The 246951-nt window shown below is 40.1% G+C and overlaps 8 protein-coding genes, 2 long non-coding RNA genes and 1 pseudogene across 13 annotated transcripts; 4 read left to right on the top strand and 7 right to left on the bottom strand.

The window, feature by feature from the left end:
- Positions 1-10970: 10970 nt before the first annotated feature.
- Positions 10971-41087, bottom strand: slc41a2b (solute carrier family 41 member 2b). Its single transcript, XM_017302930.2, has 11 exons — positions 40973-41087; positions 38894-39565; positions 37259-37366; positions 35864-35935; positions 34898-35042; positions 34076-34222; positions 29977-30124; positions 26531-26610; positions 21954-22085; positions 19256-19404; positions 10971-13973 (listed from the first exon to the last, which is right to left on the bottom strand). Exons 2-11 carry the CDS (start codon positions 39440-39442, stop codon positions 13788-13790), a joined length of 1716 nt encoding a protein of 571 aa, XP_017158419.1. The 5' UTR covers positions 39443-39565; positions 40973-41087; the 3' UTR covers positions 10971-13787.
- Positions 41088-41463: 376 nt separating this feature from the next.
- nopchap1 (NOP protein chaperone 1) lies at positions 41464-45455 on the top strand. Its single transcript, XM_008401504.3, has 4 exons — positions 41464-41773; positions 42960-43034; positions 43110-43243; positions 44466-45455. The coding sequence occupies exons 1-4, from the start codon at positions 41644-41646 to the stop codon at positions 44628-44630; spliced, it is 504 nt and encodes a 167-aa protein (XP_008399726.1). The 5' UTR covers positions 41464-41643; the 3' UTR covers positions 44631-45455.
- A 259-nt stretch (positions 45456-45714) lies between these two features.
- On the bottom strand, positions 45715-65992 carry aldh1l2 (aldehyde dehydrogenase 1 family, member L2). The gene is made up of 23 exons (XM_008401503.3): positions 65737-65992; positions 63729-63873; positions 61102-61336; positions 57910-58075; positions 57737-57838; positions 57124-57213; positions 55086-55220; positions 54821-54946; positions 54639-54730; positions 54103-54250; positions 53896-54015; positions 53698-53825; positions 53121-53271; positions 52970-53040; positions 52781-52886; positions 52488-52575; positions 52309-52402; positions 52130-52229; positions 51023-51121; positions 49404-49569; positions 49066-49171; positions 48769-48968; positions 45715-48588 (listed from the first exon to the last, which is right to left on the bottom strand). The coding sequence occupies exons 1-23, from the start codon at positions 65782-65784 to the stop codon at positions 48533-48535; spliced, it is 2772 nt and encodes a 923-aa protein (XP_008399725.2). The 5' UTR covers positions 65785-65992; the 3' UTR covers positions 45715-48532.
- Positions 61290-67827, top strand: LOC108165889 (uncharacterized). The gene is made up of 2 exons (XR_001776226.1): positions 61290-61377; positions 67600-67827. It is a non-coding gene; the product is annotated as an uncharacterized LOC108165889 (long non-coding RNA).
- A 370-nt stretch (positions 67828-68197) lies between these two features.
- samm50l (sorting and assembly machinery component 50 homolog, like) lies at positions 68198-75790 on the bottom strand. Its single transcript, XM_008401502.3, has 15 exons — positions 75617-75790; positions 74377-74490; positions 73147-73248; positions 72966-73053; positions 72773-72879; positions 72441-72571; positions 72237-72324; positions 72028-72156; positions 71848-71919; positions 70459-70545; positions 70215-70285; positions 69973-70040; positions 69743-69889; positions 68987-69128; positions 68198-68898 (listed from the first exon to the last, which is right to left on the bottom strand). The coding sequence occupies exons 1-15, from the start codon at positions 75635-75637 to the stop codon at positions 68853-68855; spliced, it is 1413 nt and encodes a 470-aa protein (XP_008399724.1). The 5' UTR covers positions 75638-75790; the 3' UTR covers positions 68198-68852.
- Positions 75791-79983: 4193 nt separating this feature from the next.
- scube1 (signal peptide, CUB domain, EGF-like 1) lies at positions 79984-174362 on the top strand. Of its 2 annotated transcripts, XM_008401500.3 has the most exons (23): positions 79984-80368; positions 85634-85756; positions 98052-98177; positions 105874-106008; positions 121034-121162; positions 124259-124375; positions 132771-132860; positions 139993-140109; positions 152010-152132; positions 156126-156242; positions 156319-156441; positions 156540-156659; positions 158439-158483; positions 159974-160090; positions 160186-160344; positions 160448-160651; positions 160730-160891; positions 162155-162322; positions 163570-163731; positions 163856-164053; positions 165403-165555; positions 165675-165754; positions 165845-174362. In XM_008401500.3, the coding sequence occupies exons 1-23, from the start codon at positions 80077-80079 to the stop codon at positions 165995-165997; spliced, it is 3213 nt and encodes a 1070-aa protein (XP_008399722.2). In that variant the 5' UTR covers positions 79984-80076; the 3' UTR covers positions 165998-174362. The 2 variants fall into 2 exon arrangements, with proteins under 2 accessions (XP_008399722.2, XP_008399723.2); XM_008401501.3 differs by lacking the exon at positions 132771-132860 and having other exon boundaries at positions 79985-80368.
- Positions 95307-96584, bottom strand: LOC145550238 (uncharacterized). The gene is made up of 2 exons (XR_014086158.1): positions 95682-96584; positions 95307-95615 (listed from the first exon to the last, which is right to left on the bottom strand). It is a non-coding gene; the product is annotated as an uncharacterized LOC145550238 (long non-coding RNA).
- A 2055-nt stretch (positions 174363-176417) lies between the features above and the next one.
- Positions 176418-182915, top strand: cbll1 (Cbl proto-oncogene-like 1, E3 ubiquitin protein ligase). 2 transcript variants are annotated; one of them, XM_008401499.2, is made up of 6 exons: positions 176418-176536; positions 178264-178428; positions 180352-180458; positions 180542-180625; positions 181513-181586; positions 181678-182915. In XM_008401499.2, exons 1-6 carry the CDS (start codon positions 176524-176526, stop codon positions 182660-182662), a joined length of 1428 nt encoding a protein of 475 aa, XP_008399721.2. In that variant the 5' UTR covers positions 176418-176523; the 3' UTR covers positions 182663-182915. The 2 variants fall into 2 exon arrangements, with proteins under 2 accessions (XP_008399721.2, XP_008399720.2); XM_008401498.2 differs by having other exon boundaries at positions 176453-176536; positions 178261-178428.
- Positions 182916-188305: 5390 nt separating this feature from the next.
- On the bottom strand, positions 188306-204878 carry LOC103461206 (chloride anion exchanger-like). Its single transcript, XM_081603681.1, has 18 exons — positions 201032-204878; positions 200296-200435; positions 198739-198849; positions 196073-196233; positions 194427-194591; positions 194181-194333; positions 193780-193862; positions 193542-193689; positions 193317-193430; positions 192751-192828; positions 192571-192666; positions 192357-192463; positions 191888-191957; positions 191455-191547; positions 191277-191372; positions 189258-189485; positions 189113-189167; positions 188306-188602 (listed from the first exon to the last, which is right to left on the bottom strand). Exons 1-18 carry the CDS (start codon positions 201160-201162, stop codon positions 188421-188423), a joined length of 2211 nt encoding a protein of 736 aa, XP_081459807.1. The 5' UTR covers positions 201163-204878; the 3' UTR covers positions 188306-188420.
- A 2717-nt stretch (positions 204879-207595) lies between these two features.
- LOC103459766 (chloride anion exchanger-like) lies at positions 207596-221936 on the bottom strand (annotated as a pseudogene).
- Positions 221937-222618: 682 nt separating this feature from the next.
- LOC103459767 (chloride anion exchanger-like) lies at positions 222619-240553 on the bottom strand. Of its 2 annotated transcripts, XR_014086099.1 has the most exons (21): positions 240229-240553; positions 237594-237733; positions 235976-236086; positions 234721-234881; positions 232847-233011; positions 232601-232753; positions 232200-232282; positions 231962-232109; positions 231756-231869; positions 230831-230908; positions 230651-230746; positions 230438-230544; positions 229989-230058; positions 229556-229648; positions 229396-229491; positions 224840-225067; positions 224695-224749; positions 224039-224184; positions 223839-223898; positions 223537-223703; positions 222619-223420 (listed from the first exon to the last, which is right to left on the bottom strand). XR_014086099.1 is itself a non-coding variant. In XM_081604116.1 (20 exons), the coding sequence occupies exons 1-20, from the start codon at positions 240357-240359 to the stop codon at positions 223388-223390; spliced, it is 2268 nt and encodes a 755-aa protein (XP_081460242.1). In that variant the 5' UTR covers positions 240360-240553; the 3' UTR covers positions 222619-223387. The 2 variants fall into 2 exon arrangements, 1 of the variants encoding a protein (XP_081460242.1); XM_081604116.1 differs by lacking the exon at positions 223537-223703.
- Between the last annotated feature and the right edge of the window lie 6398 nt (positions 240554-246951).

Here is a 246951-nt window from a genome sequence, read left to right as displayed (position 1 = left end):
AAATTTGGTCAGAAGCCATCCTGAGTGTAATAGTTGTTCTCAGCTGATAAAAATATTATCTTAAGAATCTGCATGCGTTTGTGGGTTCATTAGCTTTCTCCCATAGTCCGAACATCACTCTTAGGTAGTGTATGGTTGTCTGTTCTGTGATGGACTTGCAATCTGTTCAAGGATCAGTTAAGACTCTACCAACACCAGCAGGTATAGAAAAAGGACGGATGGACCTTTTCCTTTCAGTTTGCTTCAGATTTATCTCATTCTTTTCTACATTTCCTTTGGAATGGTTTACAACATATCAGCTCTTGACTTTGTCCTTCGGTACTCGGGATGGTCAGGAGTGTTTTGGTTGCTGTCATTTGATGCAACCACATTTTGAAGTGAGAGCCAAACTGGATCAATGGTAAAGTGAGGTTGCTGTCTTTATAGCATGTCACTAGACTTGTCACTACTGTATGCTTCTGTCAGCAATCAGGATGGTCTGAAAATGCTGAAGATTTCAGGATGAGTAAACACTGTTAAGGGGACATTATCCACCCTAAACCATCCAAAGGAGGGCTTTGGGCTCACTGGGTCGCACTCCACCATGTCTCCCTTCAAGGTCCTCTCAAAGTTGCCAGCCTTTCTCAGTAAACTGACACCACCCTTCAACTATTTTATAAACAGTCATAGTTGACCTTTTTTGATTTAAATAATGCCTAAATACAACAATTGATAATACAGGTGAAGCTCCTCACAGGTCTTTCTGAAGCTGTGTGAACATGTATGCCTGCTGCAGCCTGCAGTGCAACGGGACCGCAGCTCTTTTTCTTTGGCGCTTTGCTCCGAGTCAGACATCTGGCTCTGATTGAAGAGAGGAGCTACTGCTCTGGCCTGTAGCCGTAGCCTTCCTCCTCCACACATAATGACTGTATTCCAAGCATGATTCAGGAGGACAGAAATATAAATGCTCCCCTTGCACATTAGCTCTCCTGCTGATTTTTAATGCCACACTGGATCTTACTCAGCAGTTCAGCAAAGCATCTGAGGCTCCATTTAAACAGCTTATTTAGCCTCTTACATGGAAAATAAACAATACACAAAGGACCTCTTAGCTTGCAAACAAGCTATTATAGAAACCTCTCTTTCCCTTCACTCTGTGTTTTTCCTCTTGTGCCCATCCCAGCATCATGTACTTAAAAAAACAGCTAAAAAACTAAAAGTGAAGTGTGGTCATGTCCAGTTTGTCTGAATGCTCACAGGAAGTCAACCACACAGAGCCTTTGCTTTGCCTCTAGCAGAGAGAAAAACAAATGGCCCGATTTGGGTATTTTTGTTCATATTCTGAACTGGACAGCCTGCTTGACTCCAGTCCCGGCATCTCGCAGTGCAGGAGTATTTATATTCAAAACTGCAGCTATATTTTTACTTGTTTTTCAGCAATGTCTACAATTAGACTGAGCTGCGTGTTTGCTGTTTGCCAAAAGAAGCAGAAAATGTCCAAGCTGGAGTGTTTTTCCCTTGTTGGCAAACACAATAAAAATTTTTGTTCATACTTTTGCCACATTTTGTAAGTAATGCCTATAAAATCACATTGTTTACGTTTACAGTGTTTCCAGAGGTCTGCTAACTGGACATTACTTTAATGACAAATGTGTTTTCTATACTGGACACATTGAGAATTCAATATACAGTATATGATGCTTCTTTTGTTACCATTTTTACAACTTTTATTTTTAAGTTGTGTTCAGGCCTGTGGCTCATGATAAGCATTTATTTATTGATTTTTGAAGTCAAGAAATATGTAGAGGACGTTACAGATTGTGGTGCGTCTTTAACATAAAGGACATGTGGATCAAAGTAGAATTATTTTTGGATATTTTATCAAATCAACTCAGTTTATTTATACAGTTGACAATTCACAAGAAATGTCACCTTGACACACTTTATATTGACTCCAAATGTTCAGCTTTGCCACCAGGTGGCATATCGCCTAAGAAAAACGATTAAAGTACTTCCCTAAATTTCATTGAAAATGTCAATGTCTAAGTAATTTGACATATTAGCGTATATTGTTTCCCCCATCTTTAGCATTTCATACTAGTTATTAATCTCTTAATAACTTTGAATGTTTGTCATATACTACCTCAAAAATTAATATTTTCTCTTCTTGTCTGATTTCAAATATTTTCTACAAACGACACACCTGCACAACCACAGAAGAAGAATTACCAAAGTGAGAGCTGCAGCCAGATGAGTTATTTTTTATGTTTGTGAACAAACCAATGATTTCACAATTTTGTTTATTGTGGTAAATATGGCTGGTTTGTGCTGTAAACTAGAGTGAAGCTTCCTTAACAATTTTGTGCTCATAACCATTAAGCTCTATAGACAGAGGCCAAGTTCTAGCTTCTAAATTGTGTTATAAGTTCAGTTTTATTACTTTGAAGACTGCCAGTTGATTTTCTTTTTTACATAGATTTTAGTTTTTTCTCTGCAATAATTACCAACACAAACCATCTCACAAATCTCTTTAAAAACTCCTGCTGTTTCTGAAATTCCACCTTCAGGAAGTCGTCACAACATGGCTCTTCTATTAACCCTTTAACAAGGTTTTTACCAGCTTTGAGCTGAGAAGTAGCTCCTATAATGAGCTCAGCAGATATGCAGTTTCACCAGGTGTTTGCTAATTGCTGCTGGCTAGTCTGAAGGAGCTGAGTGGGGCTGCACTGTGAGGCACAAACGTGGAAACCGCAACTCTGAGCAAGATCTGCACCTCACAGGCAGCTTTTGCACAGCTGAATGGTTGCCATGGAGATTAAAGGATTTCTCAAAAATGCATGAAATAATCAAGGCAACACTCCAGGTATGATTTTAATGAAGGAATAATGTTCTGATATGTTATAAAGCTAAAAAGAGTCGATTTTACCCAGTACTGTACCTTTAAATCTACACATCTACACATCTCCTGAAGCATCATGTAGCTGCAGGGGACAAACGATTGTATTTGGTTGGTAACTTTGCAGCAATCCATTAAACTGAATATGCATGTGGTGAGTGTGGAGAACAATAACTTTGCTTCAACAGGAGTAAGCCTCCAGCAGACCCTGCCTCAGTGTGAGCAGCCGTCTGACTGGACGAACTGACACGGGAAAAAATCACAGAAGCGTTATTGATCCAGGAATACATTCTGTTACAGAACGAGTTAGTGGCAGCAGAAGGCTAAACAGATGAGCTCTGAGTTTTTAGGATAGGTTTTCTAATCAGTGAGGAGTTCTCTATTATTTCTACTGCTTATGTAGACTTACACATGAAGAGCTTCTTCTTTTAATGCTACGTTGTACCTACAGGTTTTTGCTTTGTAATCAGTAAAACTCCTGCTCCTTCCAAACAAAGCTGCAGTCAGAGCTGCAGCCTCTCTGTTTGTTTCCCAGCCCACGTCTCCATCTGTGCTTCTTCGGCTCCCAGCATCCTCATCGCACCAACCATGCTCTGCTGCACGCCATGTTTTCTCTAAAACGGGCAAAGTTGACAGAGGTGACACTCGCCGAATGGCATGAAAAAGATGAACGGAAGAAAGAGGAATAAACATTCCCATTCATAGATTAGCAACATATGGAAGATGCTGAAGCTGTGTGTCTCAGAGTGACACGATAAACAGAAACAACAGAGACTAAAACAAATTTGTGGGCATTTTTTCCACAATAAAAGTCCAACACGATTAACATTTGAGAGGGAATCCAAGCAAAAATAATTTTACGGGAGAATTGAAAAATCACAACACAAAGAACAATAAAGGAACAAATCAAGAATCTGAAACTGAAGTATTGATTGTATCGTGCCTGTATTGATCTGATCAATATTATTGATATTTTGGGTTGATCAGTCTGCCTTTAGAATCCAAGTTAACTGAGCCTTGAATTGGTCCGCTGTGCTGCCCAAGCTGCTCCACAGCGTCATGAAAGGTTCCACATTTAATCACATCATGACAAACTTTGTTTTATTTTGGGGGTTTTATGTGATTATCAATTATCACAATGTAGCAAAAAATATGAAGCGGACGGAAAATATGATGGTTTGAGGCTGCTTTGTTTCTTTAGGACCCAAATGGCTTGCCGTAATTAGCTGTGACCATAACTTTATCTCTATGGCAGTGGATCGTGCAGGAGGACGGCCGGCCATCTGCTCACATTGTGACCTTCACTTAAGGACACTTCAGTTCCACAGCACAACTCTGACTGGCTCAAAAACAAACTGAAGCCTCTGTGAACTTATCTTTACCTTTACCAAATTTTACTAGGAACTTATCTTTACCTAGTAAAATTTGTTTTGATGATCTGAAATATTTAGTGCGGGGAAACGTGTTGAGTGTCACAGCACTGACTGGCCACAGTTCACACGCCGGGGGATCTCCCCCCAACTCTGGAAAGAAACTTTGCTTCGACTGCAGGCGTCCTTGGAGGAATGCTCTCTCATTATTTGTGCTCAGACCAACATGAAGGACGGGGGCAGAGGCAGGGTTCATCGTTGCCCATGAGACACTTGAACATGTGTCACGGCGGACAGTGGAATGGAACCGACAGCCTTCCGATAGAGAGATGCTCTGCACCAACACTCACTGTAAGCAAGGCACAATGAAATTACAGGGGGCCATGTTTGGATGGGCGTGTGAGTGCTGCCATTTGCCTGATGTCTTGTCAGCGTGCACACACACGCGCGAACACACACAATGTGGCAGGATTGCTCCTCCTGTCTAACCTTGTGGTTCAGACTGAAATACACTGTGGCCTTCCACCCTCTGCAGCTATAAACTCTGTCATTACAGGGAGGCTACAGCAAAGTTGTCTGTGTATGTGTGTGTGTGTGTGTGTGTGTGTGTGTGTGTGTGTGTGTGTGTGTTTGTGTGCTTTTCTGTGCTTCTGTGTCGAAAAGCTTAATATTAAAACCAAGAGCATAGAACGAACAGAGTGCTGGAAGTTTCTTCAGAAACTGCGGGCTCTCACAACAAGAGCAGCTTTATCATCTCCTGCTCACATTACTATAATAAGAGTAAAGGAATCAGGTTAATTATAAAGGTTTGGTGTTTGGAAAACAGACAAGGCCACAGCATTTAGATAAAGCTGCTCATCATGCAGGTTTAGGCAGAATGTTCTATGAGAAACAGCTCCAGGTTTTTGATGCTAGAAATTTTCTGGTAACAGATCAGAGCGCAGAGAAAGGAAATCCCATAAACACAACTCCACCAATGAGAGAAGCTGGGCAGGTCATGGTGGATGATCACAAGCTGCGACGAGAACACAATCTCTGGAAGCGTTTGATTAGAGGCTGAAAGGAGGCTTCGAAATAACCAGCATGAGTTCTGACATTAGAATGTATTATATATCTGACATGAATCACCTCACGAGTGATTACTTTAATCCTATTTTTATTTGCTCCAAAGTACCTAAACGTTTGATCATGCATGTCGGCGCCTTTGTCGATTTACTTCTGATCTCATAATAACATCATGCCAACCTGAACCTGAGTAATTTATCAATTTAAGTTTTTCACCTCTTGGATGGGCTCATACAGTTTTAAAATGCCGCTCCTTTATAACCAGTTGATCCTAATATGAACATATACATGCACACTGTTCCAAAACGAAAACCCATCAACAGCAACACAATTCAGTGTTCCACAAACCAGGCTTGATTTCCTCATGACCAACTAATATATCATGTTAGTTGGTTTTACGTACACCAACTAACATGACCAATCACTATAAGTGGACTGCACCACGATAATCACTATTTTTTTTAAAATGACATGTTTGTTATTAATATCTTCCAGTTAAAACTATATACATTTTCCAAGCAGTGTTTGAATTCTGACTCTGATTTTTGCTCATTGGAAAATAAATAGTTAATGGCACATGTGACACATTCAGAGGTGAAAAAAAGATCCTATTTATTTACAGCATCACATCTTAACTTGATTGATATATATTAAAAGTAGCATAACAGATCTTATTCATTAAAAGTCACTGCCTAAGTAAAGACAGATGAAGAGAGCTACGTTTCAGAAGTTAGCAGGTTGTTCTGCTTCCAGCCTGGCCCTGACACTGAACCCTGAGTGACTCCTGTGGCTGTAAAGCTGCTCATCTCACAACTACAAGCTACTGTACGTCCTCCAGTAAAAGAGATGGAATTCAAATATGATCTAAAAAAAGATCAGACAGATATCATGGGAATTTTTCTGTACATGGAGTTGATTTTATTTCTGGCCCTGCAAAGGGACCTGAGATCAGTGGTGTGAAATCTGCACTGTGACAAATAAATCTGCTAACATGATGTTTCGCAGCATCACTGATGCTATCAGCTTTTCCCACGACTGGAATGAGAAGAATCCTGTTGATGTCTTTCATTCAGGTCCTCCATGGCAGCTGTTGAGGTCCAAAACAGACCCAGGGATAAATGTACTTCCTTGTCAACAGAAATACACAGTAATGTAGAAATACATTCTGGCTTCAGAACCGGCCTTATTCTTACAACCCTTTAACACACAATCTGTAACGTCTCTCAAACTCTGGTTGGCTCTGACCTGATAGCATCCTGCAGTGGCTGTGGCTTTGTTGGCTGCAGGTCTGTGATGCAAATCAGATGCAGATCTGGTGGACATGGAGGCCATTAGAGGAAATGAATTGGACAAGATAAGCAGCAACACTCAGGAAGCCTGTGTTATTCAAACTAAAATCAGTTGAGGCGTGGCGGTCCAAAGTGGACTGAGAAAATATCCCCAACACCGTTACATCATCTTCCACTGCCTGAAGTGTTGTTCACACCGAATTCTGAAACTGCCATCTGAATGTCGCTGAAGAAAACAAGACACATCGGACCAGGCAATACTAGCATTGATGCCTATCTTTGAGGAGTCAGCGTGAGTTCTAGTCTCAGTTACATGTGAGCTGGTCTTCTGCTGCTGTAGTCTGTCTGCTCCGAGGTTTCAGGCGACATGTGTTCAGAAATGGCAGTCTGCAAATTTGGTTGTAACAAATGGTTATTTAGGGCAGTGGTTCCCAAACTTTTTCTGGGCCCCCCCTATGGATTACAAATAGCTGTCTAGCGAGGGAGGGGGGGGGGGTCGACTTTTTTGGGGGGCAAAATGAATGTAGCCTACAGGCTACTTGTTAAGCTTATGATGATGTATTGATATTAGCTAGCTAGTCATCTTTTAGCTAACATTACCTGCATCCAACAGCTTTACTCAACAGTCGGTTAGTTTGGGGGAAAAACTGTGAAAAGTTCTTTGCGTTTTGCTGGTTTGCTGCCATGATTCTAACACACCTGTGTGGCTCTGCCCAGCAGCAGCAGGTCTCCTTCACTGCCCCACAGGTATAAACCCAGCGCGAGCGTCGTAGCGCTCATGTTGCGTTTAAAGGCGGCTCGGAAAAACAGGTTACCACATGTTAACAACGGATTAAACAGTTTTAACTGCTGATAAAAGTGACAGAGAACACAGATATGGGAAGTGTGGAAGCCCCTACTGTATCAAATTGACAGAGGAATAACAGAGTTGGCTATTCTAAGGTAAAAACCCAGCGCATACAGTGGTCAGATTTTTATTTTTATTTTCATCCAGAGGGCTTCCGCGCCCCCCTGCAATGGCACGGCGACCCCCCTACGTGGCGCACCCCACAGTTTGGGAACCTCTTTCACCTTTACTAACCAGTCTGCCTGTTGTCCTCTGACATCAACAATGCATCTCCTGCCATACAAATGCAGCTCTGGATATCTTCTCTTGAGCCTTGAAGGATCAGCCGTCTCTGGAATACTCAGACGACTCAGACGTCCAACAGCCACACCATGTTTAAATTCTCTTTAGTTTCTTTTCTTTCCTATTCTGATACCTAAGCAATAAACTGGTATAACTAATAGAATAATCTTGGGAGTTTTGACTGAAGGCAACTGGACTTATCTTAGAACCCGTTGTCAAACTGTGTCATTGTCAGAGAAAACATTTGCTATCATCATGTAAATGTACAGTACAAACACAACAAAACTCCAACTCCGACTTCCATTTTCGCCAGAAATGCTTGTCGTGTCAACAGGGCCTTATTGTGAAGACGTTTCACCTCTTGTCCAAGATGCGTCTTTGGTTCTAAAGCGTCTTCTTAAAGCAGTGGCGAAAAAAGCAGGTATGCGCTATACACAGCGCATTGGGTGCTGCGTTGGAGCGGGCGCTGAACAGCTGTTTGTGCATATGTGTATGTATGATGCATAACAGAGACACAGCAGTGATTAGGCGCCTCTCCTGCCACTCATCCATACACTCAAGCATACTTTCCTTTAAAAACACTTTGGGGTGTAATTTTTTTATTTTTTTTTATTTGAATCACAAAGTCTTGTATTTTGTAAGTCTGAGACTAAAGTTCTGTGAAACTGTCTGGGGAGCCGAGTCAAAGCAGCACTGTAGGTGTTAGAAAGATGAAACCTGAGCTCACTTCCTCTGTTCAGTTGTATTTTTATGATTCATGTTGATGGTTTCTTTCGCTCACTGTCTACCTTGTACAAAAGGTGAACATTATTCTTTTCAAACGAGTGTCTTTTGTCCTTGAGCTTCTGTGCCTGGACCTGATGAATTGGATCCTCTAACAGGGACTGAATCGAGGTTAGGGCCAGAGATTCATGTGACTTTGATGGCCTCATTAGTGATCTTTATAGTCCTATCAGCACGACTGCTTCTGATTACAACTAATAAGTCAGATACTTTCAAGCTAAGTTTCAGAACTGAAGAAGCCTCTTGGATGAACGGTGACAGGTCTTCAAGACAGCAAGAGGAGTTCAATCGCCTTCAATCTGAAGATGATCACATCCTGGATGCCTGAGAATCTAAACCAACGTGTCTGGTACAGTCGCCAGTGGGTGAAGATAGGATTTTGCTGTTGCATTTAAGCACTGTTAATCAATTTTGATGCATTGAAAGGAAAAAAGTAGAAATCAGGATGTAGAGTTTGATTGATGCTCCACCAGGATCCTAAAGTACCCCGTAATTCACTCCAACGATGACATTTTAAGCTGGGAGGCAAATGAACGCAATTAAGCCAGACAGGTATGCTCATATGTCGGACATTTTACATTTTGAAGGTTGTGAAATTGTAATTGAAACTGCTGTGAAAATGTTACCAAGCATCAAGCATCTCTCTACCACAGCGCACCCTGGTGGTTAGAAGGACAGCAGCAATAGTCCAATCATTAAATGGAACGACCTGTTGATACAATACCTTGCAAAAGTATTTATCAAAGTCATATTTGATATATACAGCATTTTTATAACAACAGATGGTAACAGTACTTTCTTGTGCTATAAAATGGCACTATGTGGCTGGAAAACACAATACTGCCTCTTTAAAAGAAAACATCAACGTAGCACAATGTCACAAGCTAATGGCTTTATGAGTTTCAGCTGTACAGTTTATGTATTACAACAGTTCCCAACAGCTTAATACCATTTTCCTCTGTTTTCTTTGGAGCCAACAACTTTACAAGTCTGAAGTCCTGAGCTTGACTGACAGGAGCCTGAGACCTCTGGAGAAATCTGTTTCTAATTATATTGTAGCTGAAGCATCCATTGTTTCCTGTGGCACCCTGGGGAGATGCCGAGCTGTTTCATCAGGAGGCTGCTGGCTACTGCCAGACCTCCCAGACTCTCACTGTTACATTAATCATGTTGAAGGTGGCTGCTTCAGCAGCGGCAGAGGAATGATTAAGTTTTACTGTCCCTCAGGTCCTGACTTGGTCACCGCAGAACGTAGGCCTAAACCTTCACTTCACCTAGTGAAACTTGTACGTGCAGAGCATTTCTGTAATGGGTGAACTGTCTAGAGAGTCCCAAAGCTGCATATCTTAACTCAGGACATGCTGTCACTTCACAAGATGCTCAAAACAACACCAGAATGAACAAGCTGGTGGTGGGAGCTGTTGATCTTTCAGTGATGAGTCAGAGACTTTCCTGCAAAGTTAAACCTCATCAAGCGCTGATGACAAAGGCTGCAGTGTCAAAGATGCATCTTCTGTCTCATTTTATTAGTTCTAGGACCGCTTCTGACATTGGAGTGATAACCTTCTTAAACATGGGGGTGGCTGCGCATTCGCCATTTTGAGGAACTGGTAGTTTCGGATTTTACAGCAGAGCCATGGATTCAACACGTTCTGGTGGCTCCATCTGCATATTGTCCCTAAAAGACAGAAACAATCATCATCCTTCTGTTGATGGTCACCTTACTGTGACTATCAACTGCAGCAGGTTTCTTGCTATACTTGGCGACATTTCAGACAAAAAAATTTAAGACATTTCTTGATTTGTAAATAATGTAAAAAATTATTAGTTTTTACTTAATAGTTTTGTTTTGCTCACCATTTTGCAGTTCTAGTTCTTCCTTTATTTTAAGCAATCTGTCTTTTGTTGCTCATATTGTTGGTGTGGTTTGGTCAACACCTCCATCCTCGCTCCACCACCAGGACAGATGTGACTCTGTGTTAGGACCCAAACATGTCAAATGAATGATTTAAGTTTGGGCAGATTATATTTGACAGTGGTTTGGATTAGTTACTTTTAATGAGGTTATTTTTCCTTCCCTTTGTTTAGCCTCCATCTTGATGACCTGATTAATCCACGTTTTTAGCTGTTGGACACAACACTCATATCTGACTGTAAAAAAAAAAACTAAAGTGTCTGCCTAGTCATGTTGTCATGGAGACCATCAAAGAGCATACAGCATATCTAGGATCTAATTTAGACAAAGAGAAGAGAAAGCATTTCAAACAACTTCTGGCTCATTATTCATGCTCTCAGCTGCTGCTTGTAGAATTCTCAGGATGCTTCTCTCTTCCAGGACACACACACACGCACACACACACACACACACACACACAAGTCCAAACCATTTGATCATGGAGATCAGAGGCTGGCTGTTGATTAATTACTAAACGTTTGAAGTAAAACACACCCAGAAACGATTCACTTTTCAAATTAGTAACATTTATTTTGAAATATTTAGGTCCATATGAGCTAGAAGAGAGAACAGGATTGCACAGTTGTATTAATCAGTCCAAAATAATAATAATAATAAAAAAGAAAGAAAATCATCATATTTCTCTCCCAATAGTGGGTGTGTCATTTGAAACAAGGTAAAAGCTGTAGAAAGAAACTTGCATTGATAGCAGTGAGAACACCAGGCTAGTGAATCTCTAGAGGCACATGAAGAAGGAGAGGCTCTTCTGAACACAGCGGCTCTCAGACACACCTGCTAAGATGGCTGCCTTCTGTGATGTAATAATAACATGACACCCTGATGAATTGCACAACTAAACTGAAAAAAGAAAGAAAAATGAAATTTGATTAGTAAAAACAACGCATCACAAACCCCCCTCCCAAAAAAAAACACAAAAAAACTGTGAAGCAAAGTGGTGGCAGTGTCATGCTCTTGGGTTACTTTTCTTAAGATGGAACTGGGTTTTTGTGAAGGCAGATGAAATTACAATCCGCTCCAAATCCCATTTGTGTCTGCTAGACGTCTGAAGACGGGTTAGATTTTTCAGCTTCACAGTGAGACCAAGCTGATGAGCAAGACTGCAGATTTAATCCAGCACATTTATCTGATTTTGACAACATGAAAGTCAAATTGTGTCAAAAAATAACGTTGCCATTTCCTTCACATTTTTCCAGCAGTCATTTCAGCAGGCTGTGAAAACTTGAGAGCTGCTGATCATGTTGTAGAAGCCTCATTTCTGCTGCTGCTGTGGCAGCTGTCAGCCAGAATCAGCTCCCTGAAAGAGGTGAGCTCCACTGAAGAGCCTTCAGATGGAACTCACCTGGGAAACGAGAACAGAACACAAAACTGCTGCTAAGTCAGGTTATGCTGAATAGTGACGGCTGTTTGCTGGTATGCAAGTCAACACCGTGGAAACAGCTATGTTACCACCATGGGGGATGCTCATTTGCCCCTTCGCCATTTTGTTTTGACACACACCATTTATCTTCTATAACCTTCTTGAGGTCAACTGTAATAAATATCTTATGTGATTTTGGTTTCACCAGGGTTCATATTTTCACAAAAGCAGCTTAAAGCCAAAAGCGGGTCAAAACAAAAATCAATGGAATGGGGAGCGAACTGATCAATTGGACCCGATTTTCTTAATTTTGGGAGATCAGTTGATACATGAGAAACCGATATTATCCACCTTTGCACAGATCTAAAAATCAGCTACTGTCCATGTTGCTCTGCTGTGACACAGGGTAGACTGAAAGCCCCGCCCACCAGGCAACGGCTGTTGCGACTGTCACTATATTTTAGCAACTTTACAGACAAAAATAATAAATTGGTATAGGCCAAAATCAGAATCAGCTGGTCAGACTTTTTAAAGATCAGTGATCGGCCAGGAAATTACAATCAGTGCATCTCTAGAGCAGCGTTTTTTAGGCACACTGCCCTGCATGGTTTAGGTATTTCCCTGCTTCAACACACATGATTTCAATTGATGGCTGATTAACAAGCCTTTTCTGAACTGCAATCATCTGAATGGGGTGTGTTAAAGCAGGGAAACATCTAAAACATGCGGGGCAGTGTGCCTTGAGGACCAGGGTTGGGAAACACTGATCTAGAGAATAATACGCAATTTGAAAATACAGAAAATTTGAGCATTTTGTACAACTGTGTAGCTGCACTATTCAAAAACACCAACCAACTGAAATGAACTCAGATGATATTAATAAGGATGTGAAGTATAAACTGGCAAAGGGGTGAACTGGCATCCAAACAGAAACTACAGTATTTCCTCTTCCTGCTTAGACACAAAGCAAGAATACACAATTTATTCTTGCTTGACAAAAATAGAATATAGAATATAATTAATGGAATTTAAAGCATAAACAGAAATTTATCGATAAACAGCTTTTTATTTCTTCATTTTCATCAGCTAATTCATCTGATTGCTACATATGCTAATGCTAAATGTTGAGATAATAAATGACATATTTATTCTGAACAGAGCTGTTATTTCACAAGGCATCATGAGAACCTTCAGTAAAAGTACCATCTGTTACCAAAAAGATGTTTGGGGTCACCAACTTCCCTCTTCTGTAAGCAGAAATATTGAACTGCATAATTCTGCTGTTTTTGCAAGTGAGAAAAAATATTCATTCAGCCAGCTGACCAGCAGTTGCTCAGCAACAGGTGGAGGAGGGACTCTTTAAAACATTCATAAACCTTGATGTCAGGACCCATGTGATGAAGGTGGAATGAACCTATGGGAACAGAAGGCTGTGTGTGTGTGTGTGTGTGTGTTTGTGCTAAAACATGCTGAATGGAGGATGTCAGCTGATGTCTGTTCCGGTTTCAGCCGGTTTGGTCACAGTCGCTGCCTTTAAGGTTCTCTCTCTCATTCGGCCGTTGCGGTCTTGGCTTTTCACAGGGAGTTCGTTTTGGGATTACTTGTGCATAAAAAGTTCCCAAAATTTCCAAAATATTTCCAGCTCTTTGATGAGAAGAAGGCCATGTTTTCGTTCTCCTCTCGACAAAACCAGCAAAATAAAACTCAAACGCTTTGGTACAAAAGATGCAGATCAGAATGGCTGCAAAAAACCCAACATAAAATCAGAGTCTTAAGAGTATGAAGCCTTCCACATGTAAGAAAACAAGGCAGAAGAGAAAGTGAGTCTATCCCAACTTGTAGATAAAGTTACTTCCAGAATTTGAAGCGGCCGTGAGAGAACGCACCGGGTTCCATCAGGGCAAGAGGGCGCCAGAGCTGGGTGTTCTAGCTGCGGCGGCCGGCTCAGTCTCCCACATCGCTGTCTTGGTCTCCGATGAGCCACAGGAAGTGGAAGCTGAGCGCCAGCAGCGCTGTGCCCAGCAGGTCCCCCAGAGCCGTCAGGTATGGGATGGAGAAGCTGTCGGGGTCTTTGCCGCTGCGCCACATGGAGTGAACCATCCAGTCTGCTATGCACAGCAGCAGCAGAACCTGCAGGACCAGCATGGACAGACTCACTCACAGGAAACTTCCTGCACATATAAAACTCAGCATTTTCAAAAGACAACAGGTTTTGAAGTGAAATGTTAAGCTTTGAAAGGTTCCTGGCTCTCTGGAGGTACCTAAAGATTAGGGTGGTGGCAGGGAGGCGTTCCAAACTCAAAGGTTTAGAGCTGACAATTAAAAATAAACCTGAAAAATAACAGCAGAAATTCACAAAAAGCTGTTCAGCTACTACAAGAGTTGTAAAGATTTGTGCAATAATTATTAAGAAAGAGTACAGGATTCACAGGATTTCTTACTATGTCTTGGCAGATATAAAAATCTAACTGTTTAGGGAAAAAAAAAAATCAAAGCAGGCTGAATTTAAACTTTCTTGACTAATCTAACCTGAGGTAATTTTATTTGAATAGGTTCTCATTCACACTCGGCTCAGAATGTGATGTGGTGATTGATGAATCTCACTCACACCGGATAATTTGTAAAATCAAGCTTTTGAATTTTAGGAGGATGGATATTGTTCAAGATGGCTGCCTTTTTTAAGCCCTTTGAACTAATTATTGCCTTTGCTTCTGCTAATCATTTAGCAGAAGTCAATATCATGGCGGTTTTCTTTCAAATTGGCCACCATCTTGAATGTTTCAGTGGCTTAAGTTGTTTTTTTTGTTTGGAAAAAAAAAAGCAAGCCCATGGGAACATATGTGCCAAGTTAGTGTCTTTGTACCCGCATACTCAATTATCCGCTACACTGGTAAGAGAGCTCAGGTTTAATAATGAGATCCATAAATTAACTAAAGACAATGTGCATTAAAGTGTTCTCACTTAGAAATTCAACTACACTCCTTCGGTGAGGTTAGGTCAGGACTTTAGCTCCTGTTACTATGGCTGGAAGGAAGAAGTGTTTCAAAATGCAGCCCAGAATAGCACAAACACACAAAACTGAAATAAGAGAGTAAAACCTGGAAGCAAAGTTATGATAATTGTTATTCATGATTCAGGTTTCCAGACCAGGAGGGATGATGGTGACAGAAAAAAGGGAAGTCTATTAAAAGATAAGGGCATGTCTATAAATTAAAAGAAAATGAGCTGTCAAGAGGGTTTGTAGCGGCATAATTATCAAAACAAAACCACATTTCTGTCGGTGATCAACACCGACTCGTAGAAAACATGCAGGGATGATGGTGTCAAACAGCAGGGAGAACTGATTGTAATGATGTATCATCCTCTGTGCGAAAACACAAGAGCTCAGAGCGCTGACAGCCTTTCATGACTTAAAAGATGAAGGTATTTCACTGATCTAATATAAAATACTGCTTAGAAGAATGCCATCCTGCTTTGTTTTGCCCGGTACTCTTTAGAGATGATACGATGAAAGCGTTTTAGAGATGTAACCTCTGTCAGACTAATAAAGAAGTGTGGGCGAGTTAGAAATTTTCAGCAACGTTCCTTTCTTTCTTTTCACAGTGGCTGGAGGTTCTTTCAAACCACCCGGCTTCAGGAAACCATCTCTGCCTTTGTGGAAGCTTCTATAATTACCCTGGTGGCAAGAAAACATAAATACGCAATGAGGGCGGAGATGTAAGAATTGCAGTAATATGTTCCGATTTCTTGGTACCTGTGAGAATACGGGCAGCTGTATTTAGCAAGCCAGTGAATGGTCCTGTCAACCTGTCACAAACGCAGCGATTTCTATTTCAGAGTTGCTCTTTGATTGGAAACCTTCAAAGTTAATCATTTTTGGTTGATAATACGGCTGCACAGTGGCGCAGTTGGTAGAGCTGTTGCCTTGCAGCAAGAAGGTTCTGGGTTCGATTCCCGGCCTGGGGTCTTTCTGCATGGAGTTTGCATGTTCTCCCTGTGCGTTGCGTGGGTTTTCTCTGGGTACTCCGGTTTCCTCCCACAGTCCAAAAACATGACTGTCAAGTTAATTGGCCTCTCCAAATTGCCCCTAGGTGTGAGTGTGTGTGTGCATGGTTGTGTGTCCTGTGTGTCTCTGTGTTGCCCTGCAACAGACTGGCGACCTGTCCAGGGTGTACCCCGCCTCTCGCCCGAAACGTTGGCTGGAGATGGGCACCAGCACCCCTCCCGACCCCACTGAGGGAAAAAGGGTGCAAGAAAATGGATGGATGGTTGATAATAAGCTCATTTAGTAACCGCAGTTCCTCGTTCCTTCCCAACATCACAAGACACCAAGAACCTCAAACCTCTCTGGCTGAAGCAAAGAAACTCCTGACCTCCTGGGGGAAACCTCTCCAAAACGCAGGTGTTCGCCCATATCATATCATATCATATCATATCATATCATATCATATCAATGTGTTGGACTTCCATTTTACTCATCAAACCGCTTCTCCCAGTGTGCCTTGCGCGAGACACCATATTTGTTGGCAAATAAGCTAGCTATGAAGGTAGCGACGTCGCTCCCTGGAGGCTCGCCCACTTTAACGGGGCCACATGTGTATGTGGACCATTTTTTTCAAAGAACTTTTCAAAACCGTCACATTGTTACCTAGAGAACTATGAAAGAAATACTATTTGTATACCCAGTTTTCAAAGTTCCCGGCCGGCAAAACCCTCTGCAGTTTGCCTCTAGAAGCCTCCTGAAACTGTTTCTTCAGTCATCAACGACGCGGTTTTTTCATGGTCTTGCCAGATCCCTGCACTCTGCTTCAACCTGAACGACCGAGCTCAGTGCACAGTAAGAGTTTGTTTTTCTATGTGTCTAGGCTGAAATAAGGGTTTATGTGTTTGTTTAATGCTTCTTGTTGAAAATGTGCTGATTGGATGCCGTGAGATTCTCAAGGTGATTTGTTGCTGTGCTGGTTTAAAGTGTGTGTGAGAAGTTTAGATTCAGAACATAGTTTAATCTAGTGCTGTGAGCATCCATTAGCTTTCACTTTCTTGTTGCCTCAATTGTCCATTGTTGCTTCCCTTTGTTCACACACACCCCACTGAAGACTAAGTGTTTTTGGTTCTGTTCCTGGTTTGGTAAGGGCTTAACAAAACCATGTGTTCTTTGTCCCTTTATTAGCTGAAAACTAAGCAAAACCACATGTTGCTTTGTTCACTTTACACACATTGGCCACCATGGAGAAAATCAGTAGATAGATTATGTATAGGTAGATAGAGCAAGATATTATTTAACGTGTTATGTGATTATGGAAAATTTCAAAATTATAGACAGTGATGTTGGATGAGAAAACCTTCATCCCAACATCTGAAGGAAATCTGAAGTTTGGAGGTGTCTGTATGCTACACTGCTTAGCACTGGGAGGGCCTGCACTCCAATCCTTCTTTCTGGAAAAAGACGAAGTTGAGTTGCTGATCTTCCTAACTACATTCACTGACAGTCAGCAACTTATTGCTCCACTGACTGTAGAAGTGGTGAGAAAATGTGACCTGTGAGATGGGAAAAGTGTTTCAATTGCAGTTTTGTGAAACAAATCCATTTCAATACGACTCCCCACCCCAAAAACAGAACATTATTAGAACTTTAATATTAAAGATATTGAAGCTTTTCCCTTAGAACTGGTTTAATAGAAACATGTGGTTAAAGAAACCAATCTTTCAAAGTAGCTAACAGATGCTGTAAACTGACTCAGTTTAATGGAAAGCCAAAGTTAGCTCAGTGCTGTTTGTTCTGTCAGTCAAACCAACCAGCACCTCATGGATCATTTCTAACTGAACGCTTGGTGTTAATTGAATTACCAGTCACCTTTTTCCCCTGGACACTTTAATTCTGCAGAGCATGCTGCGTTCAGGCTCCTAATGAATGTTGTTATTCTGTCTCTGTCTGCACAAACACACTGATGACAAAGCAGACTAAGCTCTAGAAGCAAGACGTGGTGCATATTTTAGCTTTCTCTCCCCAAACGGTAATAAAGCCATTGCTTTTAAGCAATGCAGACAGATTCTAAGCAGAATTCAGCTTTGGAATTTAATGAGTGAACTGATCAATATTCTGTGTTTAGTTTTTGTAAAGGCTACAATGTCAAACAGGCTGGGTGCAAGCTTCTTTTCAACTTACTCAGCCCCCTCCCCGCCCCTCCCGCTGATGTTCCATCAGTGACTGTGGACCTCAAAGCAGCTCTGCTGGTAATGGAGCCAATTGATTTGTAAAGTCTCCAACTCCTCTGCAGCTTGCATAACATCCTAATGCGCCGTCTCTGCATTAAAGATTCACGGGCACAGCGGGGCAGAGAAAGAGCTGGACACACACACACACGCACACGCACACGCATGCACACAGAGCAGCAAGACTGTTAACATTCCAAACACTACGACAAATCACAGTGAACCTGAATAAGTGAAAGCAGTCATTCATAATTTAATTCTCTCGGCTGGAACTACCCAAAACTCCGAACAGGTCAGACTCCTTCAGCTGGGTGTGAAAGCACAGAACTTCACAGAACACACAGGGGTTAAATGTTTAAAGAGCAGACACACACTCACAGCTCATCTCAGCTGAAGTTGTTCATAACCTCAGGAGAAAACCCATGTTCTGTGTAAAATTCTTTTATAATACACTGTGCTGACCTGTTGAAACCCGTCTATCAACGAGTAGTGGCTGGTTATCAAACCATTTCCTGCTTCCTAATTCTGGTAAGACTGATTTAATGGTCACCTTGAAAATCAACAAGCAGGCAGCAGATAAAGAACTTGTGCGTGTGGTTTGACCCTGGGTTCTCTTCTTGAAAAGAGAAAACAAGAACTGCCTTTTATCACCTTAGGAACGTTGCATATGCAAACGTTTCAGAAAGAGCACAAGAAATTTGACGTTAAATATTAACGTCAAATTTCTTGCAAGTTATTTGATATGTATATATACTGCTAAAAAAAATAAAGGGAACAATTAAACAACACAATATAACTCCAAGTAAATCAAACTTCTGTGAAATCAAACTGTCCACTTAGGAAGCAATTGATTGACAATCAATTTCACCTGCTATTGTGCAAATGGAATAGACAACAGATGGAAATTATTGGCAATTATATTTCATTCATTCAGATCTAGGATGTGTTATTTGAGTGTTCCCTTTATTATTTTTTTGAGCAGTACATACATGTGTGTGTATATATATATATATATATATATATATATATATATACATACATACACACACACTGAAAATAGCACGGTGTGCTTGGAAAAAAAACAAAACAAAACACTCTGCCCCTGTACGGTTTATTTCTGTGGTTATTTCATATTTAGCAACAACAGAATCACACAGAACTACTCCCTGAACTTGTTGCTTTAATGTAGAGATGCTCACCTGCAGCAGAGCAGCAGCCAGGTAGACGGACATGAAGATGGGGGTGAGCGTGGTGTGGCCGCTCTTCATCAGGTGGATGGTGTAGAGGAAGATCAGGTGGCCGGGGAGCACCAGAAGCAGCAGAACCTGAGCTGAGCGATGATTTGCTCCTGAGAAATTACAGGTTGAAGAGAAGGAAGGTTAAGGTTCTACAAATGGGGAAGGACAGCAGAATAATACTGGGAGTCCTGAAGCAAACAGCTAACAGCTACCAGAGAAAGATTCTGCTCTGCACACAGTAACCTCAAGAAGTAACATAGGATTGGTCTCTTTAATAAGGCACAAACACTGCAGGAGTTTTCAGCCACCAGAGACACAAATAAACTTCTGAGCCCTGGAAGAAAATCAGATCTGTGCTCACTCAGAAGAGCTTCATTTCAGATTGTGGGAGGACGCTGGAGCGTCCAGAGAAAGCCCACGCAGTTTCTTTTAACATTTGGACTCTTATCAGTACAAAAAATTAGAATAAAAACACAGAGCTTTCTGTTTGGCTCTGACCATGTTCCTATAGCTAAAATGAAATCTCTGCAGAAGCTGACATTTTTTGTTGTAGACCAAGATTGTTGCAGTCAATCATTCGTAAACTTGTGTGATTCACTAGATGTATTTTAAACAATGCATCAGTTTAGCTTTTTCAGCATAGTCTTAATTTGAAATAACTGTCAAGAGCTGAACTCGTGATACAATAACAGGTGAAGACATCAAAAATCAGGATGAAAAATCAAAACAAAATCTGTGCAACGCAGTGACCTAATGAATGAGAACCAGATCCAGAGCATGATTCTGCCACCACCGTGCTTGACATCACCAACTTGCTGAAGTTGACATTGATGTTACAGCTCTTAGCTGAAACACTCAATAAAACACACCAATGCATTTAAAAGTAAATATTGTATTTAAGTTATGTGCAAACCCATTGCACAAATTAGTAGGTCATTGAAAAGTACATTTATTTTAGGAACTTAATAGTTAAAATACACATATTATTTAGATTAATTACACAGATGGATGTTTGAAAGCTGTTACTTCTTTTAATTATGATTTTCCCCTTACAGCTATTAAAATCGTGACATTTAAACTTACTAATTTAAGTAATTACAATGTACTTAAATTAGTTTGGCAGCAACAATTCTTTGAAATGACTGAGTTTAAAGAAAAAACCCTTGAGGAAAAAAATTGAGACGCAATGATGTTTAGGTCATTTGTTCACGATATAAATATTGAGTATCATACACCCACAAACTTTATTCATACAGAGGAGCCCCATACTGTAGAAAGATTTCATCAATTATAAGACAATCACAAAAAACACTAAACTGCTTATTTTATTTGGATTTTTTTATTATAAAGTTCTACGTTTGAATAAATAATTTGTTTTATTTTAAAGGGAGATTCAATGAGCAAATATCAGGGAAAAGTTCATGTTGAAGGCAAGTCGATGTTCCCAAAGTGTTCTTAAATGTACTGTTTTCACTACATGATCCAATTTCAATTATTCAAAAATGTTAATACTGAACAAAGTAATTTTGATTATAGTTTATTCCTTAAAGCATCTCTAACCATCTACCATTGCTTGACATGAAGATTAAATATGTCCCTGTAAATCTGGATCAAAGCTGCATACTAGGACTGTGTGGATGAAAGCTGAAATTCATTTAATGAATTTAGCCTCAGTCTGTCTTGGACATAATTACTTTTTCTGAGAGTTGGAGTTAGTCTCACATCTTATGAGCAGAATATTAAAGTTTTGTCAGACTTTGTCCTCATCTGTCCTGTGACCCTCCATCTGCAGCTATCCAGCTTTGGCATTATAAACACACTAGCTGTGTTTCTACTACAAACGTGCACAAAACGTTGTCAATATTCCGCTAATGCCAAAAAGCATAAATTTGCAACTGCAGTGTTTCCGTTAAATAAGAAAACACAATTAAAATCACACATGAGTAAGATTGTTCAAGTGATAAGTCATTAAAAAAACACGCTGCGCCATCATCCTCCAACTACTTCCTGTCACCTCCTTCAGGGTTTTGGCCGGTGGCCAACATCTAGCTGTTGATCATATGACTGTGATGAGGAAAAAAATGTTTCCATTGCAGTTTTGCTAAATAAATCAATTTAGATACGGCCAAAAAAAACTCACCTCATCCTAGTGGCATTGTTTTTTAATTGGTGTGTTTCCATATTTATTTAAATAAAGCACAGTTAATGACTGATTTTCAATTTTGGGTAAACAGCTGCAAGACATTGCAGTTTAATTAAAAGGTAAATTCTTTTATTGGGATGTTGATAATGTTAAATGTTGATAAAATGTTCTGAAAGGCTTAGCAACAACAACTTCAAGTCCCTTTCTGCTGCCCACTGCTGAGCACGGTGGTGGCAGCATCATTCTCCTGCTCTGGCTCACTTCTGGTGTTACTAGTATTTTGCAATATTTTGTAGGCCAAACAACATAATGTTGTATGTTCTATCAGACCTTTTAGTAGATAATAGATCGATTAAAGACTTCATCCTGATATTAAATTGAAAAGAAAAATGAAATTATATAGTCAGCTGGTAGAACTGGTTTAAATCTGTGCCAGTTCTAAAGTATAATCTGTACGTTTGCTACAACATCACATGAGAATGAAATGACCTGGATGCAGTTGGTGGCTGGACTGACCTGTGCCACAGAATGTGCGGCAGGGGTAGTAGCAGCCCTTGGCCTCGTCAGGAACTTCTCCCGGAGCGCAGTGGAAATGCAGGTGTGTGGAAATCCTACTGGACTGGATGGCCACCAGGTTTCCTCCAATACCTGCACAAGACGGACAGGTGGGTCATCAACAGCTGAAAACAATAGAACAGTGTAAATGATCTAGAATTTTTTTAAATTACTACTTTCTCTAAGAAAGAGAACATCTCTAAAAAGGTACAGCTAATAAAAAAAGCTTTTTTTTTTTTTGCATGATGTTATGCAATATTTGCATAGCATTTCTGCAACAGAATGTTTGTTTCCATAAAATTTGAAACATACACCCTGCAGTTGAAGAAAATTTAATAATTAGCTTTTAATAGATTTTTTTATTGAAAAAAAGAGGGTAATTCTTTAAAAAGGGAAGGAACTTAGTAAATGTATTAATCTACTATGCTTATAGTTATAGTAGTATAACTAATAGATTTATAAATCTACTGTTCTTGAAGATTCATATGGCTTTTGCAGCTCTACTCAATACCAATTCAGCTGAACTGAAGGCAAAAATGTTTTTTAGTTTTAAAGTTTGCTTGTACCCTGAAATATACCCCATCTCTTGAAATGTAAGAAAAGTTTGAAAAGGTAGCAAAAATATTCTGATTTTTCTTATCACAAGTAAAGGTTTCCCAAAGACCCCTGTTTAAGACTTTGGAAATTAATGCAGGATAATAAACAGTTAAAGTTTGAATAGTCCGTCTATTGTAGCTCTCCTGCTTGTCCAGAAATACACCAAAACACATTTGTTTATGTTTATTATGAACAAGTTGAAGGTTTTATAAACTTTTAATGGCTTTTGGAACTCTGAGTCTAGGCCTTTCAGATCTCTCATTTTTAAAGGATCAACTTTAAGTTAAGTAACCTTTACAGTTAAATCACCTTCACTGATATCAACTGTCTGCAAAACGAGGAATGAACTTCGTGATGGCATTCCACTTCCAACATTTCAACTTTGTACTTTGTACTTTGCAGCTTTATTCACTATATTGACCTCAAGACAGGTTCATTCACAGATAAATGACAGGTCTATTTCTTTAACAATACCAGTTAATAAGAAAGAACATATTAATATTGGAGAAACCTTGCAATTATAGTTTAATTTAAGATTTTGAAGGTGGGTTGCTTCATCATCAATACATCACCCCAAATGTTTATCTGTATTAATCTTAACGCTTTAACAGATCTAATAAGTGATCTTCTCTTAATACCTGATGCTTTATTGCTGAGTGTGAATTTATATAATAATGGAAATGCATGTCAGCCTCTTATCATTTTCAATCTGAATAACACAAAGCACAAAGAAACACTGTAAAATCTTTGAAAAACACCTGAGGAGGAGGAATAAAGTGACTTTCATGAGAGAAAATGATTCAGAACACAAGAAAAGCTTCACCTAAAAAAAAAAAACAAAGCAGAGCAAGAAAGAAAAAGGACAAGATGACAAGCAAAGATTAAAGCCTGAGCTCTGTCTGGGAGGAGTCAGGAGGCCACATACACGTGACACATGACTGAGCAGGATTACTGCTGGTTTCACAGTCACATCAAAGGCTTTCTAACACCTGAAACTATGCATTTATTTGACTAATAAAATAAATGGAACAACAAGAAACGTATCCAGCCACAAAATCATCGAAACCTCCAGCCTGTCAACAACCAACAGGCTTCTGAATGTTTCATTAGCAGCCAGATCTTCCTGGTAACTGAGGAAGAAATGCACCGATCTGCTTTTTCCTCTTCTGATATCAGTAGCTGAGGCTTAGTCTCAGCTGATACGATCTGATACAGAAAAAGAGCAGAACTGACCTAAAACATTCATTTTTCTAAAACAGACATACATTTTCTGAATTACAGATTTATTTGCCAACTCCACACCAGTACAGAACACTTAAATACACCAACAGCTTCACAAGCTGGGTCCAACATGTAAAAACAACTTTCATCTGTGTAGTCAGTGCAGTTAGGAGTAGAACAGACAATGTAAAATAAATGATAAAGAAAGTAAAACTGATAAAAACAATAGTTGACTATTGTAAAAATAAACTGTAACAGACCTTCTTTCAAATGGTTCAGAAAGTGCAATTAGGAATTCTAAATATAATGTAAAATAAATTATAATGCATGATGTCGTTCAGACCACAAAGCATATAATTAAATTGAATAGATCTGTCCTTATGGATTGGGAACATTACCACCAATACGCATTCTAAAAAATTTTTCCACATCGGAACGGATATCAACATCGATATAGATCAGATCAGAGCATCTCTACATTTGGAGTGTTTTATTGGAGAAACTGGTGAAGTCCTGATTACTCAGAACTGCATTTATGATACTGCAAGGAGTTCTTGCAGAAAAATGAAAAGTAATAGATTACTTGACAAAGGGTATAGAAGCAACACTGAGGTGTGATGTAAACCCAGATATTAGGAGGAGCTCCAAGCGCCAACAGCTGGAGAAACAAAGCTACAGTTTGCTCTGGATTCATGTGTGAATAAAATAGCCAGTGGAAACCATAGCAAGGTAAAGTATATAAGTGTTCCAATTTTTCTTTAAATTTTACCACTCAGGAAGAAACACACACCTGTGCTGGTTTGTATGCCACTTGAATATACAGCGCTAAAACCAAACCAGAAACTTATTTGCATCAGATTATGGGTGAGGAATGCGATGGCATCCAGCAGCAGTGTGTGACCATGCTGGTGACCAGCTTGAGGAGGTGTATGGTGCTCCAACCCATTACAGAGGCCCCTGTTTGTTCAGCTGGGTAAATTGTTACCATGTCTTGTTTCTTCTAACTTCATTAATCAACCAATCAGATCCATCTGCAGATGAAGCAGAGCTTCGTTGGTGGGAAGGTTTTTCATGGCCGCCAGCATAATCTTACTGCTTCAACCCACAAATATGTTTTCCTTACAAATGTGGCTTTACTGAAAATGTACTGCCAAATAGTAATGCTACAATAAAGAAGTAATCAGCTAGACGGACTTCCTTTCTTTTTCTGCTGCATTTGCACTGCGGACTCTTTCTGAAAATCTTTTACTTAGAAAAACAACCTAAAATGTTCATTTCTAAAATGATCATGACATTTTTTTCCAACCATATCAGGTAAGAGTCAGACAATCATTTATTTGCTGTGTGTGTTTCTTTTCTTTAGGCCACAGAGTGTTTTAATCAGCAGAAACAAGACTAAACAGCCTCAGGGTTTTTCCTGCGCTTGTCATCAGAATTTTGAAAATGATGGAGATTTAAAAATTTGCTACAACACAAAAACTGATTATATTCCCGAGCAGGCCCCTCCCTGGAGACCTCAGTTGTTTGGCGCAGATACTGTCTCAAAGGAAAGCAGGACAGAAGAAGAATCCTCTCTTTAACTCTCTCTCATTAATGGCACTTAATTAAAAGCTTATCTCTTGTTGTTAAGGTGCCAAAAGAACAGACAAGCACAGCTCCGGCTGCTAGCAACAGGACGTGGAAAAGGTCCAGTTTAAACTAAACAGATACACAGAAAGCAGTCGTCTGCCAGCTCCAGTCTCATTAGGTAAAGTTTCTACAGATTTTTTGAAGCAGGGGTTCACTAAGCAGGGCTGCTTCCCCCATTTTCACATCCACCATCACTCACTGTTCGCTGCACTGCACAAGATAAATGGACTCTGTGTCCCTGGTATCCATCTTGTCTAGAAACTATTTGTCTCCATCTCTGTTCTCGGGGTCAAAGACTGCACTAATTAAAACAAAGGAGGGAGATAAAGGAGACAAACAACAACAGAGCAACTTTCCTCATCTCCTTCACTTTGATGTCAGCTCGTAGGAACGGCTTGTGTGAAATGAATCGATGGAATATGAGAACAGCTTATAAACGAAGGGTTTCATTAAGGCAGCTCCTAAAGAGGAAAACCTATAAAACAGCAGCAGAATTCTGGTTCATTATCACAAACAGCTGGTTCTAATAACTAATAACCAGACGATGATCCAAAACACAGCTCCAAATCTACTCCGGCTTTCACGCAGAGGAACAAGTAAAATGTTCTGCAATGGCCATCCCAGTCACCAGGCCTGAACCTCATTGAACATCTGTGGGATGATTTGAAGTGGTCTGTCCATCAAACATAACTGAATTGGAATCGTTTAGTAAGGAGGAATGGTCCAAAGTACCTTCATCCAGGATGTAGACGCTCCCTAGAAGCTACAGGAAGAGTCTAGAGGCTGTTATTTTTGCAAACGGAGGATCTACTAAATATTAATATGATTTTTCTGTTGAGGTGCCCAAATTTTTGCACCTGTCAATTTTTTTTCTGTGTATTTTGCACATTTTCTATTTAATCCAATAAACCTCATTGAACTGCTGAAATATTACTGAGTCCATTGGTTGTATGATACATCAAACTGAAATATCTGATCCAAACACCCACATATTTGGAATCTGGATCAAAGCTGCATACTAGGACAGTGTGGATGAATTAACATTGTCAAACTTTTTCATATGATAATCCAAAAGAGCAGTCAGTACTCACCGTTGATAACTGGGGTGTATACTACAATGCCGGCTAGGTTAGGGTCAGACACTGTTTTGTCCAGAATGAGTCCTCCGATACTGCAACACACAACATACACAGATTAACTGATGGTGTTATTTTTAACATAAAAAAAGAAAAATATAAAAGAACAAAAATAGAGAAGAACCAGTTTTTTCATATGTTGACTAGGAGGTGAATGTGGAATAAAGGATCTGGCCCTACATGACCTTACACACCCAGATATATAATTCAGATATATATCTGTCCAGATTTTATGCTTACTGCTCATACATACTGTTACCTGTTAAAAATGGTTTAATGATTTGATGTATTGATGCTGTGTGGGAGACTGAACTATAATTTCCCTGAGGATAAATACTAAAGGGATGAATAAAGTTTCTTTCTATCTATCTATCTATCTATCTATCTATCTATCTATCTATCTATCTATCTATCTATCTATCTATCTATCTATCTATCTATCTATCTATCTATCTATCTATCTATCTATCTATCCATCTATCTATCTATGACAGATTTTCAGTTTAAATTATACATTTACAATCTGTGAGTGGTTATCTCTCAATCATTAATTAAATCTAAACTTCCCAATTGGAGCAGTGAAACTGTCATCAGTCATAGTTTGACTGAAAATCGCTGCGGTCAACTCCTCTCTCTGCAAGAGTGTGGGAGGAGTTGGTGCTCAACGTCAGCTGACGTGTTACATTGTTTCACATTCAAAACACGCTTCTTATGGTGAAAAATTACATTCCAATGTCTCGTAAGTCAAAATGTACCTGATTATGGAAGGTATAGCTGATGTTCATGCAGTTCACTAGTATAGGTGACACTATATGTCCAGTTTTGGGGGCCAACAAAGGGAAAACTGAGATTACAACAAAGTCACTCTGGTTTATGTCTTTCCATTTCAACGTGTCACAAACCATACTGGACTGGGAAATGTTTATCTGCTTCGGACGCTGCTGTCCCCCACTTTAAGTCTTGGCTGGCCACTGTATTCTGCATCCATGCCTGAGCTCTGTATTCCACACCTAAAGTCATAAATCTTCAGTAACTTTCAGCTGCTTTATTTTCCATTTCTCTCTTTCCCATTTTTCTCAACTCAGCCATGAAAATGGATGCAACCATTGCTGCAAGCCAGAAAACATCTGACTGGAAAAGGAGGGAGGAATGATGATAAATGTCATGTAATAAAAATCACAGCACGGTTTTCTTTCTACTCACTCCCTCACACACAGGTTTGGGATCTGCTCCTAACATCTATAATTAATGAGTGTGGCAGGAGGGCTTCTTGCATTACAATGCATTGTTACCACACAATAAAATATTTAATTTAAGATGGTAAATAAGGGCTCTTTTCTTTACACATACCTTTTATTTTAAGTAGATCTAGTAGAAAAACATATTTCCTGGAAGAAGTTCCACTTTTATTTGTTGTTCCAATATCTCCAGTCGCTAACCCTGAAGGTATTAGCTGACACAGTGAGACAGCTCTAACCTGGAACCGTTTTAGAGAAATTGAATTATTTATTTATTTATTTAGATTTAGACTTAATTGTAAACCACAGTAATGTTTTAACAGTACAAGGAAAAATATATTGTATGAGGTATCAGTAGGAAATGGAGAAAGTTGGTATCAATCGCTGCCTTTCCACTGACCATTTACTTTGACATTGACATTTGGCATTTCAAAAATAAATTTGTTCAACGGAAACAATTTCTGTTTGATGACAGAGATTGCTTTAAATAAAGGTAGAACTGGAGTCAGAGATTTGTGCAAATTGAAATTACAAAAATAAATTAACTTAATGGAAACAGCAATTTTGAAAAACAACTAATTTTTTGATACATTATGGAGCCTATTTTACATACTACCCTTAACCTCTCTAGGTTAAGGTGGCAACCTAGAAAGGTTAACCTTTCTAGGTTAAGGTGGTTCTTTAGTCGTATTGAAATAGTTTTTTTGGCAAAACTACAATGGAAACAGTTTTTTTGCATCACACAAGTCACATGATCAACATCCTGATGTTGCCACTGACATTGCTTGGCCAATCAGTGCTGTGGAGGAGCACTGATTGAAGGAGCTCCACTGTCAGCACGGATTTGAACTTGTGTCTTTAATTACTTCAGCAAAGCTCACAGTTTTTATAAAAATTCTGTAGCCTTCGGTGTACTTCTAAATCTGCTCCATAGTCGCATCTTTTCGGGCTTGCTACTGCCTCTAGTGGCGTGGGGGTGGTAGCACAATTAATATAATTACATTACTAAATCAGAATACTGCAAAGTCTTATTTGTTATTAATTTTTCATTATCTTAAGAACGTAGAGCTAATTAAATGACCAAAACAAGACCTTAAAGTGGTTCCAGTTTCTCTCGAAGGCCAACCTGTTGAAACTGTGGCAAATTTTAAATACCTTGGGTCGTTCCTGGACAGTCAGCTCAACTTTGCTGAAAACACTGACTATATTTTGAAGAACTGTTCTCAGAGAGACTACCTTTTAAGAAGACTTAGTGATCTTCTTAAAGTGACATATTCAAGACATATGGGTGACCCAACTAGACCAGAGTCTAGTTGGGTCACCCATATGTCTTGAATTTGGAAAAAAAAAATCATTTTATTTATCACTACAGAAGGGTTCAGTGAATGTTCATATGAATCTGATGGGTTCAGTACCTCAAAAAAGGTTAAGAACCACTGCCCTAAACTGATAATCTGATTTAGGTAAGTTTTAAATAACATCCATTCATTCTGAATAAACCAACAGATTATTGTTGGTATTTCAATAGTCAACCTAGGTGGTGATATGCACTGCTAGTATTAATGTTTTCTGCATCTCCCTGGCAAATAAACAGTGAAAGGCTGAGTTGAATTATGTGCGCCGAGTGAGAAGAAAGTGCTGCAGAGGAAGAGAGATGCTTCCCTCCTATGGGTTTTATTTGTAAGGAGCCAGGCTCAAGGGGAACGGAGGGTGTGAGCGCTCACTGCTGCAATTTGTTTAAGGGAATGCGTCATCCAACAAAGCAGATGCTGGGAGAAGCATAAACAGGATACAGTGACTAGCAAAAAAATTCATAACAAACCGAAGTGTGTTCCAGTAGAATTGGGTGTGTAAAAATCAACCTGAAGTACCAGCAAGACATTCCGAGCTTTTTAAAACTCTAGCAGCTTAACATAACTAGGAGCTCACTCTCTCTTCACAAAACAACTCAAGCTCAGCAAACAGGATGGAGAACATCTGTGAACATCAGTCTTCAAGGTTTGCAAGATTCTCACACCCCGATAACTCACTAGAGGCTGAAGTGCAGGTGTTGGAAAGATGAAACCCTACATAGCGTTGGTCCATCACATAAAATCCACACAAGATCACAGAAAGGACACTTTGGGTTTTTCTTCTCCTGACAAGTATCAACATAACACACACCTGCTGATGACCATGGCGGTGATGACTGGCTCCCATCCGGAGTACAGCAGCGTGCGGCTTGCCGGGTGCTTGGAGGAAATGACCATCCACAGAGGAGTCAGACACATGAAGAAGGCGCAAACCAACGATGATACGTAAGGATAGGAGTCTGGGAAGAGAGCAGGAGAAACATGCTGAAAATACATTTCTTTGGCTCCCATGGACATCCTTTAATATGACAAGTTTGCATAAGTTATTCTAATTGTAGAATGCCTTGTTTCCACTGAGTGGTACGGCAAGGGGTCAGTGCAGTTTGTTTCCTTTGTAAAAGCGGCCCATACAACTGACCCGTATCATACAGTACTGGTGGTGGAAATGCTCTAACCGCTCCTACCAATGTCCTAAGTGATCCTGCTAATTCTGCCTTACACCAAGTTAACAAATAAATTGCCAACAAAGATGAAAGATCTATGTCTGTTCAAAAAATAAAATGCAAAGAGCAAACACACAGTAGCAAAGTTAATATTTTATTTCAAGTAAGTATTTCTGAGTTGTGGTTTTCTGCATAAATAGAACCATGGACGATGCCTTCCGCCTGCCATGCCCCCTTCCCCAAAAAAATCATTAAGAAGAAATCCATTTAAATTCTGGGGTAGTATGTAAAATAGTCTCCATAATCTCAGCAGTAAGTAGGGGGCGCCAAAACTACATTGCTATGCAGAGAACCAATGGAAAACTATCCATCCATCCATTTTCTTGCACCCTTGTCCCTTAGTGGGGTCGGGAGGGTTGCTGGTGCCCATCTCCAGCTTACGTTTTGGGCGAGAGGCGGGATACACCCTGGACAGGTCGCCAGTCTGTCGCAGGGCAACACAGAGACACACAGGACACACAACCATGCACACACACACACACACACACTCACACCTAGGGGCAATTTAGACAGACCAATTAACCTCAATGGAAAACTAGCTCTAGGTAAAAATGATAGGTCATATTTGTTTTTCATCTGGTGTGCTCTAATGTTGCCATGGGCATCAAAACCACCACTGAACGTCAGACTGTACTGTAACTCCTTTCATTAGGACCAGTAAGCATAAGCAGAGTTTAATATCTAAGGAAATAAAACTCATAGATTAATTCAAATATTTTTTTTTAATTAATTTCAGTGTCTCAGAAAAAAATAATATTGGACATTGGAAACCTATGGTGTTGCACCCTAATCAGGGAATTAACTCCAAACACCTGCAAATATTTCTTGAGTCTCTAACAGTCTGGGTCAGAACTCTTACAAACAAGATTCAATCATAAAAACATCATTGTATGTTATTAGCACTTTATGTAGCAGGCTAAAAAAGCCTTATGATGTAAAGAAAATGATGCATCTCTAAACTGAATTCAATAAGCTCCGTTTTGAACAGTACTTGTAATTGAACTAAACTCGCTGCCTGGCAGACCACATTCAAACAAAAAGGAAAATAATAACCGAGCACTTTATTTTATCACAATTTAACTTTAATCTGCAAAGATTAAACTTTTGTGAATTTTATTTTGCTTTTGTATGACTTTAAACATGATATTTAACGCTCCATCTATTTTGACTAAACTTGAGCCATTTTGCAAAGATGAATGGGCAAAACTGGTAGAGATATGACCCAAATGATCCCCCATAAACACATGCATAATTTTGTTTCACTATTTGCAAGGCACTGCATACACACATGTACACACACAGTGCATCATAATATTTAGCACAACTATACAGTTTTCTGCATGTGGAGAATTTAAACTTCCATGTGTTGTGGTAGCCTCAACAACAGCAACTGCCATAAATAAACCTATCAGGAGTCGTCTGAGTCCCTGCAGCTGTCATGGCCGTCGCAGTGGCGACATTTGGTACTGGGCTGACTGCATCCAAAGTTAGAAGTTCTGCAGATGTATTTTGATGTGAATTTAACAGAAAGTATCTGTGTGACTGGGGTGAAGAACAACAGGGCTCCTGTTTGCAGTCTCACTGTACAGCTCTGTCCCAGAACTATTTAAATTTAGCTCCAAATATTTAATCATTTCTTTTATTAATAATTTTACACATTTCTATGACTGCATGAAACTTGACAGTGGTTCTAATGTATTGGATTAAAAAGCTTTATTTGAGAGCCAAAGACAGGATGGTGGATCAGGATGCATCTGTCTGTATGGGATCTGTTGGAGTAGGGACATCAAAAACATGGCACAGAATGAATCAGGAGGGCCCCCTACAGGCTGACTGAGGGAAGTGTCTAATTACGCATCAAGAGAGTGAGGGAAATCATGGTCTATTAATTAAGCAACTTTGTAAAATATGAATGATTTCATAGGTAGAAGTAGTATTAGTATCAACATTTAGCAATGCTAAATGTTGATACTCTGAGGTTTGAAAAAAACTGTTTTTCAAACCTCAGAGTTCAGACATATGTAATCAGAAATTATTTTTATTCACTGTTTTAAAGCTCCAGTGTTCAGAACCTTTATTTGGTTTGCTGGGTGCCTCAGTTTGCAGAGGGTTGATCTGGTTTCAGGTCATTTTTTTGCATGTCTTCCCCTTCTCTGTCTCTATCCTATTTCCTCTCAGACTTATCATTTCAATATTTATTACTGTAAGTAATCATTTTTATATGCTAATATAAAAATTCTAAAAATTATTAGCATTTAACTTTATGATGCAATAGCAGAGACATCCTTAAGGCATCTGCATCTTGAAAAGAATGGATGATGTAGATCCCTGAGTTTTGCATATTTTCAACAGATGTTTGTTTATATCAGTGGTAACTTCATAAAAAGACAATTTAATTTTTTACTAAACCTTTCAGTTTATTATGTCTTGATTCTACAAAAAATGACATGGTGGAATCTGCAGTGTATGTTTTTGAACATTCTGAATTTGATTTAAATCACCCTCCCACCTGATAACAAACATGATGTCGTCTTAATGAGGGTGCTGTGTTGAATTATTTTAATCCTGTGAAAACTTTTACTGCAAGACAATATGAAATGGGCCTGCCTGTTTGAATTTATTTATGAAATCTTAATTCATTATGTGGAATCATTTGGGAGCATTTGAAATGCTTTTCTGGAATTAGCTCTCCCTCAGAATGAGGAAAACATAAAACCCAGAAAATAAACACTTAAACGAAGACACAGCTGCTCCCTGCTAATAGTCATGTAATTCTGACTGTGGCTGTGAAAGCTTCATAAACACAGTAATTAGCTACAGACCCAGACATTTGTAGAGGCCTTGGCTTATCCAGGCCAGAGTTATGAGGTCACCAAAACCGGCTGCAGTGGGTGTGGCTACATTGTCTGGGTTGATGCCGGTCTTTTCTGAACCTACACATTTTTTAACTAATTTCAGAGTTTTAAAAAAAAAAACAAAAACATAAGATTCTAATGTTTGAATCATTGGGGACAAAACCCAAAATATTGATAAATGTTCTGAAATATCTCATCTGATGAAACCTTTATCATGTATTGTCTTGTTTCGTGAGCTGGATGTATCATTACACCACTTGGTGAAAGACTAATTAGTGTTTATCCAGTGTTTCCCAACCCTGGTCCTCAAGGAACACTGCCCTGCATGCTTTAGGTATTTCCTTGTTTCAGTCCAGCTGATTTCAATCGATGACTGATTAACAGGCGTTTTTTTGCTGAACTGCAATCAGTTGAATCAGGCACATTAAAGCAGGGAAACCTCTAAAACATGTAGGACAGTGTGCCTTGGGGACCAGGGTTGGGAAACACCGCACAACCACAAACAAATTTACATGAATAAAAATATCGATCCTAATGGGGATGAGTGGAGTATTTAACTATTCTCTGAAATCACCAGGAATTGTTTTATTTTTACAACAGCTTGTCAAAGACTTCTGAAGCCTGCATGGATCAGTGGGAAAGCTGCATATTATCTCATTTAGAAGCCGACTAAAATAGAGACAGGACTCATAAACAAACTAAACTGACAGATGAAATTATTAATTTCCAACCATTAGACCTTTAAAGGAAGACACAGCTGCTCCCTGCTAATAGCCATGCAATTCTGACTGTGGCTGTGAAAGCTTCATAAACACAATAATTAGCTACAGACCCAGACATTTGTAGAGGCCTTGGCTTATCCAGGCCAGGATGGCCAGAGTTATGAGGTCACCAAAACTGGCAGCGATGGGTGTGGCTACGTTGTCTGGGTTGATGCCGGTCTTCTTCGACCCCACAATTACCCCGACCATGAGGATACCTAAACACAATGAGAAAATGGCAGGAAACTTTTAACAGTGGTCATTACTAACATGACTTTAAGCTGATCATTATGGAGAGAAAAAATATAGGGAGTCACTGGAGAAGTGTCAGACAGGGTAAAAATGTTTGCTGCAGCCATATAGAATAGGAGGAGAAATGAAGTCAAATGAAGTTAAATTAACAGGAAAAAAAAAAACCATCCGTTTCCACTTCCAGAGGGGATTGGAAGAGGAAACTTTGGGAAGGGAGATAAGTAAACATTTCAGTTTCCCAATGGACAAAGATAAAACCCCAAAGCATTTCAAAGAAAAGTGAAAACCCCCCCCAAAAAGAAAAAAAGGAAATAAAGGAAAAGGGGCAAGAAAAGAACAAAAGAGGGAAAAGTAAGTGGAGGAAAAAATAGGAGGAAAAGAGGAAAAAATTAAAAGTAAAAAAGAAAAAAGTAGAAAGAAAAAAGGGGGAAAAGCAAAAAAAAGAGGAAGAAAAAAAAACAGTGGGGAAAAAAGAACAAATGAACAAAAGAGAAATAAAACAGAGTCTATTCTCCTGAGTAAATATTTCCTGAGTAAAGAAAAACTAACCCTGACATGTCGGTAACAAACCAGACTGTTAGTGTTTTTTAAGGAAGTGATGCTGAGCTCCAGTTGTGACACTTTATGTTAGGAGTGTTTACCCTGCAGCAGGGAGGCTATGAAGGCTGTGGCCACGCTGCTTGAGCAGAGCAAAACAGCATGGCTCATCTGAAACTTCCCCTCTGGGATCCAACCGAGTACGACGGCTGCTACAGCTGCCAGGAACCCCACCACCGTGGCCTGGACCTGGAAACACACACAGGGGTTTCACTTGAGTGTTTAAAAAAAAAAAAACTATTAAAAATGACAAGTTGACATTATTAAAAAGAGACAGCCTGTGTTGAAGAAACACATCATTGCACCCGAGTATAATCTGCCACAATCATTTCTGATGTTATTCCACAACGAGGCGCACAAACAGCCCGTCATCCAGTGGTGACGTAGCTGTGTGTTCCTGTGTGGTTAGCAGTGTGTGGGTGGATGATCTGCAGCAGTCACATGAAAACACATCACCTACTGTCAGCTGCAGCTCATGAGAAGGTAAAACAGCCATGGCCTCATTCCTCTACAATAAATTACATTACAGTAAAGAGCAATGTTTTTCTTCCAACCTTAGGTACAACTTACTGTGTTAAAATATCCGTAATTGTGAATATGAAAAAAGCTAAATCAAGAATTTGATTAACTGATAAGAATAATAAAACCTGGAATTACAGAAGCAGTGCAAAACACCTCTTCAATTGTTTTACAGTGTTTCTCACGTTGCTGCGACAAACTTCAGAGTATTTTACTGGGATTTTATACAATGGACCAACAAAGTAGCTCACCGTTTTTAAATAATTCATGTTTTTAAAAGAATTGTTCTGTGAAGGCTTATGGGTTTGATGGAGAACAAACCCCCCAAAAAACGACTCAAAGATCAATTTCCTTCCAATTTAAAACCATTAGCCTTTTTGTGCTCGTTTAACCCATAAAATCCCAATGACAATCCCAAAGTTAAACTGTGAACACGTATTGGGTGCCAATACTTTTGCAGGGTGCTGGATGGGAGCCGGCTGGGTAACTACCTGCTTCAGTGCCAGGTTGCCGATGATTAGGTTCCACTTCTCTATGGGAGAGTCCATCTTCCCAACATTTACCTACATACAGAGTGATAGAGAGTAAAAAATAAACAGTAGTACAGTACAGAAATTGTGCTTCAGCACTGCATGACCAGAAGGAGTCATGCAGTGACAGCATGACCAGAAGGGGTTAAATGTGCTTTTAGAGGAGCTGCAGAGGGTATTTGATCTGACTGAACTCTGCTTGTTGTTAACACAGTGCTGTGAAGGTGGAGCTCCTCCATGCAGGGAGCTGGGGGCCAAAGAGGGAGGGGCCCACCAACTGGAACCCCAACAAAGACCCAGTTCTGCTCTGTCTTTTCTTTATGCAGCTTCCAGCTCTGTTCAGATTGAGAAGTGGAAAAATTCCTCTCTACCTCTATGTGAACAGAGCAGGAAGTGTGTTTAGCTGCCACCTGCTGCAGACCTGTACTCAGAGTTTTATAACCTGATTCTTCCAGAAGGATGTTAGGATCAGATCGGTTCCCCTCCAGGTTTCACAGATGTTCCAGCAGCTTGACTCACACATGAACTAATCTTAACCAAAGTGGTAAAAAAATGGCACACTTTATGTGCAAACTGATCACAGAACTAGAAAGCAGGATCTTCCACAGCAGCAAGCTGATTGCACATGTTGCCATTAGGCACAGGTGACCTTTAAATAGTGGGTGAAATTGAACTTTAACCATGACATGTTGTGATATTATTGCAAAAATGCTAAAATTGAAGATAAACCATTTAAAATTACTTTGCATCCATTTTCTGGTAAAAGTACAGCCGTGTCTGCAGGTCACAGTACCTACTTGTGTGCAGGTGACATCATTCAAGAGTTTTGCACTGACATGAAGGTGTGTTGCGCTTTCAAAATAAAAGCATGTAAGTTAAAAGATTTCCAAGTCAATTATTTTTCCTCTACGATGTCATTTTTGGACACCTGTCTTCCATATTGGGTGGGACGTGTCTCCCACTCCCTCTCACATCCCCAGTTCCTACTCCTATCTATCAGTGTGGAATAATAAATGAGACAATAAATACTCATACCTAGTACTGGTATCAAATCATACAAAGTATTAAAATGCTCAAAAACTGCACACTGTGGTCAGCTGACTCATGGAATCCTTTTGTGACTCTGCCAGCTGAAAACAGGCAGCCACACCATGGAAACTAAAGGAATGATAATGTTGGCAAGCTGCTGTGAATAACACAAGTACATCTTGTTGAACAGCTTTGTTTGAATGCTGGTTCCTGTCAGTACCATGATGCTGTGGTATTTCTTTCTGATGGTTATCCAACCGGCACATCTGACAGCAGCATTTGCATTATAGAGACAGAAATAAAAAAATGAGCTGATGGAGGACTCACAGCTGTGGACAGCCTGGAGGCCAGAGTCATCTCCAGGTTCCCCTTCAGGCCCAGCAGAGCAGGAACCAGGATGAAGATCTCTGTGATGAACTTGAAGGCCTCCCAGTGCTGCGGAAACATTGGAAACAACATCTGACCTCTTATCATGTGGCCTAATTTGACATTTAAAGATAAAAGCCCTGGTGTCATTCAGATAAGAGTCCACAACTCTCCCTGTTGAGTCAACAAAGAGATCAGCTACACCAACCTGGAAAACTTAGAAAACAGAGAACTGATAGAAGAACAGAGAAAGTTTAGTTATTGGTCAAACAATCTCTTGGACAGATTTAGTTTAGTTTTGTTTTGTTTCTGTATTTCTTTATCAGCTGTAGTGACTGTGACTGATCCGGTCCGCTCAGCTAAACCCGTCAATGTAAAGGCGGGTTAAACATGATGATCCAGGTTACATCGAAGCATTTTCTTGTCACCACTAATAAATTCTCTCCCATTTAAAATAGTTCTGTTTCACAATTGTGCTTTAAATCAAATTTCAAAGAGGATTAGAAAACTACAAGAAAGCAAAACTAACACAGATTCAGTAAACCAAATGTACCAGAACCTGTTCTGTGGCAACCAGAAAGCTGCTCGTCTTGTTCCCTGATCTTCCTCATGCTGTTTGTTCTCTAATCAGTCACTACAGTGTTTTATTGCAGAAATTCATGCAAAAAAAAAAAAATCAACAGATCCCTCATACAATTGTGAGTTTATTGCAAATTTTCCATAATAAACTCACAATTAAGTGACTGCTACCTCCCACCTTCAGGTGTTTCTAACTTCTACTTCAAGTTACAGTCCATGATAGAATAAATATGCTTGAATGTCGGTCTTCGTTTTTCTAACTCATCATTTTGTTCTATATGTAGCATTACATATTTGGAACATGGAAAAGCTCCTGTAATCTGGATCCAACTTCCAGAAAACTGAAAAACTGCTGAAACACTGAGTTCCTTTACATCAATAAAGGCTAAAAGCTGCCTTTGATTCATAATAACTAAAACATTGATTACTATATTTGATGATTTTGATGATGGCATTTGACAAAATGTAATGTTTATTGATGTTTCAAAATTGGTTATCGCTTTGTTTTTATAGTGCAAAGAACTCTGAACTGCCTTGTTGCTGAAATGTGCTGCACAAATAAACCTGTCAGGAGTTCACAAAGGAAAAATATCACAAACATCTTTGCAAAAAATTCTAAAGAAGAACCACAAAGATCAATGATTTAAATCACAAAAAACAAGACAAAACACAGACAGATGATCTGCATTAATAATGAGATTAAATCACCTACAGATGAACTTTTTACTAATTAGGATATTTATGATTTCTTTTTTTGCATTTTGGGGATTTTCAAAATAAAGGGTGGTGAATATAAAAGCATGTCACACTTTTCAGAAACTCTTTTTAAAATAACGCATCCTTTCTGCTCCGTGCTCAAAGCAGAGTTTATTCCAGTGATGACTGCATGGCCTTCACAGTGCAGAGTTAATGAGGCTGAACATCAGCTCCACAGCCAGACATTATTTAATAACCATAGATGAGCCGTTAATCCCAGTGTGTTCAGATGGGATCTTTACTGGTTTCACACCAGCTTACCTGAACAATATCCAGCACCATTCCAGCTGACACCGTTCCAAAGCCAGCCAGGAGAAAAGGCACCAGTATCTGCAAAGCCATGGCCAGCGGCGACTCTTTGGGCATATTGGACCCATCTGACCCCAGCGCCTCCACTGTATCCTCCTTCTCCTCCTCCTCGTCGCTGGCGTCGTCCCCGGAGAGCCTCCACTCTGCCAGCATGGGCTCTGTCTCAGCGCAGCCCCCTTCTCCACAGTCCGACAGAGTTATGGAGGAGCGGGAGGCCCGCTCCACGATCCGCCGGCCCTCTATGTGAGTCGCCTCCTGTCTGTAGCCGTTCTGCAGCGAGCTGGCCTCGGGTTTCCCCCCCAGGTCCACCGTGGCTAATCGATCCTCCTGCAGCTTGGTGTAGCCAGTGGGAACCATGGTCTGGAAAATGGAGCCAATGCGCACTGGGGCTACGGGTTTCAGGGAGAGAGCACTCCATCCACCGGCTGCCCCGCTCATCCGCACCGCCAGGCTAGAGCCCAGGGAGTCTCCCAAGGCTCCGCCCAGGTTCTTCATGCTCATGGTGACAACTTCTAGGATCGCAGAGGCTCATCTCTTCTCATCTAGACTGACGGCGGACTTAGCACAACGACAACACAGAGAGGTTCACGCAGCCTTGTTAATACTGGCTTCCAGAAGGCATCACTGGAGGGAGACAGGAGAACAGCCACATGTCAAACAAGAGCAAAATAACCAGGATACAATAAAAACCTCCAGCTCACACTTCCTGTTGGTCACTGACTGACACAGTTAATACTGCTGCTACATCTGCCCTTGATTCCTATAGAATAACAGATAATGGAAGAATGCAGGTTCACTTAGTTTTCTTCAATAACTGATGACATGGTTTAATGTGCCATATGTGCCATATCTCCTTTTAATGTGTCTTACATTATTTATATTCTGATGTGTAAACACAGTGAAATGTTACTGTAAATAAAATTCAAATATTTATTATAATAAGTAATGCAACATCAAGACTGCAGCAATAATTTAGTGAATTATTAAGGAATAGATAGTCTGAGGAACTTTTAATCACTTTTAGAACTACAGTAGGTGCTGAACTATGCAGTGCCTGCAAGGTGTTGAACGTTTACATATGTTATTAAATTAGAACTACAAGTGTCAATGCATTTTATTTGAAATTTATGTAAGAAATCAACAAAATAGCAAATAATCATGAAGGGAATGAAAAATTATATAGTTTCAAGCAAAAAATAAAAATATTCTGAAAAGTGTGGTATGCGTATTAATTTAATAACCTTAAATAACACAATTCAGTATAGCCAACTCCCGTTAAAGGTTACTTACAAAAATGGGAGGAAAAAAATGGAACTTTAAATCTATGGAGAAATGACCATGAACCCAAACTGACGGGCAGAGTTGAAAGAAAGGCTTGGAAGGTTGATATTCACAGATGCCCTAAAATCAGTCTGAGCTGAAGCTGGAAAACCATGAATCCTTATGCTTCCACCTCCCAGATCTGCTTTTAATGCTGCGCAGAAGCTTAAAAAGGTTAAAGTTCAAGCGACTATGAGCAGGAAATGTTTTGTCAGATCGATAAATAGCAGACACTTAGTTGCATCTTATTACAGACCTCCTCTTTCGACGGCTGACAACTTCTACATACAGGACACGGGCAACAACAAAAACCAAAAACTAACATTACTCCTTTAGTTAGACTATGTCCTTATATTCCAAATATCTTCATGGGTATTTTGGACAATTTGCTTATGAATAACGTTATAGGAAATAACCAGTTATAGCCGTCGGGAGTGCCTCTAAATCATCTATTAGTTTCAGTTGACCACGTTAATAGCAACTTTCTTTTAAAAAGGGTGGTGAAAAAAGCTGCCAACTGTGGTCTATATTAGCTAAACATCTTCGGGAGCTGAAAGCTAGCTGTGCAGGAATGAAAACAGTTGGGAAGCTGCTCGCGACACCTTCCGCGTGAACCACTAAGCTGCTTCACAAGACTCGTCTCGACAAATATCAATAAAATATTCCAATATCTACAGTTTTGTTAGTTTTTCTTTTTCTCCAAGGAATTACCTGTTTTCGACCCGGAGGAGAGATGCCAGTTTTACGTGACAGCCAACCAGACATCCGCGTCACAGGAAAAAAAAATGCCAACAAAGATCGTCAATAAAAGACGATAGAAATTCTATTTGAAAATGACGGAACTGGTCACAGGAGCAATGTTAAGCGTGTCTACAAGGTACATAAACTTCACAAAGATAGCAGTGAGGTAGGGAGCAGGCTACATCAAGGATTCGCTCTGGAATCTGTCTTGTCTCCATACCTGACTGGTCAAAGCTAAACAAGTTAATGCTACACTTCACAGAGATTATTTAAAACATCGGATTTCTCAAACCTTTACACTAGAAGAATCTTAAATTTAGAACTACAATAATATGTGAAGTAAAAAAAAAAAGATCAGAGTGATACCTCTTACCATACAGTCTCTCTTAGCCAGGCCAAACGAAAAGTGCCACACAGCTATTTGGATTGTAGTATGTCAGGGGAAAGGACGGAGTGCTCGTTGTTGAGAAAAAACGAACAAGCCGACAAATATTACAATTGATCTAAATGTGAAGAAGCTTAATAAGGGCTTTATTTTTTTTTTCAAGTGGACTCTGAAATACATTTTTTAATATAGATTTGTTTTAGCTTCAGTAGTCTTCCTAAACAGTAGGTGGTGCTAAACAAATATAAGTGTGGTAATGTCCGGAAATCATAGCCAGGTGTTAGCTACATGTGTTGCACATGCCGAGTTAAACTTTCCTTCCAACATGGACCTAAACACGAAGAAAAACATTTCCCAGTCTTTACTGTCTTGTGGAAACGATGGAGGTCTGAATTTTTTCTTCACTATCAATGAATTAGTGGATGTTGAATAATAACAATGAAGGATATTTCTATTCTATAAAACACCGTTTACTGTGAGAAGCTAATTAACGGTGTACTGGCCTTTTCAGGAATAGGGTCAACGGCGCTAAAAACATGTTTTATGAAAATTTTCTCAGCGTCATCTACTGGCTATAAGTAAACAGCAGGTGTTGTTTTCTCATGTTTTGGTGGACGCTAACTGCGGAAGCAATAGTTTCGACAACGTCCTAATTATAATAGAAATAGAAAATTGTGCAGTATTTCCATGTTTTTCTTGCATGGAAAAACTGCATGAAAACATAAGCAGTTAGCTCGTCCTGTTTAATTCCTTAAAACGTGGCTAAAGGTAAATAGAAATAAACTTGTTCTTCAACTTATTAATGTTTTCTAAAAAGAGTTATGAGAAATGGTTACAGTTGTGACGGAGCCTCCTGCAGCAGTCTATGTTGCAGTGTATTTGAAGAAGCCTCTGAATGAAGACAGTGTTAAAATTACTGACTTGTAGAAGGCAACGTCTTTCTGTTTGGGTTGCATCTGTCCGAGCCGCAGTTGAGCAATGAACTCATAACTCTTCCCACATTGCTGAGCAGCCAGCATTACTTCTCTAAGTTCACTGCTCATATTTTTCCATCTGCATTCTTCAGACCAGCAAACGGCCAAATCTCCTGAATTTATTACAGTGATCACATTATTTTGATCAATTTCTTTATCAGCGTCTGGCTTCCACTGTAGATGCTCCAATCAGGCTTTTACCAGCTGCTGATTTTATGGAGCACAAACTGTGAGAGTTCTTTGTTTTTGTTGCCTGTCATGAAAAGGAAGAACTGTGATCTTGCAGTAATTGATCATCTAATCTCTGATCACTTGATCAAATTGATTAATTGCTACATCTTATGTTAATTTTTTTAAGCTCATTTAGAACCTAATGCTTCCTCCAAAGACCTCTAAAGAAGATTTGTCCATATAATTATCACTTTTGGACATTTGGGATGAGAGGATATTTTCTGCAGGAGGCTTGGAATCCTACAAACATTACTCTTTCTAAAAACATCAGTATTTCCACTGTAACATAAAACGGATAAAAGCGATGTTAATAAGTGTCCTCTTCTTCCTCCTGTCTCTGTTTGACCCGCTGCTGTTTTTCCTCCAGGCCTCAGTGAGAAGCTCCTCCTGAAGCCCGGAGCGGGCCGATCCCTGCAGACGGAGCGGGTGCCAAGGAGCAGCGGTGAGACCTCCTCCTGAAATATCTGGCCTTAAGTTTGCCCGTAACATTTACATTCAAACCTTTTCTGCCCTTCAGTCCTGGAGCGCCTGCAGAGCTTCCTGCCTCGGATGGCTGAGGCCAACGAGAAGCTGAAGCAGCAGCTGGAGGAGGCTCCTGAAGGACACTTTGACATTCAGAACGTGGACAAGGCAGAACGGGTCATAGAGATGGTGAGTGTCGCTCAGTCTGATCAGTTGTGTGTGTGTGTGTGTGTGTCTGTGTGTGTGCGTGTGTGAGTGTGTGTGCGCACTACAGCCTTCAGCTGATGAGTGTTTAAAGTTAAGAGCAACACTTTATTTGAGGGGGTGTGCATAAGACTGATGTGACACTGTCATAAACATGACATAGCATCTGTTATGAACATGAAGGAGTCTTCATTAATTACTTAGTTCATAAAAATAAGGTCACTTTTAATGGACTTTTAATGCAACTTTGCATTAAAGGTGTTATTTTCTGAATGACGCTTCAAGACTCTTTCAAGTTCATAACAGGTGTTATGTCATGTTTATGATGGTGTCAGCTGTAATCTCAGCAAAAGGTGGCGCTACAAAGTATTAACGCAAGGGGGCCAAATAATATTGCATGCCCCACTTTGCAGTTTTTTATTTGTTAAAGTTTAAAATATCCAATAGATTTTGTTCCACCTCATGATTGTGTCCACTTGTTGTTGATTCTTCACAAAATAATAAACATTTTGGATCTTTATGTTTGAAGCCTGAAAAGCGGCAATAGGTTGAAAAGTTCAAGGGGGCTGAATACTTTCACAAGGCAGTGTAAAGTGTTACCAAGCTTGGACGTAAAACAGCAAACACTGCCTGGAAGCTCTTAGCAGAGACAGCTTCCTGGTTCTGCAGGTTTTCTTCCAGGATTAGTCATGTTTACAGCTCCGTCCTTCTCAATGTGAACTCTGACTAGCTTTTCTGGAAAATCAAGTGGAAGGATTAAAGGAAGGCAAGGAAGAGGAATCATGTGAGATGCAAAAGAGCATCTTTCATGTTTTGAGTTCATATAGCACAGAGTGGATGGAAATACCTTTCTGTAGTCCCACATTGAATTTATTTTTTTTTTTGCTATTGGTCTAAAGAGACATTCAGTGTTTTCTGTGAGCCAGAAGTTTCACTTTTTGAATTGCAGAAACAAATGAACCTTTTCCGATTTTCTAGTTTACTGAGCTCCACCTGTAGACCTGTCAGGTTAGTTTCCTCCTTCAGAGGATTATCACCTGGTAAAATGATCAGAACCTCCTGGGAACGCTGACATCAGTTATACAAATTCCCCCGTAATGTTTGACAGAGGCAAAGCACTCGTCAGACTAGCGGTGTTTTGCAGAGATTATTGGACGTTCCGTTATTTTAGTGTTCAGATAAAGATCATGTGCTCCTGTCTGTCCAGGACGTAGCTGTGGTGGAGCTGAACGAGTCGGGCAGCGAATCAGAAGAGGAGGAGGAGACGTCTGAGTCCGAGTCTGAGGAATACGTCGCTGAGATCACAGAGAGGAACCTCAAGCTGCCCGGAGGCGGAGGGAACAAAAAGGCCAGCATCCAGGTCCTGGAGTAGGAGAGTCAGCTGCAGAGTTCTGTTGGACGGTTAGCAGAACGCCCCAAAGTACAGAGTGGCAGCTTTTCATCATCCCTATGGGAGTTTTTATAAACATATGATGGGACTACCTCATCCAGCTTGGCCTTCCACTAGTGATCAGTGAGTCCTTCCATGAGTTTAGGCCCAAACCTGCAGGTTCCTAATGTACGCTTTCTGCTATCATTTAAGTGCAACAGTCTACTTTTGCATTTCCTGTCAGAGTACATAAACGAATGAGAAAAGCATTCAATGGGGAAGCTTCCTCTCAAGAAACTTGACGATATCATATAGGGACAACAATCAATGGTACACAACACCTCAGGCCCATTGATGAGCACGATGGAGGGGCTGTTTTTTTTCTAGAAGCCCGGGGAGTCATGTCATGTTTTGCGTGGCAGTCAAGAGATCTGTAATGGGTCTTCATTGAGTTGTTCAAGAAGACCGTCACCAAATCAGAACAAAATCAAGAGTAGAGAGGCTGACAAACAGCGTCAGAGGAAACCCAGGACTATGGAGGATGTGCATAGGTCATGTAACAACCGGTCACTGGTAAACTTTATGGACGACTATTTGCGCAAGGTTTACTTCAAATTTATGCGATTTTATAAGAGAAGTGCTGTTCTACATAAATGAGTGACAGTTTCTGTGGAACATATCTTATGTAAATAATGTTCTGCTTAAAGTGCTTTTTCCCCTTGGTAAATATGATCTAATTAAAGGTTTGATTTTGCTAATTGTTTCAGTTTGACATTTTACTGGTTGCTACCCAACCTGCCAATAAATGTGGAGGATACGGTAACAAGGTCAAGTTGTATGTGGAAATTATTTATTTATTTTAACGCAAGAGTCACATTGTGGAGGAAACTCTATGAGTTTGTATCCGGCTATCTGACTGTATGTTGCTGTTGGACACCATCATAGCCATCCTCCTCTAACAACATCCATACACTCATTGGTTCCAGCTGTGGTCCACATGGTGACTCTGAAAACCACTAAGTCTCCATGCGTCACTGGATTTTCTGAGCTATAAATCACCACCACAAAAATGACACAGACACTCCAGCACTCGGTTACTGTTTATTCAGTGGACAGCGTCACATTTTCCTTAAAGTAAGAAAACACTCCCTTACTGCCTTTCACAGTAGAAAACGTTCTTCACTTTGTGAAATTAGTAATGGATAAAACATCTATATGGCATTACGGTGATGAATACAGTGAAGTGTGAAAACATGAAACATTAAAATATCTTTATTTTGTAAGAAATAGTCAAAAACATATAATTTTGAAAAAGAGAATTTTTTTTACATCTGGATGGTGTTTGATGGAACAAATAGGAAACAGGAGATTTATGTGATGACCAGTGTCCCCCACATTAGAAAGATCTCGTTTGCTGTGGTGACTAGTTGAAAGAAGAACAGGAAATGTCAGGACAAGCTCTGGTTTTATCCTGTTGGGACTGTTTTTGAGAGGGTCTACTAGAGGATGGCACAGAGCAACCCGATCAGTAACGGTTGCCCCTTTCCGCTCCGTCCTGGCTGAGCTAAAGAGCTGCTATAGCTAAAGGTTCCAGTCATTGGGCTGCAGGACTGAGATCCTCAGGAGGTCATTTATCCCCACACCATCAAAATACATAACACCAACAGTCAGTTAGGCTAAGAGCCTGGCTGAGTGTATTGTACTGTCTGTGGCATGTTGCACACCTGGTAGTTTGGGTGACTGTACACTATGGTACATTTTACTTTGTTTTTACTGTATTTTGTGTTAATTGGACAAAATAATTTTTCTGCAGGGATCAATAAAATAATCTTGACATTTGAAAATAACTAAACTGTGACAGTAGATAGACAGAGATAAACTAGCCACTCCCTTTCTACTTGTTACTCCTAACACCATCACCACAGGAACAATACAAGTAGCTCCTGTATCAATGTATCAACGATTTGGTCTTTGCCAGGTTTTAAATTTCATTACCCTAGTTATTAACCAATGAAGCCAAAATGAAAGTTTGAAAATAAAAAACTAGGCACACCCTCTAAGCCCTAGAATTTAAAGAGGGTGGTGTTTGAGTTGGGAGACGGCTCACTGCCCATGGCGGCATTCTGTCAAGGGGCAACGCAAGCCATTAAGAAAACATAAATAACCACAGTCGTTATTCTGTTGATCTGATGAATCTAGAAATGTCATGCTTTGCATTGACATTCACAGTGAAAGAGAGACTGTACCGGGTGCTGTGTCTTCCGAAATGCTAAGTTGAGGCTGCAGATTTTGCGGGGGAGAGCTGCGCAGAGAGCAGCTCAAATGGTAGTCCTTCAATTTTATGTTAAGTCACTGACTTTAACTCCATTTTGGACCAAATATATGTCGTCAAGAAAAACTGAAGGCATCAGGAACAGCATTGGAGAGTGAGTTCAGTTGGACACAATCACAATACTACTGTGAAGACGGAGTTTATTTCACAGAACTATGGACAAATGATTATAGTTAAATAACTTGAGACTTCCCTACGTGGCAAGTTTGCTTAGTTCAACTCAATGTAGAATTGGCTGTATTTGACTAAAAATGCATACAGACACACTGGATCATAAAAACATTCACTTTGTCCAAGAGTGAAGAACTGTGCAGTTTCTGCTATAACACACAACAGCTCAAAGGCTTCCTTAAACACTATGGCCCATTACTGGGACCAAAATTAAGACTATCGCAAACCCCAGTAGTGTCGACTTCCTTCTCTCAGGTATAACAGGTTTGGCTGTACAGTGTGTGTGATGTCGAGCCACACACACTGCAGGAGCAGGAGCAACACACCACACATGAACTGATTTCACTCAACAACATTCAGATGTCAGACGGGAAATCTCGTACGAGACCAAACATGAATTCAGAGTAAACAAACATGGCTGACTGGGAAGAAGCAACGGCGATGGATTATGCTTAAAAAATATGCAAAAAATGTCATTTCTGACATCCACTGGTCTTTCTGGATTTGTCTTCTTTATTTAGGATTCCAAGTTTCTGTAGCCTCGCATTCTGAGTGGTTTCATGTCATATTCAACAGGCTGCGTTCTGGTTTCAAATTCAAAAATACTTTATTAATCCCAAGGGAAATTAAATGTTGCTGTAACTCATTAATTTAGATTCTTCAGAGTTACTGAAGACAGTGCTGGCCGTTGTTTGTCCTCAGGGAATATCACACACAGCTTTGCGACATCAGGCCAAGAAAATCCAACATGTTGAATATTCCCGGTTTTAGTTTGGAGCGATTCCAACATCCTTCCAAATGGACTCCATTCACTCTTAGCACACCACACCAGGTAGGAATACCTCTTATTAATCAGGTAGTACTTAAGATTGTCAGAAGGGGGAAATTGGGACAAAAATCAGCATAAAAATCTTCCCGTGTGAACTGCTACTGAAATGAGTACTCTCCTTCTCATTCCAGTAGCAGGCTTTGGAATGGATGTATCTTGAAATAGGGTCAAGAAACAGTACAATGGGAAAACTGAAGGCAGCTTGACAAGTTCATGATGCTGAGAAAGACCAAACATTGTAAGGAGTGATGTCTTTAAGCTCACAGTATTTTCTTCTTTCTCCATTGCTTAACCCTGAAGAACCTCAATTTTGCAAACACCGTCAACCAAAGCTTTGCTTCCCGTAGGTGGGGTGGCATCAATGTAAGGCTTTGAATGCAAGTTCACATGTATAAAACAGCAATAACAAAAACCTTCCCTTTGTTCAAGATATGTGTAATATTTCCAAGAAAGCTCAAGTGGCCCAGAAGAACAACGGAGTTCTCTGTAGCTGCTGGTACAGTCCAGGTGAAAAAAGTTCCTTTTCTTTCAGGAAGTGAGTCAGAGTTCATTGTAAATGAATAAACTGGTGGCTCAGTACTCAACAGTCACTGCTTTGGTTTTGAGGTATTCCAAGAGGGCGTCCTCTCCTGTGGACAAGACAGAAACACTTTAGGACTTTTTCAACTCGAGGTTCATGAATAGATTCAGCAACTCTACCCTTGTCTCTGTGAGAGTACATGGGATTTGTTTAAGTATAAAAGCTAATGACGGTTACTTGTTTTTTTTATTTATTATTATTTCACCAAGTAGCAAATGTTTTCACTGACCAAGGTCTTTGCCGAAGCCCGACTGCTTGAAGCCTCCAAAAGGCGAGGCGACATCGGTCTTGTTGTAGGTGTTTACGAACACGGTTCCGGCCTCCAGTCGCTCGCTGACATACATGGCTTTGCTGATGTCCTGTGTGAACACGCCTGAGGCCAGGCCATACTCTGTGTCATTGGCTCTCTGAAGCACACCGTCCACATCGCTGTGTTAGATGGAGCGGACAAAAGAAAGAGTCAGACTTCGATTAACTCAAACCACACAGTAATTGCAAAGATTAATCCTCCTCCCCCTTAACTTACCCATCTTTGAATTTGGACACGACCATGACAGGACCGAAGGACTCTTCTTTAGCAATGAACATGTGGTCCTCTACATCAGTGAACACAGTGGGTTCCATGAAGAAACCTGGAGGACAAGGAGAAACAGACTTGAACTAAGCTATTAACTCTGGCTTGATCATGTCTTAACCACTCCTCATCAATCCAGGATGAGGAGTTTTAACCTTGAAACAAAAGTCACAACATATTTTAATACTATGCACGAGTTACAAAAACAGTTGCCAGCAAAAGTCTGATTTGTTCAACTGTCTGTTCTGGCATAAGATCCATCAGGAAAGCCAGTAAAATGTGTGTTGTACCTGGCCTGTCGACTTGTTTGCCTCCATACACCAGTGTGGCTCCCTCCTTCACTCCTGTCTCGCAGTACTCCAGCAGTTTGTCCAGATGAGCTTTGTGGTTTTGGGGACCGTGGTCTGTGGAGCGATCCAGAGGGTCTCCAATCTTCATCTTCTTGATCTCCTCTACCTAACAGAGTGTAAAGACACGAAAAGACCAGCTTTAATATAAACAAACTAATTACACATGTTCTGCTTATTTTATACATAATAGATACTATGGTGTATCGGTATTTGAAAGCTACTTTCTTGTACTGACATACCCACAGACAAGCTGCTACAGTGGACTCTGGCGTAGAACTCCATACACTGACCTCTACTGGCGGAGAAGTGTAAGTTCATAGTGAACGTTTTCAAATGTACAGTACATGGCTACTGCCAACAAACATCCACCAGGTAACAGTTATTGGTAACATCGACTAAAATCTATTAACTAATATAATAGTTGGATGTTTTAGAGAACTGATCTGATGTTGGGAGGAAATAATTCATTTGTTAAGGTGGCCATCATACATCACTGGATGTACTTTAAGTGACTTTTTACTAATTCTGGTATTATAGTGTCCTTGAAAATACTTCAACAGTAACTGTTTCTATTGCGCGGTTTGGTTTGGCCAAATCAACTGACCTGTACCGCTTCACCTGTAGGTCCACCGGACCCTGATACAGTACTGGCATCACAGTCCGTTGATTGGGGGACAGAAAAACGTCACTGCTTGTGACAAGAACAAGACACACGAGAGAGTCACGTTTGTCTTCACCCTGGTAACAAACACCTAAAGCTGAGTTGGGTGTTTGGGTTTAACCCTGTCTGCCCTGTGAGAGTTCAACTGGAGGTGAAAACGCTGTCGGACCATGAAACGACATACTGAACCGCACCGATCCATGTCACACTGCTCAGTCGAAAAGAGGCAATAAAGCCTAACATCAGGAGAGGGCAACTCTAGACCTTGAGGGACCGTGTCTTGTGACTTTTAGATGCGTTTCTACTTCAATATCCTAAAATAATGAGGTCATTAGCAGGACTCTGGAGAAGTTGACTGCACTTAGAAGGTGATTCAGTTCTTTGAGTGAAGTGTGTTGGACCAGGGAAACATCTAAGAGTTGCAGGACACTGGTCCTCGATGACTGTGATTGCCCACCTCTACCCTACAGTTACTGGGACTCATTAAGTCAGTCCTCAGGGACAGGAGTCCCGCTGCTGTCTTAAGTCCAACACACTAGAATCAAATGGCTAAATTTCTTCCTTTGAATGCAGTCAGGTTCTACAAAGTTCTGCTTATGACATGATGTCTGATTTAGGTGAGTTAAGACCAGAATCATCTGGAAGTTGCAGGACACCAGCCTTCGACAGAAGCTTGACCTGATCAAAGTCAAAAGAACATGATGCTAATGGTCGTGTCTATGAATGCCTCTCAGCAAATGAAGGATTGTGGTTCCCAGTCTCTGTCCTCAAAGGCTGGTCTCCAATCTGTCCCAAACCATGAAATGATTGGTTTATTACCCGGCCTCTGCAGAACTTGGCGTGAAAGGAAGCATTCCTTTACTGCACAGCATGTCGGTGTTGAGGTATACTCACTCACCACTCGGCTGATGTACTCATCATGGATGGACTCCTCCACAAACAGGCGTCCAGCAGCAATGCAGTTCTCCCCTTTGTTGAAAAACACTGAGCTCATGCCCTGCAGAAAGCACAAGGGTTATGGAATGGATCATGTTGGGCTCAATTAAACTGAACCCGTTGATGATTCTTCTACATTTTTTTCAGAATTAGATAGGAAAACAAGTTTTGCAATTTCTATTTTACTAGTAGCTAAGACATTTGGATTAGTAATGTTTCCCTGGGTTATACGTGAGGTTAGCAGCCAGACTTAAAAATGAGAAACAGAAGAGAACATCCTACTTTAAGTAGACAAATGGAAATAAACGAAAGCACTTTGGGTCTAAACATACACATATGTGATGTAACAGCAATAAATAAAAAGCCTGTTCAGTCCTTCCAACAGAAATGTAAAGATGTTGCGCTTGCTAAACTCACCACGGACTTTAACTAGAACTGTGAGCTACGGTCAGATGAGACAAAGGTTGAGCTTGCGTGTTCCTGGGATTGGAACTTTTCTTACTTTTTTAACACTTTTCCAAACCTTGAAAACTTAAATCAAACCTAAACTTTGTAAGAAGCCAGATTTTAAACATAAATGTAGTAGACTTTGGCAGTGAACTATAGTGGGTATCAGAATGATAATCACAACATCACCTTCATGTAATATTCCAAAAACAAACTACATACAGTACCACTTGCAAAGACATCAGGTTTTACCTCATTGAAACAAAATATTCAGAGGTTGAATAGAAAGAGATATATCATTCTGATACCTCTTTCTGTTTTATTTTTTTCTTTTAGACAGAAAAGTGTCTTCGTCCATAATCACCGTTTTACCAGGGTTCCTCCAACACATTTCTCTCCATCTTAAAATAGAAAATACTGAAGTTTGCCATTTCTGAATAGTAGGAAGGAAAGGAACTAACGACAAATGGGAAGGGAGGAAGAACTCAAGAAAGAAAGGGAGGTAGAACAAAAATGGAAGGACAAATAAAAGAAAATACCCTGGACTGCATTGGAATCCACTTGTGTTAAAAAAAAAGCTACCAAACTAAAAAGCCTCTTTTCCAGATGGATGTTCTCTCACCATCCGAACCGCCTTGTCCATGTTGCAGTCGCTGAAGATGATGAGGGGAGATTTTCCCCCCAGCTCCAGAGAAACCTTCTTCAGGTTGCTAAGCGCACAGCTGCAGGGAGGAACCGTGGAGAGAAACTGTGAGGAAGGCAACTTGCTCATGAAATCAGCGAGCCAGCCTCCCCTGTTACCTCTTCATGATCTGTTTGCCGATTGGAGTAGAGCCGGTGAAGCCCAGCTTGCGGATGTCCGGGTGGTCGGAGAGTCTCTGACCCACCATGCCGCCTGGAGGAGAAAACAGCCAATCAGAGTGACGCTCCTTCGTATAATCCATTCTGATTTGCTGTTTATGCATCAATGCTAATTTTACCTGAGCCTGGCAGTATATTGATGACTCCTTTTGGGATTCCGGCTACCACAGAAAGCTCAGCAAACTTCAGAGCGGTCAGAGGAGTTACCTGGAAACATGGCAGAGGTGCAGTTAATGGAGACTGTAAACCTGCAAAAAATACAAAACTTTATTTGGCTCCTGCTCATTCAGAGGTCCTCATATGTTGAACAGTTTACCATTGCATATACAGCTTAATGACTCACATGGAACTATTTAATGTATTCTTTCTGAAACTGAAACAGGAAAGAATACAGAGGATGAAATGTCTGCACCTGAGCAGGTTTAAGGACCAGTGTGTTTCCAGCTGCCAGACAGGCTGCGCTCTTCCAGGCCAGCATCATCAGAGGGTAGTTCCATGGAATAACTATGGCACAAACTCTAGCATATAGAAAAGAAAAAAGAAAAACACAGTGAAATACATCTTCACAACAGAAACTGAGTCAGCGTTGGTCAGGCTCTACCCCAGAGGTTCTTTCTTGGTGAAGGTCAGATTCCGGTTGGGTCTGGCTTGGTTGATGGGGATCGTCTTGCCCTGCAGCAAACAGAACCGCATCATAGTGTCTCTTCTAGTCTGAGACCAGAGTAGCGTGTCCGTGACAGTTGTTAGCTTGCCTGGATTTTGTCACACCAGCCTGCAAAGTAGCGGAAGGTCTGTATGGACATGCCCACATGTGTCTTCAGGGCGAGCGTGTAAACAGCTCCTGAGTCAATGGACTCAATAGTGGCCAGCTCCTCCTGGTGTTCCTCCATCAGGTCAGCAAGCCTGAAGGGAGAAAAGGAAGTAAAGGTCAAAGGTCGGCTACCATCATTATATTTGGGTGGGTGGTGAATAACTATAAGTAGAACCACAGAAGGACATTTTAAAATTTGAAGCTGGGCCACACCAAAAACTATTTAAATAATCCAGTTTATTGTGCTTAAAAAGAAATCTGAATTAGCAGGTTGGAGATTTAAACCTCTGGTCACCGCTTCTCTGAAAAATACTGGATAACTTTATATGTGTATAAAAACAGAAGATGTACATAAACAGGTAGAAATGATGGGACTAAATGTAAAACTGAAAAATAATGTACGTTTGCATTCCAAAAAATTTAGGTAAATGGCCTGCAAAGACAAAAACGGAGGAGCAGAAAAAAATGCAGTTCTGACCAAACTGATCGTCTGGCTTCCACTAGGAGGAGCTACTTACTTATAGAGCAGACTTCCTCTGTCTCTGGGGTTCATCCTGCCCCACGGCCCAGAATCAAAAGCTTCTTTAGCAGCAGCCACGGCCCGGTCCACGTCTGCCACTGACGCATACGACACCTTACAGATCACCTGCGGAGGAAACAGTCGGATGAAGTGGATGGATGAACGGCTGGATGGACAGATGGATGGATGAACTTACAGATCCATCGGTTGGATTAATGGTGTCGTAGCTCTTGCCATTTTCTGCATCCTCAAACTTTCCATCGATAAAGCACTGGTACGGCATGTTCACCGTCATGTTGTTCACTTCTCTGGTTGCCTACGAAGACGAAGAGGAAACAGAAAGACGAAGGCTTCACCCGACTTCCAGATTGTCGTTCTGTTTCTGTCAGACCGTCAGACTCACGTAGTCGACGACCAGCTCCTCCTCCTGGTCCTCCCCTCGGAGCTTGCGGACGAACAGCTGGATGAAGTCGTGGAAGGTGGTGGCCATGTACACGTCCTCGTTTTGCAGCTGGACGCCTGCACACTTCTGCTTGACCTCCTCCACTAACCTGCAAACGGAAAGGACGCCTCATCATTGGTCCGAACCGCAGCCACAAAACACTGACAGAACTCCTGCATGTTGGGGCCACTGCTGCTGGATTATGGAGAAATAGAAGCCTAGAATGTATTCAGATGATTCTAATCATTTCTTTAAAAAAAAGTTTCCAGCTTTATGGAATTTGGTGAGCCCACATCGGCGTCGATATTGTAATTGTTTGCTGAAACTAAATATTACTTTGAGTCAGTTCAGGAAACTTGGATTAGCCTCAGTCAGAGAACAACTGGATGACAAATCAGGGTGGTTGTTAAAGGACCAGCTGCATGGGTTTTATTTTTTATCTCTTTACCGCATAAGATTTGGCAGATTCCAGCCCAACACTGGACCTTCTGTCTCACCTAACAACGTCCATGGAAGCGGCTCCGGACTTGAAGAAGTCTGTCGTTTCCTCGATGGCGCCCACGTTGCTGAGGATTCCCTTCCAGATGTTCTTTGAGTAAACAACAAAAACAGTTTATTTTTTTCTTCTGTCTATGCACCAAAAGGTCACAGAGGCAACCTAACGGCGTGTTGTGCTTGCCCTGATTTCCTCAGCCATCTTCTTCTCGTCATCGGTCAGCTCCACACTGGAGCTTTCTCCTGAGGAGAAGTATTTGGAAGCAGGAATCATCTTTCCGTCTTCAAACTGCAGATTCTTCACCAGGAGCTGCCGGTCAAACAACAGCCAGGTTAAAAACACGGCGGCGAGGTCACGCCAACACATCAGAGTTTGTTTGAACAAGCGGCCGTATCTGCTGCTGTTTGCTCTGGATGCTTGTTTAGAGTCGTGAGGAAGGAGAACTCACGGCGTTCCCATCGGTTCCGTACAGAACCAGCCCGGACTTGGTAATGAGGCCGGGTTGGGAAGCCCCCTCGATTTCCAGGGCCTGACCGGCTGGTACCGACCCCCCCAACATGGACGATCCGTAAAGGGTCACAGGCTGCAGAAAGGCAGAGATAAGCAGTTTGAACAGAAACTCTGCTTTGTAAAAGTATTCACATCCAAGAAACGTTTTCATGGGTCTTTTTCAACAAACCTCTGCGTTGGGTTTTATGTGACAGACCAACATGTTGATGCACAACTTTGTGTTGATTTTTTGTTGCATTTTTTAACAAATAAAAATCACGAATGTGTAGTGTGATTTGACACCTCTAAATAAAACAACCAGCAGAAAGCAGTCCATCTGCGTGTCATTTAATCTCAGCAGATTTGTGTGTTTTTTGTAGAAATTCTCATTGTTGGATCTGCACAATAGAGATGGCAATAATGGTAACTATAGCAATGGTGACATCAGTTACCATATTTGCTTTTCCTCTCTTTCCCATCTACTCTTCCATCACTTTTTACTTTTAGCATTTTGGAAATATCCAAACTCATGACACATTGAATATATTAGTCAATAATTACTGGTCTCCAAACAGCCCATCATGGATGGACTCCTCCACAAACATGAACATTTCACACACTGATATTGCAATGATGATGATGATGATAAACTGGCAGTATGTTGTGCCGGGGGTGAAGGTTCACCTTCCAGCAGGATAGCAACCCTAAGAATGCCGTCCGAGCTACATTGACGTTGTTAAAATCAAAGCACAATCATGTGTTAAAATCGACCAAAGTTCAAACCCAAACCCACATCAAACTCCTGTAGACTTACACCAACAGAGTTGTTGCTGTGTTTTCAGTGAACATTTGTTCATCAAAGGATTGATTCAGCCTTCAGGGGTGTCCAAACTTTTTGGAACATGAACCAGAGTCCCAAAGTTGAAAGTACTCAGGGGCCATGTTGTTTCTCCAACAAATCATTTTGTTATGAACTTTTTTATCTGGTTGTCTTCATTAAAGTCAGACAGTTTCCCAATGTTTTAAGACTTTTGTCAGTGTATTTGGTCTAGTGTACTTTAGTTTATTCTGTTATGTCAAACTTTGTTTTATTTCAATCAATCAACCAATCGATTTTAGCTATAAAGCACCCTTCATGTTGGAAGCAGCTCACTGGAAACACATAAAGAGTATATCTGAATGGGGTTTGAACCATCCAGGGTCACAGTCTGCAGGTGCAAATACCAGAGTTGTGAAGTTGTGAAGTAAACTGAAACTGGTGGGATTCTCCCTTTTTCTCCCATCTTTGTAGGGCTGGTGGATGTGAAAAGCAATGTACCTTCATCTTTTTTTCACTTCCCTGGACTAGCCAGGAGAGTCAATGCTCATATTCTTTGTTTTATTTCTTAATAAAATAATAATCAAAATGCATTTTGATTCATTCTTGATTGACTCAGTATTTCACCTAAGATAAGACTTATTTAATTCCTCAACAATTCCAAACAACAAAAATTTGAACTTTTTTCAAAGAACCCCTCGTCCAAGTTTAATAGTAGAATTAATGTGCTCTAGTCCTTTATTTTTCCAGTAAAACGTCACTGAATGTTTGTAGCTGTACATAATATGACATTAGAATGAAACAGAAACATGGCTATTATAAAAAAAACACTTTCCATTAAAGTAGAATTTCCTTTTTCGTTGAAATTGTCATGCTAAAAAATGCCTAAAGTGCTCACAGGAGGGTCAAACTGGTACCATTCTTTTAAATGCAGCAGGGGCCGCATGAAATTGTTCCGAGGGCCACACTTTGGACAGCTTTAATCTATCCAATAAAACCCCAATAAAACACACCTAATGTTGTGATTATAATGTGAGAAAATGTGAAAAACTCCAAAGGGTGTGCATACTTGTGCATGACACTCTGACCAAACAATAGAATGTCCCTCAGGCTTTATGTACCATCTGCTCTGGTCTTTTTTTTGTTTTGTTTTTTATTGCACGTGTTCCGGTAAACTCACCTGACCGTCGATGACAGTCCACGCTCCAGGGACTTTGTCATGGCCACGGATCCAGTTGTGGATGGCCTCAGCTGGCTGGGCCCAGTCCACCTGGGAGACGGGGAGAGGCCGGAGTCAGCACTGCTGAGCGCTCACTTTATTTTCTGAAGGGGGGACCTGCGTGAGGAGGGAGCCAAAACAACCCAGTGCTGCCCCCAGGGGGCCGCTCGGAGGAACGACAGGTGAAGGCCAATGCCTGTGCCGAGAATAGAACAGTGGAGCAAGCAGCCAGCGACGTGGCAAATCAGAAAGCGGTTAAGATCAGCTCCACCAATAGAAAAAACTAGCATGAACCAGTCAAGAGCTGCTCTCACTCAGCTGTGTGAGCCGTGTAACAGTACCTGTCCACGTGACTCTGAATCAGGCTGTTTTACTCTGAGCAGCCGGCCAACAGCTTGAACCTGATAAGTGCTGATGACTGTGGGAGTAAAAGCTGGAATGCAGGATGTAAAACTTGAGCTGGTTTAGTGTTTGATGGAAAATGACATCCACTAATTTGTCTTTAGAGTGCCGGGTTTTCTTTAGACAGCGGCAGCATGTCATAGATAACTCTAACTCTACGGTTTGCTCTCACCCTGGAGTTGGATTTCTTCTGGATGCCCTCGTAACTCGCTCCCTCCTCTGTCTGGGGGATTCGAGGGGCCTTTCCATCAGCAATGAGCTGCACTGCCTCCACCTGACACAACAAGTAACAGTTGGTGGTATATGTCTGGGTAAAAGGGGTTGTGCTGACATTCCGCTGGTTACCATGGCTTTGATGCCCTCTGGGAAGAGGAAGCGGTTGTACAGCATGTCCACCGTGTCGTTGGGCTCTACGCTGCATTCCCTCTGCAGCAGGATGGGGCCCGTGTCCAGGCCGTCGTCGGCCCAGAACACGCTGAAGCCAGCTTTTTTGTCACCGTGAATAAGAGTCCTGGAGATAAGCAGAGATTTATGAGGGATTTGAAAAGCCAACATGTCATTTAGACAATTTCAACTTGCTCCAGACTCAGACCCAAAAACCTTAAAGGGACAGTATTGTGTGTTTTCTAGACATATAGGGACATTTCATAGCACAACCAAGTAACTAAGCCTTCAGTTGTTGTAAAAATACTATAATAGCTTGGAAGCTGCAGCTCTGAGGAAGTGCTGTGCCTCGAAGGCGGAGCTAGATCCTCCCAGGCGTTTTGCACAGCTGAATGGTTGCCATGGAGATCAAAGGATTTCTCAAACATGCATGAAAGAATCAAGGCAACACTCCAGGTATGTTGTTGATGAGAGAAAAACATTATAACATGATGTAAGGTTTACAAAAGTTAATTTTGCATAATACTGCCCTTTTAATGCTAAAAATTGTTTTTGTTATGGTTGTTGTATTACATACAATCCCAATAAAATACATTGAAAGTGTGAAACAATTCAATGAGGGTGAATATTTTTGAATGGTACTTTTATGAACCAGTGGTGATGAGGCAAATGTTACACTTAGTTTCTTAAAGAAAAAAAAAACACATGAAAACACAAAGCTAGCTTGATGTATGTTTGTTTTCAAGCAACTGTAAAACCCCAGAGAACAACTCAAACAGTTTATAAAGCTCTATGAGGGAAAAAAGGTGATACAACCATTGTACTTAATGCTTCATGGCACTACTATAGATAAAGTCCTTACTAATGTGCTTGCCTTAAATTATTCTAGGAAAGACACAAATTAAAGTTTAGGTATTGTCAGATTTTTTAAAAGTTAAGTGACGGGGTAAAAAATTTGAGATTTGAAAAAAACTCCGTTTTTACGGGAAACAGCTGCAAACATACAGTACAGTCATGGCCAAAAGTTTTGAGAATGACACAAATATTATATTTTCACATGATCTGCTGCCCTCTGGTTTTCATGTGTATGTCAGATGTTTTCATCACATACAGAAGTACAATTGCAATCATATTATGAGTAACAAAAGCTTTTATTGACAGTTAGAATGAGTTAATGCAACAAGTTAATATTTGCAGTGTTGACCCCTCTTCTTCAGGACCTCTGCTATTCTCCCTGGCATGCTGTCAATCAACTTCTGGACCAAATCCTGACTGATAGTCGTCCATTCTTGCACAATCAATGCTTGCATTTTGTCAGAATTCCTCGGTTTTTGTTTGTCCACCCGTCTCTTGATGATTGACCACACGTTTTCAATGGGATTAAGATCTGGGGAGTTTCCAGGCCATGGACCCAAAATCTCTGTTTTGTTCCCTGAGTCAGTTAGTTGCCACTTTGCTTTATGGCAATGTGCTCCATCACGCTGGAGAAGGCTTTGTTCATCACCAAACTGCTCTCATTCTGGTACCATTCTTTATTCGTGGCTGTTTTAGGCCAGACTGTGAGAGAGCCGACTCCCTTGGCTGAGAAGCAACCCCACACATGAATGGTTTCTGGATGCTTTACAGTTGGCATGAGACAAGACTGGTGGTAGCGCTCACCTCGTCTTCTCCAAACAAGATGTTTTCCAGATGTCCCAAACAATCGGAAAGGGGATTCATCAGAGAAAATGACTTCACCCCAGTCCTCAGCAGTCCACTCACTCCCTGTACCTTCTGCAGAATATCAGTCTGTCCCTGATGTTTTTCCTGGAGAGAAGTGGCTTCTTTGCTGCCCTCCTTGAGACCAGGCCTTGCTCCAAGAGTCTCCGCCTCACAGTGCGTGCAGATGCACTCACACCTGCCTGCTGCCATTCCTGAGCAAGCTCTGCACTGCTGGTAGCCCGATCCCGCAGCTGAACCACTTTTAAGAGACGGTCCTGGCGCTTGCTCGTCTTTCTTGTGCGCCCTGGAGCCTTTTTGGCAACAATGGAACCTTGAAGTTCTTGATGATGCCATAGATTGTTGACTGAGGTGAATCTTTCTAGCTGCTCTTCCCTGTTGGGCCATTTTTGTGCAGTGCTATGATGACGGCATGTGTTTCTTTAGAGATAACGATGGTTCACAGAAGAGAAACAATGATGCCAAGCACCAGCCTCTTTTTAAAGGGTCCAGTGGTATCATTCTTACTTAATCATGACAGATTGATCTCCAGCCCTGTCCTTATCAACACCCACACCTGTGTTAATGGAGCCATCACTGAAACCATGTTAGCTGGTCCTTTTAAGGCTGCAATGAAGTTGAAATGTGTTTTGGGGGATAAAGTTAATTTTCTAGGCAAATATTGACTTTGCAATTAATTGCTGTTAAGCTGATCACTCTTTATAACATTCTGGAGTTTATGCAAATTGCCATTATAAAAACAGAAGCAGTAGACTTTGGAAAAATTAACATTTGAATCATTCTCAAAACTTTTGGCCATGACTGTAGTTGTTCACAATCATTAATAACCAGGGAGGGGAACAGACAGGGAGAGATAAGAGAACCAGCTTGGAACTTTTACTTTCACTTACACATTGGAGAGCACTGGAGGTTTGTGCAAGATGATTCAACAGAAAAGATGACATTAAAGTGCGACAGGCGGTCTTAATCTTCCATATGGTCTTTCGGTAACACTTTATTTGAAAGGTGTCCATAAGACTGACATGTCACTGTCATAAACATGACATAACATCTGTCATGAACATGAAGAAGTCTTTATGAATATTTATGACAGTTGTCATGAAGTGTAATTCGGTAAATAATAACACTTTTAATGCAAAGTTGCTCGAAAAGTAGCATTAAAAGTCCATTAAAAATGCCAACTTTGCATGATTTTGTAAATTATGATAATTTAATGCAAAGTTGCCATTTTTAATGGGCTTTTAATGCAACTTTTACAGCAACTTTGCATTAAAAGTGTTATTATTTACAGAATGACACTTCATGACAACCGTCATAAACATTCATAAAGACTCCTTCATGTTCATGACAGATGTTATGTCATGTTTATGACAGTGTCATGTCAGTCTTATGCACAACCCTTCAAATAAAGTGTTACCGGTCTTTCTTTCTCACCAGTTGATGGCAGAAGCTCCTCTGTGCAGCGGTAAGATGGACGGGTGGTAGATGATGGAGCCGTGCTGGGGATGGTCGATTACGTTCATGGGGATAAACTGGGAGCAGAAGGGCATGACGTTGAGCTCTGCGCCCACCGACTTGTACGCGTCCACCACGTCTGGGATAGGTTTCCCTTTGACGCGCCACCTCGGAAACTTGAACACGGGCGTCCCGTCCTTCTCCGCTGCCACAGCTAACAGTGAGGAGGAGATGTGAGAACTGCAGGTTGGACAGGTCAGCACTTAGAGAATCAGACTCAGAACATTCACAAATTAATTTTACGTTTTATAGGCTTTAATGAGATTTGTTGATACTTTAAAGGGTTCTTTCACATTAACACATAAAAGTTTCTATGGTTTTCATACTTTTTTTCATAGAAATTGCTGAGAATGCAGTTTGGGAATTTTAATACAAATTGCCAGTGGCTTTATTCCACTTCTCTACAATGTCCCTTAGATGATGGAGGTTCTAATCTGTCTATAAGGCGGAGTCTAATGGAGGACGGTCATTTTTGACTGCTTGTATCTGCATTATGTCTAAGTTATGATTAATTGAGCAGAGCTGGAGAAGAAGCTCCAATGAGTCAGTCACCAAGATCCTTAAAATCCTCTGCTAGAGGCAAAAACGAATAACATCTTTCCTGTTTAGGGTAATGGCCTTAGAGTTGTTGGATCTTTATCTCACCCTGGTCACTTCATGATGGTCATAAGTAAAGAGCTCAACAGCAGCACATCATCTGCATAAAGTCAAACATAAGACCACGAGGTTCCCAAACCAGACACCATCCTCTCTGAAAGTACGCTTTCAGATTCTGTCCATGAACAGCCTCAACAGGATGAGTGACCAGCTGTACAATCTGTACTGGGAGTGACTCAACTTTGTTCCAAGACAACGGACACAAACATTTCTTTGGTTGCAAGAACTTGGTAGATCTTTAAAGCATTCTTAGCACCCAATGTTCACTCAGTGACCTCCCGTCAGATCTCTCAGGAGGTAGACTGGAAAACCAAACTCCCATGTTCCACTCAGCAACGCTGCGACACAATCTGCTCCAGAGTTCTACAGCCAGAACAGAAAAACAATGCTTTCATGTTCAAATAATGTTAAAGCCCTCAAAGAACTTTTGTTGATGACCTATTTAACTATACCAGAATGTTCTTAGACATTAAAAAAACCTATCTGGTTAGATTCCATTGATGTGTTTGGAAAGGTTTCAAAAGATTCCAGCAACAGGAAAGAGATGTGATTTAATGCTCTTCATAAAGAGTAACCAGCGGTTTCAGCCAGTTCAACATAATTTAGATAAGCTTTAATAGATCTGGTTCTAACCAGATCTGCCTGCTCTATCCAGATACACACAAGTACAATAAAATGTGACAAACTTGGCAGGAAGCAGCACCTCAGGCAGCATAAACAAGCTTGTTATACTTTATATGGTATGGAGGTCAAAGGACTCCACAGCCAGACCTGAAAACTCTCAGGCCAGCAGATCCAGAACAAAGCTGAAACAAAATCCAAACTCTACTCAGATTCTTCTGGGATATTTTCTAACCTGATGTAAGACCTGGAAGTCTACAGCTTCCTGCAAACGATTCATTGGTTTTTCATCTCTGTGCCTCTTCCAGCACAGACAATGGAATCACTCTGCCTTAGCCAAAACGGGATAAAGGCATGTCTTTGTCCCAGAGCACAGCACAGTCAACACACATCTACCTCAGCCACAGCGCCGGCCTCTGCTGACCCACAGCTGAGATCCACAACAAACTCTCTTGATAGTAAAGTTTTCACAGGGGTCCTCCCAGGAAGTCTAAAAATCTACCTAATGTTGTTGTTTTTCGTGGCTCCTGTAAATGGAATCATAATATTTTTCTAAAAATATATTTTTACAGAAAAACAGAGTAACACTGTCACCCACTTGTCTAAAGTTAGGCAGTAATTAGCAATTAGAAAAATGTTCTTATTTTCAAAACGTTTTAGTTTTTGGAGCTTTTTTGTTTATTGTCAATTTATAATTTACCATCACAGGAAATGACTTTTTCACAAAGTCTCAGCTTGGCTTGGATAGCTGCTTTTTCCTTTTAATAGAATTGTCACTTGAAAATTGCATTTTGTGTTGATTTATATTCTTTTTGTCCAGTGTGAAAGTTTTTCTGATGATCTAAAAACATTTTAATGAAACACAAAAAAGAGAAATATGTAAGGAGGCAAATACTGTTGCCTGAAATGAGCATTTCCTCAACCCAATTCTTTTTTTTCACATTGTGAAGCATAATATTTACAAAAGGTTGTTCATTTTTCTTCAGTTTTATGTCGTAAGAAAACTTGTCAAATTTCCTGAAGACAGCATCAAACCCAACTAGTTTAAACTGAAAGTAATTTTTTGTGTTAACGTTTGATAAAAGACCTGAAACTATTTTGCTTTGTTAAACAACCTTTTATTTTCATACTTTACTAATGTGTTGAAAATGTTTAAAACATGAGGACCAGAAGATGAACGTGTTTGTGTTAACTCTAAATTGCGTCAACATCAAACAGCAACGATGTGACGACAGAAAAAGAGCAGCAGTTACAGACGGTTGACTCACCCAGGGGGTCGGCCTTGCCATCTTTGTCAGGAACTGTGAACACACCCACGACCTTGTGACCCTGCTTCCTCAGGTTACTGTACACCTCTTGACCAAACAGACTCTGACCAATAATGGCCAGTTTTAGCTTATTCTGGTAGTAATGCTGGAAAGAGAAAAACACAATCTGTTAGATTTAGTGAACCTCCGATGCTTTAAAAGACCTTTTCTTACACTCTCATCGTTTACATGTAGTGTTTACACTCTTACACAGTACTTCTTGCTCATTGCTTATTAGTTTTTAAACCTGGGTGGGTATGTTCCCACTAAGTGGGAACAGTTCCTAATTTATGCACACCCTTTACCAGCCTCATATTAGGAACAATTGGTTGAACTATCCATGCTTTATTCAAGTCATAGTCGCTTGAAAAGTCACAAACATTTCTACAGGTTTGTGGGAACAGTTCACACAGCAGTGTGAAGTTATGAATGTGTGGGCCTACTCCACACACATTTCAGGTTTACAACGTGTGTGTGTATGGTTCACACACCTGTTCACACACCTGTTTAAAATGCACAAACATATGAATACTGTCCACACACATGTAAAGTTAACTAATATGTGAACACTTTTCACTGAAATCAACTTTACAGAGATGTGGGTACTGCCTATATAAACATAACGTTTACAAAGCACTCCAGAAAGTGTAATGTATACAAGAATGTGGGCGCAGTTCGCACACTTATAAATGTATGGGAAAAGTCCCAACACATGTAAAGTTGACGAATATGTGGGATCTGTTCCCACACCTATGTAGTAAAGTTTACACACGTAATTTCCAAACATACTATTTGTACTTTACAAGCTTGTGGGAACTATCAGCACATCTGTCTAAAGTTTATAAGTGGTAACAGTCTATGTGTGTGTAAACCTACAGATTTCTACACGCCCACAAACAGTTTACAAACCTGAGTAGTTTTCACCATCAACTTTACAAGATGTGGCCCCTGAAACTTTATACAACTAAGGACACACTCTGCGCACTTGTGTAAAGTTTTCAAAGATGTGCATATAGTTTCCACATCCACAAATTGACAAAGATAATGCAGTATTTTAATTCCAAAATTGAGAAAGCTATATAGTTTCAGTAAGTAGGTATAATAAAATACTTTCGTTAATGGTATCGGTTATAAGCCAAATAGTATATCGGCATTGTCTAATATTGACCAAAAATCCAATATCATGCATCTGGAATGCAAGAGTAAAAAAAGTAACGTTTACAAACTTGCGGGAACTATCAACACATCTGTGTAAAGTTTACGATCTTGCGGGTGCCTGTGTTTTTATGTTCTGCAGCAGGTAGCTCCTTGCAAGTGGGAACCTATTTTTACAAGCAGACTTTTCCCTCTGGGTGAACTAATATCTTAGAAATTAGTAAAAAAAAAAAAAGCCTGGAAATTATCCCCATAATTCAGGAATATTCAATCAAATCAAATCCCACTGATGACGCTGTCAGATCGGCTCTGTGGCTGAAGGAGTCCAGAGAGCTTAAATGCTCGCCTGGGGCCCCATCCGTCTGACAGGAGCTGCCCATGTGGGGACCGTGTCAGGTTTCCCAAGCTCCCTCTCATACATGGACTTATCAAACGCGCTCTGCTGCTGCACGGCGTCTCCGCACCGCTTCATGATGCATTCAAAGCAACTACGTACAGTAGCAACAGAGCAGCTTCTGACAAACTGGTTAAAGTGCCAACAGTGAGGCTGCAGCAGGCGCGACAGGGAACCTCCAGTCCTGCCTGCAGGCGCGATGCTAAGCCGTTAATCGTGTGTTTCACTACGGAGCGCGTTTCATCCAACTCCCTCCGTCTCGCACAGTTTATGATCGCCGACGTGAAACGTAAGGAAACAACGTGGCAAACTGTCACGCTGCAGAACCGTAATCCCGCAGTTCTGACTGAGCTGCTCACATCGCCAGACACCAGTGTGACAGTCAGCCGGGATCCGAGCAGGAAGCTCGGTGTTACTCACGGAGGAGGTGGAGAATTTCCTTAAGACTTGAGTCGCTGTCCACAGCATGATGGCGGAGTTAGTGCATATAAAAATAGATGGAAGTAAGAAGGGAATATGAGGGATCCGTTCCAGCCCGCTCTGGAGCTCTGAGCGCCGCCGCCACCTCTTTATGTGTGTGTGTGTGTGTGTGTGTGTGTGTATGTGTGTGTGCGTCTGCGTGCGCGCGCAGGTGCCAGTGTGTGACGCGAGCGCAGAGCGGGTTGGTTGGAGGCAGTTACTGTCTGTCTGTCGTCGTGGTGTGGGCTTGACGCAGCCGGTTTATACCCGCCACGGCCACGGGGCGACACGGCACGTACTGTACGTGCGCGATCACGCTGCGCGTTCAATACCAGGGATGCTCCTCTCAGGCTGCTCTGCTCTTTATCTGAGTAAATATAGCAGTCAGATTAAATCCGAGCTTTAACTAGGCCACTCAGAAAGCACAGTCTTCGTCTGGATTTTCTGCTAGAAATCAGAATCCATTTGATAGAACTGAAACAAAACCCGTAGCATCACATGTTTGACTGGATGTTCCTTTCCTGAAATGCTGTTTGTTTTATACCACATGCAATATACCACTTGGTTTATCAAAAGTGAACTTTTGGTTTATCATGTTTTTGGTTGAGGCAGTTATTCCCTCTGGTTTCGCATGCTGTCCAAAGGGAGGATTTCCACTCTGACATTTTTACATTTGGACATTTGAAATGATGGCATAGCAACAAGCTTAGTTGTTTTTTTTACAACGAGCTGATTTGCATCACAAAAGCTCAAATGATATGTGAACTGTGATGGCAGAGGAGTTGGAAAGGCTTCATGGATGCAGAGCAGAGAGAGAAGGAGGAAGTTCAGACCATCTCTGACTCCAATGTTGCTCTGCCTGGATTTTTTTATGTACAGCATCGGGCCACAGACATAAAGAGGAGCTGCAAAAGCTCCTCTTTAAATTGTTGATTAGAACAATTGATGGAATCAACAATTCAATCCAGGAATATCTTACTGTGGAATATCGTCTCTCTGCTGCCTGGAAATTGAGCTGTTAGCATGTCGTGACGGTCAGAGACGGCTACACAAATACAGTGTTCAGTCAGAGGCTTCAGATTGCTGAAAAATTGACTTCCTGCTCACAGCATTGCCATCCACAATGACAATATGATATGAGTTATTAAAGTTAATACTCCTTAGGGATGAATCAAGTATTTGAATGTGTGATTCTGCACTTCGGATCACGTTTTCTTTTAACCCCAGTGGTCACTACAGTGGACAACTATCTAAAAGCCCTTTTCTTGTGCTTCTTGTCTTCTTATAAATGCACATAGACCACTAAAGTGGACACTGATGCATAATAAAATACACTATCAACTACTGGCCATCAGCTGCAAATGCAAGAAATTATTTTTGTTAAATCCAATATGGCTGACAGATAAAAAAAGCTGTTCCTCCTTCTGCTGTAAATGACTCTTGCAAGTAAAAAATATTTTGACATCAGATAACCCCTAAAGAACAATACTACTAATGTATTTTTCGAATAACTATTTGGAGGAAATTACAATTGATCATCTAAAAAAATAAAAAAAAAATAAAAAATAATGCTTCCTACCTTTTTTTATGCCTTAAGAAAATAAAAAAAATTGAGGAAAAAAATCCTGACACAAAGGATCATAATTTATGCATGAAAGGGTTAATAAACATCCTCATTTGAAAACTGCTGCTTGTATTTACTCAGGTTATCCCTGAAGTTAACAGTTTGTTTTATGATTTGAGACAAAATAAAAACCCGGTAAAAACAGAAGAAGTTTGTAATGGAGTGCTCAGTATTTGCCTTTTCCGTTTTGTACTGTACAGACGGAGCTCTCAGGCTTTTGGACCGTTCACCTGCCAGAACTCCCACACAGAACAAACGGAACAAAAACACATCTGGCACCGTCCAAACTCGACTGCCCTGCACAGGTTCCTGAGGAGCAAAGGTTTGAGCGATCAGCTGACACCTGGCAGCGAGACAGAACCCCGTCTGCATAATCACTCACTTCTTCTACTGAAGGAGAAATTAAAACAGCTCCGGCCTGCAGAACTCATCAGTTATTGATTTTTTTTGTCCTGTGTTTTGTCCCATTTTTCTGTTCAGTTCAGACCTTGAGACAAGAATTGGTTATAAGTTGTTTTAAAATCAATGGCTTGAATTGAGCTAACTTGTATTGTTTTTTTAATACCAGTTATATCTGTTGAGCCTGCATGACAAAATCCATAAATTAAGATGGGGGAAAAAAAATTTGTAGCTCATCATCCATAACAGCAATTGGAATATTGGGTATCTGTTCAAATTGTTTGCATCAGTGCCTCTGTGGTTCTGGTTAACTAACAGAGAAGATGGGGTTGTTGTACATCCACATGTTCACCCTGCATTCAGACTCTTCTACCAGTAAACTGAAGACAGCAGAAATAATTCAAGGGAGCAGCTAGGATTTATTAGTGAACATTTTAACATGAAAAAGAGAAGTGAGGGTAAAAACACTGCTGGTGGATGTTGCTATGGTGACATTCCACCTTTCATCTGCAGTGTCTGACCTACATAGTTGTTGTGAAGAAATCAGTGCTGATTTTCTCCAGGTTCTTCTGCAGCTGGTCAGCAGGATGAGTGAACCAGACGGAGGATCCTGATGTTTGGCGTCAGGAACAAACTGTAGTCCTGAGTAAGAAACCAACGAGGCAACCTGCCAACAAGCTATTTAATATTTGTCAGAAACTTTTACTTTTCACCAAACGGAACACAAAATACCAGAAGTGCAGATTACCGAGCAAAACACATGATTCATGTCCCCCAGTTTTACTTTTAACTCAGCTGAGTTGACGGTGCATGATGCTGGTAGTTTCCAGCAGCCGCTTGTGAACACAGGAAACCATGGCACAGAGGGGGGAAGGGGGGGGGCGTGGCTTATTTTTCCACAGCGTGAGCCCATGCTACTGTTTTTACACTCCCAAACAAGTTACAGGTGCAACATGACAAAGACGCTCTCTCTATTCACATCAAACTCTGCAAGACAGGCAGGGGTGGAGGGGGGGTGGAGGGGAGGGAGGCGAGGGGTGGATGCAACGAGAAATCACAGGAAGCGAATTCCTGCTCCGAACTGGACGCCGTCACATATCCTAGGAGAGACGGAGGAAAAATGTTCTGTGATGTTTCAGCAGAAAGAGGACAAGAGGAGCAGCTGCTGCTCGGGTCATTGTGTCCCACCTGTCTCCACTCTGAACTCCCATGGGTACGCAGTAGTTCAGCTCCAGCCGGGCGATGTTCCCGAGCCGCAGCACGATGCCGGCCCCGTACGACCAGCGGATGCACTCGGCCAGCCTCTGGAGGTGAGCCTGGGGGCCTTCGCCTGCACGGGACAGAGAGACCATGTCAACGCATAGCACAGGCAAACCTTCCTCACACACACGCACTCTAGAGAGAGACCAGCCTCACCGCCTTGCACTAAGGTTCAGAATTGTGAAGTGGGAGAAAAATAATTCATACTCTGCTCTAGCGGTGCACCGATCAGGTTTCTGGCTGATTACCAATTCCGATTTTGATTGATTCCGATTTTTTTGGACTGAAAAGTCGTCAAATATGGCAACAAAGTAGCTAAGTTGGCAAAGTGAGGCGACTATTGGTGTCTTCACTAGTCTTCAGATGATTGTTCCTAACTGGCTGATCGATGGTGAAGTGACAGCTCAACTGGAACTTAAATATATCGACAAAGCTGCTAACTTTTTACACTGTGATACTGTGTGTTGATCAATAGCCTAATATACCAGTAACAGACGGAGACAAAATGTGAAAAAAAGGTTTCAGGGTAACAATGGCAAAGTGAGTCTCTCTCTAGTCAGCTGGAGTTCATTGCTGAGATCAGAAGCCCAGCAAACATGAGCGATAAGAAACAGACACAAAAGACTTGGAACAACTTCATTATCTGAGCAAAGCAGAGGATGAGTCCATCATCTTTCCACCCACCGTAGTTAAGGTTGCACAAGTTGCCTGCGTTGAGAAAAAAGTGCGTTCTAAAAAGGTCGCCGAAGCCTCCCTTGCCAGGCCTGAATGGTAGAGGGGTGTAGAGGTGCACACCGCCTGCCCAGTACGCCTCCCCGCCCAGATAGTCACCTGAAACCCAAAGCACACACACGCAACACATCAGCATTCTGGTTAAACTTAAACTCCACCAGTCATGTCAGGGTTTGGTTTACCTTCACTCTGTGGCCCGATGCTGTACATCCCAAAGCCCCGGACACTGGTGGGACCGCCAAGGTAGAACCTGGACAAAAGCAGGCAGGCCACAATGTTTTCATAAAACATGTCAGCTTGAACAGCTGCATATAATCAGCAAGCAAAACAAAAAAGTCTGACTACTAACTGAATAATCTGAAAACAAAAATAATTCAGACTGTCCTCAAATTTTGGTTTGATTAGTTTTTAAGAACTGGTATACCTGTCAGCGATGCAGGACGGCTGTCCTCCGATGGGATAAAGCATGCCCCCCCATAGAGAGGCAGACAAAACCTGACAGGACACAAAATGTAGTTATTGTTCAATTCTGCTGAAAAACACATTCAGAAATAAAGAACAAAGCTTCGCTGCCCTCTAGTGGTTGGTTTGACAAAGCAAAAGGTCAAATGATACCAATAAGTCAGAGTTATGATGTAAACTTGAAAAATTAGTAATTTCCTTCGTACAGAATCCCAGAAAAGCTTTCGGTTTAGCTGAAGCTCAAAGTCCTCTTTCAAAAAGCTGGCGTCTCCCCCGGTGTATCCAGCCAGTTCCTGCCGGACAAAAACACCAACAGACAGAGAATTGGAACCATGTTAGCGATACAAACCAAAGGAACTTTAAAGACAACATTATTAATACAGGGAGTATTTTCCATCTACATAAACTCTAAAGATAACAGTGGCTTTCCCTCTGGTTTTTAATAAAAAAAAATATTTCATACTTCTTAGATACAGAAACCTCATTTGGCGCAAACATTTAAAGATTAAAGCTAACAAAAACCTAGCTAGCTTAACTTCCTGGATTTTATGAGTGGTTGCGTTTCATAAATTAAAACCAACCGTTCCGAGAATTCCCTTTGCTAGAACACAAATCCATCTATGAGCTGAAAAAGTCCCGTTTCTCAGAAGGCAAAGCTAAAATGAAAAGCAGATGTAAGCTAGCTGCTAAGAAAAATCCGAATAGAAACTGGAAGGGAAGCTAGCTTAAAATTGGAGGTGTGAAAATGGAAAAGGATGGAAATACGCCATGATTTGATGACGTACGCTAAAACTGACCAATTATCAGAAAATTATTAGTAAATTAATTAACTTAAATTCCTGCTTTTCTTGTCTCTTCAACCTCTTCAACATTTAGAGGAACACATAACAGAATGTTTGAATTTTGGGAATCTGTTAGCTTCAGAATCCACTCTTTTATAATGATACTTTTTAAATTAACTATTATATTTAGTTATATGTCCATTTTCTGATTTTCTCCTTTATTGTTCTTTAGGTTTTAAAGATATATATGGTAGGCTACCAATCAGTTCCCACATTTTAGTTTCAACAGTGTAGGAAGACACAATACCAAGGGAAAATCTTGCTCTCTTGCCCATCTATTAATGTGACACTGTAGCATAAATAACTAGATAAAGTTAGCTGCCACACCATGTACCTAAACAATACAGGATTAATGCAACTGTACCTTTAATATTGTGACCAAATAACATTACTTAGCTGTGTTATGCTGTCTGAAGTGATAAAGACTCACTCACCTCCACAAGTCAGATGCTGGGAACTAAAACTTACAGCCTAACCTACTTTTTAATCAATTCAGCTTATAATTACTTGATCACGTGAAAATAACTCAAAACACTGTTGTCAAATCAAAGCAGATGATTCTGACAGGATACACCCCTGATCCCAATACACATTCACTGTTCAAAACAGGAGTGCATTAAAGGCAATAAATATTACTCACTTAAAAGACATATGACGTTTCTCAAAATCTCTTCTTACTCATGTTTACAACCAAATAACATATGATTTTTAATATACCAACAAAACATGGCAACACAGTTTTTACATACAGACCTGGTTGATGCGAAGTAAGGCACCTCTGTTTGGAAAGATAGCAGAATTCCTCGAGTCGATGGACATAGAGTGCTGCAATGAAACCGACAGAGATTTAACTGAACAGAAAACTGCTTAAAACCGATTTCCCTTCACTTTTATACATTATTGGTTAAAAGAAACTGAGTTTTCTGGCGTTACCGAAAGGGCAGACTTCAGCGAGTGGCCGCTTTCCTCTCGCACTGCGAAGGAGGCGCTGCGTGCCAGGCAGCCCAGTTCTCTCCACACTCCCTCCCACTTCAACGTATGGCTGGTCACGCCGAGAGGAAACTGCAAAGACGAGGCAAGCGGGCACATCAGAGATTAAATCTACAGGGTTCAGACTTAAAACCCCCCAAAAACCTTCTTACATTTAATTCTGCAGACAGGCCTCTGTCAGTCTCTTTTAAGGAGCTCCACGGAAACTGACCCGTGACTTTATATAAGTTCAGGGTGAAGCTGAAATAAAGGACCAAAGTAAAGGGAGTATCAACTTTTAAAACCACATAGCATGGGGGAACCCAGTAGGTATAAACGCCTAATGGAACCTAAAGGAGAACAATGACGCCACGTACTTGCGTTCAAAGTATCCAGGTTGCGGTTTGAAGAACGACAGGCCGTACGAAGTCTCCTTTGTCCCGTAGGAGAACTGGAAGGTGACTTTCTCAGCTCGGCCGAATACGTTGGGCAGCTTCAGCCCCAGAACCTGAAGGACACGGTAGATGATACATGACCTGTACTTGCATAGCGATTTTTCCGGTCCAAAGGACCCCAAATCGCTTCAGTCACCCATCCATTCACACACTAATAGTGGTGAGCTACATTGCAGCCACATCATATTCAGTTCTCATCCAGGCCACCTGTATGTACCTTAACAACTGTGTGAAATAAGTGGTGTGTGTCTCACCATGCTTCCTTCGTTGTTGCCAACCATAGTGTTGTAGCTTCCTGTTAGCCTCTTGATCTCCGTCACTTCAAAGGTGATGTCCAAACCGTTGGGCAGAGCGTCTTTACCTGAGGGAGAGCCAATCGCAAAGATGATTCAGCTAAGCTGTGTGGTCATGACGGACCAGCGTGCGCCTTTAAGTATGAACAGTTACCCTCTGACGTGTCGATGAGAACCTCCACCTCTTTGAACACTCCGAGACGGAGAAGCCTCAGTCTGGCAACGTGAGCCCTCTTCATCACCTGAAAAAGACCGGCACACTTACGGAATGCCACACACATCACATTGGTGTTAGAATACCTTAAATGCAGCACAGTCAGACAACTAATGCATACGTCAATGAGGTTCTTGGCATGGAATACATCGGAGATCTCGTAGCCAAGCAGATCCTCCTTGGTTCTCCCCAACCCCTGGATGTTGACGTGCTGGACGACCACCTGTGTGACCAAACAGGATTTATCCATGACAACATGTCCAATAGACATGTTTTCTGACTGCGACATATAGGGTCTGTAGACACTTTCAGAGAGGTAGCCACAGAGCTTAGATGGTCTAAAAAGTGATTTATCTTGTATTCTGGATTCTTTTACTGGATATTCCAACAGATGCAATCACAACATAATAAAGTCACAATTACATTTTCAACAGAACCTGAATTATTTACGAATAAACTGAATAACAGTTTGAATCAATGTTCGGATGTTCATGTTGCTTAAAGGATGCTTGCTTCATTTTCCTGTTCTATGTTGAGATAATCCCAGTCTACTCTGGAGAGGCAGTGGGATTTTTCCATCCAGGTTTGCTTTTCCAGAGTTGCCAGTTAAAGGGATGACAACATATCCCTTTAACAAAAAATGATAGTACTTTTAAATGTTACTACTACCACAATGTTGGCAAAAAATGTCCAACACTGATGAAATACAGCTATATGCTACGTATGGGGCAAGGATCAAATCCCAGACTCTTACATCTCTCTATCATGCTTTCTAACCATACTGCCAGTAGAGATTTTTTAAATGAATCATGTTAGCATGTCATAACAGTCATGAAACTGTCACACAGCAGCAGTCTTGAGTCAGAGGCTTCTTCAGATTTGTTGCAAGACTGACTGGTACTGGAGATCGTTCCTGCCCACAGCATCACTGTCCACAATGACTCTTTGAAGAGATTTGGATGTTAGGAGTTATGAGAACATTGAATTTCCCTTTGGAATAAAAATGTAGTCTATTGGTCTCATTCACTATTCCACATATTTTGTGTCTTGTCACCCAAACAACTTAGTCATGTTTGAATTAATCACATATCTAAAGAAGGTGTCAGCAGCAGCAAAGCCATGGTATGAAAAGTACATTTTAAAAAGTCAGCGTCTGGAGAATTCCAACTGTGGGGAAACACTGGCCACTCTGAAAGTTGGAAAAATTATCTCCCAGGTAAATTGCTGAATTATTTCCAGCTATAGAACAGTAATTCAATTTAAATGAAAACCTAACTGAAGCAAATGAACCGCTGTTGGAACTACGATTCAACACATTTTACATAAAGTAGAACTAAATGCCACTACTCACATCTTTGTTTTCCAGGACTTCCTGCTTGGACTCCGGCTCCTGCTCTGGAGGCTCCATCAGGTCATCGGGGTTGACGCCCAAATCGCGGCCATGCATCGGGAGCGGATCCAGACTCTGCACCGAGACCGAGCGACTTAAAACACAGATCAGTATGTTTTCTGTAGAAATGACTAGTGGACTAGTTCTGCACGGTGGAGTCTGGTGGCTAGTGTTAGGGCTGGGTTTTAACTGTATGGGCGTGTATATCGGCTGATCTCAATGAATTAGAAGATGATTCAGATGGTAATAGTAATTTAAAAGACAAGCTTTAAACAGATCCGTTTAACACCAAGTTATTTTATGTCTAATTTAGATAATTATGACTTACAATCACAGGTAACATGGCCGACTTGACTGTTGTTAAACAGTCATGATCCACAAAAGGCCATTGCTAAGGAACTAGTTGTTCATAGGGTTTAATGGAAAGTTTACTGAAAGGAAAAATGTTGTAGGAAGCAGGGCAAAGAGCAGCGATAATTGTGGAAACAAGTTACAACTGTCAAATTTCTTGTGTTAAGACACAACATAAGAAATTTGCAACGACTCGTTTTGGGTTTTGGCTGAGTGTAGGTCTGTTAATCCATAATAACATACCTACAGAAATTCTCCACTCTTTGAGGAGTGCTTTGTATTTTATTTCAAAATGACATTGACTTTTTTGAAATTAATTGATCTATAATGCTCAGATAAAGGAGACAGAATTGGGCGGGGCGCCGAGAGGAGCATTTAATGTCCAGACCCAGTGACCACTGAAGGTTACAGAATACACTGTGGCAATATGAGACGTTCAGGAGAGTAAAAATAAGTTATGTTAACTCTGTTATATTAGATATTATACGATAAAATAAGACTATGAATTTTAAATTTAGTTTGCTTCTTTAGTAATGAGACCGTGATTGTTTTTCTCAGTAAATAAAAAAAAAAAATAGCTATAAGAAGGACGGAAAGGGCTGTGCATTTTTAATGTCTTATAGTCCGTGAATGCATCATTATATACACGTTGCAGCAATGAACGCGGCTTTAAAACTTCGGACAGATTAAGCGACATAAGTCGACATCCTTGTTGGTTTTCTTAAACTCGATAGTTTAGCTAAACGTGTGGTGGCACGGTGCAGCCTTCAGCCCTCTGGCCACAGCAGAGCAGGGAGGTCAAGTCACTATACGTACGTCCACTCTCACTCACAGAGCTACAGGGGTTTACCTTCGCATGGACGGTCCCCATGGTAACCAGCCGCTCCAATAAACCTCCTCACAAAGGCTTTACTTCACAGCAGGAGAGCGAAAAGTAAGAGCTGACAGAGGCTACAGTCTCTGGTTCCAAGCCCCCTTCAAGGGAGACGCCATGACAGTTATCGTGCTGAGTTCAAATACACTTCGTACTGTAGAGTGTCTACTTGAACTCCGACGTTTGTAAGTCCGCAAACTTTTACAAATGAAATTGATTTACATCTTCTATAACGTTAACTTGTTTCACAGTCTTTTCTTTATTATTATTATTTTTTTAGTTTGTCACTGTCGTCTAGTTTTATTGTTGCAACTGTAATAAACATGTGTGATGCTGTTTCAAATCGTTTTTAGCAGTAGTTTTTGTAGTTTCTAAAGTACACAATGTCTGACAATACATTGTCAATTTTTGTTTTAAGGTGATCCTTGTGGTATTTTTCCTCTTACTAAATTTAGAATATTTAAGTCCCGTCCAGGTATTATCAGTCTGCGTCCTATGTTTCTAAATCAAAAGCTGTCGTAAATCCACAAAAAGTACAATGGCCAAATTGTGTTTTAAAGAATCCAGTCAACAGCCATCAAATGTAATCAGTCAAGTTATTTGGGGGTTTAAACTAGAGATGATGAAAGAGTCCAGATTTACTGGAAAACTATGCAGTAGCCCTTTAGTATATTGGTAAACTTAGGCTTTCAGAGCCGAGATTGAAGAAATAAAGCAATAGCAAGCTTAATTGTCTCTTCTAATAGTGGAGAATTTCATAATTTTCTTTTAGGTATGTATGGCAAAACGTCAAAATTCTGATGAGGAAAAAAGATAAACATCTTTATCATCCGATGGTTTGCTAGAACAGGCTTTTTATTAGTGCCCATAATTTTGAAATACTGGATCTTTGATCTATTTGATCCTCACTTGAAAACGGGGCAAGAGGTACAAGAGACTTAGAATGAATGAACATCAAAAAGAATAAAATATAAAGAAATTAATAAGTGGTACCACTGCTTTGATATCAAAAGGCATACAAAGGGTTAACAAGTCAGAAAATGATCAAGTTTTCTATATTTTTGAACGCATCACTTTGAAACCTCTTATTGGTTGGACAGGGCCCGGAATGCATTTCCAAATACAATCCAGTAGATGGCAGTGTTTTCTTTCTCATTGTTGATTCGAATCATATTCATTTTCCAGTGTTCAGGGAAAGGATGCTCTCTTTTTTCATTTCAGGTGGCCTAAAAATGAAGGAACCATTCAGTGTTTGGATGGGGGAGAACAACCATGAAACTGTCGTGTTTTTACTTAAATCCTGAAAAGTAGGGTTTTGCATTTGTAAGAAGCCCCATCTTAGTCTGATAACCTCAAATAAACTGCAACCAATCGCCTTTAGAGGTCACCTAATGAGTAAACAGAGTTCAGCTGAGCTTAATTTATTCTCAGCATAAATCCAGTTGCTCTGAAACTGGTTTCAGGGGTTTGTTAGGGAATGTTAATAAACAAATGGCATCATGGAGACTAGGGAACACAGCAGCAGGTCAGGGAGGAAGCAGTGGGGAGATTCAGACAAAAGCAAAATTAAAGTCTTGTGTCCTTTTATCAATCAATCAATCAATCTTTATTCCAGACCAAAAAGGTCCATAAAAAAAGGTAAAAACAAAATAAGAGAAAAAAATAAAAATAAAATAAAATAAAATAAATAAATAAATAAAAAAACATGACATTCACTGAGTCACAAATAAATGATGACACCAATGTTTCCACAATCTTGAGAAAAATCTCACTGTACTAAAAACAGGATTTACTAAAATTGCAATTATATTATTGCATGACACAGAAAATCTACACATACATCTATACATGAGATTCCTGAGCACAGCTGCACATGTGGGAACATCATTATGTACAAACATATGGCTAGCACTGCTCCATCTAGGCACTCTGAGTAGGAGCCTCATGCCGTCATTGTAGGCCATATAAAGTTTCTTTTACTTTTACTTCTGTTTCAGTTTGTGTATGTCCCACCAGGCCCCTGTAATTTAGGAGACAGAAACCTTTTTGGTCCTCGGCTTTTATCATTATTTACTGTCATTTCCAGCTTTGGACTAGCACTAATAATTTCCGATTAATATTTTAACTTTAAATCTTTAAACGATTTCTTTGATTTCTATTTTTCCCTGATAAAATTCTACTAAATGCACCTGTAAGGAAATCGATGTACAACATTGATTTCATGATCTGAACCTGTAGAGACACTTGAGGGAAGAAAACCAAACCATTTATGCTTTATTAATTAATCTACAGTCATATTCAGCAATTTACAACATATATAACCCAAAGAGTCTCATCACATTGAGTATCTTTTGCAAATTAAGCAGGTATGAAAAATAATCTTCATTAACTACACATTTCTGTTTAAAAATTTTTTGATATAACATCCTAATTTTAAATGTCATATTTTTACTTGCTGTAAGTGAAAATGATCATAAGTAATAGAAATAAATGCTTTCAGCCATCCATCCGTGTGCAATTACTCCAGATAATGTGTTTCACTTAGTGATAATAAATGGGGCTTTTATAATTTACTTCATTGGTTTTGTATAAAAACAGAAACTAACAAAATGACAGCGCCGTTCTACTTCTTTCCAGCAGGGGGCGCCAAGTTTCACAAAGTTGACCAGCCGTTTTCTAACCTTTGTTAGTGAGGTCAGCGGTTCGTCAGGAACAGCCATGACAGAGACAAAAAAAACTAAAAATGTCATGTTTTCAGGAGGAGTGGGCGTTTAAATAAAGGTTGCTGCTTCAAACCCAGACCTTTATGTAAACCTGGAGGTTATAAACTAAGGTGTGGAGCATTTCATCATGCATGTTTCTCCTGTATATATATATATATATATATATATATATAATAAAGTCACTTTAAAGATGCTTTAAGGAGTGACAGCTGACTTCCAGTACATTTTAGGCTGTATTGAAGAATCAGTTTAGGAAGGAGGTTTTGATCAAGAAACATTTTGAATTTACCAGTGAAACAGGAAAAAAGCAGAACCACGGAGGAGAAAGAAATCCTGCTGGGATGCAGAGGAAGAGTCACAGAAATACCTCCCAAATCTGGAGTCTGAGTCTTGATCAATCATAATCAGAAGCGAGAAACCAGTATTTCCTACAACTCATAAATTCAAGCCTTTTCCTTATTTCTTTTGGCTTTTTCTACGCGGCTAAATGAGATTTCGGGAAAAAGACGACGCAGCAGCCCACTGTGTGCATACCTGACACTGAGAATTGTTGTCAGTGTGGAAAGATTTCATCAAACCCCGTTAAACCTTTGATATTTTTTTTTAAAAGGTTCATAACTAGGAGGAAATGGTAAATAACGTCCCTCTGTTGTTTTAGGAAAATGCTCAGAGTCAGAATGTTCTGCTCTGGATTTTACTGAGCCTCTGATGCCTGAGCTGTTTTTGCTAACAGTCATGCAGACATCCTGGTTCCTCTCTGGACATGATGCGTTTTTTTAAAGAGTGAAAAATACAATTTCATAAAAACACCCAGAGAGTAGCTCAGACCTGAAACAAGTTCTGACACAAGCCTTATATTTTTTGTAAAAGAAAAAATGGCAGCACTATAGCACATTTTAGCTAAATATTTCTTTTTGTCATTGGCAATATGGCTCTCTGCCCAGGGCGGCAGGTTCTCCGGAGACATCACAACAATTTTACAACAAAGCAAGTTGGAACTGGACAATATTTTCTACTGCATATAAATATATAGATATACCTGTACACTACGGCTTGTTGATTATTTGAAAAGTGGGGTCCTTTAAGGCAACTTTACCTTTTGTTGCTTTTTTTCAGTTGGCTACATTTGATCATCTTTAGCTCAAAATCAGAAATGTTAAAAACAATCAAACTTGAGCTAAATTAATTGATACACTTGGAGATTTTTGCTGTGTACGCAGCATAATGCTGCCACCACCGTTTCACGGGGTGGGTGCTGTTTTCTGGGTTGATGTATTAAGGGTGAAAAGTTACATTTCAGTGTCACTCTGAAAGGCTTGCAGCTGCATTTGTAGCAAAAGGTGATTCTACAAGTAATAATAATATTTAATAATTTTACTTATGCATGTTTTAGATTTGACTTTATTATATCTTTTTTTTTGACATCCCCCACCTCCTTGTCATGACTCTGCGCTCCATCCTCTCTCTCCTACCGGCACGAACAAGCCAATCAAAGAGCTTCATTCTCTCTCTCTCTCTCTCTCTCTCTCTCTTCCGACCCCATCCCCACCTCGCTCCCACCCCCATATGCTGCCAGTCCACTTAAAAAAAAAAAAAAAAAGAAAACGGAAAAAAAAAAAGCGGTCCGCCTCCTCTATCACAGACACACACACACACACACACATTCACGCGCGCGCGCTTGCACGCGCATTCACACCACATCCACACACACGCATGCACGTGCAAACTTCCACAGTCGCACACACACACACACACACACACACACGCACACACACACACACACACACACACACACACACACACACACACACACACACACACACACACACACACACACACACACACACACACACCAGCGGCCAGTCCAGGTCTGAAACCCGTCAAAAGCCCCGCTGGATCCTCACATCGCCTGTCAGCATGCGGAGCGCTTGTTTTCCCCGGGACGTTTGTTTGTTTATCCTCCTCATAAATACTTGCAGGGTGATGGGGAATGTCGGACTCGCAGGTAAGAAGCTCCCGTTTCTCCTCTCCCGTATCACTCCGTCTCGGATCCCCACTAAGACTTTGTGCTTTTCGGCGGCTTCTTCCCCTTTTACCGGTTTCTTTTTTTCTCTTTCCTCTAAAGGAGGAAATGATGGGAATGTGAGTGTCAAACTGCGGGACATATTCCAACAGGATAAACTTCTAAAAAAAAACAACAACAACAACAAAAAATAAAATAAAAAATAAATAAAAAATCCCAAAGTCCTGATAGAGCTGGTGAAACTTTCCGTTATTACGTGCTGGAATATCAAGTTGACATTCTGTTTTGGCTGTAAGGTTCAGTCAGGATGGATGCAGAAACGTAAAACTGAGCGGAACATATTTTGTAAATAATTTGGCCATGTGACAAAAAAAAGGGCGACTAAATGATGGCGTTTTGATCAAATTTCAGCTCTGTATCTCCGACTTTTCTGAAGTTGTTTGCTGCGCCCCTGCTCCAATCGGAAACCGCAGCTTGATCCCTGGGTTAAGCGCTGTTCTGCTTTCATTCCTGTTTTTCTGTATTACTGCGTCCAGAGCCGGGCGAACCCTCTGTGGGGCCCTGGGCAGGATTGGATTTAATAAGCACCCAGCAGATATGACCCTAAATTTCTTTCTTTTTTTTTTTTTTTGGTTGTTTCTTATTTGCCTAAATTAATTGCAATATACTTTGATCTAAATGAGAAGCCTCGAGTAGCTGGGGGCCATTTGAGGCCCTCAGAATGACTTAAGAATGACAAATTAAGAATAGAAATGTATTTTAATAAGTGTGGGGCCCTTTTTACATGAATTACAAATAATTCTTTCTACAAAAATCAGGCTGCCTTGTTTCTTTCATGAAAATATTCCATCTTTAGTTTATTGTTTAACATGTAAAAAGTAAAATAAATAAGTAAATAAATAAATTAATTAATAGAATTATTACAAAAAATCAGCCTGTAAGCTCTGGCCAGCTTCTCCATAGCATGATGCTCCCATCACCATGTTTCAGAGCGAGCTTTCTGTCATATAAGACCACTAAAAATGGTGACATGAAATATGTTTTTGTAATTAACTTGGTCATGAAAAAAAAGGAGAGGGGGAACATAGTTTATAATAAAAGCAACAACAAAAAAAAGGACTATTTCATAGCATGTTTTGTACTTGTTTCGTCAAAAAAAAAAAAAAAGAAATTGTAAATTAATTGTGGCAGCAGATTTATTTCCCTGATTTTTTTGCTGAGGGGCAGTGAAATCTAGATGTGAAGCTTTTCACTATAGATCAGGTAGAGCTGGGAAAGAAAGAGTCACTTTAACTCTTTATTGACGATGTGTTTACAATTACAGTTGGCATAAAATGTGATTCCAGACACAATCAGCAGAAATGATTCAAGTGGGAACTTCATGAGTTCAAACCAATCAATACATAAACACATTTCTCTGTTCTGGGTTTACATCCCAGTGCCTTCTGACGCACTTCCACTTGTTCCTCATCTCCCTTCAGTACGTTGTCTGGGATTTCTCCTATTGAGCTTGATTTCTCCAGTGGAATTTTTTTTCCAGCGGGCCAATCAGCGAACAGATGACGTTGATTTTCTGCTCTACTTAATTGTAGTCCGTCTGTAGTTTTAGCGATGGCAGTGGAGGAAGTGAAGGAAGTCATTCAGTCTGAGTTGGTCACAGTACCAAATATTGAATTAACATCAACAGTCGCCTGGTTTGGCTTGGCCCTTGTCTCTTTGTAGTGGAGTTCGGTTGTGTACAGCGGAGGCAACTTGTGCTAAACTGTGTAGAGTCAAATTGGTGTGTCACATATGTCACGGCCAAATGTTAGAGATTGACTAAAATTAAAACTTCAACAGAGCTAGTGCCTCCAGGAAGCAATTGTTGCTCAAAAACTAAGAGTACAAACCCTCTGGGTGAAGCAAGCAGCATAGAACAAGTTCGTTTTTTACCAGGATATGGCTAAAGTCTGACTTAAACTGCTTTTAAGGTAAGTGTTATGTACATGTTTAGGGTTAGACACAGAACTGGGTTACAAAAAGTGAACCGGAGTCAAGCCAGTGTCAATAATAATTGATGTGTGTGTGTGGGCGTGTGTGTATATGTGTGTGTAAATGTTGGTTTTGGAAGTGGTAGGAAGCAGTGGGTTGGAACTGGTGCTGTCATAAGTCCCAGGAGAAGCAGGCAGCAGGGGCCCAGTATCGACCCTGCAGCAGGAGCAGCACATTGTTCTGGGTGGAGAGTCATTATGGAGACAATCTGCCACCACAGCAGGCTGACAAGGGGGGGGCTGGATGTCCCCAACCCCTAAACACACAGGAGACTTGTTGCTACTTGGTCCTTCCATTTCACACTTCCCTTTTCTCACTCACTTATTGTTTTTCTATTGTTATTACTTGTAAGGGTCAGACGTTTGGGGGAAAGGTTTACGGACTGACTCACTGGATAGCACGAACCAAAACGTCTATATGTGATTTGCGTTGGTAATGAAGCGTCCTTCCATCGCTAGACTTAAGACCAGATGAGACCAGCTCCTCTATCAATAACCTGATCAATTGAGGAGCCCTAAAGCCGCCTGTCTGCCGTGTCCTCAGCTGCCAGATCTTGGCTTGTGCAGAATAGTCTGGGCCTTAGTGAACACTCATGGGAGGGAAGACAGAGAATAAGAATCAGTCAAAGTTGCAAATCAGTTCACATTGAGGCTGGAAGACCCAGCTGACCTGGTGTTAAACATTTTTCTTTAAAGTGCTGTAATCTTTTTTTCCCAGGAAGTTGTGAAATGCTCAGCAGGCTCTTCTGCTGCTTTGATTTCACAACCTGAGGAAAATGAAATTTCTATTTTGCCACCGATGTTAGTTTGAGTTTTTCTAGTTAGTGCTGAATCTGACGATTAGTTTGTTTGAGGGCTGTTCTAAATGATTATTTCAGTAAGTGAGTAATCTATCCTTTATTCTACTGATTAATCAGTTAACCGAATAAAAAACTGAGCGTTTCTGCAGTAAGCCAGTGAAAGAGAAAGTGCTAGTAAAATCGATTCAGTTCGTTTATTTAATATTAAGAAAAAATGTAAGAAAAAAATGATTGCTAAAAATTCAGGCTGAAACAATTAATTTGATGAATCTTGATTAATCTTGATGAATCGATTATTAAAATAGTCTTCAAATAATTTAATCAATTGATCATTAACTGTACTATACAGATTCCAAAAAAGGCAATTCGCTGAAAAAACAACATATTCAGGCCAAAACTGTACAAAAAATATATATATTTTGCATTTCCGATAAAAACACATTTATCTGTAAAAGTGTTTTACACAAAACTCCTCAAGTGTTTTAGCTTCACTGGGTTCAAATTCACTAGAGGAATGCAAAATTATCGCATTTTAGGCAAAAAGGAATTGAGTTGTTGGTTAATACGTCTCTAATATTACATATAAAAAAAGCTTACGTGATTAAATTAAATATCTGCAGAATGTGCCAAATGTTTTATCTGAATAATTGGTTACAAAAATAATTGTTAGTTGCAGCCCTACTTACAATTCAGTCCTATTCAGATCACTTTTCGTCCCAAGTTTGAAGTATGACTTTTTTTTTTTTTTTTGCAAAAACAGATAAGAAATAAAACATTTCACAAAAACCTTTTTTAAAATGAAACAGCTCAAACTTATATTGAGCCTTTTATATTACACTTCACTTTCAGTTCCAAGTTTGAAGCATCAATAAGCTTTTTCACATATAACCTATTTTCTTTTCATTTAAGCAGTAAGGCTTAAATGGGCAGTTTAGTTCTGACCATGTCATGTTAATAAAAATCATGACTCTTCCTGGTCTCTGTTGGGTGTTTGAGAGATCTTCTGTTCTTAATGCACTTTGCCATTTATGAAATATCACAAAACATGACAAAAAAAAAAAAAAATCAGTGGGGAGATTATTATGATGTTGGCAGTAGATCTGACTCGAACTGTACCAAAAACACCAATATCTACAGGTCAGCAGAGAATTTGAAAGAAGAGGGCCACACTGACCTTTTGCCAAGGTGGAAACTCGTGGCGCCCTCACCGGGCTGGCAGCGCTCCACGATGCTTCAGGCAGAGCGGAGGCTTTTCATGACCTTCATGTCAAGATACATAGAGCCATGGTCAGAAAACGTGTGCTGGGAATCACTGTGTGGACACGCAACAAGAATAATGGCTGACTGGACACCTTCACTCCTAAAAAGAGTTTGGAAGTAGTTTAAAAAAAAACATCTTCAAAATTATCCATTTCTTTCACAAAGCAAATCTTCCTGAATAAAATCATTTTCATTTTGTCTTGCCTTCAAATTCATTTATTAAGCTTCAGCAATATTGGATGAAATTCTCAAAGGTTCAGGTTCCATGATGAATAAGCTGAAATGAAAAACGGTTTCAGTGTTTCTTTAAAAAAATAGAAGGAAACTCATCATCGCTGATTCAATGCATCAATGGAGTTAGAGGGTCAAAATATATTAATTTTTTCATTTTCTTTACTTGAGAATTTAGCGGCAGAGGAAACGTAAAGACTGTTGGAGTCCTGAGAAGCAAACAAACTAATATACAGACCCATTCAATAAATTAGAATATTAAAAATGATTTAATTTAGGAACTTTATCAATTACTGAACCACATTATATAGATTAATAACATCCAGATGGATGTGTGGAATCCTTCATATCTGTTAATTATGGTGATTCTTCCAGTTACAGCTCATAAAAACATTTAAAGGATATTACTTAACAATGATATTAACAATAACTAACTAAATAATGATGAAATGATGTAATATTTACCTAATGTTACATTTGATAAATCAATTAAAAAAAAACTATTTTGAAAAACAGAAATGTGGACTTAATGAAAATACTGTTTAACTCCTGGTTAAAGGTTGTCTTCAGACAAGGAGCCTCATTGGAACATATATTCTAATTTATTGGCTATTACTGCCTGGTTTACAAACCTGAACATTTTTTTTTCACACTTTAATCCATAACTAAGGTGAGCCACAGCTGCAGTGCCAACGGGATGCTGTCCTGTAAGCCATCATGTAAAATCTTCTGCAAGTTTCTGCAAGAAATATTTTATCAGCTGCCCCTCCGACCGCACCGCTGTCCTTTGGAGCTTCTCATTTTGGTGCAGATGACGATCCAGCCCGTCGGAGCGGAGTGTCATTAGTCATACTGAAACACTGTGAGCCCACTGAATCCTCAGTGACTCGGCTCTAATGAGGTATTGATGTTTGCTGCTTGTGCAGATGCAGACGAGTGTGCGGAAGGTTCAGACGACTGCCACATCGACGCCCTCTGCCAGAACACGCCCAACTCTTACAACTGCATCTGCAAGCCGGGCTACACTGGAGACGGGAAGCAGTGTGAGGGTAAGTTCCTGTCACCTAACGCTTCCTGGGGCTCACTGACGAACAGGCCAATGTCATTTCTGCTCAAACGTGGTTGCAACACGCCAGTTTTTTACATTTTCATGACCTAAAAACTACATCAGCATTGTCCTGGTCAAACAGATTATTACTAGAACAGCTGGCTGGAAAGTTGAGACTAAAGCTTCTTTCATCAGACTAAAGAAGGATGGAGCCTCTGTTCCCCTTTGACCGTCTGTGTCGCCGTTGCATTAGGGCTAAAAATCTTATCACGATGTAAACATTTCATATCAGTCTGTATCGGTAATTATTAATATTGATAATTATTGATCAGTATTTTTATTTTAAATAGTGGAAATACAGCCAAACTAGTGGCATGGCCTTTCCTGTTTTAGCCACAACTTTCTCTTTTTTATTTCTAAGTATTTACGAGACGAAACATGGAACTGCTGCTCCACATGTTAGTCAACAGCTTGTTGCTAGGTAACAAAAGAGTGAGTGGATTAGTGGATGCTGCCCACCTTGAGGTTGAGAGGTGAGGGGTGTGAGAAGTTGAGCAGCTCAAGCCTTTCCTCTACCTACATCTCCCACAATGCTGTGCGGTTCTTAATCAGAGTTCAGTGAATATTCTACATACTGAATATTGCCTAACATAACACATATTATCTATTGATATTGATAGCAATATATATTGTTATTGACTTACGATCCAGCCGTAATGTGCATTTAAACTGGTTATTCAGTCACAGAGACAACTTGACCAATAACTATAAACAGTAGAAGAAGAACTACAATAGGACAGAGAGGCTGATGCCTGCACTGCTCTGGTTTAGAATATTCACCTGCATTTTACTTCCTGTCAGTTTCAGTTAATGAGGGAAAGTGATGGGTTGTTTTACTGAGCTGCAGTGTTCTATTGTGTACGTCTGGGTGTGTGTGTATGTGTGTGTGTTGGGGTATGTCTACCTGCTTTGCACATGCAGAAGCTGCATTATTTGTCCATTCTTCCTTGAAAAATGTCTGAACCTCGGTCAGACTGGATAGAGAGTGTCTGCGAATGACAATTTCCAAGTATTGCCTCACACTTTCAAGTGGATTTAGGCACATTAGCACACGCTGATACATGGTAGTCTATGTCCTCTAGATTTTAGATGCCTGTCTGCTTCAAGAACATGATAAAAACAGCTGACTTGCCATTTCAGCATCTTATCAAGTACTGCAGTTTTCTGGTAAGGAGTAATTTAATGCAGGTGTGTTGGAACAGGGATACATCTAGAGTTCGGGTCGTCCTGTGTAAGGCCTGTCTCTAATGGCTTTCTCGACACCATTCTTTAATAAAGGTGGAGTTCCTTCCCTCGAGCACTGAATGTCTGTAGCTCCTCCAGAGCTACCATGAGGTCATTCATGTTAAAAGTCTCCCTAAACCTTGAAGGGAAATCTATCTGGGTCTTTTCTAACTAAATTTGAACTTCTGAACCGCCATCCCAAAAGGTAGAAAAACAACACAGCACTTCACCAAATGAACTCCATACCCAGAGTAAAACTGACTGCTTGAAAACTGGAGAGAGAATTTTATTTTTCAACATAATCAGATATCTGAATAATCAAATGAATGACTTCATCTGAGGAAAATGAATGTTTTGGAAACGATGATCTGTGAGGTCAGCTGACCGGGTCCTCACAGTCTTTATAGATTTGCAGAATGTTTGCGTGATCGAGGAGTCAAATATTATAATGTCACGATTGAGTGCATCTGATTTATGTTAAGTTAAATGTTCAATTAAAAAGAAAATGTTTCCATTGGATTAACACTTAGTGAGGACCACAGTATGTTTCCATGTATTTATTTTATAAGTGAAATCTTAAACGGGGTGTAGCTGAACATAGTAATGTGTGTTTGGTCGATTAGTTTCTCGTTTTGACTGTTTTCTTGGCAGTAAATCTTAGAGTTTTGGAAAGTCTGTTTGTTTTGGTGAAAATGGTGCCACGTAGCAAAATGCACTGTTGGTTTGAACAGCATAGTGGAGCATGAACAACTTTCCAAATCCTTTCTGCTAAATGCCAAACACCAAGCCTTGGTGGAGGCAGTGTGATGATGTGGGGTGAAATGTTCCTCAGTAGAAATGCAAGGCTTTTCATCAATCCCATATGAAAGGCCTCATGGCTTTATCTCAAATAAAGCTACACAGAAATTGCTTGAAGACAACAAGGTCTTATCTAATAAGGTAAACATAAAGGTCAAAGCCCAAGGTCTGGAGTGGCCCAGTCAAAGCCCAGACCTTCATCCCATAGAGAATTTGTGACTGTACTTGATAAAGGGTTGTTCAAAACTGATCCTCACACAACTTGTCAGAGTCTGAAGAGTTTAGCAGGAAGAATGGAGGAAAGGTGCAGCATCCAGATGAGCTTCCTGACTGAGACCGATCCACAGCCAGAGAGGCAAAGACTAAATAGAGAATTGAAGATTTATTTCAGCCACTTATGTTATGCTTCATATTTTTATTTAATTGTCATTACTGGCATTGACAGAGAAGAGTCAGTTGTCGCTTTCACATTAAAGGGAACAAGAACTTATGAGAGGATAACAAAGGAACAATATGGCCTCCATCTTAAACATGGTGAGATGAGCTGCCTTTCTAGACACTGGCTGCGTTTCCACTGCGAATGTGCACAAAACTTTGTTTATATTCTGCCAAAAACTAAATTTTGCAATTGAGGTGTTTCCATTAAGTAAGAAACGTGATTAAAATCATATGTGAATTAGTTACTTCAAGCAATAAATCATTAGGAAAACATGGTGCGCCATCATCCTCCAACTATTTTCTGTTGCCTTCTTCTTTGTGGTTTTCGCCAGTAGTAAAATGTTGATAATGTGACCCGTGTGACGTGAAAAAAGAGTTTCCATTGCAGTTTTGCTAAGTAAACCAATTTTTATATTTCCAATAAAACCCACCTCATCCTAACCCCAAAAAGTTTTCTCAAAAAATTAGTGTTTTTTTTCCCCTAAATTGACGTGTTTCTATTAAGTGAATTTATTTTTGCAATGTCAACTTATGCAATCATACAGTCAGTGGAAATGCAGCTACTGCGCACGTCGTACCTCCATATGTGTGTTTGCATTTATGTGTCTGAGGGGGAGAGGATGAGTCTGAGTGTCTCATTAAATCCCGGGTCCACATCCACTGCCTGGATAATCAGTGCGTGTGGGGGTCAGGCTTCACCACATACCTGATCCTGTTGGTCTCTTTACGACACACTGAGATCAATCAGAACCCACCACTCCCCCATCCCCGTAATGAAGCAACAGCTCCTGACAGAGACTCCAAATTGAGACAGATGGTGGACGGGAGGACACCCCCTCACCCCCGTTGATTAGATATGAAGGCTGTAATTGGCTGACTGTGTTTTCCATCAACAGGCATTATTGGCCGTTTCACTAGCCGGTGCCATTATCGGCTCTGCTATTCCTGGAAGCACCTGAAAGCAGCCGAGCTGCTGCACTCCCTCTCTGCATCCCTCAGATCGTCTCTGGTTCTGTGTTATCAGCGTCGGCCCATATCAGCAAACAGTCACTCAGCGCTCTAGGAAAATATGCGCAAGAGACTGGATCAAACCAAGAATGCCTCTCCCATCTTTATTATTCACTTCACAGAAATGAGATCACTCTTTTTATGTGAAATATTAGCAGAACTGCAAAAACAGGAGAGTCTGACTGTGTGATAATGTTTTGTACAGTGGTGCATGTGATGTGTACAATGATCTGATTTCTACTGCTTGTGTTCACAATCAGAAATCTAACGACTGTCAAACACTTTTAATCCTTTCACTTATTTATATATTATTTTATTAGCTAGTAATAAAATAATAAACAAACACCCCATAAAATTTTTGCATAGTCATATTACATGTCACACATTGTATGTTATTGAGACATTAGACCCATTCAAATGTTATTAAAATGATCCTTTACTTCAGTAGCTCATTTCACTAAGTGAAACAATGCAGCAGGTACAAGAAATGTTGAATGCATCATTTTTCATTGTAAACATATATCACACTCTGACAGAAATAACTACATAATTCTTAAATGAAAGGAAAGTTCAAGTACAGCATCTCCACAGCATAATGCTGCCACCCTTGTGTTTCGCTGTGAGATGATGATGCATAATGTAAGTTGTATTTTATTTTAACAGGTGAAAAAGTTCAGTTTTGATTTTGGTTCCTTTACTTGGAGTGTGTGGGTTTGATTTGGGCAACACTAATGGGATCAAAGGCAACGTCGAGGCCGTCTTTTTCTACGAGTGTAAAAATCACCTGACATCATGACCTTATGAGTACTTGGAGCCTGAGTCAGAAAAGAAATCTGAGAATTGACTTAAAAAGCAGGTCAAGGATCTGGCAAATGATTTTTTCTGCTTTGCAATTTAAGTGGCAAGAACTAAGAGTTGCAGTGCATCCAGGAAGCATTCACTCAGCTTCACTTTTTCCACATATTGTTATACAGTGAACACAAGCAGTCTTATTCCAAATAAGCTCGTAAACTAAAATCATTTCTTTCCTCATCCATCCATCCATTTTCTTACACCCTTGTCCCTTAGTGGGGTCAGCAGGGGTGCTGCTGCCTCTCCAGCTAACGTTCCGGGTGAGAGTCACCCTGGACAGGTCGCCAGTCTGTCGCAGGGCAACACAGAGACACACAGGACAAACAATCATGCACACACACATACACACCTAGGGGCAATTTAGACAGACCAATTAACCTGACAGTCATGTTTTTGGACTGTGTTAGGAAACCGGAGTACCCGGAGAAAACCCACCACGCACAGGGAGAACATGCAAACTCCATGCAGAAAGAACGGGGCCGGGAATCGAACCCAGAACCTTCTTGCTGCAAGGCAACAGCTCTACCAACTGCTCCACTGTGCAGCCTCTTTCCTCATCCTTCTACACACAAACACATCATGACATTGTGGAAAAGAGCGTTTTGCAAATTTTTTTTTGGTTTCAAAAGGAGAAACCAAAAAAAAAAAAAACTTCATTTAGATAAGCAGATAAGTACTCAAAAGCTTTGCTTAATGTCTTGTTGATGCAATTTTGGCAGCAATTGCAGACTTAAATCTGAAACATTTGGAAGGATGCCTGTTATTTCTCCTCAACAGCTAGTATTTCAATTCAATTTTGAACTATTGGGCACCAAATGTAGTTTAGATTTCATTAAACAACAGTGAGATACATTTATTTTATATTGACTGGAAACAAAGAATCTGATGCCAACTTTAAAGCTGGCTACACTACAAATTCAGATACATCATTCTTTATAAAAAGACAAAGAGGATAATTTTCTGAGGTCCAATAAACATTGCTGTTTTTTAATTTAGAGTGAAAATTCTTGAAACCAGACTGTGATATGAACCTGAACTGAACAGAAAACCTGTTTTAGGGTTGATCACACTTTAATTTAGGGCAGCTCAACTGACTGCCATGTGGGATGATAACTGAGTAGATGGTCAGCTCTCAGTCAGGTCAGTCTCTAGATGCTGTACACATTAGATGTCTAGTCACAGGGCTGTTTTAAAAGAAAGAAGAATGAGCCGGGACCTGGTAGTTACTATCACATCTTCACTAGATGAGCTGCAATATCTACACACATCTTGAGCGAATAACATCTAAGTACAGTACTCTGTGTGCCTGCCACTGTTTTACAGTCTGTAATACATTTTATTATGTTTTTTGACAAATAGAACTCTGGTCTTCATCTCCAGGAAGATATTCTGTCAGTTTTACGCTTTAATCTGTGTCTCTCTGTTATGAGCACCTTGGCAGCTTGAGACTGGAACTCTGGTTAGAAACGAGGATTCATGCTCAACGGCTGATGTTGTTTTTTTTATAATAACAAAAGAAACTTGTCAAAAGAAAGTGTCCCATTGTCAAAGCACAGCATCACCTGTCGAACAACACTCTCAATGAAAACGTATCGTTTCCATGCTTTGATAAAGCACAAGTATTTAAATAGTGCAACCAACTATTCTCTCTATTTTTAGCTCTCAACAAAAGAAGAATCCTTTTCTGGTAATTGATATTATTACTGCAATTTTCAAACATCATAGAACCAGCAGATGGATGGTGTTGCAACCATGACGTTGTAAGGTGGAAGCACTCAACTTTACAACATGAGTAAAAATACTGATACTCATAGTAAAATAAAAAATTTACTCCAGTTAAAGTACAAAAGTACTCACTTTTCAAAACACTTCTATATTCAAACCTGGATGCAATTAAAAATACTCAAGTATTTAAAAGTATAAATTATATTTTCTGATGTAATTACTGTTTTATTTTCCGAGTGCTTTTACAGATCAGATCATGTAGACATGTAGAAGCACTCTGCTACGAAAAATGTCTACACGACCTTCAAACAACTGAACATAAAAATGCAATAAAAAATGGCTGCTAATTTTGTTTGTTTGTTGTTGAAATCATTCCTCCACTCGCAGTAAGTACTCCAAAAACATACAAACACTGTACTTAAGTACAGTAAAGTAAATGTACCGCCCTACTGCTGGCCATCAGGTCGGGTCATGGAGTGTGGGATGATGGGCCTTGTTGAGCGGTACCATGTAGGATTCCCCTGTTTTGGCTCAGACTGGGGTTGAACAGACTCTGGTGCTAGCAAGCATTCTGGTCTCCATCGTCCCGGTTACAACCCCAGTATTAATGCACCTTTGATCTACATCCCTATAAATACCAATAAGTTAGAAAATGTGCTCTCTGATATGGATTTTTTTGTCAAATTATTTGAAAATAACTGCCTCTAAACCTGCAGAAAGAGAAACCACAACAAACAACATATGCATATACAGTACATACCATCATTGGATAGTACATGGTTCACTGTAATACAGGATGTATCTACTGGCAACCGTAGCCCAACTGAGAGTGTATCTGACAAATGCTTGAACCTGTGTGTGTGTGTGTGTGTGTGTGTGTGAGTGTGCTTGTGTCTACAAGGTTTCTCCATAGGAGTGTTCAATAGTGGGTCTGGTGACCCATACATCCAATAGACCAACCTGAGGACGACACCATGAAGATTTAAGTTGCTAACATTAAGTGGGACCCAAGCACGGATTCCTGGGAGCGCCCCCGCAAGGTCCAAAGCAGACCTTCCCCCAGGCGGCCCCCTCTCTCCAGCAGCCACAATACAGGAGCCCCAGACTCCCCCGGCAACCCTCTACACTGGAGGAGATAATTAATTTTATTTATAAAGCCCTTAATATCTCAAATTGAAATCTCAAAGAGCTCATTCACACAATGATGATGGCAAGCTACTGGTTTGTAGATACAGGCTGACAGAAGCAAGGCTGCAACTTTGTGCCATTGACTCTTCTGACCAACACCAGCAGACGAGATCAGTGAAGTGTCTTGCCCAAGGACACAAACGACGAGGGCAGGCGGACTGGGAATCAAACCAGCGATCCACTCATTTCAAGGCAAACTCCTACCGCTCAGATGCAGCTAAGGACACACCGCCCCTCAGCAGTGGCCTGACAGAGCCAAGGTTCCCAGGCCAACCACCTAGCCCCAGATATCGAGAGGCACCAGCCACCAGAGGGGTGTGTGACGGGGGGGAAGTAGACTGTGATGTGGGATGATAACTGAGTAGATGGTCAGCTCTCAGTCAGGTCAGTCTCTAGATGCTGTACACATTAGATGTCTAGTCACAGGGTTGTTTTAAAAGAAAGAAGAATGAGCCGGGACCTGGTAGTTACTATCACATCTTCACTAGATGAGCTGCAATATCTACACACTACATCTTGAGCGAATAACATCTAAGTACAGTACTCTGTGTGCCTGCCACTGTTTTACAGTCTGTAATACATTTTATTATGTTTTTTGACAAATAGAACTCTGGTCTTCATCTCCAGGAAGATATTCTGTCAGTTTTACGCTTTGATCTGTGTTTCTCTGTTATGAGCACCTTGGCAGCTTGAGACTGGAACTCTGATTAGAAACGAGGATTCATGCTCAACGGCTGACGTTGTTTTTTTATGATACCAAAAGAGACTTCATATCTTGGTGACATGGAGAAAGTGTCCCATTGTCAAAGCACAGCATCACCTACAATTTGACTGTCGAACAAAACTTTCAATGAAAACATATCGTTTCCATGCACAAACATTTAAATATGGCAAGTAATAGTTCTGTCAACTTTTAACTCTCAAATAAAGAAGAATTATTATTAGTTAGGGATCTTCCTTGCGTGTGGGAGTCTGTCTTACTCGATCCTGGGCGGTCTTGCTGGGGTGACCATGTTTAAGGTTTGGACTATGGGGAGCGGCAACAGTTACAGGCTATAGAGTTTGGTACCCAGAGTCTGTCTCCTTGTGTCTCTCTGGCCTGTGGGCTGCTGCTTGTGTGCTGTACTGCGACCTACCTCTATGCCGGCCGTATCCCTGCTCTGAGGGGGCGCCTGGTGTCTGTATGTCTGAGGTGAAGCCAGGAGCCGTGTCTAATTGGGTTTTGCTGCTCTTGCGGGCGGAGCGTTGCAAGCTTTTTACCCTTCTCACAATTCTACCAACATCGAAACCTCCAGGTGACAAGTTCTTACAGAGCTACCCTCAAGGCAGTTCAAAGCAGCACTTTGAACTGCCTTGCTGCTGAAAATGTGCTATATAAGTAAAATGACCTTTACCTCTCCATACACACTTCTCAAACACACACACCCATGCAACGAATCCAAATAGCTGACGATCATTCAAGCGCACGTTCCTATTCTGTTAATGTGATCTGTCTACTTTGAGGACAAATGGTCAAGGACACAATTAGTGTCTTAAAAATTTATTTTTGTAGAGTAAAACTGCCTGGGTCCGTGTAGGGCACCAACTTCCCCACACGGTATGCCTGCAATTCTGAGACAAACCAAGTGCAATCGTCTAATAGAAAAAAGGATAAAAGCTGCCTTTGCTGGTTGGTTTGGGCTTTCATTTGTTTGCATGATTTACTGTCATTTTGTGGCCATTGCGAATTTTTATTTGTTGATGTGAGAGATTTAATCTAGGCAGTTCTGCATCATCTAAAGCACCGTGTAAACATATAACACAGACTCATGCCTAAATAAGGGTTGTGTGTCTCCTGAACAGTGAAATCAGATCTGTCGTCTGCTCTAACGGAATGAAAGCTGGAACAAAACATCAATTGCAGATCATGACACATGTGGTTGTCAGGGATGGCCCTCCATAGATCTACCAAAGCATTTGCTGATGATGTTCAACTTTTTGTCAAATGGAGTCAGTGTAGCTGGGGAAACAGCAGAATATGTTTTGACAAACCAAAATGAAGATGTGGGAAGACTTTGTAGCCGCTAGGAATGTTTGTGTAAACATCGTCTGTGGTGATTATTCCACTGGTGGATGTTAGCTGAGGTCCTACATGTTTTGTTGATTAAAATTCACATTTTATGACATTATTCAGACATTAAGTCAAAGATGTATTGCAAAATTATATTGCGTTGGGCTACAAAATAAACAGATGAAAAAATAGAACAGGTAACAGAGAATCATGAAAAATATCTAAGTATAATCAAATTAGTGCTGCCTTGGAGAAGGAAGGTCCTCCATTTGAATCCCAGCCAGGAATCTTTTCTGCATGGAGTTTGCATGTGTCTCCCAGAGCGTCAGTGGGTTCTCTCCAGGTACTCCAGCTTCCTCCCACAGCTCAAAAACCATGACTGTTAGGTTGACTGGTCTCTGTAATTTGTCCTTAGGTCACCTCTCCTTCCATGGAAACTTGAAAAACTCATGGTTTTTGACAAAAGGTTTTTTGCGCTAGGGTGAGGTGCTTATTGTGATAAATTTATCTCATGGATCTGCAATGGAAACATGGTTTAGTCATCATCATATGAGTCACATGATCAACAGCTGGATAGTACTACCGGCGAAAACGATGAAGAAGACGACAGGAAGTAGTAGGAGGATGATGGATTGGTTTTGCTGTCTCCACCGGAGCTCTGATAGCATCGCACTGTTCATAAAATGTATGCATCATTCGAACGTGTTTAATTCTGTCATTTGAAGATAACACTGAGCTGTTGGAGTACGTCCAGTGTTCACATGTGCAGACTACACTGTCTGCATTATGAGGATGTCTGATTCAGTTAAAAGCTGCTGGAAAATGTTCACTTGTGTCAGATTTCCCTAAATTATCATCAGGTGTTACAAACCCGTGATAATCTGAAAGATTTTTACTGAAGCCATGGTGTCAGGTGCTGTGAAAGAATATTTACCTCATTGAAGTTTTGGAATAAGGCAAATTGTGAGCAGGTTCAAGGGGTGTTAATACTTTTGCGAAGGCCAACATGCTTTATTCTGTCTGGAGCCAGTGGAGATACAGTGGCAGATTCTGCTGTGAACTCCAACAGACACAGGTGACACCAACCTGACCTGCTTACCGGAGACCGCTTTAAAAAAATCATCTCAGATTGATGATGAGGGACACAGTATAGGTCAGAGAGGGGGAGGGAGAAGTCTCAGACTTAGTAGGCCATTGTCTGCCTGGCGTCTGCAGCACCGTCATCAGCCAGCCACTCTTCTTACTGGCTGCTTACTGGCACACTTACATAACTCAGCACAGACACCCAGAAATGGATCCAACCCGACTCAGATTGTGTCTGAACACATCTCTGCCTAACTGTTGTCTGCCTGACTTCTCTTTACTCACACCCACTGGGGGTCGGTAAAAATCCACCTGGTGCAACTTCTTGTTATCTCTTAAGTGCGCTTCAAACTATATGTCTTATAAAAATGAGAAAGGCTGATCTGTGGAATAACCAGACATAGAAAAACATAATAAAAACAAGTTCGACATGAAATATGATGTTGTCTCAGGGTATGGGGGGGTGGGGAGGGGTGGAAGGTTTTATGAAAATGTTGAAATATTAAATATAATCAGTGGCATGCACAGACATTTGGGGGACAGGTGGGACCCCCCCCTCAAAAAAAATAAAAAATAAATAAATAAACGCATCTTGTGCAGCCAATGGAACTACCAACATATTTTCCCTCCTACATATTATTCTAAATCTCACTTCTAATTTGCATGCAGTCACACATGAAAATAGATACATTTGTCTCTGATCAAACGGATGAGAACAACTGGGTGAATTTGAAACAGAATATTAGAAACGTACATTATAACTGCTGATGGCAAAGAAGGACATGTATGTATTAGTAATGGTTGCATCTTAGTCACCAGCAAATACAGGGTTTTGGGGAAATAGTGCAGATTCTACAGAAGAGTAATTTACTCAGCACGTTCAACTGCACATTGTCCCGAAAAACAAAAACAATCCATCATCCTTCTAGTACTTCCTGTTGTCTTTAATGGAGACATGGAAACATAGCTAGTGATCAGCCGGTAACCAGTTCAGAAGGTCACTCACACGTCTTCTACTGCTACCTTTGACAGCTTTTATATTTTTCATTGCTCAATTGAACAGATAGCTTTATTTGAACAATTTTAGATTTTCCTACATACAAGAAGCACATGTGCAGTTCTTTTCACTGCCTTAGCTTAATTCTTGCAGATTCGTAGATTTGGTTACTGTATTATTGGTTACTGCGTGTGTTGGCCAGATTGCATTTGAACGCTCTGAGGTCCATTTGAGTGATTATTATGGTTGTATTATTTTAACATTTCCAGGCATGAATGGGTTTTATCTTTCATGTGACCAGTTTTCAAGGCTCAGCTGTCATTTTCCAGACACATGTTGTTTTTCTCCACTGCTCTGTGAAGTCACTGACAGTAAACTTCACTTCCCCAGATCCTTCTTGCACTTTAAAGCCATGAAGGCTAAAGTTACACTCTGGTCCTGGTCCTCTTATGTCCATCTGAGACTTGGAGCCAGAGAATTGTGAGTGACTGTGATGTACAATTAGTTGTCTGCAATCTTTTTAGAATTGACTGAAATCTATTAGGCAGTGGAGCAGCTGGCAGGAGTCTGTTTTAACTCCATTCCTCTAACTGCGATTAGAATAAAAAAACAAAATGCTCAGCTCTTGTTGACTTGTTCTCCTTTAATGTGCATAATGTAAAAGTAATTTCTCTGGGAAATGTACACAATTAAAAGGAAACAAATCTAAACATTACAACGGATTTAAATTCTAAAGATGCATGAAACTCGATCGAAGTAAAAGCTGAGGCGACTTGGACAAATAAAAACAAGAACTGAACCCATTCAGAACATAAAGTCACAACGTAACCTCATAAACATAGTTTGGGTAACATGAACTGCTTTCTCTTTCAGACGTGGATGAATGTACGAATGACTACAACGGGGGCTGTGTCCATGAATGCATCAACATACCTGGGAACTACAGGTGCACCTGCTACGATGGATTCATGCTGGCCCACGATGGACACAACTGTTTAGGTATGAATGGCTTCTGTTGGAACTTGTGGCCTTTCGCCTGGCTTATCGCTTCATGCTGCCAGGTTGACCTTATTTATGAAAATGAGTTTTTCATTTCTAATGCTGAGCTCCCTCTAACTGCGATGTCAGACGTTAATTTATACAAAGCTCCTCTGAGCTCTAACCATAGCATATCAGTCGACTTTAGGTCTCAGCTTTGACTAGGACATTGCAGTATCTCGATTTTCTTCTTTTTCAGACATTTTGTGGTGAGTTTGTTGTTTTGTTTGATTATATTGTTCTGCCTCACTGGAGGGTTTTCGGTAACCCTTTATTTGAAGGGGGGTGAAAAAGACTCATGGCACTGTCATAAACATGACATAACACCTGTCATGAACATGAATAAACCTTTATGAATATTTATGACTGTTGTCATAATCACTCGGTAAATTATGACACTTTTAATACAAAGTTGACATTATTCAAAATGTCTTTGTTATGACAACTTGACATTAACCAAGACATCATTACTGTTTAAATTTTACCTTTAATAACATAAAGTTACCTAATTTGTAAAGTGCAATCAGCAATACCTTTAGAACAAATTTATACCAGTAATGATTTCTTGGTTAATGTCAAGTTGTCATAACAAAGACATTTTGAATAATATTAACTTTGTATTAAAAGTGTCATAATTTACTTAATGACGCTTTATGACAACAGTCATAAATATTCATGAAGGCTTATTTATGTTCATGACAGGTGTTATGTCATGTTTATGACAGTCATGTCAGTCTTATTCACCCCCCTTCAAATAAAGTGTTACCAGGTTTTCTTTACAGCGATTGTGTCCATACTTTTTGCCTCGAGGGCCAAAATTGGATTCAATGGTCTTTTATCAAATTAAAACTCAAAGGAATTAGACAATATTTTAATGGTGTAAAGTAGTTTAATTTTTTGTAGAAAATAAATCTTTTTGCAACAAATGTTGGACAGCGCTCACTCATTTTAGCTGCTATCAGCTATCTATCTATCTATCTCTCTATCTATCTATCTATCTATCTATCTATCTATCTATCTATCTATCTATCTATCTATCTATCTATCTATCTATCTATCTATCTATCTATCTATCTATCTATCTATCTATCTATCTATCTATCTATCTATCTATCTATCTATCTATCTATCTATCTATCTGTCTGTCTGTCTGTCTGTCTGTCTGTCTGTCTGTCTGTCTGTCTGTCTGTCTGTCTGTCTGTCTGTCTGTCTATAGATAGAAATCTATAGATAGACATCTATAGATGTCTATCTATAGATAGACATCTATAGATAAACATCTATGTTGTCTTTGGTTGGGTGAACAAAATGCTGCCTAAGATCAGTAGCTGTTAGCGATCAGTAGCACACTGCTGGCTGTTTAGTTTACTACGGAACAGAAAGCTGACGTTATTGTTTCTCCCTACATCCAGTGGGTGGCGCAGGTTGCTACAATCGATAGTAGCCTCACAGGCACACCCGGTAGGAGGAAACAAACGCATTTCATTCTATTGGCTGAATTGCCAGGCGACTGTGCCAAAAGGTGGTTCCAAATGCAAGCAGAGAATGTTTCGAAAGCAAGCAGAGAGTCTGAGCAGAGACTAATAAGTGTGAGCGCAAGAAGAAGTTTTGAGTAAGCATTACAAGTTTTGAGAAGAAAAGTAAGAAGTCCTGCTTTCAAAATAAAAATGTAAGCAAAAGTATTAAAAGACATGAAATCCTGCTTTCAGACTGAAAATGTGTGCTCTTGGATTGTGGCAGAAAAATTCCTCCTTATAGCTGTAGTTGGTTGCTGGTTTGGTTTGGAAGGTGCAGAAGAAGAGAACGTTGGAGGTCAGACAGGGTGGTTTTTTCGGGTGTTGATTAAGAGCAGCCTTTAGCCTGCCGGGTGTGGGAGGATGTTATGGAGTAGGAGCTGTAACTTGAATAAACCAGGAAGCATAAAGCTCCTGACTGAAGGCTAGCTACCTGAGCAGCTAGCATTAGCTTGTTTTCCTGGTGTTTTTCTATAAGTTTCCTTAAAATTTAGGGATTTGTTCAAGACAGATAGTTTAGGAGGAGGTATTTTGTATGTGCGGTCATGATATTTAGAAAAACCTGTAATTTACAAAAAACGTGATGTAATTTCTTCTGTATGTACTTTATACAGTGTAGTTAGCACATTAAAGCCCACACAAGACCAACCATTCTAAACAAAAGCAGTTTACCTAAGCAGTGTATTGCTGAAAGTTGGCTTCTTTATTTCATTCTGTTACCCATCTGACTGTACATGTACATGTGCTGTACATGTACTGTACATGTGTTTAAGTTCAGGATTGTAGATTAAGTAGAAGGTATTCGGGTTGCTAATTCCAACAGTCACTGGTATTTACTGGCTGGCGAGAGGAAACCAGCTGTGTCTGTCCCTAACCTCAAGACTGGCTTTACTAGATGTTGACTGGATGCAGCCTTAATGAGCTGCTGCTGATTAAATCAGAGTTCAAACGAGGCAGTAAAGTGTGAAATCACAGGCAGAATATCTGTGATCACAGAGCCAGTAGCAGCTTTGTGCTCAGACCTCCCGTCCCGTTTTTAATTCCTGCGGTTTCTCGTTTCACAAACTGACATTACAAATTCAGAAAAACGTTTTTTTTATTAAAACTTGTAGTAAAGTTTTCAGTTTTAAGCTGTGCCTCAAACACAAAAAGCTTTTCTTCTGTGTTATCCTTGTTTCTACGTGTCTTGTACTGGCAGCTCAGGCAAACAGTTGGGTCTGGTTGCCCTACTATGTCAAGGAAGATTTACCGTACAGCAGTTGTATCATGACATTTAAAGGGATGTATTCTCATAGTAATTTCAAATTGTAATGTTCATATCCTGCCTAATGAGAGTCAAAGTATTTCCTTACAAACTATGTTAAAAGTTATAGAAGTTATTTTAGTGTTTTTGTGACTAAATGTCATAAGTCAGTCCATTTTTTTACTTCCAAATACCAGCTTCAGTCATAAATCCAAACATTCAGTTACAATTATTTTTCCCATTACATCCAACATTAAAAAAGACAGAATTGTTCAGTTTTTATTTTTTTTAATTATGGTGTGTTTTTTTTTTTTCTTTAGATTTTTTTTCATGTCTATTGCTTTTGCAAGAATTGGAGGCATTGTGTACGGGTGTTTTACTGCAGGTAGGATTGTTGCATTAAAAAAATAATGATCTGGCACCACAGGAAAAGAACATTATGTAGAAATATTAAAGCAAAATCTCAAAACATCAGCCAGGAAAATATAGCTTGAACAAAAATGGATGAAACAATAACAATACAGCGTAATTATTTTTTAATCACTCTCAACTGTATTATACATTAGAAGATATACTTTCACATATGTGTTAATTCTTGCTTCCGCTGATGAGAACGTGCTTCGTTATTACCATATAAGTCGTCATAACAGGGTTTTCCAGCTTTGCCGAGTTCAAAGGCGTTGGAAAGTAAAGTCATACGCCTTCCTGTACCAGAGTCAGACTTGTCAGATTGCTTCCTCACAAATTAATCATATCCGAAAAATGAAGTCAGTCCCTGACGAGGTCAGCGTTGGGTTCAGGTTTATGTCGTTTGAGTCGTGAAACCCAGCAGAACTGACGCTTTCCGCTTTTGTCACTTTGGGTTCTCAACGTGCTACAGTTTAATTTGAAAACTATTTTCCCAGCGTGCTTGTCAGAGTTCAGACTCCTTTCATATCACATTCTGCTCACATCCTCCGGGCCTGCTTGCAAAAACACTATAAAGGCTCTGCGGCTTTTAATGGAGCCGAAGCTATGATATTGAGAAACCTCACAGCCTTGTAGTTTAAATGACAAACCCGACGTTGGAAAAATTGCGGACATCGGTTTTGAGTGAGCGTGCAGGAAGTTGCTCCATCATCTCAGCAGATGCATCGTGTCAGTAACTGAGGACATTAACTGATTTAAGGTCTGCTAATTGTCCTCCAATTAAAAAGCCGTCCTGTTTGGTTTCTTCGCTTCCTTTTGATTTTGACTGTTTATTTGGGTTCGCCGTGGACACAGCTGGACCCAATGTGTCGCCGTTGCGTGACTTCTTTGAATGTCTGCTGCACTTGTGCAAGTTTATTTTCCTTTCCTCCAACGTGTCTTTTCCATTTCAAACCTTGGATCTCAGATTTGGATCCAAGGTGGGCAGTTGTGGAGAACTTGTGTGCAGATTTTGGCAAGTTGCAGACAGGAGGTGTGGGACTACAGAAACAATGAAAGAAAATAAGGACATTTATGAAATCAAAGCCATCTGGCTTATTACGGATATCACGGATTGGCTTGGAGCACCAAGATAATCCAGATTCTTTAACAATCCTTTAAAGAAGCTAGATAGTTCAAGTTATTATCATCTTTAATCTCAATTTAGAATTAAAGAAGTATTTTTGAAAAAAAATGTTCACAGTTTGTATTAATAAAGTATTTTGAGCAGTTTTTTATTTTTTATTTTATTTTATTTTTTCTAGGCTGATATTTTGCCCCAACAGAAGAAATAAACCTGCCAGTGTTCTGACAATGTGTCACCTAAAACATGGGCATCACCATCATGGATTAACAAACATTGCATTTTAGGTAACGGTGTAACGTTACACATATTCCTACCAAACATATTCAGTACAGTCCTCTTGGTTTGTCCTACTCATGTACCAATCAAATAGTTTTATACCTGAGCACATGGAGGATGTTTATGAAGTACGGCAATCTGTAGCTTCAAAAGGTGCACTGTTATGCATTTTCTAGGCACATAGTGCCATTTTACTGCACAATCAAGTAGCTATGTTACCTTTAGTTGTTATAAAAATGCTGTATACATCAAACATGATTTAAAGGAAATTTGACTTTGCATTTTAAGACCTTAGAATTGGGTCTCTGTCTCTTTAAAAATCCCTGCTCTTTCAGAAACTCCACCTTCAGGAAGTCATCACATCATGGCTCCTCTATTAACCGTTTAACGTTTTTACTTGCATTGCAGTGAGAAGTAGCTTCTTTAATGAGCTCAGCAGATGCGAAGTTCTACCAGGTGTTTGCTAATTACTGCTGGCTAGTCTGAAGGAGCTGAGTGGGGAGGGGCTGCTCTGTGAGCCTGGATACTGGAGCGCCGAGGAGGAGATGAGAGAGCTAACCTGCTGTCTCACCTGAGTGAACGGAGGAGAAAGCCTTTGAGTCGTCACTCTGTCAGAGCTACAGCTGTCCTCTGTGGAGAGAGGAGAATCTTCCAGAAGGACGACCATCTCTGCAGCGATCCACCAATCAGGCCTGGAGACGGACAAAAGGCACCTGAAGGACCTCAGACCAGCAGACAAGATGAGACGAAGACTGAGGTCAAGTGTGAATGACAGGCATTGTGTTTGGAAGAAACCAGGCGCAGCTCATCACCTTCTCTACAGCAAAGCATGGTGGTGGCAGCATCATGCCATGGGGATGTTCTGCGGCAGCAGGAACTGACTGACTAGTCAGGACAGAGAGAAACGGCAATGCAGTGATGAACAGAGTAAATGAAAACCTACTGCAGAGCATCCTGACCTCAGACTGAGGCGAAGGTTCAGCAGGACAACGACCCTCTGGAGATGTTCAATCAATCTGATTGAACATCTCCAGAGAGATCTGAAAATGTCAGACAGACGTCTCCATCCAACCTGCTGGAGCTGAAGAAGAGCAGGAGGGAAGAACCTGAGAACAACTGGAGGCGGTAAAAGCTGCCAAAGGTGGATCAACAAAGCATTAAGCAAAGGCTGTGAATGCTTCTGTAAATGTGATTTTCTTTGTTTTCTATTTTTAGTGAGCTTGTGAAACTCTCAAAGGATTTTTTAAACCATTTTGTCCTGTTGGAGTACTTGTGTCTATAATTTAGAAAGTGATAAATTTAATACAATTCCGATCAAGGCTAGAGCAAGAAAATGTGGGAACAGTGAAGCATTGTGAATGCTTTCCGGATGCACTGTACATGAAGCACATCCTCACTGTGTTTAGATGGAGCTTCACCTCATTTGAGCTCAACGTGAAAAGAAGGGGTATCGGGGGAGGGGGGCCGTGGCTGAAACTGGAAAAAAACAAAAAACAAAACACCTCTGGCCATGTTTGTGTAGAAACTGGAATGGCATTTCTTTTCTCTTAACTTACTCCTCGAGCGGCCCGAAGATTAAAGTCATCAGTCATATTAATGGCATCCATTACGGCTCAGGATTTACCTAAAATAGTGTTAGGAAGTGCTGTGAAAACAAAGCAGAAGTTCACCAAGGACACGATTTATGCTCACAACGTAGAACCTATGCTGCTATATTTACACACGGAGCTGGAACTTTATGGGCCTGCAGCAGAAGAACTCAGTGAAGTCATCGCTGAGGTCCGTTAGACCGTCATGGACCGTCTGGATATCCAACATCATTCATTCGAGGGGAAGCTGTGAAGAGCAGCTGAGCTTTATGATGCTCTGCTTTTATAATTATTACATGACCTGTTTTCTGTAATCTCTGTCTACTTGTAACTGAATTTGTTAAAATTTGTTATTTAAATAGTCATCCTTCTCAGGTACACATTCCTTTCTGTTTGTTAGAACTGAACAGTACTTTTTATGCTATAGTCTTGTACAGCATATTATAACTATTATTGTTAATCTTGTTTCTTTATATATAGTTTAAACATGTTTTGATCTTTTGTGTGAACCTATTGCTGCCTAAATTTCCCCTGCATGAGACATTAAAAACTATTCTATTCTATTCTATTCTATTCTATTCTATTCTACTACAGAATAGCCGTCTCAGTAAACCAAGTCTGTTTGCCAGAGAGAATATTCTAATAAACGACATATTTCGCAAAATATTCATGTGGCTAAAAAACAACCTGAACTACAACATGAATAGAAGAAAAACTCACTAATACTGTCTAAGTGCTTTTATTTAATACAAAAAAGGAATAATTGTTGAACTAGTGTTGAAATTTTCACTCAGAAATGTCCAGGTTCCTTTTCAGAAAGTACTGAGATTAATCTAAAAATGTCTGAGTTTTTTTTTTTTTTTTTGGGCAGAAATTCATTCCTTTTATTTTCCTACTTACAATGGCCCTAGCAGGCTGCTGTAGTTTTTTAAAAGGAGCGATGGAAACACATTTGGCTGACAGGTTCTGGCGTAGTGACTTTGAAAGCTTGGTGTAGCTTTCATCTGGTGCCGGGCCGGTCCAGTTGTGACCTCTTGCCATCTGCCTTTTCTTCCTCCTCTCTGGTTTTGTGTCCTGCATGAGGCCGGCGGCCCGTCTCAGCACCTCAGACTAAACAGGGCGCACAGTCACCATGTCAGGTCTGGGTTTACACACACGCCCACGTACAGAAGCTGTCACGTCTGATTACCGTACAGTTTGTAGGCCACTTCACTGAAAACTTTAGAAGCCTTTCAGCAGCACAGTGCAGGATAAACAATGTTTCCCTGCAGCACGGAGCCACGCCCGCTAACACTTAGCGCCAGGCTTTTCATCCAGCCACAGAATCCACCTGTTAGTGTGATAGGACAGCCTGGGTCCTTGTAACATTCCTGATTCTGGTGTCAACATCACTGACTCATATGCTGTTATTAATGCAGCTCAGTAAGTGATGAGTATTTGTTCCACTGCTGCCTCTCATCCCTTGCCTCCGTGCTGTCTCTCTCTGTGTGTGTGTGTCCAGATGTGGACGAGTGTCTGGACAACAATGGAGGATGCCAGCAGGTGTGTGTGAACACAATGGGAAGCTACGAGTGTCAGTGTACAGACGGCTTCTTCCTGAGCGACAACCAGCACACCTGCATCCACCGCTCTGATGGTAAGACTGGGACAAAGAGACCAGAGAGATAACACCAGGTTACAATAAATCTTCTTTGGAAATTGTCTGGGATTTTTAAAATCTGAATTAGGACTATTTTGCACCTCTGAATCCAAAAGTGACATCCATTTTTTTCAATCAGGTTAGAGAAAAAATATTTTCTAACAGAGTGTATTAATTAAATGTTACAAACTTGAATTTCTGTACATTGGATAATAAACACTGACCAGGGTAAGTACATGTGAATTGAACATTAGGTCTTCATTGTGTAAAATCCTCCGTCTCTTTCCTGTCCTGATGAATCTCTCCTCCTGCTCATCAATAGATCAGATCCTCCAGATGTGAGAACAAGTCCTGCATTTTGATGCTCTTGTTGCTCCATAGTTCAGAAAGTTGACCTGATTGAGCAAAACCAATGTGACTTTTGGATTCAGCTCATCAAAATGACCCTAAAGCCCCAGACAATATCTTTGACTGTTGACCAGTGTATTATTTCAGTTATGGAAAGAATTTAGAAAAAAAAAAATCACATTTTAATTGTTAGGATTATTTGTCCAGGGTGTAGTAGAGCACAAAGAAAATTATTTCATATAGTATAGTTTAAAATGAATACAACTTTAACATGCAGGTTTGTTAATTTTAGCTGTCTTTATCAACTGGGCGTCTCCTGGAAACTCTTCCAAACAAACCATATGTTTTCTTTTTTAATATTTTCTAATTTTACTTTAATGAATTATGCCATTTTATCAGTGCTGAACAGTCCGACCACTGGGAGGGGTTCAATCCAGAGAGACTCTTTCTAGATTGATGGGCAGCAAAAGTTGCGTGATCTGTTTTTTATACACTTGATTCACATGACAGTCACACCTGGTGTTACAAAAGCATTCACACCCCTAAACCTTTCTTTTTTACAATAAAATCACAAAGTTGAATGTTTCTTTTACCGATCGTTGTGAAGCGGATCAAAAGGTTACACGGTTTACGTTATGTTTTTAAAATAACATAAAAGTTTCAGGTGCAGGAATATACAACCCCATTCAGTCAATGTGCTGTAGAACCATGTTTCAGGTTAAGCAGCCAGACTTTGAGCCACATTAGATTTTTAGAAAAGCGAAGCAGGTCACTCCGGCTACGTTCACTCTGCAGGTATTAATGCTGCTTTACTGTTCAGATATTTTGTGAAATTTGATTTCCTTCATTCACATTTCCAAATGTATGTGACTTGCATGTGATCTGCTGTCTGAACTGCAGACAACCCAACAGTGTCCTGCATGCACAGCGGGGGAGGCAATGATGTCACACACAGTGAGCGTGCTCAGTGTTTGTGGACGTAAACATGGATGCTAACGGTGGAGCGTCTCTGGTGACGTTAAAGTCGCTGTCCAGCCAGAGCCAGCACATTAACAGCTTAATGGTCATCATTGTGCGCCATGGTCATGGTTTTTCTTCTAATTTCCATGTATCAGGAAATGTGTGCAACCACTCATGAAAAAAAAGAAAAATAAATCTGATTTCACAAAACGTCTGAATTGGGCAGCTGGCAGTGTGAACGTCGCCTCAGTGATCGACAAGCATGAAGGTTGAATGAGCCCTAAAGAAAGGAGCACAGGTGCTGTTTGTTTTCCTCCTGCTGGTTTTCAACTGTTTTATGGGGAGAGATTTCCATTCCAGACCGGGTTCATGTAGTTTACCATGATGTAACTGCCAGGGGATCAGTTAATTAGCAGGACTTTATCCATGGAACAATATAATGGCTTGATTAAACAATTACATGGGGTAACGGAAATTTCAATTACACGTTATTAGACTTAATTTCTTTTCTTTTACAGTATTCTCATACAGTATTTAACCCCCCCCCCAAAAAAAAAAAAAAACTAATATAAAATAAAATAAATAATATTAAATAAAAGTATGACACATTGAATTTTGAAATGTCATGGCAACAGGGAGAGAACTGGTTTTATACTGCTTAGCTTTACATCTTAGCATCGTCTCACTTAGATCTTCTCTGTAGGTTTCACTCAGCAGCGGCAGCAGCTCTGAGCTCCGTTTTCCTTTTACCCGCTCACACTTCTCTGCTGCCTGAACAATAGACACATGCTTGCAGCTGTGAATGGGGACAGTGTGCTGGATCACATCAAAGATGCCAAGTGATGACAGTCGTTTGTCACTCCTTAATGGGAATGGGCAGGAGGAGTGGGGCTGTGGGCAGAGACGGAGGGCGAGGACGGAGAGGTCGAGTGAAGGAGGAGGCTGTGACCTCTACCTTTGTCCGCTCCCTCTTCGCTCGGAGCGCTCGTGGTGCCGGTGTGGTCGGCGCGGAGGCATGTCAGGAGGCTCTCAGGACGTTAGAGGGTCCTTTGTGGAGGAGCGAAGCGAAATAGGTGCACAAACAGATAAATGTTTGCTCAGTGGGAACTCCGCCGGCCAGCGAGCTCCTGCCGTCGTTTCCTGTCACTCCAAACTCATTTTAAAGCTTTGGGTTCCCGTCAGGGGAGCCCTGTCTCTGTTGTTTCTTAGTTTTCACAGCGATTGACCAGATGTAGCTGAACTCTTAAATTCCATTTCTTTGGGAATTTAAAAAAAAAAATGATTATGACACATTATGACTGAAGCTGTTCTATATCCATATTCTAACTGTAAACACGTGTGTGACCTGGGATGCTCACAGTAAACAAACAGTGTGAGTGTGTAAGGCCTCGTTCTGGCTGGCTATCCTGAGCCTTTCACCTTCACCACACACACACACCCGCACACACCCCCACACGCGCATACGTACACACACACACACACACACACACGCACACGCACGCACACGCACACACACACACACACACACACACGCACACACACACACACACGCATACACACACCTCTCTCACCCCCCTCATACACACTCTGTCCCGCTTTCACAATCAGACGCTTGTCCGCTGTCCCCCTCCAGGCCAGGAATAGCCGTAGAATCGCAGTGTTCCACAGGAATCTTCTTGCTCGCTCTCTTTCCGTCTTAAACATCACAGTTCCAGTGACACTCCTGACCTCAGCAGGATGTGTTTGAAAACCACACCTGTTCACTGTGTAGCTTCTCACTGCAGCCTCTCCACCAGCATAGACAGACCAAAGAGCCGACGGAAGACATCAGAGCATGAGTTGATGCTGACGTTGTAGACGGATGAAGGGTGCGTCTTCCTTTGTCCTGGGACAGAGGAGGACATCCTCTTGGTCTCTTGCCTCAGCTTTTGCTTTTTGAAAGTTATTTTACAAACCCAACTTTATAAGTTACTTTTCTACTCTCTACCCTCACAACCAGATTACTTCAAATTTAAGGACTATGGAATTTTTCCTTTGTATGAAATTCCGTTCTTATCTGTAATAACTGAATCCTAGATTCAGTTATTACAGATAGAAACTAGAGGTCAGGTCTGAACTCTTGGTGTAGTGATGAAGTCTGACCTGAACCTTCAGAGTCACATAAAGATGGTCACAATGTCGGCCTTCTATCACCTGAAGATCATTTCCAGGATTAGAGAACTAATGTCTCATCAAGCTCTAGAGAAACTCATCCACGCGTTTATCTTTAGTCACATCAATTACTGCAACAGCATCTTCACAGGTCTGTCTAAAAAAACCAATCCTCCAGCTACAACTGATCCAGATGCTGCTACTGGTGTCAGTTCTAAAGTCTTTACACTGACTCTGTTGCTCAGAGAATAGGCTTTAAAATACTGTTGTCAGTTTATTAAAAAACTGAACGGCTTAGCACCAAAATACATTAAATGCCTGTTATGTTGTATCAGGCTTCCAGACCTCTCAGGTCTTCTGGTTCTGGTTCTGGTTCTGGTTCTGCTCTGCATCCAGAACCAGAACCAGAACCAAATTTGGAGAAGCAGCATTCAGCTTCTATGCACCACAAATCTGGAACAAACTTCTAGAAAACTTCAAAGATGTTTAAACGGCGAAATTGCTCTGCTTTAATACAGAGCTTTTAAACAGAAATAAATGATTGAAATACATCCCTCTTGGTGTAAAGAATCTACATGATATTCCTGTTTTAATCTGAATTCCTGAATTATAAAGAATAAAAAAATCCAATTTGTTGAGAAGTTATATTTACCAATTGGTTTATAGTAAAACTGTATTCATATGCATGATATAGCAGTTGTTTTACCACACTGAGATGCTTTCTATGTTCACACAGCAGCTAGCGCTCCCTGTATGAACGCCTGGAGGAGGAGCTAAAGCTGAGATTGCAATAATAAACTCTCCTGTTTGTGGATGTTTCCCCCAATATAATGATGTGTGAGCCATTAATTCTGTGGTAACATGTTGTTAAATGGTAAAACAAACCGAAGGAAGCAGTCTTGTTGAAAATGTTGTCCTCTAGTTCCCAAACAACATGCATATTCAGAGTGCCGTGTTCTGAGCGAGAGGAAGCCGAAGAGAGAGAAGGGGATTGTGGAAACAGGGCATGGGGGAGGTGTGAGCGCTCGGGCAGAAAAACAGAAAAAATAAACACAGAGACAAACATGGTGGACTTGACAAAAGTTGTTTATTTGGAGCTGTGGAAGGAGAGGAGGCAGGCAGAGGCTGAGGCAGGCAGAGGCTGAGGCCGCCGCGCTCAAACACAAACAGGCGCGCGCAGAAAGTCACGGCGGCACAGACATTTACTGGACAACACGCAGATTCACACACTCACGCACACGCCCACATGCGCAATGTTCTTCATGATGAAGGAATTCTCACTTTAAACAAACCGAAGCAGGAAACTGGAGGTACAGAGAGCTTTACAATGACAGGCCTGGGACACGTGGGAAGCCTAAGTGCAGGGAGCTCCGTCTGCCTGGCTGTCAACTGCTACTACATCAGACTCCTTCCATTTTAAAAACAACTTACCTGTCACACATCCACATGTTGATGATGCATAATACATCTAAAAATCTAGATTCTGCACTACAGGTAGAAGCCTCTCATTGGCTGAAGCAGAATATCTTCTTGATGACTTTATCAAAGTAAAGACCTCATATCGAGGTTTTAAAAATAACTTTATTGCCTGCATCTTTGACAATACAAACAGAAACTGGTGCAAATTTGGAATTTATTTCCACAAGAACTGCATTCAAATAGTTTTATGGGTCTCTTCAGTTAAATCAAATCTTCGCTAAGCTTGTATAGGCCAGTGGTGTCCAAAGTCAATCCTCATGACCCAGGATCCTGAATGTCTTGGTTCCTGAATCAAATGATGGATCATCAGCTCCCCTCTCCAGAACAGGACATACCGAGCAGGAGGAGATAGATGGACCATTTGACTCAGCAGTTAGAGCAGAGATGCATCTAAGGTTGTTTTCACATCTGCTCTGTTTGGTTTGCTTTAACTGTACGGTAGTTTGTTTGTCTAGAAAGTCTGGTTCATTTGGAGAGGTGTGAATGCGAAACTCTAATGCGGATCAAAAAACCAACTCTGGTCTGCCTAAATACTTACGTCTCAGTTCGATTAAAGTGAATGAATATGTAAATGCTAAGCAGGGCATTTTGGGTAAAGAGAACCAAAACAAACAAGGGAGTCTAGCGCTAGCAGGAGAAGTGGAATGAGAATTTTTCCAAAGACAAAAGAGAAATCCTACTGCTAAAATATGACAATATTTTGGTTTATATTTTGTGAAGAAGGAAGCTGCATTCGGTGTCTCCTTAAGAGGCTTTTGTTGTTTCCTTCAGTAGTATTTCTGGTACAGCGCCCCCACAGGTGAGCAAATGAACAGGTGTTTCAAAGGGTTTGGCTCGTTTGACTCGGTTCATTGTGAAATAGAACCACACCAACTGAAAATGTAACACATGTTTCAGGTTTTTTCCCCAACTAAACCGAGTCCACTGGACTATCTGGTGTGAAAACATTCTAAAAATGGAAGGACACCGATCCTCAAGGACCAGATCTGGACACCCTTTGACTAGGCCATCCTATTAGCTTTGTTTCTCTATCTGTGACACCAGTCGATAATGTTCTTTGTGTTTGGGATCAAAAATCCGTCCTGACTTCATCTTCAGATCCTTACCAGGATGTCTCTGAGCGGTTGTTGGCTCCTGAACACTTCCTCTTCTTGTGAGTTCTCTGTCTAAATGTCTAAACTCTTACGAGGAACACCTGTTTGTTCCAGGTTTATGGTGAAATTATATTTATTTCACTTCACACTGAGTGTGTCCCCGGCGGTATTCACTGGAATATTTAGCACTTTGGTAATAAACCAACATCAGGGTCTTGAACAAGCTCTTCAGCCCATCTTGAGATGCTTATTGTGTAATGACTTGGTAATTAAAACTTCTAATAAAAGAGAAACTAACGTACAACTGAGAAATATCTCTGTTCGCCTGTTTTATGCAGATGCTGTTATTCAAATAGGAGCAAAAAGATAGAATTTACTTTTGCTTTTGTTCCTAACTGATATATTATTAGCTCAGAGTTTCTCTGCAGTTTATGCTGACGTGAAATATAAGGGCGCAGACACCATCTGGTGTTTAGCTACGATTTGGTCTCACTCCCAGGAGACATTAGGAATCGACTTGTATGATTTGAAGCTCACAAAACAAAGTCCACCAGTTCCGCTCAAGTTTAAAACCTTAACCTCTGGCAAACGCCACCAAGCACCGGGGGCTTTTACAAACAAACACAGCCTGCTAAGGTTTCTCATATCGCTGGTATTAAAAGCCTTAAATCTGGTTGTAAAAGATGCTTAAAATCAAGAGGGTCATGTTTTTTTTCTTCTTATTTGCAGTCACCTCAGAGCCGCTCTCCCTCTAAATGCTCTTAAGACACATGATGGTCTAGCCAACGCTAAAGTCTAAATCTCTGGTCTTGTCAATTTGATGTGTGTTAGGTTAAGGCCAGATGCAGGAAGTGAAAGAAAGAAAGCAAAAGAATGAGTTAGAAAAATGTGTGTGTGTTTGCATGTGTGTGTGTGCGTGGACTCCCTATTTGACAAAGAGATTGGGGAGGGTTATTAGAAAGGCACAGTTCTTATTTAAAGAAGTTCAATGCACTCAGCTGAAGAAAAGCTCTCATTGAAATTCATGGCTTAGCACCTATAGCTCTGTGGTTTAAACAGACCAGTGAGAGAGACACACAGTCAGCGTCTGACAGATTTCAATTAAAATGGCATTTACAAGGGATGGAGAGAAAAGTGGAGAGAGGAGGAAGACGGGAGTTTAGGAGATTTTTCTTTCCCAGTTAGTTTCCTCCACAATTTTCAATAACTGAAATTCCCTGATCGGAGTTCAATTTCATTCATCCGGAAAGTCACTTTTATTGATGCCAGCTGCTCAACATTTACCAACCAATGGCAAAAATATAATAAACTGCAACTATCTGAGACAGACTCACAAAAAAGACGTTTTTTTTTTTTTTGTTTTTTTTTAAAGACAGGTTCAACTTCAACTAAATATTTGATCTTCACATCGGATCAATGGGCTTACCAGTTATTAAATACATGTTGGCTTCCCATAGAATCAGACTGTGACTTTAAACAGTTGAGTTGAAATGCTGGTATTGCAGTAAAAGAGTCACTGTGAAAATAACAGGCAGTCATTTTCAAATTTTAGTTTTATGTGTCAAGAAAAATAGTTTTCGTTTCCTCTGTAAGAATGGCGTCTGTGTGGCCCATTTTGTAATCTCAGTGTTTTTTTTTTGACCAGGTGATGTCATCAGAGATCTGTAGTCCAAGAAATGTATCCACTCTCTCTGCTGTGGTATGATGAGGGACGGCGCTCAGGCCAAAACCTCTGAAGGTCAACCATCACCTCCTTTGTTTTGTCTACGCCATCTCACCCTGCTCTGGACTTCTTCCCTGCTCATTTATTTATGCTTTCCATGAAGGTGTCTCACAGCTCTGGTGTCATCTGCCACTTCAATGACTGGATTTTCTGCATGTGTGGATACAAAGTTGTTTATTATCGATTTGAACATAAGTGGACCGAACACACAACCTTGAGGGACTAAGTGCTCAGTGTGACAGAGTTAAAAATGTTTCCTGATTGGTTTTTGTTTCTTGAAACAGTTGCCAACCTGAAATTACCTTAAAGGATTCTGGCTTTTTCACTAGAGCTCACTCTGCACGGTTCCACTCAGTTGTAACGGTTTTCCACCAGCAGCAGCTACGTGGCACCAACCCGTTTTTAGAACCTACTTGTCGAGTCGGGCTGAAAATGCGATGTCAGCAGATTACCAGCGACTGATTGCTTAGGAATGGAGTCACTGGTTGCGTCACATTACCGACTTCCTGACAATAATCCAACCTGCCAGTTGTGAAAACTTCTCTAAAAAATAGATCCCATTTATATACCAAAATATACAGTCAGTTCAGCAGAATCATACAGTAGTCAGATTCAAATGTTTTTACATCCAATTTGATCCTTATAAAAACTTTTCAGTCAAGTTCAGTTTATTATGTCAATTGGTAAATATTTTTCTAAGAAACCAAAACGGTTGTATCAAGTCACTGACTTTTTAAGAACAAATGAATTTACATTTGTTCTTAGATTTTTTTATTCTGACATAGGGAAGCTACAGTGGACTCCCAGTATTGGTTATTTGTTGCAGTTATAGACCAAGTAGCTAAGATCTATTACTACTACTACTTCAAAATCAGAATCAGAAGAATTTTATTGTCATTGTCAGAAAGACAACGAAATTGCAGTTCCAGTATAACCATCCATTGGGGGGATAGTTGGCTGAGGCCTCGCAGCCTGACAGGCGCCGCTTGTCCGGCTCCCTGTAAAATGTATAGCTTCCTAATTTAGTAGTTCAAACACCAGGCATACCTTAATATGCAGAGTGGAAACAGCTTGGCACTACTGCAGAAGCTGATATCCATGGTCTTCCTTATCAGCACCCTTGGATATAGAGCCAATCAGCAGGAAGGAAACTAACAACGCTCCCAGATTGGCTGCTTTGCAAGTCAGCCAATAGGATGCTAAATAGCCTCGTGCTTTAGTATTTCAGCATCCCAAGTTGGATTTTCTTTGGAATATGTTAGATGTGCTCCGGGACAAAAAGAAATATCAGCGAATAGGTGAATTTCCACCAATTATTTGGAATTACACTCCACAGAGAAATCCCCAAATAAGTGAATTTGTAATTGACTGAATCTGGCAAAGTGGACTCTTCACATGTTTGTGGTTCAGTATCAGCAGTCACTAACAAGAAATACATAGGTCATGGTTCCATCACACTAGAAGTCATTTCAGTACCTACAGTGTCACTAATTTGGGTCTTTGTGTATTACTAAAAATCCACAATACGTAAAACGAGTGCCTCCAACTCTTTGTTTCAAAAAGCATTGCTGTTCATTAGTCACTAAAACCCAGTATTAAGGAACCTTTTCAACATTTCTGTGTTTTGTAAAAGAATTGAAATGGCAATCACTATATAATATATTTAACTCTTTCCTGTGCCAGATGTTCAGAACATGTTTTGTGTACGGTTCTATATCGTTCCACTCCACGCCTCCTTCGGTTGACGGATGCCAGTGTGATTTTTGTCAGCTCACGTCAGATACCGCTGGCCTGGTTGGTGATCTGTAACCGCTTGTCTTTGCTGGTTCTTGAAGGAACCGTTTAGGGAAAAGAGGTTGTAGTTCCACCTGTTGGTTTCCTTCTATAGCTTTACATAAGACAAATCCTGTTGATATAAGTTTGATTTTGAAAGAAAAAGGCAAGAGGTGAAAATCCTTTATCTAGTACTACAGATTTGTTCTTTTTATGAGGATGCTTGTTTTTCCTTGCAGACTGGTTCTAGTTTTTGTATTCATAAGTGGGTCTTATTATGTCCAATGCTCTTTTGAGACATTCTCTCTGTTTTTTGTAGCTTGTCTAAGTTGGGCTATCATATTATCACAGTAAATTCTTCAGCTTATGCCTCTTGACAGGTCCCAATACTGATTTTGAAATGTGTTTTGGATCATTATCATTATCCAGTAAGGGGTTTTTACATGAAACGAAATGTTTTCTTCCTAACGTCAACAGTATTTAACAGAGGTTTTTCTTGGCTGCCCAACAGAAGCACAAAATAGAAGCGATCCAACCCTGAGCTTAACAGTTGGCGAGGCGCACGGCTGTTTTTCAAGACATTTTTGCACGCCACCGGCCAAAACCTTCTTTTTAACCTCATAAGTCTACAAAAGCATTTTCCAAAAACCCATTTGGGCTCATCTAGACTTTCATTTGGAAATCTGTAATGTAGACAAGAGCAGACAAAGCTGATATACATGCCGTCGTAAAATTGAGCCTGATTATACGACCTCGCAAAGGTATTCCAACACCTCGAACTTCTACAGACCTAGTCAGGTTCCCACCACAGCTTTAATGCCTTTTGTTGGGATTTGATGTGTTGTAGCTTTTCACACCAAAACGTCCCATTGATTCCCAGTTAGATTTAGGTGTGGACTTTGACTGGGCCGTTCTTACACTTTGATCCAAACTATTCCTTCTTGCCTCGAGTCTTTAGCAGCCTGTGACAGACATCGCCTCTTGTACTCAGCTCAGTTCATCTCGTCATCAACTTTGGCTGAAGGAGTAGGAAGAGTTTTGCAAGATCCTGAATATTCCAGACGAAGCTCTGGCCGTTTAATCAGAGAAAGCTACAGTGGATATCATGTCATGTGTGAAATTAACAAATTCCTAAGAAAACATTCAAAAGTTGTTTTTTGTTTGTTTTTGCGGGGCTGATGAGACAATATTGTCTTTTCCTGATTTCTGTTTTTACAATCTTGCAGCCCTCAGTCAGTGTGTGATATTTTTGCAGGTGTTCCACTCTTGAGGTTCTCATTTACCTCAAAAGTTCTCATTACATCTGCTGCACGGTTAAGCGAAGCTGTGAAATCTCTCCTCGTCCCTGGTGAGGCGATCGGGCCGCGAGGCTGGCGTTCCGCTTCGAATCATTCCTCACCAGCCGCAGAGGAACCGGGAGGAGGCTCTAAATTATTCTCCTCCATCTCCATCTCTCTCCATTTCTGTCAGTCCTCCTCTTCTACATTCCTGTCCTTCTCCGTCTTTGTCTTTCACCTCATTTCTCTTCCCCCTCCACCCCCCACCCTCTCTTTCTGTCTCCCACTGCATGCTGCCAGCCAGAATTACTGGGCTTTGGGGTGGAACACTCCAAGAGTCAGGTTGTAATAACACGGCTGTGATATGCTTGGATTTCATCTCCAGTCTTTGCTCCTGAGAGAGTGAGAGGGATGCAAAGTTGAGGTAGATAATGAGAGGCAGAAGTATTGAAAGAGAAAGACAGAGGATTATAAAAGAGACTGTGGAGAGACTGGGTGAGAGACAAATTCTGTCCTGTGGGCTCTTATTGGGCCATGAAGTCTCTGTTTTATCTGGACCTGTTGGGGCTCCCAGTGAGGAACTTCAGTCGTTATAAACTTGCTGACCTCCCAGTTTAAACAAAACTGCTCACTGGAGCTGGAGGGAAGAAGCCTTTCCTTACAATTTCCCTGCTAACTGCCGGCAAAAATCATATAGTCTTACTTTGTATTGCCAAGAGTATTTGCTTTCCTGCCTCCATGCACATATAAACTTGAGTAAAGCTGTCAGTTTGTTCTTTGCTACTGCCCTAGCTTCATCTCCTCCTGGAAGGCTTTCCAGAAGTTGTGATAATGATAATGACATGGTTTTGAAAAGAACTAAACATTAAGATTTTCATGTCGTAAATGACAGGATGCATTCACACCGGCCTCGTTTAGTCGGCTTTAATCCAACTACAGTCCGTCTGACTAGAAGGTCTGGTTCGTTTGGGGAGGTGTGAACACCTAATCGAACTCTGATGCAGACTGAAAAAACTAACTTTGGTTTGCCTTCAAACTTTGATATCAGATTGCTGGAAGTGAACACTGATGCAGTTTGAATGCATATTTGATCACCAATCGGATGGGAGACTGCTCTGCTAGCAAGAAGCACGCTACAGTGCACTGCATTCTGGGTAAATAGAACCAAAACAAACCCATCTGTCTAGTGTTAGGAGAAATGAGAGGACAAAAGACTAACCCTCCAACCACTAAAATCTGACGCCATTCCATTGTTGTTTACATTTCATGAAGAAAGAAGTTGCTGTCAGTGTCTTCTTCCTTTGTTTCCTTCAGTGGTCATTTTTGCAGCGCCACCACAGGTGAGGAGGGGAACAGGATGCTCAAAGTGCTTGGGTTGTTTGGCACAGTGCAGTGTGAAAGAGAACCACAGCAGCTGAACATATGAAGAAAAAAAAGTCCCTAACTGAACCTAGTCTGACTATCAGATGTGAAAACACTCTAAGTTCACATTTTCCCATTTCTGAATAATTTTAAGACCTCTGTTTGAATCAACTTATGCTCACTCCTGAGTGAATAAAAGAATAGTCATCCGATTTTTTTGTACTTGTTGAAATGATAACCTTCTTTGAAAATAATTCAGTTGTTCAGTTGTTGTCTTTATTCATTCTCAAAGCATCATTCTAGTTCTTCCTAATTCGTGTTTTCGTATTGCATCACATGGTTTCAAACTGCATCACATTCTGTTCAAAGTATTAAATCAGGGCAGCTGAAGTTTTGAGGTGATTTTTATTGTATTCAATTTATTTGCTGCTCACAATACCTTAAAGTATTGTCCTGTATTGGGATAAAGGCCACGCTGGCTGCAGAGCAGAGATGAGTGTTAAGAAATGTTTTGTAGTTTTGTAAACTGCTGGATTTAAAAAAAAAGAACAAAAACCATTCAAACATGAATATAAAATGAACAGGGAGTTAGTTCAGATGTGGAGTTACCATGGAAACTTAAGAGCATCTTGTGAAATCTTGGACTCAGCTAGTCAAGCTATACGTCATACAGAGCTTCAGTTTAAAATAACAGAATTAACACTTTGCCACAACCTCCTACAGAGGAGGATTAGGGCCAACAAAACAAAAGACTTTGCTTTGTTGGGTATTCAAGTTGTGGAGAATATTGGTTCTCAAACATCATCCAGATATCCAGATAATGTTCAACCCATTATCTGGACATGGATAGAGGATGGACATGCTAAGAAATCTTGGCCATCCACGTCAGTCTGACAGAAAAAACTGTCCTTCATGCATTCCACCAATCGGCCTTTAAGACATTATGGTGAGAAGAAAACCAATGTTGAAAGAAACCCACTGGAAGCCTGTGTGTATGAAGACTTCTGTACTAACGTTGCTATTGTTTCATGTCTATTTTCACTGAATTGATCTTTTCTTCCTTCTTTAGGGTTTTGATAGCAGGACGAATGTAGGAAGTCATAACACCTCAGAAACGTTTGGGACACTTCTGTTGAATGCTCCTGTGTAGTATTGGCTGCAAATTGATTATTATTGGTATGTTTTACTCATATTAAAAAACACAGTTTAATTTGCTTAGGAAAGAAAATAAGAGTTTTGATCATTGCTAAATCAATTTTGTTTTAAATAAAGAAAAGTAATCAATATAGTTTTGCACCAGAACCATAGAAATATCTCACCTGTCAGCACATACAGGTCAGCAGATCAGACGCTGGTTATCAGTGACGGAGTAGAGGATGCGTCAGTGGGATCTGGACTCTCCCTTCCTGGGTCTCGGTCTCGGCCTCATCTCATCGATATGCACCCACTGCTCTGTTTGCTGTTTTAGGCTTAACTGTGCTGAGTGACCGGTCTATGTCCGACTTCTCCTTCTGCCTGGGTTTATTTGACTTCTCCCAGGTCTTAATAGATTGTAGAAACAATGCTTGCTTATGAGTTTACTTTTAAAACATGCCGGTGCTTGTGTTGGCCGCTCTTCAAACCTATTTCTACCAACTGCTTTTATTGTTTTGCATCTCTGCCTTTTTAAAATTAAAAATAAGTGAAATTTTCCTTTAAAGTCTGTGAAACCTCTTTTGTTTTGAGCTTTTATGTAATAGTCCACTGGAAGTGGACAGCTGCATTAACAGTTACTAAGAAAACACTTTTCGCTTGTGAAGGGGACTTGTGAGGGAAAATGGTGCAATGCTGAAGTCCTTGAAACCATTTTGGGTCAGATAAAGAGGCTTAACTCACCATGGAAACCGAGGACACTGTGTGTTTAAACTGTGGGTAGACAACTCTAGTAGTGCATGTTTTGAATGTTTATCAAAAGTTGTATTAATGTCTGTTTCTCTCTGAGTTTTAAGCACAAAGGACTTAAGCATAATTTGGAGTTAAGAACCATAGCTGGATTTACAGGAAATGATTGGAAAGATAAGCCAATGAAATCAGAACTGTTTGATTAAATATCATCTCTCTCAGGGGGATTCTACAGTATCTAGCAGCTCATCTTATAGTTTTGTTCCCTCCTGATTTGACTAAGAACTGAGTCAGACGAAGAGATCTGTGCATAGATGTGCAGGATACAATGACTTGGGCACATTCTTATAATTGATGTAATCATCCCAACTGAACAGGAGGTGTCTCTTTAAAATGAGGTATTACTGAAAACATAATTTGTTGTCTAAAATTTTGAGTGGTATTTTTGTGTTTTTCTTTTTCTTTTTTTTTTTTGTATATTGATTTTCAAAAATTGTGTGCTTCTCCTGCCCCAATCAATTTAGAACTTCAGTGTAAAGAACTAAATCTGATGACAAAACATTTTTCACCTGAGATAAAACTCTCCAAATTCTCTGATTTCTAACAATTTTGATACTTTCAAATATAAACATGTCGGGCAGCATGTTACCTTTGATGCAGCATCGGATCTGCATGTCAGTTCTTTGGTGCTGGAACCATAAATAGAGATGAACATTATCAACATCAACATTGAATATCAGGTTGTCCTCTTAGAAAAGATCATCGTTAACAGCGCTACCTACTGTTAGCTAGCATTGATGCTATTCGTTTGGTGTGAATCAGATCGGTAACGCAACTTTACTGTGACTTTTTTCTTTGCTTTTATTTTTAAGAAAGGAACAAATCAAGTTTAGAATTTTAGCTTTGGTTTGCGATGCGACTCAGAAATGCCTCTGATTAAACCCCATGTCTCGTTGTCCTCTTCCTTTGAACAGATGGAATGAACTGCATGAACAAAGACCACGGCTGTGCTCACATCTGCAGGGAAGCTCCCTTCAAAAGCGGGGTGTCATGCGAGTGCCGGCCTGGTTTTGAGTTGGCCAAAAACCAGAAAGACTGCACATGTACGTATCAAGTCTGATCCTCATGCTGCAACAAAAAAAAAATAGAATTGTTACTTTTGGGAATAAATAACAGACAAGAAACTAAAATGCTTCCTTCATCAGCACGACGTTACATGCTTGTACAACATATATAAAAAATGTCATTCAATTCTCTGGTAATTATTGGCACATTTTGTCCGATGTGAAGAAGACAAAGATACAATAACTGTCACTTGCATTTCTAATAAAAATGTCTTCTCACATGCAGATGAGTCTGCAGGTAAAAAAGACCTTAATGAGATGTTTCACATAATGGTTTAGCAGAAAGCAACCAGTTAAGAAACTGATCCTTATCCTTAAATAAGATGCTGGATAGTTAATTAGTTATCTCTAGAGTTTTTTATAAATCTAGGCAAAATTAATTTGTAGGAGAAAAACATCCAGGTTGACCAAGGAAGATATAAAAGTGTTAGGACAGGTGATGCATCCGGCTCGAGAGCAGAGATTGCACTAGGCTGCTGTGTTTCTGTTATCCAGTCATAATCTATTTTTACCAGTCAACTTTTAAAGGGGCAGTGTTATTAAAAATGGACTTTTTTGAGCTTTGCATCATGTTATAATGTTATTGCCTTATCAAAAAAATCTCAAATCATCTCAAAATTGTTTCCTGAACACAACAATGAGTTCACTGCACTCCAGTGGTCTCTACAGTGACCAGATCTCAGTCCAGTAGGGCCCCACTCTGATGTGGTCGGATCACTGATTTGCATCATGGGTGTGCAGTGTGTGACATCACTCTGCAACAGCTGAGCGATGTACAGATGAACATTTCTAAGAAATGTTTCTGTTAAATGTATGCTACAAAGAGTTACAGTAGAGCCAGCAACATGGCTAATGAGAGCAGTTTTTTTTTCTTTCAGATTTTTGATACATATTTATATTTAGAAAGGAAAACCAAACATATAGCAAAGTGCATAGATTTACACTCAGTTGACTCTATTTTGTTTCCAGTTCCACGGAGTAGTAAATCTTTAACCGCTTTCTTTATTAGCCTGTTTTTCTTGCGTTTACGTAGTGGTAGAAAAGATTGAGCCGTTCTGGTGATAAACATCAGTAACAGGCACGATTAACAGCTTCCAGTCAGGCTTCGTGGTAATATATGAGGGTGGACATTTAATTCCAAAACCATTTGAGCATATCAACCCAAACTGAAGGTGCTGAAGGATTCAGTAGTGGGAATTCATAACTCTTTACAGCTCAGTTGCTTTTTCTCACTTCTCATTCAGTGTGTTCAGCCATGGAATGCAGGGCTGCTGTTTTTGAGGGGGGGGAAAGTAAGCTTTTAATTGCACTTTATTTGGCATCATATCTTTTTCTCTTCTCACAGACAGAGTGTGAGCACTGCACAAGTCTCTGTAAAGCTATAATGTGTTCTCCGCTGTGGTAATATTTCACTAGCAGTAAAAGTTGCAGTGCAGTGTCGGTCTGTTGAGCATGACGGAACATAACAGCAGTAAACAAGTTAAAAAAGACACTCGGGGTGTTTTCCCACCTGATAGTCTGGTGGACTGAGTTTGACTGGGGACCAAAATTGCAACATTTGTTACATTTTCAGCTGCTGCGGTTCTCTTTTGCTCTTCACTTGTCAAATGATCCAATACTTTTGAGAAACCTGTTCCCCCACTCGCCTGTGGGGGTGCTGCACCAGTCACAGAAGGAAACAACATGAAAATGTCTGAAGAAGATACTGAGCAACTTCCTTCTTCACAAAATGTTAACAGAGCTGAAGTGTAACAAAATTTACATTTAAACGATCAGATTTTAACGGTTGTAGGATTTCTCTTTGGGATAAGAGTACAAGCCATTTCTCCCACTAGTGAAAGACTCACATGTTTGTTTTGGTTGTCTTTACCCAGAATGCCCTGTGCTGTAGTTCACTTCCTGCTTTTGGAGTGGTCTCCAGTCCATCTAGTGTTCACATTTACACTTGAACCACTCTGATGTGGTTCAAGTGTAAATCAGAGGGGTTCTGCTCCGCCTGTTGCTTGTTTCTGGTACACCCATAAAGTGACAAACAACAGCAATGGATGACAGAGACTGAAGCTGTTCCAGCTTAAAATACCATCTTAATGCTAAACATGTAGCAGCAGCACAGACGTCCCCAATGCTAATGTCAGCAGCTACAGTCCACATTTATGAAGAAGTTCCATGAATGATCAGGCGTTCCTGAAACTCTGGAAAGATGAATGGATAGAATAACACTTTGCTCCAATCTGATGATTGAAGAACCTGAAAAACAGATTTTAAAGCAACACATATCTGTGATATTGAGCTCAGCTGTCTGTTTATTCAATAATTTAGCTTCTAAAAGGCCCTTTGAATTGAACATGTTTCTTATTTGGCCGATAAATGGGTTTTGATTGAAATGCGATTAAATGTGATTAATTAATTACAGACCTTGAGATTCATTGGATTAAAAATTTTAATGGACTCCCATCACTAGCATAAATATGACCTAAATCTGATTGGGTGACATAATATGTTGAGTCTTTCTCTCAGTTCAGCTGTTGCTGCACACTCAGAACGTCTGTAAGAATGGACAGAAACAGTGATGAGGGTTGAGATGCATGTGGAGCTCAACCAACCAAGAAATGCACAGTTCACTTAATTACCCACTGATGTCCTCCAGCTGCTCTTGGCTGACTCCACTTTATTTAATATGTTTGTATTTAAATGTTGATGCAAAAGAACTGAAAACTCACTGAACCCTTTGGTTCTTGTTTGACTTGACTTTTGACATCAATCTATTGTTTGCCATAAATAGGAAATATCTATATATTTTTTCTTTTTACAAAAGTCTCTCATTCAGACAGAAACCTTGTATTTCCAAAACTGAAACTTTTCAGGAACCTTTCTGAATATAAATTCTTACTATTTGGTCAAACAGTAAGAACTGGTTGAAGTTAGATTTTTTGTTTTGTTTCATAATGCGTCAGTGAAACTCTACACAGGTGTGGTCAGTGGTGTTGATTTTCACAAGAAAACAAAAATTAAACACAATGTCATTTCTCATAAACTCAGAGCAAAATATAACATTTAAATCTGCACATTCTTTAGTGACTTGTAACTATGGAAATGGAGGGTGCCAGCACACATGTGAAGATACGGACACAGGGCCGGTTTGTGGCTGCCACCAAAAGTACGCCCTACATTCAGACAGCAAGACCTGCATTGGTGAGTGACGGCCATCATGGCCCCCCAAATTATAAATGAGCAGATCACCTTCCAAGTCTACAGACGTTCTCACATTAGCCTGGTATCATAGCATTTCAATTTCTAACTCAATTTCCACAGTGAAAACAAAGATAATCAGCAAATAAGTATAACATTTTGAACATTTATTAACTGAATGTTGATAATTAACACAGTAAAAACAGCACAGATGAAACATAGTGCTGCATAGAGCTGCTGCTTGTTAAGATCCAGTTCCTGACTTATGCTAGTTTTAAATCTCACCCTGAAACCTGAGCTGCTTTGGTTTTTCAAGCTGATTTCATGAACGTTTATTTATTGTGACTTTTTATCTAAACATATTGTTCTTTAAATGTTGGGCTGATTTTTACTGTGGTTGTCATTCTTAAGCTTTTAGCTGGAACTTTAATCAAACTTTGAGTTTGTTTTTAGCTAAAAGAACTTGGATGCTACTTTAGCTTTGATACTACTGTGCTGTTTGAATAGCTAGCTTGCTGTACACACATTTTCTCAGTAAAACTGACCTTGTCTTAAAGCGGCAGTAGTTAACTTTTATAAAAACATTTTTTACACATTTGTTAAAACTGTCACTACATCCTAACAGAGTAATATGAGACAGATAATCTGTGGAAAAAATCCAGCTCCTCTGTCTCCTCCTTTCTACTGCTATGTGTAGAAATACACCAAACAACCAATCAGAGCTAGGAGGCAGGTCTTAGCGCTGCCAATAATTCTGGTGTAGCGCTGAGGAGACAGAGGAGACAATAGAAGACAATAATTTGTCTTCCAAAGGGATAGTTCTGATATTTGAACGTATTAGTTGTATTTGTTCCAGAATAAACTTCATTTTGCCTTTTATAACTGGTTGAAGATTAATGAAATGTTCCAGGTAAGTGCGGATGTTCTTCCTTACCTCTTTCTTCACCTCCTTCCTACTGATACAAGCTTGTGACGCTTGAAGGGGTCTGCAGTGCCAGTAACAGGTTGTCATGTGTTTTAGCATCAAATGCTTGAAAAATGTGGAGGATTAATGGCACCATCATTTATTGCGTGAATTTATATTTTGTAACCTCAAGGTACAAATACATATTCAAAATTAAATCACCTTTTTTCTTGTCACACTAGAAAGTTCTCTTTCAATTCTAGGACTTTATGTATGAGCACATGATAGAAATGATTTGCTCTATACAATATTTTTTTCTAACATTGACTGTACAAAACCACAGAACCAACATTACATTAAACACAGTCATTAAACAAAGATGAACCCAAGATGGAAACGTTGAGTGTAAAAAAAGACAAGTACACCTAAAGATTCAAGAATTAATTGATCCACCTTTAGTAACTCTGTCATAATTTCTCACATCACTATGAAGGTATTCATGCCCTCTGTTCGCTCTTACAGTTCTTCATTCGTTGAAATCTGAATTCACACCTCGATTCTTTTGTCTTCAGTCTTCAGACATACTGCTGCAGATTTGCTTCCTTTCAGCCGTTGTTCCTTTTCACAATCTATGCAGTTTGGGCAGATGACATCACTTCTAACTGTAGAGTATTTGAGTGTTAAGAGGAGTTTATGATGCAAAATGACCACAAGCTTCCAATCATCCAAAACAACCCTAATCATTTCCTTTTTACCATCTTGTACTTTTCACCAAATATTAGGCATTGGCTTATGGTGGAGCAAATCATATTCAGTCTCCCCTGTCCAAACGACATTGCTCTAAAAGTCCTGGGATACATTCAGATGGAACTTTTCAAACTTAAGTCACGCTGTCATATTCTTTTTCAAATGAAGAGTATTTTGCTTTGCAATCCTTCCAAACAAGCAATGCTAATGTTGTCTTGTTTTTACTGTACCAACATCAGCTTGAAGATTTAGAATGCTAATAGACAACTGTAAAGACTGACATAACACCCTTGGTATTGTTTGTCTTTCTCTAAGTCTGACCTTAAAGTGAATTTGTTGTGTAATCCTGGAAGGATTGTGACAGCTGCCTTAAATGTTTTCCACTTGTGAATAGAATTTCTTCCAGTAAAGCTGTAGACAAGAAATTGCGTCGCCCCCCTTCCCAGAATGTTGAGCTGCAATGATTGCTTCTCTTATTTTCTTTCCATTCTGGCATCATGTTAAAATACTCCTGTATGGTCCAGACCACCAAACTGCCAAAACTCCTCTTGTTTTTAGGGTAACAGTTACTGATGTTAGAAAATCTGCTGGAATAAAGGACACTTGACTACCAGGCCAATCAGTGAACAGAAGAAGCTGTGAAAGATGGCGTTAGTTTTCTGCTCTGTTTTAGAATTGTAATCTTCCTGTAGTTTTAGCGACGGCAGCGGAGGAAGTGAACCAAACTGCTCAGTCCGTGTTGATCACACTTGCAAATATTAAATTAACATTGTCAGCCGCCTGGCCCCGATCGGCTCTTCTCTCATCACAGTGGAGGTTGGTTGTTTACAGCACACCTAATTTTTTCTCACACACAGCATTTCCATTTTTGGTTTGTTTTTATTCAAAATTTAGAGTGTGGGAACTATTGTGATTGTTTTTTTCTTTTTTGCATTTTTATGCTAAACAATGCATTTCTTGATAGACATTTATGATATTTTTTTCAACCGCAATTTTATGCTTATTTATGGGCAGACTGAATTGTCAGATGCAATTCTGCAGTCATGCATTTCCCCCATCTTCCGTACTCCTGTGTGCTAGAAGTCGACTCGCATTTCCTCCTGTTCAAGTCATGTACAATTTTTAAAATTGTATGGAGTTTCCAAGACATTTAACCATAGTGATGGCTTAAGAGAGGGACAATGTGTCAGGCCAGCTGGTGTTGGCGATGTTACATCATGAACCAGCCATACACAGGAAAATACAAGGACATCTTTTTGTCTTTTATGTCTTCTGTCTCTCACAGTTTGTCTCTGGCCCTCACCACTGCAGCCCTTGGCTGGGCAGCAGCGGGATGTGACTGCTGCTAACCCTTTTTCTTTTCAGCTCGTTAAGGAAGTGGAGCAAAACATCAACAGAAGTCTGCAGTATGGAAGAAGGGCGCAGGAAACCTTGATCTGACTCCCAGTGTTTGATGTCTGTCGTTCCTCACCGTGTCTCTCCCTCTTTCTTCATATTTTAATGAAAGAAGAGCCTCTTGGTAGTCCCATGGACCCCTTAGCTCTTTGGACCCACCTAAACCCCCAACCCTGTATTACACTCTCTACACAGATTCTGTCCCTCTGCTCCCTCTTTTGCTTCCTGCTTCCTGGTGATAGTACCTGATTGCCTGTCTTGTCTGAACATTCATGTGACAACCAATTCAGGGGTAGAAGGACTTTTTCTCAGGACATAAACCTGGGTTGGGGGGTTCAGGGGCCTCATCTTAGAATCTGTGGCCAAACAGACATCTCAATTGCAGCCTGATCTTAGATTTCGCAAGCCTTACCTTACCTCCCATTGACCCCATCATTTGCCATCTCCACGCAAATCCCATGCAAGAACTGTAGCAACCAACTGACAAGCAACTGCCAACTCAAAAATGGCGTCCATGCCACCTTCCCTTCCACCGGCAACGCATAGCTGAACAAAGAGGCAGGGGCTTGCACTGTCCACCCATGTCATAATTTGCCATTCCTACTGCATGTGTCCACTGCCATTTGTGACACCATTCATTTGGTTCCCTCTTTTACTAATCCATCCATATGTTGCTTGCCTTGTTAACCAGCTGCACTGGAGTCCCTGCATTGCATTTGTATTGATTCCCTTGTTTCTTTCTCCCTTTTTTTTAACCATTTGCCTTTTTAAATGCACATTTAAAGTAGAATTATATTGTTGGTGTTTTGTTTAATGCATTGGTTTTACCATTTTCCCTCCTAGCTGTAGTAGTAGAGTGGTTTAACTCTTTGTTCCAACTCATCCTGCATTCAGCAGGGAAAATAAGTATTAAAAACGGCAGCAGTTATATTCGGGGGGGGAGGGGGGGGTTGAGGCTTTTGACGTAAAATTCACATCATTTCTCAATTCAGGTACTCCATGCATTTAACCCTCACCGGAACACCCACGTGTCATTTTTCCCTAGTATTTTCTGGGGGTGAGATTTACGGGTTTAAACTCTGCCGATATCCATAATGACGCTTTTATTGGGCAGCCTAGAACCCACCCCCCTTTTGTTTGACACCGCATTTGACCAATAATGTTATGACATGGCTTTTTAAGAGCCAATAATATCCAGAGAGCGACTTGAGCTCGTTTTGAAATTCCTGTATTCTTTCTGGAATATTTCTGACTGGTCAACTCAGAAACTAAATATAAAGCCACCGATGTGTAGCCAACATGTGTCCTGTCACAAGAATATAAGGCACCTTGGGGTTTGTTTTGACATGAATCCACCAACTGCATCCGTAACCACTGAGGAGTTACAGTCATTTGAAGTTTGTATATCAGGTGTTGTCCAAGTGTACCATTTGGAGACTCCAAATGGTACACTTGGACAACACCTGATATACAAATTTCAAATGACTGTAGCTCCTCACACTTGGACAACACCTGATATACAAATTTCAAATGACTGTAGCTCGTCACACTTGGACAACACCTGTACACCCTCATAAATAAACATGTCCAAAATGACATTTCTTTTTAGTGCTATTTTGATCAATTTTAAAATTCACAAGCAGAATACTTTATTCTGCAGATTTATTGTATTTTTCAGGCAATGCATTCAACACTCAATGTGCCTTAAGAAATGAAAAATCTGGTTGAAGCAAAAGTTTTCAATTTCTTTTGAGTTGCAAACATAATAGCTCCAAAATACTTAAAGTTAAAGTATTTTTGACTGCAAAAATAGAAAATTTAGCTTGTCATCTTCATAAAGAGACCAAGCTTTTGCATGTTCTCCAAATTGTTCAAGAACAGCAGCTGATTTAATTTGAGTATGCCTTTTCAGGCATTTTAGTGATATTGGGGGCGAGTGTTAAGGGGCTAATAGATCCACACAAATAAGTCTAGAAAATTTAATTATATAAAGTTGAATAAAGAGGGGACGTATACTAGACACTCTCCCTGACATTTATTCAAAGTCATCTCCTCTGTTGCAGACACCTGCAGTAAGGGATGATGTCAGCTGACAGAGGAGTCCTGCCAGGCCTTTTCGGCCTGTGAGACTCTGGAAGCAGCTGCAAGAGGATTGCGGCTCAGATGGTTACCAAGGCCAAAATGTGGGTGTGGGAGGAGCTTGGTGAGGTGATTGAGAACCACTTGGTCTAGCATCCGGCATCTCAGGAGGGGAAAGTCGTGCACCATCAAACCCTTTATGGGAATGGTGTGCTGCAAACTTAGATTTGGAATGTCGTGAAAGGGTGGGAAGAACACTTTGACGACCTCCTCAATCCCACTGGTACTACTTCCACTGAGAATTCAGCTCGGTCGCTCCGATCTCTGGTGCCGAAGTCACAGAGGTAGTTAAACAGCTTCTCAGTGGGGCTTGGTCTTTTTTGCTGGCACTTGGTCAGACTTGTTTTTGATGAGGGTTGGACTCTGCCAAAGTTACCCTTTGTCACCAATTCTGTTCATAATCTTGATAAACATAATTGTTAGGGGCAACCAAAGGGTTGAGGGGGACATTGTGTCATTAGATTATGATTTACAGCTTTCACTGGAGCAGTTCAGAGTCAAGTGTGAAAGGATTGGGATGAGAATTACCACTTCCAACCCCAAGACCATGATTTTGAGCAGGTTAGGGATGAGATGCTGCCCCAAGTGGAGGCCTCAGGGTCATGTTCACAAATGAGGGGAAAATGGAGTGGGAGATCAACATACATATTGTTGCAAATTTGGGGTTTCTCGAGTGCTGTACCTGTCTGGTGTGGTGAATTATCAGTTGAGCTACATTCCTACTCTCATCTGTGGTCACAAGCTCTGGATAGTGACCAAAAGAACGAGATTGCAGATAGAAGTGGCTGAAATGAGTTTCCTCCATAGGGTGTCTGGGCTCCCTCTTAAGGATAGGATGGGCGGTCCGGTCATCCAGGAGAGACTCGGAGTGGAGCCACTCTTTCTTTACATCAGTTAGTCAGTTGAGGTAATTCAGGCATCTGGTTATGTTGCCTCCTGGATGTCTCCCTGGGGAGGTGTTCCAGGCCCATGTCCCACCATGAGGAGACTAAGGATATGTTTGAGGGTCTGTGTTTCTCTGCTGTTCTAGAAACTCCTTGGGCTTCCCCTAAAGGAGCAGTCCCAACTGGGTGTGGAGATGGAAGTCTGGGCCTCTCTGTCCCTATAATCTGACCCTAGATTAAGCAAACAACAATCTGTGGATGGATACATTAATGGATCTCTTCTATGGAGAACCTAGTTTCATGCATTCTTCCAGTGGGATTTTGATCCATTCATCTTTAAAACCATTTGAGAGTCACTGTGATCTTTGAGATTTGGTTCTTTCCAATTGAGCTCAAGTCAGTGACTGAGTCATTTTACCAGCTTTACTTTCCATCACTGAATGAGTGGTTAAGGTCATTTTTAATTGAAAAGTCTACATTATTTTCATTTTCACATTCTTAACAAGAATGTCGTAAATTTCTGAATTCATCCTTGCTTCAGTTGTAGTAAGCCTGCCACACCACAATGTTCTCATCTTCAAACTTGTGGTCTTTCTAAAGCCTTTTGTGGAGCTCTTTGTCTTGATACTTAAGAGGATGAATTAGTGTTGATCTCTTTGTATGTGTGGGTTACTCGAGTTACTACCAAACATCTGGTGTGAATTTTACTTCAACAGCCCAGTTACAGATATATTTACCATGAAAAACATTGATGTTTTCAATACTTATTTCCCCCGCTGTGGGTCCCTAAAAGAATGTACCTTTCTGCTGGCCTAAAACCATTTCCTAGTCCCACAGACTGCTGGAACTTTTCCCTTCCAGGCCTTTTGCACACGCGCACACACACACATACGCACACACACTTACATTTTATCTCCCTCTCTGACAGATTTTTTTTTTCACACACCCCAGCCAGCAGACACTCAAAAGCTGGTATGCACCAGCTTTTGATTCAACAATCACACATTCACACAACCGCATTTCACCCAGTTAGCCGAGCACCAGAAAGCCTCCATTCATTGCTGAGTGTGCTTCAGAGAATCCTTCACTTGCACTGGAGAAAAAGGTAGCAAGGTGGGGCGAGAGGAATGGAAGGGACATTAATTGTACCCAGTGGCTGGCCCCTTTCTCCCCCCAACTCCATAAGACATCAAAGGCCTTTCTCCTTGGAGCAAGTGGCGCTCATTCATAGACTGATGCTAATTCAGGCCTTAATGATTGAAGCCCAGTTAAAGGCTGGCTCTTTCTCCCAGCCCCGTCATCCAATGCAGGGATGCATGCCACTTTAGTCACAATCAGTCTGCTTACTCTGATTTGCACTGTTGCCATTTTTCCTCCACTGCTGCAGTCCAGCTTTTGGGAATGTGGTTCATCAAGCATTGACTGCTAGGTCCGGTTGTGATTTGATCTGTAGACAAACAGGCAACCAGCACTGCCCCAGACCACCTGCCTTTCTTTTTTTTAAAACATTTCTGAGTCTCTATGCATGCCATTCATCCAAAATATTTCAGTTTGCACCCATCATATACCCCTCCATGTTCCCCCCACCCATTGTAAAGTCAAGATGAGACTTCAAACATTCTTCTTCTTCCCCCCTGTGTGTTCTTCAGTCCCTCTGTCATTTTGCCATTTCTCTGCTCTCGGAGCATCCTCTCTGTACTAATTGCCCTCTCACACATTACCCTTGTGCTCTTTCTCGCATCATCGTTCAATTTTCCGTGCCCATCTCCTCGCTCTCGTTCAAAGCAGCTTCTCTCGGAATTGTCGGACACTTTTTTCCTCTTTTTTTTTTTCTCCCTTCCTTTTCTTACATGTTAAAATGAGGAAACGATTGCCTGAAAATAAATGTGTGGCTGTGTGTTATGGAACATTTAAACACCATCGCCAACAGCAAGGTCACGATCAGAATCAAAATCCAAATGTTCACCCCCAACCGATGCCTTCCAAAAACATTTATACAAATTTTTAAAGCCCGGAACCTTCTTCTTCCCCTCTCCACTGTTTTGCCTTCCTACTGCTTCATTAAGCTACTGATCCTGATCAGTTTCATTATTATTTTTTATTTTTTTTGTTCTTTTGATTTGCTGCAGGGGATTGATGACTGTTTGGGGATTAACACTCTAACAACAGGGATTTTGGTGCCTCTTCATCGCTTCTTGCTTCTTGGCTTTGGTTTTAGTTTTTTCTTTTTTTTTTGCTCAGACGCCAAAGTTAGGGCTGAAGGTCTGGTCAATTGGGCTTCTCATTAACCTGCTGCTCACTGTTTGTCCCCTTGTCACTTGTGTTTTAGAGAAAGATGAGGCTGCAATTGAGAGCTCTGAGTTCAATGCCACGTCAGTAGCTGATGTGGACAAGCGGGTGAAACGGCGGCTACATATGGGTAACTCTTTTCTTCCTCTTTCTATGTGTTGCCATGCCGCTTGTGCTTGTATCCCCCCCACACCCTCCCGAGTTCACATCTCTCCGTTTCCCTCTCGTTCTCCTCTTTTCTATCTTTATTTTGTTCAAGAGCATTTTTGTAAACCCTCTGGTGCACGCTGTGTCCACCCAAGAGTCCCCCATTGAACACAACTGTAATTAAAACTGTTTGTGAAGAAAGAATAAAACAGACCATTATCCTTTTGCAATCCCTTTTTACCTTAGTCACCAACGTTTTGGTAGACTAATGGTTTCCCAGTCACTAACACAACACCTTACTGCAAATGTTCTTTGTTGTTTTCTTTTGCATTAATTTCCAACTTCCCACATTAGAAAAACACAAGCCCACTAACTTAACTCTCGTTTTATGTGGTTGTTATTTAGTGGGCGTTATTGAAAAAAAAAATCCTTAAAACCTAGCAGTTGGAAAGGGAAACAAACTGCTCCTTTCAAGAATATGCAGCCTTCAGAAATTTCAGCTGTGGGCTGCTACTGGAAGGACAGTAACTTTTCTGATCTGCACTCCGGGAAATGAGAGAAATTAGAGCAATGGTTCTTAATGTTTTTTGAGGTACCGAACCCACCAGTTTCATATGCGCATTCACTGAACCCTTCTGTAGTGATGAATAAAATATGATTCCCCCCCCAAATTCAGGACAGGGGTGACCCAACTAGAGTCTAGTTGGGTCACTTTAAGAAGATCACTAAGTCTTCTTAAGAGGTAGAGTCTCTGAGAACAGTTCTTCAAAATATATAGTCAGTGTTTTCAGCAAAGTTGAGCTGACTGTCCAGGAACGACCCAAGGTATTTAAAATTTGCCACAGTTTCAACAGGTTGGCCTTCGAGAGAAACTGGAACCACTTTAAGGTTTTGTTTAGATTATTTAATTAGCTCTACATTCTTAAGAGGATAAAAAATTTATAATAAATAATAAAGACTTTGCAGTATTCTGATTTAGTAATTTAATTGTATTAGTTGTGTTACCACCCCCACGGCACTAGAGGCAGTACCAATCCCGAAAAAATGCGACTAAGGAGCAGATTTAGAAGTTCACCGAAAGCTACATAATTTGGTAAAAACTGTGAGCTTTGCTGAAGTAAATAAAGACACAAGTTCAAATCCATGCTGAGAGTGGAGCTCCTTCAATCAGTTATAATCCGCAGCTCTGATTGGCTAAGCAAAGTAAAGGGATCCTCAGCAGCAAGTGATGGCAAAGCGGGGCGTCATCACGACTTTACACAAGTGTGTCTGTACCTCCGCGGCAGAGGCTCCGCCAAACCCCTGAGACCGACTCATCGAACCGCTGGGGTTCACTCGAACCCAGGTTAAGAACCACTGAATTAGAGGATTTAGAGTATGGTAACCAAACATAATTTTAAAAAAAAAGTCATCTGAGAGGAAGAAATACTCTGTCATAACTCAAATTTGCCAGTTGAACCTCACACGCAGGCGAAGGAGCTTCAGACAAAGTGTTTTTGCTTTTTTTTAATCTTTAACCAAACCTTTAAAAAAATTAGCTTGCATAATAATTTCTTACAAGTACAGTTAATTTTTACATACATAAATTCTTACCTATGGATGCACAAACATGAAATTCATTGACATTTTCCCCAACAACATAATAAAATTGAATCACAAGTACACATTCTGATATACATGCACAACATTTATATATCATGGATTTTTTTGCTTCCACATATTCCCACCTATATATGCACAACTCATCAGTTCTCTGCCATTTTACTTTACAAGGTTCCAAAACTCGATTCTCAACTAGTACAAAACATATAAATGACCAGCATTTACTCCCTTATGTTAATGACAGTTTAGGGACAAACCAGTTATTAACACTATCAGTGATGCTAGATTGGTTGAAGCTTTAGTCCCTAATGACAGTACATGACATTTGCTTTGGATCTTATCTGCAGCAAACTAAAAGACTATTTTGTAGTTTTGTATTCGTTTATGATATACTCTCCATTGTATAGTATAAAAAACTGATCAAAGGTAAACTTAGTTCTGTATTAAACTGGGAGAATTCAATTTGTTAGTTGTTGTTTTTTTGTTTGGTTTTGTGACAATCATAATTATCAAAATACATGGACCAGTCAACATGTGGATGGAATACACTGAGATTAGTTTCTGTCTGTCACAGTTTATGATTTATAAAACCTTAAATTATTTGTGAGAATAACTCTTTCTGCTTCAAGAAGGGAAGCTTTATGTTTTCTCAGAATTGTAGTCAAAATGTGGCCTCGTTATTAGGAACTGGATGCATTGCTACAATCAGTTTTAGAGTCTGTGTATCATTTCTCATCTTGTCTCATGTGTCGGTTGAATTGTTACACACTTACTTCAAAGTATGATTTATAACGCTCTCAGAGAAGCTTTTTCCCACCAGTTTTGATGCTAAACCTCTAGTATCAACTGCATTCGCTGATTTTGTTTCCACCAGCGAATCACAGAGTCCTCCATCTTTAAAACATTTCCATCTTGGCACCAATTGGGCCAGATGATGGAACTTCTGTCAGGGCCTGGGTAGGGATCCATGGAGAACAACAATCCTTCAAATGTTCATCGCCATGTTTGGGATTTGCAAAATGAATAGTTGCTGTTAGGCTAATGCTAACCCAATATTTTTTTTTTTATTTATGTTTTAATTTGAATAAAATTGGTAAAGTTGGAGTAATGCTAGATTCACAGGGCAGGATATTGAAATTGTCAGTTGATTTTTGAAACGTGGGCGACCACATGCATGACAATAACAACCCTAGTTTTAGCAGGTTTGGCCGTACTGTGTGTGATGTCGAGTCAAATTCACTCACCAATATTCAGATGCCAGACCGCAAATATCGCAAAACCTCTCGGCTAAGCAGGAGTTCAGTGTAAACAAACATGCCGATATTTGTGGATTATGTTTAAAGACCAAAGAAAAACAATACGGAGGTGTCTATAACATCTACACATAGACTTCCTGCTGCGCCATGACAGTTGTTTTGTCATGTCACATTCAACAGCCCACGTTCTCACTTGTCCTCGGGGAACAAATCATACACTTTACAACATCGGGCCAAGACAATCCAACACGTTGAATATCCCTGATTTTAGATCTGACCAAGGTGTCACAGCTAGACAGAACACCAGAGTAGACCGAGCTTCTATGGAGAGGAAAAAAAGCAGAGAACATAACATTAAAAGTTGAAAAAAAAAAAAAAAAAGGAAAAACGGTAAATTATGCAAAATTGAAGACCAGGTGAAGAATGTTTGCAGGTCAAAGAGAAGTGGTCAGCTTGTCCTACAGCAGCCTGCCAGACCCACACATGGAAAACCTGAGCGGAAATGTCCAATCTTCTGGATGGCTTTGTAGTACTTTGGAGATGAAAACATCATGTTTTCAGATTTATTTTGTTTTTGTAAGGTACTCTGAAAATGTAATGAATTACATAAAATTATTTACCATTCTGTTCAAGAGTCACACAAAAATGACACAATGTCACAAGCTCTAGTCAGTGTAATGATCATCCAACCAATTTGAAAAGACATTTACTTACTTCTCTTTTGATTAATCCAGTGCAAATGTATTTTGTGATCCTGTGTGGAGATGTGTATGTAAATGTCTTATCCAATATCATTCCAAGACTAATACTCTTTGAGTTGAAGGAAAGTCAACATTTGTACTTTTTTTTTATAGAGACGTTGTAATATTGAAGCACACCATATTACAGGGATAATACGCAGCATAACGACATAGATACATTAGTTCAGGATAACCAAACCAGTCTAACTATAAGCTTTATCAAAAAGGAAAGTTTCAATCCTAGTCTTAAAAGTAGTCAGGGTGTCTGCCTCAGACTAAAACTAGGAGCAGCTTGATAACTAAAGGATCTGCCTCCCGTTCTACTACCAGAACCTCCAGGAACCACCTTAAATTCAATCTTAAATTCTGTTCTGGATTCAACATACGGAGGAAGCTAAAGTAAGAGTAGTATGATCTCTCTTATTGATTTTCACCAGCTGCAGCATTTTGGATCAGCTGCAGGCTTTAATCTGCATTTTTCTCAGCTTCCTGATAGTAAAGAGTTGCAGTAGTCCAGCCTTGAAATGACCAGTTTTTCAGCATCAGGAACTCCTCCTGATTATTCATGGAACCTCTTAACCCTTGTGTGCGCGAGGACTGAGGCAAACGTAGAGGACTATGGAAAATGATACAAGTTTTACGTGTGTGGGGTCAGTTGAACCCCATTTCGACATACAAGGGTTAAGAAAGTTTTTTAGAATGTGATGATCAATGATGTCAACGTCCACATTCCACATTTGGGTTTGTGCTTCTGCTACTTGTTTAGCATTGAGATGCTATTTTAGGCTTGAATAACTTCACAATAATTTTTTCCATAAATTTATCTTTTGTATCTTTTTAGGTGCTATAATCTATGTAATTAATTTATCAAAATTAATATGTTAAAGTCCCAGCAGCGTCACCTGTAGTCATGGAGACAGTGTGGTCCAGTGTGGCTCAGTGCAGCTCACGTCCAATCAGTGAAGAACCGGCAATGACTGAAATGGTAGACCCTCTCCCACCACCTCTGTCTACCGCGGTTCAGAGACCTCCACCGCCACAATGTCTGATGTTGTCTCAAATGTTCCTGTGAATTTGGAATCCAATTCAGAACTTCTCCCTGGCGGCTGCATTGCCCAACAACAATGCCAACTTAATAAAAACACTTAAAGCATGAGGGCTTGACAACGATAAAACGTCTGAGTCTGTTTAAATGCATATGGGAGCATAAAAGAAAGAGCCTTCAGTCCAGACAGGCCTGTAACGAGACAGAGACAGGACGTCTTCCTGTCCAGTCTGAGACACTGCTGAACAGACACACATTTAATTCAAGAGTTTGGTATGTTTCCAAATAATAAAAGTTAAAATGTTATTTAAATCTGTCCACACACATATATTTCACCCCCGCACCCTTCCAAAGTCTACGGTCCATTTCAAACCCAGTCTCAGACTGTAAGAAATACGCTGTTAGAGAGTCTTGGAAAAGGAGGCTGAGGGTGGTGTGAGAGGCTTGTCCAGCACATCAATCAGGCCAGGCGGTTTGTCTCTGTTCCTACGCTCAGCTTGGCCCTGGGGCTTGGCTGGGCGTGGTCCGCGGAGAGGGGGCTCTGCAGGACTCGGCTTACTTCAGCTAATGATAGGGCCCACTGTACTCAGTATAAATCACTTTGACCCATAAACACCACCTACACACACAAGAAATCCACACGTTCACCTTTACTCCAACATGGAAAGTCTTATTGATTATGTACACTTGTTTGGGCATGTCGACCCACAACATGATCCAGAATGACTCGCACATGCACACACACACACAGTTATCAGAAACCTGAGTTGGAAAGTGGAAAGGGGAAAGGGGAAGGGGACAGGGTGGTGCTAATACCCTACAGCACCTAGCAGACAGGCTGCCTAGATGATGGAGTGTCTTTCCTTCCTCCTTTTTGCAATATCTTTCTCCAGCCCATCATCTAGGAATCCTGTTGCCTTTATTTGGGATAAGTTTGACATTTAAGCTAGTTTACCAATCTGAGCTGTGACAGATAAAAAAAACACAAACTATAATTGGTAATCAAGGGGAACTGATGTGAGAGAATATCCTGGGGTTGCATGAGCAAAAACATCTTTAACATCTATCGTGGCTTACTTGTGGTGCATATTCAGTTCTACGCTTCTGCATTAACTCCTAACAATGGATATGTTTCCAACCTGAGTGCGTTTTTCTCCTTCCCGGTTTTAATGAATTTAAGCACATGCCTTCTTGACATTTTAATTGAACAGTGCCAAAAATTTGGGAAACATCGCCAAATAACACGCTGCTGTTATTCCGCAACAGCCCTCTAAATTCCAAAAGATCATCCTAGGGGGGATTGGATTTGGAAACTAGATTTTGGGATTGTATGTTTTAAATCTGACAGTTGATGAGAAAATTCCAAACTTCTGTTCAAACCGGGATTTTCTCTTGAATAAATGAAGTGAAGCCCACCAAAAGCAGAGCAGTTACTAAGGAAAACCTCTTTATAAAGGCATAGCTTTAATTAATCCCTTTCAACAAACATGAGTCAATGTCAAATTTCAGCCTCCTCAGCGATTCCCGAGGCCCGTTGGGTAGGGGTTGACTGAGCTTTGCTAAAGCAACAGTAGCTCAGTAGCTAAGCTAGAGTTACCATGAGCTTGTGTTTGCTTTAGGATCAGCTTAGGCAATATTCACAAGTCCCAGCAAACATTATCTCCACCATGTACAAGGACATTTTTTCACGAGAGGTCCTGCAGAACCGGGACTCAATAGCAGCTTTATTTTTTCACCATCTCACCTGAACTTTCCTGTTTTGTGTGAGATAATTGGTTTCTTTACACTTTTGGAAGCTGGACCAACCTTTCTTCACCCTGCCTCGTCAGCACAATATCATGTGTTGTCTGAATAATTCCCTGTTAAAAATAACTTCTTTTCCAGTTAGGGTTTATAAGCGGATTGTATTTGTCTTTATAAGACAACTGAAATGTCTCTGACATTTCCTCACCTCTGTGTCGACAAAGCTACATGAGGAACCACATTGGGATGTGCCGTCATCCCTCCGTGTTTTGTGTATTCTTCTACCCACATGAAGCTTTGCCACCACTAGGGCTGCACAATATGTCACGAATATATCGTTGTCGCAATGCCAGTGTGCGTAAAATTCATACTGCAAAGGGTTGGCTAGATTGCAATAATTGTTGTCTAATATATTTTAAGAGATCTGTATGTTTTTATGCTAATGCAACATTTAGCCAGGAGACTCAGCAAAAACTCACACTAGACAAATAACAGCAACAAATGCTAACAGTCAAATATATTAGAAAGAGAGGCATATGAATCACCTGATGTCGTCAATATTTACCAGTATTATTGTCATCACAATATCTAATATCGTGCAGCCCTAGTCACCACCCATATCACGTCCAGTTTCAATAGCTACACGATGCTTTGGTAGGATTCGGAAATCAACTGAGTGTGTGAACAGGTCATTTGTGTTCTTCCATCTCTCTCTTCAATCCTTTATAGAGAGCTGCGCTGTAAACAACGGTGGCTGCGACCGGACCTGTAAGGACACAGCTACAGGGGTCCGCTGCAGCTGCCCTGTGGGATTCACCCTGCAGCCTGATGGCAAAACCTGCAAAGGTTAGTAATAAGCAAAATCAACTGTCTAATGTGAGTAGTATGAGAGTTCTGTAGAACTGAACCCAGAGCCCAGTTCTGGGTCCTCCATGCTTCAGTTGAACTCCTTGGTGCTGATGTTCCTTAACATCTCAAACCAATCGGGAAAAGATTTCAGCTGTCTTCTAAACCAGGGGTGTCCAAAGTCAGTCCTTGTGGGCTAACATCCTGTATGTTCTAGTTCTCTGCCTGGTGATAGTAACAACCTTTTCTGCATGTCGATGTTCTGCCCAGGCCTTCTAACAAGCCATCATTTGATCCAGGTGTGTTAAACCAGGGAGAGAACTAGAACATGTAGGATGCCGGCCCTTGAGGACCGACTTTGGACACCTCTGCTCTAAAAAAACATCTGAAGGAACTCACGGTTAGCCTCTCAGTGGCTGAGGACTGGGCTTGTGTCTGATCTTGGTCAAACACATTCCAAATATCAATGAGTGTTTTTAGTCTGAACCGATTTAAAAAGCTGTCTTTAGCCATTGGAAACAATTAACTTTATATCTTTTTCTGTTTTTGAGCAGAAGCTGAATTCTTCTGTGTTGTATGTAAAAACAATATTTGACCTTGTATTAAATTGCTCTGCATTTCAATAAAATACACAATCCTCCAAGACAAAACGTGTCGGCCATCATAAAGTAGAAGTAGTACCAAAGTCTCCATAAAGCTTCTTTGCAAGCAGATGTTTTGGAAGGTTTGCTTATCTGAATCATACATGATCATGATGCACACTGCAAAGAATGCAAAGACATCAGCAAAGACACAAAAGAAGAAAATTGCTTCCACTCGTCAATCTGAGAAGGGTTAGAAGGCTGAGCAACTTTGGATCCATCATTGTACAATGAAACTGTTATAGAGCGGATCGTCGGTATTTGCGGAGGTCAGGGGTCATATCTGTCTGAGTAGCTAAAATCTGGGATTACTTGAAACTCAGTTAAACGGGTTAATAAGTGTTTATTTCAATAGTTGAAACACCAATTATATCTTAACCAAAAAACTCAAGCAAGCATAAAAATGTTATTTTTGCATAATTGAGGAAGTTATTTCAAATTTTTGCACGTAAAAAATCATTGATGAAAATGGGCAGTGATGTGTGTTTTTCTAAGCATCCAGGTTGGAGGAGCCTAAAAAAATTACTTAGAAATCCTTATGATTATTAAAGTAACTGGATTGTGGTTAGAATTCAAGTCTTGGGAAAAAATGAAATACTCCTGACGCCTTTACAAAATATCAAGTTTATTTTCGATGAGGCGACAAACAAACAGCATGTCATCATGGCTGACGGTCAGAGTTCTTACAGAACCCTCATTCATTCATGGCCACCTCTGCTTCCTCCTCTCCTCCACATGGATTGGAAGCTGGACTACTGGGACACTTCCACCCCACCACATGTCACAGACTTGTTCTTAGAGGAGTCACCATGGCGACTGGACATGTTGGTCATGTGACATCAGCACTGCTGTTTGCTTAGCAGAATATGGATACCTCATGGGAGATGTGTGCTTTTACACATTTAATATTACTGAGTGTATGAGAGTGGGAGAGCAAGAGAGAGAGAGAGAGAGAGAGAAGTGTGTGTTTGCAATATGAGTGTCAGGTAGTGTGAGAATGTGGCATGTAGGTGTGTGAAACCTTGGAGCCGGAGCCGTCTCAGGGCTGCCAGGCAGACGACGCGTCGGCAAACTTTGAGATGTTTGAACAGAGAGGCCCACGCTGTCCGTTTCTCCCTCTTCACCCCCCACAACCCCCCAGCAGACATGACCGCAGTCATGCAAACAGCGCCATCAAGCTGTGGACTCTGTGAGTATGTCAGTCCTGCAGTGAAGGGGGAGTCCTTGATTTGGCACACACACAAAGATTGTGTTTTGCAGAATTGGCAGATTTTGTGGTGACGGTCCAGGTTGACGGTTCAGGTTGACGGTTCAGGTTGTGCGGAGCGATTCAGATCCGTGAGATTTCTTCACCAAGAGCTTTATTAGGTTACAACAGCAAACTAACTGTTTTTCAGTGTATCATCAACGGAGGTGCAGCTCTTTTCTCACATGACTTGGAATATCAGTGGCGCCACTGATATCAAGAATATTGAAGCTTTTTGAACTTTTTTAATGGGTTTTTGAGAACATGAAAGCGAGAGTTTCAGTTGCAGTAAGACCTAAAGTGTCCCATAAAATCCAGGCTTTGATATGAAGGGAGTTTGCTACTCATAGTGCCACCAGTGCAGAGCTTGCTCAACACTGGCAGCAGGTGGCTGTAAAGACTTTGCCAAAATTACCCAACTACTGTAACCCGACCCCTTAAAGAAAACACGTCTGTCCAAGAAAAACTTTAAGGACTGATTGACATTCTGTATGAAGAGCAAAGAACGAAGAGCAGAATGTTCTTCTTAATGGTGAATCCTACTTCTGACTGTTGGAACATCAGAACAGGAATCAGACTGGAAAAATGGTTTGAGCTACCGGGTCCAGGAGAGTGAGCTCAGTTTGACTTAGTGCTGGGATTTTTCACTATCTCACAATTCAATTCAAAATCAATTTTCGATTTGTTTTCTCATGGCAAACTGAGAAAGCCAGAGTCTTGTAGCGATTCTTCTTTTAGAAGTCTGCCATAATGATGATAGTTAGAAAACCTACTATTTACTGAGGCAGAACTTTTCCATTCTAGAACCGCTGCTCATGGTGACAGTTGGAGCAGCTTTGTTAACTCTGATTGGCTTTTTTCATAAACTTCTGCTCATCCTTTTTATTTATTTATATATTTTTGTTGAATCATTGCATGTTTGGACAGTTATTCCTTCTGTTTGGTTCTGGATGGAGGGACTTTTGCTCTTACTTTTTCACTTTCATACAGTTGCTACAACACATAAAAACACTGGAAATAAAGACAATTAACACCCAAACAGCAAACCCAGAGGAGTTGAAAAGGCGTCATGGATGCAGATCAGAGAGAGAAGGAGGAAGTTAAAACCATAACGGACAAGAATCAGATCTCTGACTCCGTTGCTCTGCCTTGATGTTTTATTAGACAGAAATTAAAGAGGAGTGGCAAAAGCAAAGGAGGTGGATTAGCAGTACCAACAACTGATGGAATCATCCAGGACATTTTACAGTGAAACATCGTCTCTGCTGCCTAGACATTGAGCTGTCAGCGTGTCATGACCGGTTTGAGAATATCATACAGCAACTCTTCAGTCAGAGGCTTTTGTAGATTCCTTGCGAGGCTGACTGCTGCAAGCTCCATCAGAAACTCTTTGAAGATACTTAAAAAATATTCCAACATTTATTTTCCCATTGGAATAAAAATCTCATTTTTTAATTACATTTGAATTAAACTGATGAGAAAGACTGCGTACTTTTGCATTATGTAGAAGTGGAGATAAAATGTCTTGTAGAGGAGTAACCAAAGTCTCTGGTTATGTTTTGCCATAGTGGAAATGGATGGCACTTCATCCATTTACAGATGGAGTGCCTTTAATTGGGCTTGAGTTGAGTAGAGAAGATGGATATGAGTACAGGCCAGCTGTGCCACGCCCACTTAATCTGACCAGCAGTGAGCCCTCAGGCGTCCTCAGTCTGCTCCTCAAGAGTGGAGTCATGGGCAAGGCAGCGCACATTGATCTGTCAACATGTGCAAAGTCTGCAAGACCACCACAGTCACCATCAGGTTACACACTAACCTCACAGCTTTGCTTCCTTTTGGGTTTTCCTTATTGAAACATAATCATAATATAATCAGTTATTATCAAAAGCTACGACAAAGCCACTTCCCCCTGAAAGGAGTCTGGCTTTACTTGGGTTTGAAAATGTTCTGAATGAACTTCAGGACTTGCAAATCGTCAGTCAGAGGCTTTTGTAGATTCAGTGCAAGACTGACTCCATCAACAAGCCTTTGAAGATGCTTCTGGAATATGAGTTCCAACATCATCAGGGTTTTTACAATGGCCCAGTTAAAGTCCAGTCTTCAACTTGAATAAGACACAGTGGTTTAATCTCAGGAGTTGCCTGTACCTTATTAGGTGGTAAACAAGAGTATCTACTATATTCAAAACAACTGAATTTCAGCATTATAATGCTTTATTAATCCCAAAGGAAAATGCAATGTTCTAACACCAACTACCCACAATTTTTCAAAGAGTCATGATGGATGGAGATGGTGACGGCTGTGTTCTTCATGGTATGAAAAGTCCATCTTTGCGCAAGTATCTCTGGAGAGTCTAGAGGATGGCAGAGAGAACGACTATCACGAGTTCACAAGTTCAGAGGAGGAAGAAAGGATGATTGATGAGATGGAATGTCTCATTTTATTTTCCGTGTTATTGGAAATAAAATAATAAAAAACAAAAAAGCATAACAGATGTGGTGGGACGTTTGCCTGATGCATCGGACCAGAACCGATCAGGAGCAGTTCCGAATTTTGGTCGAACATCACGTTCTTCCCTACAGCTTCGGACAATTGCTCTTCTAAATATGTCAACCGGCTTCTGGAAGTCGAGTAGTCGGAGCTGGACAGCCCAGCTGTCCCAACGCATAAACAAACACTCCCATGAAATTCAGACCAATCATTCAGTAACTTTGCATGTGGAAAGAGGCAAAATGTTCGCAAGGGAGGTTGTGAGAAGAATAGGCAGCTGAGAACAAAATACTGTGATTTTCGTCATGTAACTGCAACAGTTAGAACTGATTTCAGAGACCTTCACACCACTCAGCAAGGAAGAGCCATTATTCCAACAGCAACATGGAAATTTGGAGACCTGTTCTGTAGTCTGGTGAAGACGAAACTGAAGAGTTCGGCCATAAAGACCATTGTTGCAACTTCAGGAAAAAGGTGAAAAACACTGAGGTGAAAAACACTGACAACTATGAAGCATGGGAGTGGCAGCATCATACTGTGGAGGTATTTTGCTGCAGAATAGATCACATCACAATGGAAATACATGGTATTAAAATATCAAAAGATCTCGGTTGAAGTACAGCAAAGTCTTGTCAAATGGCTTAAAGGCAACAAAGTCAATGTTTTTGATTGTCTATCACAATGTGTTGGCAGACATTAAATGGTGAGTTAAAGGAGGCCTAGAAACCGGATTCAGCTCCAGCTGTTCCTTCATCAATGGATCAAAATTCCAGAAACTTGGAGGTCAAACGATCTGGATTCGCCAAGTGTTTGAGGTCTATAGTTTCAAAGGAAATGTTACCAAATACAGAGAAAGTGTGTCTAAGTTAAAAACTTTATAGAGAATTATGCCGTTTTCTTTTTCCACTCGTAACACCAGCATGTACAGAGAAATAATTTATATGATTTTAACAGATCTAAACAGGGATTTTATTCTGATTTAAGGTCAGACAGTAAGAACAAGTCTTTTCTTTCCTAGTGAGTATGTAAATATCTGGTTTCAAAAGTATAGTTTGCTGAAATTTCCACTTCAGCGTAAGTTGAGTGCCTCCTTCGACGGTGGTCCAAGCCGATGTGGCACCAAGTTGCTCCCCAGTGACAGACTGCAGTCTTCGTCGTCTCTCCTCGTGGTTTCATCAGCCGCACTCTGATGCCAACAGGATGTGCCCTGTCCTGCCTGTCTATCATAATTGTTTCAATATAAACTATGCAGGGCATGTTTAAAACCCACCAGTGTGATAAACACTCTTTTATCCGTGCTGACAGACAAGGCCGTTCAGCTCCTCTCGATGACAGACGCGCCAACCCGAGGAGACGTCTCATTACAGGCCCTCATACCAGCAGCTGGGTTAAAGAGAGGCTAGAGAGAAGATGTTAACGGTTTCCAGATGTTTGATTAGGAGGTGCGCATCGGAGCGAGGTCAGATCGCACTGTCGGGTGTGTGTGCGTGTATGCGTGCGTGTGTGCGCGCCCCTGTAACGGCAGGATCATTAACACTCATTACATTACATGGTGGTTTGGGTTTTGTTCTCGGGGAAGTTCATGAAAGGTTAGATGTGTGCATGTGAGTTCCTGGCTGCTTCTGAGAACACTGTGTGGTCGGTAAAACAAAAAAAAAAAGAAAAACTGAATTGGCACGGTTGACATGTCCTCACTGGCCTGTGTGCCACATTTACCTGAAAAGACCTGATAATGCACTCTAATACACATCTGACCAGATCGAAGTTAAAGGCCTCATCAGATCAGCTCTGACCGTCAGAAAAGGCTTCAGTCTTGAAATCTGTCAAAACCCTCTGCAGCTCCACGCAGCCTTCTGACCTGAGCCACTAAGGCAAGTTTATCCTTTCTAGCTGCTGACCTGAAAGTGGCAGCAAAGCCAGGACTGAATAAACTCAATGTATTATGCAAACGTAAAAAAAAAAAGAAAAGAAAAAGAAATATATGGTCATCCTAAAGGGGGTGTTATATATTTTCCAGCCACATGGGGCCATTTTATAGCACAATCAAGTAACGCTGTTAACTTCAGTTGCTAAAATATGCTGTAAATATCAAATATGACTTAAAAGACATTTATTTTGTAATAATATATTAATATTTGAAATTGAAATTTTGGCTGCTCCCACCAGTGAACCGTTGGGCGCTTAGCCCCAAGCTGCCTGCTGCTGTGTCTGTGGACCAACGGAGTGTAAAAGTTCTGCTCTGCAAATGATCAGCAGGACAAGAAAAACCTCCTGTTAGTTCAGCACATTTATCCTGCCTGTTCCGTGAACAAAACCACCCATCTGCCAGAGGTCTCTGAGCACATAACATGTCATCAGGGTCTGATTGTACCTACAATAACTGCCAATTATTTAAAAGTAATCTACTTCAAGCTGCTGGGTGAAAAAGGATAATATAACTTAAAAATAAATACCTTCAGGTGAGAGGTTATGTAGTCTATTTATTTTTGTTTGATTCAAGACCATAACTTCTTGTACCTCAAGCTGGAATCAGGATTTTAAAAAGAGTGCAATATGAAATCTTTATGAGAAAAAAAAAGTAAACAATTTTATGTCCGATTTAAGCCGTTTTTACACACTTATCTCTACAAGTCTTCAACATACAACCAAGAGACAGCAGCTGTGTGGCGAGCAGGCTGAGTTAAATGAGTCAGTAATGCATGGAGCTGCAGCTCAGCCTCTCATCATTGTTATGCAAAACGGAGAGTTTTCCTTCAGCCCACATGCAGCCACGGAGTGTTTGTTTCTGCGCTGCGGTCATTTAATACCCGCGTAAATACACACGTCTTCTCAGCCTGATGTCTGTCCTCTCCACTGACAACACCCTGCAAAGAAAACCAACACTCTCCAACAGAACCAGATCCCCATGCGCTGTCCCCAATTATTTGTGGAGGTTCGGGTTTCTGCAAATCTTTTCCATTTAATTGCTTTCCTCTGTAAATATTTGCAAAAAACTGCTCAGATTTTCTTAGCTTTACGCAATTTGTTCTCTATTTGTATTAGGTGCACATTCCAATTCGGGAGTCTGCTTGGGGCCGAAGTGAGAAGAATTGGATTCCTGATTTGTTTTTGTTTAACCTCACATTTTCTTTCTTTTCATTTTTTTCCCCCAAACATTGACTTGAAAGAAAACCTCACTCCTTTACCACTCCAGAACATTTCTGACGCATTGAGACAAATTTGGAAGCGAGGGTGTTCTTCATAGCATCTTATTCACGGAATATTTCACAGTGCTTCTGGCTGACCACTTATGAAATGATTTAAGTTTTGAATTTTTGCTCCAACACACTCTCCGGATTCAGTCTCGTATGAAATGTCTTTCCGTTAATTAAGAACATCCTCATTAAAGTTCCACATTGCCTTCGGCCATCCAGATGTTTCTTTGTTAAAAAAAGAAAAGCATGAATGAGCCCATTCATGTGCACACACTGATTTCACTCATTGTTTTATTTTACTAACTACCATTAAACTCATAACAGTAAGTGTTTGATTCATAACCTTTCCTACATCAGCAGTTACTGAATGAAGCCATTTGATTAACTGACACAGAAACATCTTACAGTCAGAGAGAAATCGCATAATTCCACTCAAATACCAATATTTCACTATATGTAACTCAGACCTAATAAAACTTTTTAAGTATAAATGTAATGCTGGCGATAAGTGAAACTAATCGTTTCTTTTATAAAGTGGATGTGACGCATGACTGGCTTTGTTTTGTGACTGTAGTTTTGAAATTCAATCAACAATTAAATGTATAAACTCAAAACTCACCCTCAAAATAGAATTTCTACTTTCCCCCTGTTTGTGTGCAAATTTCCCAAAGTTAACAAAACTAAACTATGATGAAAATCCCAAACTATAATAATCCAGGTAACGAGTGAAGGATAAGACACGAACTAACAGATCTGTAAGAGGCAGAATTCATGTTGGTTGGTGATTAAATAATTAATACGTGCAGTAAAATGCTAAAACAGTATAATATCGTTTTGCTTAATCTTTGTATATTCTGTCTTAAACAGTTGAGGTGTACTTATTATGAAACTGACAGATTTCTCCATTCTTTATAAGTGGGGGAAACTTGAAAAATCAATGCTGTATGAAATACTTATTCTCTCCACTGTATGTGTCTTACATATTTTTTTGTCTGAGGGCCTCTGATTACGACGAATAGCCTTCTTTATGTATGAACATCACTCATTCTTTTAACAAACTCCCTTAACTATTTTATAGAACAAAGTCTATCCGTATTTGACTGAATGGTGACAGAAACATAACTTGGATCATATTGAAACTTTGAGCGGACTGACTTGCGTTGATCTGTCCTCCCTTTCTTCATTGCAGACTTTTTCATTTCAAGACTTGCTCTAGTTTAATGTATTTACTTAGGCTCAAGGAACATTTAAGCTTCATTAAGGGTAATTATCTACCCATAGCCACCCTCAGAGTGCCCCTTAAGTGTGGGCAGATGCTGTGATTCTGCCAGTGTTTTCAGCGAGGAAGGTAATTAAAAAGCCGTGTCTGTCTGTCCTGGGTAAGCCCAGGGTTGTATTCACTGGTTTTGCAGACGCACTGGAGTGAAAACAACACGGCTAGCAAGCAAGCACTGTGGAACGATGTTTGTTTTTTTTCCCCCCTAATTTTGTGGATTTTGTAAAAATGAACTTTTTTAGTTTTATCATTTCTATACTTCCTAACTCAAAAGTGACGCGTTTGTACTTTGGTTTTATCCTGAAGTTGAAATAACAGCTGTCCCTGACAGCCTCGGGAAACAACAGAAGCACGTTAATGACTGGAATAAAATCCTTTGGAATGCACTGTACTTCAGGTAAAATGTGAAATAACAAATAACATGAAGAGGAGCAACACAGAGAAAATCTTAAGAAATGGCTTCAAACATAGAAAGTGCTTTTATAGTTAATCAGCTGAAATCTTCAAAATAGCCTCTGAGTTTCAAGTACCCTCTGGGATATTTGAACTCCACACCACAGCTACAGAATCATCATGAACACTGTAATAACCCAATTATAACATTTCTTAATCTCATGTTGCACTGTGCCAACACTCTGTCTACCCTGATGAAGTTTCAAGTCATCTCACGGTGCTGTTCAGTCGGAGCATCTCTCTTACTTCAGTTGATCTGTATTTGTCCACTTGGGGGCGCTCTCACACTTGGCTAGGTGTTGAACATGGGCAAAATGGGAACCAAATGAAATCCGAAAGTCTGGTGTTGGTTTTGGCAAAGTCACCAAACCGGCGATCAAAACCAGAAAAAACAGATTATCCCACATTCTACTGACGCTTTTCCTGCTTTAGTTTTAGTCGCCATTCCCTCTCGCTTACATCCATATTCTTTCCTTCCCTTTTAGTATCATCTAAGTTCCTCTTTCCTCTCGTGTTTTCCGGTTCCCTCCCTGCTTATCTCCATTTCTGCTTGTACTGGGTCGACTGCGGCTCAGTAGAGTAATCACCTTCCAGTTTCCTCCTGTCACACATCAATGTGCCCCTGGCCAAGACACTTACTCCCACTTAAACAAAAGTGTATAAATGTGTTAAAATGAGTGAATGTGGCTCTGGTGTCAAGTACTTTGAGTGGTCAGTATGACTGGAAAACAGCTGCATAAGTTCATCCATCTACCCATTTACCCTCCTCCCCTTTTCTCTCTGGCATCTTGCTTGGCCTACTCTGTAGCTCCTGGCTGCTAATCCCCAACAGTTTCCATCACTTAAAGCACCAATCAAAAACGACTTAGGCTGTTTAATCTGTCCTCTGTCCTGTTTGCTGCTGCCTCTCATTTCTCTCTGTTCCTTTTTTGTTTTTTTACCTGTTTCTTACTGACGTTCTAAATCTTTCCAGTTTGATCTTTTGCAAATGTCCTGCTCTCCATGCAAAATGTTTTAACAGACATAAATAATAAAGGTTCCATGATTCAAAGAGGCGAAGTTTTAAAAGCTGTGAAAGTTCTTGTGAGGAAATGCTGAACTGAGACAAAGGCTTGGAGAAACCAGATCTACCATGAGGTCTGTGGCCGCCAGTGAAAACAGCTCCTCAGGGCGACTCCATTCCCCTTTTTAATATTATTACTATTACGACTAGCAGTAGTAGAATATGTTTTATAAAAGTCTGCCCAATACTTGTGTGCATTTGAAGTGTTTCTAACACATATTCTAACACTTGTGCATGCAGCTGGATTTGTCTGAGATTAAATTACACAGAGGTGGACAGATTTATTCAGGCAAGGCTGAATGTGAACATCATGTTTCTTTAGATTTTTATTTGTGAAAAGGTTGCTTATTATTAAAAGCTGTTACATAAAGTCCCATTAAAATATATCAAAGTTTGGTTGCAACATAAAAGACAACTGTAGCAGGTTTTAAATTGAGTTTCAAGGTCATGGTCAAGGTAAACTTTGTTATCCTGCCTACATTGCACATCTCATATATATCACAATGCAAACATTGCAGTAATACAGACGGTATAACCAGGATACAGAATACAAATTTTGAATAAAAAAGCTAAAATTAGATCTCTTGATAAAATAGAATTAGCATAAGCATGCATTGGGGTTGAATTTAAAGTGATCCACTTTGTGCAGTAGATCTGCTGCAGGCACAAATGACCTGTGGTATGGTGCAGTTCTGATTTCCATGTTTTAGAATTCTGCCATCCGACCTGCAGCTGTCAACCAACTGTGGACCCACTAGAACTTCATCCATGTTTCTAAGAATCTATTCATTGTAAAGCTGGGCTGCAGATCAGCAACGCTGATAAATCCTCAAACTGCTTTGGGTCAAGCTATTGTTTTTTTATCACACTTGAAATATGATTTTGAGTAACATAGCAGACCTTTCATTTCTCATCTCATTTAAAAACAAATAAAAAATTGACTCTTGGGAGTCAATGTCAACGTTGAGTATATCTACAGATATACATTTTAAGGTTGTTTTATCTATTTCTTTTTCTGTGTTATTTTGTTTTTGTCCCTTTGCTTATTTTTGTGTTTCAACATCAATCTACCAACAGGATTAGAGATGGAAATGACCCACCAGGCTGTCTCACGTATTTACATGTAAATGTTCGTATTGTTCCATTTTTAAAGGGAGACTTGAACTTGATCTAATATAATAATGTGCTGTAGTTTTATATTATCATATTTCCCAAAGCAAAAATAATCCCTAACGATAAAACAGTCTGTAGAAGAGGTTTGGAAAAATAATTGGAGAATCTACTGTCTTATCTAACATTTTTTTAGTTTCCTAAGAAAGAGCATCCTCTCTTCTTTGCAGTTTATTATCTGTTTAAAATCCTAAATACGCTCTACCTGTTGACCGCTAATTCTTGATGGGGAAACCCTTCACGTATAGGATGTAACATGTATAGGATGGAGTACACAGCCCTGCGGTGCTCCAGTATCTGTGCTCTTGTGTGAGTTTTTGTGTGACTTTATTCATATGTCCCCAATTATCTGACTGAATCAACTCAGATATCGACGAATGTGAGGAGAACAACGGAGGCTGTGATCACTTTTGCCGAAATACAGTGGGCTCCTTCGAGTGCAGCTGCCAGAAAGGATACAAACTTCTCACTGATGAACGAACATGCAAAGGTTAGTGGACAACTCTCTCTTTTTCTTCTTTTTTTGTTAATAATCTGTTTAGTTCAGAATGACATTTTGGCTGACATTTTAAGTAAAGTTTATTCTTGTCTTCTGTACAGCTTATAAATGTTTTGTAGGTATTTATGATCTTATTTGTGAAAATATGACTGTCTGCATTGTTTGATGTAATCAGAGCAGAGTTACTGCTTCAGTAGGGGAAGGTCAAGCTGCTATTAATGCGTCTGTGAGTTCCCTCTCTGGGTGTGTGTTGTGTCTTTGGAAGCTTTCTGAACACACTAAGTTTGCATGACCAAAGGCAAATTCCTGCTTACAAGTCACAGCAAGCGAGGCAGATCAGACAAACAAAATGATTTTTCCTAACACCAAAACCCTAAGGTTCTTCTAGGCTCCGCCCAAAACAAACACTCTGAGACAAACAGCGGTGTGTGTATGCGTTGGGTTAGCCGGGCTTCGTTGGTTGCGTACTTGAAGTCTTTAAATATGTGGTGTTGAGTGGTGTCGGCCACATCACAGCGTCGCTCTGATACGGCGTCGCTAGCAGAAGCACACCTCTGCCAATGTGCCGCGCTGCCAATAGCTGCCAGGTTTTTCCCATCCACAGACATCTGGAGCCAAAATGATTCAACCCCAACTGTGAAAAAAAACTTTACTGGCAAAATATACAAACTGACAGATGATTCCAGTGACTCAATCAAACAGGAACAATTTAAGCCTTCCGCGTTCTTAAGAGGCAGGGTCATTTGGACCCCACCAGTTTTTTACTGGAAACTGACGTTTTGATAGGACAATGCCCCCGCTTACCCGCTGTCCGACCGTGACATTTGCCATGATCCTTCTGAGCAACAAGCTAACACCATGGGAGGATAAATGTAACGTGACACCTTTAATGACTCTTGAAGTCGCCAAATTATTTAACCGCTTTATAATGAGCATTTTTAGTCCTCTGGCGTCCTCTGGATCTACCAAGCCTGCAGCGTTCCTGAATCTTAGCCCCCCTCATAGCCAAAGGCCTCCAGCTCTTGTTGGCTTTTTGTGCTGCAGCCACTTTTTTCAAACCCCATCAGAAATTTTCAACAGATTTCAAGTCAGCCAACAATAGCTGCGTTTCCATTACAAATGTTCTTTGTCCAAAAAAAAACCTATTTCATAACTGCTGTGTTTCTATAAAAAAATATTTGCAAGGTCTTTCTCTGAAATGTTGACGCCTTTTAACCCTCCTACTATGTTGCGGGTCAAATTGACCCGTTTTAAAGTTTACTTTTTTTTTTTAATAGTTGGAAGTATTTTTTTTGCATGAAACTTTTTCTATTTGTCTTAATAGGTGAACTCTACATGTAAATTGAAAATGTATCCATTTTACACTTTTGTAACCCCCCCTGCCTCTACTTGTTACATCGATATTGTTCGGGTCAATTTGACCGGGCAGTCCAAGTTACAGTGCAAAAAAAGATTGAAAATGTCCAATTCTATATGTTTCCTTGCAGCTATGAACCACATTTCACCACACACACAAACACAACACACCACACACACACACACACACACACATGCAGACACACACAAACCCACTTTCTCCCTACTTTCTTTACTTCACTATGAACTGTGAGAAAGCAGGTGTTCATATAACTTTTGACAGGAACCTTTTCCGTTCCCATGGGCAAACTCCACCCACACTGAGTGGGCACTCAGTAGAAGTGGAGAAAAACATAAATACTTTCTGCATGACTCATTTATCTTGATTTTAATTGGCGGGTCAATTTGACCCGGAACAGTATGTGTGTCTCAAGTTCAATTATAAAGATCACCCTTTGAAAAAATGTTTTAATGTAATATAAAAAAATTTACTAAAGATCGATTTCAAGGAAATTATAGTTTTTTTGTGTCTAGGTTTTTTTTCAGTGGACATAAAAAATGTAAATTCCAGTTTTTTATATCCAAATGAGTAATTGAGTAAGTTGTCGTCATTAATCCTTAATTTCTGAGACATAAAAAAACATCATTGCACAAATATTGATTGAGATGGTTAGTACTGGAGTTGATAATCGGATACAAAAATGTTTTGGAGGAATTGTTTGGTTTCTGACACTATTGCATGACTAAACACTCCCCGGGTCAAATTGACCCACAAACATTATTGCTGTACCTCAGAAATGAACATAACAGGATGTTTAGGATGTTTAGATGTCCGCTGACATTTCTGTCCAGTGTTCCCTGGCCCTTCACTGAATCTACCATGATGCCCACAAACTGCAGCGTTACGCGACCAGAGGAAGAAGAGCAGACGTCACACTGTGCAGCCAAGCCTGTTATTCGGTAGATCTTTGATTGTCGGGTCTCTGGTTGGAAAATCGTCCGGCAATTTTGCGGCGTGAACCCAGCATTAGCTGTTCACACACAGCTTCTCCATTTTGGCTTCACCTTTGCTCAGTGATGGCAGCGTCTGTTGAATGGTTGTGACCAGATCATGTTTGTTTATTTCTTGATATGTAAAAACCTTCTAAATGAAAGGTGTACTTTCTTTTTAGGATGACTGTACGTATGTTAGGAACTACTGTGTGCCGTTTCTGTTTATGCAAACCGTTCTGCTCCGACTGGCTGCGACCGCACGGGCGAACCGTTCCGATGTCCTCTCACTGTTTGCAGAGCAAACATCCAGGATCCAGACCAACTTCCTCTGAGTTACAGACTTCATTAGAACATGTTAGATTAACATGTTTACTGACAACACTGTATCCCACTGAGATTTCACGTTTATTCATTTATTATAACGTGTTCTTACACTTGCATGGTGTTTGCTTTGAGCTAATTCCCAGGTTAATTCCACTGAAGCAGAATATTTCAGCATTTTTTGGAGAACGTTATGACTTGTGTTTTGTTCGAGGCTCTATGGAGGCATCTACCTGCCAGCACTTGAAAATAAAGAGAAAATATTCTTGTTATGATGAAATTGCAAAAATGTTAACGTTTTATGTCTCATTAAAATCAAAATATCTTCTCTTTTAAACAGAAAAGGTCATAACAGTAAAACATATGCTTAGGACTTTTAGAGGTCTTCTAGAGGAAACAGGCTGAGAAGAAGTCACACTAAGGAACTTTTTAACAAGTCATGGTCAGAGGACTGTAATTTTACATCCTGCGTGACAAAAAAAGATTCTTATTTAAATTTAAGGAGTTTCTCCTTGAACTGAATTTGTTTAATGCAAGACCAAGCATTTATAACTTAATCCCTCCTGAGAAACATATTCTAGCCCAAAATCAACAAAAAAAAAATAGGGAAACTGTAATCCCTTTAATAATCTCTTTTGATCTACAGTCATTCACAGATCCCTCTTGTAATTAATTATTTATAGAATTAATGAATTTTCCCACTCAGCCCAGTGCTTTCAACTCCTCTGTTTTGACCCTCATGTAAAATGTTTGATACAAATCTAATATCAGTTGTTATAATTTTGCTTTGCATCTCGTTTCACTAGAACGCACACAGTTCATGGGAAAAACTACCAGTATTTTATGATAGACCGACACAAAAAAGCACAGAATTGTGAGGTGGAAAAAAAATCATAAATAGTTTTAAAATATTTCAAGAAGTGTGGTGTGCTTTTGTATTGAGCCCCCTTTAATCTGATATCCCTAAATAAAATGGGCTGTACCCAGCTCCCTTCATAAATCACCCAGACTGACTGTAGGCAGGAAGTACGTTTTTATTTCATGGAAACATTTTTTTTTCATTTGATGGATTATTTATTAATAACAACATTTATCTGATTTTGAATGAACTGTTGTGTCCTTCATACAGCCAACAGAGGCTGGTTGTACGAAGGATTCACTCAGAGGAAACAAATACACGCCACACTTTTTATTGTTTGTAAAACATTTCAAACACTGTGTGTCGCGTTACAGATTGCAGTTGTACTTAACACAACATGTGAAAAGGTTCAAAGAGTGTGAAAACGTTTGCTGTGTGTGTGTGGCCTCCCTCAGACATCGATGAGTGCTCTTTTGAGAGGACCTGCGACCACACCTGCATCAACTACCCCGGCAGCTTTGAGTGCCTGTGCAACAAGGGATACATCCTCTACGGCCTCACGCACTGTGGAGGTGAGTGTCCATGCAGAGACGTTGTTGTATCTCTGACCAGTAGAAACACAGATTTCTCTCTGCTTTCCTGCATTAGACGTCGATGAGTGCAGCATCAACAACGGCAGCTGCGAGTACGGCTGCATAAACACACAGGGCAGCTATGAGTGTGTGTGTCCGCCGGGACAGAAGCTCCACTGGAACAAGAAGGACTGCATCGGTAAGCTCCTGCTCCGTGGACGGGCCGTCCACGCCTCTACCTCCGGCCTCCATGTTTGGACGTTGCCGGTGTGTGATGTGGTTTGGTGTGCTCCTCAGAGGCTGTGAAGTGTCTACCCAATGGAAAGCCTGCTCCGCGAGCCCAGCTGGTCTGCACTAAGAGCGGAGGTGCAGAGGTCTGCTCGCTCTCCTGTCCCTCCAACGCTCTCTTCCTCGCAGGTAGAGTTTCCGTCGCTCCAGCCGACTGTAAATCACAATCATTCAGGACCAGAGAGAACAGAGAATTATGATGAAACATTGAAAGACTAGTACCGTTTAGGAAACACTTGTAGAGTGACATTGAACAAGGACTTAAAGTCAGTCTCCTTAAAAACGCAGCCAGAGCGGTGTTATTAGGACTTTGCTGCAGCTTTTTTTGGATGAGCAGCAGCAGCCTGCTTCTGAAATAATCTGAGCTACTTAAAGTAGCTCTGAAGTAAACACCAATTTTCCTGTGTCCTGTTTATTCTGGCAAAATTGTGAATGTGTTAACAAGTGGATTTATGTTGTTGTCCATTCAAATTCAATTTGAATGTAATTTATTTATCCTGAAGGGAAATTAAACATTATTGTAACTCATATGATTCAAGTATCTTCAAAGAGTTGTGGCGGGAGACGTTGGAGTCAGAGCGCCGACCCTTTCCTATTATGATCAATGGAAGAGACGGTTTGAACTTCCTCCTTTTCAACTCCTCCGGGGTTTGGGGTCAGAGTTCAGCTATTATATGAGCTTTTGAGATGCTAATCAGAGCCTCCCAGTCGTAAAAACGATACGGATGTTCATGAAAAGAAAGCATTGTTGTGATGAAGGCAGAGTGTCAGAAAGAGCAGGAGTTTCTTAAAGAGACAATTTTAAGAAGTCAAATAGGGAAGTCAAGTTTCTTCTAAGTCATATTTTATAGAGCATTTTTATTGCATGTTTTTAGTAGATTGTGGCATAAAATGGCACAATGTGCCTGGAAAATACACAATACTGGCCTTTTCAACTTTCTGATTGTACAGACTTGCTCTGTCATATCATCAACAGGCTCTTGCTGCAGTTGATATGACAGCAGAAAAGTCTGTGGTGACGGTTTTGTAGACTTTGTTTAGCATCTTTGCCTGCTCTGACTGGACGGCCAGTCCTGGACATGTTGGACTATTTTTCACTCTGGTTATGAAATGATCATTTGAAAACGGCATTTTTTATTTAATAAGGTTATCTTTGTATGAAAATCTAATAGAAATCTTCTTTCACATTTTTAATCAAGGCATCTACAGGTTTGTCATTGAGTGCTGCCCTCTGGTGGCACTAGCTGACAGTTGCAGCTTTTCTTAGCTGTGTTTCTGGGCTCCAGGTCCAGCTCTCTGCTCAGACTGGTGTGTTATTCACTCGGCCCCAGCCATCCCTGCGCTCTGGCTAACACCTCAGGCTCTTCTCCTGCGATAGCGCTTAACACATCTGCAAATTGATTACATACTTTGATGGTGGCGTTCCGTAATGTGGCCCTCGCTGGGTTTGACTTGGCAGCCGCAGTGTGAGAATGATAGATGGCTCCGAGGCGTGAAGTGAAGTGTTTGTTTTTAGGAGTTCGTTTTAATATCATGGAGGTGAAAGCCAGGTAAAATACTTGTGGCTTAACAGAGACTGGACTCTTGTTTATTCTGCTTGCTTTTATGATTTTCGAAGGCTTCAATCTGTCGTTTCCTTCTTGAAATGAGTACGAATGTGTTCCTGTGCACTGGAGGAGAGAGACATCATTAATAACTCTTTTATTTTCAGCTTTCATTTAACAATCAAGGTTAAGGTCAGATGGAAACATGTCAGCCTTTGGGCTCTGTCTGTTTTTGCACAAATTAGGGATGAAACTTGTTTTAACAACACCAATCACCCCCTAACATTACGTAAACCCTAAACTCTCATCATGATTATTCCTCTTTCTTTAACTAAAATCTAACGTTTGTGTTTCTTCCTTGCAGACTCGGAGAACTACACATTAAGCTGTGGAGTTCCCATCCAGCCTGGTAATGCTCCTAAACATGTTGTACTGTTGCATTAAATCCAGGTCCTAAGGTGTTTTGCGAAAGTCTTTCACATTATGATCACAAACCTTAATATCTTGAATTACTGCCTTGTAATCATCTCGATACTCCATCGACTCTGATCAGCTTCCCTGTCCCTGCTGAAGAAAAGCATCCCCACAGCATGATGCTGCCACCACCACGGCTGATCTGTGCTGTGGTGGTAGTGGCCTGGTGCTGCACCTGTGGTTTCTCTCCTTATGAATAATATTTGTCAGCAGAACCAGATTAGGCAGTCAGAAGGTGTGCTCTGATTTGGTCATAGGTTTTTATACCTGCACTGTCAGCATTAGTTGTGTAAATATGTTTTATTTCCATGGAGACGGTATCACTAGTGTAGGGATGCAGCGATTGCAGTTTCTGGTTCATCGCTGATCCTTAAAAAGTCAGACCTGTCCATTCTGATTTTGGCCAATACCGATTCTTTTTACATTTTGTCTGAAAAATGTATCGGAGTTAGCCACGGTGGGGTGACTGTAGTTAACCACACACATTCAGACATGACCTGGTGGGCGGCTCTGTCAGTCTGCCGGAGAACAAAGGACAAAGTTTGATTTTTAGACATTTGCGGAAGTAGATAAGATTGATGATAAAGATTGGTTTCACACCTAAGTATCGGCAGATTGCTAATGTCCCAAACTAAAGGAAATCGGGGCTGATTTATCAGTACACCCCTAGTCTATAGCCATCTAACCCCTGACCCAAATCCCTTTTAATAGTGTACTTGAACTCTTTATTTTTTTGAGTGTGTGAAGATTATATAACATACATCTTTAATAATACTTCAACATAAGACCGGGCTGTGACAAAACTGTGTGTGGAGATCCATCCTGCTGGATGCGCTGAGTGTCTGTCTCTACTGCATGAGCATGGAAACAATCAAAAACAGAACTGCGTCATCCAAATGGACCTTAAGCAAACTGCTAATTCAGCTACAACATGGATTACAGACAACAAATGTTGAAGCTGCAATCAAATTCACCACTCTCCAGTAAGACCGTTATTCTGGTCATTGAGTCACACTTTGTGTTCCAATCTGTTCTGTATAGTTTGGAACTTTGCAAATTTGGCAGAAGACATAGAAAATCCTAGCTTGTACACCCAGTTCTTGTTAATAATTAGTAGTAAACTTTTTAAAGCTTCGAAGCAATAAATGTGCCATTGTTGATGGTTTTTAAATCAAATTTGATTGCTGGAGACCATATGAAGGAGCCATTCTTCAAGACCCAGAGTTGGGTCAGATGGTTCCTGAACTCACCTTCAGGAACCACTGCCCAAAAAGTGGGAAAGAAACTCAACCTCATCGGAAATAATGATCGTTCTCTGATTGTGCAGAAATGTATTTGCGCTGATCACAAATCCTTTGATAGGAAGTCTTCACAGGTCTGACATTAAGCACTCCTTGTGTTCGTTTTTGATGTGGATGAATGCAGATCCGCTGGCCCCGCCCATCAAGCAGAAGGCCAAGTTTAAGATTAAAGACGCCAAGTGTCACCTGAGCCCACGCAGCAAGGAGAAACACAAGGACTCCTCCAGGCAGAACATCCAAGGTAAAGAACATCTCTGCTCACTTTCAGGTGCGCTGTTGCAGAAATCACGTCAGAGTCGATTTTCATCCTCGTGATTTCTGCTTTCACTCTGACAGGAGGGCAGTTCCCCTGCACCGATGACTGCCAGGTAACGTTCGTCAACCTCAAGTGTGACTCATCAAAGAAGCGGCGCAGAGGACGCAAGTCCCCGTCCAAAGAGGTTTCCCTCATCACAGCAGAGTTTGAGATGGAGATGAAGGAGGAGGAAGCTTCAGGTGCTGTTGTCTCTTTTAGTTCTCTCACAATCTGCCAGAATTAAACTGTAAACATACAGTTGTTTGGCTCAAGACACGCTTAAGTTGAACGTTTTTACCTCAGACTCATGCAACATCGACTGTGTGCGGGAAAAGATGAGGCAGAAGCTCCAGGTTGCCATGCGGACACTGAGGAAGTCCATCAACAAGCAGCAGTTCTACATCCAGTTCTCTGGAACTGAGTACGAAGTGGCCCAGAAACCGTCCAGGATCCCAGAGGGAGCCGATACCTGCAGCACTGGTCAGGTCTTCCAGGACGGGAAGTGCGGTGGGTCTGGACTTCGTGGAGCTGTCTTGACATTGCCGTGGCTTGGTGAGAATTAAACTGTGTGCTTTTCACCCACAGTGAGTTGTGGTGCAGGGACATTTTACAGTGGTGAGCAGGAGCAGTGTGTTCAGTGTCTTCCTGGAACATACCAGGACATGGAGGGACAGCTGTCCTGTGAGCCGTGTCCCAGCACTGAAGGACAGGGCATCGCTGGTGCCAAGAACGTGTCTCAGTGTGGAGGTAACCTCATTGTCTCGACAACATTTTCATTAGAAATTTTCATTCTACTGAAACAGGAGCAGTGTGTTCAGTGTCAAACAGCATCAGAAGTGAACTCTGATGCTGTTTGAATGCATATGTGAACACTAAGCAGATCAAAAGCAGAAGGTGGACCATAGAGCAGGGAATTCTGGGTAAACACAACCAAAATAAACTTGTTAGTCAGCACTAGCAGGACCAAATCAAAAGAGAAATCCTACAACCGCTAAAATCTGACGCCACCCCATTTTTGTTTCCATTTCCTGAAGATTTTCGTGTAGTTTCCTTCAGTGTTTTTTTCCTGCAGCGCCCCCACAGGCGAGGAGGGGAACAGGCTTTTCAAAGGGTTTGGTTTGTTTGACACAGCTCACTGTGAAACCACAGCAGCTGAAAATGGAATAAATGTTGCAATTTTGGTCCCCCATAACTTTTTAATATCTGAAAAGGTTCAAGGGGTTTGAATACTTCCACAAGGCATTATGTGCCAGGAGATCATTTTTCTATTTTGTACAACATAAATAAACTGAACTGAAGAGAAGAAGCTACAATCAGGCAACTAGATGTTTAACATCCAGGTATTGCTCTACTTCAGTTGCCGGCAACCTTTCCAACCATAAGAACCATTTATTCCAGCATTTGTTTAGATCAGAGTGTCCAAAGTTGGTCCTCGAGGGCCGACCTCCTGCATGTTTTAGTTCTCTCCCTGGTTTAGCACACCTGCATCAAATGATGGCTCATTAGAGGCCTAAGCATAACACTGACTTGCTGAGGAGGTTGTTACAACCACTAGGGAGAGAACTGAAACATGCAGGACGCCGGCCGTCGAGGACCGACTTTGGACACCCCTGATCGCCTCAAAACATGTCTCTTTAAAATTGAAATATTCTTATAGATGTTTCCTATTATAACATCTACAGGAATTTTTATTTAATTTGTAAATTAAGTAAACCAACAATTTTGTTTTTGTTTTTAGGTTTAATATGTTTTCTTCAATTAGATGTTCAGATTGTATAGAGAATGCACTTTTTTTTTAATTATTTTTGCAAAGTTACTAAGAGCCACACTACAGGGTCTAAAGCATGACATGTGGCCCCGGAGCCACATGTTCCGGGCTCCTGCTCCAGCTGCTTGACTTGGTGCTGCTCAAGTGTGACACCCAGTGATTTGAAAAATTTCTAAATCCATCCCAACTTCCAATCAGGAAGATTGACTGTAAAACGGGGTTTTGTTTTGTTTTGTCTGCAGGTCAGTGTCCTGCTGGTCAGTTTTCCACTGACGGCTTCCGGCCCTGCCAGCTCTGTCCTCTGGGCTCCTACCAGCCAGAACCAGGTCGGGTTCTGTGCTTCCCATGTGGAGGAGGCATCATGACGAAATATGAAGCTTCTGTCACCTTCAGGGACTGTGAGGCCAAAGGTCAGGCTTTGTTCTGTGTTCGTCCTTCTTTACATTTAGATTTGATAGAAAACTGCATGTTTCCTCCCTGGTGGATGTTTGTAGACAGTGGGAACAATAAACACTTTCTCCTCTGTCCAGTCATTAGGATGTGGAAAATTAAACCACAAAGAATAATTTCAAAGCGTCTTCCATCTTTTATCAGGTGCAATTAAAACATAAAAACAAACAAAGGAGTTCCAGAGAAAATATGAAAGCATGTGACAACAATCTCCTGTAGACTCCACATGTCTGGCCTAATTAGTGAGTTTGCAAAACACAATCCTGTTTTTCTGCAATAAATACCTGAATAAAACCTCAAAAAACCTGACGGGAGAATCTCTGATGTGCTAAAGAAATCAAGGTTGAACCTTTGGGCCATTTCCAAAATATATTTGTCACAAAAAAGCAACACAGAAAGAATCAGAAACCACTCCAAGAAACATGGTGGAGGGAGCATATACAAATTAGAATAAAATCAAATAAAAAGACTTTAAATAATCTTAAAATCATCTCATAACTAACTATAGTGTCTCTGAAAATACATGAATGATAAGAGTTTCGACTGCATTTCATATCCCTTTGGGATAAATTAAGTATTTTTTTAATTGAATTTGATTTGGATAACAAATTTCCATCTCTGGGACATGGCGATGGAGATGTTGTTGAAGGAAGTGGGTCTTAGGAATGTTGGCATCTTTGCTTTAGATTATGAAAAAAAAGAAAAAGTCTAACCAAAAAGGGTGTAGGCTTTATGCAGAACGTGAGGATAAAGTTGGTTCTCAGTGAAAGTATGAGCATGAAGAGTACAATGAAGGACATGACATGGAACAACAGGAAGGTAGGAGTTTGTTTATGTATTTGATGGGGTGCAAGGTTGATTTGTTGCTCAGTGGAATGCCTTTCTGCTTCAGCACAAGCTGGACACGCACTGAGGTCCAGTCTTTGATGTCGGGTTCATTGAGTTCCAGGGAATCGGGGGAACTTTGAGCTGATGACGCACACGGTTAATTGTCAGCAACTGTTCTAGAAAGTAACTGTTGACGAAAGAGGGGCTGAGTTCGATTCCTGGTTGCACAAACCTGACTAAAAGCATCGACGGATAACATTTTGCTTTGAGAACGTACAGTACACCTTCAGGGTCAGGGTTGCTTTGGCAGGTGTTCAGAATGTTTTTCCTGACCTGTATGGTCTGATGCTTATGTATCTGACTGTCATTGATTTTTCAGTACACTGCGCTCCTGGACACTATTACAACTCCAGTACCCACCGTTGCATCCGCTGCCCAGCGGGGACATACCAGTCCGAGTTTGGCCAGAACTACTGCATCAACTGTCCTGGGAACACCACGACCGACTTTGACGGTGCCACCAATGTGTCTCACTGCAAAAGTAATGTTTTATCTAAGACTTATGTTTTAAATAATGTTCATAAGAGTCTAGGTGTTTTGTTCTTTACATCACAGTACTAGAATAAGTACTACTTCAAAGTTGTTTTGATTAAATCTCCCTTCAGACCAGATGTGCGGAGGGGAACTGGGAGATTATACCGGCTACATCGAGTCTCCCAACTACCCTGGAGATTACCCATCAAATGTGGACTGTGTCTGGACCATAATCCCACCGCACAAAAGACGGATCCTCATAGTGGTGCCAGAGATCTTCCTTCCCATTGAAGATGAGTGTGGAGACGTGCTGGTCATGAGAAAGAGTGGTAAATAGAGAAACAGTTAAAGAATGCAATAAAAAGTCGATTCACATCTTTACAAACTCAGGTCAAACAATTTATTCTGATGAAACAAAACAGTTTCATCAGAAGGTGATGTCCTGCACACATGCAAGCATTCAAAAATCAAACCAGCATTGCAGAACCAAATGAGGCATGGCGCCGCATGTAGCATGGGATGCCTCATCAATAATGTCTGACTTACTTGCATCACCTTGACTTTCCTTGGCTAAAGTTCAGTGACCCTGTCTTGGCACACTCCAGAACAACCTGTCCAATGTTTCAATCTATCCCAGTGTTGCTCGTTTTTGTGTCTCCAATGCTGGAAAATACCATCTGGTGGCACAGTCCATCCTCGAACTGGAAAGCCAAAACACACTTACAAAGAGTTGAGTTCACACTGTGTGATTACTGGCCGTCTTTGACAATGTTTCGTCTTGAAAGAATCATAAGAAAATCTCTGGTTGTGAGTTTACATTAGTGGTCTGTGGTGAAATCAGCACACCTATTGCAGATTTAGCCTAACAACTGAAGGCAACCTATGACTAACATCAAGTAGTGACAGTTAGTAGCTCAGCTCTTCTGCCTAGCTATAAGCGCTTCCACAGCTGTCTCCTTTTCTTCATCATCTTCTCGCTCTTTTCAGTGTATGATTACCCTAATAGCATGGAACATAACACTCATAGTAACATCCATAAGATGTTGATATGCCTGGTTGTCATTCTGAGTTGGGAATCACAAGATCAAGTTTCCTAACCCAGATCATATGGGTCCTCAAGCTGGACATAAACTGGATAGATTGACTCAACTGGGACCACATCAAACTCAAATGATTCACTTGAAACAGATTCCTGCAAGTTAAGACTCAAATATTTTCCTATTTAGATATCTTATCTCACAAGGACCAAACAAAAGAAAAACTGCATTTATTTTCTGGTAAGTAGTTTTTGGGTTGAGGATAGCTGTGTTCAACAACACATTCATGTTTTAACTTATTCCTTTACTCTGTAGGCTAGCCAATGTCCATCTGTTGGTATACTGACCTTATGTTGGACCTTTTTGATACGATTCTGTTGTGATAACAAATCATACAGTCTGGGTCCCGTTGAAGTCCTGAAGGACTTTTGAAATTGCACAATGTGAACTTATGCCATGCAACCCTGGATTGTACCCGCCTTGGTTGGCATCTAGCACTTCAACTACAGATACCCTCTTGGTCCTTTTCAGAAAAATCAGATACTGGGACAAAGAATCTATATCCCAGCTCAAGGTGTTTTGTAAAAAGGCTAGTGTGACAAAAGCCCACATACTTTAATGTTTCTGTGCTGTTCCTCCAGCTGTGCCCACTTCCATCACAACCTACGAGACGTGTCAGACGTATGAGAGACCCATAGCCTTTACCTCTCGCTCTCGCAGACTTTGGATTCAGTTTAAGTCAAACGAGGGGAACAGTGGCAAAGGCTTCCAAGTTCCATATGTCACCTATGACGGTGAGTTTGTAGCCACTTTAGCATCGTTGGCTTTAACATCATTTGGTTTTCTTTCTACCTCAACTCAGCAGGTAAAGCCTCTATTTGACCTGTTTCGCTTTGATTCTTTCATGTTGCAGAGGATTACCAGCAGCTGATAGAAGACATAGTGCGAGATGGTAGACTTTATGCATCTGAGAACCACCAGGAGATACTCAAGGTACTGAAAAGATGATGCAAAACTCTCCTTGTATTGTCTAACCTTCTATGTGCAGCAGTTTTTATGGTTTATGCCTCTTTTGTTTGACAGGACAAGAAGTTAATAAAAGCCCTGTTTGACGTACTCGCCCACCCCCAGAATTACTTTAAGTACACGAGTGCAGAGTCCAAAGAGATGTTCCCTCGCTCCTTCATCAAGCTGCTGCGGTCCAAAGTGACCAGGTTCCTGCGACCATACAGCTAGACTGAAAATCTTCTTGCACTTTCTTGTTAGACCCTTGTGATCCTGCGTCACTCCAGACCCTCCGACCTACATGTAACACTGAATCCCTGATCATCTTCTGCCCGCATTCAGGATTTCGCCCAATTTGTGGCGAAAAATCCAGATTTTCTGTACCTGTCCTCAATCTCTGTTGTCACATGATGCCTTTCAACGTCTTGAATACAGAACTGTAAACCCCACCCTTTATAGTAACTGTACACTTAAACATCCAAAGTTTGACAAGTATAGGTTTTTGGAGGCCAGTAATTATTGTGTTGTAGAAATTTGCATTAGTATTTAATTTTGTAATATATTTGTTCCTTATATTTCAGCAAAGAGAGTTATAACCCTGAATACACCAATGTAAAAACATCTATAGTTTTAATGAATGCCCTACAGATGGAAAGCACAGTGTTAATGATGCTAAATGTTGTGATAGTGAACTCAATAGCTGATCTTAGTAAGATCATTTTACTATGTCTAAAAGTATCTTTATTCCTCAAATGCTGATAAACATAAACTGTTGATTAATTTATGCGCTTATTTTGAGCTGATAGTGTGATCAAGCTAGCTTGCTAGCTAGATTGCTGGCTAGTTAGTTTAGCTAGCTCGCTAGCTAACTAGCTAAAAATGATTGTCCAATAGAAACAACACTTACAGCAATTTACTCGATATACTAGCCTACATAAGCTGGAGACAAAAGGAAATTGGTGGTCAAGAATTTTGTAAAGAAGGTGTTGATTTACACTAGTATAACTATTATATTATACTTCATCATTTCAAACTGCCATGTCTCAACCACATTGGTGAGAAAGCGTTATTTTAGGGGAAAAAAGATTTGACTAAAGGCAGTTCTTTGCAAAAGTATTCACACCCCCTGCCCTTCATTTTAGTTTGTCAGGATGTTATGTAAAAATCTAAGAGAAGCACATAATTCTGAAGTGCAAGCAAAAGAATCAATGGTCCAAAATGTGTAAAATATAACCTGTAGCATTGTCTGGATCATAAATATGTTTTTATGACCACCTTTAGGTTTCTGCAAATAATGATAGTTTCATCCATTGCAGTCATGCTAGTTGTTTCTTCCATGTCCAGTGTTTATGCTATGGAAGGTGCTCATGGCTAAAGATGTCACATTGAAAGGATGTGCAGTTGTGAAGTCACTGAGAAGGGATAGCTTGGATTTTTGAAATGACATTCTGTGAGAAAAGTAACGGTTTTCCTGGAGTAGACGGATGTCAGATTGCAATGAGTTGGTGGAAAACGAAAGAAAAACATTTACAAATGCTAAATGCTTGCAAGCAAGAGTATGTGTGTCCCTTTAATTCTGCAAAATCAGATCTGTTTGATCAGCGACGGGGAGATGCTGATCATCTCCCTGCACTGAAGCAGTTTACACACATTTAGTTGAGCCATTATGCATGCATTTAAGGCAAAACCTGCTCATATTTACGTATATTTCTCTAATTTGCAACCAGAGCAAACTGTTTGGTACCCTTGAATACTGAAATATCTGCTCTTTTTATTTTTATTAAGGTAAAAACTGGCAAGTTGTATTTACACACAAGCCTTTCTTTCTTATTCTCACATTTATAGTTACAATACATTTGTAGTATATTTGCATGGATTACATATAAAATATTACCATCATCAAATGAATCAATTAAAGGAATGCATAATTCTTTTTTTTTTTTTTTTACTATAACATCTTGATGTGAAAAACACCACTGTGACATTGTTCCTCCAGTCAAATGTTGCTAAAGCTATGTCTTGTCAGGTCACAACCTGGAGTTCTCCTTTAATTGAAATGATAAAATAGTCAACTTTTCCCTTTGATCCATTCTGCATCCATTGTACTTGAGCCTTGAGAGATAACTGCCTGCTAAGATAAAAAGGGATCATTTCTTCAATCACTTTCATGTATTTAGTGCAAACTGCTTTGTGAATCCAGTTAGTCTGTACAAATCGCAGCAAGTAATGGAGACTGTGTTTCTTTGTGAATTCTCTCTTTTCTAGAAGGCTTCCAGCTCTGGAACATCTGTGAGGCAACAACTCAAATTGAAACTATTGATTTAAACATTACAGAAGTCAATACTAAAAGTCTACATTTCCAAAAAGACCATTGTTTGGTTTGTTGCTGTTTAGTAAGCCGGACTACTTCTATCCAAGTACTCTAAAGTTTAAGTAAGTTGTTTCAGACTGATGCTGTATTAGTTTGCTTCATTAGCTGCTATTTATCCGTCTGTTCTACATCCATTTACTCCTGGGAGAGGGGCCCAAGTCTAACTAGCTGAGCTAAATGGTAATCATAGATAAGTGGTTATTACCTACTGAGTCGTACTTGTGCATAGCATCAAATTGTGTCTGTGTTATTTGGATATTACAAAGTGAATTTGCAGATCCCTTTAAATCTTACGGTTAATTCTAATAATTTAAAATCCTTTATATTTGAATTTCTCAATGGATTTTCTCCAAAACACATTTAAACATTTTAGATCTCACATCGGTGCTGAATCAGTACAGTCCTGTGCTCTTCCAGGTGTTGTAGTTTTGGGGTAATTATTAGTCTTGCTAACATATGATCAGCTGATTTGGTGGATTGATGCAGTTTGATCCTATGTAACTTCAGTTCCATAGATTGTTAGACATAACAAAGAAAGTGTGAAAGGGTTAATCTCCACTAATATGGCGTTGCACTCAATGAGACATGAATATTTTTAAAGAGCTTAAACATGCGCTCCATCTGGCTAGCTATTACTCTTACTTAGTTCCTTTTTTTTTTCAAACTCACTGCAATATGACATATTCTTATTACTGTACCTACCATGGGTAAGAATAATAATATTTGCAATACCTTCAAAAAGATCCAAGCTATCCCTTTAAGCATTGTCACAGCCTCTTTGAAATATGTAATTAAGCTTTCATTATACAGTCTGTTTTATTATAGAGTGGTTCTAATAGAATAATATTAATACTGGATTAATAGTAATAACAACAGGCTTCTATTAGCTAACCAATATCAGCTGCTGCTGTGTCCATTAATCTTTATTTTCTTACATTTTCCCCCAACTCCTCAACGTTCGTTTAGTATTAGCAATGCTTTGCTCTGTCTTCTGTTATGTTGTCATGTTGTTACCGAACATTGGGATATGTCTGAACAATGCACAGGCATATCCAGTCATAGAGTCATGATGTGTCATTATGAACTGACCCACAAAGAGAGTGCACAGGTGTATTCATACAGCATTCATTACTTTGCTGGGCTGATGAGCAGATCTATGCGCTTAAAGTACTTAAATGTGACAAATTAATTACACCCCAACAATTCCGCCTTAGCCTGTGCTTCATCCATCTTAGCACATGAACAGATAACACAGATTTGTTTTTTCTTTTTATGAAAAATAAATATATAACAAGAGATAAACTACCTAGAAGCGACAAAGTGTTACTTTAGAGAGAAATGTATGTGACTTAACTAATATTTGGAACATTAATTGCACTTGAATTTTCTACTTTGACATGTTGGGGAGAAAAAAACAGTAATATTTTTTGTGTTAGCTTTTTTGTGTTGTTTTCAAGTGTACCACATATGGTGGTTATAAGTATGATAGCTGTGTTTCCTGTTATGCTAGCTCCCTTGTCTTTAGCACCTGAATGCTTGCTAGCTAACACAGCTTCCACTCAGCCACAGACTATACATTTGTAGGAAAAACTAAATACTTGTTGAAACACCATTAGTTGCAATCGTGATTAGATGTTGTCTTCGGTATTGTTTAATCAATCTGTCGTACCATTGTAGGGGAATTGTGTCATTACAAACATGGTCAATTTTCATAAGCGATTGAGGAAAAAAAATGCTCATCCACACAGTCGGATCCAGCACAACAGAAGACGCTATAGTACCTCTGCCGGGCCAGTGGGTGGTGATGTAACAGTGTCACAGAACGATGCAAAGAACACCAAACAACACCGAACGGCACCATGTTTATTGGTGAAAGAAAGGTGCATTCGGGATACATAGAGAGATAGAGCTACGTCGTCATCGTATCAAATGAGACACAGCTCATATGTACACACTGAAACATGAAACCAGCATTTTTTTATTTTTCCACTCTGGGTATTTATCTGGTCTCCCAAAAAAACAGATCATGTGGTCACACAGCTAAACTCATCTCGTCTGTCTAATTAGCTTAGTCTATCTTAGCTTAGTCTAGCCTAACTATCAGACAGATGACTTTGAATTGGACTCTACGATAGTTTGGGGTACAAAACATGGAAAGATCCTGTGGTCCAGCTGTGTCTCCATGAACGGTAGCATTTCATTTGCTAACTGAGACCCTTGAGTCCCTAGGAAGACTGAAAACGCTCCTAAATGTTTTCCACTTGTGAGTAATCCTTCTCGTGGCTGAATGACGGTCCTTGCCTGCCCTTACAGTCCTCCTTTGATTTACAAGTGGTGGCGGTGGCTTCCCTAAAGTTATTCTGATGCCTTTCCATCACGGCTCCATGTAAACACAGACCGTACGCTCCAGGCTATCTATCTGCCAAAGCTCCTCTGTTAGTAGAAGTTGACGTACTTACTATTGGTCAGTTAAGTGTTTTTGATTGGCAATGGCTGAAAGTTGCTTCCCTTTGAAATACAGAAACATCAAATGTGTACTTAGGTTTTTCCCATGACTGTATGGATACTATGGAAAATGTCTCTTTCCCATTTAGTAAGCTAAATATACTGAAACACGGTCCTATCACTAGATATGTCACTCTTTTGCCATCATTACAGTTTGTGTTGGTAGCAATGACCAGTTTTGTTCTATCTGTGGCTCATTTTAACAGATGTCTCCAAACATCTGATAAAATACCAAGCAGGGATATTCAAAAGAAACAAATAACTCAAAAATTCAAGTTTACACTTTATAATCCAAACAAATCTGTTGAAAGAAAAATATGTTTTAAAAGAAAATGGCGATAGAAATCTGTACACCGGTTGTGTCCAAACCTGTTGACATTGTGGCCAAATATGTCAAGTTGAAAGTAATCAGGGGCCACAAAAATGTTCAACGTTATTTTTATTTTTTATTAAAAGTATAAAAAGGTTTTGCTTCATTTTACCTGAGCTCAACAATAAGCTAAACATGCAATATTTGAATGAATCAAGCAAAGCTGTCTGACTTAGCCAGAAAAGGAATCTGTAAATTATTGTATAGCTGCAAAAACGGTTTCACAGAATTTGCCTGGTCAAAAAACAATAACAGTATACAATATCCCAAAATGTTCAGGTTGATTATCTTCGTCTAATTTTGATAGTGTGTACGTATGCGTGTGTGTGCGTGTGTGTATTTTCAAAACACCTGGTTGATGAAAAAGTAATTCTTTGAGTTGAATCTTGCTTTTTTCTAAAGACTTTAATATATCTGTATATTTTTTGAAAGGCCTCGTGTTGGTGTAAATTGGTGCCTAACATTTTCCCAAACATGTATCTGCATCAACCACCTGGGCTGGTAAACTAAACTCACAGCATTCTTGAATTCTGGTCCAGGGCGTCACTAAATCATCCTGAGGGTCACAAACGAGGAGACGTTGCTGTTTCACAGCCTGAATGACTCGCTGTAATGAATCAATGAAATCTGGTCTATTGACCGAAATAGTTTTGGAAACAAGAAAAAAAATTAGCAGAAAATTGCAAGGTGATGATTACCTTTTAACTCCAAAGTAAATAATACTGTGCGAATGTAATTTAACATTTTTATCATTTTCTACAAACTGACTGGAAAATTGGCAAAAATCAGGGAACTTTACTTCAGGTTCCTCACATTTCTTCATCATTTATATCGGCTGAGGAATTGGATGATGAGGTGCTTTAGCAAAGTGTTAGCTCCAAAATGTTCACACCTATGCAACTAGGCCAGAGGAGTTTTTATTTGTCATATTTTACCATCATTTTATCATATTTTGGTCCCAACAGATTTGCTTGTTTTTCCAGTTAAAGTTCAGAGGTTTATTTCCTCACTAAATTCAGCCATACTGACACTGTCCCGTCTGTAAACATGGCAAACTGAGTGGAAATGCCTCGAGGTTCTTACCTCTCCCACATGGCAATATTAAGAGTCACGCAGTAATCGCCAAAGATCAAATTCTTCAGAACCCTCAGCGCTAACCTCATGAAATCAAACTAGTGCTTTGACAGATTCAGCAGCCTTCCCAGTCCCAGTCCCAGTCCTTTACATGGACCTTTGGGTCGGAGCTTCCGGAGACAATTGTGGCTTGTACTTAATAGGACTGGAAGACAAACGTATCAGGGGTGTAACAATACTAGCATCACTGCTGGGCACATACCATGGTTTCTGGGCTGCGGTTTGGTGTACGCTTGGTAAAAACAGGAAAAAGAAAGAAGCCAAATGTTAGGTTTGTTTTAATTTATTTTAAAGGGGGAATAAAATCCCCCACAAAAACAAACAGCAAAACAAGATGTTTTTTTTTATGTCGAGGTCTGTGAGTCATGTGCACAGAATACAGATGTTGGCTTGTTTTAAATCACAATGTACAATAACAAAATAAACTGAAAAACATACTGTTGCTTATTGATTACATTTATTCAATGTCATCGTTCACAACTTCTTCTGTTCTCTGATTGGCCCGGTTGAAATTCTGCCACAGAAATCCCTCTCTATGGGACAAATCCCAGGCGGAGTCCTGGCAGGAGATGAGAACTGTGCAGGAAGACTATGGCCAGAACAGATCCATAGAAGTAAAATAAACCCAGTTATTGTTTTGAAGAGAGTGCGCTAAATGTTGCTTGTGTCTGATTGAGGCTCTTAGTCATTTTAAATTGTTAATGCAGCTTCAAATCTGCAGTTGGAAAATGAAAAACTTACTTCAGACTGCTTACCGACTACATGAAACACAATTTGTGATATTATCTTTAATATTTTTGTCTTTTTTTTAAAGACAAGAAATAAGATGTCTTTAGTGTTTTTGTGAAGCAGAGTAGGAAAGGCGCTGGAGTTAACATGTGACTCACAGCTTCAGTGAAGAGAAATTATGAATTTTGAAGGAATTTGAATTACATTTAACTGTCCATGCTTTAAAATCTGAAGTTATTGTATTAATCAAAGCTCAACAGGACAGTTCTAATCCCAACACAGATCTAATAAAACACTATCAACGTTTTGCTCTGTTTGTGAAATGACAAAAAGCAGGATTCTACTTTTTCTTTTGGCATTGGGAGGGACGCCAAACGTAGACTTGACTCGTTGACCGTGCGTCACGTCTTGTGAGCTGAATGTATTGTTACACCCCGAGTTCCAACCCTACAAGGAACGTATGCAGTGAATATTTTGGGGGGAATGAAGACAAACACCCCAGTGTGTGTATGCTCTGTTGCTCTCGTTACTCTGGTTACTTTCTCAAAGCCCTGGCCTCCACCCGCTCGTTTCAGTCCAGGTTTCACAACCAAATACCTTGATTGACTGTTTGGCACATACCACCCGACCAGAATTCCTGCATTTGTCCACAAAAAAACCCATTTTAATTAATGATGATCTGAATTCGAGTTCAGAACCCACACACACACGCACAAAGAGGAATGATGGACTTTTAAGACTCTGCCAGTTGTTACTGAGCGTACCAAAGCAAAGCTGATGACTGGAAGGTAGGAAATTAATCTGAAAGCTTGGGCTTTGCAAAACACTTTGTGGTCATGGGAAACTGTTAAAGTTAATCGTCTGAAACATTCAGAACCACAACTATGGTTCCACACGGGAACTGAGTGTGGACTTTCTGGTCTTAGTTTTGGCTTGAAATCCAAAATATGGAATTTTAGCAAAAAAATACAAATATATCTATATACCAAATCCAAAGTCATTTTTCTATCACTGGCTGATAATTTCTCCGTTAGGTAATGTAACTTAGAAATGTAATGTAAGTGCTTGGTATAAGTTCCTGCTCCAGGTCTTGCTAACAAAGCAGCTGCAAACTGATAATCATCTTTCTGTTGTAAGGATGAGCACCGTTTCATGGAAAGTGGTGGAAAAAAATGGGATCAAGAAATGTCCAAAATAACTCAATAAATTGGAGAATGTATCCCACCCTGGATGGGCGTGTGCATGTTGCATGGATGAGAGTCGTGAGGTTATGTGCGGTGTGTGTGTTGACCGGGTGGTGTTTCTGTGAAAAGAGAAAAACAGTCCATGTCTACTTTAGTCCCTTTTTGTATAAGAATAATTTGAACTTTGTGTTAGTTGGTTGTACCCAAAGAGAGAAACTGTAACACAGTGTTGTGGCCGTTGTTTGCTCCGTGAAACTCCAGTACTGAACAAGTCCAATAAACAGTAGCAGAATAAACAGCCAAGATGTTGTCGTGACTTTGTGTGAAATCTTCAGAGCTCCATCTACGGCTGAAAATATGTATGTTTTTTTTTTTTTTTCCACGTCGCCAAATAAAATTTATGATGATTAATATGGAAACATAAAACTGCCAGAGCTGGGAAATAGATTGTTTACCATTACAATGAGATGCAGTGCATTTTTTTTTGTTGTAAACAAATCGGTTTCATATCTTGCTATCGCAAATAATTTTCTCATTTCGATGATATATACATAGCAAAAGAAATACCCTTCAAGTTAAAAACAAATATAGAAAACAAGAAAGGAATTAGTATGTTTTATCAATATTCAAGAATTATTGATTCTAAACAAGCCCCTATGTCTTGCTGAAAAGTTACTTTAGTTAGTTTTGTCTTTTTTCAAGCATAATAAGATATTTGAGTTAGAAATTAGACAAAAATGCTTGGTAAAATTTTGTGTTTTTACAGTGCAAAAATCCATACTGATGACAGATTACAACCCTTTTTTTTAATTGTTCCTCTGACTCTGTTTCTTCTGGACAACTCTCTGACATGTTGGGTGCCAACATTTTACTTTCCTGTTTAAACAAGAACATATTTCTGATAATCACAAGAATGTTTCTCTTTATAAAGAGATACTGCACTGGAATTTATTTCTTAGCTCTGGCTGTTAAATTCTTTCATAGATTTTATTTATTTATTCATTTTTATTTAAAAGCTAATGTTCCTGGGTATTTAATGGCCCCCGATTAACAATGAAAACTGTGAAAAGTTGTGTTTCACATTGTTCTCATAGAACATCCAACAGATAATCTTTGACAAACATTCCACCTTTTGATCAGATCAGTTAGTTGGTTTGGTATGCAAATTTCTATTTCGTCTGAATTTTACTTTCATATCAATTTATTTTCACCACTAAAAACTAGGATAGAAAATATTCTGACCCAAAAAGACTCAGACTGCTTCCTCAGCTGAGGTCCAACTTGTCTGAAGACCAGCCATACCTCCGTTTATTTTTTCATAAGGTAGCTTCTATTATTTCAGAAGAATTTTGCCATTTATATATTCTAAGCAAACATTCATGTGAGTATGCATATTAGACATCTTATTTGTCCTTCAGTGTTTTGCTTGGATTCTTGATTTACTTCTACATCATTCTGTAAAATTTCAATAAACAATAACATCTTATAATGTAACTGAAAAGATATTTCTTAAAATCCCCATAACCATCAAAACTTTGATGATTTACAAATTGCTCAGACGATTCAAGCAGGTTTAAGACAGACTTTTTGCTCATCCCTGACTACACAAAGATCTCACCAGCGATTGAATCGTATCTGACGCTCTGCTTTCTGACCACTCTTCTGTCTCCCCTGCTTTGAAATCCAGATTGTTTGTTTTATGCCAGGAAAGAGGCTCCGGAAAATGTTGGCTGCATTCATCCCTTGAACCAATAAATGTTACACAACCAAAAGTTCAGAAAGACAATGGTTCACAGCTCAAGCAGCTCTGTGTGGTGGCACAACTCCCAGTTTAACAAGCAAGACAAGACACAGATCATTTCCTTTCTCTTCTTGTTTTCTGTTCTTCAATAAAAGTTCAGTTAGTGATTGTGAACTGTTTATGACAGCTTTACAATTATCAGCCAAAAAAGAGATTATGCTAAACTATCAATTTTCAATATGCTGAAGAGGTTAAAAAGCCACCCAGGTCATTGTTTGGTTTTCCAAAATGACCTGGATTTACATCAAACCTGCGGAACTGCGGGTGGTTTGCTGTGCATGACTGCCATCTTGTGGCAGCATACGGTATTCCCATTAATTCGTCAAAATATGTAGGTGTGGATATCCTTAATATGATTCTGTTTGGTGAAGTGCAGCTTCATTATTGATGTCTTTATATATTGTTTTGTTCCCCATACTTTTATTTGTTTTGATTATTTTATTTATTGTTTTATTTCTGTCTCAGTTTGTATACTTTATTGACCGTACTACATTTCTTTAAAAAGAATTTCCGTAAACCGGCAGTGTTATTTACCACATATTGTTACATATTTTGCATCTAAATAAAAATTACTTTTATATATTTTTTTGTCCTTCCTTCCATTCCATTTCCTTTCCGCCAGTCGTCCATATCCCATAATGCATTGCGTTCACTAGTTGGATCATGGACCAAGGCGGTAAGCAAACTGCTAGCCCGAGCCGCTATTAACAAAGTTTGTTTTTTGTCTTTATTTCAACCGTTTTATTTCTCTGTAGTGCATTTTTGGGCTAAAACAAACCACCATTTAAGAAATGGCTTTCCTGAGACGTATCGTTGCCTCTTAGTGCTCTGTTGTAGTTACAGGAAGCTAAAAATGCTTAGAGACATAGTCATGCAAAGTGCATCATTATACTGACGCACAGATAGCGTTCAGACTGACGGCCTATATAGTTTTCTGTTATAATAGACAGCGCGTTGTTTAATCACCACTCCTCACATTGGTGATTTATGTTCACACGATAGTTGGAGTTAAATTGGTTCGTACAGCGTTAGGCCGCTAATGCTACCTGACCAATGTTAGCAAATGCGGCTAATGCTCTACGTTAAGTTAACTCGTCCCCTGCACTATTGTTGAGTCGTGTTATTTGTATTACACAGTAAAATCATTTCGATTTGTCTGTTTTCTGTGGTTATAATGTAACACTATGTGAACCTGTCGGTGTCAGGAATCAATTGGTAACCTATGCGGTAGTTGTTCCAAGCGGCTGGGGTAGTTACATTGATGCCCGATTAAAAACAAGGATAAAGTGCTTTTAAAATGAATGTTGACATAAATAAGATGGACCTAACACAGCTATCAAGCGTATTAATCCACTGTACAATTATTGTACTCTAGTGGTCTTGCATGTTTGTTCTAATTTTAACCATTATTATAAAATTGGTAATCTATTGGTAACATTTTATAGAGTGTTACTATTCGGATACAGTTGTATAATAATAAGTAATATTTTTACACTACCGTTGTAATTTATAAACAAGCTACTTTTATTTTTATATGATCACATAATCCTTAAAGTTCACACCAATTTGAGATTAGAACAAACACAAAGTAGCACATAATTGCAAAGAGGTATAAAAAATAATTACAAATAAACGCCTGTGTTTTATTTTTTACTAAAATGTACTGTTATGTTAGATAACAAAAGCATTCGATTTAAATTCAAAAATACTTCATGGATTCCAATATTTTTTTTGCAACTCGACTACAAAGAATCCTTTTTTATCTAAATTCATATTGGGAGCAGAGTTGATTTCACATAATGTGTGTTAAATCTCTGTAGGTACCAAATATTTCTCTATCTTTCTTTAAACAAAGATAATGTGATTACACAACATTTTAACTGTGGATTGAAAAAACAATTTCCTTTCTAGAAGCTTCTTAGACATTCAGCGCTAATTTATTTTAGTGCTCAGGACACTAAAATGAATTGAAGTCATTATTAAACCTCACTTATGCTGGAAAAAAAGCTGAGTCATCTTCACTCAGGAACAACTTCCACACCAAAGAGTGTTGTCATTGGCGTGAGCTGCAGTGCTAGCTCTGAGTGTTTACTGAAAAAGACAGCAGGTGTCAGGAATGTCTGCCTGCTGTCCTTCAGAAGGCCTGTTGCATTTTGAATGAAGACGTTTTTTCTAGGACTGCATGACATGAGATAAAATTGACATAGTAAGAATATATCAAAAATATTGCCTTGCCAATCAGTTGTGATATTTGCTTATTTTCTTCTATTTCTCCTCATCTTGTATAACCAAAATCTTTTTGTTATTGTTTGAATCTTACAGTTTTGACAGTCATATACCCAGAATCTTGTTTGTACGGTTTTGTTTCTTTCTGTTCATCTTCTTTTCCTTCATCATCAGCAGAAAATGACCTCCCAGGCGGCGACGGCTCGGGGAGTCTGAGTGACCTGGACGTTCGCAGACGGATTCCCATTAAGCTGCTGTCCAAGCCGCCCCTCAGGAGCAAACCTCCGCCCCGCATCCAGAGACCCGGCATCAGGCCCTGTAAACCCGAACCTGGAGAGGACGGTAAGCAGAGCCGGCCCAAGGCATGAGCCAACTCTGCAGCCGCTCGGGGCGCCCTGTAAACCGTTGAGTTTTAACACAGACCACGGGTCGAGAATTGTAACATTTGTTTATTGAGAATGCTATTATGTCTGATTTAATAGTTTCAGCGGAGATGAATGAAAAGATTTCAAATTGTTGTGCATTTAAGTTCAAGATTTGAACGAGTTGGGAAGTTTACTTTGTAAAAGTGCAAAAAATCATCTGCACCGTTTGATTGTTGTCACCATAGATGAATGCAGTTTTTATTGAATTGTTTCTTAGACCAGTCGTCTGTTGGTGAGCCACATGCCATTAGTGACCTGGGGTTATGATTGTGAATGGAAAAGGTTTTATGTGTAATAAAGGTTTCTGCACATTTTTGAGAGGTCTGAAAACATGCAACATTTTAATTCCGTATTTACAATGCCAGGATAAATATGGATGATTGAAAAATCAGATTTTAGAGACTTTATAATCTGTTTCAATGTCTAATGTTGTCTCTTCCTACATTCCTTTCTTCGTTCCATCCTTTGGAAATTTCAGTCTGGAAATGGATGGAAGTTTTGCTTAAAAACCTGAGTAGAAACCCTCTTTGGATAATATTTTCAAACTTATCCTAATCTCACAATATCTGATTATAAAAACTGTGAAGATTGCCTTTAACTGGGCAGAGTTTAGAGATTGGTTTGTTGGCACCAGCTGTTGGCTGAGATGCTACGCTAAAATTTGCTCACTTCTTCTCTGTTTTGATACGACTTTTTGATAATTGGCTCGTAAAATGTTTCTTGCCGTTCTGATTTACCGTATTTTCCGCACTATAAGGCGCACCTAAAAACCTTCAATTTCCTCAAAAGCCGACAGTGCGCCTTATAATCAAGTGTGCCTTATATATGGACCAATATTGAGCCACAACAGGTCTAGCTACTACGGTAAGCAGCCGCCGACTTCATTTTCGCCCGTAGAAGAAGAAGCGCTCTGTGCATGCTGGGCTAGTTGTCAGAACGCTGGTTTGTTAATAAGGTTTGACTGACCTATCGACCAATCAGGTCGTCTGCAGGTCATTTAGCACCACGTTCTCCACAAACATGCTGTGCGTGAACGGAGAAGGGTGACCATCGCCCGGCCCAGTCGCGGAAGGCTCTCCTCGCCGACCGGAGTCGGACTGTTTTGTTGACATTCTTTATGTTAACAAAGTGGCTTTAGATATTCATCCGGGGTGTTTCGACTAAGGTTACCAAGGGACCAGCCCCCATACTATACATTTAAAACCAGGGGAGGGGGGAGAGAGACAGAGACTGCGGCGTCAGTGTGTCGGTTGGTCTGTGTTACCCAGAAAGCAGTCGGGCACAATATCGCAACACCAACACCCTGAGTGAAACAATAACTGGGGCAGCCTACTATATAAAGTACTCGGGGACTACTTTGTTATTACACATCCACATTGTGTAATAATGTCCCTTTGGTCCATAGAATACGGACCAAAGGGACAGGTGGCATCTCTAACTGTAGCGTCTATTCTATGCGCCTTATAATCCGATGCGCCTTATAGTGCGGAAAATACGGTACATTATGTGGACCAAAATTACAACATTTTATTGTGTGGAGACCTTTATAGATGCTGGCCATCTGATTGGATGGCTTGTTGGAGAGTCATGAACAACCTGGTACCTCTTTGAAATACAGAGTGTAGCTGATACTTCAATGATTGTAATGTCAAGACAAATCTATTTATTTATTTGTCTTCTCAGGAATCATTAACTTTTTCTGTCATTGTTTTTGAATGTTGTTCAACTCCATGTGAATATTTATACATCTGCCATGGAATATTTTTGCTCCTGGTCTGCGACTCTAAAGATCTTCCAGTCTGTCAGCCCTGCTTCATACTGTCTCTCTAAAATCTGCCAGATAAATTCAACTTCAAGCAAGAGGAGCGCTTTGACTGTTGCACTAAAGCTGGCGATGTGTTCGGGAGTCAGAGGAGATTTCCACAGCCGCTTTTTTGGGACTATAAGGTGCGTTGCCTGTAGACCAGTTATTGCATTGATCCTGTTGTTTGATACTAAAGCTCATTTTCACATTTTTACTTTGCCAACAGTTGAACTTGATCGGTGAAAGAGATGGAGTCCCGATTCACTTCTGTGACAAATGTGGTCTCCCCATTCAGCTGTACGGACGGATGGTATGCAATATAAAGATGAGAATGGGATCAAAGACTCATTTTGGTTCAGTCGTTTTGTTGAAACGTCAGATTCATCCGTTCGTTATTGTATCTAAGTTATTGTATCAAAGTGATACAGTTCCCACATTTCTGCCTGGGTAAATGGCCTGGGCTCCTTTTCCCTGATTTACTGCAACTTTTTCGAGTCACATGGAGGCAATAAGCTTGCCCCAGTTGCCTTGACAACAGCCCCTAGCTCGGTTGCTTTGATAAGGTATTTCCGATCCAGAACTGTGCAGCATCCGGGGGGGGGTGTAGGTAGAGGAAAGGTTTTAGTTGCTCAACAACTCGCAATGAGCTTAGCATGGTGAGCGGCGTCAATTGAGTAAGGTTTCACCACTGTGCCTCAAAACTGATTGAAAATAAAAAACAGAACTGAGTAAAAACTGGATGCTCCATTCACATGAGGGCGTCCAGGAGAGATCATTCAAATTTGATAATACTTTATTGATCATAAAGGGAAATTAAATGTCATCGAATTCAAAATTCTTCAGTCATTGTACATAGCAATAACAGCTGTGGGCAGGTAACGTCTCCTGCAGCAGTCTGTACTACGGTGCAGTTGAAGAAGCCTCTGACTGAAGAGGATGGTCAGGGTTGTCAGTATTTCAAATATATAAAACCAAAAAACATTAAATAATTCTCTACATCGACTGATATGGAACACTGGTGTAAGTCTTTCAGCCGTATTGTCCAGTCAACTTTTTATTGTTAGACTTGGTAGCAGGAGTCTGAATAGTAAAAACCATTTAAAATCAACCACTCTGGGGTTAATAACAGTTATATTTTTTGAAAGATTGAAATGAATGAGTTGTTTTCAGTTGTGACTCTCCTCTCTAACCTCTCAGATCCCCTGTAAACATGTCTTCTGCTACGACTGCGCTCTGCTGCACGAGAAGAAAGGAGAGAAGATGTGTCCAGGGTGAGGCGCTGTTTCCTGACAGATGAGTCCAGTCCCTGTTCTGAGTTCCCTTGGTCATGTCTGCTGTGTGTGTGTGTGTGTGTGTTCCCAGGCTTAACATGTACAACTGCACAGAGCCGGTGCAGCGCATCGAGCAGTGCCAGCGTGGCTCGCTCTTCATGTGCAGCATCGTGTCGAGTTGTAAACGCACCTACCTGTCCCAGCGCGACCTGCAGGCGCACGTCAACCACCGCCACATGAGGGCCAAGTCGTCTCGCCAGGACCCCGTCCACCTGCCACCGCCCGACGTGCCGGAGCGCTTCCGTGTGCCGCCGCCCCACATCCCCAAGAGCCACGTCCACCTGCCGGCGCCACTGCCGCCCTACAGCCAGCCGCCGCCGCCCAGCCCCCACGACGGCCCTCCGCCGCCATCCCCTCTGGGGCCTGAGACCTTCCGCATCTCCACGGTAACCACCCGCAAACACAGCAACCTCATCACGGTGCCCATCCATGATGATTCGTCATCCCGGGACCCCCACCCCGCAGGGCCCGGCCCCGGCCAGCCCCCCCACCACCATCCCGGGGACTACCCCGGTCAGCCACCTGTGGTGTCGCACTCCCACCACATGATGGCGCCACCGCAGCATAACTTTGGCCCGCCTCCTCCTCCTCCGCCGCCCATCAGCCACCCCATGCAGCATCCTGCCCAGGCCTCTGGGACCCCACACATGGTGTACAACCAGGCCCCCCCACCGCCCATGTCAGCAGCTCCCCCGCCCATAACCCCCCCACCTGGGCACATCATGGGCCAGATCCCCCCCTATATCAACCACCCGCCTCCAGGACCTCCACCGCAGCACAGCGGCCCTCCTGTTAACGCCCCCCCACCACATCACTATAATCCCTCCTCCATGCAGCAGTTCTCTGAGGACCAGGGCACCCTGAGCCCCCCCTTCAGCCAGCCGGGGGGCCTGAGCCCCGGCATGTGGCCCGCCCCCAGAGGACCGCCGCCCCGGATGCAGGGGCCCCCGCCCCAGGGTCAGATGCCAGGGCCACACCACCCAGACCAGAGCCGCTACAGGCCGTACTACCAGTAAGCTGCCAGCTGGTTGCCAGGGTAACAGTCAGTGTCATTTCATTTTCATAGCTAGTGTGAGTGATGTTAGTGAGGCTCCGGGTGACGGGAGGAATCTGTTCCACACGCTGAGCTCAGCTCCACACTGAACAGATTATAGACCCTGACAAAAGATGGACTTCAGTTTTTTAATGACGTTAAAAATCTGTATATATGTCGACTGATGTCACCTACATTAACTGATGTTAAAACAATTCAATAAATTTTCAACAGCAGATGTTTTCTCCCGTTTGTTTGATGGTAATTTAATGAAATCGTCTCCTGTATTAGGTTCATTAGTTTAATATTTAAACATAGTGCTGGGTGATAAATACATTTTATTGATAACTTTTTTTGAAGATTTGATTTTAAGACAATCTGGATTTAGTTTTTCATAATTCAATCATTCAGTTTTCATAGTTGGATGATGTCACCACACCCAGGGCAGCCATCTTGTTTTATAAGCGTGTTTTACAGCTCCACTCATAGAAGGGATGATTGAAATAACAAAGTTTTAGAAAATGTAGAAAATATTTTCATTTGTAATTTCTTTTTAAGAAAAAGTGAAATAAAAAAATTAAACTGGAGATTTTTAATCTAGCCCTATTTTAACACAATTACTCCATGACTAATATGTGATATTTGTGATCTTGTGGCAATCACTCCATTCATGCAGATGAATAAACTGATAGAAATACGTAAAAATATATACACAAAACCCGTCCTACCTTGGCTCACTCCATTTACAGAAACACATTTTACACTTAATAAATTAGGTTCTACTCTGTTATCAAAGAACCAGGGATTACGTTAAGTAACCCAACGTTTCATTTTGCTGGAACAAATTGCAAAAACCAAAACTCAATACGTTCAATATCAACTTTCACTGAGTCAGTAAGATCCATATTATGTGAAAAGTGCACCTGCTTTTAAAAACAGTTGACTTGTGTGTATTCAGCATATTTAGACGATATGAATGATATGAATATGATTGTATTTTTGGATGACTGCACAGTGGAGCAGTTGGTAGAGCTGTTGCCTTGCAGCAAGAAGGTTCTGGGTTCGATTCCCAGCCCCGGTCTTTCTGCATGGAGTTTGCATGTTCTCCCTGTGCATGGTGGGTTTTCTCCAGGTACTCCGCTTTCCTCCCAGAGTACAAAAACATGACTGTCAGGTTAATTGGTTTCTCCAAATGGCCCCTAGGTGTGAGTGTGTGTGTGTGTGTATGGTTGTTTGTCCTGTGTGTCTCTGTGTTGCCCTATGACAGACTGGCGACCTGTCCAGGGTGACCCCACCTCTCGCCCGGAACGTTAGCTGGAGATGGGCACCAGCAACCCTCCTGACCCCACTGAGGGACAAGGGTGTAAGAAAATGGATGGATATATTTTTTGGTTTCGTTCTTCCTGAACAGGTTCTTGTTGAAAATGAAAAATTTTACCTGGGATAGTAAAGGTTAAATAACCCAAAATAATTCACATTTTTCTAGGTATCATTTGACACCTAAAATTCAAACTTTATTGCAGTGAATAATACAAAAAAATACAAATTATTTATAATGACCAGTGAAATACCAAATGTACAGCAGTAACAGCCATTGACTGGAAGTCACCGTGATTCCAGTGAACGTTTCTGAAAAGTCAAACTCCGGCAAAACGCTAAAGATCCTTTGAAGAACCTTTGGCCAAAACCTCTAATCTGAAATCCGTCATCAGTCCCATCACGATGTGGTCGTTGTCTGCGCTCTGTTCAATAATTAACACACAGATTTATAGTTCATTGAGTTGACATGTGCCATGAACAGTTACTTAACCTGGGAGTGAGTGGAAGTGATAAACCAGCTAGAATTCAAGAACTGTTCACATCATAATCGTTAATATCGTAGGGCCTTTTTTGAGCTTGATTTTAGGCTTGATTTTGATAATCACAAACTTCTACACTAAAACTTGAACTAAGGCTTGTCAGGAACAAATTTCTAGTGGTTTTAGAAACATTAATTGATAACGAGATTAAAGGATTTACTTTCAATGATGCTACAATCCTATGTGGGATTCCACAGGGAGTTGTTCTACTGTAGCAGAGTTAAGAGTTAAATATACTACCATAGAAGTTTTTATAGTATGTCTCTCAATCCTTATCATACTGTAAAATATTGATGAGCACAAAACAGACCAATAAAAGTAAATTATATACAGGTTATTTTTAATTTTGATAACTTTGGCAAAATTATTCATTTTTTTAGATTTATTATTACAACAAAAGTGGTCTACAAATTGAATGTTTACAGTATAAAAAACAGTATCTGGCTTTGGAATCAAACAGTACATTTGATTGAATGGTATAACAATATTTTCTATGTACAACAATATAAAAAACTTGAAAACAAGCTGTTAAATTCATGATAAAAAGGGTCTATATGGAATGGATATATTTATATAAAAACTTAAAATTTTGTAAATACAAGCTTAGATAAACAACAGACATGATATATAAAATGTTTTGCAGGAATTCATTACGTAACTGATCATCATCAGTGTAAAAACCTGATAAAAGCAGGAGTCCTGCCCTCAGCCATCACTGTACAATAATGCCCGCAAATTTTTAGTCAATATGACTTTTAAATTCCCTTTGGGATCAATAAAGTATTTTTAAATTTGAATTTGAGTGGTGGATGTTTGTTGTTCTGGAGAATCCAGGTGTGTGTTAACACGATGCCAACACATCACTGATGACCTCAGGGAAACAACGGCTGCTGCCCATCAATCTGGGAAGAGTTATAGAGCCATGTTCAAACGTTTTCATGTGAAAGATGACTGAAAAGTGGAACAGATTTAAATCTGTCCCAGTAAATTCCTCCCAAAGTGAATCTGGACTCCATGGACTTGAATTTGAATTGGGTCCGTTTTCAATTGGTTGTTGCTTGTCTGTAATACACAGATCTATGTTTGGATGTTTGGCAGGAAACAAACTGCACCTTTTCATTGTCGTCATCTGAATGTGAAGCCAGGAGCTAAAGTTTGACTTAAATCGGCTCAAATGGCTGAAAGACAACAGAACGGCCCAGTCAAAGTTCAAATCTAAACCTGATCGATGTTAAGCGATGGGTTGTTAGGAGAAATGTGCATAAATCAGTTCCTGTAGCCATTCAGAATGATGTGAGTCAAAGACAGCAGGAGTTGTTCCTGCTAGCGCCACCATGAGGCGAACTTCATCTTTTCATGCTTGTGTTTTGTTTTTAAGTTAAATTTCATCATGGATTGTTAATCTGGGATTGTATTTACATATTTTTCATCACCCAATGCAATATGGATTTACCTTTTCGCAATGATTTTATAGTCATTTATACCATAATCTCTAAAACATATATTAATTAGGCATGATAAATAAAGCGATGTATAAAATATATAGTCTTCTTTTCTTTTTTCCGTTTTGTTTTTTGATTTCCTCTTCTGTCCCGGTTAGAACTTGGTCTCTGCAGCTGGAACTGGACCCTGCAAGACAAGAGTTTCACATGTATTTTTCACATTTTGCATCTTTATGGAGATTTTATGTGACAAACACATAAACAGAGCTGAGCACTTTTTAAAGTTTATATGTAAGAACTAACCAACAGATTATTCCTTCACTTTTACATTACGATGATGTTCTGCTTCGCCTGTAGCGCAGAGTGAGGCTTATGGTCTACATATATACCGAAGCAGAAGCTTATAAAAACGGCATGTTTTATTTCTTCGGGGTGGCGCTTGATGTGTTTCGTCCTTGACCTACATACAGCTGAATGAAATGAAACAAGTTAAATATTTCCCAAAACTCAAGAAGCTTCAGCTGGGAAAAATAAAAAAAATCAGCTTACATTTTTATCTCTGCTCCTCAGATTTCCACTCGGATGGTGGACCGTCACTGTTGTCAGTATCTGTAGGGAAACATGAACACATTCAGGTTTGGTACATTTTGATTGTGCAGGTGGAACCAATCATGCTGGATAAAAATACAAACATTTCTCGCTTTTCGTTTCTGACATACAGTAAGACATTTCCAGTTTTAGGTCAGTTGAGATCAGTCAGTTCTATTTGCTAAATTCTGCCTTCAAATTAGATGTTTGTAGTTCGTCCTGTGGATGTGAGCATCCTGCTTCCTTGTGTGACATCACAGGGAGGTGGAAAGAAAGCAGGAAGAGAATTGTGGACTTCCTCCAAAAGTTAAGTGATCACATGTTGAAATAATTACAGAATGTCCAGCATTGTGCTGGTCAGGAAAGAGACGGGTTCTGTGACCCAGAAGTGAAAGTGTTTGGGTGTAGAAGGCTGGCCCAGGAAGTTAACCTGTGGGTGAAAATTGCTTCCAAATAGGCCTGTCACGATAACACATTTTGCTGAGCGATTAATTGTCTAAAAAATTATTGCGATAAACGATAATATTGTTTCAAAACCTTTTGACACTGATTTAATGGAAATGATGTAATAATGCATGCAATTTCCTGCCATAGATAGATACACTTTATTTTCAAAAGAAAACATAATACTGGAACTAATAAACTAACAAAAATAAAATGGATTCTCAGTCTCCATTAACAAAATACGTACTTGAATGAAAAGTAAACAACATGAAGTCCAAGTGGAAATAAATACTGCATTCAACCAAAAGAGTGCAGATTATGAAGTCTGTATTCTATATTGCCCTTCAGTAATGACTAGATTTTAATAGAGAAGATGAGCACATCCGAAAACCTAATGTAATACTTCACATTACACGATTTTTTTGTCCCTATTTTCCCCTTTCGACAATCTTACATTGTTGGCCGATCTAAGATTGTCGGTGGTGATTTCATAACCGATCATCCTGCAGTGTGATTTAGATCGTTGCTCCGATCTAAATCAGGGGTTTTCCCCGACTGGGAGCTTAACGCTGAATGTGACAGGTAGCCAATCAGAAAGCGTAGATTCTCCTCCAGCTTTCTGAGGGGAAATTACGGAGGGGAATCCCAAACAGCTGACAAGGCGCAACATGAAGTCCAGCGGATATTGGAGATGATATGTGGAAACAACATTAATATTTGTTCAACATTTCGTGCAAAGAATATAGAAATGACAAGGGAAGGAGTTGGAGCCAAATTGTTACCTCAGTTGATAAACCCAGTAACTTTTCAGCTGTTCTTGTTAACGTGACATAAATAGGTTACAATGATTTTCATTCAGTCAGGGCTTTACACTGACTCTAGCCACATGCATCACAGGTAGATTCTAGTAAAGCATTGATTAATGCCTGATTTTAAAATTAGTTAACTGGACTTGTAGTCATTATTTTGTGTCCAGGTGGCTGGACACCACTGGCACGACGAACCCGATCGAACCGTAATACCTAGGATTTCTGTCGGCTAATGTGTGCCAGGTTTTGAAAATGGGCGGACAATCAGCCGACAACACATTGCACTAAGGAAATGTGGAAGGGAGGATCAGTGGAGAGCTTTTTTGATTATTTATGAGCAACGTCAGAACAGCAAAGTGTAGATTTTAGTTCCAGAACTTAAAATCTAGAGAAGTTTATGGATTCATGCCTGAAACCTTTAATCTAAGACATACAGTTAATGCAATTAAACCTAAATACTAAATTTCCGAGTTTGAAGAATGTAAAAAAGATAAATTGCAACATTTGTTTAGCATATTAGAGTGCTGTTGGTGATCCTAACTGAGCTAAAACAAGAAGCGTTTAGTCTGATTTAATGTCAGACAACTAGAAAACGATTGTCAGTCGTGATGTGATCTAATGAGAAGGTTTTTAACCTTATCCCGGTCTGCTTTCCTTTCTGTCGTCTCTGGATGTTTCTCCAAAATGTGCAGCATGGCGTCGTGCAGCGTTAGGAAGAACATGGAGGGCTGAACCTCCTCATCAAAGAAGCAACAGTTGTGGAGTTTCTCCAAGATATACGCTGTGGATCAGAAGAAATGAGAGTAACATCAGAACTTCCTGTTTCTGTTGATGTGAGAGTTTTAGTTTATGTCTTTTCAAAATCAGTTAGTTTTAGTCATGGTGTGATGCTTTAAACTCAACTTCCAATATTCGTACTGGGCTGTCAACTTAAATGCAAATGAAAGCCGACACTGGAAGTCTATAATTTTTGCTCGTTCTTCTTGGTAAAACAACCCGACTCAGTCAGATTGGATGGAGAGAATCTGTAGAAATCTATTTTCAGATTCTCATTCAGATTTACATCTGGACTTTGACTGGGTGATTCTAACACATCTAAACCATTCTGATTTGGCTCTGGCAGTTTGTTAGGGTCAGTGATCTGCTGAAAGGTGAACTTTGACCTGGTATCAAGTCTTTTGCTGTCTCTTTTCTTGTGTTTCTTCGATTGATGAACCAGAGAAAATGGACATTGTAAAGATGAAGCTGCTAACGGTGTTGGAACTTGTCAGAACCAGAGTTTCACACTTACGATCACAAGCTACGATGTAGACCTCAACTTCAACACGGACCAGTTCTTTCAGCAACTGCAAAGGAAACGGAGAAGATGAAGGTGGTAGGGGAAAAGGTGGGCGCGCTAAGAAGATATTCAGATCACTGGAAACAGAATCCCTCACGGTTTTGAGTCCCTTCAGTCCAGATATGTCCAGAAAGGAGACAGCAGCAAAGTCCAGCACCAGGCTGTGGATGTCCACCCTGGGAACCACCATGTTGGCAGGAAGCTCGGCGTTCCAGTCGATGCGGATGGGAAGGTCCTTGAAGTCGATGGGCTTGTCCAGCTCCTCGTTGTCGCTGTCTTCTAATGGGTCCACCAGGGAGCTGTTTGTTGTGTTCAGGAACCCTTTCTGCAGCAGGAAAACATAGATTTATTTTTAATCAAGGAGATTTAAAACACTGAGAAAAACGGTAGAAAGATTCCTTCTTACTGGGATCTTTACTGGTAGCTTTGGTGCCAAATGCAAACCCACAATGTTTTTAAATCATTTTTGTCATAGTGGAATGATAACAAGACAGTTTAAATGACACCAGGATGTTTTCTACATAAATTTTCTACATTCATGGATTTTTTTGTGGAACGTAATTCATTCATTCATGGGAAACCTGCCAATCCAAAGACTTTTTGTAGCATATCTAGAAAACATGCTATTTGGCGTATTGACTGGTATTTACATGCAAATGAAGGATGGAACGATGGAAATGTCTTTGTGATGTTATTCTGAATGTTCTCATGTTGTAGATTACTGACTGCATTTTCAATAATTGTTAGTCTGTGTGCCTGATTTTTTTTACAGTGCAAACTACAAACCAAAGTAAAACAAAGTATCATTCAAAGTGATATTAAATGTCCACGTCAGACACACTCATAGTGTCCTCATTTTTCACAAATGCACAATGTGAATAATATGAATAGTTTGAAATGTAACCAAAGAGACTGTTAATGACCATTCAGTGCTGGATTCATCAATGTTATTACAGAAACATTGTTTTAGTTTATGTCAATATGGGGAATGATGTCTGTTTGACTTCTGCATATTTTATTAATTATTAAAGTCAAGTTAAGCAGCCTTAACTTGACTTTAATCACACACCCTGGTCTTGGATGTTCTTGAACAGCAAAATAACAAGGGATTATCGACAATCCACCTTTTGCGTTTTTATGGGTTACTGGCACAGATAGAGGACGATAATTCCAATCAGACCATTGTAAATCTTTATCTATAGAACATAAAAGCATGATAACTTGTCAGGATCACAGGCTTGTTTGTGTCCAATCACACCGTTTAATCTTGATAGAAGGAAATAAATATGTCACTGTTTACTAGAAAGCATATCTGCTCTATGTTTTTCCAAATGAGGGTGATTCATTTTATATGGAAGTCAGATTTGTTTACCAGCAATTATGAATAATTTTCTATTTCCTACATTATCAGTTGCTTAAATCATCTGGATCAAATTTATTGGTTTCTGTTGAAGTGTCTCTACTGCCACAACATTTACTCATAAGCTTTGCTATGCTATATATAGTTTTAATTTGTTTTACTGTATTTCTTATTTTTATGTATGAAATTGGATGAATGTTTGTATCTTGTGTTGTTTATTTTAAGCGACTATGGATGGAAATGAACATTTAACTAAATCTGGCATATTTACCACAACTAATATGCACTGGTCCATTTAAATAAAATCAATCTGTCCGTTATATAAGTTTTAACATGAACATGCTTGAAAAAGTTGTCATAATATGTCAAACATATTCTATACATTTCAATTAGACTTTTTTTGTAAAACTGTCCTAAACTGGTACAATACCCCAAGTTCTACAATGCCGTCTTTTCCTTTCTGCAACGCAATGACATGGTCTGTTAACAAATTACAGTGTTTTTTTTTCTTTATGCTATTTGTACAAACTATTTCAAGATGCACTTCTTATTTTGCAAATGACGATGAGAATTTGATAAATGCACCAAAGTGACAGGCTGGGTGTGTTTCACTGTTGTGCAAAATTCACAGAGTTATATCAAAGCAAGACGAGGTGGTGATATCAGTGCAGATGCTGAGTTGCTCAACCTTTTATTGTTTTATTGTTTATGTGAGTGAAAGTCTCGTGCTGTTGTCGCTGAACAAAAAATACTCACCGACGTCCACTGCAGGTCACCTTTCTTCAGAAGTTTCCGGATCCTACTCAGAGCTTTGTTCCTTTTTTTCAACACTCTCAGAGGATTGAAGCCAAGCTGAAAACACAAAGATCAAATTTACAAGATAAATGTGCATGTATCATTTTAAGAGAAGCGTGTATGCCGTGGTGAAACTTACAGCTTCCACTAGCTTGTTCCTAAAGAAGTCCATGTTGGCGAAGAAGATTGGGGACGGGATTCTGAAGATCTTCACCCCCTCTGGTTCATTTACCTGTGGAACATCAGGACCACCAAGCATAAGTTATTGTAAATTGTGGTAGAGTATACAGACACCCAATGACCAGAAGACGGGCAGCGTTGTGCAATAGCTTCCATGCCCTTTGAAATTTAATGCATTTTGTCACGTCAAAACCACAAAGCAATGTAGCTCACATGGATTTTAACTAACAGACACAAAGTTGTGTTTAATTCTTATGTAGAAAGAAAATGATACAAATAATGTCTTTTTGGTTGTAAAATGTCAAAATGTAACAAAGCTAAAGTCAAAATCTCATGCTACTTATAGCTTGCTGTATGATATATATAAAGAAGGCTAAATGTGGCTAACTTACAGAGATGTAGTCCTTCCTGTCTTTGTAAATTTCTGTCCCCTCAATGTTGGCTAGCACACTGCAGCGAGGGCTGAAAAAAAAGAAACACAATAAAAGTTTAACATTGGTACTTTCTAAATCTTCATAGCTAGCAACTGTGTATTAAGAGTGCTAGGATAACTGCTTCACTTGCTATGTTACATACTCAAAACCTTATTTGTTCTTGCTTAAACCAGTTTTGACATGATTGGGAAACACTGGGCTCAAATTTGCCAAAATTGCCATCTCACTGTTAGCATGCTTTGTGTTAGCATGCTAACATAAAAGAAACTTGGAAATCCACGGATACCTGGGATTAACAGCTGGTAGGCTGGAATTTCTACAACAGGCTTACTTAGTGGAATTATATTAGAGCATTGTAATATTTATTTGTCAGTTGTAATTTAGATTTTTTGTTACATCAGGAAGTAGACCCTGGCAAGATACTAACAACTGAACCCGGAGGACGACGCAGATCAACTCCACACCAAGACCAACAGCCAATCCAAGATCCAGCCCCAGCAGGATGGCCGCTACGCAGGTGACCACCCACACCACCTATACATGCCAAGAAGAAGTACTTGTTTTTGTTAACTGATCTTTATTAACTCAGTTGGTAAGACTGAACATTTTTCCTAAAATAACTCAATTGTTTGATATCTTACACAATCTGGCCTGTCTCTCCTCCACAGGTAAGGAATTTCATTGAATTGCATCAGCATGCCCTTCAGGTTGATGATGATCACGGCACCCAGCACAGACTGTCAAAACGCCGGGACAAGAGTTCCTTTCAGAGAACTGATTCTTTTCAGTGTCTCAGTTTTAGCAAACTGTAGTTCTCTTACCTTTGGTAAAGGCTCGAGAAGATATCCAATAGCCAAAGTGACAATCATCACTATAACAGCTGATAGTAAACCAGCGATCTGAAAAAATGCAATCATAAACTAATAAATTAGGCCACAACACTGGTGAAGTCATGGCAACAACAGTCAGACAGCAGGGAGATCACGAGATAGTCATAAATGTTGAAATGAATTCTTTTACTGACAATTAGCTAGAAAAGAAATATTTTTCCTCTATTAGTTGTGTAGCGTTGTCTTTATGTGACTTTGAAGGGCTAAATAATACCTTATTGTGAGAGACGTAAATGTAGATTAATGTGAAGAGTGTCCTTGGAATAGTATTTATACAACTAGATTACTAGATTGCAGTTAAAGGCCTAAGAATAAAACATTCACTGATTATGTGGAAAAAATGAGACTTTCAAAATCAATCTCTGATCTCACAGAGTTCTGTTTTGGAGATGCAAGAGGGTTGTATAGTTGTACTTAAATCCACTCTATCAGGTTGTGTAAAATAAAACCCTTTATCAACTACAATAAATATTAATCAGTACAACTGCTCATTTTACCTGAGTTTTTCCTCCTGTACTTTCTTGCACCGCACTCCTGGAAAGTGTTGTACTTGCTGCGAAGGCCTTGAAGGATGCTCCAAAGATATTGCTAACTCCAAAGGCGATCAGCTCCTGCAGCCAGGACCGAGAGAAATCATGTCTTGGTACAGAGGAACACATCACAAGTATACTAGATACTTGTGAGGAACACATCGCAAGTATCTAGTCAGTGTTGCAGCATACCTGGTTTCCATCTATTGTGTAATCATGTTTTATAGAATAGACTTTTGCCACAGAAAAGGCCACAGCAAAACCCACTATAGCCATTGGGAAAGCATCCATCGCCGTGTGCTGGAAGACCTGAAGGCTTGGGGCGACTGGAGGCTCGTATCTAAAGCAGCACACAACCCGTCAGACAAATGTAATCCATATGCCATTAGTATTAAAACTAAAACAATTGCCTACATAATATTCTACTCACCCTAGAGGAATTTTTCCAACAACGTCAATGCCATATCTGGTCCGGAAGTCAAATGCATAAGAAACTCCACAAGTAATAACAGTCTAGGGAGAACACAGGGAACATGGGGGTCAAAACTAGACAATACCCATAATTAGTGTTATTAGATTTATAGTAATAAAGTTAATAATCCTTTATTTGTTCCCCCACTGAGGGACAAATAAAGGTGGTTAATTATGTGCTTCTGTTTTAGTTTTGTATGTCCAATTGTAATACCTCATCAGAAACCTTGTGACCTTATGTCACTTTAAAAGGTATTTACAGTTATAAAATGAATCCTAACCTAAACCTGTGCTATCAGTGCGTCTGTCAGATAAGAAAACAGCTATAACTATGGAAGATGTTTCACAACGCTTGCTCACCATGATAACCTCTATCGGGATGGGAACAGGCAGTTTAGATTTGTATCTGTCATTTAGCTCTTTCACAAGAAACACCGTCACCATGATCACGAGGGAGATCACAATGTCACACACGTTGCTGGTTGTGATCTTTTTGAAGATGATCTCCAGAGTCTGAAAAACACAGCAGGAGTTTAAGGGATAAACCGCCTTGTCGCTACCTTTCCAACATTAAGGTGAGAAAACGATGGAACAATTTGTAATTACATATATAAGGGAGAGGGGTCCACTGATGCCAGGAACCTGGAGACCCAACACAAACTTCAACTGAGACACAAGGATATGGATGGCAGCAGCTGTGGTGAAGCCGGAGACCAGGGTGTCAGACAGGTACATGACCACAAAGCCCACCTGTAGGATTCCCATTGCCAGCTGGAAAACAAAAAAAATCCATTTGAATTTGCTTAGAACATTAAAGATGTTAGAAATATTCTGAATGTCTCATTTTCCACATTTCACCACACAACTTTAATTTTAAGGCATGTCTCTGTCTGTACATAAACTGAATTATATACACAAATTCATTCTGTTAAAAAATGAAATGAGTTCATGTTTACTTGCTCACACAGTTAATGAAGTGTTCATAGTGCATGGAACCTTAAAGGGGCAGTACTGTGTATTTTCCTGACACATGGTGCCATTTTATGAAATTTTTCCTCTGTCTCTTTAAAATATCCTGCTCTTTTCTGAAGCTCCACCTTCAGGATGTCGCCACAACATGGCTCCTCTATCAACCCTATAGCAAGGTTTTTATCAGTGTTGAACTGAGTAGTAGCTCTTAAAATGAGCTCAATAGTTGTGCAGTTCTATTAAGTGTTGGCTAATTGCTGCTGGCTAGTCTGAGGAACTGAGTGGGGGAATTCTGAGAGGTATGCTTTGTACCCAATTTCTATAAGAAAATACTCTAACTGGCCACTTGTTGTAACTATGTAAGACATGTTTTCATGTGGTTTATGTCCAAGAAACCTCATGAAAAAGAGACTGGTGGTTCATTAAGAGACAATGAGCCTCTTAAAGGAAACCAAACCAAGGCTCTTTGGACCAGAAAAACATTTTTAAATATGTTAAAATCCAATTTTGAAGAACCCATGGAAATTGTAGCCCGGGTTTGACATATTATGGACTGGTTCTACAGCCCATCTGCTTCAAGGTTCAACTTGAAGGTGTGAAGCACTTTCTACTGCCTTGTTGCTGAAATGTGCCATACACATAAATGTAACTTGATCTGTTAAGTCCATTACAGATTTGGCCACTGTCACCTTATTCTCCTTAACCATGGACATCAACATGGCATTTTTACAGCTGCTATTCAATATTTTCCAGTTTCAGACTATTGTCTGTAAAACTAAGAGATGACTCTGCCTACAAAAACCAGCAGATCTGCAGCACCGACACATCTCTGCCAACACAAGTGACCTTTGGCAGAGACTCGAGGTCAACTGGTTAATTACACAAGTACCTTTCTCAGTGTATTGCTACCATCCCAACTGCACAGCTTAGCCATGCTAATCCATTCAAGGCAATAGAGGGTTTCATGGATAGTTACCATGGGCGTGTGAGATACAGCTGAGGTCACATGAACATTTAACTTTCATTTGCCACTGTGGCTGCCCATCATCAGCTCTTATCAAGATCAGCTCAGTAGCTTCTTTCAGCTGAGACAAGTTCTCTTGCCAAGTCTGAATGGCATCTCGTTTCTGGTGCAATAAACATGTTGGGAAATAAAACAACAACCTTGGTTTGGATGTATTTACTGACTAAAACGTGGCTGTAGAACATTGTGTCTTTTCTGTCTGTTATTTTCCATTGTCATTACTGACGTAATGAGCTGGAAGGTTAAAAAGCTTTCCGACCTGCATGATTCCAACGAGGAAGGTCACAGAGGAGGCCACCAACACTCTCTGCTCGTCTACCGTCAGACCTGAAAACCCTGTGATGTTGGCAGCTGGCCCTTCGTCTGGGATGAGCCTAGTCACCACCGAGCCAATCATCAGGCACAAGACTGAAAAAGGACCTGCAGAATAGAAAGGTAGTGGAGTGTATAGTTTAATTGCTTGAGTGTTTGCCTTGAGATGACATATAAAGACTTATTTGTACCTGGCCCAAGCAGGCAGCCTGTTCATCAGGTCCTGCTAGATTCTAACCTTTTTGTTTCTCTCTTTATGCTTCTGAAGTTTGTTTTTTTGTTGTAGCTGCTTTAGGCTGTACCCAGAATGGAACTGATAGGTTTGTGGATGACCTTGATTTCTTGTTTTATTCCTGTCAAAATTTTCCCAAAGATCAACTGCTCCAACACCATTGTTCAGCTTTGCCAACTTGCATCAGGAAGAAGGCAAAGACTCATCATCCTGAAGGACTGGAACTTTGGGTGTTTTAACTTTCACATATTTTAATCATCTCTGGTGCGCTTGGTTTTGGAACAGCGCTGGAATCCACTTCAATCAAACCGAATTCTAAAAACAAGGTTTTAGGTGGACCAGAGTCCACATTTTTGGGCTACTTAAGAGCTCAATTGTGCGTTCAAACCTCCCCAAATGAACCAGACTTTCTGGGTAAACCAAACTAGAGTTGGATTAAAGCAGGCTAAACAGAGCTGGTGTGAATGCAACCATTAAAAGAGCAGCAATACAAAAAAAAAGACAAAATTCAAAGTTAGATTTTTTGAGTACAGCATCCCATTTCAAAGAAATGTTCCACTGACCAGAAGCTAGAGGACCAACTGATGCAGAACATCAGAGTCTGAAACCTTCTAAAAAACTCAAGCTGTGGGAGATAAATCTGAGATCATCTGGTCTTCATCAGATGACCTCTAGGGACATCTGATGAAGACCACTGCATTTTATTTTGTCCCAAGTCAGCTAATTTGTGTTTGAGTGGAGTCTTTAGTAATTTAGATATTATTAGAACACTATGGCATTCCTTAAGGCTCTGGACGTTGTAGGGTTGTGTTGGCTCACGCAACTCTGCAATATCACATGGACATCGGGGGCAGTTCCCCTGGATTGGCAGACTGGTGTGGTGGTGCCCCTTTTCAAAAAGGGGGACCGGAGGGTGTGCTCCAATTACAGGGGGGTCACACTCTTAAGCCTCCCTGGTAAGGTCTATTCAGGGGTCTTGGAGAGGAGGGTCCGTCGGATAGTCGAACCTCGGATTCAGGAAGAGCAATGTGGTTTTCATCCTGGTCCTGGAACACTAGACCAGCTCTACACCCTCAGCAGTGTCCTGGAGGGTGCATGGGAGTTCACCCAACCAGTCTACATGTGTTTTGTGGACTTGGAGAAGGTGTTCGACCCTGTCCCCAGGGGGGCCTTGTGAGGGGTTCTCCAGGAGTATGGGGACCGGGCTCGTTGATACGGGCTGTCAGGTCCCTGTATGACCGGTGTCAGAGTCTGGTCCGCATTGCCGGCAGTAAGTCGGGCTCGTTTCCGGTGAGAGTTGGACTCCGCCAAGGCTTCCCTTTGTCACCGATTCTGTTCATTACTTTTATGGACAGAATTTCTAGGCGCAGCCGAGGTGTTGAGGGGATCCGTTTTGGTGGCCTTAGGATCGCATCTCTGCTTTTTGCGGATGATGTGGTCCTGTTGGCATTATCAGATCGTGATCTGCAGCTCTCGCTGGAGTGGTTCGCGGCCGAGTGTGAAGTGGCCGGGATAAGGCTCAGTGCCTCCAAATCCGAGGCCATGGTCTTGAGCCGGAAAAGGGTAGAGTGCCTTCTTCGGGTCAGGGGGGTCGTCCTGCCTCAAGTGGAGGAGTTTAAGTATCTGGGGATCTTGTTCACGAATGAGGGAAGAAGGGAACGGGAGATCGACAGGCGGATTGGGGCAGCGTCTAGTGTGAAGCGGGCGCTGTACCGGTCCGTCGTGGTGAAGAGAGAGCTGAGCCAAAAAGCGAAGCTCTAGATTTACCGGTCGATCTACGTTCCCACCCTCATCTATGGTCATGAGCTTTGGGTCATGACCGAAAGAACGAGATCACGGATACAAGCGGCTGAAATGGGTTTCCTCCGCAGGGTGGCTGGGCTCTCCCTTAGAGATAGGGTGAGAAACTCGGACATCCGGGAGGGACTCAGAGTAGAGCCGCTGCTCCTCCACGTCGAGAGGAGCCAGTTGAGGTGGCTCGGGCATCTGGTGAGGATACCTCCTGGACGCCTCACTGGTGAAGTGTTCCGGGCACGTCCCACCGGGAGGAGGCCTCGGGGAAGACCCAGGTCACGCTGGAGGGACTATGTCTCTCGACTGGCCTGGGAACGCCTTGGGGTTCACCCGGAGGAGCTCGAAGAAGTGGCTGGGGAGAGGGAAGTCTGGGCTTCCCTTCTGAAGCTGCTGCCCCCGCGACCCGACCCCAGATAAGCGGCAGAAAATGGATGGATGGATGGATGGATATGGCATTCTAGAAATGGTTAATTATTTTCACAACTCATCAAAAATACTTAACTAATAGGAGAAATAAATGGTTTCTTTGAGAGTTCAAAGTAGAGAATTCAGTTTTTCACAGATTGTTTGCTGAATGTCAGCCTTACCTACTGAGATGTGTCTAGAGGTGCCCAAGAAAAAGTAGGTGATGATTGGAAAGAAGGCAGCAAAGAGTCCATACCAGGGAGGCAGAGAGGCCAGCAAGCTGTAGGCAAGACCTGCAACACAACAACGACAAACATTAACAACAGAGTCACGGTACGTTGATAATGTCTTTTAGTCAAAGCAGGTTACGTTTATTTTATATGCTCATTAGAAACAACAGCTGGTGACCAGGAAGAGTAGTAGAAACGTTAATTACACATTACAATCAATAGGAAAGGTAATAAAACACTTACGTACTAATATGTAACGTAATAAAATACAGAGAGGAAAATATGGGGTTTCTTGGAAATGAAATTATAAGGTTGATCTAAAATCTAACTGGAAGTGATTTACAAAAGGAAATAAGTTTATGTATCCTGGATCCGATGTCTAATACCACACAAGTAATTTCATGACTTTTCAATGTCATTGAGAAACTTTTTTTTCTTTGATAGAAACCTAAATTTAAAGGAATATGTGTTGTTTTTTTTGTTTTTTGTTTTTTTTTTTAAACATTTTTGTTCATCACAGTTGAATGTTACATAAGTTTTAAGATGGGATTTCATGAATGGCTCCAGACGACCCAGCTTCAATGTAGGAGCTTTTTGAGAACCATTAAAAATTATTATTTATTTTTTGTCCTCACTAATACTGAGAAAGATCATAGCTACCCTATATTGAATTTTGCATAACACTAATTATATATAAATATGAGTGTGATCTGTGTAGCTGTAATGCTTCTTTGACATATAGCTATACAACAGCATGCAGAGAGAAACGTATGGACCCGTGAGCAGAGCCTTGAGGTACTCCCCCAGAGAGGAGGTCAGAAGTGTAAACACTCAGTGAGGTGTATGGTGAAACCTTTATTCTATCTCTATTCTATCAGAAACTTTACTGCCAACGCAACGTTCCAAACAGGAGACCAATTATGATAATCAACAATAAAGCCAACTCAATCTGTAGGTCATCAAAGGATTATTAAAAACCTTTGGACTTTTATATCTTGCTTCACAGCATCTAACACATCCAAATCACATCTGAATAGTTACTGTTATGGATATTAATACCCACTGCTTATTCTCAAATTTAACAAGTTATTCCTGAACTCGGCTGGCATCAGTCATAAATTTGGGCTAAATATTAGGTGGGAATAAACCAATGATGATACCTTTGTTTGAAAAGAGACTAACAGTTGTGTGTATTACAACAGCATAACATCAGGATCATCAACATTCCTTAGATTAAGACAACCAGCCATTGTCCAGTCACAGATGTGACGTACATGGATAAGCAGCGTGGCTGAACATTTACCAATCCACTTCTGGGTATGATTGAACATTCGGAGGAAAATTAATTACCAAAGGAAGCATTTTCACTGATGCACATTTTACGTTACCGAGTAGCAAGATCCCATCAGCCATCAGTCTGGACCGTTTCACCTGCTGCTATCCAATCAGGAGGAAGTCTTCTTCTGCTGCGTTTGTTTGGGACTCGGCGAACACGCCGTTGAGTCTTACCTTGCAAGACAGCCACCAGTCCTGTGCTGACACCAGACACGATGTCACTGAGCAGCCACTCTTTGATTCTGTAGATTTTCATCCAGCCGATGATCGGCAACAGAGAGAGAGCTGCGTTCTTGGCCCGTTTGGCGTCACATCTGAGGCCGGGCAAAACAGAAACACAGGCAAGACAGTCACTGCCTGGATGGGTTTGAGGATTTTCGCATTAAGTGAAACTGTATTTACTTTGTATAGTTTGCCGCCTATACAAAGATTATGAAATTGTTTTTTAATTATTATTGGTTACTTTTCCCGAAAAAGTTTATTTTATCAATATAAAGCATGTCTTATGAAAATTAAGCATCCAAGTCTTTGATGACATCACACAAGGGACCTGATTGGAGCTCTTTGAAATTCTCACACTTGTTTTTCTTCTTGTTCTTTGCTGCACGCTTTTGATTAAATTAATCCTTCTTGTGACAGAACCTGTGTTTTGTCCAGGTCATTTACTAATGGTAGCTAATTGGCTCTATATATTTTTTTGCCATTTGTGATGTCATCAACTCAAATGATCACAAAGCTGGATCAGCCATTTACTAAATTTGAGAGTTTTAAAAACGTGACAATTTGTGAACTCCTGAAGTGGAAATTCATACATCAGTATCCAGCTGTGCCTTTGTTGACTGTCTACATTTGATAGTAAAAAAAACAAAAACAAAGTTTCTTTAACGCCAGAGCTGTGTGTATTCCGTACCTGAAGTACTGCTTGACGTGGTCCAGGGCTGTCTTGTGAAGCCTGTAGACCTTCTTATGCTCCTCGTTGAATGAATCCTCAGAGTACAGCGGCCTGGCCACCACATACTGCCTGGCTCCTGCTCGCATCATGTTGCCTTTGCTGTTTGGAGGACCGCTGCTGCCCGCTATGTGACTCTAAGGCCTAACAATCACATTAGGTCAAGAGGAGAAAACATGTGTTACCTTTGAACGTCACTTTTCAAAGATTAATAACAGTGAGCAGCACAAGGTCCAGATCCTCAGATTCAGACAGAACATGAAAACCAGGCGAAGTGATTTGACAGCCTCTGTTTTATCTCCCAATCAGAGAGGAGCGCCTGGAATTGTAACCAATGCTCACTTTTTGCAGCAACTTTGTATTTAGTCTGAGTCAGGTTTTTTGGGGGGGCCGGGGGGACAGAACCATATAGTTCTAGTTACAAATGGGTAATTTTAGTTTCTGTCATGTTAGTTTCTGTGTCATTTTAGTTGATTAAATGTAGACTAGGTTGATTGCATGCTGGCAGCTGAAGGGAGGAACAGCTTACCCTGCTTTCTCTCGTCCTTACTGATAACTTTGCCTGTGAATTATTTTTAAAGTCACAATTTTTATAGTTATATTTACATTATCGACATCATAACTGGATTAGTTCAAACCTAAGGACTGGGAGATTTTCTCACTTTTATTTTTACCTTACTTTTCTTCACCTCCAAGTTGAACTAGGGCAAAATGCCCCCGTCTGACCCCAAGGACATTAGCAGCATTCTACGACTTCAGTTTTTAGAAACGAAGACTCAACGGCTGGAGGTGAACTTTGAGATCAACCTGTGGATATGAAACAACTCTTCCTCAAATCAGCGGAGAGGTTGTACACCCCGCACCAAGCAGCTCACCCTGGATCGCTCAGGGAGCCAAGCCGAAACAAAAGTCTCACACTGCAGATCCCATGAGACGACTAACGGAGAGAACCCCTCACCTGGATGAATCAGCGTGGCCGGCTCTGAGCCGAAACCCACCTTCAACTTCAACACCTGCTCCGCCAAAGAATAGCAAACAAGCAGCTGGAACCAAGACGGCTCCACCGACCCCACTTCCAAGGACAAAGCGACCAGCCCAAGCCTCAAAACATTCCAATTCCTTGGGAATCCCACTGAAAAACAGATTTTCTGCACTCCAACCTGAGCCTCTGAGTGAAAACCCACCTTCAAACATCAACAATGAGGCTAGACCAACATATCCACCCCCCAAAGCTCAGAAGGACAAAGTGACCACCAGGAAAACGAAAGGTATGCCAAGAGTGCTTATTGTTGGAGATGAGGCAGTAAATGGAATCAGTGAATTTTGCAATCCCAAAAAAACGAGAGTGGTTTCTTTTCTTGGTGACACTGTATCTGATTTGACTCGCAAAGTGCTCTCTCTAACCACTGATCAGCCAAACATGGAGACTTTAGTTGTGCGTGTTGGAGCCAACGATCTGGCAAAGCAAAATTCGGAGATTCTGAAAAAGGACTTTAATATTCTTCATGACACTATGGGAAAATTAAAAATGAAATTATTTCTCAGTTGTCCAATTCTATCACCTCAATGGGGAGACAAAAAACATTCCAGGCTGGACATGATAAACAAATGGCTGATTAAAACCTGCTCTGCCAGCTCAGTGACCTTCATCAATAACCTCTGGATCTACTGGCAGTGCTTTCACCTCTTTGGAAGAGGCTGACACAATCTTAACAAACATGGAATAAGGCTGCTCACTGCAAACATTTTTCATTTTATCAACAAGAACAACAATGTGACCATCGCTTCAGAAGAACAGGCTCAGGGATGTCTGACTAGGATGGAACCCTCCACTTATCAGAAGCAAAGTGTCCCAAAACAAACTGATAAAACATCGACTGGGGACAGAGCGACTGGTTCCCCTCCTCATTCCCTCCTCCTTCCCCCTTCCCCTCTGCTCCTACACTCACAAGATACCGTTGAAGAAATGTCTTCCGGACCAGAGTTTCTCAAATTTATGGATGGAATGGATCAACAGGTTCGCCTCGGCACCACTCTCCTTAGCGCTAACATAGCAGACCTCACTTCATCTAAGCCACCTGCTTCTGACTTCCCAGAGGATCCAGCACTCTGCGTTTCTGAGGTCTGAGACCAGGGTCCAGATATTATCTTTACACCCATCTTCCTCTAGAATGTGTCTGGCCCCCGGCACTGCAAAACAGGACATTACCTGTCTGGATCACTACAAGAAAAAACAGAAATACAAAGAATAGTGGTCTTAATTCAAACCTCAGACTGATCCCCTGCCTAAAGGAACCTCATACTGAAGAACTTTCAGCCTCCAAGTCACTTAAACTGGCTCTTTTAAATACCAGATCTCTCTGTGCTAAAGCTCTATTAATTAATGATTTAATCACCGGGCATGATATTGATGTTTTATTTCGGACAGAAACATGGTTGAATGACAATAATGAACCAATCATACTAATTGAATCAGCGCCTCCTACGTACAATTTTTTAAGTGAGAATAGAAAACACAAAAAAGGAGAAGGCATGGCTTCAACATTTAAGAATACCATAAATTATTGTAAAAATTTCATTGGGTAATTTCACGTCTTTTGAGTATCTTGGAATTGAGGTAAAAGGCCACAAACGAACTTTGACACTAACTTTATACAAAACTCCAACATATGTGGAACATTTCTTTACTGACTTGAATGAGCATTGATTATGATTGTTTAATAACTGATGGTGATTTCAACATTCATGTTGACAACCCCCAAGACCACGGGGCAAAAAAGCTCTGTAATATATTAGAGAGTTTTGGTCTAACACAACATGTCAAACAAGCAACTCACACTCATGGACACACACTGGACCTGGTTATCAGTAAGGGTGTGAATATTTCCAATGTTTCTGTAACTGATGTCTCCTTGTCGGATCACTTTCTGTTATCTTTGACAGTTCTTTATCCGTTAACCCACTTGGACAAAAAGCTACTATCACAAAACATATTTTCACAGAAAACACAACAGAAACATTTAATCAAATCTACTCTTCTTCCTCGCCCTTAAGCTATAAAGACGTAGATAAGTTGGTAGATGATTTTCAGTGCAAACGTTCAGATATTGATTACATTGCCCCCATTAAAGTGAAAGTTGTGACTGGTAGGAAGAAATCTCCATGGAGAAATGCACCAACAGTTTAATCTGCAAGACAACTCTGCCGTAGGGCCGAATGGAAATGACGTAAAGCTCAACTGCACGTTTATTATGACATCTACAAAGAAAGACTACGTAACTATCACACAATACTAAAACATGCAAGAGAAGCTTTCTTTGCAGATGTCATAAACAAAACCATTAACAATGCTCAAGCTTTATTTGCTCGAGCATTGACAGGCTCACAAACCCTCCTATGACGTTGCCACTTGAACTTCAATCTAATGCCGCCTGCAACAAGTTTTCCAGTTTCTTTTCAGAGAAAATTCAAAAGATCAGAGGATTAATCTGCACATCCACTCCAAAGTCAGTACCAATGCTGTGCCCAAACAAAACAAATGCAGGAAAAATGACCCAATTTCAACTACTTAATTATAAAACCCTAGAAGAAATTGTAAGTCAATTAAGCTCCAGTTCCTGCTGTCTGGATGTCCTACCCACACATTTCTTTAAGAAAGTCCTGCCTGTTGTTGCTAATGATCTGATCCAAAGAGTAAACTCATCGCTCTCTTCAGGTGTTTTCCCACAGGCTTTGAAAACAGCAGTTATCAAACCACTGATAAAAAAGAACAATCTGGACAAATCCCTGCTGCAGAATTAAAGGCCGATCTTCAACCTCCCATTCATCAGCAAAGTTATTGAAAAAACATTTTTTAATTTAAATAAAAGTTTTTTAAGCCAAACTTTTTTTTGTTTAAAAAAATTGTTACAATTAAAAATGTTTTGATCACAATTTTATTTAATTGAGGTTAGTTTTTTTATAGAATAATTGTGAAACAAATTGAACCCCAAAGCAGAGGTCTCATTTTCTCTGAAATTAATATTATGTTGTGCAACGAACTGAAAAACATATTGGTTTAAACACCAGGGTAAAGAATTAGTGTGCTTTAATATAGTGTTCTTATCATAATTCATTATGTTTTGCTTTTTTCAGTTCAGCAATACCACATAAAGAAAGACGTCAGAAACAAAAAAAGAAAGGTTCTGCTACAAGCAGCCAAAGGTGGTGGACTGTTGTCCAACTGGGTCAGAACGAGGACTGTAGGTATGAACAAAGAAATAAATGTTCTTACCATGATCAACATGCAGTTTTTGTTAGTGAACAATATTATTACAAGGCAGTTGTTATGTTTTTATTATGTTAAGATGTAATAACTCTATTTGTATATCTCACAATTTGTAATTTATCATTGTTTATTAAACTCTGAAAGTTCTGCGACTTTCTTAATATTCTGTCCTAAAATGTGGCTAGATGTGCCCTTTTTTGGAGCACCTGCCCCTTTACTGGTCTCTGCACAGCCCTGTTGTGCGCACAGAAAAACCCTGTAAATTCTAGACTCTAACAGGTAAAAATAGTGCACAAAAATCCGTGTAGGATGGCAAAGTCCTAGCGCAAAAATTCGCGTGGCAGGTGGCCTGGATAATATCTGTGTTAAACAGACGGCGGAGTCCGGCGACAACAGGCGCTTAAATTCCGTAACAAATGTGCTTTTTTTTTTTTTCCAAAATCTCTTTCTCTTTCTTACTGTTTTTTCAATGTCACATGCTGTTTTTATTTTTTCTTTAATTATGTAAAGCACCTTGAAATGCCTTGCTGCTGAAATGTGCTATACAAATCAAATTTGATTGATTGATTGATTGATTGATTGACAATAGACGATGAAATTCACAGTAAAATTTTTTAGACTAAAATGCGAAATCTTCCCTAGAATAACGGGACTTTACCTCGTATCATCGGTCACTTTCACTGTTATAAAAAAGATCTTATTTACTATAAATCTGACTTTTTGTTCTTTCAATATCACTAAAATTAGATCTAATTAGATTTAAATTCCTGCTGAAATTTTCATCTTGTTTTTAAATCATTATTTTTGTCAGCCATGCTGCAAGACATTTAACAAAATTCACTCTCATTTTAGCAATAAAACTTCTTAGGCTGAATTCTTAGTTTCTTCTTCTTAGTTTGAATTTCATGTGTAAATCATTTGAAAAACTGCCAAAGAACTTTATATTATTTTTTTTTTTTAAATGTTAATATTCCCGTTAAATATGCTGTGGTTTATTATTCCACATACCTCATACACTCCTGAGTTGTAAGCTTTCTTGCTCTGTTGCTCTCGTTCCAGCATCCAGGGATCAACTGGGACCTCAGACGCTTCTGCCATCAATAAATATCACCTCAGCTGCTTATCAAGACTGTAATTAACAGTAATTATGATGAGGTCCTTGTTTCACCCCGGACTGACCCTTGACCACTGTTCCCACTGATATCTGTGAGCACAACTTTCAGTGCATTGGAGGATGTGGTCAGCACACAACATTGTTGTTTTTGTTGTTTTTATAAAGTGGAAGTAAAGTAGTTTCTTTTACAGGAAGGAGCAGACACAGGAACGTCCAGGGAATTCTTCAGACACTATTAGAAATTAAGAAAAACAAAAGAGAAGAAAATATAAAAAGAACGTCAGAAAAGACAAAAATAAATTTAAATCCGACTCATCCTGAAACGGCAAAAAAATTCCTACAACTGGAAAGGTGAATGAAGAATCAAAGTGTTGAGATTGGTCAGACATCCTGTGGATGGTTTATTTACTGTATTCAGGCTGAAATGCAAACATTACAGTGTGTGAATGACCTCAGCTGAATGAAGTGGTGGCAGCATCTGTCACACCTCTGCTGAGGATCCAGCACAGGTTGGGCTCTGCTTCGTGGGAAACGTGAGGGGTTTTTCTTTATTATTCTTTATTATTTTTTTAGGAGTCAAATCTGTTTTCCTTCATGTGATTTTCTGATCAAATGGTTGTGTAACAGTTTTAATCAGTGATCGTGCACGATTTTGACTGCAATCTCAGATAAATTTCTTATCACACATGAACAACCCTAATAAATCGGTATGGGCTGATTGCGTGTTTGTCGCGAGATAGCATTTTAAAAAATCCTTTTTTTATGTGACATGATGCTGAGTGATAATTTACAGTGAGAGGATTAATGTTTGATAGCGGTTGTTAACCATTTTCTACATCGCATGCTTTTATAAATAAGTGATAAAATTTTAGTAAACTAAAATCTAGCGTCAATTTAGTCAACAATTTTCTTTAAAACCAGTTTTAAATGTAAATCAGAAATAAATACCATATAATATACATGACCATGCAAAAATAACAGTTACTTGGCGCCAATTTTATTTTTAATTTTATCTATTAAAGATAAAATTGGCTAAGAGTACTGTATTAGTAATAATTTAAACTGAGCATCCAAGACAATCAACCCACAATATTCAACTAAAGGCACAACAGGAAGCTGGATCATATTATTATGTTACATTTTCAAATTTGCCTTGTATTTATCCTCACTGACACTGTTCAGCCAGGGATGTGCATTTTCCTATTCATGTCTGTATTTTTGCAAGTTTTCACTTCTGACTACGTGATCAGGCGCCGGGCGAAAATAAGGATATGCAGTGTTAATGCATGTCTCACTGTGTAGCCAGCAGGAGGCAGGCTACTATCGCAGAAGTAAGACCTGCTGAGGCTTTGCGTTGGATCGGTTTAAATACTTCCTATTAGTAGGAATTATTGAACACTTTATCCTGCTGATAAAGCTGTGATAAACTTAAGCAACATGCCAATGCTATAAAATGGAATTGCACAAGAAATAGAAGTTAGAAGACGTCTCAAATATTCAGGGATTTTAACTATCCACTGACAGCTGTAGCTGTTCCCCATGAACAGCGCAGGCCCACTGTAAGACTCTCTTCAATTTTCATGAAACTAACCTGGTCTTTCAGAAAAAGAACTTTCAGTCAAACAACGTGGTGATAGTTTGAAGGCCTTAATCTTTGCTGCTTCAAAACCTGGACAATTTACTGTAATTAATGAAACCATACATTTTTGTCTCAATCAGAAAAACTTGAAGTAGAATGTCCAACTACATGTTCCTGACCTTAAGTTAAGAACTCTTGGGTTATGCAGCAGAACATTTCTCTATAGTTAACAGTCCTTCCAGGATTTTGCAATTGTTTTTATAATTTTTTTCAGTAATTTCTTTTTTTCTTTCCAGAATGACTGAGTTTTGTGGAGCTACTTTAGAATTACTGGCCAGAAGTTTGGCAATTTCTTTCCTCATTAAAGCCCTGCAAAAATATAAAAAGATGAGGAAAAGAAACAGGAAATTTGCAGGGAGGAGGCAAGTACTTTTTCAAAGCATTATGTAAAATAGTTATTTTTAACAGTCCATTAGCACCTATGCATTCTGGTTTGTCTCTCCTCCAAAGGTACAGTATTTCACTCAGTTGCATCAGCATCCCCTTTAGGTTAACGATTACCAAGGCACCCAGAACAGACTGCCATCACATAAAAAAATTGTTACATATATTATCATACACAGGAATCAAACTACAAAAATTTAGGGGCCTGTCAAAGTGTGTGTTAATGCTGAAAATTTGCTAAAATGCTAAGGTTAGCTTAAATTCTGTCTGTAGTAGGTGAGATATCACTAGCATGTGAATGTATATTGAGTTGCTCCATTCAGTATTCTAAATGTGACTAGTTTTTAAAAAATTTACAAAAATATGTAACGTATAACGTTAGCATGAGATCTATCACTAAGAGCAACTAGCATGTTAATGATATCAAATGTGAGATATCACTAGCCTGTTGATGAACAGTGGCTTACTCCACTCAGTATGATGAAAATAGCTAATATGCTTATTTTAGCAATACTAATGTTAGCATGAAGGCTATCAATAGCATGCTGAGCAACTAGCATGTTGAAAACAACAGTAGGATGTGAGTTATCACCTGTTTTTCTATTTAAAACAGAAAACGACAACCTCACCCTTGGAAGTGGCTCCAGCAGAAACCCAAGGGCCGCTGTTACAATCATTGCCATCATCACTGAGACCAGCTCGGCAACCTGTTTTTGTAAAGTGAGTAAACCTTGAGTACAAGTGGAAGGTGGGGATATAGAACAGAGCATGCACAGTTCTGGACACATCTGACCTGCGTTTTGCCTCCAGAGCTCTCCTGCACTGAGGTCCTGAAGAGAGCCAAGCTGACTGCGAAAGACCTGAAGGTTGCTCTGAACATGTTGCTAACCCCGAATGCAGCAAGCTCCTAAGATAAAACCCCAACAGGTAAGGCAGTGCCCTTGTCAACGGAAAAGTATAATTGTTTTAGGTCAAATGATTCTTTACTGCATGCTTGATTCATGAAACCCATCATATAAAAGCAATATTCAACCCTAAAGTTATGAGGATTTACTCTCTCATTGTTGACCATCAGTGATCCGTTAACTCCATTTGGTAGAGCAGAGCCAAACTGTCAAGCTAGGATAGGCAAAGAGCGCACCTGGTTACCATCAATGGGGTAATCATGTTTGACAGAGTAAACTTTGGCCACAGAAAAGGCCACAGCGAATCCTACAATGGCTACAGGAAAGGCCTCCACTGCACTCTCCTGGAAGACTTGGACGCTAGGCAGAATTGGAGACTCGTACCTAGAATGTGAAAGTGGTTACTTTTTATTTTGTATTACGTACCTGATGAAATATCAAGAGGAAAGCGCATATGAAGAACTTCAACCTTACCCCCTAACCATTGTCCCAACTTCAACGTCATACCTCTTCTCAAAGTTGAAGCCATAGGACACCCTGCAAGCTATACCAGTCTGTGTAAATGAAAACACACATTTTTCATGAGTATTTAAAATGAAATATGGTATAAAAGTCTTATTTGGCAGCGGACACCTTGGAGTTCCATAATAAGTCATGTAAGAAAGACAAATGAGGGTAATCAGAAGAACTCCCATTCTATGGGAATGGGAACAGGCAGCTTGGCTCTGTATCTGTCATTAAGCTCATTTACAATGAACACCACCACCATGATCACTATGGACATCACTAGGTCACATTTGTTAGTGAAGGTGATCTGGACAAAGATCTTTTCCAAGGTCTGTCAAGCAGGAGCACATCTGCATGTCAGCGTCTTTAAAAACATTCTTTATTGAAGATGAAGATTTTGTTAAAAGAAATACACTAAAGCAGTGAATATGCATTCAATGAAATCATTTGCAGTTGACTCTAAGGATAATCAACCCATCAAATGACCAAATCATATTCCCAATCAATATCCTTATTATACCTGGACGTTCTTTTGCAACTTCTAACCCATGTATTGAATTTTATCAACAGTCTTAATGCTGAACAATCCAATTTGGACTCATCTTGTCCATTAAAGTTATGATTAACCTTAAAATCAAAGATAGATCTATGTTGATTTAGGGGATGGCAAACAGCATTTTTAACTGAAAATAGTGAGAATTCAGAAAAAAAAACTCACAACTAAAACCAACTGACTATGGAGCACAGAGCAAGGCTTGATCAACCTTTTGGTAGATGTTTGGATCTCCCTGGGGTGAGTTTGTTTCAGTCTGGACAATGTGTTCCAAAATGTAATACTCTAATATAAATCACTCCCTACCGTTATTGGAATATGTTTATGTTGTAGAAATATTTCTGTACCTTCTAGCTGACCTAAACATATAAAGACAAACGCTTGAGTCACATTCTGTGCCTTGCCTTAGACTCGCTACACTAAACTGTTTGAGTGAACGGACTGACTCAGGGTTTGTCATCGTGACCCTTAACCATCCCTGACCCTCACCATGACAACAGAACTCAGTTTAAATGCAGCTATTTGGTAACACTTCCCTGTTTCCCTGGATGAGTCTCTCCTTCTGCCACTTCCTACCTGTCACCATCCAGGAAATCATCTGAATTTTGGGGTGGGAGAAAATACTTAAAATAATCTTGCTTTTCTCAGCAACAAACATTATTTCCTGAATCCTTAATTTGCAAATGACTGATGTTTTTTTTTATTTTTTTTATCTTGTGCGCCCTCCTTTCTGTTGTCACCATGGGCAACAGCCTCTACGACTGCATTACAAACCACCACTTTTTTGGATAAAGTAACACATTTGCCACCTAGGATGTTTGACTGTCAACTTACAGTTCAATAAAACCTAGAACTGTATGTTTTATAGAACTGTTAAGGTGTTTTGTCACCGTAACACAAAATGGCAAGATGCTGAGTTGGTAGGATTGTCCTCAGACTATCCCGAGTATCAGCTCAGAATTCCAATTTTGGAAAGTCTGTATTCAAGCAGCTAATTTCTCCCAAACCCCTTTTAAAACTTAGCCCAATAACTCAAGTACACCTGACAGTTTATAAGATGAAACAAGACCTCTATTGGTACTGATTTGTATAATCTGGGACAATCTTTGATTGATTTTGTCATCAGATTGCACCAAACTTGGACTTTCACACAGTATATCATGGACAGAGGGCCGTTGATTCCTGGAACACTCAGCCCCAACACCAACTTGAGCTGCGACACCAAGATGTGAACAGCAGCTGCTGCGGTAAATCCAGACACCAGAGTGTCTGAAAGGTAGACGACAATAAAGCCCACCTGCAGAACCCCCATGGCGAGCTGCATTGGAGCAAAAAAAAAAAAAAGCAAAGAACGAGCAGTTGAGAGCAGAAGTTTACAAACACCGAATAAAAAAAGTTGCACCACAAATCTGGAACAAACTTCCAGAAAATTGTAAAAGATCCAAAACACTAAATGCCTTTAAATCAAGAATAAAACTCAGCTGTTTAGAGTTGCTTTTGAAACATTATAAATGAAACATTAATCAACATTGTGATGTGTAACGATGGCACTTGACAATTGTTGACTGTGTATTCTACAACTTTGTATCTTTGTGTGTGTGCCATGTTGCTAAAATGTGCTATTCATATAAACTTGATTGACTGACTTACTGATGTTAAGTCAGATCAGATCTTTTCTGTTTTGGGGCCATTAGAATTACAAACATTATTTCTATTTGCTAAATGCCACAGTAATGAGTTCCACAAATTCAAATAAATAAACTGTTAAGTAAATCTGTTTTGTTTTTTTTTCTCATTATTGTGGCGTTTAGCAAATAGAAACGATTCTGGTCACTCTGACAAGAGATGTTTGGTCTGACTTAACTTCAGACAGTGAGAAAAAAACAAAAAAAACAAGATGTAAGCGTCTTTTTATTTGGTGCATGTAAACTTCTGGTTTCATATGTAAATCTGGTTAGAAAATAATGACATGATCCAGGGATAAAGAATTCAATTCACCTGGAAAATACCCATGAGGAAGGTCATAGAGGAGGCCACCAGGACTCGCCGCTGGTCCTGGGTCAGGCCTTCAAAGTCCGTGATGTTAGCATGCGGTCCGTCTTCAGGGACCAGGCGGGTCACTACGGCTCCCACCATGAGGCTCAGCACAGGGAAGGAGCCTTCAGAGAGGACGGAACAGGACAGGCCAGGTCAAATCATATCTAATCTGATCAAAATGATGAGATCTATGCAGCAACACGGATATTATGCAACAAACTCAAATCCTTGTTTTATCTCTAGGGAAAAGTTTAGATTGAAAGAGTAAACCACAGACCCTGGTAATGAAACATACCTACAGATATATGACTTGACCAAAGAATATATATGACCAAAGAAAAAGTATGTTAGCATTGGGAAGAAAACTGTAGAGGCCGTAGCTGGGAGGCAACGAGGCCAGCAGGGAGAAGACACAGAAAATCCCATTAAAATAAGTTTCTAGATGATGTTCATTAGAGTCAGGAGAGGTCGTTGTGAAGAGGCTTTTCTTTCCTTTTGTAGTTTGAGCCTTTAATCCTCACCTTTGCATTTAGTCTCCTTTAACATTTAATGTGCAGTCAGGATCAATTTTACGTTTCCTGCCTGTACTCTGTTTTGTACATTTCATGGTAAGTAATAAACCCCCAGTCTTTGCAGATAGTTGATCTGAGTGAAGCTGTTGCCAAATTAAACATTTTTATTATGTCTAGGAAAGAACAAGAATACTATTGATTAATAAAGCAAAAAACTGAATCAGAAAAGACCAGTGTCCTTACAAAGTATAAGTATTTGACACTTTTGTTTAAATTAAAAGTGTAGTCACATTTTTATTACTTTGGCCTGTTATAAGTGTAATTATGGAATGACAGGTGGCGCTCATGGCTGGAAAAGTCTGTCACATTTATCGCCACTGCTTGTAAACTTAAAGCCTTAAAATCATTTCAGCATTTTATTGCATCAGTATAATTTCAGTGAAAATTAAACCTTTATATTTGTCAGGCGGGGAAATTTCCGGAGTAAATTTGTACACAATAGAAACCAAGTTAAAGTTTTAGCTCAGTTAGAACTAGCAAAATTATTTCTATTTGATAAATGCTAGAAAACTTTGCAAAAGCTTTTTTTATAGATGTTTTTTGTAGCTCTCTTCAAATTCATAGACGTCTTTAAGTTTGGTCTTCATCAGGGATACATATCTTTTAAATTGTATAACTTGGCTGTAACCTTTTTTTTAAAGACATTTCCCAAATGAATGAACAAGAAAACATTCCATTCAACACAGGCAGACGTTTGCTGATCTTTGATCATTTGATCAGGTAAATGTTCACCGCATCTTTTTCAGAGCAACAGTCAATGTCTTCAGTAAGAGGGTTTTTCAAATTCGCTGCAATACAGACTGCTACAGGAGATCCTTCCTGCCCACAGCCATCAGGATTATACAACTCTTTAAATGACCTTGGATAATATGAGTTACAGCAACATTTTTAAAAAGTATTGAATCGAGTTTTAAAACATTTATTTTACTGAAATAAAAGTAACAAGTGACAAGTAAAAGTGAATGAGGAAAAATCAGACATAATCATCATACAAACATGAAGTCAGGTTTTTGTTAACAAACACTCCAGCAGGTTTTAAAATGTGCAAGTTTTACAAAGATTTTACATAACGTGTGGGGAAAAGTACGATGGAGGATCCGTGATGCTCTGGGACTGTTTCTCTGTCAAGGCCAAGAGTCATGTGGCATCACGACCTCTTTGAAACGCAAGAAGTTTCAAAGTGTGTCTAATAGAAAACTACAACTTGGAAGACACTTTAATAAAAGTCTTTCTATAAAAAAATGCAACAAATATTAACAGTGAATTTTACAGGACCCAGGATTTCTGGAGGATTTAGAGATTGTGTAAAGTCTTCTTTCTCCATTCCAGTCAAAGTTCCAAGTCTGTGTGTGAAATGTTGCAGAAGAAGACGAAGCGATGTCTTGTTAGCATGAGCTATTATCAGCAGTGCTACCAGTTAGTGTAGCACCAGTGCTTTTGTAAAAAGTCAGTCATTTCTCAACATGGAAAGTTTTCTCTTTGAATAACTAAAATTAAAGGATGAATTTTCAGAATGAGATTATGTTTCTTCCAATCAAATATAAACTTATTTGAATGCTTTTTTTTCTTTTTACCAGTGGTGGGAAGTAACGAAGTACAAGTACTTTGTTACTGTACTTAAGTAGAGTTTTCGTGTATCTGTACTTTACTTAAGTAGATTTAATAATGGGACTTTCTATTTTTACTCCACTACATTTTACAGTATCTGTACTTTCTACTTCACTACATTTCTACAAAACTGTCGCGTTACTCGTTACATCCAAGTCGCGTTGCTCTTTTTTTCCGTTAAAATGTGAAGTTCAGGGATTTAAGATGGCGCCGTAAAATCCCAGCAATATCGTAACTTACGTGTCTGTTGTCACCCATCGCCTCCACCTTTACTCGCACGCGAAGCTCCAGACATGCGCAGTGGTTTCCTCTGAGCGAGTCTAATCATCAGTAATATAATAGCGCTGCATAAATCATAAGATATGGCGACATGTAAAATCAGCAGCGCTTCGCTTTCACAGATGGTGGGGACTTCATCCAACTTTTAGCGTCATTTGGAAGGAAAGCTTAAAGAAAGGTAAGATCTGTGGACGTGATGCTAGCAAAGCTAGCTGTACTGACTAGACACACATGTTGCATCTGCGATGAAAAAAAGTTGTCACTCATGCGCTGAATTATTGTGTGGAGGTTTTGACTGAGGTGTCGCACATATGGGACAACGCTGGTACATTCAGGAACGATCCGATTTTTCTGGACAGATCTTTACTGATTGCATTTATTTAAGCTCTACGTATTTAATAACTAGTTTTTTATGGGAAAGTGGATCTTTCAGATCAATTTGAGAAGCAATTTTGATAAGTAAAAGTTAATTTTTTTGTGTCACGTAGCGCGGGGTGCTGGTCTTGACTTGGTCTTGGGTTGGTGACCTTGACTACAACTCTGCTACTGGCTCCTTGGTTGCCTGTCCTCTCCCACCCACCTTCTTTCCATCCCCTTTCTGTTGGATTTCTTTAAAAAATAAAAGCTACTAGTAGCAAAAAAAAGTGAAGTTCATGTTATGTTAGGACAGGAGACAAGATGTTTCCGTCCCTGAAATTATGATGCATAGAATCACATATCTAAGTCTAAACCATGTTACAGAGAGTAAACATAATAAAAATATGCTTTATCTGTGGCATTGTTCATTAAAATGGCACATTTCTAATGTATTAAGAGCAACTGGCAGCTCAGAGTTCCCATGCACCACATACCGGTGAAACACCGTTACTGCACCCATCGTCTTTAACCCCTGTTAACAAGTAAATTATTATTATTATTATTATTATTATTATTATTATTATTATTATTATTATTATTATTATCCCATAGACATTTAAATGCTCCTTTTTCACTTTTTTTTCACACACCAGTGGGCATCACAAGAGGTTTGTTTGACTGATAGACCGGCCCAGGTCATGTTGTGGTTCCACTGACATTTGCTCTATGCCTGTTAGGAGATGGAACCCAAATAACAAATAAAAATGGGTGGGCGGTAAGTGGAGGGGCCAATGGTTCCCTGGCCCCTCCTGTTAAGCTGCACAAATCACTGCCAGTTCAGACTTGCGGGAATAATGCATCTAGTGCCCACAGATTAAGTTTTTTTTCACAGCGCATGCTCACTGCGTGCTATTTTTACCCTTAGCAACAGTTGCCATGCTGCTGACAATGATGTCATCAGCATTACTTCAAATGATGTATGTGTCATGAGGCCCTTCTGAGGATGACTTTATGATGTCATAGAGTCCATGACATCACCAACTGATCAGTTAATTCTCTGATCAGTTACCACAAATCGGTTAACAAGTCAGTCAACTCGAGATTCATTTGGACGTTTTAGCTCAGCACAATAAAGATGAACGACGAAAGCCCAGAGAGAGAAATGGATGTGAAACCTAAGGTTTCTTTTGGACGAAAGTGAAAAAGACATTGTCCAGCAAAGTTCATCCTGGTCAAAGAAGCCCAGATTACAAAAAGAGAAACTTTCTCAGTGAGCTTCTGTGGGAAGTGATAGAAAAGGCTGCAGATGGACCAACTCTGCATCTTGTCCGACAAGTCTTTGAGGAACAACATAGCAAAATTTTGAAATTGCTTTGAGAAAAACTGGAGATATAAATGTGAACGTACTCTCGGAGATTTCAGAAGAACTTGGTGAAAGGATTTCCAGAGTCTTGCGAGAGATGCATTCCACTTTGCCAGTGGACTGCATTTAATCGCACTAGTGGAACACCCAGAAGGACACCAAGTCATCGTGGAAAAATTCAAAAAGCATCTGGAGAATCCTGTTCCTAAAGAGAAAATGTTCACGTCTACCAAAAGAAAGATCCGAAAGACTTTTTTTCCAACTGAAGACTTGTACGCAGATGAAAACTGCCTGAGTGAAGATTATACTCAGGCAACCATGGACCCTGAACAATTTTTGAGGGACGCAAACAGGATGGGATTCAGACGTGGAACAGAAGATGAAAGGAGAATTATGGTTCAAAATATTCTATGGAGATTGATTTATAAGTCCAGTTACAGATCTAGCTATGGGCATTACAAAAGGAAGCACACCGAACCGGTCCAGAGAAAGCTTGCTCCAAAAATATGGAAAAAAGTCAAGGACATAGATTTTGTCATTTATGACAAAATGGAAAAAAAAGCCTGCCGAGACATCCTGCAACTTCTGTGGGCAATGAAGACGCAGTTAGAGAACTGCTCTTCAAAATGATTAAAAGCAACAACCCAATAGTGATTCACAAGGTTGTGGAATGCTTTAAAAGAACCCTTGCACGACCGAGAAAAATCAATCTCAAAGACACCTTTATCCAAAAGGCATGGGACCTCATCAAAATGGCTGCGGGTTGTGGAGACAATCCAGATGAAGAAGAGAGGCAAGAGCCCACCAAGAATGGATCAAATGTTGTGTTTAGTCCACACTTAGCTGGGCCTCTAAATTTGGTCAACTCAGAGGTTGGTACTGACTTGGAGGAGTCAGGGCCGAACTCAGAGTCAGGGCCCGCCTCAGAGTCAGATCCCGTCACCGAGTCAGGACAGACGTCTGAGACGGGACCCGTCTCAGAGTCAGGACCCATCCCCGAGTCAGGACCCGTCCCCATCTCCGAGTTAGGATCTGTCTCAGAGTCTGGACCCGCCTCAGCGTCTGGACCCGCCTCAGCGTCAGGACCTGCCTCAGAGTCAGGACCCGCCCCAGAGTCAGGACCCGCCCCAGAGTCTGGACCCGCCCCAGAGTCTGGACCCGCCTCAGAGTCTGGACCCGCCTCAGCGTCTGGACCCGCCTCAGAGTCGTGGCCTGTCACCGAGTCAGGACAGAACTCTGAGACGGGACCGACCTCTGAGACAGGACCGACCTCTGAGACGGGACCGACCTCTGAGACAGGACCTGCCTCTGAGATGGGACCTGCCTCTGAGATGGGACCCGTCTCCGAGTCAGGACCCGTCCCTGGACCCGTCTCCGAGTCAGGATCCGCCTCAGAGTCAGGACCCGCCTCAGCGTCAGGACAGACCTCTGAGACGGGACAGACCTCTGAGACGGGACCTGCCTCTGAGACGGGACCGACCTCTGAGACGGGACCGACCTCTGAGACGGGACCTGCCTCTGAGACGGGACCTGCCTCAGAGTCGGGACCCGTCCCCAAGTCAGGACCCGCCTCAGAGACGGGACCTGCCTCAGAGTCGGGACCTGCCACAGAGTTATGACCTGTCTCTGAGTCAGGACCTGTCTCCGACTCACGACAGACCTCTGAGTCCTCATGCCTAATCTCACCAACCTAGTGACACCTTGTCAGAAGTATCAAAACTGTTCCTCAGAATAACTTTGCATCTTACCAGAGCGGATGACTATGGCCTTAAAGATTGCTTACAAGTTTTCAACCTGAGAATACCGGAAACCATTAGTCATCTGTTGCTACAGTGAGAGAAAGACGGGTAGATTAACCCGAAGAATCAGAATTGGAGGCCGAGGGAACGATGGCCCACTGGGAGGCTAGAAGGGGTTCGAAGAAGAAGGAGAGAAGGTGGGGGGCTGACGTATCGTTAGAGAGGAGGGGGAAGCGAAGGATTGAACGAAGGAGAGACATTGTGGGGGGCTAGTGTACGATGAGAGGTACACTAGCCCCCCTCAATGTAGAGGTAGATGTGAGTGGTCAAAGAGGGTGGTGCTGGTCTAGCGTACCGTTGAGTGCTGGGGGTCGGATGGACGGCGAATTGCAAGAAGGGGGAGGAGGTTTGGCTGCAGAAGGAGGGGGCGAAAGAGAGACATTGGGGGGCTAGTGTACCATGAGAGGTGCACTAGCCCCCCTTCAATGTACAGGTAGATGTGAGGGGTCGTAGAGGGTGGGGCCAGTCTATCATACCATTGAGTGCTGGGGGGGGAGGCCGGATGGCGAATTGCAAGAAGGGGGAGGAGGTCTGGCTGTAGAAGGGGGGGGTGAAGGAGAGACATTGGGGGGGCTAGTGTACCATGAGAGGTGCACTAGCCCCCCTTCAATGTAGAGGTAGATGTGAGGGGTCAAAGAGGGTGGGGCCGGTCAAGCGTACCGTTGAGTGCTGGGTGGGGGGGCGGCCGGACAGCAAATTGCAAGAAGGGGGAGGAGGTCTGGCTGTAGAAGGAGGGGGCGAAGGAGAGAATTAATCCCCCCGATCAACCTATAAATCCTATTTTATTTATATAATTAGGGCTATTGTAAACAAATATTTTAGTAATCGCGTAATCTATCGATTATTCTTACGATTAATCGAGTAATCATATAAAAAAAAATTGGCAAAATAAAGTTTTGGTTAATCTGGCATAACAGCAGTGTTACTATCGGATATCAATATCAGTCCAATTTTTCATTTTTGAGCTTCCCTAGCAGTTACTTTTTTGTTGTTTAGAAAACTAACCTGTAATAATAACAACTCGTTTTCTAAGTTAATATGAGAAAAAGTCATACAAAATCAAAAATTAATTTCAATTTAATAAAAAGAGGCAGGCTCACAAATACGCTTATTAAAAATATCTATGATTCAGCTTTTAGTTTATGTAGTCAGTCAGTAGATGAACTATCACGTTGCCGCATACATGTCAAGCTTTGAGTTTGAGAATATGGGAAATGTCACCTGAAGTGGTGGTGGGCCATAATTGAACAGTTTGTTCATGTTAAATTATTGGGGAAAAGCTGTTAAATTATGGAAAAATTCTGCTGAAATTCCATAAAAAACAAGAAAGTGTACTGGCAGAAATTACCAGGATATTTCCCTATTTTTTCATGGAAAACTTTGAAATAAAATACTGTTAAATTACGGGAAACTTCTGATGGAAATTCTGTAAAAAAAACACTGAAAATATCATGGCAGAGAATTAACAGGACATTTTCTGTATTTTTTTTTTTTTTCAGAATTTCCATCAAAATATTTTCCTTATTTTAACAGTTTTTTTAATGTCAAATTTACCAATATTTTGTTAACCCAAAACTGAAATTCTCTCTTTTTACTCTGTTTTGTGATGCATTCCCAAACTTTTTAAAAAACCTTGGACATTTCCAAATACCATTGAAGTCTGTATTCTATACCATATGTTAATTATAGTGTAAAATATATTACAGTTAATGTATTTAATATATTATTAACATAATTTTGAAACAAAATTAAATTCTAAGTCCACAGGAAATGTAGTTGTAGAACACAAAACACTTAGTTTGAAAGTATCTCATGCAAAGTGATGTAAAAATGAAACCATTCTACAATCAATTTGCAGACTTTATTTTGCAATTTAAGACCATAAATTGACATGTCATCTAGTCTTTATAACTAACATTTACTATTATGTATTAAGAGCTAAACATATTCTTGAGCTTGCTAATGTTTATCTTCTGTACATCACAACTAATTTATTGCATTTTACTATACAAATTTTCAATGTATAAATTAAATGTAAAGCAATCTCGACTCTAGTCTTTGAAGTCAAATAAACAGTTTTGTTAAGTTATTACTATAAGATGGAACATAAAAAAATTGCTTTTGAACATGAAAATCATAGTTGTAAACAGGATCAACATACTTCAAAATAAATGCCGAAAGTCAACCATTATTTTTATGAAATACAGGTATAAATATTTTGTTAAAAATCAAATGCTACATAAACCCAGCCGGTAACACTTTACTGAAGGCGGGTGAATAAGACTGACATGACACCGTCATAAACATCTGTCATGGACATGAATAAGTCTTCATAAATATTTATGACTGTTGTCATAAAGCGTCATTCAGTAAATCATGACACTTTTAATACAAAGTTGAGATTATTGAAAATGTCTTTGTTTTGACAACTTGACATTAATATAGACAAAATGATCAATGATTGATTAATAGTATTCAGCAGGTTGTTTTCCAATGTATTAAAATTAAATACGATCGGTACACTTAATGATATTAGCAATTAGGTAATCCATTCAGCAAGCACTTTTCCTTTAATACTTAAGTATTTTTAAAAGCCAGTACTTTTTTACTTTTACTTAAGTACAAATGCTAATGTGGTAGTTTTACTTTTACTTGAGTACATTTTTGTCTGTGTATTTGTACTTTTACTTAAGTACATTTTTTGAGTACTTTCTCCACCACTGATTTTTACCAATTAGTGTGGAGGATGGTTTAATAGTCTTTTTACCCCCTTTTTTCCATCTTTTAATCTCATTTCTTGCTGTTACTCTGATTGCTTAATTAGACTGGAATTAGTTATTTAGTGAATGTTGAGACAAGAAACTGAGAGCAAATATTAAAATTGTAACTAAAACAGGAATAAGACTGATGGAGAATTTACAACTAAACAGGAAATTGACTTTGGCTTCACATATTAAATTTACTGTGATCTGCTGTGTAACTGCATCCAAGTATATTGATGGAAAGTTAGGTGGAAGGTAAAAGTGCATAAGTGGAAATTCATTTAGGTTTTTATACGAGTTTTAATTTGTGAATTGAAGTGCTGAAATAAATGAATGTTTATTTACAAAAAAAAATGCAGCTTAAACAGTTTTTCCCTTCCAAACTGCCGGGCCGGTGTTCTGACCTCGCTTGATAGCCACCAGTCTGGTACTGACCCGAGACACCACATTGCCCAGCAGCCACTCTCTGACTCTGTACGTCCTCATCCAGCCAATCACAGGCAGAACAGAGACCACTGCGTTTTTGGCACGATTTGCGTCAATCGAACAAACACAAAGAAAACATAAACACAGTTCATCTGATTCTCTCTCTCACCTGTTCTGCAGATAAGTTAAAAATGAGAGCAGGGATGCCACTGCGTTGATTGAGCCCAGGAACACTTACGTCAGGTTTTCCTTAACATGCTCCAGGAGCGCTTTGTGTTTGCTCGATTTTCTCATGGTCTTCAGCCAGGCTGTCTTCAGAGAACACAGGTCTGAAAACCACATACTGTTTTCTCAAAGTCACCGTGATTCCAGTGAACGTTTCTGAAAAGTCAAACTCCGGCAAAACGCTAAAGATCCTTTGAAGAACCTTTGGCCAAAGCCTCTAATCTGAAATCCGTCATCAGTCCCATCAGGATGTGGTCGTTGTCTGCGCTCTGTTCAATAATTAACACACAGATTTATAGTTCATTGAGTTGACATGTGCCATGAACAGTTACTTAACCTGGGAGTGAGTGGAAGTGATAAACCAGCTAGAATTCAAGAACTGTTCACATCATAATCGTTAATATCGTAGGGCCTTTTTTGAGCTTGATTTTAGGCTTGATTTTGATAATCACAAACTTCTACACTAAAACTTGAACTAAGGCTTGTCAGGAACAAATTTCTAGTGGTTTTAGAAACATTAATTGATAACGAGATTAAAGGATTTACTTTCAATGATGCTACAATCCTATGTGGGATTCCACAGGGAGTTGTTCTACTGTAGCAGAGTTAAGAGTTAAATATACTACCATAGAAGTTTTTATAGTATGTCTCTCAATCCTTATCATACTGTAAAATATTGATGAGCACAAAACAGACCAATAAAAGTAAATTATATACAGGTTATTTTAATTTTGACAACTTTGGCAAAATTATTCATTTTTTTAGATTTATTATTACAACAAAAGTGGTCTACAAATTGAATGTTTACAGTATAAAAAACAGTATCTGGCTTTGGAATCAAACAGTACATTTGATTGAATGGTATAACAATATTTACTATGTACAACAATATAAAAAACTTGAAAACAAGCTGTTAAATTCATGATAAAGAGTCTATATGGAATGGATATATTTACATCTGCACCTCATCTAGGTCCTATAATGTTTCTCACATAGAAACAATCACATAAAACATTTTTATGTTTTATATATATAAACTTTAAATTTTGTAAATACAAGCTTAGATAAACAACAGACATGATATATAAAATGTTTTGCAGGAATTCATTACGTAACTGATCATCATCAGTGTAAAAACCTGATAAAAGCAGGAGTCCTGCCCTCAGCCATCACTGTACTGTGCATAAATCAGTTCCTGTAGCCATTCAGAATGATGTGAGAGTCAAAGACAGTAGGAGTTGTTCCTGCTAGCGCCACCATGAGGCGAACTCCATCTTTTCATGCTTGCGTTTTGTTTTTCAGTTAAATTTCATCATGGATTGTTAAACTGGGATTGTATTTACATATTTTTCATCACCCAATGCAATATGGATTTACCTTTTCGCAATGATTTTACAGTCATTTAAACCATAATATCTAAAACATATATTAATTAGGCATGATAAATAAAGCGATGTATAAAATATATAGTCTTCTTTTCTTTTTGCCGTTTCGTTTTTTGATTTCCTCTTCTGTCCCGGTTAGAACTTGGTCTCTGCAGCTGGAACTGGACCCTGCAAGACAAGAGTTTCACATGTATTTTTCACATTTTGCATCTTTATGGAGATTTTATGTGACAAACACATAAAGAGAGCTGAGCACTTTTTAAAGTTTATATGTAAGAACTAACCAACAGATTATTCCTTCACTTTTACATTACGATGATGTTCTGCTTCGCCTGTAGCGCAGAGTGAGGCTTATGGTCTACATATATACCGAAGCAGAAGCTTATAAAAACGGCATGTTTTATTTCTTCGGCGTGGCGCTTTATGTGTTTTGTCCTTGACCTACATACAGCTGAATGAAATGAAACAAGTTAAATATTTCCCAAAACTCAAACAATGAGTGCACCAAGTGGCAATGACCCGACTGTACGGGACGATTACAACAGCAGGAAGCTTCAGCTGGGAAAAATTTAAAAAATCAGCTTACATTTTTATCTCTGCTCCTCAGATTTCCACTCGGATGGTGGACCGTCACTGTTGTCAGTATCTGTAGGGAAACATGAACACATTCAGGTGTTCATTTTAGCTCTAACTGAGCTAAAACAAGACGCGTTTAGTCTGATTTAATGTCAGACAACTAGAAAACGGTTGTCAGTCGTGATGTGATCTAATGAGAAGGTTTTTAACCTTATCCCGGTCTGCTTTCCTTTCTGTCGTCTCTGGATGTTTCTCCAAAATGTGCAGCATGGCGTCGTGCAGCGTTAGGAAGAACATGGAGGGCTGAACCTCCTCATCAAAGAAGCAACAGTTGTGGAGTTTCTCCAAGATATACGCTGTGGATCAGAAGAAATGAGAGTAACATCAGAACTTCCTGTTTCTGTTGATGTGAGAGTTTTAGTTTATGTCTTTTCAAAATCAGTTAGTTTTAGTCATGGTGTGATGCTTTAAACTCAACTTCCAATATTCGTACTGGGCTGTCAACTTAAATGCAAATGAAAGCCGATACTGGAAGTCTATAATTTTTGCTCGTTCTTCTTGGTAAAACAACCCGACTCAGTCAGATTGGATGGAGAGAATCTGTAGAAATCTATTTTCAGATTCTCATTCAGATTTACATCTGGACTTTGACTGGGTGATTCTAACACATCTAAACCATTCTGATTTGGCTCTGGCAGTTTGTTAGGGTCAGTGTTCTGCTGAAAGGTGAACTTTGACCTGGTATCAAGTCTTTTGCTGTCTCTTTTCTTGTGTTTCTTCGATTGATGAACCAGAGAAAATGGACATTGTAAAGATGAAGCTGCTAACGGTGTTGGAACTTGTCAGAACCAGAGTTTCACACTTACGATCACAAGCTACGATGTAGACCTCAACTTCAACACGGACCAGTTCTTTCAGCAACTGCAAAGGAAACGGAGAAGATGAAGGTGGTAGGGGAAAAGGTGGGCGCGCTAAGAAGATATTCAGATCACTGGAAACAGAATCCCTCACGGTTTTGAGTCCCTTCAGTCCAGATATGTCCAGAAAGGAGACAGCAGCAAAGTCCAGCACCAGGCTGTGGATGTCCACCCTGGGAACCACCATGTTGGCAGGAAGCTCGGCGTTCCAGTCGATGCGGATGGGAAGGTCCTTGAAGTCGATGGGCTTGTCCAGCTCCTCGTTGTCGCTGTCTTCTAATGGGTCCACCAGGGAGCTGTTTGTTGTGTTCAGGAACCCTTTCTGCAGCAGGAAAACATAGATTTATTTTTAATCAAGGAGATTTAAAACACTGAGAAAAACGGTAGAAAGATTCCTTCTTACTGGGATCTTTACTGGTAGCTTTGGTGCCAAATGCAAACCCACAATGTTTTTAAATCATTTTTGTCATAGTGGAATGATAACAAGACAGTTTAAATGACACCAGGATGTTTTCTACATACAGTGGACCTCCATCTATTCACAGTTCAGTATTCATGGATTTTTTTGTGGAACGTAATTCCCTGCCAATCCGAAGACTTTTTGTAGCATATCTAGAAAACATGCTATTTGGCGTATTGACTGGTATTTACATGCAAATGAAGGATGGAACGATGGAAATGTCTTTGTGATGTTATTCTGAATGTTCTCATGTTGCAGATTACTGACTGCATTTTCAATAATTGTTAGTCTGTGTGCCTGATTTTTTTTACAGTGCAAACTACAAACCAAAGTAAAACAAAGTATCATTCAAAGTGATATTAAATGTCCACGTCAGACACACTCATAGTGTCCTCATTTTTCACAAATGTACAATGTGAATAATATGAATAGTTTGAAATGTAACCAAAGAGACTGTTAATGACCATTCAGTGCTGGATTCATCAATGTTATTACAGAAACATTGTTTTAGTTTATGTCAATATGGGGAATGATGTCTGTTTGACTTCTGCATATTCTCTACTGCCACAATGATTACTCATAAGTTATGCTATGCTATATATAGTTTTAATTTGTTTTTACTGTATTTCTTATTTTTATGTATGAAATTGGATGAATGTTTGTGTCTTGTGTTGTTTATTTTATGCAACTATGGATGGAAATGAACATTTAGCTAAATCTGGCATATTTACCACAACTAATATGCACTGTTCCATTTAAATAAACAGTGATTCTTGAGAATAGGGACAAAATTGGTTTTAATTTTCCCATATATATATTTTTTATTTCTCAACCTTATGTATGCAAATATGACAAATAATGTTTTGGAAATGTAAAGATGCTAAGGTACAGGCTCCCAGTTGCAACATTTTGTAAAAAAAATAAAATTTTTAATCAACCTGACCCAGAACGTTGTCATCACCATCTGACAAAAATAACTAAAAAATAATTTTTAATGTCCCTATTAGTGATATTTTTACTCATTTTACAGACAAATGCTGCTCAAGAAACAAAATAAATATTATTTAAAACAAAAAACAACAAAAGTCCATCTGACGGAGTTGACACTTCATGACGGAGTTGACACAGAACTGAAGGTGGTGACAAACTACTGAGTAAAATGAAAAACTTGGTACATGTGAAGTAATGCAATTTATGTAAAATACATTAAAATGAATTAATTGCACATTTAAGTGAGATTTGACAACAATTTCACTGAAAGAGTCACAAAAACTCTTATGGAGTTGACATCTGACGGAGTTGACGAAATGCCTCAATTTATATGATGTTATTCTGAAGGAGGCCATATTGTAGCTCATCAGGTCCAAGAAATCTTTACAGTAAACTAAAATTAAGCTTTTATTTCACAAAATTTCATCAAAGTTTTGTAAATTGTCAGTTATGGTGTTGACACATCATGGTTGTGACAAACAACTTAGGAATAAAAAGAAGAAAAAACTAAAGAATAACATAAGCTAACCAGAGCTAACTAGTCCTCTTAGCAAAGAAAGAAGGGTAGTGGTCATGGGGTCCTCAGAAGTTCTGGTGCTCCCCAATAATGCCTGATTTTTTACATTCTTTTAATTTCTGATGGTGTTGATAAAAACTAGGGACAAATTTCAATGGAGTTGGAAAATATATAAAAATTATTTTTAATTCAATTTATTGATACTTTTATAATTATTTATATGACTACTTCTACTTAATTGTTATAATATATAATTTTAGTATTTCTTTAATTGTTTTAAACTATTATAATATATTGAGTTCTGCTCCTGGACAAGGGATTTTACAGGCATCATCCACCGACTACAATGTTTAAAATAAAAAAATCTTCAGCAAATACCTGGAAAATATACATTTTTGTGCTCACATGACCCAGGTTAGTTTAGTCAGATATTTGACAAAATTATATTTTGTGTATATTTTATTCAAATTTTGTGCTTTATCCATATGAAGCTGGTAAGACCTGGCAGGCCCAAACGAAGCAGTGCAGCACCAACACTGTTTATAGTGGGGATGGTGTGCTGCTGACCTCAACTCGGGACGTTGTGGGCTGGTGGGCGGAATACTTCGAAGACCTCCTCAATCCCACCAACATGCCTTCTGTTGAGGAAGCTGAGCCTGGGGACTCTGGTTTGGGCTGTCCAATCTCTGGGGACGAGGTCGTCGAGGTGGTCAAAAAGCTCCTCGGTGGCAGGGCTCCGGGGGTGGATGAGATCCGCCCGGAGTTCCTTAAGGCTCTGGATGTTGCAGGGTTGCGTTGGCTCACGCGACTCTGTAATATTGCATGGACATCGGGGGCAGTTTCCCTGGATTGGCAGACTGGGGTGGTGGTCCCCCTGTTTAAAAAGGGGGACCGGAGGGTGTGCTCCAATTACAGGGGGGTCACACTCTTAAGCCTCCCTGGTAAGGTCTATTCAGGGGTCCTGGAGAGGAGGGTCCGTCGGAAAGTCGAACCTCAGATTCAGGAAGAGCAGTGTGGTTTTCGTCCTGGTCGTGGAACACTGGACCAGCTCTACACCCTCAGCGGGGTCCTGGTGGGTGCATGGGAGTTCGCCCAACCAGTCTACATGTGTTTTGTGGACTTGGAGAAGGCGTTCGACCGTGTCCCTCGGGAGGCCTTGTGGGAGTACTCCGGGAGTATGGGGTACCGGGCCCTTTGATACGGGCTGTCAGGTCCCTGTATGACCAGTGTCAGAGTCTGGTCCGCATTGCCGGCAGTAAGTCGGGCTCGTTTCCGGTGAGAGTTGGACTCCATCAAGGCTGCCCTTTTTCACCAATTCTGTTCATTACTTTTATGGACAGAATTTCTAGGCGCAGCCGAGGTGTTGAGGGGATCCGTTTTGGTGGCCTTAAGATCACATCTCTGCTTTTTGCGGATGATGTGGTCCTGTTGGCTTCATCGGAACGTGATCTGCAACTCTCACTGGAGCGGTTCGCGGCCGAGTGTGAAGCGGCCGGGATGAGGCTCAGTGCCTCCAAATCCGAGGCCATGGTCTTGAGCCGGAAAAGGGTAGAGTGCCTTCTCCGGGTCAGGGGGGTCGTCCTGCCTCAAGTGGAGGAGTTTAAGTATCTGGGGATCTTGTTCACGAATGAGGGAAGAAGGGAGCGGGAGGTCGACAGGCGGATTGGGGCAGCGTCTGCCGTGAAGCGGGCGCTGTACCGGTCCGTCGTGGTGAAGAGAGGGCTGAGTCAAAAAGCGAAGCTCTCGATTTACCGGTCGATCTACGTTCCCACCTTCATCTATGGTCATGAGCTTTGGGTCATGACCGAAAGAACGAGATCACGGATGCAAGAGGCTGAAATGGGTTTCCTCCACAGGGTGGCTGGGCTCTCCCTTAGAGATAGGGTGAGAAGCTCGGTCATCCGGGAGGGACTCAGAGTAGAGCCGCTGCTCCTCCACGTCGAGAGGAGCCAGTTGAGGCTCGGGCATCTGGTCAGGATGCCTCCTGGACGCCTCCCTGGTGAGGTGTTCCGGGCACGTCCCACCGGGAGGAGGCCTCGGGGAAGACCCAGGACACGCTGGAGGGACTATGTCTCTCGGCTGGCCTGGGAACGCCTTGGGATTCCTCCGGAGGAGCTGGAAGAAGTGGCTGGGGACAGGGAAGTCTGGGCCTCCCTTCTGAAGCTGCTGCCCCCGCGACCCGACCCCGGATAAGCGGAAGAAAATGGATGGATGGATCCATATGACCTGTTTTGTCTCTATTCTCAAGAATCACTGTATAAGTTTTAACATGAACATGCTTGAACAAGTTGTCATAATATGTCAAACATATTCTATACATTTCAATTGGACTTTTTTGTAAAACTGTCCTAAACTGGTACAATACCCCAAGTTCTACAATGCCGTCTTTTCCTTTCTGCATCGCAATGACATGGTCTGTTAACAAATTACAGTGTTTTTTTTTCTTTATGCTATTTGTACAAACTATTTCAAGATGCACTTCCTATTTTGCATATGACGATGAGAATTTGATAAATGCACCAAAGCGACAGGCTGGGTGTGTTTCACTGTTGTGCAAAATTCACAGAGTTATATCAAAGCAAGGTGATATCAGTGCAGATGCTGAGTTGCTCAACCTTTTATTTTTTTATTATTTATCTGAGTGAAAGTCTCGTGCTGTTGTCGCTGAACAAAAAATACTCACCGACGTCCACTGCAGGTCACCTTTCTTCAGAAGTTTCCGGATCCTACTCAGAGCTTTGTTCCTTTTTTTCAACACTCTCAGAGGATTGAAGCCAAGCTGAAAACACAAAGATCAAATTTATAAGATTTAAGAGAAGCATGTATGCCTTGGTGAAACTTACAGCTTCCACTAGCTTGTTCCTAAAGAAGTCCATGTTGGCGAAGAAGATTGGGGACGGGATTCTGAAGATCTTCACCCCCTCTGGTTCATTTACCTGTGGAACATCAGGACCACCAAGCATAAGTTATTGTAAATTGTGGTAGAGTATACAGACACCCAATGACCAGAAGACGGGCAGCGTTGTGCAATAGCTTCCATGCCCTTTGAAATTTAATGCATTTTGTCACGTCAAAACCACAAAGCAATGTAGCTCACATGGATTTTAACTAACAGACACAAAGTTGTGTTTAATTCTTATGTAGAAAGAAAATGATACAAATAATGTCTTTTTGGTTGTAAAATGTCAAAATATAACAAAGCTAACGTCAAAATATCATGCTACTTATAGCTTGCTGCATGATAGATATAAAGAAGGCTAAATGTGGCTAACTTACAGAGATGTAGTCCTTCCTGTCTTTGTAAATTTCTGTCCCCTCAATGTTGGCTAGCACACTGCAGCGAGGGCTGAAAAAAAAGAAACGCAATAAAAGTTTAACATTGGTACTTTCTAAATCTGTTAGCTAGCAACTGTGTATTGAGAGTGCTAGGATAACTGCTTCACTTGCTATGTTACATACTCAAAACCTTATTTGTTCTTGCTTAAACCAGTTTTGACTTGATTGGGAAACACTGGGCTCAAATTTGCCAAAATTGCCATCTCACTGTTAGCATGCTTTGTGTTAGCATGCTAACATAAAAGAAACTTGGAAATCCACGGATACCTGGGATTAACAGCTGGTAGGCTTACTTAGTGGAATTATATTAGAGCATTGTAATATTTATTTGTCAGTTGTAATTTAGATTTTTTGTTACATCAGGAAGTAGACCCTGGCAAGATACTAACAACTGAACCCGGAGGACGACGCAGATCAACTCCACACCAAGACCAACAGCCAATCCAAGATCCAGCCCCAGCAGTATGGCCGCTACGCAGGTGACCACCCACACCACCTATACATGCCAAGAAGAAGTACTTGTTTTGTTAACTGATCTTTATTAACTCAGTTGGGAAGACTGAACATTTTTCCTAAAATAACTCAATTGTTTGATATCTTACACAATCTGGCCTGTCTCTCCTCCACAAGTAAGGAATTTCATTGAACTGCATCAGCATGCCCTTCAGGTTGATGATGACCACGGCACCCAGCACAGACTGTCAAAACGCCGGGACAAGAGTTCCTTTCAGAGACTTGATTCTTTTCAGTGTCTCAGTTTTAGCAAACTGTAGTTCTCTTACCTTTGGTAAAGGCTCGAGAAGATATCCAATAGCCAAAGTGACAATCATCACTATAACAGCTGATAGTAAACCAGCGATCTGAAAAAATACAGAAAAACCATCAGAATGGGAAATCCACATAATTAAAACAATCAGAAGCATATTTGTAAGGATTTGTAAATGATTTCAAGTGTCTTCAGTGACATAAATATTTCTTTAAAGGAGAAAATATCATATTCTTGCAACAGAAAAACAAAAAGCCTTGAAAGAATGCAAAGGATATTAATCCCAGCAGGTGTTTGATTTTCATCGTGGATATGGCAATTCTAAAACATGTAACCATGACTACCATATGTTTACATTGAGTCCATATCAACACTGTCTTGAAGCCTGTCACCATTTTTAATTGAAGTATGTCAAATTGATTCCTCTGGATAATGAAACAATTGGATTATTTTATCTAATGGAAACAACAATCATAAACTAATAGATTAGGTCACAATACTCATGATGTCATGGCAACAACAGTCAGACAGCAGGGAGATCACGAGATAGTCATAAATGTTGAAATGAATTCTTTTACTGACAATTAGCTAGAAAAGAAATATTTTTCCTCTATTAGTTGTGTAGCGTTGTCTTTATGTGACTTTGAAGGGCTAAATAATACCTTATTGTGAGAGACGTAAATGTAGATTAATGTGAAGAGTGTCCTTGGAATAGTATTTATACAACTAGATTACTAGATTGCAGTTAAAGACCTAAGAATAAAACATTCACTGATTATGTGGAAAAAATGAGACTTTCACAATCAATCTATGATCTCACAGAGTTCTGTTTTGGAGATGCAAGAGGGTTGTATAGTTGTACTTCCACTCTATCAGGTTGTGTAAAATAAACCCCTTTATCAACTACAATAAATATTAATCAGTACAACCTCTCATTTTACCTGAGTTTTTCCTCCTGTACTTTCTTGCACCGCACTCCTGGAAAGCGCTGTACTTGCTGCGAAGGCCTTGAAGGATGCTCCAAAGATATTGCTAACTCCAAAGGCGATCAGCTCCTGCAGCCAGGACCGAGAGAAATCATGCCTTGGTACAGAGGAACACATCACAAGTATACTGGACCGTTTATCTAGTCAGTGTTGCAGCATACCTGGTTTCCATCTATTGTGTAATCATGTTTTATAGAATAGACTTTTGCCACAGAGAAGGCCACAGCAAAACCCACTATAGCCATTGGGAAAGCATCCATCGCCGTGTGCTGGAAGACCTGAAGGTTTGGGGCGACTGGAGGCTCGTATCTAAAGCAGCACACAACCCGTCAGACAAATGTAATCCATATGCCATTAGTATTAAAACTAAAACAATTGCCTACATAATATTCTACTCACCCTAGGGGAATTTTTCCAACAACGTCAATGCCATATCTGTTCCGGAAGTCAAACGCATAAGAAACTCCACAAGTAATAACAGTCTAGGGAGAACACAGGGAACATGGGGGTCAAAACTAGACAATACCCATAATTAGTGTTATTAGATTTATAGTAATAAAGTTAATAATCCTTTATTTGTTCCCCCACTGAGGGACAAATAAAGGTGTTTAATTATGTGCTTCTGTTTTAGTTTTGTATGTCCAATTGTAATACCTCATCAGAAACCTTGTGACCTTATGTCACTTTAAAAGGTATTTACAGTTATAAAATGAATCCTAACCTAAACCTGTGCTATCAGTGCGTCTGTCAGATAAGAAAACAGTTATAACTATGGAAGATGTTTCACAACGCTTGCTCACCATGATAACCTCTATCGGGATGGGAACAGGCAGTTTAGATTTGTATCTGTCATTTAGCTCTTTCACAAGAAACACCGTCACCATGATCACGAGGGAGATCACAATGTCACACACGTTGCTGGTTGTGATCTTTTTGAAGATGATCTCCAGAGTCTGAAAAACACAGCAGGAGTTTAAGGGATAAACCGCCTCGTCGCTACCTTTCCAACATTAAGGTGAGAAAAGGACAGAACAATTTGGAATTACATATATAAGGGAGAGGGGTCCACTGATGCCAGGAACCTGGAGACCCAACACAAACTTCAACTGAGACACAAGGATATGGATGGCAGCAGCTGTGGTGAAGCCGGAGACCAGGGTGTCAGACAGGTACATGACCACAAAGCCCACCTGTAGGATTCCCATTGCCAGCTGGAAAACAAAAAAAATCCATTTGAATTTGCTTAGAACATTAAAGATGTTAGAAATATTCTGAATGTCTCATTTTCCACATTTCACCACACAACTTTAATTTTAAGGCATGTCTCTGTCTGTACATAACAAACTGAATTATATACACAAATTCATTCTGTTAAAAAATGAAATGAGTTCATGTTTACTTGCTCACACAGTTAATGAAGTGTTCATAGTGCATGGAACCTTAAAGGGGCAGTACTGTGTATTTTCCTGACACATGGTGCCATTTTATGAAATTTTTCCTCTGTCTCTTTAAAATATCCTGCTCTTTTCTGAAGCTCCACCTTCAGGATGTCGCCACAACATGGCTCCTCTATCAACCCTATAGCAAGGTTTTTATCAGTGTTGAACTGAGTAGTAGCTCTTAAAATGAGCTCAATAGTTGTGCAGTTCTATTAAGTGTTGGCTAATTGCTGCTGGCTAGTCTGAAGGAGCTGAGTGGGGGAATTCTGAGAGGTATGCTTTGTACCCAATTTCTATAAGAAAATACTCTAACTGGCCACTTGTTGGTACTATGTAAGACATGTTATCATGTGGTTTATGTCCAACAAACAACATGAAAAAGAGAAACCAAACCAAGGCTCTTTGGACCAGGAAAACATTTTTAAATATGTTATAGTCCAATTTTGAAGAACCCAAGAAAATTGTAGCCCGGGTTTGACATATTTTGGACTGGTTCTACAGCTCATCTGCTTCAAGGTTCGACTTGAATGTGTGAAGCACTTTCTACTGCCCTGTTGCTGAAATGTGCCATACACATAAATTTAACTTGATCTGTTAAGTCCATTACAGATTTGGCCACTGTCACCTTATTCTCCTTAACCATGGACATCAACATGGCATTTTTACAGCTTATTCAATATTTTCCAGTTTCCCTGCCAGCATACCTAGATGGGCCCCATGTGGGGAAAAGGAGGGCAGACCAGATGGGTCCCATATGGGTTTGCTCATGTAGGGCCACAGCCTACATGGGCCCACATGGGTTTGTCCATTTAGGGCCCATGTAGGTTGTGGCCCTACATGGGCAAACCCATGTGGGGCCATCGTGGAACCCGCGGACAAACCCATATGGGACCCATATATCAGCCCTCCTTTCCCCCACATGGGGCCCTCCTAGGCATGCTGGCAGGATTCAGACTATTGTCTGTAAAACTAAGAGATGACTCTGCCTACAAACACCAGCAGATCTGCAGCACCGGAACATCACTGCCAACACAAGTGACCTTTGGCAGAGACTCGAGGTCAACTGGTTAATTACACAAGTACCTTTCTCAGTGTATTGCTACCATCCCAACTGCACAGCTTAGCCATGCTAATCCATTCAAGGCAATAGAGGGTTTCATGGATAGTTACCATGGGCGTGTGAGATACAGCTGAGGTCATATGAACATTTAACTTTCATTTGCCACTGTGGCTGCCCATCATCAGCTCTTATCAAGATCAGCTCAGTAGCTTCTTTCAGCAGAGACAAGTCCTCTTGCCAAGTCTGAATGGCATCTCGTTTCTGGTGCAATAAACGTGTTGGGAAATAAAACAGCAACCTTGGTTTGGATGTATTTATTGAGTAAAACGTGGCTGTAGAACATTGTGTCTTTTCTGTCTGTTATTTTCCATTGTCAGTAGATACTGACGTAATGAGCTGGAAGGTTAAAAAGCTTTCCGACCTGCATGATTCCAATGAGGAAGGTCACAGAGGAGGCCACCAACACTCTCTGCTCGTCTACCGTCAGACCTGAAAACCCTGTGATGTTGGCAGCTGGCCCTTCGTCTGGGATGAGCCTAGTCACCACCGAGCCAATCATCAGGCACAAGACTGGAAAAGGACCTGCAGAACAGAAAGGTAGTGGAGTGTATAGTTTAATTGCTTGAGTGTTTGCCTTGAGATGACATATAAAGACTTATTTGTACCTGGCCCAAGCAGGCGGCCTGTTCATCAGGTCCTGCTAGATTCTAACCTTTTTGTTTCTCTCTTTATGCTTCTGAAGTTAGGTTTTTTGTTGTAGCTGCTTTAGGCTGTACCCAGAATGGAACTGATAGGTTTGTGGATGACCTGGATTTCTTTTTTTATTCCTGTCAAAATTTTCCCAAAGATCAACAGCTCCAGCACCATTGTTCAACTTTGCCAACTTGCATCAGGAAGAAGGCAAAGACTCATCATCCTGAAGGACTGGAACTTTGGGTGTTTTAACTTTCACATATTTTAATCATCTCTGGTGCGCTTGGCTTTGGAACAGCGCTGGAATCCACTTCAATCAAACCGAATTCTAAAAACAAGGTTCTAGGTGGACCAGAGTCCACATTTTTGGGCTACTAAAGAGCTCGATTGTGCGTTCAAAACCTCCCCAAATGAACCAGACTTTCTGGGTAAACCAAACTAGAGTTGGATTAAAGCAGGCTAAACAGAGCTGGTGTGAATGAAACCATGATAAGAGCAGCAATAAAACAAGACAAAATTCAAAATTATATTTTTTGAGTACAACATCCCATTTCAAGGAAATGTTCCACTGATCAGAAGGTAGAGGACCAGCTGATGCAGAACATCAGAGTCTGAAACCTTTTCAAAATCTCAGGCTGTGGGAGATAAATCTGAGATCATCTGGTCTTCATCAGATGACCTCTAGAGACATCTGATGAAGACCACTGCATTTTATTTTGTCCCATCTGATGACAGATGTCTGTCATCAGATGGGACAAAATAAAATGGGATATTTTATTTTGTCCCATGTCAACTAATTTGTTTTTGGGTGGAGTCTTTAGTCCTTTAGATATTATTAGAATACTATGGCATTCTAGAAATGGTTAATTATTTTCACAACTCATCAAAAATACTTAACTAATAGGAGAAATAAATGGTTTCTTTGAGAGTACAAAGTAGAGAATTCAGTTTTTCACAGATTGTTTGCTGAATGTCAGCCTTACCTACTGCGATGTGTCTAGAGGTGCCCAAGAAAAAGTAGGTGATGATTGGAAAGAAGGCAGCAAAGAGTCCATACCAGGGAGGCAGAGAGGCCAGCAAGCAGTAGGCAAGACCTGCAACACAACAACGACAAACATTAACAACAGAGTAACGGTACGTTGATAATGTCTTTTAGTCAAAGCAGGTTACGTTTATTTTAAAGGCTCATTAGAAACAACAGCTGGTGACCAGGAAGAGTAGTAGAAACGTTAGTTACACATTACAATCAATAGGAAAGGTAATAAAACACTTACGTACTAATATGTAATGTAATAAAATACAGAGAGGAAAATATGGGGTTTCTTGGAAATGAAATTATAAGGTTGATCTAAAATCTAACTGGAAGTGATTTACGAAAGGAAATAAGTTTATGTATCCTGGATCCGATGAGGCCATGATGACAAGGACCTGTCTAATACCACACAAGTAATTTCATGATTTTTGAATGTCATTGAAAAACTTTTTTTTCTTTGATAGAAACCTAAATTTAAAGGAATATGTGTTGTTTTTTTTTAACCATTTTTGTTCATCTCAGTTGAATATTACATAAGTTTTAAGATGGGATTTCATGAATGGCTCCAGACGACCCAGTTTCAATGTAGGAGCTTTTTGAGTACCATTAAAAATTATTATTTATTTTTTGTCCTTACTAATACTGAGAAAGATCATAGCTACCCTATATTGAATTTTCCATAACACTAATTATATATAAATAATATATAAATATTAGTGTGATCTGTGTAGCTGTAATGCTTCCTTGACATATAGCTATACAACAGCATGCAGAGAGAAACGTATGGACCCGTGAGCAGAGCCTTGAGGTACTCCCCCAGAGAGGAGGTCAGAAGTGTAAACACTCAGTGAGGTGTATGGTGAAACCTTTATTCTATCTCTATTCTATCAGAAACTTTACTGCCAACGCAACGTTCCAAAAAGGAGACCAATTATGATAATCAACAATAAAGCCAACCCAATCTGTAGGTCATCAAAGGATTATTAAAAACCTTTGGACTTTTATATCTTGCTTCACAGCATCTAACACATCCAAATCACATCTGAATAGTTACTGTTATACATATTAATACCCACTGCTTCTTTTATAATCCTATTATTACTAAAAACAGTTTTGGAATGTTATTTATTCTCAAATTTAACAAGTTATTCCTGAACTCGGCTGGCATCAGTCATAAATTTGGGCTAAATATTAGGTGGGAATAAACCAATGATGATACCTTTGTTTGAAAAGAGACTAACAGTTGTGTGTATTACAACAGCATAACATCAGGATCATCAACATTCCTTAGATTAAGACAACCAGCCATTGTCCAGTCACAGATGTGACGTACATGGATAAGCAGCGTGGCTGAACATTTACCAATCCACTTCTGGGTATGATTGAACATTCAGAGGAAAATTAATTACCAAAGGAAGCATTTTCACTGATGCAAGTTTTACGTTAACGAGTAGCAAGATCCCATCAGCCATCAGTCTGGACCGTTTCACCTGCTGCTATCCAATCAGGAGGAAGTCTTCTACTGTTGCGTTTGTTTGGGACTCGGTGAACACGCCACTGAGTCTTACCTTGCAAGACAGCCACCAGTCCTGTGCTGACACCAGACACGATGTCACTGAGCAGCCACTCTTTGATTCTGTAGATTTTCATCCAGCCGATGATCGGCAACAGAGAGAGAGCTGCGTTCTTGGCCCGTTTGGCGTCACATCTGAGGCCGGGTGAAACAGAAACACAGGCAAGACAGTCACTGCCTGGATGGGTTTAATCAATGTATAGCTAAAACACACTACAGTATTTCCCAGCCATAATTAAGTCATTTTATTTGCATTTTTGAGAAATGCTGGTAAAAACGTCTGTAGCTGTGTTGTGGGCAGGGTGTTTGCTGAGTTAGGGGAGATACAATCACTTCACAAACAAAATTCTGTCAGTTGCCCATAACCAATTTTCTGTGTTTTTAACGATGTCCAGTCAATGGGAAAATAAGTGACTACCAGGAAATAAAATATTGTCCAATCACTTTTTTTTTTATTCCACAATTTTTGTAAGGTAACTAGAATATTGAAAACATTTTTTTTGGAAAAAAAAAAGCTTTTATTTTTGAAATATGATGTGTCCACTGCAGTGGACATCGGAACCCCATACATTTGAAATTGAACCTTGATGGCAACCAGTTTGTCCCAAAGAAAATATCCAAACATAAACATAAGAATGTACTGATGAATGTTATTTTTATGAATGAGAAAAAGGAAGGTACAAAAGTCCCACCCCTTCATATGTGGTATCATTGAAAAGCCCTAAATGTCCTCTCTAGATACCAAAAGGAATTCATTCAGTAGATTGCAGGGGGGTGGGAGATATTCAAGTTTAGAAATGTCCTCTACAGAGGACAAAAATGAACTACTGGTAGTCAGAAGACTTATTTTGTATAAGTCTTGTATAAAAACTTATGCAAGTATGAATACTTGTATAAAGACTTTATAATTCTATATGTAGGGTAATTCATCCCTACATCAATTGTCTTTACATACTTAGATTACTATTAACCAAGTGAATAACGGTGCCTGTCTTTCTTCACACACGCTTGGAGTTCTAGATGTCAGTCAATTAGACCACAGAATTGTGTTTCTCTTGGTGTGATAAGGAACTTTTTGGTTAAAAGTCTGGTCAATGTGAGGAATGGTTGACCTTCTGCATGGAAAAGAAAGACAGAAAATATCCCATTATGGGATATTTTGGACAAAATTGCACTTTGATTGGTTTTAGATTAAATCTGTTACATTACACAATATGGCAAAAATAAAGATGTGATAACTTTCTTGTCTATACAAGATCAACATTTCAATAGCTGGAAGTTTTCAGAATCTCACATAAATTTATTTAACAATTACGAATGGATATGATGTGGAACAGATTTGTTGTGTCCTAAATCCAAATAATGACAAATGATTTATTATTTAACTAGCGTAAAAGAAAGTTTTTAAAAAATCAAGTAAATCTTGACCTGCATTAGGGAAAAAACATGAAATATAATGGGGCTTTTTTTAAACTGCCAAAACATCTTTAGATTTAAATCTATTCCGAACAATTTTGATCTTTTCTAATTTGTTTTGGACAAAATTGCACTTTTGTCCAAAATGACTGTCAGTGGAAAATTACTCCTGCGAGACAATAAACTGGGACAGGTTTGCTTATCTTCTGATCTATGACTTTGCGATTAAATATTTACTTTTACTACATTTCCAATATAGAACAGAAATACGCTTTATTGTCCCACAGTTGGGAAATTGATGTCAGACAGTGAACCCTGACTGAATATAGTGTGTGATGTTTAGAATGTGGAGTGCTGCCTGGGAGCCTGGCTGGATGGTTGAAGTAAGAAACTCAACTGTAACTGCTTTCTAAAAGCCAAACAAGGTTTAAAGGCTCCACATACGAGCAGATGTTCAGGGGGTTTAGGACTTAAACATTGTAAACCCTGACCTGAACAAAGACCTCTGTTTAAAATGTAAAAGTCGAGCTGATGTTCAACAAAATGACAGTAAAACTTGCTCACTTTGTCTCCTTCAGCAACCAATTTTTCCACAGTTCATTTAAGTCCAGCCCAACCGAATGGTCAAGCTTTCAAGTTAGAGTCTAGAGGTAGCGTGAGTCAGAAATGATGAAAATCCAATGTTAAAGTTGCAAACCAGATTTAAGTAAAACTGTATTTACTTTGTATAGATTATCAAATTGTTTTTCAATTATCTTTGGTTACTTTTCCTGAAAAAGTTTATTTTATCAATATAAAATATGTCTTATGAAAATTAAGCATCCAAGTCTTTGATGACATCACACCAGGGACCTGATTGGAGCTCTTTGAAATTCTCACACTTGTTTTTCTTCTTGTTCTTTGCTGCACGCTTTTGATTAAATTAATCCTTCTTGTGACAGAACCTGTGTTTTGTCCAGGTTATTTACTAATGGTAGCTAATTGGCTCTATTTTATTTTTTGCCTTTTGTGATGTCATCAACTCAAATGATCACAACGCTGGATTAGCCATTTACTAAATTTGAGTTTTAAAAACGTGACAGTTTGTGAACTCCTGAAGTGGAAATTCATACATCAGTATCCAGCTGTGCCTTTGTTGACTGTCTACATTTGATAGTAAAAAAAAAAAAAAAAAAAAAAGTTTCTTTAAGACCGAAGCTGTGTGTATTCCGTACCTGAAGTACTGCTTGACGTGGTCCAGGGCTGTCTTGTGAAGCCTGTAGACCTTCTTATGCTCCTCGTTGAATGAATCCTCAGAGTACAGCGGCCTGGCCACCACATACTGCCTGGCTCCTGCTCGCATCATGTTGCCTTTGCTGTTTGGAGGACCGCTGCTGCCCGCTATGTGACTCTAAGGCCTAACAATCACATTAGGTCAAGAGGAGAAAACATGTGTTACCTTTGAACGTCACTTTTCAAAGATTAATAACAGTGAGCAGCAGAAGGTCCAGATCCTCAGATTCAGACAGAACATGAAAACCAGGCGAAGTGATTTGACAGCCTCTGTTTTATCTCCCAATCAGAGAGGAGCGCCTGGAATTGTAACCAATGCTCACTTTTTGCAGCAACTTTGTATTTAGTCTGAGTCAGCTTCTTTTTTTGGGGGGGGGCAGAACCATATAGTTCTAGTTACAAATGGGTCATTTTAGTTTCTGTCATGTTAGTTTCTGTGTCATTTTAGTTGATTAAATTTAGACTATAGAAGATCAAATTAACAGACTACAATGAGAAATCTTCCCTAGAATAACGGGACTTTACCTCGTATCATCGTCACTTTTACTGTTATAAAAAAGATCTTATTTACTATAAATCTTTTTGTTCTTTCAATATCACTAAAATCAGATTAATTAGATTTAAATTCCTGCTGAAATTTTCATCTTGTTTTTAAATTATTATTTTTGTCAGTCATGCTGCAAGACATTTTCTTTAGCTTTTAATCCAGTGTAGGTCCCAAAATATGATTTAAAAAAAATTTTTGCTAACAAAATTCACTCTCATTTTAGCAATAAAACTTCTTAGGCTAGAACAAATTTTGAATTTCATGTGTAAATCATTTGAAAAACTGCCAAAGAACTTAATATTATTATTGTTAGTTGTTTTTTTAAATATTCCCGTTAAATATGCCTTGGTTTATTATTCCACATACCTCATACACTCCTGAGTTGTAAGCTTTCTTGCTCTGTTGCTCTCGTTCCAGCATCCAGGGATCAACTGGGACCTCAGACGCTTCTGCCATCAATAAGTATCACCTCAGCTGCTTATCAAGACTGTAATTATTAACAGCAATTATGATGAGGTCCTTGTTTCACGCAACCGCTGGACGCCTGCCTTACCCTTGACCATTGTTCCCACTGATATCTGTGAGCACAACTTTCAGTGCATTGGAGGATGTGGTCAGCACACAACATTGTTGTTTTTATAAAGTGGAAGTAAAGTAGGTTTTTTTACAGGAAGGAGCAGACACAGGAACGTCCAGGGAATTCTTCAGACACTATTAGAAATTAAGAAAAACAAAAGAGAAGAAAAGATAAAAAGAAAGTCAGAAAAGACAAAAAAATATTAAGTCCGACTCATCCTGAAACGACAAAACAATCCCTACAACTGGAAAGGTGAATGAAGAATCAAAGTGTTGAGATTGGTCAGACATCCTGTGGATGGTTCATTTACTGTATTCAGGCTGAAATGCAAACATTACAGTGTGTGAATGACCTCAGCTGAATGAAGTGGTGGCAGCATCTGTCACACCTCTGCTGAGGATCCAGCACAGGTTGGGCTCTGCTTCGTGGGAAACATGAGGGGTTTTTTCTTCCTTGTTTTTAATTTTTTTAGGAGTCAAATCTGTTTTCCTTCATGTGATTTTCTGATCAAATGGTTGTGTAACAGTTTTAATCAGTGATTGTGCACAATTTTGATTGCAATCTCAGATAAATTTCTTATCACACGTGAACAACCCTAATAAATCGGTATGGGCTGATTGCGTGTTTGTCACTAGACAGTATTTAAAAAAAACCTTTTTTATGTGACATGATGCTGAGGGATAATTTACAGTGAGAGGATTAATGTTTGATAGCGGTTGTTAACCATTTTCTACATGGCATGCTTTTATAAATAAGTGAAGACCATGAAGACCAATGGTTACAGGTCATGTAAAATTTGGTTCAACCCAAAACGCCACTGATAGTAATGCAGTGTTCACTTTGACAGCAAATTTTTTTATTTGGTTTTAGCCTTAATGTCATTTAGTTTTAGACATAATTTAGTGATTAGAATTGTTTGATTTTTAGTCAACTAATTCTAATAAAATTTTAGTAAACTAAAATCTAGCGTCAATTTAGTCAACAATTTTTTTTTTAAACCAGTTTGCCTGGTTTTAAAAAAAAATGCAATGCGTGGCACTGCATATTGCATTCTTTGTTAAAAATTTTTTAACTGTAAATCAGAAATAAATACCATATAATATATGACCATGCAAAATAACAGTTAATCTATTAAAGATCAAATTGGCTAAGAGTACTGTATTAGTAATAATTTAAACTCAGCATCCGAGACCATCTACCCACAATATTCACAACAGGAAGCTGAATCATAACATTATGTTACATTTGAAATTTGCCTTGTATTTATCCTCAGTGGCGCTGTTCAGCCTGGGATGTGCATTTCCCTATTCATGTCTATATTTTTGCAAGTTTTCGCTTCCGACAAAGTGATCAGGCGCAGGGCGGCCATCTAAAAGGCGCAGGCAGAGAGCAACGCAGCGAGTGCAGTCTGTATCTAAGCAACCGTGACAGCACCCCCTGCAGGCAGCAACGGGTCAGGAAGTTTTCACGACGGGTTTGCTGGCCTTAGCGTTTGTTTCCACAACATTTAACCGCCAATTCAAGAATGACTCCGTATTTTTATAAGACTCGTGTCAGCCCTTCCCCAGCCATAAATTCCCACACAATCTGCACATAACAGTAACACACATAAACTTGAACTGATGTATAGCGCAACAAAGTAAACTTTAGCCTGCAATTAGCGCCTGTGTGCACTCGGAGTTTTTCTTGCAGTTGTTGGAAACTTTCCAGATGAAAGATGATGAAAACTTTCCAGATCAGTTCTAAAAAATGTCATGAAATTTTCACAAGCACTAGCTTGCCTGATGTTAAATCAACGTTGAAAAATAGTTAGAATTGTTGATTTTTGGTTGAAGTCGACAAATGACGGTGGATCAACCATCAAACAACCATCCAATCAAACCGTTGAAACTGTGTAACTGTGTGGTTGAATCAATGTTGTTTTGTGGTTGAAATCTGATGACTGAAATGCCGAGGTCTGATTAATGGTTGATTTTTGGTTGAAGTCGACAAATGACGGTGGATAAACTATAAAACACACTCTAAAAAGAAAATAGTTGAACCAACTTAATTGAATTGCTTCTGTAGGTAACAAGCAATTCAATTAATTTTATTAAACTGAATTTATTTTTATCCAACTTAAGTTATTAAGTTTAGCCAATTCAATATATTATAATCATCCAACTCAATTTGTTGCTCGCAGGAGGGAGCTGGAATTGAACCATCAACCTTCTGATCACAAGACAACTGCTCTACTCACAGAGCCACGGTGGCTTACCTGGGAAACTGTCCCTGGTTAGCTTGAGTCATTGTGTCAGACGAGGGATACAAACGTATCGAACTTAATCATTTCAAGTAAAGTCAAAGTGAATCCAGTGTGTTTCAGCACTGGTCCTCCAAGCCCTGCAAGTTTTAGGCATTTCCCTAATTCAGCACACATGATTTTAATTGATGTCTGATTAACGGGATTTTGCTGAAATGAAAACACCTCAAGGCAGGTCAGTTTGCCTTGAGGACAAGGTTTGGGGAAGAACTCGTGATCTAAATGTTCAATCAATGGAAGCTGTTTTTCACACCCCTTTACACACACCCCTTTCCCCCCACCCCTCACCTGCGCCCATCTACCCGTCAGCCTCCTCCCCCTTTCCACTCTCCTCCCCTCCTCCTTGGGCTCCGGGTGAAACAATTTTAATTTTAGGTGAGGGTTTTAAATTTTCACATTTTATTTTGTTAAAGATTGTTTTTGGCTCTAGTGGCCTTTATTTGATAGTTAATTGACAAGAAAGGGGGAAGACATGTAGCAAGGGTTGCCAAGGCCGGGAATCGAGCCTGCGGCGCCTGCGTCGGGGGCTGGGGCGGGGGTGGACAACTCCAGGCCTGGAGGGCTGGTCTCCTGCAACTTTTAGATGTGTCTCTACTTCAACACACCTGAGTCAAATAATAAGGTTGTTAGCAGGATTCTGGAGAACCTGCCTGAACAGAGGAGGTGATTCAGCTATTGGATCCAGATGTGTTCTACCAGGGAGACATATAAGAGTTGCAGGACACCGGCCCTCGAGGACCAGGATTGCCCACCCCTTGCCTCAATGTGTGCATTCTGTGCAGTTTGTTGCACCCCTCATCACCTTCTCATCTCCCCCTACTCCCTCCCAAAGCTCCCCACACCCACCTGCTCCTCCCAGCCGTCTCATCCCTTCTTCCCTCCCCCCATCCTTGAGCTCTGGGTCAGAACATTTTATTACTAAGTGGGGGTTAATCATGTTTCAAATTACGCACTACATGTTGAGAACATTGGGTTGTGATTCCTTTATGTACATTTTCTTACTTGTCTGTAAATATTATTACTGACTGTGCATAATGTGTTGACACAAAAACATCTACAAGTCTCTACTAAGAGTCGTACAGTCTGACTCCCCCTTTTTACACTAGTGGATTGTCCCAACCAAACAGCCACTTTGCCACTGGTTTGTTTGCAACCAGCTTCTGAATTGAATTCTCCTCTGAGCAGTTTTATGGTAAGTTTTTCATTATGTTGATCTTAAATGTGTTTATTGAAAAATAAGGGGATTGTTTTGTGCCCGTAGTAATCCTGGTTATTTTGGGGCAAAACAGATATTTTTAATAATTGAGGTCATGTCTCATTTTGTATTATTTTCATCCTGCCCACTGCTCCAGGCCTAAGTATGAAATCCTGCGAGATTTTGTGAGAGTTGAGTTTTTAAAATAGGGCGGGGCCTATTGTTTGGTCTGGGAGAGCATGTGGTGGACAAGGAAGTGTAAGGGCCGGCTGCTCCAGGTAGGCTTTAAATTGTTGTGATAGTAATCACTTGTTTTTCATTTTTTATTATGATGTGCTTAGATGTGTCTCTGTTCCAGAACAACTGAGTTAGATGATTGCATAACCGTCTGCAGCCATCAAGAAGTGCAGAAGGTTGTTAATCATCCACAGATTCCATTCAGGTGTGGCAGAAAGGAAACACTTAAAACATGTAAGGCAGGTGAAACACTGAACTAAACCTGCTAATGACTGATTCTGTCTGTTGTTTCTTGGATTGGCAACTGGTTAAATTGAACTGGACTATTATTACTAGTGTGGGATCTTTATCAGCATGTGGACATTTTGTAATGGATTTAATAAACTTATTTGGAAATATTTGTAGTTGATTGAAGATTAAACCAGCTATTTGATGGAAGTTTATTCTGTATAAATTATAAATAATTTTTCCAACTACAGTATAAATCACCTTTTGCTCTATTTATCTGTCTCTGGTGTGTTAAATAAACCCTGATCCTCCCTGAGTTTTATCTTTAGGTTTTCTGATAAACAGCCTTTATTTTAAATATTGATTCCCTCATTTTAACATGAGTGCAGCATCATAAATCCTACACTAGACTGCAGCTTGATAGGTAAATGTAGTTGTATACGTAAACATTAAGATAAATATTAATGAAAGATTAAGATAAAAATTAACTTAACAGTGAGTGTACATGGGGAACTATATGGTTTGTATTTGTCCTCAGACCTGTAACCAGTACACTGTTTAATATTTCAATGACTTTCAGAACTTTTCAAATGTTTATCATATTTCTAACCGGCACCTTCCTCACTTTTATTTTTGTGTTTTTCAGCCGTTGCTCTGCAGTTTGATCAAAAGCTGACTCTTGAGGACTGCAGTAAAACTGTCAAGAAGTGGCTTCATTACACGCCAGAATGAGAGGAAGACATCACAAGGAATCAAAGTGACGCCAACCAGAGTCTAACTGGGGTTACCACAACTTGTACCGTTTCTCTAGTCCATACAGTACAAAGCTTAACCTCATGGACTCTGTTCTTCTGTGGACAATAGACTGTTATTCTTACGGTCAAAAAGGAGTCAAATATGTTTAAAGATCCGTCCCTCTTAAATAAAATGTTATATCAAACCTATGTTGTCATTTTTAAACTTTTGTACACAGTTTACCCATGATCTGCCAATAATAGTGTTTAACCCCAGTGAAGAAACTTTTAGTGGTATGTTATGATGCAGACCTATCGGATGTAAAAATGTACATAAATCCTTTGCTTTCATTCAATATGAAATCAACCCAAATCTGCATGTAGATCCACAGTCAAATGAGTGTTGAATCAACATTGAATTAATGTAAAATAAACAGAAATATGTGTGCAGAACCACATTCAGATGAAGGTTGAATCAATGTTGATTCCTAACTGATTCAATGCAATATCAACACAAATATGCATGTAAATTGACATACAAATGATGGTTGAATCAACATTGATATGTCAGTTATGGTTGAAACCCTAACGTTGATTCAACATACAAGTCACCGACCACTTTCAATGTTGTTTCAATGTCAGTGTTCAACGTTGATTCAATGTTTCTGGCTGACATTAATTCAATGTTGTTTCAATCATTCTGTGCTATCTGGGATGCTTTCCGGGTTTCAGAGTTGTTCGAAAAAGGTCTTGGTGAATCCTTCACCTGCTGATTCCCCAAATCAGCTGATAAAGCAAATGTGTTCAATGTTTCTCACTATGATTGGCTGGAGGACCAGAGCCGT

Source organism: Poecilia reticulata, chromosome 23 (genome assembly GCF_904066995.2).
Source record: "Poecilia reticulata chromosome 23, P_reticulata-male-v2, whole genome shotgun sequence".
NCBI classification, from domain to species: domain Eukaryota; kingdom Metazoa; phylum Chordata; class Actinopteri; order Cyprinodontiformes; family Poeciliidae; genus Poecilia; species Poecilia reticulata.
This window is presented reverse-complemented; position numbering and strand designations above follow the sequence as displayed.

Bases quoted from the DNA above. Each gene is read 5' to 3' on its own strand.
- slc41a2b (XM_017302930.2), bottom strand. From the start codon at position 39,442: ATGAGCATGAAGAACCTGGGCGGAGCCTTGGGAGACTCCCTGGGCTCT. The intron at 35,043-35,863 runs GTAGTTACCCAG...GTGTGTTTCCAG, and splicing joins GCAACCTGGCACTGAAGCAG to GTCCAGGCCACGGTGGTGGG. The intron at 13,974-19,255 runs GTGAGCATCTCT...CTGGTCCTGCAG, and splicing joins TGGCTGCTGCTCTGCTGCAG to GTTCTGCTGCTGCTGTGCAT.
- nopchap1 (XM_008401504.3), top strand. From the start codon at position 41,644: ATGTCCGGAAATCATAGCCAGGTGTTAGCTACATGTGTTGCACATGCC. The intron at 41,774-42,959 runs GTCTGAATTTTT...TTTTTCCTCCAG, and splicing joins GTCTTGTGGAAACGATGGAG to GCCTCAGTGAGAAGCTCCTC. The intron at 43,244-44,465 runs GTGAGTGTCGCT...CTGTCTGTCCAG, and splicing joins CAGAACGGGTCATAGAGATG to GACGTAGCTGTGGTGGAGCT.
- aldh1l2 (XM_008401503.3), bottom strand. From the start codon at position 65,784: ATGCTGTGGACAGCGACTCAAGTCTTAAGGAAATTCTCCACCTCCTCC. The intron at 54,731-54,820 runs GCAAGCACAACA...GTTTACTCAAAG, and splicing joins AGATGGCTGAGGAAATCAGG to AACATCTGGAAGGGAATCCT. The intron at 49,570-51,022 runs GTGAGTGAGTAT...ACACTCTGTTAG, and splicing joins ATGAGTACATCAGCCGAGTG to GTAGAGGAGATCAAGAAGAT.
- samm50l (XM_008401502.3), bottom strand. From the start codon at position 75,637: ATGGGGACCGTCCATGCGAAG. The intron at 73,249-74,376 runs GTGAGTAGTGGC...TTGGTCACACAG, and splicing joins AAGTCCTGGAAAACAAAGAT to GTGGTCGTCCAGCACGTCAA. The intron at 69,890-69,972 runs GTAAACCAAACC...TTTGGGTTTCAG, and splicing joins CATCGGGCCACAGAGTGAAG to GTGACTATCTGGGCGGGGAG.
- scube1 (XM_008401500.3), top strand. From the start codon at position 80,077: ATGCACGTGCAAACTTCCACAGTCGCACACACACACACACACACACAC. The intron at 156,660-158,438 runs GTAGAGTTTCCG...TCTTCCTTGCAG, and splicing joins CAACGCTCTCTTCCTCGCAG to ACTCGGAGAACTACACATTA. The intron at 160,345-160,447 runs GTGCTGTTGTCT...TTTTTACCTCAG, and splicing joins GAAGGAGGAGGAAGCTTCAG to ACTCATGCAACATCGACTGT.
- cbll1 (XM_008401498.2), top strand. The intron at 178,429-180,351 runs GTAAGCAGAGCC...AAAATCTGCCAG, and splicing joins ACCCGAACCTGGAGAGGACG to ATAAATTCAACTTCAAGCAA. The intron at 180,626-181,512 runs GTATGCAATATA...CTAACCTCTCAG, and splicing joins TTCAGCTGTACGGACGGATG to ATCCCCTGTAAACATGTCTT.
- LOC103461206 (XM_081603681.1), bottom strand. From the start codon at position 201,162: ATGATGCGAGCAGGAGCCAGGCAGTATGTGGTGGCCAGGCCGCTGTAC. The intron at 191,958-192,356 runs GTTAGTATCTTG...CTTTTTTTTCAG, and splicing joins GTCGTCCTCCGGGTTCAGTT to CCCTCGCTGCAGTGTGCTAG. The intron at 191,373-191,454 runs GTAAGTTTCACC...TTGTGTTTTCAG, and splicing joins GGAACAAGCTAGTGGAAGCT to CTTGGCTTCAATCCTCTGAG.
- LOC103459767 (XM_081604116.1), bottom strand. From the start codon at position 240,359: ATGATGCGAGCAGGAGCCAGGCAGTATGTGGTGGCCAGGCCGCTGTAC. The intron at 230,909-231,755 runs GTAAAATGAGAG...GTATTTTTTCAG, and splicing joins GTACAGGAGGAAAAACTCAG to ATCGCTGGTTTACTATCAGC. The intron at 229,649-229,988 runs GTAAGTTAGCCA...GATGTTCCACAG, and splicing joins ACAGGAAGGACTACATCTCT to GTAAATGAACCAGAGGGGGT.